The sequence below is a fragment of the Diprion similis genome, chromosome 7 (assembly GCF_021155765.1).
Source record: "Diprion similis isolate iyDipSimi1 chromosome 7, iyDipSimi1.1, whole genome shotgun sequence".
Taxonomy (NCBI): Eukaryota; Metazoa; Arthropoda; class Insecta; order Hymenoptera; family Diprionidae; genus Diprion; species Diprion similis.
In genome coordinates this window covers 9,437,869-9,712,819 of record NC_060111.1, presented here as the reverse complement: position 1 = coordinate 9,712,819, position 274,951 = coordinate 9,437,869, and the positions used below count along the sequence as shown (strand labels likewise).

General features: G+C 36.4%; 12 protein-coding genes and 1 long non-coding RNA gene across 21 annotated transcripts; 7 read left to right on the top strand and 6 right to left on the bottom strand.

The window, feature by feature from the left end:
• Window positions 1–28,815: 28,815 nt before the first annotated feature.
• LOC124408001 lies at window positions 28,816–33,322 on the bottom strand. 2 transcript variants are annotated; one of them, XM_046884642.1, is made up of 5 exons: window positions 33,305–33,322; window positions 31,488–31,578; window positions 30,263–30,458; window positions 30,014–30,158; window positions 28,816–29,282 (listed from the first exon to the last, which is right to left on the bottom strand). In XM_046884642.1, the coding sequence occupies exons 2-5, from the start codon at window positions 31,574–31,576 to the stop codon at window positions 28,885–28,887; spliced, it is 828 nt and encodes a 275-aa protein (XP_046740598.1). In that variant the 5' UTR covers window positions 31,577–31,578; window positions 33,305–33,322; the 3' UTR covers window positions 28,816–28,884. The 2 variants fall into 2 exon arrangements, with proteins under 2 accessions (XP_046740598.1, XP_046740597.1); XM_046884641.1 differs by lacking the exon at window positions 33,305–33,322 and adding an exon at window positions 32,029–32,122.
• A 351-nt stretch (window positions 33,323–33,673) lies between these two features.
• On the top strand, window positions 33,674–48,223 carry LOC124408002. The gene is made up of 4 exons (XM_046884643.1): window positions 33,674–33,872; window positions 44,053–44,227; window positions 45,069–45,243; window positions 47,990–48,223. Exons 1-4 carry the CDS (start codon window positions 33,690–33,692, stop codon window positions 48,141–48,143), a joined length of 687 nt encoding a protein of 228 aa, XP_046740599.1. The 5' UTR covers window positions 33,674–33,689; the 3' UTR covers window positions 48,144–48,223.
• A 9,625-nt stretch (window positions 48,224–57,848) lies between these two features.
• Window positions 57,849–175,146, bottom strand: LOC124407872 (tubulin polyglutamylase TTLL5). The gene is made up of 15 exons (XM_046884431.1): window positions 174,960–175,146; window positions 150,752–150,937; window positions 142,478–142,555; window positions 132,781–132,904; window positions 87,168–87,274; window positions 86,744–86,957; window positions 81,921–82,177; window positions 81,205–81,404; window positions 77,847–78,073; window positions 77,551–77,746; window positions 76,980–77,145; window positions 74,579–74,719; window positions 71,029–71,179; window positions 68,954–69,120; window positions 57,849–58,191 (listed from the first exon to the last, which is right to left on the bottom strand). The coding sequence occupies exons 2-15, from the start codon at window positions 150,916–150,918 to the stop codon at window positions 57,975–57,977; spliced, it is 2,412 nt and encodes an 803-aa protein (XP_046740387.1). The 5' UTR covers window positions 150,919–150,937; window positions 174,960–175,146; the 3' UTR covers window positions 57,849–57,974.
• Window positions 111,118–142,662, top strand: LOC124407873. 2 transcript variants are annotated; one of them, XM_046884432.1, is made up of 3 exons: window positions 111,118–111,223; window positions 121,968–123,775; window positions 142,644–142,662. In XM_046884432.1, exon 2 carries the CDS (start codon window positions 121,985–121,987, stop codon window positions 123,728–123,730), a length of 1,746 nt encoding a protein of 581 aa, XP_046740388.1. In that variant the 5' UTR covers window positions 111,118–111,223; window positions 121,968–121,984; the 3' UTR covers window positions 123,731–123,775; window positions 142,644–142,662. The 2 variants fall into 2 exon arrangements, with proteins under 2 accessions (XP_046740388.1, XP_046740389.1); XM_046884433.1 differs by having other exon boundaries at window positions 111,142–111,200.
• LOC124407955 lies at window positions 155,900–156,703 on the bottom strand. The gene has a single exon (XM_046884566.1). The coding sequence runs from the start codon at window positions 156,701–156,703 to the stop codon at window positions 155,900–155,902; it is 804 nt and encodes a 267-aa protein (XP_046740522.1).
• On the top strand, window positions 162,366–163,637 carry LOC124407954. The gene is made up of 2 exons (XM_046884565.1): window positions 162,366–162,537; window positions 162,676–163,637. Exons 1-2 carry the CDS (start codon window positions 162,366–162,368, stop codon window positions 163,635–163,637), a joined length of 1,134 nt encoding a protein of 377 aa, XP_046740521.1.
• Window positions 175,147–176,845: 1,699 nt separating the features above from the next.
• On the bottom strand, window positions 176,846–186,549 carry LOC124407874 (molybdopterin synthase catalytic subunit). The gene is made up of 8 exons (XM_046884434.1): window positions 186,418–186,549; window positions 184,800–184,946; window positions 183,099–183,402; window positions 182,310–182,583; window positions 178,931–179,019; window positions 178,282–178,532; window positions 177,472–177,525; window positions 176,846–177,005 (listed from the first exon to the last, which is right to left on the bottom strand). Exons 2-8 carry the CDS (start codon window positions 184,938–184,940, stop codon window positions 176,934–176,936), a joined length of 1,185 nt encoding a protein of 394 aa, XP_046740390.1. The 5' UTR covers window positions 184,941–184,946; window positions 186,418–186,549; the 3' UTR covers window positions 176,846–176,933.
• Window positions 186,413–186,909, bottom strand: LOC124407875 (molybdopterin synthase sulfur carrier subunit). Its single transcript, XM_046884435.1, has one exon. It carries the CDS (start codon window positions 186,683–186,685, stop codon window positions 186,413–186,415), a length of 273 nt encoding a protein of 90 aa, XP_046740391.1. The 5' UTR covers window positions 186,686–186,909.
• Window positions 186,910–189,623: 2,714 nt separating this feature from the next.
• Window positions 189,624–218,134, top strand: LOC124408236 (RNA-binding protein Pasilla). Of its 4 annotated transcripts, none has more exons than XM_046885008.1 (6): window positions 189,625–189,990; window positions 194,016–194,162; window positions 198,333–198,499; window positions 212,834–213,185; window positions 215,909–216,363; window positions 216,443–216,647. In XM_046885008.1, exons 1-6 carry the CDS (start codon window positions 189,873–189,875, stop codon window positions 216,494–216,496), a joined length of 1,293 nt encoding a protein of 430 aa, XP_046740964.1. In that variant the 5' UTR covers window positions 189,625–189,872; the 3' UTR covers window positions 216,497–216,647. The 4 variants fall into 4 exon arrangements, with proteins under 4 accessions (XP_046740962.1, XP_046740964.1, XP_046740965.1 ...); XM_046885009.1 differs by having other exon boundaries at window positions 216,434–216,575; XM_046885006.1 differs by having other exon boundaries at window positions 189,624–189,990; window positions 215,909–218,134.
• Window positions 218,135–221,620: 3,486 nt separating this feature from the next.
• On the top strand, window positions 221,621–225,342 carry LOC124408239. The gene is made up of 2 exons (XR_006929404.1): window positions 221,621–221,652; window positions 221,737–225,342. It is a non-coding gene; the product is annotated as an uncharacterized LOC124408239 (long non-coding RNA).
• Window positions 225,343–234,295: 8,953 nt separating this feature from the next.
• On the bottom strand, window positions 234,296–239,479 carry LOC124408237 (probable maleylacetoacetate isomerase 2). Its single transcript, XM_046885010.1, has 5 exons — window positions 239,079–239,479; window positions 238,712–238,763; window positions 237,759–237,907; window positions 236,562–236,766; window positions 234,296–236,423 (listed from the first exon to the last, which is right to left on the bottom strand). Exons 1-5 carry the CDS (start codon window positions 239,094–239,096, stop codon window positions 236,194–236,196), a joined length of 654 nt encoding a protein of 217 aa, XP_046740966.1. The 5' UTR covers window positions 239,097–239,479; the 3' UTR covers window positions 234,296–236,193.
• An 11,360-nt stretch (window positions 239,480–250,839) lies between these two features.
• LOC124408238 (solute carrier family 25 member 45-like) lies at window positions 250,840–253,410 on the top strand. 4 transcript variants are annotated; one of them, XM_046885012.1, is made up of 4 exons: window positions 250,840–250,924; window positions 251,421–251,536; window positions 251,952–252,103; window positions 253,382–253,410. In XM_046885012.1, exons 1-4 carry the CDS (start codon window positions 250,885–250,887, stop codon window positions 253,401–253,403), a joined length of 330 nt encoding a protein of 109 aa, XP_046740968.1. In that variant the 5' UTR covers window positions 250,840–250,884; the 3' UTR covers window positions 253,404–253,410. The 4 variants fall into 4 exon arrangements, 3 of the variants coding, with proteins under 3 accessions (XP_046740968.1, XP_046740967.1, XP_046740969.1); XM_046885011.1 differs by lacking the exon at window positions 253,382–253,410 and having other exon boundaries at window positions 251,952–252,229; XR_006929403.1 differs by lacking the exons at window positions 250,840–250,924; window positions 253,382–253,410 and adding an exon at window positions 251,149–251,228 and having other exon boundaries at window positions 251,952–252,229.
• LOC124407953 (mitochondrial arginine transporter BAC2-like) lies at window positions 253,367–269,560 on the top strand. The gene is made up of 3 exons (XM_046884564.1): window positions 253,367–253,508; window positions 269,099–269,217; window positions 269,307–269,560. Exons 1-3 carry the CDS (start codon window positions 253,498–253,500, stop codon window positions 269,558–269,560), a joined length of 384 nt encoding a protein of 127 aa, XP_046740520.1. The 5' UTR covers window positions 253,367–253,497.
• Window positions 269,561–274,951: the final 5,391 nt, after the last annotated feature.

The window sequence follows — 274,951 nt, the reverse complement described above, 5'->3', positions numbered from 1 at the left end:
AAATTTGATTTCCTACAAGAAAGGTCCTTTAGACCAAAATGCTCAGATTGATATTTCTTGAGATATCGGAATTTAATTTACTTAACGTATAAAATTTTTATGTTCTGTTGAATTAAACGTTTTGATTTGATATAACCAATAAACATTATGTTTTATTGAATCACACGTTTTGAATTACTGATATTCCAATGGAACAGATCGAATGGATCGAATCGAATCGAAAAAAATCAAATTCCAATGCAATATCAATAATTTAAAACGTTTGATTCAATAAACCATAAAGATTTTATACGACAAGAAGTTAAAGTTCGATATCTCAAGAAATATCAATCTAAGCAATCAGGTCTACTGGACCTTTTTTGTAGAAAATTAAATTTTCAACGAAATTTGTATTCATATTTTTTTGGTGAAGTTGATCATTTCGGAGATAACAGCGAAAAATGGAGAATTTTGGGTAAAAATCAACTATAGTGACCTGTACCATCTCACCAGTGTAAGTTGGACTCACGACGTTTCAGACACTTTTGAAGATCGTTCAATTCTGCGTAAATTGCGACCAAGACCAATGTGATATCATAAAATTCCACTGAGTTGTAGAGATTTGAAAAAAAACGCTTTGATTCACGTGTATTTTATATGGGAAATCTTTTCACGCCCTGGGCGAGTACTTAATATTAATATTAAGGGCTATAACTTTTAGGGAATCATTTGTTCGACATATAGAACAAAATTTTCGATGGGGACTGAAAAAAAACAAAATAGTCGTTCAAAAAAAATCACCCTAGTAGACACGTTACTTATATTGATACTATATACTAATAATACTGATAATACTAATAAATACTTAGATCACTGAAATACCAAAACCTTGACACAACTGAAATTCAACTCATCTGAATATATTTTGTTAATCCAGAAAAACCTATCACTTGGTGTGTACTTGGAATCTTATTCAAATACGTCTCATTAGGTGTGCAAATAAAAATTTCCATTAGTATCGTCAGATAGAATGTCGAAAAATAATTCACACGTATTTTTTCTTTTTTCATTTTAATTTTGATCAACAAAGATATAGCAAGTTGAATTCCGCGTGACGTCATAATGTTACACATTTTTTACATTGTAGTATATCCATATCTAAGCACATTGTGACGTCACACGTCAATTGCAAACTGCTATATCTTTGTTAGGGAACGTTGAATTGAAAAAAGAAACAATACGTGTCAATTATTTTTCAACGTCCTATCTAACGATACTAATTGAACGATTAAACGAACTTACCAAGTGATCTTCAATCGTAAGTGTAAAAATAGTCTCGTCCAAAGGAGATCAACTTGTAGTAACGCCAGTTGCTTAATCGTACCACAGAAAATTCAAAGAAAGAAAATTCGCGCCCTAGATGGCAGCACCTCCGTCCTTCCTCCTTCCTTCCATGTTGTTCATTCAGTTTAAAGCTAGCAAGGTTTTCAAATCAAGATACATGAAATTGGGTATGGAGGGTTGGAGCTCTTTCGGACGAGACTACTCGTACAATTACGATCGAACATCACTTGGTAAGTTCGTTTAATCGTTCAATTGTACTACGTCGTCTCGTCCTCCGAGATCAACTTGTAGATGTTTCAAGATTTGATTTGAAAATGAAAAAATGGAGGGGGGACTCAACACCCCACTATGAATAACGATATCATATAAACCTCTATTCATAACAAGAAATATCACACAGTAAGGAACATAATATTGTAAAACGACGATCTAAATCTTAATAATTTTCTGAAATGTGTATCTATTGGAATCGTGAAATAAGCGTCTTCAAGGCCCATTGTGGCCATGAAGCAATCCGAGGACACTAATCTAATTACCGTCTTCAAATCCTCAAGTTGGAAATGCGAGGCAACAATAAAGTTATTCAGTTTTTTTTTTCAAATTCAAAATAAATCTTTTCCCTCCATTGGGCTTGCCAATTAGAAGAAAGGATGATATAAAACCTTCCTCAACCGGAAACAAGCTGAGATTGCGCCTTTTGCAAGCAATTTTTGTACCTCAGTTACACAAGTCAATCTATCTTGCGGCGAAAAGGGTGGAGCTTCAGGGAACTTGTATTGCGTTGGCTTGGAAAAAAAGGTATCTTATAACCCAAAATTGTCTCAAGAACCGTCTGATCTGACGTAGTATTGCGCCAATTCTCATAAAAGGAAGCGAGATAACCAGCTATACCTTCTCTCTGTTCTAGTGATGACGTTTGTGGTAATGGCTGCGACGAGAGCTGCGGCGTGGAGAGTGACGATAGTTTTTCTGGAACTTCCGTCCCCCTGACAGTGTGTTGAATTTCTTGCAATTCGTATGGTAACTGTTGTTCGTTTTGCCAGAGGGTTTTGTGTTTTAAGGCTCGTTGCGTTGTCGAGCATCCTGTCGACCTGTTATTTTACCAGATGTTAAAGCAGCCTGTGCCGTCTTGATAATATCCGTAGCTGATTTTTCCATCGCCAGGGTATTCTTGAAACGGTCTGAGAAATCCTCTCCAAAGAGAACAGTGTCAATCTCACTCGCTTCCGAGACTTGTTTGACTGTAAGGCTCAGGTGCGGAATGATACACTCTCCGCGGGAGAGCGAAATCTCGTGATGTACATCTACTAGGATCCTGCCTGCCTCTCCCAGGACGGTAATGACTTTGGTGAAGTCTAGTCGGAAGTCCTTGTCAATCTCTTTTCTCAAAATGTCTGAAAAAACTTGTCCAAGAGCACAGAGCCTAGATTCTATCTGAGTCTGGATGTTCACCAGGTACCCATCTCTCTTGATGATAATTCCAGCCCTTGATGATAGTAAGGCCGATTGTATTTCCTTTTTTATCGGTGGACCACGAGAGAGTTGAAAATTCTTTGGCGTCGGTAATTTTGATGATAGAGCTTGTTTTTGATGTTTCGGAATAGTGAGCCTGATAACATTGGTCCAGGCTGCTGACAGCGGAGTAAATAGGTCCGTGCCCGGTGCACTGTCCACCTGAGTTTGGCCAATGTATCTACTCGCGATCTTGCGAGAAAGGCTCTCCATCCCTGGATCCTTTTCCGGGTTGGTTGGGGACTCGGTCGGTAGGGACCCTTGGTTCTGTACCTCAGCTATAAAACGGAATCTTACCACGTGATTGGATTGACGCTAAATATTGTGAGACTTTAGCCTCAGAATTTCAGGCGAGGCGTGAGCTTTGACTTGACTTAATTATGTGTCGTACCTCTCGGGTGACGACCAACCCCATCTTTTGGTATGCTGTCCGGAATTCCACTTTCCAAGTGGTGCGAGTTCCTCGAACGGAAATCGCGATGCTCGGTATGAAAGTCTCTGCTGAAGCGCGAGTGGCTTCGAGACGAGCTAAAACGGCGATGGCGCGCGCCGTCCCAGGTGAGCTCGCTCCGGAGAATGCGAGCGGCCTTCTTGATGGGAACGGGAATGTGAATTGTCTTGATCGGAGAAATTACCACCCGAGCATGCGTCTAAGCACCTCGAGGGGCTCCTGGAAACTGCATCTTCACGACGTCGACGGAGATAGCCTTGTCCGTGCCCTTTTCAGGTCCACCATCTCACTTTGCAAACACTTTAACGCGTCGATTAGCATCTTTTCGGTCGGACGAATTGGCGTCGACGGGGCACCCTGATTCGTCGGATCGTAAGGCATCGCCGAGGGATTAAAGTAAACAAAAATAAAAACGAACGACGGAATTTAACACGCACGTGTGGCTACGATCGCACAGCAAAATGTAATGAACAACATGGTGGAAGGATGGAGCTGTTGCCATCCAGGGCGCAAATTTCCCCTCTTTGAATTTGCTGTGGTACGATCTAACAACTGGCGTTATAGGCCAGTCAAATAGAACTTGAAAATGGCAAAACGGATTGAAAAGCCAAATTTTTTAGGACGAGTAGAGGGTCACCTGAGATGCCCAAAAACACCAAAATCCAAAAAAGTTTCCTTGTGCATCGGCCGCCATCTTGAAAAACAGGTAATCCTCGATGTCTCGGCTCCCATGGGTCGGATTTTCAATTTTTTTTTTAGTTTTTTAGAGAAAAATATTGTCTACAACTTTTATTCGAAGTGTTTTTTGATAGCTGTGAATGAAACCGTTTTACGATAAAAAAAAGTGCCATAAATTGATGTCTAATAATGTTTATTGTCAATTATATTGCCCCCTTTCGATGTGATCAATAAATTTTTCAGATAAAAGTGTAGAGCTTTAAATTCTGAATAATTTGTGTGTATACGATTTTGCGGTCATTCGAATGTTACCTGAGATAGAGAGCGTCAAAGTTGTCTCTGTCTGAATTCTACCTGTAAAGCTTACGGACACAATGGGCGACGGAGCAGCTGCATACGAGAGGGGTCCTTGGCGAGGCCACCAGCGGATATGACAAGACTTACAACCCTGGGTTATTTTTCGTAACAGTTCGGCGGGTCTGGCGGGTTTATATTTACCTGAATATATCAAATATTTTATAGGCGACAGTGGCACCTCTAAGATGTTCAATTTAATTTTTCTTAATTTTTTTGGGAAGTCAACTTTGAAATACAAACATTTTGGAAATATTTGACACTACTTCATTTTTAATTCTAATCGTTTCATGAACGTCCCTACGAAGAATTTTTTGGCTTTGTAGCGCACTTCCAAAATTGTGAATTGAACAAATTCAATGTTTCAAGTTTTTAAAACATCCAAAAAATTCTGAAAGACTCTCTCTCTTTGCCAGAAGCATTATGAAGATATCTCGAAGGCTGAAACTATTTTATGAGTTTTTTCCCAAAATTTAGAAACGCTCATTAGGTTTTAATTGAGAAAAATTACGCAAGTTCTTCAACAAATATGAAAATGAATAATGAAAATGGATCTACCATGAGGTTCGTTGCAAATTAACGAAAATCTAGAATAAAAGACTTGTGTATTTATTGAAAATTTTTATAAGATGCTAACACTGTCTGTCAGTAATACAACTGTTTGGAAATGAGACGAAAAATAGGTAAAAAAAATTATTTTACCTTCTGCATAGTATTGAAGTACTGATCAAACCATCTTTTTCTTCTCAATTGTTGAGATGCTAAATATTGATTATTATTAATTCATGAAGTACCAAAAGAGACGCGAAAAAATCTTTTCCTCATTGTCAGAGGGAAAATTTTGAAATGTTCAGAATTACATAAATAACATTACTGAAAAATCAGCGGTTGTTTTTTATTAACTGATTTTCAAGGGGGGTAATCCGATGGCTCTCAAATCATTAAATTCTATTTCCAACGCAAGATTATCCGTAAAGTCAATATTTATCCTGTCGGCTGTACGTACTACCGTTACCAAAAGTTACTCATAGTTGAAATCTGCTATTCCGCATCAAATTGAAGAAGTTGAAGCGAGTATAGTTACACCTTGCACATTCAACTCTGCATTATCTGGGTACACGCGGTGAGCGATGGTAACATCAGTTCTTTTCGGCTTTGCGTACCGACCGCCTGCAGACTTGAGTTGCGTATGCAGGGGTAGACGCAGAGGGCGCCGCTTGCCGATGAATTTTTCTCGCTCACTCCGACCTCCCAACTTTCGTACGCGGCAGCGGTAGGGGTGTCCACTCAAAAAATATATTGATATTTATATTCGATGTAAAACATCGGATCCCAGCATCGATGTCTATCGATATATCGCTAGAAAATATCGATATTTTTCCACTATCGAATACTTTCCACAAATGTTTAATATTACCTTTTTCCAGTGGAACGCGCAAAGTTTGTAGTCTTTGATTTTGTATGTGTGAATGTAGAATCAGAGACCAGAGTAACATAGCTAACTAGTAGTGTAATAATAATGATTTTCTATGAGTATAACTTGAATAGAATTGTACTACTAAGATAGTGGTGAGATAACTGAGATGAGTTATACACATTTGTAAGTGAAATAAAAACGACAAATTGATAGAAATATTTTATTACCTACCACAAAACTGCAAAACAGTAAAAGATAAAAAAGACATATTTAGTACTAGCCTTAATCTAGGTACCTGCAAAAACTTACTTTCACTTCACCTATTTAAGACCAATGCTCTTTAGACAAACTTTGCAAAAATAAAAGTTACATTATGAAATATATTATAATATAAAAGATCATTATGTTATATCTTCAATATGAAATACTGTCACAAACGAGTAGAGGTTAGGTTCATAAACATAACAGAAATATTACATTACATACATTTTCAACTTCGAACTAGCAATCAGATGATGCCTTAACTCGATTATTTTAGAGTAATCAATTGTAGTAGCAAGTAAAAGTCTTACATAAACTTGTCTTAGATAAACAATCAAAACAATGATTTAATTGCGTTACCGCCAAACAGCAGAATACGACGCAAAAAAAGCGAATAGATTAAGCTGGTCACTCATAGATGTGACTATCTTCATGGACCTTATTTAAAATTGAAGTCATCACGTAGTGTTAAGATTATTTAGTTTTTTCATAGATTCGACAAAAAAATAAAAAAAAGCAAATATTCGATGTTTCTATGAATAAGTATATCGATATATCGAATACAATAAACATTTGTCAAAACATCGAATCAACCCGATATATCGTATGGAAAACATCGAATAAATTCGATATATCGATGTTGAGTGAATATCCCTAGGCTGCGGTTCATTAGCTCAAAGAGTATAGGATAGAGTGGAAGGTACCCGTATCGCCCTATTACAGCGCCCCTAGCAGCTCTGAGGAAAAGTATAACGTGTATGTGTAGCGTCAGTGAACATGCGATGTAGTATTGTTTGTTGGTGTGATGACGCGGTCGCCATATTCTTTGAGTAAGAATCAGTGGTAAGAATACATGGTAAGAATTGAGTAACAAACAAACTTTTTCCAAAGATGCCAAATTCTTGTGACATCAAATTATGTGACAATAACAAATATGTAAAAAATCAAAGCATAAATAACGGGAAACAAATGACGTTTTTCTCGTTACCAAATAAACAGTAACTGTAAGTAAATATGAATATATAACCTCACTTTTGCGGGAATGTTGTGGCTCACGTATCTTCATATATTGTGAAAATAAATGTAATGATTTTCGTGTATGGTTGTTTTGGTAGAAACTAATAAAAAATACAAGAGGTTTTTGAATTGATATAATATTTTATGTAAACATTCTTTATGATACAGTATTATGTACGGATATATATTTTTATTAAGATTTGAAATTACTGTTTACGTTTTTTAAATATAAGTACTTTTTTGATGTTATATATTGAAGATTACCTATTTAAATATATAATTTCGATACAATGTGTTTGATTTGTTGCCATTTATTTCATTAATTTTGTCTTATACTAAATTCACATCACATTCATAGAAGAAATGTGTATGTGCGATGCGTACGTTATGTTCTGTATCCATGCAAACATATTTATAGGCTGCCAGATATGGAGAAAAATATGAGATCGTTCTGTAATAACAGCGTTGACTGAAGAATTCATTGCAAAAAATGTATTATCAGAAGTTTTAAGAATTCTTCACTGTATTCCCTGGTTTAAAGGGAGCGCCAAAATCGTAGTGGGGGTACTTTACTTTTCCTCAAAACCACCAGAGCGTGCTGAAAATCCAGGTACGCTTTTATACATTGGCTCTTATGGGACCTTCCACTCTATCCTATACTCTTTGGGATTGATCATCCCGGTAAGTGTAGAAAAAATGAATGATATCTCTGTTAAATTATCTCCAATTAGTTTTCGGGGTGAAATTAAATGTTTGTTGGACTTCACTTTATTTTATATTTCTATTTCTCTTCTATTTATTTATTTATCTTGAACGATTACATTTCTGTTACTTGATTACTATGGCCAAGGTATAACCGGCATTTCTTCCATGCTTTCTCTCTGACACCTTCGCTTCCTTTTTTCTCCTCTCCATGCGCAGTGCTCAGTGCGCACGCACATACACCTTGCCGTCATGCATGAATTCACCTACATACCGGGACCATCTCTAGAAACTATACAAGAACTGCGCATGCGCCAAATAATTCAATCTCATTGGTCAGCGAAATTGCACCGCGAAGTTACTTTCGTCAGCTAACCATAGAACTTATACTACAGTTCTATGCAGCTAACCAAAGCGACCAACGTACACGAAATGTGGGATGCACCTAATTTTTTTCAGAATTAATAGAAGAAAAAAAAAATCGATCTTGATAAGCGTGGAGCTGTAATTGCTTAGCAGAGTCACATGGATAAATTGATCGAACGGATGCCACGACTGGTTCAAGCTGTGATCCGAGCGAGGGGCGGTTTTTTCAATGAAAAAACCGTGTAGAACAGGGAAGAGAACGGATTTTTGAAAATATAAAAGAATTTCGTCGCCTCTTGAAAACAATTTTTTTTTTTCTTCTATTAATTCTGAAAAAATTAGGTGCATCCACAACGATTGTATGCATCTTTTTACCCTCTTGGTGATTTTACGAAAACTCAACAGTTTCAGAATTAGGCAACATTTTATAAATATAGTCATTTTTTGCAAAAAGTTGAACAGTTATGCGATAAAAAATCATATGAAACTTTTTAAAAAAGTAAATTGAAGCTTTTACTGTCCGCCTTAAGTTTTCGCTGGAAAAAAAAGTGAAAAAAATTTCCTACAAGTCGTGCGCTAAAATTGCAACCCCCAAAAAAAGGCAAAAAAACGACCAACTTTCAAAGTGCGTACCGGGCTCAAAAAAAATCGTAAAAATTTGTTCAAAAAAGGTAAATGAAGATTTATATGTCCTTTTTAAAACGCCGCTTGGAAAATTGGGATATCGTCATTTTTCAGAGAAGGATGGAACTTTTTGTGTGGCTCGACATCGGAGCGAGTGTTTCCATACTTTTGGACGGTAGTGGATGTGTACTTCAGTTGTATGCGAATCATTGGAGTTTACTAGTAGTCAATGTAGATGAGGGAACTCTAATGCATTTAGATCCAAGGCGCAAGCGTCGTGCGAATACTAAAAGGGCTATAGAAAATTTCAAACATTATGTTCGACAGTGCGGTGATATTAAACCGAACGCACTGACGCGAATTAATTGGAATGAGGTTAGGTGCACACGTGCCCGACCTCTTCAAAAGGATGCCTTTAATTCCGGGGTGTACGTCATGTACTATTTGAAATGTCTTTTTGAAGGCCTTGATTACGATTTAAAATTTCAGCCAAATCGTTATAGGATTGAAGTAGCCACATCGTTGTTGGAATTGTCTAAGAATATGAAGGACATTTGTCAATACTGTATCGGTAAAAAGCAACCAGCTTCCGTTATGTGTAATGCTTGTAGACGCTAGGCCCACACTACGTGCCTCAATCGAGTATAGAATGTCCAGAGAACATTGGAAGAATGGACTGACCCCATGATTCGCTACAAATGTGCGCTCTGTGCACATGGAACAAGGCAGTGGATGCATTACTGATAAATGCATTGTGAGTGAAGCTCGAAAAGTTTGTATATATGTACATTATTTCGTCGTATATTTTATTTCGTGGGAAACTTTTTTTCAGGCAGATAGTAAATGTATATGAATATGTATCATCAGATAAACTTTTTTTCCAAACAGATACCATTTTCATCTGAACATTTCGTCACGCTGAGACGTGAAATAAAAACAGAAATAGAAAAAAAGAGAATTGTGCGACCTTGAGTATCATACAGAATAGGTACTCGGTTGATATTAATTAATTTACCCTTTGCAATAAAGACATTCTACAGTTGTGAAATTAGCCATCTTAGGAATAGTGGGTGACCTGATTTGACGTTTCATTCTGCTGCCACATGACTGCATCAGCTCAAATATCAGATTCCAGTGAAAACTCGCACATATTGTAACTTCTGATCAGAAATTTTCGGTTTTAGTTTGCATCACCTATGAAGTAATGGTTTTATTTGAAACAATTCCCAAGTATACTATATGGTCTACTCGCAACTATAGACGACCCGCGTTATTCATACTCACAGCTTACAGAATAAAATATAAAGCAACAAATAAATTTAAAAAAAGTTTGGTTAGGAGTGTTAGACAAAACCATACAGAATAAAATATTACACGAATAAGTTATAAAAAGAAGTGTATAATAATATCAAGCGATAATATAAAACAAGGTTAAAGTCATGGCGATTTTCAACATAACATTGTGATAAATTACGATTTGATCAATATGTTATTGATAAGAGATCTTTAAACTTAGGCAAACTAATTGACTGAAAATGCTGAAAAATGTCACTATCCGGACAATGAAAATACAAATTTCTTTGCGTTTGTAACTTACCTTAAAGTGGATGTTTCTCATCGTGAGAATCGATAAAAGACTTCCATAGTAAATCATCGATAAATCACATTTTTCGTACTGACAGCTCGTAGAACGAACTATAAGACAACAAATTAATGAATAAACATGTGGAGTGTTTAACAAAATTACATGAAATAAAATATCTTTCTCATAAGTAATGAAAAAGAATGAATAATAATAGCTAACGTTAAATATAAAATAAGCTTCGAACCAAAACGCAACTTTTCCATGAGATGCGATTTTAAATATAACATTATGTTGCATTACAATTCTAATCAGTATGCTAATAATAAGAGATCTTTGAAATTCTGCGTACTAATTGTCTACGAAGCTGAAAAGTATTGCTATGCGATAAATTCAATTACGAATTTCTATGCATCTGTAACTAACTTCGATATATATATTTCCAACAGTGGAAATCGATATAAGACTTTCACAATCGGCGTCGATAAATCTTCGATTTTGTAAAAGAATGATGAGTAACTTTGTCATTGTCTTTGATGGACCTGAAGCAGCATGCAGAATCGTTAAAATAACGAATTTTATCACAGCAAAACTTTAATGACTGCCAATAATTTTCCGAACAAGCATCTCTATTCTATTATTGACGAAACAATTATTCATCTAAATACTCAGGTTTATTTGATGCCGTGAGTGAAATCCTAAAATGTGGTGTGTTGTGAGTTAAAGAATAGTTTTACACAGCATCGTCGATGAACAACCTCATGTAACTCTTTGATCAAATTGCAAAGTGCAGCAGTGTAATAGTCGCCTCCCTGCTGCCAATTATCAGAATGATTTAAGACCAATAATGTAAATTCTGCTTGATTCATATGCTTCATTTGTATGAATTTTGCAACGTTTCATGGGCAAATGTGCCTGTCATATGTAAATATTCGCGACTACTTGACTATACGTAAAAGTGATCGTCCGAGGACATTTAATTTTGCGTAAGCGATGATAAGTTTGCTAAAATGATGTGTATAGATACTATCCTCCAGAAATCAAAAAGTGAATAGAAGTGGTATGACGTATAGTGTACAACAGTTGAAATCACTCTTCAATAAAAAGCTTCTAACGCTGCTGTATCGCTATGAAGTAAATTTAACCGTAAAATGAGTATGAATAACGCAGCGTATTATCGGAGTTCTAAAATTTTTTTTTACTTAGATACTAACAGGACCACAATTTTTCAATTACTCGTAAGGTATTGCAACCGTAACAAACTGAACCAAATAAGTTGTGTTTGGTTTTTCATGATCCTCGTAGAAGGCTCAAGTTTGGGCGTCTGTGTTGTGTTGCACCATTGGTAATTTTTTCGAAATGACAGCCATTATGAAACTCATTGTCAGTAGTACCTCAATGCATTGTCTTGATTGTATGCAGTTTTTTCCGTCACTTGGTACCTACCAATATGTTTAATTGACTGCCAAGTCATATATATAACGGCATAATGTGCCGTATTTTTCTGAGATATTTTCGGACCATTCAACCGATGACCAATTAGTGTAATATCGATGGCACGTCTCAAGAGAATAGTGCGATCTGACTGTGAAAAAACGTACGGCTTTGTTCGCTATCGATTCTTGTAAGTAACTGACGTACATTTGCGATCAATTAGAAATATATGGACTTAAGCTCTGAAATTATTTGCAACGAAGTCCAGTACATTCAGAATATTTTGTAAGAAAGTGATTTGTGACGTTGCACCCCGCGTGTACGTCACAATAAGCCCCAAACTCGCGGAGCGGGGCCGAACAATGCCGAACCGGCCCGGGCGCACCCGAAGACGCGCCGGGCCGGCCGGAGAAGGCACTCTTGTGCCAACCACGTACGACGCCGGACGCCTAGAAGTTCCAGCAACGAAACGAAAAGGTCAGCTGATCTGATTCCACTTCACCACACACCAACCACGCTCCGCACCGCCACTGCCAATCACTGCATCCACACACTGCATATCCCTCAGATCCCCTCACACACTGCATATCCCTCAGATCCCCTCACACACGCCCCCCCACTCCCCATACACATCCACACACTCACACACACATCCACCCCTTTCACTCACACGTTCATTAGCACTAATTCACTAGTTTTTAAGGATTTAGATTTAAGAAACACGCTAACCGGCTGGGGCGTGACCAGCCGCCACGCGGGACCGACCCCTTTTGTCAAATTAGCTCTTAAGATTCGTTACATATCAAATACAAGATACACTTGATTTTCCACAACGCCGGCACGTGAAGTTACTCTTCCCCGTCTCTCGTCTCCCTCCTCTTCCCCCCCAAATAAGTGCGGGATTCACCTCTCGTCACAGATTCGATCGGGCGATTGTAAATGACTTGATTTGATACTGAATTTCATAGTGACAGTTTCATCGTACGCGGAGAAAATATGTCGACGAATAATCTATTGAAGTTTACTTCATGAATATTGATGTAATCTTACTGATATAGATCAAGGAGAAACTGTCCAAGAAATGCGTTTATGCAGTACGAAGTACAACGAAATGTTGATTAGCGATCGCACGTCTCTATATATACATACACGAGGTTAGTGCGTCCTGTAGTAGGGTAGAAAAAATAGTTTGATACGTAAACATCATGTTATGATAGTTTACTGTACATCAAAATACATTTTGTATTAAAATTCGTCAATGACTACCTTTCGACAGATACTTGTCGTATTTCTCCTGCCATAAGTGCAATAAAATCGCGTGTATTGCAATGCCACCTCATCTCGCTATAACTTGTCATGGCATTAAGTGGTGAAACGATATCAAAAGGTGTTGGTCATAATCAAATACATTATCTAGAAAATTGATTATCCAAGATTGTAAGCCGGGTAACATCAACAAAAATATAACCGTACACGTTTTTGGAGGGCTTATTCTGTAGAATTCTTGAAGGACTTATTCTGATCCATCAAACCGATCCTACTGTTTATTTTACCCAGAATCTCGGACGCACACTCGTAATTGTTGCGAAAATAGAGTATTCACTTGAGTACGAATTTCAAACATTATTGAAGACTTCCAAATAATAATCTTAAAAGAATACAAACTTGAGGAATACTCAACTTGAAATAGAGAATTGTTTGAAATACAATCAGAATTTGATAAGTAATAATTACACGACCGACCACGTGAAATAAAATTCTTGTGAAAATCCGAATAGAGTATTCCATTCCACATGATGAATTATATCAATGCTTGTATATTTTTGCTGAATAAATGGAATTGCTGAATAGATTGGAGTCTGTAATAAATTATTAGAAATAAGTGCAAACTGTTACCCAAAATGGATAACTCCATCCCATATCCTTATTCCACGTTTATTTATTAAATGAGTAACGATAACTGAGAAAATTGAGTTTGTTCGATATGACGGCAACAGAAGAAGTGGAAATTATTCGTTGCGAAAAGAGATAAGCTTCATTTGCCACGATTATGAGCATTCCAGTATCTCAATAGTGATCTTCCCCGCAGACACTTGTACTATGTACAAAATTTTTAGTAAGTATGCCAACACGAGGATACGCTTGAGGTAATGACTGATCAATGAAATGTGGACAGCGACGTGATGTGGATTTTGGAGGGACTATTCTCAAGAAATTTGTCAAAAAGTAAACTCACCTTCCGTCGGCATAAACCAGTAAGATACAAGATGTCGGGAGCCGCTTGAGAATATAATCTACCATATCGTTTGCATGAGAATACAGACCTATTAGAGAATGCGTACATAGAATTCGAAGAAGGCTAGGTATATGCAGGAGACCTTCGATGCATAGGCGTCGTCGCGTCGAGTTCTGCAGGATTGTCATGTGCGCTTGATCGCTTGTCAAGAAGTGTAGAATAACGAGTGAAAGATTGCATTCCGGCTTTACCCGCTGTATATTGATACACGTATAATAAAATGCATTACATTGCCTTGGCCTGTTGGCTGAATTGTTGGTGGCAGAGTCACTCGCTTCGATTACAAAAACCGTTTTTCGCTCTCAAATTTTGGTTTTGCATGCCACATGTACACGCGCCATTTTGTGGAAATTGTCCTTCTTTCAGAAATTGTTTGTGAAGTTCACGCACATAATGCCTGTCAATATAAGTTGGCACACTCACTCGCTCCAGTCTCAGAAACGGTTTTTTCGCTCTCGAACAGAAGTTTTTCATACCGGAAGTACCCGCGCCAAAATTTTAAATCGATCATACTTTCGGAAGTAGTTTGTCAAGTCCCCAAACACATTCTGTATTCGTAATAGGTGGCACACTCACTCGCTTCGGACTCAAAAACGGTTTTTTCGCTCTCGAACGAAGGTTTTTCATACCGGATGTACCCGCGCGATTTTTTGTAAATTATCGTACTTTCGGAAATAGTGTGTCTGGTTGAGACACACTTTTTCTATCAATATTAGGTAGCACATTTACTCTGTTTTATCGCGCAATCCAATATATCTGATTCCACTGCTTACGATGATTAGCTGCACTCAGGGCTGTTTTTAGGGGTGAATTGAGATGCCGGATATATTTCGTCAACCTCCTAATGCATATTTAGGTCAGAGAAATCCGAAAATCCCATTTCTGAAAAACCGTTCGAAGAACGATCCAAACTTCAACTAGGTAGTTTTCGGTTCTAATTTGACTGGCCTATTACTACTAGTTAATCTCAGAGGACGAGACAACGTAGTACAATCTGCAATTAAATCACTGATCTATATATGTATATACTAGGGTGTTTTAAAAAAAGACGAATTTTTTTTTTCTTATGGCGTTCAAAAATTGATAGTATACCTAAAACCAAAAATTTTGGCACCAATGTGAGTTCTTAATATCAATAGTAAGGTTTGCCTCTAACCATTTCTTTATTTTATATTTAAATAACACGGGGAAATTTTTTTTTTATTTCTGAATTTTTATTACTTTGGAACGGTTCATCGTAACAACAATCTGAAAAAAGAGATTTGTAGGAAATTTCACGTTCTACAAAAAACGTCTGAGGATCAAAGTTCCTCAGATCAACCGTTTCAAAGATATCAGCGATCAAAAATAACACTAATAAAAATTTTCAAATAGTTTCCAATAAAACTACAAAAAAATATCATGTGCCATATTTATATTATTTTTTATGTGAAATTACTTTAATTCTGTTAACCTGAAACTGTAAACTACTATAATAATAATATAAATATGGCATGTGATATTTTTTTGTAGTTTTATTATTAACTTTCAGTATGGCCACCAGTAATTCTGACTTCCGAGTAACGTCTCGTGCTATCTCAACCTCTTTAAACTCCAATAATCGGCCAATGCAATCCTTGGGTTTGAAGACTACTACCTGATTGCACGTAACTTCTCTGTTCAGCTTGTTGTTGTTAGCCTGCAGACTGAGGGGGATGTCGGCGGGTAGTACCTTGTGCAGAAAACTTTCAATATCTTCAATTTCGTAGCTGCCTGTGGGTATCGTAATAACTTTCCGACCGTTGTCCGCTCGTTCCAGATAAAATTTATTACACCCCTCTTGAATATTAGGTATTGAATTGAATGTCATGAACTCGACGAGTCCGAGAACATAGTTTTTAGTCAAAGATAATTCGATTGGAGGAAAATATTGAGCCTCCAGCACGGATGAGGAGCCCGACAGTGTCAACGTCAATGATTCCATCATGACTGATGCTCGTTCATATGACGCCGCCCTTTTTATAGCCGTCCACCAAGAAATTTGAGGCACAAATGACCGTAAATCACAGTATCATATTCCTGATACCTCTTACGATTGTATTTTACGCTACCAACACCGAAATAGTTCATCAAATCCCTACTTAGTTGCAAATCACCAAAAGTATCGAAATACACAACATGATCACAACGTGATATCTTTGTTAGTTTTATGCTGGTCGTAAGTACAGACCCATGCCACTGCGGTAGGGTCTCAGGTATAATCCCTTGCCCAACGCAATCGCTTCCATTGATGCGGTGTGTCGTTTGGTGATGTTCAACGCTCAACTGATGTTTATTGGTGCTCGCCTGGTTGACTGCTTTAGCTATACCTGCAGCACCACCTGCTACAGCCCCCGTTGCGCTTAGATCAGCCAGAATTGGGATGAGAAAGGGTAGGATGCCGCCAATTTTTTCGGGCACGGGTATAACACGGGGCACACGAACATACTTCCCTGCCCCACGCGCAGCTGCACGGACACCGGCCAACGCAGACCCGACAACTTTATGGTCCTGTCGCATGGAGACCTTTGCAACCCTAATGATAGATTTAAGATCGATTATCCTCTTCTGCTGATTAGTCTTCCTATCCGTTGTGGGTTTTTTTCTATGACTTTGCGCCGGTTCCAAGTTTCGACTGCTTCCTTGCTAAACCCATACCGAGTTTAGATTTAGCTTTCATGGCCTTGGTGACTCCCCACACTACAGCTTTTTCATCCACACCAGCGTCCTTGGCCAAAACACGATTCCACGCCTTCTCGGCAAGCACTTTGTCGGCCAGATTTCTCGCAGCGATATCCTGATTCTTTGCATATGCAATGTCTTGATCTTTACATGCAGCGTCCAGTGGATTGATACCCGGATCGCCGCATGCCAACCTCTTGACCAATTTAGTTCCGGGTCCGCAGTACTGATACCCAGGCACGTGCAATTCAACTGGGAGATAATTGATGATTTTGTTTAGCAAACTACCGCCGCGTTTCTCACGTGAAAGTCTTCACGACGATCCAAAAAGTGCAAAGTATATAAATTTCATTGCACAACATCTCGGCTCGCCGAAAAAGTCAGTTAAAGGCTTACTCGACTATGCGATTGCGCGAAAGGAGAGGCAAGAAGTAGATTACTTAATAATAGACTACTACTACTTATGGCGTTGCAGGCTGCGGGAAATACCGGCCATTCCAACGAAATAGTCGGTATTATTGAGGAGCTACGTGAAGCTGGAATCATTTATCAGTGATAGCTCAGCATACATTCGTCATTCATTCGGTGACCAGTAGGTATATATATTTGGTCCGGTAGATATATTTGGACGACAGTTGGGCCGTGGTGGGGGTAAAAAATATATTCGTGGACCTCCAGGCGTTGGATTTAGAATCACTCTCAAAAATCAGTACGATTTGGACGATAAACGATTGTGTAACATAGCCGATCCTCAGCAGCCCAGCGATGCTGTTCCCCTAAAAGTTCTCAATACCATAAAAGAAGAGCATCAAGAGCGCATAACGAGAATCAATGAGATCCTCAAACCGGTGCGCGCGCGTAACAGAAGTAATCACACTGTTGGAAAAAATATGTCAATTTTAACTTATTTCGTATGTCCCATTAGGTCCACTAACTTTTTTTAGTTAATTTTACAGAAACATGATATGTAAACAATCAACATGAGATTTAAGTTGAAATTCCAACATATTTGTAGTTCCACTTGACGCAAATCATGTGTCAATGATACATAATTAATCGGTCAAATTCAGAACAATTGAATGTTCATAATGAATGACACCTGAGTCAAATAAACTGAAAGTACAGTTGAAATTGATATTTGACTTATGTTAGTCTAACATGCAGATTCACTGAAATTCACTAATTTCAAATGTTGAAGTAATCAAATTTCATGCCAACTTTAAATTACTTTTCATGTTATTCCTAACTACTTGAAAATGTTAATTCCACTTCTTCTTTATGTTATCTAATTATTATTGGAGAAGGGTGCGAAAAATAGCAGGGAGCAATTGTAACATGCACTGAAAAATTATAATGGACTAGTTGAAAGAATAATTTTTTTTTCCACAGTAATACAATACTTGATAATTTATTGTACGAATATGAGAAATAAAATTATTTTTCCGACTAAATAATAATTTTTTAATGTCTGTTGCAATTACCTTGTACTACTTTCGACTTCCCTCTCTCCGAATTCCAATTATTTATAGTGAAAGAGTAAGTGAATTTGTTTATTTCAAGTTTTATTTATAATTGTTATTATTACTGTCATCATTTTATAATGAAAAAATTTCTAATAAAATATAATACATTTCCATTACTTAAGGGTACAAAAACTATTCGGTTTTGATACATTAGTGACCATAGGCATCGTACACCTCTACCTGCTTACAATAAGGAATACTTTATACGTCAATTACATTTAAATTATTCGTCTGTAGAGATATATCATATCCAACGTGATCTTTTGAAACTCTTGATACCTTATGTGGTTGGGAAACACCATAGGTTTTATTGTTAGAAGAAAAGAAACTGAAAGCTTTTGCAAAAATGGGTAATTTATTTGCAAAACCTACGCACACTAACTAGTTTGCAGACAAAGTAGCTCCACGGTAAAGAATATTTTTACCAAAGAAGAAAAGTGTTTTCTCTGATATTTTCGTATGGTTAGATATTAATCCACAATGAATATTCGTTTTCAAATATTCGCACCTGAAATTTGTCATCAAAGGTGGGCTGTCAAGAGAAATTGTGTTATTCCAAGTATATAATATACTATTGATGACGTACAGAAAGACTGTAGCAGACATCTTTGAAATTTTTGAGTTAAATCTACAAAGAATTGATGTTTCCCTTCGAACCGCATGATCCAGCTAGCACGCACGGGACCCATTTTTTTAATAATCTTCGGGTATTGCGTCATGAAGTGATGCTTGGGACGCAAGTGAGTATCATACGTCTTCACGTACATTGAATGATGCTCTTTTATGAGATTTCTGAGATAGTTTATAATCTGATGATCTATTTTTGGGGTTGATGTTATTTTAAAAAATTTTAATTAACAATAGAATCACCTTCCACTTTGCATAAACTTCAACATTTATTCTAATTATATCTTCAATTATTAAAGGTAAGAAAATCATTAAACAATGAGTTTGTGCAGCTGTTTGGCCAATTCAGCTCGTAGTAAAACTGACTGAATTTGGTTTGTTTTCCATATTTGATAAGCTGTAATCAAATGCAGCAATCCGCTGGTTCAAATCTGATAAGGGAAGGTATTTAAACTTGTCTAAACTCTTCAAAGAAACTCCTTACTTTGGGTTGGCTGACCCCATGTGAAATATCGTGCACAAGATCCACGCTGTGATTTTCCCATAAATAAAAACTATGTAAGTCGTTCAAACTACTTTTATTTATGATATCTGCAGAGAAATTGATTCCACTACTGGTTGGTTTGTTAATTTTTTTCAAATTTAACATTAAACTTGGAACGTAACAATGAGGCTTCTGAAGTGGATGCATATGCTGCCTGCTGTTTATTCATTGCACGAAATCTACAATAATAATTGGATTGAAATGACTGTGTTATAGACTGTGAAATAGAAGCGCAGCACCCAAGTTATCATGACTCATAAATGCAACAGTACCTCGAATATGAGTATTCATGCCCTCAACGAAAATACCGCACGTTTCTAAAATTCGAATGTCTTTTACGATGACATCTAAGACAGGATTGATTCCAAATTGTTTGATATCGATATTATAACAGAGTGCTAGTAAATGGATGTTATCCAAATTCGAATTTATACGCATAGGCAAGTTATTCAAAGAAAAGTAGAACGCACCGATTTTGTGATTGCCGTTCTTACTCCCTAGTTATAAATTTGTCATTCGATCCCAGACTAAACCGAATATATTTCAAAGATGAACAAGGAATCATTTAAAGATAATTAAAAAAAAAATAAAACGTGGAAACTGAATCACAACTGTATACAAATCTAATACGCCTTTGTTCCGACCTTCTTTTGAATATAGAGTTAAAATCGCATTTGCATCATCTGGATATAATCGAATGAAAACATCAGAAAGTTGTGGAAAGAGCATTCCAAATTCAATATCGATCTGGGAAAACAAAATAAAACAAAAAATTTTTATGTAAAGCACAATGAAAAATCTCTGTCTATCATCTTAGTGAATGGAAAATTACCAGCCCCAGAACATCTTTAAATCGGGGAAAATGGGAGAAAAATTTTTCATTCATCTAGTTTTGTCTTCTTACATCAAAAGTTTTCTTTGTCTTTTGTATTATCAGATCTTTTTGTTCATGAGGAACTGCATTTTGTAGAAAATAGATAGCATATTTTACTGCTTCAGTTTCGAGTACTTTTTCAACTCTTTTTTCAGGAATATGTGCTTGTTTTTTCTTTAAAGAAGCTTTAATGGAGGTCCGTAGAGCATTGCATAATCGCGTTGACAGATATCCAGTTTTGTTGATCGGATCATAGTACTGTTCCTGGAGAAATAAATTGACATTTTCATAAGTACATTTTCCAGAGGTACACATTATTCAATGAGAGTATTGGTCCGCATATTCAGAGTATCAAGGGTTTGCTTGTTACGGAGGACTTACATAACCATGAATTCCGACAGGGCTTCGTAGTTTTGGGAAAAGGTCGATTATAACTTGTGCGTAGTTACACTTCTCTGAAGAGTACAGTTGTCTCTGTATTTTTTTTTTGTACTGCAACAACAATCCTAACTTATAGTTTCCAGCCCGTCACCGACCCGCACCTCCACTCCCAGACGGCCGCGAATAGCTCTCAAAGAGCAAGGGACATCCTGCCGTTCCGCACAGAATGACAACCCGCGTTAATTTTAAGCTTTTTGTACTAGTTCTAATGCCCTTTGTTGCCCCCTAAATATTGTTAGAGTTATGTGGTCTTTCTTGCAGAACTGGTTGATCCTGGACAATTTCGACGTCGTTTTCATTTTCAGAATCGACCTCAAGACATATTTTCTTGAATTTCAACATCAGAATTTTCATACAGGTAACAACTCATATTCTTCTGTTTTGGTTCTGGTTTTTACGTCTTCTGTTCTGTCCACTTGAATTGTTCTTTCATCAAATTCCACATCTCGAACTTTGGTTATTTTCTTTGGGTTCTTTGGATCAAACAATCTGTAGTCTTTTGTTTCATAACAATAGCCAACGAATATTAGTTTCTCTGTTTTTTTTTTGTCGAGCTTATCTCTCTTTTCTTTCGGTATGTGCATGTACGCATCACATCCAAAAACTTTTAGGTCGTCCAATGCTACTTTCTCACCTGTCCATATTTCTTCGGGGGTAGCTCCTTCAACAGATTTATGAGGTGATCTATTCATTAGAAAAACTGCGGTGTTTGCTGCTTCTGCCCACATGCGTTTGTCGCATCTCGCAGTCGACATCATACACCTGACTTTTTCTAGAATAGTCCTGTTGACTCGCTCGGCTACTCCGTTTTCTTCCGGTGTGTATGGAACAGTGAGTTGGTGTTGTATTCCCTCCGTCTTTAGATATGACTGAAAATCAGCGTTCACATATTCGGTACCATTGTCTGATCTAATTTTTTTCAACTTCCATACAGTTTCTGTTTCTACCATCACTTTGAAGTTCGTGAAACAGTCCTTGATTTCAGTCTTTGATTTAATAAAGTAGACAAGAGTGATCATCTGTTAGTGTCATCATGTACCTTGCTCCGCTCCATGATTTTATTGGAATCGGCCCACAAAGATTCGAATGCACCAGTTCCAGAATTTCCTTGGCTCTTGTGCCTCCTTTCTTCGGAAACGGTTGTCTTCGTTGTTTTCCGTCGAGGCAAGCAACACAGGGTTTCTCAATTTGGGCCTCTTCATATTCAATGCCTGTGGCTAAAGAGTTTTTAAGAAGTTTCATGCTTCTTAAATTCAGATGCCATAAATCCTGATCACTTAACAGACTGACTTTTGCCTCCTCATGTTTTACATCAAGCCGATAAGTACCATTACGTGTTGAGGCCGTTGCTAAAACGTCTCCTTTTATACCACAATCATCTTCATCAACTAATTTACAGCCTTTCTTATCGAATACAACTACAAAACCATTACTAACAAGTTTACTAACTGATAGCAAATTGGCATTAAGTTTGGGAACGTACAAAACATTCGAAATAGACTTTACATTCGATTCAATTTGAAGACTTACATTTACGTCTCCAATACCTTGAGTGTATATCTTTTCAATGTTAGCTACAGTTACCTCAAGTCCAGAATTTAAGTTGCTTTGGTACTTGACTAACCAGTCTTTTCTCGATGACATATGGGCCGTGACTCCGGAATCTATATACCAGTCACTCGAGTTAGTTGTCAATCCTAACGCTGTCAGCAGTGCCCGGTCCCTTGGCTTTGACGTGTCTTTATTGTTTGATGTAGTCTCTGACCCGCCGCAAGATGTCTTCAAAGTAGGACATTGGTTTCTCGCGTGACCCTTTTTTCCACAAGTCCAGCAGGTAGGTTTCTTCTTCTTTGCTTTGTTGACAGGCTTGCCTTTAGCCATAAGCGTAGAATCACCAGCAGGTTCCTTAACCCATTTGTTATCTTGCATTAACTTGCATTTTATAAAGTCGCTCGTTAATTTTGTTCCGCTACCCTCGAGAACCATCACCATGGGATCAAATTCAGCAGGTAGACCTTGTAACAGCATGGCACCAATCAGTTCGTCATCTATGGATTTAGTCATTGCTTCAAGTTTCTGAGCAATTGATAACACCCCACTGACGTAGCCCTCCATCGAGTCGAAGTTTTCTAACTTAGTAGAGCAGAATGATCTCAGCAGTCCGATACATCTCGTCATACCTTTGTCTTCATGCGCCTACTCCAAATTATTTCAGCCTTTTTTTGCTGTTGTTGCAAACCTGACGCGAGCATAAGCAGTCGGCTTGACCATGAGGCAAATGTTTGCAATCGCTTTCATGTCCTTGCGCTCCCTGATCCCTGGAGCTGTGGTGTCTCCTTCAGGATAACCAATTATACACGACCACAGATTTTCTCGAATGAGAAACATTTTCATTGCAAATTTCCAATCGTTGAAGTTATCTCGCCCTTCCAGTTTTCCAATACCCGGTAGTACAGATATGCCGCCATTCGCTCCGTCCGCATCAGTCATTTTCAAAAGTAATAAAGGGGTATGAAAATAAAAAACTGGACCGATAACCTGTTAGAGTTATGTGGTCTTATGGAAAGGATGGACCAGATATTTTCAGATGATAGAATGTTTTATTACAAAGCGTGGCATCAGCCATTAACGTTAGTACAAGGAAAAGGAATTTAGGAACACCCATGACTATACAACACACAGTAAAAGGCTCAGTCATAGACTTTTGAACATCTCTAGATGTTTATTAAATATTCGTACAACTGTTAGATTTACCTATGTTTAACATATATTCTCTGAGGTTGCCGTCGCTGCTGCCGACCCTGCCGATGACGCTCACTGTCCATCCTCTGCGCTGCCGACGCGGGAAACCGGAGGGGTACCCTGACGACAGGGGTGGATTCCGAAGCTCTGGACCCAGAAGTCGCGCTGTTGCCTCCACCTAAGTTCTGTACAAGTTCGGCCTCGCCACCCGGCGTCAATCACACCAGACTCAGCCTCCCCTTGGGTACTCCGACGCTGAGAGAAAGAGAATCTGGAAGTGAATCTGCCGCCCTCATCAAACGCAGCACAGCGCGGCGAAAAGACCGACTGCCTAGGCTCCCTACACACCGTGACACCTGAACAGCCCTCGTCACCACCACCGTAGCGTCACAGCAGGGCCGCGATCACCGAAGCGCGCGGCCGCCTCACCCTCCCTTGCGCTACGTTACGCGAAACGTCGTTTGTGCTCTTTGGATATAGTTGTATCGTAAACTTTCGTTCTGTACTTCTGATATCTGCCGGCTAACTGCCACCCCGCTGATTGTCTGTGACACCTAGTTGCCGTTTCGGGAAACCCTGAGCTGCTCTTCGTAAAAGGTAGGCTGACACTAGCGCGAACCTCGCTAGTTTGTAGCTTTTCACCCGCCTCAGGCCATTTTTGAGTCCGCAACAGGTTGCCAGTCGGCTCCGGTCGCCCATTTTGGTGTGAGAACCCGCGAGCCTTGTGGCAGGTAAGCTGATATATTGTTCTTGTATATTATTTGATATTGCCGATTAAGAATAAGACTAAATACTCTGGTTTTGCCGTTCTGTGGCTTCTGCCGTTTTTATGTCAAGGAATAGCTCGTAGAAGTACTCAGTGCCATGCAGCTTCCCTGCCGCGCACTGGTTGCGAAAGAAAGAATCTGTGTGTGAGTGTGTGCGCACCTGTGCTGTCGTTGCGGAGCGTGAACACTAACGTCAAGCGACGTGACGGTGTATCCGTCACTCGTACCCTTTTGTATTGTCATCGAATTCTCTAGAATTGTATGCGAACTGCTTCTGAATTTGAATTGCTAGCAGCATTAGTCTTGCCGCTCGCTTGCGTTTTTTTGTTTCTTGCACCGGATAATATTGTATTACATTTTTGCTATTTATTTTGTTACAATTTATTTTGCTTTCATTGAATTATATCGAAGCATACCGCCAGCAATAAGACCGCTTGCCGTTGTAAATAATTTTTGTCTATCCGCCTTCTGCCGTACCGTGCAGGCTTTGTCAATAAATATGCTGGTTATTAGATCTACAATCAGTTGATTGTCTTCAAATACTATCTCATCTACGCGCCCACGTTCCCCTCACCACTAGCTAGTCTGCTTATATTCAATTAAAATGTCTCAATATCAAAAATGTATTCGAACGTAATTGAAATTGAAAACATTTCGTGAAACAGAAAATTCTACCTAGATTACAAAAGCATGCCAGCAAAGGTTGAATCTAAATGTCGAAATTTTTTAATATCAGGTACAATCTATATGGTACGGGATTTAATAAAGATAATGTGTGTATACCTTTTTTGACCAAGGAATTTAAAATATCTAATTTCGGCGTTGCGGAGATAACTTTTTGCTCTCGCTTTGATTTTTCTCTCGCATGATTTTTATCCTTAGCTCCATTTGGTTTTTTGCCTGGTTTACACATTGTAGGCGATCCTGATTGTAGAGTATCTAGGTATAATTTTATTACTGCCACCAACGACGGTCAAAACTTTTGAGGTTATAATGTTACAAAGATATATCGCGACAAACTGTTGTCTAAATTTATACTGGTTGCCATGGTAACCATTAGGATCATTTTCAATTGTTGCAAAGCTCACTGTCTATATGATCGTGAAGATTTAAAAACACAGGTCTCTAGAAATTCTAGGTCTATGCAAAATTTGTCACACACAAACACATGCATTTGTGGTAACTCATACGTGAATATTTTCATTTAGTCAAGAAATCAGATGGCGAGGGATTGCACAATACCATTTAGTAAAGCGAACTTAGCTAAATTTATGAAGCACGATTGAAGTATGAATCAATTTATAAAAAAGTATGTACATTTTTCCACTTGAACCAATGATGATCATAATTCCCTGACTTTCTCCTGACTTTTACCAATAAACGAAATTACCTGAGTATTCCCGGATCTGTCGTCACCTTGGATTAGTATTCATATAAGGTGATGAATTTTCGAATGATTGGATTCTTTGGAAGTCAGAACATTCGATTCATATAACTAGCATTCTAAACATTCCAAATAATTACTCAATATGTAAAAAACTTTTCTACGAATTTAAATTTCCAATGGGTGCCGCGATCGCTTTGACGTAGGGGTGCCTCATATCGCAATCTGGCCATACGATTGTTTCTTTTGACGTCAGAATACAATATATTAAGAAACTCCCACGAGAAACCCAACAGCCATAAAAGCCCAGTGGCCACCAGGTCGTTTGTAGTCATCGGTGTTTGATACGAAAACTGTCGGGCGTATCCAGATGAGTAATATATGATCTGCTGCCAAAATCTTGGTCTTCCCGTTTGGAATTGTCGGCGTCGCGCTCTATATCTGTAGGCTGTCCATTTTGCGCTTTGTCTTCTTCTTCATCTTCGTCCTCGTTATCGAATATAATTATTAACGTGAAATAATAACTTGGATCATATAAATTGTACATATACTCACAGCGTGGAATAGTATTTATTGAATCACACGGAACAGAAACTCGATGCTTCATGAAACAGAATGCTTGAATTCTTTACGTGGCAATAAATCTTTTGATTCGTGCAATGTCTTGTCGTTACTTGTTTGCTGTAAAATATTTCGATTTTTACTCACTTTCGTGTACATTCACTTACATGTACATTCGCGCCCAACAATATTCGGACTGTAATCAAAGGTAATCGATACAACAGAAGAATAGTGAAATGCATTTGTCCAATTCAAAACTGATAATAAGATAATTTGTTCGAAGCTAACTGATTGATTGGCTCAATCTCATCAAGTCCTCAATTCTTTAAAATATAAATCCAAGCTGCAGGTAACAGAAAAAAACATTTCAAATTCGATATGTTACTAACATTGAACAAGCTCTTAGCAACTAATTATTCTAATGCAAAATTGATTGTGTTCGAAACAAATATAGTTGATTTATTTGACGATAAATGTCGATTTTAGAGACGACATTGTTACACAGGATCACGTACGACACATACAAGTATAACCATTTCAATAAAAAAATATAAATTGAATGTACCCGCCAAGTACGTCGATCTTACCATTAGAATGATGTTTCGATATCACTACACGAAACAGCGAGGTTTGACTTCACGACGTATACCTACTTGTGAGAGTCCTAGAGGTTACGATTTTTTCCTAATTTCACGACAGAAACTGGCAACACCCAAATGTTTTTGTATTTTTGTTGCGAAGAGGTTTCGATAATTTGGCAGATTTTTTTACATTTCAGATGTTTTTGCCTAGATCGCTATTGTGGAGCAATACAAGATACGCCAATACGCGGTGGGCAGTCATAGAGCATAGTCTACACCACAAAAAATGCCGACAATGAATGCGAATGCATTCTTGCGTGCGCAGAGAGAAATTAAATTTCTATATTTATTTATTCGTAGCTGAATACGAGTGAAACCAGTGCAGCTGTTGTATGTTGCGCCCGCATAAGCTTGAATAAATCACATTGAGTTCCAGATCTTGTTTGTTGCAATCTGTGCTAAAATATAAGGAAAACTAAGAATATGATATTGACTGTGTAGCGACCAGGTAAGCTATGAAGCGAGCTCTCACATTTGCGCGCCAGATTTTTTTTGGTTCGGAAAACCCTTCGGATTTTTCCCTCGACCCGGCCATAAAACATCTGGTCGCCAAATGCAAATTGCAAACGCATGGCTAGGCGAACCTGACGGTCAACCTAGTCTGGGTTTTTCCGTAATTAACCTTCCCCTCGCCAGGGGGAGTTTTAGTTTAAGTTAGCCAATAAGAAATCATAATTGTAAAAAGAACTCTCCACTCACTGCAACGAGCGTGGAAGCGACAAACTTAGAGAGTAGTCTTCCGACAACGCTCGAGAGCGAACGACGCACGAGATCCGACAACGCTCGAGAGTGAACGACGCCCGAGTTGCGATTCGTAACCTGTATTAATAAACAATCTCCAACAACCAATAGCCTATTCAACGATCCAACCAATCCTCCTCACAAGTGACCACCAAAGACACCCACAATTTGAAGATATTTCAGTTATTTTGACATTTTTAGGAGGCAATTATTTTAAAAGATATGCTCATCACATCTCCCCCTCTTCAAACTAAATTTAAATTGAATAGCTCAATAGGTTCGTAAAATATTACCTTATAACAGTTTAAATACCACACCTGTATTACGTTTAATCGTAAGAATGCGTCTGCTAGTTAAAAGTTGAGAACCATAGTTTCAAACGACAGTTTTAGGTAAATAATGAGTACTAAAACTTGCATGAGCTAATTATATATTTCGGGATTATAATGTATCGATAAGTTACAGAAGCATATCAGATATTATCACCAATGGTTTCTTATGCTGTGGCATCAAATGTAGGACTGGCTTGGAGATGTTTTAAAATCGGGATGAGACACACGTCTGATACATTCAGACAATATCTAAATAAACAACAAATTAAGGCACTCGCAAATAACTGGCAATGTTCCATAAAATTTTTGGAGGTGTGATTATGTTGTATGGGATTAAACAAATCGCAAACACGATTTTACGATACTAGGATTAAGCAAGCTGGAAAGCTAATGGGGTCGTTAGGTGATTTGAAACATTTTTCTTCTCAACTACGCCATCTTCTAACTTTAAAAGCAGGTTGGGAACATCATGCACTTTCCTGTTTTTCATTTTAAAAATAAAAAAAGGTGAGGATATTTGTTTTCTCAATAAAAACTCAAGTTGGCCTTGACTATGAGTCGCGTGGCAGTCAATCGAAGTAGAGAACAGTAGATCTCTGTTCGCCCCTCTGTATTATTCTGCTTCAGCCATAGTACAATAATTCTAAAACCCATACGCCTCACATCTAACCTCCAATTTGGTATCATTGGTGTGATCAGGTCACGATGCGACAGTCAATCCACGGTTATACCGAAATTTCATGGCGGTAACTACTTGAAAACTGCATTGTTTCTGATGTCCAAATGAAAATTTTGAAAAACCATAAAATTGTGTGAATATCTAAAATGTTAAACTAAACTGACTTAAATTGAATCAGAAAAATTATTTCCGATATATGCAACGACCCCATTTGAGGCCCGATTCTATTATGAGATCTTTTCGACAAACTGCTGGCCCTAAGCTCTTGCCTAATTATTCTGTGCCACTTATGGCGGTTAATATTTTCATTACTACAAAAGCGGCGTCGACATGGGAGTACGGACAGTTGATGGGGAGGCAGACGTCATCATCGTGGTGAATAAGGCGAACAGTGCCTCCAAAGAAAGACCGCAGTGTGAATAGACTCGCGGACAATCCTGACCTTCCTTTCCGGTTTGAATAGCATCCTGTACAGCCGTGCCTTCCATCGCAGTTTGAAAAACTTGATTCGTCACGACAGCATCGATCGCCCTATCCAAGGGAGAGACTTCTTCGATACTCTGATGCCCTGCGTGATCTCGTAACGCCGTGGTAGCCTGTTTGGTATAAGTGCAGACAGCCCTTTGCATGCAGGAAGTCGTGTCGACCCCGTAACGCGCCAGCGCATCGTCGAGACGTGCCATCGTCTGAGTTATGCCTCCCTCATCGCCTGAAAAGCATGCACAGCCATTTATAAAAGTCGTTTTTGTCAAATAATGATGGGAAAACTGCCACGAAATCACGGGTCTCTTAACACAAACAAGATTTGTCAACGCTCGTACCTACGTCGGAAAAAAGGTATTTTAACCTAAATACGTTGAATTAGGAACGGTACAATTTAAAGACGCGCTCCGAAAATTCGATGACAAATATTATGCTCAGCGTTTTTCGAATAGTTTAACCAATTCAGGATACTGAATACTATGTTCTGTTGCTATATTTTATCTTGAGGCAGTTGGCTTATCGCGTTAGCACATCATGCGTGAGAGGCACTTGGGTATTTCCGGCCAAGCTCGACCTTCTGCAATGGCGAGAAGGCAGCGTCTCTCTCTCTCTCTCTCTCTCTCTCTCCCTCTTTCCGTCTCTCCCCCTCTCCCTCTCTCCCTCTCTCCCTCTCTCCCTCTCTCCCTCTCTCCCTCTCTCCCTCTCTCCCTCTCTCCCTCTCTCCCTCTCTCCCTCTCTCCCTCTCTCCCTCTCTCCCTCTCTCCCTCTCTCCCTCTCTCCCTCTCTCCCTCTCTCCCTCTCTCCCTCTCTCCCTCTCTCCCTCATATTCCGTGAACGCATAAAGGGAGCAATATGTGATGAGGTCTGGTGACTTTCAATGATACATCAATGTTGTCATAACAAATTTCGCAATTCTCAAAGTTAAAAGTAAGATAACACAGATGAAGACCTACTTACTTCTTGCGTAAGCACCGTATGATCCAGAAAAGACGTACAGCAGCTTAGGAATTACCAGTATGGTCCCAACGCCGATTATGGCGCCAAGAAGTATTCCTCCCAAGTCTAGCTTGGCGGGTGCGTAATTTGAGATTCCTCCGTACCCCTGTCACAGGTATAAGCCAATTTTTGAATTAGTATTTAAAAAAATTTGTCTGATTTTATTTCTAGAGTCCTTTTCTGCGGAAACCCAATATTCGGACAACGTACCGTGCCCGTCGTGCCAACACTAGTGAAACCAAAACGTGGCTCTTGATTGCGATCAGACACGTCATTCTCCTCAGCTATTGAACGTTTCGAGGTTTCAGCTGATGCGTCGACACTCCGAGTTTCAGACGACATCGCTACCTGGTCATCCATTTTGTCGACTTTGCTCATGAAACCTCCCGAACTGGGTACGAATCCTCTGGAAATTCAAGAAAATATTACTTATGCACTTATTTCTGTTCTCAAGCCAAACACTCAACAACCTGCTTCTTTTTCTGATAATACTAACTATCATTAAATTGATTCGTAATATCCCAGAAATCATATTTTGCGTCAAGGTGCAGCTGTTGCCTAGGTGGACTACCCATAGCTGATATACATATATGAATATATTTGATTGAAAAAAAATATGTTAGATTTAATGAAGTGTATTGTCCTCGAAAGAAATATTTTGTTGGAATGTATATGGTTAATAAATGGTATTTTCAAAACAAAAAACCGATTTATTCAAGTTAAATAAAGATGGGTAGAAATATTATTTCAAATTAAACAAAAATTTACGGAAATCTGTTAGACTGAAAACAAATTGTCTCGACTTGGTTAGAGGAAATGATAATTCATTTCATCATTTGGTCAGAGTAATGATACAAATCGGTCTATCATTTTTAATTTCAATCTAAAATCCGGTCGGAAATTTATGCGGGTGCTTATTCTGTAACTGCAGTCCCGAGGTGACCAGGGTACAGAATAAGCATTCTGGCAAGTATAAACAAGTATAAACAAGCGCAGAAATTTTCTCTCTTATTCTTTACTTGTTTGAATTGATAGAGGTGTCCAACGTCACTTCCAGCCGACTAACTCCATAATTTACAACTACGTAACTTCTAATATCAGAATAATTTTATGCTAATGTTCAGAGTAACACATTTGGTTTTTTGGAAAAAATGGTATCAAAAAAAAAATTCTAAACAAAATTCACTTTGGTTGAAATATCCTAAAATGTCTTATACATTAAATTCAACTAGATGGTCCGGAATATTCTGTGGCACTGAGCATGAAGTACTGCAAGATCAAAACAACTGAAGCTAAATTACGATATGCGGAATGCGGAATCATTGAACTTCGGATCTAAAGTAAAATGTCTAAAGGCTTCTGCGAGAAAACTTCTTCCTTTCACGGTATTGGAGCAATTTTGATGAGTCAATGCGTTTATACATGCAGAACTTACCCGCCAGATTCAAATTTTGGAATGCATTCAATTACTGCTGCACACAGTAAGATTCCTAGCGAACAACTGCCGCAGGACGTCAACCACATTGCTGAAAGAAGTTCGATTATAACAAAAGATAAGTATGTTAAAAAAAATTTTTGTTCCTGTTTTTGTACTGTTTACACGTAGATAAAGAAATTATCCGTCAAACGATGAAGCAATGAGTGCGGGTCGACTTCCGAATGATTAAATCTTTAATTCAACATTATGTCCAGTACTTCAGTCCCAAGAGTAAAAACTCCGAATGGTTATAATCTGCAAAAGTTTCTCTGAAAAATCGTCTGAATTTCTTAGCAAAATGTTACGCAATTAACAAATGTAAACTTCGTCATTTTGTCAATGAAATTATTCGAAATATCAACCCACACCCTAGAAGACCCTCACCCTTTCAAGAAACTTCATCCATTTTTTGGGTAGTTAAGAAACAATCTGACTTTTAAAGATTTCCAATAAGAGAAATATTATTTAAAAATGTATCGGCTGCATTCCGTCCAATTACCAGTATTGTGAGGAAGAATCTTTGTTCCCAATTGTAAGAGCAAAACTTGCACCTACAGCCTTGCAGTATTTGAATGTTGCGGATAGGCTCGAGATTTTGACTGAGAATTGCATTCGCCAAGTCTTGGTATATATACCCGTAATTTCAATTCTCCCAGCGTTCGTTCGGCCTTTCGCGTCACCAGGAATAAAAGTGAATTCAACAGTTTAAAACAAGTGGACTTCAGTGGAGAATGACAAAGACAATGATGAACACGAGGATAATTGGTCGCTGAGTTTCGCTTTCGTTGGCAGTGCGATGCGCTACACCGTGACGGGAAACACTCTTCTCGAGGTTCTGTTGGCATTACGATGTCCAGGCTTAACTAACTACGGTTTATCGTGTGTAGCAGGCGTGATTTTTCCAACTCTCTTCAAATTATTTTGCCTCTACCAAACTTGTATGCGCTACCAGAAACAATTCTTCCTTCGCAATGTCATTACGAGTTAGTGTAATTTAAGATTTCACCACTGAGGCCATCATCATCTGTGCGAAACAGCGAGACGGGAATGACATTCAACGTTCTTACTCGTATTGTTGACCATTTTCATCAATTATTCTTCTGTTACTCTCACCATTTATATATGAGAAATGTATACCAACTACATCATACTTTTCTACATCCAGTTTATTGGCTACAATTTTCGAAGAAAATATTATATAAATCATATAAAGATTTTCATTTAAGTCGAACCCCACTTACATTTTTAGTTTTTATAATCAAAAAGTCAGTAGACTACTTATTGAAGCACACTCTTGGTGGTGAGTGGAATTGGAATGAACTCAAATAGATATCTGTTTATTTTAAATATCAAGATGGGTTTCTCCAAGGCCGTCTTAAGATAAAATATCTATAAATCTCTCGGATTACCGGCTAATGATTGAGGGGCGAGAGTTGGTTCTAAAGAACGAGTTCGAGAATGCTCACTGAACATGATACTGTCACACTGCCGCACTTTCAAGTTCTGGAAGACAATGTAATTTCACTAGTAGCAGGTAATTACGGGGAAACAATCATACGCAACTGACTAACGTCGAAATAATTATTACAACGCTGCTCTTCGCAATTTTACCATGAAAATTATGGTGTAGAAATGTCTCTGTCATCAATTCTGAACGGCAATAATAAAAGCGTTGCGTAGAAGGTGGGGATACTCGAAAACCTAGATAAACTGAAGTTTGCAGGAGTTTGGGACAGGTTTTGTTAGACCTCATTATAGTGAGTGGTAGCTCTTACCAGCGCAGGTGAGAAAGATTTGGGAGCTTGTCTTTTGTCTGTCAGGGTTGTAAACGTATTGATTTTGGATGGTTTCGTGATCGTCAGCACGTTGATGGACATTTTTATCTGAACATCTACATGAAAAAAAATTATTTCTAAATTAATCAAACATGAGAACCTCTAGGAGATTCAGAATTAGATTTTATCTCAAAATCAATTCTTACCTTTACCTATGGGAATAAGCGCGTGAAATACCACCTATTTTTTAGTTCAAGATTTGACGGTCTATGTCGTAAAATTAAACAAACTGCGACATAACATCTACTCTGAATATACACCCTCGACTGGGTTAATTACTTTGTGCAGTGGATCAGGGGTAAGATTATTGAAGTTGGGAAGCAAAATGAACGAGTGGCATCACGGGGAACGGCAAAAATGGGTAAAATTACTTCTTGCGTTATTGTGCATAAATGGTACCCGTTTGGTGACTGGCGACAACATTACCAGATCATCGCGAAATGCAAGGACGGATATATTCACGAACTCAAAATATGTCACCTTCAATAGCCTTGGCGATAAAATTGGGGTGAGTCGTAATGGTATAATTTACTAGATGGACAGGGCTGAAAATTGTTGCAGGAAGAAATAGGTTTAAAATACAAGATTAGGCGAAATATAATATGTTTACGTAAGATCTATCGATAGGTCAGTTGTCTAATTTTCATATTGGTAGATGTGCAGTATTATTCGCACATGAAAAGAAGTGTTAAATTTCATTATACGTTGTAGGCGGTAAAAACATCGCAAAAGAAATGCTTAATTTATTCTAGGAAATCTAATTTCACTTGCTGATAAAACTTGTTCTGGTTACCGATTTGTCGAATTAAATGTTATTTCCTTGGTTAGAAATTCAACATTTCTCTTGCCATATCTGGTGAAGTCAACAAATCTTTATCTACGTATCAAGGAACTGTGGTGAAAAATGACAACTTTTCACCATAGCTAATAAACTTTAGGTTTTACAGAGAAAGTACAGCTTTGCATTTCATGGGCAAAATTCAAATGCTGGAAGCGTTGTATACAAAATAATATGCATGAGATTTCAAACAAAAGATTTTATAGTTTGTTCTAAATGGACACGCTTCGGTGTACCTTACAAACGTATTACAAATAAATATTGTAATTAGAACCTCGTCTTCTGATTTCGTTTCTATATATATAATTGACTAGTCAAAATAACACGTTATGGAACGTTTGATTATGGAAAATTGATCGAAATGGATATAGAAATATATGAAACTGTATAGAACATAGTCAATCAAATTAAACAAGTAGTGGAAATTATCCATCTCATTGAAATTTATATGCAGTAGATTAATTCAGAGAACCCCTTACAAAAATGACTCTGACCTTCAGTGAAACTCAGCCAAACTTACCGATACATGTAAGCGGTTGTAGTACATATATCCAGTTAGGTTCCACAAATAGTATAATGCAATATTTCGCCAATATATTTAAACATTTTAAAGAAATTCTACACCTACATGATCATATGCATATGTTCAATAAGATACTGGAATTATAACATTAGAGAAATCGCATTAATTCGATCACACATACCTGCAATCGTGATTGTATCTAATCGTAAAAAATGCTATCATTTCTTTGACTCAATCGTAGTGAAATCAACTATAGTATAGTATATACTGTTTAAACTAACACATGTGGTTTTGAGAAATTAATTGAGTCATTTAACAGCAATGAAAGTTGTACGAGGGACCTAATTTTGTCCTATATACAGGGTGTCTCATTTTAATCAATCCAATCAAATATCACGAAAATCAAAAGTGTGAGTCAAAAATGTTTCAGATAAAAGTTGTAAAGTTCGTTAAAGTAAAGTGGAAGAAGCTGAGAGTGTCAGATTTTTCGTAAGTGAACCCTCGAAAGTCAGATGAGGGTCAATCCGCATCTGAAAGAGTATTAAATTCTGCATCAAAAAGTACTCTACTTACCACCCAAAATTCAACTGATGATGAGTACCGAGCTGGTCAAGTTGCCTTGGAATCCGACAGGGACCGCGACGTAAACACTCTCGCTGTATCCACCTTTTACTTTTTTTTTCTAAATGTTTATCCTTTTTTCAAGTCTTATCTTTAATTTTCTAGATTCTTTAATTTTTTGAATATATAATTTCAAGTTTTTATTTATTCATGACTTTCTTATCTGAAGTATTTTTAAAAAGATGTTTGTTCATTTTATCAGAACTTTTGAAAATAAAACATTGTTCATGAATCATATTTATAAATACATACGGTTATAAATCAATTCAATAACTGTTCAAAAACATTTTGACGCACTTTATGCACTGTTGAGCTCTCATTTGAAATAGTTCGACTGTGGATAGTAGTACAGCTCTCGGAATAGCGTGTCACGCGTTGATATTTCGATAATTTGTTATTGTAATGACGATTTACAAATAACTTTTTATTTGTAAAGTTTTTGATCAAATAAACAAGCTTCTTTCTAAAAATAGTTCAAATAAAAAAGATTTGAATTATTGAAAATTTCAACTGAAAAATGACACATATAGATTAAAATAATCAAATAATTTAGAAAATTCAAAATAAAATTTGAAAAAAAAATACAAATATTTACAAAAAAAAAAGGTAAAAGGAGGCCACAGCGAGAATGTTTACGTCACGGCCTGTGTCAGATGCACGCTTTTGCGAATCCTGCTTGAATGCACATCCAAAGCTCATGAACCAAGTACGACAGGAACCTTCCGTAAAAACTTGACCGACTCGCATCTCATCACCAGTTGAGTTTGGGTGGTAAATATAGTACTTTTTCATTCAGAATTTGACAATTTTTTAGATGTCGTGGAAAAAAATATACTTCAGTAATCGATCAATTAGAGAATCTCTGTTAACTGTAATTAATTTTGTTGAACTTTACGCAGTAAATTCTTGGTGGAATATCAAAAATGTCATAGTCCAGTGAATGGTGAAACAATCTATATCAAATAATGTGATTTCCGCGCTAGTATGATTTGTTAAAGGTTTGTATTCTGGGCATAATTCCAGATATGAGGGGTTCCCCGAGTGTCAGTGGCGCCACTATCGCGAGTAACGCGTTTAATTCGATATCTCGACAGCCGTTGATTTTACACAAAAAACTATATTAACATTTTCTCTTGTAAATTAAATTTTCTATCTTTTTTATTCAAAACTTTATTTTCTAGCATTAATATTTTTCGAATTATTTTGTTCGAAATGCATAAACTTGCCTCATTTTCGCATTTTCTCGGCTTTATCTCCCTAACCGTTCACTTTTATTCAATTTTACTTATTATCAAACTTATAGATGATTTAATTATCGACATTATTTATCTCAAACTTTTTTCTCTACTAACGATACTTCTGTAGTTATTGCTCAGTTTAGCGATCGAACTCCGCGCCATCAACGCAATATCAGTATGTATTCAGTACTGAGGAAAAAATATTAAAGTATCAAAATATGATTATTTATAAGTTAACTTACTTGCATAAAAAGGTAACTCGATTGAATAAATCGATCTGAGACAGCCATTTTTTCTTCACAATTGTTTAAATAATATGTTTTTCTGATTTTGGTATCTTTTATTACATTCAACTAAATAATAATCTACTTAAGATTCCGAAAAAGAAGGAAATTATTAATTAAAATTATTACACAAATTTATTAATAAGAAATAAGTCAATTACAATTTAAAATAATCTCATGAGGTGGATGGGATGAGATTCATCTACAATATTGTCCTCCGCAATATTTTCAGTGCTTACATCATCTTCATCGATAGTGTCCATAATATTTGAGACATTGAAACAAGAATTTTCATCACAATTAATACAAATAACCGTACAGTATAAACCAGTTTTTCTGAACCCACAAGCTTTTCCACATTTTTTGGAGGATATTCATGTAGATGAATTTCATCCACCCATCGCATGGGATTAATTTTAAATTATACTTGTCCTATATCTTATCAATAAATGTGCGGAACAATTTTCATCGCTAATTTCCTTTCTTTTCTGATCTTCGATAAGATAACTATTTAGTTGAATGCAATAAAAAATACCAAAATAAGAAAAATATAATATTTAAACAATTGTAACGAGAAAAAAGCTGTCACTTTAATACAGCTAAGTCGACTAATAAATAATTTTCTTTTATTACTTTAATATTTTTTTTTAACTTATTATTACGTAATTTACGGGTTAATAGTCACATATATCATCTAAAGCCACATCCTGTACGTACTGATGCAATTTTTTCCGTGAATTCGGAAGCTTTGTAAAAAATTGGCGCTAATTTATTTTTTTTCACGTGAATCGGCGGGTTTCTATAAAATGCATGCCATTTTTTTACGCTGAAAGTAATTCGGAAATCAATTGATTACATAAAAATATATGAGATTTTTTTTCGAAAAATGACGTTTTTGCAGGTTTTCAATTTTCAGTTAATTGAATTCTTCACTAATTCAACTTTACCAAAATTTGGATTTTCTCTTCATTATCCGGCTCCTTATTAAAAAATGAAAAGATTTAAGTACTTGCGAGTCTCATAATTGCTTTTAGGAGGATTTTACGAACGAGAAACGCGTGAGGTTGTTAAATACCCCACTCATGCATTAGACGGCAGGAAAAAAAATACATGCGTTCTAGGGTTAAATCAAAATGGATTGTGAACAAGTAATTCTGCTAAGTGTACAATTATTAGCAAGCACCTTTTTTCAATATCAAACTCTGTAAATAATGTTTGTTTTTTTTTTGCAACGCCCTTGTTCGACTTATTAATAGAACGTAGTTGAAAATGATGAAGATTAATGGCCTCGAATGTTCCATATGCGTCATATATTATTCTTACATGACAAAACCGACATGTGACGTGAAACCGGTCATTTCACAAAACATGGCTAATTGTAAGTACCATTTCTGCGTCAAAGTGAGTAAATTTGTTTTTGTTACACCTGCCTGGAAAGTGTCATTTTCGAGGCTTACGTAACGTGCGTGAAGTGCCTTATTCCTGAATAACAGAGTGGGCGCATGCGCACATTCGATATGCTCGATTTTCCGCTGTAGAAGATTCGTGACGCATGCGCGCATTCGATATGCTCTATTTTCCGCTGTGGAAGATTCGTGGCTCATGCGCGCATTCAATATACTTTATTATCCGCTGCAGACCGGCGTTGGTTTGTCTCTCAAACAACACTTTCCTACGCATGTGTTATAGCGTGTGTAGCTTGAAGGTGTAGTGCTTGAAGGCGATACCTGCTTCGTATGATTGCAGCACTCGTTGGATATCGCCTACTTCACGCACTAACTACACAGCTATACTCTTACAGTGTGGCTCCACTGGAAACGATGAAAAAACCGTAAGGGCGGGGAAAAACTGGCCACTCTAAAAACTGGTACAATTGCTAATTCAATGGTATAAGCTATCTTTAAAAAAAAGAGCTAATAATTTTTGAAGTACACGCATAACTTGTTTCAGAAGAACCAATAATTATACGCTACTATCTTCTGAGATTTCTCCACCTTCCTTCAGAATGGTCAGTTCTGTTGTAGAGAGTTTATGAATGTTCCTATGTATGAGACATGTAAACGAGCCTATGTGTCATGCGCTACTCTACATGCAATTGACGTAAAGCTTAAATGAATTTGTGGAAGTATGAAATTATTTTTCTGACATAACCACATTGATTGGATTCATTTGGTCAGAACACATTTTTTTATGCACGGATGGGGGCAATGATCCGGCCTTTTATTGTCTCTATCCGAGACAAGCTGGATTCCGTCTTGTCCCTTTGCCGTGAAAATTACACCAGTAATCAATTTTTTGTAATAGCCGGCTTTGTCCTATACCGTCGCTGATTATTTTTCATTTTTACTAGAGCCATGCTGCAAACAGTTTGGCCTTACTCGCGTTGACACAGAAATAGCGATAAGCCATTTTCCGGGATGATTTGCCCCTCAGAACTGTTCTGCCCTATCTTACCCTACATACATGCAGTACACAAGCATAATACATAATTATAGAAAATAAATGAATCTGCGTACATATTATCCGTAAACATCTTCTTCGTGCGGGTTATGAGGTGTAATATCCAGCACTGCAATAACAACAATGATTACTGTTGCCTCCGATAATAAACGCTACACACGGATTCCAATTTTACTCATTGATTTTTACGGGGACACGTCAGTGAAATTTCATAATTTTTCCATTTGTTTGAAATTTTAACTTGTGATAAAGTATAATGAAACAAGTGGCTCCCACCCGATTGCAATCAATTATTCCTGTCCAGATATTATTTGAAATAACTCCAAACAGTGCTGTTTTTCAAAAAGCTCCTTGCACTCTGGAAAAAAATTATAGTTCTGACCACTATAAAATAACTGAAAAATATAGTGCGGTCCCGATCCTTGAATGTTTTATTGCTATACTAACTATAAAAAATATAGTAACATTAATTATTATCTATGCTTAGTAGCACTACGTCGTCAACGGTAGGTAAATATATAGTTATTTTGACTAAACGCGGCTTTACTTTGAAACTTCTTTGGCATAACTTATTCGTTGTGATTGCCATACCAAATTTACTAGTTCATATTACAAAATTGCATATTTGATACTACATTAGGATGTTCGTAAGAACTATTACTATTATTATACTTTGAGCGACTTTTGCGAAGCGTTAAAATTATGTTTTGATGCGGCGATCTTCACATTTGATGGCAGGACTCACGAGTATCCCCAGACTTTCGGCTTCCCAATGGGATCTTCCTTGTCCCCAGTATTGCCTGATTTTGTATTGGAGGATTTAGTGGTCAAAGCGCTGAATTTGCTAGAATTTAGACCAACGTTTTATTACAGATACGTCGATGACATGCTCCTGATCATTCCTCCTGATCAAGTCGAAGAGGTTCAGTCTGGAACTGTCATGTTCAATAGTTTTCACAACAGACTTAAGTTTACTACTGAGACAGAGGTCAATGGCATAATTTACCTCCAGATCGTGTTCCGTTGGAAAAATTTTCGAATCTGGTATACAAAATCCCTTGTAGTGATTGCAACAAATATTATATCTGACAGACGAGGAGATGTCTTAAAACCCGTATCAATGAATATAAACATAATATCTTTGAGGGAAAGGTGAAACAAACAGCCCTGACAAAACATAGGGTAGATCCTGATCATAATTTTAATGTCAACAATGTTAGTATTCTCTACCGTGAAAGGTATTATAGAAAAAGACTCGTATTGGAAATGTACAACATAGTAGGTGACAAGAACTCAGTGAACCTCAGATCTGACACCTAAAATCTGAATAGCGTATATTATAATTTGATAGTCAGACATTCAAATTAATCCCTTTCATGCCAAGGATCTAACTAGTTGGTGAGTAGTTAGCGCCACGTACAATTGACTCTCTGCTTGCCCCTGTGTTTAGTTCGCGGTGGGTTTTTCAACAGATCATAATCGACGGTTGGTTCGATCTGTATTTCACTCCTCCTCCTCTTCTAAGCATAGACACGCTTTAAGTTGAATTGTAGTTTTTGATTCTCTGTTTGCATTTGTATTTTTACACCTCTACGATTAATAGGTTTTTGAAAGAACCAGATTAGGCCTTTGAATCGGCTTTCCGACATGCTAAGCTTGATTATTGTTTTTTGAATTGTTAGATTAACTGGATTACGACGTGGTAGAAAACCTCACCCTTTCCGTTCCAAATGTATAGGTGACGAATTGGCCACCCGTCACGGATAACGATATAGTTTTTGGCTTACTGGCGCTATGATTTTTGTATTTAAAACAAATTTTTTCTCTCATTTGACAGTTTCACCTCGCACATGAGGCTTTTGTAATTTAACGTAAGTTCTTTATCATTTTCTTCGATATTTTTTTGTTCATTTAGCTGTTAATCGCTAAGTTCTTTTGGCTTAATCATTATTAGTAAATTCTTACTTTTCGAAGGAGGGCCTGCCTCAGGGTCGAAACGTCAAAACTTTTAACTCGTTTTCGTTGACCTTCGACACCAAGAATCCCCACACATTACTCAAGTTCAGGTCAAGATATCATACTTATGGTGTTTTACATAATTTCATGACAATCGAACCAAATGTTACATCCAACGCAGCGCCATGTGTCAGACCAACGGCAAATTCAACAAACTCAGTTATCACAAATGATTTCTTTTACTATATTCTAGAACTTGATATAATCATTCAATTATCTGGTGTTATACCGAGCGAAACTATATTTTGTATTTTCTCAAACTCTAGTCATTCGAGCTACGTCGTTAAATCGACCGAATCGATTCAGTTGGTGAAAAAATTGTTGCTTAAATCATTATTTCGTGAAAATGAATATAACGTAGTTGTATAATAAATTCCTTCAAGTCTAAATAACCAAATGAGTTATTTGCACTATGCGGCTGATTTAATTGAAAATTTAATGGGCTCAACAAATACTTAGCTGTATCAACTCAATGATCCAGCTAAAAAAGGGAATACCTGCGGTTGAATGCGTGCAATGGCTTCAATTAAATATTTTTTTGCTGTTAGAGAATTCAGTATTCCGCAGAGTCAAATTTGATCCTCTTGAATCAAACCCTACATGTGATGTAGTAAACTAATTGATTTCGTCAAACTAAGTGCTTTTATTCTTTCCATTCAAACATATACATCGTTGAGTAAGTATGGTTGAATGAACTGAATGTGCATTTTGTCAGGAACTTTTAATGAATGAATCAAAACGAATTAGGTTTCTTAGCCCAACAAATCTACATCTTGTAGGTACTATTTGTTTCGTTGATCCAAGTCAGCGAATATAATTTGACTAACTGCAAATACTTTTGTCGATTCAAATCTATGTATCGGACGAAACAACAATAAAATTGTTTCCATACAAATAGTTCAATAATCTATCTACTATCGCAAATAGGCTCATAAATTTAGCTACTTTCGAATATTTTGTTCATCGAAACAATCCACAAAAGTCTACCACGTAAAGTAGCTGGGAAAACATGACGGTAATGAAATTCAAGTTTCCAGTGTGGCCGTTGGGCCGTTGACATAAGAAAAATATTTTATTGACTAGGAGCATTTCATTTGTTGACTAAACTATTTCATCGGCTTTTTCACTGCTTTCAAATTGTCGAAATACTGATAAAACGCTTGTTTTTTTGTACCAAATTTCTTCATGTCACCCGGTAATAGCTTCATATCACTAAGATAAATAAATCTCGTCATCTAAGTGAGCCAAAGTTCACCCGAAGTCTGTTCGAGCGTTTGGAGTGGTGGACACAGATGTGCGACGAGGTAGGATGATGGGTACCTACCTGCAAGCGATACCTGGTTGGATTGTTGAACAAAATCACGCGGCGTTCAATCGGAAACTAACAATTCGTTTTATCCTACTCACGAACAATTATAAGCTATTCGTGTTACCTACTGAAAAATCGACCAACTGCTGTAATTCTACTAAATATTTGAATTTTATGTTTGATCAAAACCATTCTTCAAGATTGCAGAACGTCCTTTCATTCAATGATTCAGTCTCGTAAATCGAAATTTATAGTAATTCTAATAAAACATTACCCTACTTTATAACCTGAGCATTTGTTTATCTGATCGATATGAGTTTACAGTTAACAAATAACTTGTTTCAATAATAATTGAAACACTATACCGAACTAAATGTTCAGTTGCGTGTACCTAGTTCTAAGTTTACCAACTAAATATTCAGTTCTGTTAACTGAAATTTTTTTAACCAACAAACCACAAACTTGCATTGATCAAACATTTGTTGGGTCAAAAATTAGGATGTTGATTGACAAAATGATTTTCATACAACTATATAATATAGATTGTTCTACTTAATATTTCGTTGACTGTACATGCTCGTATTTATGTTGAATAATAATTTAGTGAAACAAGTGTTTTTCATTTAGTTCGAGTAAGTTATGAATTGTTGTACTACTAACCAAATATTCGTTTCACCACCCGTGAATTTTCTTTTGACTTAACGACTTCTTTTTATCAGTATACATATCTTATAGTTGTTAGGACTATAATATTTTTCCAGTGTAGTACAAATCTTGTGATTTTTTTTTTTCAATCCACGGTCATCGAAGGAGCGCGCGAGCGTAAAGAATAAAAACTGCTGCGGCAATTGCGATCTGACAAGTCACCACCTGATTGTGCTAAAAAATCGCAATTGATAATTTCCACACAATTTTTTGTGAATTCAAATTAATGATCAATTGTAAATAATACCGGGTGAAACCTACTTATTTCATGAAGCGTTATCATACGTAAAAATTTCAAGTAAATCGATACATCATAGAATTTTACTAATGTATTCTCTTCAGTGAGTCGGCCGAGGACTATCGTGTTCTGGCTGACGGTTCCTTCTTTAAAATCTGAGAAGAGACCGACTGCGTGATCGCGATTACGGTACCCTTGGTAAATTGTAAATTGCTTCCAGTATGGACACTCGAATGACCAACACTTCAATGATGCCTTACTCATATTTTCATTGAAAGTAAAACTATTACTGCAGTTGAACTGCGGAATTCTTAACATTCCAGTAGTGAAATAAGAACTTCCTACAAGTGAAAGATGGATAATTTGAGGAAAATTCATTTTATTATTTAATTTCACCTAGAGTTCCAAACGTCTAAAAAATTTTCCCTTCATTTTCCCATTGCGTCTTACTTGCAGATTGACCTTGATTTATCCATTCCATTCTTATCCATACCATTGGACCCAGGGTATGGAGCAACACAACCGTTAATCAACATAAATGCAAAAGCATTAGCAATTGCTGGGTTATTCACAACTGTATCAACAATACTTGTTCCTCTGCTGATTAAGCCTCACACAATACCTAACTATAGTAAGTAGGATCATTCTTATTTAGGTACATGAAAAGTTTTTAGTGAAAGATCCGCCGCGAACGATGTTTCGCCAGCAGATAGGCAATCGAAGTTAGATTTTATATGTTTACCGCATATTAGGATGGTAACCATGGGCCGTGGACGGTGTCTACCGTTTCAGAAACGATATCTCCACCCAATGCGTACTGTTAGCAATCATGTGCTCGAAATCTATCTGATTCTGAAAAAAAGTTGAAAATCGTGACTGTACCCAATGCATAGTCGAATTACATAAATTTTACCGTAAATATTTTTAGAATAAGTTTACATTGATCGGAGTTTGAATGCGGGATCCTTTTAACCTTCCGAATCTCAGCAGTAAGATTCTTGGCTACAGTTTTCGACCTCGTTCAAGTCATGAAGCTATTTTTCTGCAAAAATTGTGCAGGATCCACCAACCATCTGACAGAGCCGTTTGTAATCCGACTTACCGTAAAATAATCATGTTTAAATTTATCAGATGCCATATTGCATTGCTATCAAGATTTTGAGAACTTCCCTGAAATCTCGTAATTTTTTAGCACATCTTACGAATCTCAATTTTTGACAACAGAATTAACTTCGGAGACTGAGATATCTTTTCAGACACGGCAGACAGCGGTCCATGGTTACCATCCTATCAGGCAGTGTACAAATCAGATATAACTTTGGCTGCCAATCTGCTCGGTAACTATCGTCCGCGTTGGGACCCTTCATGGAAAACTCCTAATACGTATATCAAACATATATGATAATTGAAGGTACATCGTTTTTTTATATGCCTCGGGGCGCGATATCTATTACATGCGTTTCATGTCACAGGATCCGATGATTCGCAGCAGGATTGGGGAAATTATGGTGAAACTATAAACGAAGTATTTCTGGGCAACTCTTACCTTGCACCATGTACGAAAAGATTTATCTGTTCCGTCGTTTCCAAAGCATCCCGGACCGAAGGGCAGACGAGCGTCGACAAAATCATAGACGGATTATCCAGGTATGCTAAGTATAATGTTATTATTCATATGTATTATGTATAGTAGAAAATATATACGACCATATACATACACGTCACTTATTCATTGTCGAACACGAACACGAACCCCGATATTGATATTTTTATTAACATCTGTAACAAAGTTGGATAGCCAAAAGCAAATACAAGTGAGGTGAGAAAAAGATACAAAGAACTGGAAGTACTTAAAAACTAGACAGGGCCAGAAAGGGTAACAAAAGCTCGTAACACAGTATCTACGGTGGCCAGAGAAATGACAGAACACGTCCCATACCAGAGACAACCTACGTCCGTTCAATTTCGATATCGAAAAGATAATTGCGGAAGACAAGTTTAAAAGCAGAATAGAAAAACTCCTCGTCCAATATATGTGGTAACGAGTTCCAGAGATAGACTCCAACCAGCGTGAAGACCTACTCTGTACGATAAAAGTTCAGTAAGGCGCAAGCCGGTCAAATAGAGAGTTCAAGTTTTCATGTGGACAGAACAGCATATCAACCACCAAAGTAGTCCAGTGAAAGCCAAATCCGTTGGAGATTTCGAGCTAAGCCATATTAAGGTTTCAGAGGCGAAACCCCTGGTACACGGTACTGTGACCATTTTCTCCCCCGAAACAGGAGACGCAATAGCTAGTAAAACATAAATCGGATCATATCCAGCAATAAACGGAGTGGTAATCTGTCCAAAAACCAACCAAAAGATCACGATCACTAGCCAAACAATGACCAAGGCCGGAAGATATCAGACGCGTGCGTATATGAATTGGATAGCACGATACAAGATAAAGCGCGTGCGGCAAGCAGAAGGGGCAAACATCTTCTGCATCGCATGTATTTACTGGATGGTTGGAAATCAAGTCACCAAGAATCACTAACCGGCTGTAGGTATTAAGAAACAGATCGGAGTCGCATCCAAATTGTTGCGCTAAGGAAGTTGGAGCCTTAATTAAGCGAGAGGAGAGGGTTTGATAAGCGAATGTTCGAGACGTTTTATATAGATGCAAACGAAACAAACAAACACTTTATTTTGGATAGGTATATGACAGAATGACTCTAGACGATACGCAACGTTGTATCGCGCTAGAGATACACTTGAGGACTGACAGGACAGCCGGCCGCCAATCCTTGTGATACGCCCAATAGTGGAGGGGGACGCAAGTCGCAAGACCTTTCCATAAGCGCCAGTGTTTATTACACACACACATTATGTCTCACATTCAAGCACAGCAAATAGACGCTACGCAAAGGCCGTATTATTGGCTAATTCAGGAGGCTCTAGGTGACACACATCAACAACGCTAATATGCGAGGCGGGGTAATCTCAGAGATGAAGTACTCTGGCTGAGTACTGCGATGCAAAAAGGGCCAGACCTTTAATTCGCGAAGTATTATGTTTATAAAGCACAACGCCACCGTCAATTTTTCGTACCTTGTCATTTCGGAAGAGAAAAAACCAGCGAGAGAAGTAATTGAGTCAGGAATAGCAGAATATAGGCAAGTTTCAACAGTGTAATGATCTGGAAGAGTGAAATAACAAAATGTTTCAAAATCAACATTACATGATTATCACATCGTCAATACGTAATATGGCAAATGATGCAATATAATCTTTAATTGCTCTTCTCGAATATCCGAGTTATTTCTTTCGATCAAAGCAAAGAAAACAAGCAATAACAATGAAATTTAATTTGGTACATAAGGCTAGTTGGGATGAGGAAGATCAATACATATAAGTATTGGTTAACGATGTGTACTATATAATTAATTATTTTCAGCTTATGAATTCTGTAAATTTTAATCTTTGTCCTGATGAAAAAAGTATCATTAATCTTCAACAAGTTTCTGGTGAAATCTAAAACATCTTTTGTAATACCTAATTATTTCTGATTTTAATCCGACTACCTATTGCAAACACTCAGCGATGTAGACTTTGCAAAAATGTTATGTGCTGGAAGTACGGGACGTTCTTCGTACGAATTGTTATATTTATTAATTTTTTTTTTTTGTAAATTTATCCAAATTCTAAGTATTTTCTCAGATAACATCTAAGTGTACCAGAAAGTGTTTTTTACAGTCAGGAATCAGTGATAATCAATTAAAATTACTAATTTCGGGTGAAAGATTTGATGTTTTCATTTTGTAATTTCACTCGTGTCTCTGGGTGTAATCTGAGATATACGAAAAAAAAGTAGGCTTTCAAAATCATGGGGAAGTAGCGTGATATTTTCTGACCCAGTAAAAAATACCCTATTTTTCGAAAATTGTCCCTGGAACTCTGTGCCAATACCAGCAAACTGGGTCCGAAATATCTATAAAATCCCTGAACCCATTCAAACTACGTGGAAGTAATCTTGAATAATCAGAAATGATCTTCAGTAATCAGTAAGACCTTATCACAGAATGTCAATGTTTTTGGAAATTTTTATGAATATCTCACCCTAGCGACGACGGTGACAGGACTGAAAAATTGTGATTTTTGAGTTGGAACCATATTTGGATTTGCAAAGTTCGAATCTATGATCTTGGAAAGTGAAATTTCTGTAGTTGGATGGTTGACCATCATAGAACAGAGAACAACAGATAACTTCCATAAGCAGGCAAGACTTTTACTCATAGTTACTTGCTTCTACTAAAAAATGACAATTTTTGAGTTGTGTCACGCTCGTCGCAGTGGTGCAATATGTTTTCGGCTAATTATTACTAATTCGGCTTTTATTTTTTCATGGCAGTCACGAATGGTTTAATCAATTCATGGAAGGTACTGCAATTCAAGAAGCAGTTATTGCAGGACGACAAGCGAAAAACAACTGCAATGTAATATATTCAGGATGTTTCTTGTCTACGAAATTCTTTGGAAGTTTCTCGAATCCAGACTTCTCTTAATGAAACTGCTTCATCTATTGGTCAAGGTTTCACACATGCTGTATTACCCTACTGACTTGGTCATAATGTTCCTCTGCGATGAAAAAATAGGTGATATAGTTCCTCGAACCAATTACCTTGTGGCACATTTCTATCAAAAGGCAGCCGACTGAAAGAAACTAAAGAAAAGTTACCTCAGCCGAATAAGAGCTACGCGTGAAGTGAACGATGTTTCAACGCATTCTGAAGAAGGAGATAAGCCACCAATCTAATGTAATCATGGTTGGAAATATGATGAAAAAACAAATTCATTCGAATCAACGGTGGTATGAAAGATGAACAGCCCAGCATAATTTTATTAATCGAAATCATTCAGATGCAGATCGATAGAAGATTTGGTATTTGTTTTGAAAATCAATATGTTGTTCTATTGTAGATTGTATGTGCTTTATCGCGTATAATAAGCTTTTAGTTATACAAATATATGATCGAAGGTTATTTAATTTTTACTTTTATCATGTGCTCAATCTTGTAATAAAAACCTTAATCAATGGCTATGCTATTCAATTTTCACTTTCAACTGTCTAACACATTTCAGTACAGGCAACATTAAACCTCCTGAAACAGTAGTACCATGAAAAACATCCCCTGTGCCACACCACCGTCGTTCCGAGTTGACTCATCGAACAAAGTTCGTAAGTTAACTACTACAGAACGCTATGTCTAGAGTTGTGATTTGCAAATACAAAACGCTTTTTCACAACTCTCTGAAGTGACGGATAATACTCAGCGTAACGGAGGAATGACAATACATTGTAAACTTCAAGGAATGGCAATACAAAACATCGATTAACTTTAATAGGTCACACCTCAGTAGAAACGCACAACTGTTACACGGGGTAAAATTTACCCCAAACGTGATATTTTGCTTCAAAAATGAGTTCTAAAAATCTAAAAACAATATCAAGGTATCGTAGAAAGAGCTTTCTCAGTATACCTAATGAAATTTGATTGTTTAAATATTGTAAAACATCGCGAAAGTTGAAGATAGTGGCAAAAATGTCGAAAAAAGCCTTTAATTCGAATGAAAAATGGCGCCAAAAGGCCCATTTCCACGATTAAGGGACTCTACGACAAGTTTGAAAAATGTTTGGGGTGAAATTCACCCCCAGTGACTTATTAGAGTTAAAAATGTACTGATCTTGGGTTTGATTCGTTCCTCTGAATATCTCTGGACATTTGTTTATTAAAACAAAAAAATGTAACGTTTTCCTGGCTTAAGACTTGATAATGACTCGATAGTTAAATAGCTTTAATTAAAGAAATACAAAATTCTATATCTGAATAGAAAATGTTTGTATCATTCATCTGGCCGGAGTACTTGTATAAAGTACAAGAAATCCCTCAGAATCGAAAGATTAGTTTGTCCATAAGGTAAGTATGCTGGACCCATTCAACTTAAAAGTCATTAAACTTTCATTTGAATAAAAATGAAATATTATTGATTATACGTCCCCCTATGACAAATATCTCGACGACAATTTTATCAGTAATGCAGATAGATAACTTTACCACTCCTGGTATGTTAAGCCAAGACTTACAGTCCAGTCGGAATAGCCGAAAAATAAAGTGACTTCCATTCTAGGATGCCACCCACGTGCCATTTTTTGTAGGTTTTGTGGACCTACAGGAACATGTCCCTCAGTTTTCGACCATGTGAGAGATCCATTTTTGCAATGAACAATCAATAAAAATTAAAAATTCGATTTTGTTGAGTTATTTTTTTGGAATGCATTTTGTAGAAAAATGTTTTCCACAAAAGTTGAGCGTTCTAATGTCTTCTATAAAATAAGGCCTATGCAAGAATAACCTGACATCGTTAGTTAAGCAGTTACTTGCAATTGAAAATTGGTTTTCTCATTTTGGTTTTTGCATCCGTTATCGGTCATTTATATATTTATGTACATGACGAAACGAAGCTTCTCTATTTTTTCCACTCTGTGAGCCTTTCTCGAAGATGGGAATTTGAAAACTCCGGATTTTCGTAGATCGCAGATTGTTGCTTAACTATGTACAACGTGGATCAATAAAACTTGCACGTATCTCTTGGGGAGGTTTACTCTACATCATGGTTGAGTTTCGATAAGATATATTGATAAATTACCGATAATAGATGCAAAAACCAAAATGAGAAAACTAATTTTCAATTGCAATTAACTGCTCTAAGTAACGATATTAGGTCATTTTCCCATAGAACCTATTTTATAGAAGACATTAGAATTGACCACTTTTGTTGGAAACATTTTTCTATAAAAAACATTTCAAAAAAAAGAGAACTAAAAGATAACATGGCAATAAAGATCATTTTTAATGATTTTTATTGCTAAAATGCAACTACCACGTGGTGGAAAACTTGAGGGCGTGTTCCTGTAGGCCCAAAAAACCTATTAAAAATCGGCACAGTGGTGGTATCTTTGAACAGAAGCCACTTCATATTTCGGCTATTCCTACTGGACTATAACGTTTACTCATCATCGCGGGTCTCTCGACGTTACGACACAACTTATCTGTTGATTCGTTTGCCTAATACATGACTAATAAGCAACAATGTGGTCTCTTTCAGAGTAGACTCTGTATAGTTACACATCCTCGGGGGTGTAGGAGCGTAAAATTCTCGGAAAAACGCAACTAGACTGCGTCGAACCCAACGTTCTTCGGTAAAAATTGGAACTTTTTTTTCAATTTAGCCCACGCATTCTACACATGAAATAATGGAACACTTGTTTTGCGAAAAAAATTTGCTACTTTTTTTAAAAAAGATATGTACGGTTAAAAGTTGCAAGGAATTATGAAGTACGTCGCGCGTGCGAACATCTAAACTACTGTATCGTCGAACCCATTAGTCGTACAAAAAAACGCAAGAGATCGATGTTGAAGACCTTGCGTCATTCTATGTAGTGATTTAATTCAAATTTATGTTAGACATTAATGAATTATTATTAATTTGTTTATAAATTTCATTAGCATTTTTCATCATCAACTCACCAACCGAAAAAATATCATCGTGTTTCCACTTCAATTCTAAAGAAATAATGAAAATTTAAAAATGGAACTCAAATGCGCTCTATATTTAAAAAAATTTCTTCGAAGGTCTCGTCAACAATATTGAGTACTTGATGATAGGATGAAAATCGGAAAGAAATCAATGGTAACAGAGACGATAAGAAAATTAAATTTGAATAATAATAAAGCTCAAAAGATATAAATAAAATGTTCAAGAAATTTTTTGCGAAGTCTTTAAAAATTCATATGTATTTAGAAAAATCAATGAATTCAATACAAATTTAAAATTTTGGCACGTTTTCTGTGCAAATCGATATCGATGGAAGTTGAAATCTTTGATCTAGTGAACGTTTTCCCTTCACATTATTCCTACTTTCATGCAAAATGTTGCTATGATAACAACCAAGTAATCACATGTTTAGACTGAACCAATCCTTTCCTTCTAACAAATCGGAACAATTTTTCTTGGCTCAATTGAGTTTGGATTAATTTATTTCGTTCCATATTTCATCCTCTAGTTCTCATTTTTTTTCATATAATATCACGGAAGCCTTCCATGCTGGAAAGTTTTCCGACCCTACAGCACAGGTTATCAAAAAATGTGAGTAATCTATTATAATTGGTATAATTTTAGCATTTTTTGATCATTTCGGAGAAATAATACCAATAAAGTAATTTTGCCAATGTAATTTAATCATAATTTTGTAATTTATAACCTGTTATATAATGTTATGTAATATGTTATATGTACATAATTTATATCATAACGGTCAGGTGATCGGTCTCGGTGACTTCCGACAACTAACGCACATAATCAACCGATCGACACCGACGTGACGTTTCGACTGTGTTGGAAATATGAGAATTGGCATATTTCGGGTCTGCGTGCATCGATCAATTATTGATAGAGGTTTAATTGAAAGCTCTAAAAATTTATAAGCGTATGAAACTCGTTGAATGTCGAATTTTATCGTAAGAGAGGAGAAATATGTGATAATAGTTTCGCCGGGAAGGCCAGAGGCTTTCTGTTCACGGTAAGAGATAGTGCGTTTCACGTTTCTTTTTGACGAACTTGGCGCGAGCGGCGACCGCCGATCTTGATTCGTCTTCGGCTCACCTACGACTCATATTGCAGACTTCGGCTCGTTCCGAAAAGACCAAGTTTGCCTCTTCGTCACCCAATATAATATTGTCTATTTTTAGCGGGATGTGGAGTTTTCGAGAATATTCTCAACAACACAGTAATATTCATGCTAACAGGCGATTTGTAGCTCAGATTCTAATTCACGCAGATTTACTGATTTAGATTTATTTTTACGAAACTTATATACATATTTATATTCGGTATATATTGGGATGGATAATGCTTGGAATAATGTACAATTTAAGCTGACTAGAAAATTTATTTCAAATCACAGGTCGAATATAAGTACCGAATGAAAGCATGTAACACACACTCATGTGTGCGTTTCCAAAACTTGCATAATCTGTTTAACTTCACAATTTCAATACATGATAAAAATCAAATTTCTTGACCTCATTGAAGAACATTCTCTTTGAATGTATTTTTTTGTGACATAGTCAGCAGAATTTGCATACAATACAATATTAATGATATAAATTGCTTAAAATTTACGACAATACAAAACTCTTAAATACAATGACAATGTTTATCTTGGTAATAATACACAAGTTCTAACTGCACCAAGCAAACAAGATATTTATATCAAAATTAGATGGGGTTATATTCTCTCTGCGAATGTCCAAAGAACAGCAATATCCACTAACAGCTAAGATAGTCTTATTTTTTTTATCTTCTACTTTTTCTTACGCAGTTCAAACTATGAACAAGCGAAGGCAACGATCTGCAGGTATTTCAAATATCGAATGGTGAAATTTGTAGAATACTTCGTAATATTTTCAGATAAAATTCATCAGGTAATGAATAACCACTAAATGTGTCAAAATACGCCACAATTAATTGGATCCCAAAGCAATATTGAAATGTTTGCACACATTGGTACAGGTAAGATCAAAATGAACGGTACAGCCATAAATTGTACCAACGTAGATTCGTTCAAAAATATTGCTACTAAGGTGTGAAATTTAATTTCAGAAACAGAAAGAGAGAGTATTTGTAAACAACAGCACATGACGGGATAACGGTGGTGCTTTCTTCCTCAATCCGAGTTTACTATGAAAGTATTCCTTTGGCAGGTTTCCAATTAATAAGAACAAGTCGAACCCGTATTTTGAATTGTGTTTGTCAAACACACCTAGTAATATCAGAGATTGTCAACATATTTTCTCTTATCTTTCGTTACTAAATTTAAGTGACGCCAGCTGCTTCAATTAATGATAAGAAATAACAGTCAATCAAATAGGACAGAGTTATTATTTTTAAATCTAGGTATTGCAAACCGTTACAGTTACGTATGGGGTAATCCACACGAGGCTGAAACGGACAACCAGAATTATCAGCCAAACGTTCTTATGTTCGTTCGAATAAGGTAGTGTAGTCCGAAAATCAAAATTTTGTGAAATACTTTGAAGCCTCAATACTTTTATAGAATTATCAGAATAAAACTGAATTGAACTTTCCTATTTCTGAGAAGATTTGACACGTTTGGCTGCTAGCTTCAGTTTCATGTAGTCCACGTCAACTCGAATGGAACCTGACCCTCACTTTTTTAAACTTAACCACCGATTTATTGTGATATTTTACCTACCGTAAGACGTTTTTGTGAATTATTATAGATTTTTGATAGCCTTCGTTTTGACGATAATGAATTTTAACTTTTTGGAATTCAAAATTCTCAAACGATCGTATTTCGGAATTAAAGGGTTGTGCGGTAAAAATGTGGACCACAGAAAAGTTTTCTGTACATCAACTATACGAATAAATTTTTGACAATTCTTTGGACTATTGGAACAATTAGTTATAAAAAAAATAAATAGAAAATAAAGTCTTTTTGAGATGTGTTTGAGTCTTTGTTTAGAAGTTACAGGATTTCAAAAACGGATGAAGACTTTCAATCCTTGAAGAAATAAATTCTTTAGTAAATTTTAGTGAGTGTATTAAAAAATTTACGGTGTACATTATATTATAATACATTTATTAATGGAATTAAATTATAAAATTAATAGTTTATGATATAGTTTAATTTATGATATAATTTAATCGAATACATTTAACAATTCGTAATTTAATTTGATAAATAAATGTTTTATATCTAATTTCTTCAAGTATTAAGAGTTTCCAATCGTTGTTAAATCCCTGTAACTTCTAAACAGAGACTCAAACACATCTCAAAAAGATTCAATTTTATAATTATTTTTTTATAACTATTTGTTCCATTAGTCCAAAGAATTGTCAAAATTTATTCATATATTTTATATACAGAAAACTTTTTTGTGGTCTACATTTTTACCGCACAACCCTTTAATTCCGAAATACGATCGTTTGAAAATTTTTAATTCCACAAAATTTCATGTAGAAATATCAAAATTTAAACAATGTAGTTTATTCGTAAAATAAGATATTCTATTTGTATTGTTTATCTATTCCATAGGTCCAAAAAAAAAATTGTAAAAATTTATTAGCATATATGAGATGAAAATCAATCTCTTTGTGGTGTAGATTTTCATCGTATAACCCTTCAATTTTGAAATATGATTGTTTGAAAAATTTGTGTCCACAAAGTCAAAATTCGGTATGTCCGAAACTAAGGTTGACGAAAATCTATAATGATTCACAAAAATTTCTTACAATGGGTAGAATAAGACAATAAATCGGTGGACAAATCCAAAGGGGTGAGAATCAAGACCCATTTCAGTTAACGAAGACGAACACTTGTGTAAGTTTTCTTAATATACAGCTCTTGCATTGCACTCAATTTCAATAGTATCAAATTATAGATGAGTACACGTGGATAAAATTAAAAAATCTTACTTGTACGTATTTAGCAAACGATTAGGCATCATTGTGGAGCTTGAATAGAAAATGCCTTTTTTATATTATGTGTTATTTATACTACTTATAACTGACATCCAATAAATATTCCTATAACAACATAAATGAACATCTCATAGAACAAAATCACGTGAAGCACCTGTTTGCAATTATCTGTATCAATCGATGATGTACCTTTCGAGGTACACTTACTTGATCCAATTAAAATACGAGCCAAAACCTACTTAAAAAAGAAAATATTAATATCTGTGTAACAAAGTCTGAAAAACATTTGCATCAAGAATAAGTTATAAACAACTAACAGACGCGAGCATATCATCAGTATATAAATTAAAAAACATAAAATCTCCACGTTTACATCATTTTGTGCTCGATTTAGGATAATATAGACGGCATAAAATGGATGGCTACGAATACTATGCGAGATGGCATTTTATACGAACTCTTGGATTGGGGCCTGCCAATTCCATGAATTGGTCACGAAAAGCCTGTATAACTCATAAAATGCTTTTATTATTTCTACTATTTTCGAAAGTCCATTTTACCGACATGGTAACTGCAACATCGTTTCATTTTAAATATATTACTATTAAGTTTGCTTTTATTTATAATAACGCTTCCTGTTGTTATTGCTAACATACATTTCCTAACGAAAATGACTATCTGTTTTCAAATATACCGAGTAAGGCTTCAATTCCCTTTTCTTGATTTGTCTTTGTAGTGATAAATTTAATTAAATCTACGTATGTATGTATATCCGACTCTATGACAAGAGCAATTGTTGGCTGAACCAACATTAATTAGTGTCCAAATTTTTTTGAATAACTGTGGAGTCAAAAATAATAGACCTTGAAGTCGTTACACATGAAAACAATATTTCGGAAATCTTATGAATTATATGAAATTCGATGGTTAAAAGCTGACCACAATTAAACAGCTGAAAAGACTTCATGGTTTGTCGTTTTCGGGCTTAAAATATGTAAAACAATACATTGTGTGATGATTGTGCAAGTAAAATCGATTTCCGGTCATAATGCACGCGAATTTTTTCGACCTATTCCCTTTGAAAATTTGCCTTTCGCACATGTGAAGCCGGCACAAGAAATTGCAGTTTTTTTCAAGGGGGTTGAAAATAAAAAATATTTAACATAAATAGGAGTTGGAAAATCCAAAGCTTCCCTACTAAGGAACATTTGAAAATACACCAGAGGTTTTCAGAGTTCGATAAAATACCCCCTTTGCAATGACTAGAAACGATGAATTGAAACATAGTATCATAATATTTAGGCAGAAATTGTGAAGAAAGGAAAATACAGTGCACATAGAAACGATAATTGGAATAAATATTTGTAGCACATAAGACTTTTTAAGAAACAATTATAAAACTAATAAGATACTGTGCCAATGGAGGGTAAAAACTCGTTTTTTGTATAATCCAACAGGCCATGTACAACAATTATTACCTTATAGTGGAAATAGTTGCTAACGTAAAAATTCACCTCATCCAATAACCAGCAGTGATTTTTCAAAACAATGATTATTTAATTAAATATCAGTTAAACATGCAGCTGAATATTCAACTCCAGTTTATTTTAGGTGCTGGTTCAATTATCCATCAATTATTTGAGGAAAAAATATCAAATATTTAAGTACAAATTGAAACAAATATCTCTTCTCCCGGTTAATTATCTATGACAGCAAAGTCGAAGAAAGCAGTTTCAAAATATCTTTATTGCACTTTGGTACTGAATTGTGAGTGTGCACTTTTTCAGTAAAGCTATAAATTACTATATATATTATGTGCATTGAAATAGTTTGAATTCGGCGTTGTGTACATAATTAGAATCAGGCCGTTTTTCAAATATTTTTTGATAAACTATAAAGTACAAGAACTAAATCTCATTTACAAAACAAAATATTTAACGTGATATAGCAGTCCTACCTTTGCCAACCGAGCGAACTCATCCGTTTTTTTCCCATATTAAATAAACAAACGAACAGAATGGGTTAAAAGTTCGACAGTGCATAGTTCTTTTGTAGCGGAAATGAGGAAGGTTACTCGTATCACGAAAATCGTAAAAAAAAATGTGCGGTTCTTTGACACGTATCGCTATTCCCACATTTCTCGCATTTCAGGGGCAAAAAATGCATATTTGAGGGACTTTCCGCCAGAGCAAAAAATGTGGGAATGTTGCTATTTCCACATTTTTCGCTCTGGGGGACTAGAGGGACTAATTTGAGAGACTTTATTGCCCCTGAAATGCGGGAAATGTTGGAATAGCGGTACATGCCAAAAAACTGCAGATTTTTTTGACGATTTTCGAGATATGAGTAACCTTTCTCGATTTCTTTACAAAAGAGCTATGTATGTACCGTCGAAATTTCAATCCATTCCGTTCGTTTGTTTATTCAATATAAGAAGAAAACGGATGAGTTCGCTGGGTCGATAAAGGTAGGACTGCTACATCGCGTTAAGTTCAGAAGATAATTCATACAATTACAAACATGAAGGCAATTATGTAAAGTTCGAGACGTGTTATACTAAACTCTGGATATGTTTCCAAGATTATAATAAAAAGCTTGAGACATTAGTGACAAAGATTTTTCCAATAGTAAAGTAAACATGTCAGAATCTATCAATATATTGTCACAATTTTCTCAAGCCTATGAGCCTATGTCGATTAAAATAATTTAACGCACTGTGCTTGTTTTGAGCCGCATTATACGGATATCGATAATACAATAAATATGTCTAATAATTTTAAAAATTGACCTAGAAGAATATGAACGTAGAAGACAGATAACACTAGCATTCATTAGCGTGGAGGCTTACTTAGTTTATTAATAGGCTGGTTACATTTACACTGCTCGGTGCCAGCTGCATTAGAATGTACCCGTGATGTGATGTGAGGTAAAGAACCTAGTAGATTAGGTCCACGAAGGCTTCCCGCAAAACCACTCCTGCCCAGAAAGCTGTGTGCGCAGTTATACAGTCGTGTTTGCAGTATTAGTACATCATCCAGATCTTCTTCACTGTACCACAAATAATTCATAATTGTTATTTAAGTAAACATACGGACATCATGTTATGTTATATACATTGCTTTGATCTTCCGAAGCATTCATGTGTGCATAATAATCATATGGTCTGGAGTAAATGAACTATAAGTTATTATTTTTTCCATTTGGTTATTGAACGGGTTATCTAGAGTATAGGCTCTAATCAGATATGGGATGATCCACGATCGCCGGTGATGAAAAAATAAGCATTTGGGTGCCATTGAAGCATGGTTTGAAAACATAATTGTACTGATTTTCAATTATACACTCCTGTTCTGACCAGAGTTACAGCAAAAACCCTTTTTGTCGTAGGTGTGTATATATGTATATCTCAAAAAATTTTCTATATATTTTGATAAGAAAAATTCGTAATTTTTTAGAAATTTTTTCGCTAACCACCCTTACGTCGAAAAAACGGACATGAGTACTTCAAGCCCGCATTTTTCATAAGTCAAACTATGCTCACACATAATTCTATTCCCCAATATTCTGCATTCTCACACCTTTCGGGCACTCGTACACTTTGTTCCAAGTCACTTCTACTCCAACGTTCGAAAAATACACTTCTCTTCCATCCTTCATCAAGTACACTCCAATGCCAACATTCAAACAATCCACTTCGTTCAACTATACATTTAAATTCGTCACTATTCCAATAAAGTATTCATACATTCAATCATAAACCTTCCTTATATCAATATACTTCTTTCTCCATTCCTTGATTTGAGAGCACTGATGAGATCGGACCCGTGGGTACCCAAGCAACATGTCGGGTGAGTATAGAGACGTGTTGACAGCCACTCGTCCTATATATACCTCCCCTCTATTCCGTAACAATGAGCTACTAAAAAATATTTAGAAAATTCGTTTTTGCGTTTTGAAAAATACTGTTACCGCAAATGCTCTATATGTGGGCTGTCCGATATCTGTATCTATATTGTATGTCTCATTTGCTCGGAAATTTGAAGTCTTGTTGAAGTTGTCACTAATTGCTATATCTGTTTCTCTCGATATGGTCTCTGTTTCTATCATTTCTCTATACCTTTTTTATGCTCACTTTTAACGGCTCTCTCAAAACAACTGTACGGTCAGTAATGGCCTAAACGCGGTATGAATTAACCATTGAAGTATATATCTTCTTCTTTATTTCGATCTCCGAATGATCTCAAATCTTACCAAACTATTGAAACCTCGCTACTGCCGTCTGGATGCTTCGCCAATGGCGTACAGGGCTATGCTTAAAACACGACGAAAGCCTTCTTTTGACGAATCTTATCAGCCTGGAGCTGAACCAACCCTACCACTTAGTATTCCGTCATGGAAGAAAGACGTACATGGAAGCACAGGTCCCGTGTTAACGTTGAAGCCAACAATTTAGTTCCACAGATGACGCTCGACGTCGCCACTCCCTCGTACGTGTGAGCGGCGCTATGTAGTAGTGCATGGTGCGCTTAGGGAACGCCGCGAACGCTCCCGGCGGTTGGGGTGATAAGCTCGCTCAGATCACCCCAAGAGCTGGCTTCAGCGAGCCCATAAGACCTGTGCTTCCATGTACGTCTTTCTTCCATGATTCCGTCAATTATCAAGTGGGTCGTGTTTCTCTACTGCACACGATTTATCAAAGGACTGTAGTGTGATGCAAATCCCGTAGTAGCGAATCACGTTAGCCTAGCAGACTTAGTATGCAGATTTGGGACGAGGTGCACTGCTACCAGGTTTTCTCGGTACAAGGACTTCAAACGTTTGTCAACCTAGCACCTCTTTTTGGAAAATAAAGGATCAGCCACCTGCTTTAGTAGCACCCGGGATAGTTATAAAGTTCCTGATAGTTTAGAGAAAAAATTTCGCCAAGATTACTAAAAAAAAAACAGGTATGAAAAAATTAAGTGCCAGGTTTCCGTGGCATCGCATTTCAAAAGTAAGCAGCTTTAGCTGGCCATGACCCAGCCCTCGAACTTATCGTTCTCACACTACAAGTTCCAAGTGCACAGAAAAAAATCAATGTCCACTCCTCCTCCTCCAATACACTGACCTCATGTATTGCTGCCTATGTTCTGACGGGGCCTTTGTTCCAATGGGTCGAATCATTTCTTGTCGATAGGGTTCAGTTTGTTAAAGTATTAAACTGTGTTTCCTCACGTATTATGGTTACTTCTGGTGTAAGGTAAAGTACACACCTGGGTCCCTTGTTTTTCCAAATCTAATCAATGATATTAGCCTAATTCTAAAACCTGTGAAGTCCTTATATTTTGCTGATGACGGAAAAATATTTAAGACTAGTACGAATCCCTGTGATAGTGTTCCGGCAGCCAGCGACCGATTTTTGTCAGTCATTTGGTCTCGGCCGATAATTCGTGACATGATTGAGATAGTTTTGTCTTAGAGCCTGGAGATCGTCATCTGCGGCATCGTGGGTGGGTTTGGCGATGGTAGCCACGCACATAAAAAAAAATTTATCTTCAATAATTTCATTCCGGTTGAAAATTTTACAAATGACAGTTTACATTACTTTTACTAAAAAAAAGAAGTCAGCTAGCTGCATGTCGCTGGAAGGTGTCAGCTGACACAGTGAAAGTGTCGCGCAGAAAGGTAGTGTGAGCGCCGCTCGCCCATTTAAGGGGAAGGTTAGGTGCAGTTGCTAGCTATGAGAAATACTGGTTCTAGACGGTTCATGATTTTTTGTGTAGCTCCATTTGCATTCACGAAGGTTCCTCTATGATGCCCAAAAAAAATCTATGACCATTTCACAAATTTTATTTTCTGACTTGATGAAGATATCATAAAACCCATGCATAATTTTTTAGATTATAACTTCTCATATTTCCCACCCACCCAAATACCCTGCATTTTCTTTTTCTTCTACTTCCCAGTACCTTACCTCCCTCATCACGTTTCCCAATCCAAATCTCGCTACCCTTGTGCACCTGCTGTCACGCCATTTCTTTCTCAGGTACCCTGGTATCCTCTCTCCTTTCATCACCTGATACACGTTATTATATCTTGAATCCCCCATCTGTTCTCACCTCTCCTTCCTCTGCTTCTCTCTCTCTCTCTCTTTCCTCTATCTCCTTGAATTCTAGTTCCCTTCTCTCCCTACTTTCTGTTCCTCTTTCCGCAAAGAAACTTTTCTTTTCCCATCTCGATCCCTGTCTTTCTTCACCTATCCTCCCCCTTACCTCTTCTCAACATTCCCTAACTAACTCCCTACCCTTCCTTCTCTCCAAATCCTTTTCAAAACTCCATGTCCTTCTTCCTGCTCTTATCTCCAGCTTATCCCTCTGCGTTTTCTCCCTGACTATATACCCAGACGTCCTCCAGTCTAATCCCAACGTCTACTTCAGGTATCTATTCTATACCGCATCCATCGCCTCTGCTGCGTACTTCATGACCCTCCGCATGAGCCTATCAAATAACCAAATCCTTTTTTCGCAATCTATCCCAAACCTCGTTTTCTCTATTCCCCAGATCTGTCTCATGACTACCACTGCTTTCCGTACTTTCTTTCCTTCGTCTGTCTCCTCCCCCCGTTACTCTTTATCGTTTACCCCAGGTAATAGAACTCTTTTACCTCCTCTATCTTTTTGCTCTTCCATCTCCATTCCAACCTCTTTTTTTTGCCCCCTCCCGCTTTCTAAACCTCATGTCTCCTCCTCAATCCTATTCCTATCCATGTATTTCTCTAGTTTTCTGATCATAACTTCCATTTCTTCTTCCTTCTCTGCGAGCAGCACTCCTCACCCTACTTCTTGTTTTCCTGTACACTTCCTCTATTCTTGCCCTTGATCCTACTCTAACATCCCCCCTCTCCATAACCTCCCACAGCACCTTTCTGTCTACCAAATCCAAAGCTGATTTCAAATCGGAGAAGAATGATACCACCTTCCCCTAGCCCTCCCCCATCTATCTATTAATTAGGTAGTTCAGGACATATATATTGTGCGACGTCCCCATTCCCTTTCTAAGGGCCGTCTGGTTGTGCGGTAGGTCATTCCCTTCGCCTTCATTTCCGTTTCTAGCCTATCCGCCAACATCATTGCGTATACTTTATAAGTTTATACAGTGTCGACATTAAAGATACCCCTCTCTAATCATCTACCTTTTTCCCTCCCCCTTCTTTACTATCGGCTGCATCCATCCTTCCTTCCGTTCTTCCAGTTATCCTTCTCCCGGCCAGGGGACCGGGTAGGATGTATCAGATGTTCTCGTTTCTTAGGCCAGAGGAGCCGTTTTGTCATAGAATGAAGAATTGATGAGGACCTTCAACTTCCTGCACGTCCCTGGTGTCACTTTGCCGTCACGTCTGATACCGGTGTTCCAACAGTAGGTGCAGCCTCGGAAGGGATTCAAGTAGTGAGCACTTTGCTCACGACACTCACCAGAGCGGTAGAATAGACTGCCTGGCACTCGCCGCAGTTTCGATGAAGAAACCTCGGTTTGCTGTGATTTCAAAATCATCTGCTGATGAGGTAAGGTGCAACATCAGCGGACTTGGTCTTTCCGCAACTCCTGTGAGTCATCCCCTTTTTTGTTCTACTTTCGGGCAATCGAGCGTGTGCAGGAATGCGTTGACTGCGTGCTTCATAGAGTTAGGGAATAATGAGGAATATCGAGAAAAAGGGCCGCTCATAACACTCCATATGTGTGAAATATGATCATACTCAATTACATATTCTCCCCGCCCACTTCTCCATATCCCTACCCCCCCCCCCCCCCCCACACACAATTTTTCTCATCATTATTTCCTCCTTCTTAGTCTCTTTAGTGGACCAATATCACCTCATGTTAAAGAAATGCAAGATGCTGGGGCTTCCGACAGTTTTTATGGCATTTCTGGCCAGTTCAAGGATAGTGCAAAGTAATGCAGTAGGTCTTGACGATAGTTTCAGTTCGAAATTACTGATTTTAAATTTTTCCCAAGACGAAGGCAGAAAAAAAAAAAAATGCACCACAAAAAAAAATTAAACGAAAAGTAGAGCTACACTGTCTCTCAACGGCCTTGCCACTGACTCTGGGTGATGCTGCAGGAGAGACATATAGATCATGAACTTGTAAGCCTCATCTTTGCGCACCTATATAAGAATTGAATGTTTTTAAAAATCTTTTGCTATCCTATTTAGCGTCCACGGCAACCTATAGAAAGAGACTATCTGGCGAAAATACGATTTGTTAGTGAGCCGTTTTACGTACCAAAAAGTTAAAAAAAATGTGCGAATCAAGAAAGTTGCAGCTAGCAGCTGGGGTGAGCAGATGAACGTATAATGTTGATTAATGGACAGGAAACCCTTACTATCAAAATTTTGTCAACTCTCGCAGACAGAAGATACTTCTACAGAATTATAGGCGCTACACAATATTAGATCATTCTTTATAATATACATGTCAAATGAACATTCTTTGAACTACTCATGATCATGCTAAGGTATTCAGATATGCCGTGCGAATGGTGGTTTTCACGAGAGAAAAGCCAGAACTGTCACGAAAACTATCATACGATTCAGCACCTGAAGACATTTTCAATTTTTTCATGAGGTGCTGACCGGAATTATTATAGATGCCAGAATTCTTATTTTTGGTTTCCAGGAACCTGGTATCTCATTTTTTAGTACTATCCCGAGTTCTACTGGAACAGGTGGCAGACCTTCTCATTGTCTTAAAAAAAGTGCTTGGTTCACACATGTGACTTCAATGTGTAGTGACTGAAGTGTAGTACCGAACAAATAATCAGTGCGGAGAGTACTAACATAGCAAGGAGTCAGAACTTGGATTGTTCTTGCATGCTAGCCCATTCACATCCAGTTACTGTAAACCTCTCTGACTGTTACGAATTCTTAGTGCGTTGCAAACAACAACCACATTTATTTGTGACTTGTCTTTCGATATGTGTCTCACTGAATTATTAATTCTCTTTTTATTCTTTGGCTGCACTTAATTTTATTTATTCCCGACTAAACCATAATGTTCACTCTTTTCACCTGAAGAGCCGGACGACAGAGGCATATTATTCCCTCAGTACCTTTTTTCACTGGCATAAAAACTGGCACTTTTCTTCCGCGTTTGCAGGAAATATCATTGTGTAAAACTTCCTCTGATCATAATTTCCGCAAATTAATTTTTCAGTTCTTCTATATTTCTCTCTTTCTTTTTCATTTTGAACTACATCTCTCTGTATTATTATAAAATTTCAATGATATCATACTTTTCGGACTGAAAGATCACGCTTACACATAAAAGGAACACATTTTCAAGTCAATAAAGTGGCCGTATTAAGTCGGAAATAAAGTCCTATATATAACACAGGAATAAAAGTCGATTATTTCCTCGGGCAATTAAACTCGCTCGCGGGAATAATCTTCGATTTTATCCTCTTGGTACATAAGGGACCACTATCTTTTGTTAATACACTTGATACTATTACCTTGTCACATACTTCTGTTGTGTTTTCTATTGAAAATGACCCCTCCCCTCTACTATTATCTTGTCTATATACCGAGAGAGTCGTGCAAACCGTGTTAGAATTTGATCATATTTTTTCTTTCATTGAGTTCCCAAAAATTGACGCATCGCTTATTGTCATTGTCGAGATCAGTAACTGCACCGTAGGATAAAGGATTATTCGCCATTGCCTAACTTACCTTTTTTCAAACCCGAAGAATAAACCATTCACACCAGATAGTCAGTGAAATGAGGATAATAAATCATAAATGCGTTTGCACTTTTCGTACAATTAAATTACATTAAATCGTATCTGTATGCGTTTGAAAAATCACATACTTCATCGGGACTCGAACCTGGACGGTGTGACCGCTTTGGTTACTAGGAACATGCATTCACCACTGGACTAACCCCTTCGTTGGTAATAGAGACAACTTATTAGTATCTTATAACATTATATTTGCACGACGCGTGTTATGCACTTTTTTGCAAGCACTATGCGTTAGCAATGAGAAGTCAATGCTCATAATATGGTCAAATTTAGATTTTTAATAAAAGAATACTTCAAATCCTATATATAGAGAAGACAACATGAAGGAAAAAACGAAGAAATTGATTAAAGAAATCAGAGATTCTACTACCAGGACAAACAGGAAACGTCAAGATAACAACTGACGGCTTATCATCGTCGCTGGAGATACTGAAAGAGGAAGTGGAGGCTTGGAAGAAAAGCATAGTGACTTCGAAAAAAAAATACGCAAAACAAGAAGCTAGAATAACGGAATTGGAAAAATCTGATGATGTTCAAAGTGCCTGATAACGAAGAAATAAATAAAAGTTTGAGGGAAAGTGTGTTTGGAGCTTTCAAAGCTGCCGCAGTGATAGTTAAGGAGGCTACAGTGGAGGACATATTATACAAAGTATGCAGCAATGTTGGAAGTAGACCCGTGGTGGTGAAGTTCATCAGCAGGGATTGCAAATATAGTATCCTGAAGCAGGGGAAAAAACTCAAGGAGCAAAATGTGTCTATCGGAAGAGACTTGGACGTGAATGAGAGAAAATCCAATAAGAAACTAAGTATGCTGAAAAGAAAGCTTGTTGAGTATGGTCAAGAACCGAGTATCTGCTGATAAAGGGAAAACTGTACAATGTTTTGATATTCTGGAATGGCAAAGACATTGCAAGCATTGAGGACTTTGAAAAATCAATAGAAGAAGAAGACATTATAGCGGTATGTGAAACTTGCATTGCCGTGCATTGGAAAGCCGGAGATCAGCTGGGGTATGGCGGGCTGAGCAAAAAGAGAAATCGTCTACAGCCTAGCAGACCGAACAGCGGAAAGAGGTAGAGCGAAGGGGGTCTCGTGATGACTGCAAACCCAGAGCAAGTAGCAGTGCTATTCACATCGAAACACTACATAATTTCCAGGGCAGTTGCTTCTGGCATTAGTTTCATAATAGGTTGTAATATATATAAGTCCGCTGGAAGACATAGAGCGAGCTATTCCCGACGTAAAAGAAAAATTGGAGTATCTAGAGAATGGTTATACAAATCTGCCCATGATAATAGTTGGCTATTTTAACGCAAGAGTCGGTAAAGCAAATATTTTGGTCGAGGAGATAAATATTGAAAATACGACAGTTAATGCTTTTGGAGCTTCGCTGGATTTTGAAGTTTATACAGGGGGTAGGCAGATACTTGCTAACCTTTTCACATTCTTTGTAGTCACCTTATAGTCGCTTGCTAGTCTTCTTATTTTTGTTTTGTCTTGTGCATCGTGTGATGAGTGCATACAGTACACACAGTTTTGCTTACTCATTGTCAACTACATGTATTCCCCACTATTCTAAATTCATGCACCTTTCCTGCATTCACCACCGACTTTGTCTCTGAATCAATTTCAGTCCACCTTTTAAAATCCCTTCTATTGAACCCTTTGTACAGACAAATTCTCTTATTCCGACTGTCATCAAATAAACTGCTATTTCGACTTTCATATCTCAAACATGCAATCCATTTCGTAGAGTAAAATACATTCATACTCCTTATCGTTTTCTAAACGTGTAAAATAATCCAATTATACATTGAAAGTGTACACCCTGTTTCATATCAATTCACCTCGTACTTTTATTCCCCGCGTAGAAAGTAATGACGTAAAATCGCGGATAGACGACAAGACGAACCCGAAAAAGGCCAAATAACATCTTAGCTGGGCATAGACAAAGATTCTGGTTTCCACTCGTTAGATTTAACGATCTATCGTATTCCTAACATCTGTAAAACTCTCAACTTTTTCTCTCAAGGACACGTTAACAATTAAAAATAATTAAGGAACAGAAACATAGAGGTGCGCATTGCTTGGTTTGCGAGAATTGCGGGTTTGAGGTACTTGGGAATTTTTTCAACGAAAAGGAGGTAACCTAAGAATACTGAGAAAAGTTACATTTTCAAGTACTAATTTTCTTCTACATCAAGGATAGTCTTCTCGAAAAGATCCATTCAGAACTTTTGAGGTAAATGCAATTTAAAGAAGAAGACATTTATTACTATAACTCGGATGTGGGAGGGGATGCACCACTGAAAACTAATTCAAAAGTGTTTTTCAACCACGCTCTAATGACACCCAAATACTCATTTTTCGTATCGCTGAGGGCCCCAATTACCATTTTGTCTGGCTAGAACGTTTTAAAATGAATCAATCTACTACTAGAAATATAAATAGTACAGTATGCGGCAGGCCCGTAAAGCGATCGTTTTTAGGACAAGGATAATGACTTCATTACGAGCTAAAGGTGAGTTGAAAGTGAGTACTGAAATCAGTATTCGAGACGAAAACACTTAACGAGTGTGCCGCACACATCTTATCCGGTGTAGGTATAAAATGTCGTTGAGATTGTTGATTGCTGATTGACAGTTGAGATTCCCACCTCGAACCGCGTAACAGAAATCAGAACTATCATGACAAGTCTTTTTATAGCAATTCTGAGATGGGCACTTCGAACTGCGCATGGAAACTGCCATAGAAAGACTTTATAAGGTAGTTTTGAGATTACCCGGGAAAAATATTTTTTTTACGGCATGGGCATTGAAAAGTCCACTTTTTGTGGCAGTTTTCGTTCCGTAAAGTGACGCTTTATACCGCAGCGAAGAAGGTTGCGGAATAAAGTCTTTATTCCGCAGTTTTGATGCGCAGTTCGAAGTGCGCATCCCAAACTGCCGAATAAAGTAGCTTCGTGGAATAGATCGCGACATAACCTCACTCTTCGTTTTGCTTTTCAATGCCCATACCGTAAAAAATATTGTATGTGGCATGCTCGTAAACCGTTTTTTGGCTCGGATAATTTCAGTACTCGCTTCCGGCTCGCTTTCGGCTCGCTTCCGGCTCGCCTTCAGCTCGTCCTGAAATCTTTATCCTTGCCAAAAAAACAGGCGGTTTACGGGCATGCCACATAAGTAGCTAATATTTACATAGATTTTGTTAGATCTAAATTTTGAAATAGATCTACGTGAATCTAATTAGATTTCTCTAAATGTTATGGAATCGTAAAAATCATTCATATATGATTATATACAGTTAAATTATGTATTATGTTTAGCTTATACATAGTACATTCGGTTAAGCAGGACTTGGAATAAAGTTGAGTAGGTACTGTTCGAGTATGAAATCATATTCTACTGTAAAAGTATCTACGTAGATCAAATCAGATCTACTCAAATCTAATTAGCCGAAAGTTCTTATGCAGTACGGTCTGTTCAGATCTAACAATAAGTAGGTCTACCGAGATTGAAGTCGATATACGGAGATCTAATAAACGTAAGCGTATATTCACAACATCAGATCAAATCAAGTGTACGTAAATATATTTATATCTACGGCGATCTCGGTGGATGTAGAATTCTTAAAAATTTAGAATTACGTAGATCCAATTTAATTATAATTGATTGAAAAAATGTATACGTAGGTCTAAATTTTTTTCCACGGGTATTTTATAAAGTGACACTTTACGGATCAAAAACAAACCTCACAAAGTGACTTTTTCATGCCTTCGCCGGAAAATGAAATGAATGCACCAAAAACTAGCCAAAGGCCAGTGAATGATCACTGAAACTATACACTTATTAGATTATCATCTAAAAGGTCATTAGCTGGTATTTTTGGCTGTTTTAATCGATCATTAAGTGGTGCCTTCATCCTTTAAATATATGTATGTATCTACTTGGTCAACTATATACGGCTAGAAAAGCTTGCATAGAATCAATAGATTAATTCATTTAGAGCTTCATGACGATTAGAGTTACTTACCTAGCAGTTGCGAGGAATTTTTGAAATAATCTATTAGGCACGGTTCGCGGGCGATCCACTGTGTCTGCATATAAATCTGTTTCTCTGTTGTATAGATGTAAGAAGTCAGATAACTGTTTTGCTGTTATGGCTGCACGATCTTTGTCACCTAGTTTACTGCTTGGCAACTGTAAAATAGAAGAATAAATTTTTGATTTTGGAGTCAGAAGCTGTAACATGTGTACCTGGTACAAGAATTACAATTTGCATACTTGAAAATATTCAGCAGAGAGCTTGCATTAAGTGAAAAATAAACCAATTTGTTTACCTATCTTATGACTAGAATATTCAAGGTAATTTTCAACTACGATTCTTCAGAAAGTATGTTATATGCTTTATAGCAGTATGTACTACAGTAATACACAGTAATATTGTAGGCTAGTACTGTCGCATTTTGAGTAGCATGTCTTTTATTGCAAGCAATTCAATAACACTATTGCCCTCGAGTATGCAAATACAACTCTTCAGAAGTAGAATGAATAACATTTTGAAAAAGCTTAGATCCTTTGATCGCAACGCATGGCAAGTTTGCATGTAGAACCGTCACTTGTTTAAAATGGCTGACAATAAGACGATTAATCGTTCTGTGTGCTGAATATGAAAGTTTTCCAGCAAATTAAGAAAGTCACAAGTGGCTAAAACGACTCTCTCTCTCAGAATAGGCACAGCCTGCTTCCTCGTTGACTGCCTGTTCCTTGAGCCTGAGAGAGCTATGAAATGGGATTCAAATAGAATCAGATATTATGACAGTTGAACTAACGGGGTTCCTATTGGCAATAAGTAATAATTGACCCTTTCAATGTGGGGCAGTCATGCCAATTCAACCTACTGCAAAAATTGATATTTTTTATTTGGCTGAAACTTGGCTATCTTTTAGCATTCTGTGAAAACAGATTTTTCCATTTTTTTCAAATTTTTCAGTCAAACCGTTAATAAGGTACGATTTTTGAAAATTTAAATATTTTTTTTAGATGTTTAAAACTTTTTGGAAAATTTATCAATTGAAATTTTTTGTTCTTCAAATTGTGTTTTTAAGTGTACATTTGAAAATACAAAGCAATAAACTTTGATAAGCTTTTTTACTAAAGGTTTCTTAATTCTGAGATTGAAATCATTTTTTTAAACTTCAGTGTATCAATATATTTTTTCCAATTCTAAAAGTAGTACTGTCTATTTCACGAACTTTAAGCCTGAACTCATCGTGAGAAAATGATTCTTCATTTTTTTTTCGAATTTTTCAAAATGATTAAATTGTGTTTTTCTTTTCTATTTAAAACTACATGCATTAATTGTAATGTCTTGAACAACGCCCTAGTAATTATCTTACTATACCAGATAGTTCGATCCATTCAGTGTGACTGTGAAAATTTGGCCAATTTTTGTGGGTAGTAACCAATTCGTAAATTTTTTTTCCAAATATCGAAAAAGGAAAAAGACGCTCCACTTTTTGCCAAAGTAAGGCATTAATTGCAACTTCGTCGTCTTTATAACCACCTTAAGAGTGATAATTAAAGTTTTAAATAAAATAAGTTTTTATTAATTTTACAAGATTCAAAAAATAGAGAGAATCTTCTCCTCATGATGAGACCAAGCTTTAAATTTGTGGAATAGACAGTAGTATTATTGAGAGTTGAAAAAAAATTGATCGGTATACTCAAATTTTAAAAAAAGCTTTCAATCTTAAAGTTGGGAAACCTTTCGTATAAAAAGTATTTTATTGGATTGTGTTTTCAAAACGTAAACTTAAAAATATACAATTTAAAAGGGAAAAAAAATTTAATCGATGATTTTTTTAAAAAGCTATGAGCATTAGATAAAAAATATTGAAATTTTCAAAAATTCATACTTTATGACGGGTTAGACGAAAAAAATTCGGAACAATATCAAGGAACCTTTTTTCACAGAATCCAAAAAGATCGCAAAGTGTCAGCTAAATTAAAAATGACAATTTTTGCAGTAGGTTGGGTTAGCATGAACTGCCCTGTACGTAATTATTAGAAATGTCAAGGAAGGGGAAATATATAGCAGATACTTACAGTGAATAAGAAGGGTGTGCGTAAGTTACTGGCTGATTGCTGGAGAAATTTCATGACTAGTTCAGAACAGGCTGAGTCCGCACTTGGTTGAGAAATTTTTCGTAGAATACATCCCAAGTACAATCCAAAAGCCTTTCTTGCTTCACCTGAGCTACAAATTACCAAAATTCGTGTGAGTAAATTCTTGAGTTATTAAAAATTAAAAATATTCCTGATGTATAATTACGTATCACACATGCAACTTACTTATGTTTGCGTAAATTCATCAATTACTAATTCTATTTTCCAATTTTCACATTGCCCGGATAAAAATTTTCGACGATCGTGAATTGAAGATTATTTGCAAGACATATGAATAAAATTTATGTGAGCAAGAGCAATTACACTCTGTACCCAAAAGGGAATGTGTAAAAGTAACTATAAGAAATTGCCTACGAAAAAACTTATCAACATCTTTTCCTGAGTCCTATTTGATGTTCCGATTAACATATTACGTAGCTGGAATCCTCCTACTTCCCCCAATCCCAAGGAACGGGATTGAATTTTCTGAACTAGGCTCCAAGCCAAAATATGAAGAATTTAAAACAAGAGATTTATCGGAGTGATGAACCGACAACGAGACTGAGCACTAATTCACAGCCTTGAATATTTAAAAGTATAGAAGTTATTGTATTTTGACAAAAACAATATCATGAAAAGTCCAATTTCGCTCAACGTGTTTCACTGCAAAGTGATTAATAGACTGCATCTTAGTGATACATATATGGGCAAAGAAAAAAAGCGCTGCTTTTGTTTTGTGACATACGTGGGCATCATAAAAGTAGTATATTGTGTTACAAGTGCGTGAAGTGGGCAGTTTAGGATGATGTTAAACTTTACAGAGTGAGCCGCAAAGGCAACTGCTGCATTCACGTGAATAATAGTGAAGGCACGATCTGTGCCTTTCCCACTCTCACGTCTAACATAGGCTATTTTTTCCAACACCTGTGAAAGAGAGTTTGATTTGAAAAGTAACGAAGGTGCCATCAATAACACGTAAAATTGGTCGTTAGGTAACTTACGCTCAATGACAGTACGTAGAATTAAGTTATTCGAAAGTGCCCATGCGCTAAGGAGAACCCTAGCATGTAAAATATAACATTTCAATTGTGCGCATGCGCCAACGTTGTCTTACGGGACTGATTGCAGAAGTGGTGCTCCACGGGCTTTGAAAATAAGTCTTTCTGAGTAGGTGTTGGAAAAAAATGTTTTTCACAATTTTCACACTGCAGACTGAAAAAACTGGAAAATTGCTGAATGAAAGACTGTTTTGTAAATTACTGAATGGCTACGATGGAGAAAATAATCACCGATCCCAGGAATAAATCTCGGAGACTGTCGCTATCTTACCAAAGACTTATTTTTCTCATCATATCAATTTTCAAATCTTCCTTCACATGCGGTCACGCAACAAAAATGCGTATAAATCTGTGTATCATACCAAAACAATGTTCGGCTGTGTCCATCTTGCTTGGTACAGGTAATATACCGTGCGGACTGCTATATGCATGCTAAGAAAATAGTGTAACAACGAATTGATGTGTAAATTGATGAAACAACACGGCTTAGAAAACTTGCGAATTACGATCGATGAGTACCATTTTCGGCACAAGTCCTGTGCGCGAGCTACCTTGGTGGTTTAGCGGTGTAAGTCTGCGGTAAGGCAATCATAGATCCCGGAATCACCGATTCTTCTTCTGATAGCAATTTTCTAGTGTCCTTTCAGTTACTTTTACTCACAATCTTCAAAGCATAACATGTAAGCCTGAGTATGTCAGATAGTAACGCTAGCAAACTTATTTCTGTCCCGCTAAAACAAGGGGATCATGCAGAATCATCTCCACTCTTGCGTACATAAGATTCAATATCCTCATTCGGTAATTTACGATACAGAAATAAAATTCCAAATCAGACACAGTATATAATATTATGATAAATACGAACGAGAATTGCACCGAATTTTTTGAAAAATATCTATCACAATATTAAACGGCATAACACAACTCATCAAAAACGATGAAAATGTATAAGAATCTTATTATTATTCGATAGTAAGGTATACATTTCAATTTCACGGTAAAGATGAATAGAAAGAGCATTGAATGTTTTGAAAAATATTCCTCACAATATGAAATAATGCGATACGGCGAATGAAAAACGAAGCAGATAAATAAAAATCTTACGTATCTTCGTATCATTTAATAACAAAATCAAAAAAAAACGAGTCTTCATTGGTCATGTTTTATGAGCTCAGAATGCATTCCGTTGGGAAGTTTTTAGGACAGTCTGTTCTTAAGTCTGTCTGATTCGAAAACTACCCTAATAGTGTTCCGGTTAACTTCAATATTTCGAATGGGCAAAACTTGAAGAGTTAAAAATTGTGAATATTTAGGTATCATTTTTGATTACAGGTTTTCATGTTTCGCAAAGTTTCCAAATTCATGCAAACTAATACGCGGAGAATGTTATATTATGCCCTTTTTATAGCAGCATTAGCTGAGGGATCATGACTAGGGGTGGACCATATTCAAACAACTTTAGTTTATTGCAGAGACCTCAATTCAAAATCTGGAAAATTTCAAACGAAAATTGATTTATGAACCATAATGATGCACTAAATGTTAACTAACTATTTTCTCTTGAATCTCGGAAATTCTACTACAATGATTCAAAAGACGAATTTATAAATTCAACAGTATTACTAGGAATAAAAGCATTAACTACCCATACACTACCCAATAAATGCAAAACTACGAGTATTCAAAATAATAACATAAAAACAATTAACCTTTTCAACAATCTCCCCAATGAACTCAAGATATTAGGCAATGTAAATACTAGGAAAATAAAATTAAAGAAATGGGTTTCATCAAATATTGTAAGAGTAAGATTAATAGATAGTTTTATACGAGAACAAAGTTACTGTTATGACTTAAACATTTTATCCGGTCTTATATGAAATTTCCTTCGGACTTTAGTTCAAAATGAAAGGATGTACTGAACGAACTTTAGTTCAATGGCTATTTTCGAAAATTTATTAATTTATATTCATCATCTAATATATGTTGTATAGTTTGTTCATAACTTTACTAGTTCTAAACGCCGGTAACTGCATTTCACGTCGGTAGAGTTTGCTCCGGTTTGTAACGGAGTAACTTTCTGGCTGAATAAATGAATGAATAAATAAATATTTCGACCACTAAACACGGTCATCTTCAAATTTGTGGCAAATCTTATTTTTATTCTGCTTCGAATTCCTTTCCATACTATCAGACTCTGAGAAATAAGATGCTGCTTGTTTTTCCGAAAATAGTAAGCCAGATTTAGTACTGGAAAAAATTAATGCACGATTTATGTTACAATACTAAGAAATAATCAGTAAAATAATCTCGTAACTATCTTTCAACAAAATAGTTGACACTTTTTGAACGGCATTTTTCAATTAAGAATAATAATATTTATAAATCAGAACCAAACAAAAAAACATATAAAATACATTAAATATACTAACCTGAGTTTATTTCCATCCTCCATAAGCTTCATCACTTGTGCTTTGTACTTGTGTGTATCCACGTCTAAGTTTTCTTTGCTGTCACCGCGATCCAAGCTCTGTTTATGGCCTTTCACCAAAGCTCTCTCATATCTCTCATACCTGTTCAATGTGTGAAAAAGATTTTCAAAAAGTAAATTCAAATTCCGTAATTATGGTTCTTCATTCTCATACACATTTCATCCTTGATGGAAGGAGTACTTCGAAAAAGGCTTTCGAAGAATTCTCAGAAAAATCTGATTTTAGAACCACTATATACCAAACATTCTGAAATATGTTATGTCTGGCACTACGTTCCGAACATCACTTATCTAAGCTAACTATAGTATAACTATAAGATACATAGATTGTAAGCTCATCCTCACCCTGTTCTTCCATTCCCATCCATTGCAAACATGTTCAGATAGAGTTTCAGTACCAACCTTTGTCAGCTGATTTTTAAGCACACTATTCACTATCTTACTTCTGAATCATACCTTGGACGAAGAAGTTCTATTTCATTTTTCGAGTCATGTGCTTCATTAGAATTCTTCAAAGTTAACTCATAGTTTTCATTCTTTAATTACCACACTATTCCACATATTCCACTTTTCATATCTCTTATGTCAATACGTACTATACATCAAGTATAATTGCAACCATAATCAGTTCACACGTTCGACATATCTTAACATTTTTCAGAGCATTTTTTTTCAGCGGTAGTGGATACACCATGAGTAGTGATGCAAGGGGGATTCTACGTAGAAATATCTACTTTACCGGCAAAGCTACCTCTCGGCACCCCAGACGCAAGCCCTTGAAGGTTACCCCCCACCCTCGTAAGGTAAAATGTGCTCTGTCTATCGATCTTCGGTAAAGAAATCCGCCAAATTTCCACGATCATCGGTAAAAAATGGCTCAAACTGGCCAAATCGTCGGTAAAGAATGCCGCAAATTGCCGTAGTTTTAGCCCTCGTGCGTTCTTCGTCGGTAAGATGTGCTCTGTCAGTTACCATAGGTCTTAGCCTTACCAGGTAAATTGCGTTTTAAGTTACCATGCTCATCGAGCGGGATCGAGAATCTGCCTTACCGAGCGCAACCGCGAACCCTCAACCGTTCAACCTTGAACTCTCACACGTTGAGTTTCTGGTAGATCCCATGAGTCAGCTTGTGGAAGATTCTTCCTCCGACGATCGAGAGGTTTCGAGGAGTGGTGCAACGGTAGGAGGCTCATGCGACGAGCCTGGACAGATTCTCCCAATTAAGGCTGACAAACCATTCTCGGAATCGTCCGACGAGTTGCGACTTGACATCGGGAGGCCTGCGTCCATCGGTTTTCACATGCAACGACCCTGAACTGATTCTCGGAATCTTAGGATGACAAATAATTCTCGGAATCGTTTTTTAACTCTGCTCCTTGACGGTTCTCCGCAGTATCTGCTGCTTTTTTCAGTTTCAGCTTCTCTATCTGTCGATAGATTTTGGCATCTATTAATTACATCTCCTCCCTGAAGCGTTTCCCGTTAACTCTTCTTTCGGTCCTCAATTCTATATCGTCCCATCCTTCTTGTAGTTCCGTAAAATGCTTCCTCCAGCTGTCAATGCTTATCTTACTGCTTACAGTTCCTATCGGCGACCTTCCTCTGTTCAGGAATTTTAGGATCTGTCTTTCCCATTTTAGGTTTTTCAGTTCGCTCTCCAGTTTCTCTGCCGCTTCTCTCCTCTTCTTTTTCATAATTCTCTGAAGGCTTTTCTCTTTTGCATGTACTCAGACCTTTCTGCCTCCTTCCTCTTCCAACTTTTGTACAATTTCTTCAAGCCTCTCTTTCCTTGACAGAAATCCTTATCCTACCAGCTTTTCGATTCCATCCCTTTTTTCTTTCTCTTTGTTATCTTTTTTGTCGCATCATCATGCATCCTGTCTTGGAGTTCTTCCCAATGTCTACTCCTACCCCAATACCACTCATACTCTCTGTTTACCACTCGCACACACGTAAACCTCTATAGCTACTTTTTAGCCACGAAACTCTTCAACTACTACAATTCCTATCCTTAAACTCTTACATCGCCCTTCCTGCTGATCCTTTATTTCCTGCTCAAGCTCTCCTTCTCTTAACGCACTTCTTTCTCCTTCTTTATAACGCACTACTTTCTTATTTCTCACAGTATTCGCCTTTAACTGACTTAATCTGTACCCGTTCTCGCTCATCCATCCGCATACCACAACTTCCCGCGACCAAGTTCCCACCGAAGAGTTATTTTACTAGCTACTAAAATTTCTACGTATACAAACAATATATCCTGAATAGTTCGTTGCCGTAGAGAAAGTAACGAGAATAACAAACTACTTTGTATAGTTCAGCTCAGTAATAGTGTTGAATACCTTGAAAGTCTATCCAGTGTCACTTCAGGAATGATAAATCCAGTAGTTCTGCTTGCAGCTGGGAACAATTGTTCGTGTAGCATTAAATTATAGTTGGTATTAACCTGCTGTTGCATCCTTCCCGGTCCCAAGGGGTCTGTTACTACTGGTATTCCTGTGACAGAATCTGTAAGTACATATCGATTTTAAACATGAGTTGAAAGTACAACGTTTTGGGACTTGATGACATCATAGTAGTTGGTCAATGTAAAGAAAACACAGCCATGGTCACACAGGAAACATGCAAATCCTACGCCTTCAATTTTATCAGAAATGACTTCTGGAGTGTGACCTGTGTTGCAGTAAAGATGTCTTTTAGTAAGTTAGAGTGTAATGTCAGCTACCCCAATTTCCACTTCGAAAGAAAAGTCAACTACAGCAACGAGCGAGAGTTACAAAAAAATTCATACAATTTCTTTTATTTCATATCAAGAGGAATAATTTGCTTTGACCCCAAGTATGAGTGATCATTCTGCAGAAAAAGATCTGCAAAAGAGAAATGTATTAGTATTATATTCATTTGTCAACTTACCGAGATATTGAGAATAGATTTCCCACGATTTTGGACTAGGGAAGATACGAACAAAACCACCTCTCCGTTCAAACTGTGCTCGAGCAGATGCAACTATTCTTTGTTGTTCGGCTGTGAGACCAGATTTGTTTAAACTATTTTTGGCTACATTTTTCTTCTTCTGCATGAGCATTTCAGCCGAATGAACTCTTCTGTACTGTATTACATAAACTTATTTATTCAACGAAACTAAAAGTTTGATTTAACAATCGAAACCAGAGAAAACAGTGTGAGAATGCTTGTAAGGTATAGCTTACACTGGTCATCTTTTTAGAAGGATTCGTAATAGATCGATGGTTGTTACTATGTGGTCTCAATATCGGATCAACAGCAGCAACGCCTACGAGAGTGAGTAAATCTGCCATTAATGCAGATTTCAGCCTCACATCCAATGGGGAATCACAACCTAGAGACGGAGTGAGGTTGACCTCAAGTAGCCAAGGTTTCAAGGTGTCGTCAATTAAGATATCAAACCCAAATAATTCTGAAACATTCATTATAATTTTTTTCTAGTTATTAGCACTTTTCGGAAATATACTGCTTATTTCACTTCTCTTTCTTTCAATTTTAAAGAGAAACATTGACTTGGGTGAAAGTGACTTCTGCTGATTCTGACATACCTTCACCTTTGGTAATCTCCAGAAACTAAAAAACAGGTTTTTACGAAACGTCGGTCCATCTGTCTGCCGATAAACTCGGATGACATCGGTATAAACTGACTAGATTGCAAATACTTTCCGACTCAGGTATTGTACAATCTACCATGTCCAATCCGAAATGTATACGAGAGAACCCCTCAATAATCTTATGGGAATAGGGTTTTAGTGAAATCGTCTGGATTTTTGATATGTTCTAGATCTCGTCATTCTGAAAAAAAATCTACACGGACACGACCATTTCCTATGAACAGTTTCAGCGCTAGAGATCACCGAACCTTAAAATTTTTATCCTGTTGGCAGTATTCCTTTGTGCATGAAAAACTACGAAAAAATTATTATTTATGATAAGTAAAACTTAGGCATGTAACCGAACATGGCCACTTTAAGTCTATGGGCTCATCTCTCCTCCAACATCAATGATTTTATCTGTAGATGTCGTTACCTGGTGACACGCGGTGCAAATAGGCTTTTTTGATTTTCCGATGGGAAAATGGAGATCAGAGAGTGCTTTATACATGTATATACACACATATGTATTAGAGAATGCCTTATATACATTTATTTACACATACATGTATATAAGGCACTCTCTAATCTTCATTTTCTCATCCGCGAATCGAAAACGCCTATTTCCACTGGATCCGGCCAGGTAACGTCATTTACAGGTAAAATCATTGAAGTTGGAGGAGGGGATAGTCCATAGACTTAAAGTGGCCATGTTGGGTTACATGCGTAAGTTTTATTCATTAGTAATAAGAACTTTTTTATAGTTTTTCTTGCACAAAGGAATACTGTAAAATAGGATGAACATTTTAAGGTTCGGTGGTGTCTAGCGCCGAACCTATTAATAGGAGATAGTCGTGTCCGCGGAGACTTCTTTTCAGAATGCCAAGATCAACAAGAGATCAAAAATTCAGATTATTTTACTAAAATCCTATTCCGATAAGATTATTGCGGTGTTCCAAGCACCGAATTTGACAACTAGTCATATATATTATTCAGTCCACGCATAAATTAATCATTCAGGTCTACGCGAATCTTGTCATCCAACAGAAATTAAGCAGGGGCTGGAGCTTTATCTGAGTCTATATGATACTTAAAAGCCATTTGTATCAGCTTTTATAAACGATCGCAACTCATCCAAATCTATCAGAAATTAAGCAGGAGCTGGAGCTTTATCTGAGTCTATATGATACTTAAAAGCCATTTGTATCAGCTTTTATAAACGATCGCAACTCATACAAATCTATCAGGAATTCACACTTCATTCGGATTACTTATGAATCTCTCAAAGTGACTGGTTCAAATCTGATCTGGATTCATACTAAACTTATTAACCAGAAGACACTATAACAATTTATTTATAATCACCAACTACCGCCGCTTTTTCACGTCTTTCCCCCACGTAACACGCTCATCCGACAGCACAGAATCTCATGATCGAACTTTCTTTCGGTAAAATTGATTGGCAATACACGTGGCGCCATATATGGTCACGCTCTTGCCGGTAACACTTCTACCGGTAAGGCTTACCCCTCACACGTAACACTAACTGTCGGTAAGGCAGAAATTCTTTCTCCTTGCGGGTGACTTACCGACTATGGTAAGTGTCGGTGGTAGAGATCTAGGGTTAGAATTTTCATACATAAGCTACTACAGTTTATCAATAAAACGTAATAAGAAGGTAAAGTACATGTTCGTTGGTGAGACATTGAAAACCGATTTGTTTTCGGTAGATCCGGAAGTTCAAAATAAACGGAATATGGCAATTTTTCACGCCCATCATTTCGTTGTAAAATCCAGGGAGTCTTACATTTTTTTATCGCGCCGTTTCCGAGATCATCGTGGGAGTTTGTCAAACACGTCGACACACCGACAGACCGACATTTTCTAAAAACCTGTTTTTCGGAATCTAGAGGTTCGAAAACGTGAAGATTCGTTAAAATTAGAAAAGTGATTTTCGACGGCAACCAATACTTTTCTTATATCACCAAAAGTGATGAAAAGTAAAAATTAATATTCTAAGTATTCGCTAGGAAATTTGGATATGACTGTGAATTGGTAGTCGCTTTGTGATCTCATTGCGCACATGTAGAGCGGTTAAACTAGCTAGAGATACATTGCCGTCGCAAACAACTTCACGAGATCGTGAATTTTTGTTACTAGCTACCGGTAGGCATCGCAAATAACATGTTATAATGTTGTGCAGTTGATCTAGTGTTGATTTTGCAAAAATGTGCAAAAACCACCCGAAAATCGTGTTTCCGGTTTTTTTGATTATCTGGCTTCCCGTTTATTGTACAAGCAAAAGTTTCCATCAAAAAATGTTCGTCGGAAAATTTTAGACAAGACTATGCCTTTAAAATATTCATATTTTTCAAATAAATAAATGCAAATAAAATCATTTCTTTGTTTTTTTTCTTGGTTTCGCTGTAACTTTTGAAATGATTTTTGCATATTTTTACAAATTTCTATAAGCGTGTATATTTGTGCTCTAAAAAAGTAAGCTTATTAAAAAAAAAATTCATATATAAAGGACATAATCTTGTGTAAAATTTTCGGATGAACATTTTTTGTTCGAAACTTTTTTTGTACAACCAACGGGAAGCGAGATAATTGAAAGACCCGGAAAATACTTGATGTTTGGGTAGTTTTTGCACATTTTCGCAAAATCCACACTAGATCGATTGTCCGACTTTATAACATAGTACTTGCGACGTCTACATGTACCTATTACCAAAAATTCACGACAAGGGAATTCACAAGTTAGCAAAATTTTTTAGCTTGACCTGATTAAGCGCGCATAGTGGAGGTACTTGAATTTGCGGAAAAACTCTTCCTCTCGGGGGTTTTGGCGTTCTTATTGAGAGGTCGGACTGTAGTCCTTGAATCGTGCAACGACCCCATTCGTCAAATAATTAGCAAAAACGCTTCGTTAAGACAATTGTAAGCTTACCGAAACATGTATCTGGATGTTTGACGAACTGCTTTACGCCGCTGACAATTCCAGATGCAGTGGCTAAAATAGATTTCACAATGACATCCTCTATTCTCTGCATCAATAGCTCTGTGTCTTGTCCCATGGATCGAAGATGCCGTAACAATGCTGAGAGTGTCCATTTGTGACCAACATCTTCGGCATCTGGATCTTCACTCCTGAGAACCAGAATCATTTTTAAACGTGATCGAAATCAGTGTAATAGGAGCTAATAATTTCACGAGCTCTGAGTTTATTTTTCCGTGATGTGAAAACTTTTCAAGTTTGATCCGAAGTTATGTTGCGTCAAATAGGTATCAATTTTAATTCAAGTAAGAAGACCCTTATTTGAGAAGTTTCGAGAAAAGTTATTGAATGTTTATTATTTCAACAGGGATAAGAAATTCGAAGGCGCGTGTAACAAGTTTAGTGGCAATGAAGATAAATTTCAGAGATAGAGAGTATATCTCTGAAAGCACAAAAATATCTCAAATGAAGAATTAGGCAAAATAAGGAAAAAATCAACTCTAGTACATTTTGCTGACACTATACATGTAGCGTTACATGTGAAATAATAATTGTATTTGAATCAAATTTACATCAGGGTTTTCCTAGTTCTCAAGAATATCAAATACGCGTAATTGTAACCTGCCATAAATTACATGTATAGTTAGAATAATAAATAGCATGCGTACTTGATGTAATCTACGTGGAATTTGTTGATACTATAGTTGCAAAGATGCATGCATGGATTCCACACATATTGATGTCCACCATCATACTTGACAGTGGCAAACCTGACTAGTCCTTCTTCATAAAGGTATATCAAAAGTGGATCGTAATTTGTCACAGCGACATACAGCCGCAAATCACATTTATGCCCATCAACTAAAAGCGGGTTGTTTATGTACTGAGCAACAATAACTGATTCGTCGATGATAATTTTTTCTGGCTGAAATAATAAAAAGAGTAATTAGTCATTGTGAACTAAATGACTGGATGGGATGATATCGTGACCTCAGTATGCTGGTCATTTGTGAAATACATTTGTGATATGAACATGCTCTCGGTAGTATAAAACCACAAAACCAAACTGAAAATAAAGCATTCTCTTCAGGATCCGAACTGATAATTCCAATCAGTTTTGGTGATGAAGAGACAACAGGACTAATCGGACATGTTCTTTTCAATAAAAATATTCCACAGATCGTATTTCTGCTGAGTATAACTTGACGTTGGTCCGATTCTACAATATTCGTTTCTACAGAATATTCATGAATGTGAGAACCAATTCTAGAGTGACCTGTTATTTAGAATACAAATTATGAACAAATACTCCAGTTCTACAGAGTAAACGTACTTCAGGATCGATTCCATAGAGATCATTTGTGGGAATGATTTTATACAGAGCTTTCCACGTAAGGTCAAAGAAGTTTTTGAATACGAATTTTCGATTTGCTTGAATTTTTCAATTTCAATCTGCCCACCAGAATGAGCTTTTTTGATTTTTTTTAAATTATTATTTAGAGGACCCGACAGAATCATTATGGGAATTGGCTCTCGGTCGAATTGGCTGAAATTTTAGTATAGTGTAGTATACCCTTCCAATCAAAAGTTCTCACGGACACAAGTGTCAAAAATCACCAGTTTCCGAGTTACAGTCCTGGGAAGAGGGGCGCGCGGATTTATTAGTATTTCTGAACAACGCGATTTTGATGAATTACAAAGCTTCAAGGGTTCTTGAAATGAAATACATGACCGAAAAACTGCATAACCAATTCGCAGAGACTCCGCAAACGCGTGAAAAACAGGACAAAATCGATTATTGCAAGAGACGGAGGGTCTCGTTCTTCACGCGAAATCTGACGTTGCACCTCCGTCCAGTAAACCAGCGAGTTCATGGATAGAATGAATCGTAGCTTTCTGCCTATCTTTGAGAATTGACCATGGAGTTTTTTGAGTGACTCGTTTGATTCAAGGTCCCCTTGAAGCTTTGTAATTCGTGAAAATGGCGTAATTTAGAGATGCCGAAAAAACCGTGCGCCCTTCCGAAGTCTATATCTCAGAAGCTACTGATTTTTGACATGTGTGCCCGTGAGAACTTTCGAACGGGAAAGTATGTAATACATAATACTAAAATTTCACCCAATTCGACCGAGATCCAATTCCCATAAGGCTTCGGTGGCGAGATCCCTTGTACTTCGGTTTACAACAAATTTCCTTTTCCAACTTTTCAAATCGATATAACATGAGAACAAAACTAGATATTGACAAAATTCAAAACACGTTTTTGTCGTCTCGAACGGTATATTCACTCAAGAAATTGCCAGATTGTATCTGCTTAAAACCACCAAATACTTGAATTTTAAACAAGCAAATTTGTTTCTTGACGTGATAATCGTGTTTTATTTTCTTGCAAAAAATATCCTGAAAAGTGTTAGTTTTGTAAAGAATTTTAGGCCAAATATCTACTGATGGGCCAATCACTCGTTGGATTTATGTTATTTATTTAAATTTAAATTTTAACATTTCAAATTGAATTTAATCTATGTTATATTCTGATTTAATGAAATGTAAATTTGAATAAGTAATATGTATATAACGAGTGTTTGGCTCATAATGATACTCCGTTTAAAATTCGTGAATAAACCAAACAGGAAATTTTTTGCAAAAAAATAATACGGTACTGATATGTATAGCTGGTTAGTTGCACGTCTTTCCCCATTATTTTGATCACTTATTACCCGATACTTGATACATTGCAGCTCGGTAATAGTATTTAGTGAAAAATTACAAACTACCATTTTTAAGATATTTGCTATCCTGCAGACGTTAAAAAATATTTTGTGGTGTACATAGTGGTTTTTGCAGGGGTTTCAGACTCATTTTAGCTGATAAATCTTTTAAGGACTTCTCCAAAGCCATCATAATGCTCCTTGAAGAAATCAAATTGATACACCATAAAATATTTTTTTGCGGCGCTTTGTGGCGTCTGTTTGCGTTCCGCAGTGTCACTTCATATGTATGATTTAAGAATGCAAGTAAAAAGATCTTATACTGCAGTTTTAATGTCGTGGTCTTGGATGCGCAGTCGAACTGCGCATTCAAGAATGCAATCAAAGTCCTGAAAGGCAAGGTTACTTCAACAGGCTGCATCATCTTAGACAACACAATGTTTTCTGTAAGAGCATTATGTAGATATCGAGATATCGATATATCCCACTCGAGTCAAAGTCCATCGAAGTCTAACCGACGCGCGCAACTTCATGTTTACCCCAACCAGAACACCACACCTGGACCTCGAATTAAACTTTGTTACAAAATTCTTGATTCTTGGTGAACTTTTTCATACTTATGCCGAAAAAAATAATCTATGGGGCACGCTCGTAAACTGTTTATCGACTCAACCGATGATTTCAGCACGCTTTGACTCACCTCCAGCCTATGGTTCGCGCGTGCTGAAAACATCGGTTTCGCCGATAAACACTTGGTTTACGTACTATCCCCATAAACTACTATTCATGTGCGCACAATAACAAGAATATTAAAAATTATAGTTTGAAATTTTTTACTAAAGAAAATTACCAAAGAAAAGCAGCTGCAATGCAGCCTCGTTTCAAGAAAGCGAAATTAGTTGTGGTACACTGACATTTCATTGTATTATGCAACTAATAAAAAATAAATAAATTCATAGCTAAGAAATACTTTGATACCTAAAAGTCAGTAGACGCCGTTGTTTCCCAATAAACCACTAATTCTAAGCAAATATAATGACTTTAAGATATTATATACATGCAATATAATGTGACTAGGTGATCTTCATGTAAGATTTAGGATTAAAACTTACTTACTAATGGCTAAATATTCAGTAAACTGATATAATGTACATTGCTTTTTGATATGTTTGACTTTTTTTAAATATAGATCTACATTCCCACCATTTCTTTCTCGCACTAACTACACGTACTCGAGCAAAGATTCTCAGCGCCAGCGCGCACCGATGCTTATAAATAAATCATTCTAACACAGTTCCCATCGGAGTTCCATTGTGTAAGTTTACAGTTTTGAAAAGAATTGACCAAGAAATATTCTCGAATTTTTTGAAAATTTTGAATCTTGTAATAATATTGTGATTCAATGGCTACAAAATGGTATTTGAATGAAGCCTCTAAGATGAATACAACCAAAGATATGACCGTTTGAACGGAGGTGTATTTTCGATATCGCCATTTTTTCCTGAAGTTCGCTCCCGTGTAATTTGGAAAATAAAAATAATTTTTTTTTTTTAACGTCGGAAACATCGAGGTCAAAAGTTGTCCCGCTTGACGTGGAAAGACCGATATCTATATAGTTAAAAATATATTATAAAAACATTTTATATACATGATATGATTTTATATATAAAATTAGTTTGCAGAAATGCAATTAGTAGAATGATATTTTTGTAGAAAAGAATCTGTAGAACATCCATTTTGTTGAACTGCATGTGTCGGATCGAACCCCTCTGAGTATTCCATCCAGTACTCGGATTGTCACTTGGTTGCAGCTTACAATATTTTAGATTGATCAACTGACGTATGTATTCATTTGTAGAATTATTGTCGGATTGTGTTACTTTAACCAAATTTGTTTGTTTGGAACAAAGCCAAACAGCATTTAAATACTACTGACACTCGCAAGAAAGGTTTCAGACCTCCGGATCACGGATATTTCCGAAACTTCTAGTGGTGTTTGTTTTCCCAAAAATATGGAGCTTCTGATGTGTTATTTCATTCATCTGACCGCTCTCCACCCCGATCAAAATCGAATCTACATATTAGTAGCAGCTGAAGGAGTGGGATACCCTAATGAACGAAATCAGTTGTGTATTGTTGTCTAAAATATTAATTTTCATTCTCTCTCATGACGCTGCGATGGCAGGTTTTCATAGATCCTAGTGTAAAGGGATGCATTATTATTCCATAGATAGTATTGAATTACGTGATTAGATAGTAAAGTATAAACTGCGAATGTCCGGCAACCTGATGAACTGAAAATCCAGGGAAGGAAGGTCCAATGGATGGAATTACACATCTGAAGCTCTATATTCTGGGCCAAAGAAACATCTCTGGAAATTTTAGTGGAATCTGTGGTCCAGAGGTCTGATACTCTCCTTGTCAATGAATCACATGAACTTAGGTATCAGTAGTTTTATCTAATTTCAGCTTGAAATTACTCTATTTAAATGCTTTGCAAACAGTAAAATATTAAAGGCTATTGTTACGCATGAATAGCAACAACATGAATTCTTCATACTTGAATGACAGCTTAGCTTTTGGTATTAACAATCGTAATAACAAAAGTTGAGGGAGTACAGGGAATGTATACTCTGTAGTTGCTGCATCGGCAGACTACCTCACACATGAATTAGTATGTAAAAATTTTCTAATTATTACATTAGCTACTTCCAACTGAAATTAACAAATGCATACTATGAACAGTTGGTCAGATAAAATCATACCTAAAAATCAATGCTCACACTGTTAACAATGTAAATACCGCGGCCACGAGAACTTGCTTTCGGCTTCACAATCCAAGGGCCGCGATATCTGAAGTGTGCGGTCAATAACTCCCTCGATTCGCTCGGCAACAGAAAGGTTTGTGGGATGAAATCTAAGTTCTTTGCACCTTTGCTCCTCTGCATTGCCTCAATATTTTTATAAAGACGGTCCTTGCGCGTGATTTCGTAAGATCTGGAAAATGATAATCTATGTAATAATTTGTGTCATTTAAATCTCGTCATTTCATCAGTTAAATATTTTTTTATTAAAATGTATGAACGATTACAATAATACAAAACTATATCTATCACGCCTAAAGACTTATCTGAGAAACCCGACGCCTGAGCTATGCCTCTGCAGTGACAGCAATATTTATTAATATTAAATATTCATTTATTTTACCTTGGAAAGTGATTGACTTTCTGGTGCGGTGTCAGATTACGCAGAACATCTGGCTTTGGATGATTGCCCATCCATAAAATGTTGAAATTTTGTTCATTCATAGAAACCTGCAACAAATATAGGAAATCAAATTTCAGCAAAAATCAACTTCAAATTCAAATACTAAGGAATTTGTAGATGCCTGTGTAATGACAGGAGGGTCGATTACTTCCGAGTGACAAGGAATAGAGTGCGACTGGGTTCAACTTCACTTTTGCGTTTAAGAACAATCGGGATGAGAATTTTTGAATAAGGTGTTAAAAGTGAACATGGGTTTCGTAGGTGAAATACCACTTGGTTATTTATTGATTATAAATGTAGGCATGTGTAGTGACGAATAATTAGGGAGTCGCAAAGAGAAGTGCATAAATCGAGAGGTAAAGACGACGTGTACAGTTTGGAAAATACATGGGAAGTGTCTTGGGGTAAATAAAATAGAAACGTGATGGAGTGCAGAAGGCAGAGTGTGATAACAATACAATCGCTCAGTTCAAAAAGATGAAATTTCACTAAGCGAGCTTCGTTATTGATAATGGCACTACATGAATAAACAGATCACGAAACGATAAAACAAGCTCCCATTGGCAAGGCAATGGTCATTAAATAGACACACGATAGCAATTTAGAAGTAAAAAAAAATCCCATTTTTTTATTGAAACATCGAGGAAATTTGAACTCTGAGGATTACGATTACAACTTATGAGATTCAAAATAAAACATTCATATAATAATACTAAAATTTGTCTACCGCAGCAACAAAGAAATATCGTGCAGAATTATCATGAATTTGTAGATCAGTGTGTTTACGCAGAAATATTTTTTCAAAACTCAAATGCAAAAATGGACGATTTTGGCCGCATACTGAAAATGAAAAAAACACGCTATTTCTCAATGACCGATGTGCGCTTTGAAAATTGGCGAACTACTTCTCCACTTGAGAACAAAAACTATTTTTGTCTACTCATTGAGCCAGTAGCCTTCATACCGTGGTGCGCTCTACAACCCGTCTCGTAAATTTGTCTACCGAATAGCGGAAACTTCATTGTGTTCACGTTGTCAATTCCCTCAATTGAGGTTATGTTTTCGCGTCCTCGTACCTCTTCTTCTAAGTATCTAAGAATTAAGATTGTTTTAACATTCAGGTTTTGAAAGAATTTTTTTTCGTATTCGAATCAACCTTCTTGTCTTAATCGCGGGGCTCCGCTCCCGAACTCCCTGGCGTGAGCTTCGCCCCCTGCACCCCTACCGGAGCTCCGCGCCCTTCTCCCCTCGCGGCCCCGTCGCGGAATAATCCTGTAACTTGTTTCTTTTTACCATAACCGTCAAGTAATTGAGAAATCATGTTCTTTGCACATTTTCAGCATGTGACCAATTGTTTAATTATACAGTTTTATTGGCGGCCAATCGCCGAATTTTATATTTTCATAGGAAAAAATATTATGTGCAACTCGTGGACAAGACGATTCAGAGTTTGTGTGATATCACATTAGTCAAAATCGTGTCTTTTGCCCACTAGTTGCACGATATACTATTTCCAACGTTTCCACCCTCTTGTATCGACCCTCTCGACCCTCAACGTGGGTCATCCTCAGGGAAACATTCATTCTATCAAACAAAAGAATACAAAAATTTGTTCAATCACAAGTTTAAGTTGTTAATCAAACAAGTACATTCAACAAACAAAGCTTGTATTTCATGTTTAGTTAACAAGATTTACGATCTCGTACATATTCATGATAATTCTGCACAATTAGTAATGGAGGTCAAGAATATCTGCTAACAAAACAAGTGAATGAATTTTCTTATGATGAATGATTTATCGCTTAAAAGTATTGACCGTAAAAAAAAGTTTGCAAGTACTGGAAGTATTATAAAATTATTAGAGGAATGTCAATAACTTGACCCCCCCCCCTGCCCCTCCAGATTGCGCACTGGATCATTTTTGACCCAGATGCCCATCCCCCTTCTGGAAGTGTAACCCCAGTCCCAACCTAGACTCTAGACAAATAGAGGCAGACGCGCATCTCGGTGCGATTGAAGCATCGTCTTAACAATTTCAAGGTTTTCCATTCTTGATGGTCCATGTAAGTATTCATAAGACTTAAGTATAAATTTGATTCTCTTTTGTCAATTATTTAATGGATTCTGCATGTAGAATGGTACACATTTTTACTCTCGCAACTTGAAAAGTAGAGTAGATGTACCATTTCGGTCCCCTTAGCGCTGTATTTTACCATCCATTCATCCATTTGATACACCCTTGGGTGTATAACCAGGGTCCTTTCCCCCAAAATACGGTGGTTGGCACACACTGCGCGGAACCGCTCAAGTACGTGACGAAAACCAAATGGCCTGAAAGTGTCCAAAACCGTGGCACCAAGTGTTTTGGCGCACACAATTTTTGTATTTCTAGCTAATAGACAATTTTTCAAAACAAATAACCAATCGGTGGCCTTTTCGCGTATATAAGGGCGGCCTCCAATGCAATTAGGGCAGACAAAAGCGACGCTGAAACGCTACATGACGCCTCGTCGCGTCGCGGGATCACTTAAGTACGGCTTTAGCTCTGTTTTGTTTGAGTCTTCTTCACCACACCCTTTCATACCACGGTCCATAGTGTTTGTGCCCAGGCCTACCGCGTATTAGCAGTACGAATAAACCATTGTTTCTATTTAACTAACTTCGTCACTATGTATTTGATTATTCCTCCACTCACGTGCTCTATTTACAATTTGACCCTCACAACCGTCGGAAGTACTGTAGTGGCTTCGGGTAGCCATCGAATCGTTCAGGGGATACTCAGGTAACACGTGCGATAGTATTACTGTAAGTGGCATTGAGTAGCTATCAGATCAATCGGGGGATATCCTTAAGGTAACAATTTGTCGGAGTATTGTAACGATATCGGGTTTCGCATCAGGACTACTCGAGGAAGTCCACCGATCGTTCGATGGTCGGGCCCGTTGATGTCGGAGCAACCGCAGAGGTCTGTTTACCGAACAAGCAGGCCGGCGCCGGTCTGGGGCACACCTCCAACCAATTTTATTATTTACTACAAGATCAGCAATGCTCGTCATTTGGTTTCGTGATGCAGAAGTTGACCGTCACGATCCTGATACTTCATGTTCGTTACTGACTTCTCCTTTTGCAATTAGATGCTGATTGACATGCCAACAAATTTTTGTGTTCGAGGCCTCTGTTGTCCACAGTCTTCAGTCACGTCAATTTTTTCGTCAACCCTGGCTTCTCGTTCACTAATTTCAAAAATAAGTTTCACGCGGCACTGTTTGCAGTTCAAACGCTTATTGTAACTGACGGAAACTCTGAAAGGATATAGGTCGAGTTTTGAAAGCATTTTCAAACTTTCAATTAATCTTTTCGAGCCTTCATAAATTCTGCACTACTCTAGATGTATCGAAAATTGATATATCTTAAAATTTAACAAAGTAAACATATGATTAAAAAAATGTTTAACGTTTCGATGGGATCGGAAAAAACCGCCGTATTTACGGCCTATTATGGTAGATGAAGGCAGGCTAGAGCAGACGACTACATATCCTTTCTACGACAATTTTTGTCCATGAGCATTAGAAAGACTAATTTTTCGGCCACTTTTAAGCCGTTAAAAATATCAACATCAGCTATAAGTTCACCTGAATAGGCTTGAGGCTTGATTATACGGTGTGCGTGACCACACAGCTTACAATTTTCGCCGAAAGAATGCGCATCGCATCTCTTCCAATTCCAATGGCGGCCTGTGCTCTACTAAATTTTTGATGCACCTGGTACTCGGTGATATCATGATTACAACGTTAAGCATTTTGCAGATTGAGCGAAGGTGTAGCCAGGAGAAAGTGTAACGATAATTTAATACTTTTTCTACCATAAATTTTAATATATATTTATTATATATAAACTGCCTGCGTAACTAATATTTGTTGGATTAGGATAACCTATACATAATCTAGGCTGATTAAGTTGAGTTATTGTAAATAAACGACTCCTGTCATATTTATTTCGCTAGCGTTAATAATATACTATGATGAAATTTTTAAATACACCTAGCTTTTACAGATTTTTCTGTGGCATGGTTATAACTGATGCTATCTATACCTAGCTGTACTTTAATTTATATTACGGAATCGTGTAATACATCGTGCATTATATTAATTAACGGGTAATAGTTTGAAAAATATCTATAAATGTTGAGGATCCGCTTCAAATTCGGAGCAGAATAGAAATTAGAAAAAGTAAGAAATTAAAATTTCAATTTTTGCTACTGTTAGACCATTTAAATTTTTGTTAAAATTATACGTTTCCTCTAGTGAATTTCAAGATCTGCCGATTTCCGGTACATCTATAATGGTGAAAAATTAATGAAAGTTCAAAAAAGCCAATTGAAACTTTGACAATGCTTTCAAAACTCGTCGTTTCGGTCGAAATACTTAAGACCCGTCAAATCCCATGTGTTTCATTGTGATCTTCAATCTCGTTTTTGGCTAATGTCAAAACGATATCAGGCTCCCAAGATATTCGAGAAAAACCGGAAAACGCGGTTTTCGGGATCAAGATTAAAAGGAGTGAGTTAGAGACTTACCATTCGAGCAATCTTACTTTTTTTTATGGCAACTGAGATGGCCTTAGGGCCGGGCCAATTTCTAGATTAGCCTGATATTTCATATGAAGAATTCGGATACCTGGATTCAAAAATGTGATTTTCGCTGAACATATTCTTAAAGTTTGCAGAGTGTAACATTTAAATCTTATTCTCAGTACAAATGAGACACATTGTCAAGTGAATCTTTGTTCTTGTTTGAATGTCAATAAGTTTGTCAAATAATCAAACATCTGAGGATGTATACAATGAGCACATGGAACAAAAACTTAACATTGTTTTCCCTACTTCATTAGAAGCGCCATGACCTTCCTATATTAGGTGCCATAAAATAAAAATTTCTTGACATTTCCTTGAACTCTTCAGCAGATGCAATTACCGTAGAATTCCTTAAAGGTGGTGCTGAATTTTATACAACAACCAAAGTTAATTATTTGTGAAGAGTTTTTCTTATGAAGAAGCTTCATTTTGCCAATTTTTTATAAGTTTTTTGATTGATATGCACTAAAAATTCGAAGTATTGGCACAAAATATTGTATAAATATTTTCTTTGATTATACGGGAAATGCTTTTTTCCTAAAAGCAACACAACCTAATGTAGAAATAAAAATAGCAGTCAACTTGAAATTCCGGGAACCTTCCGACAATTGCAGAGTCGTTAAATCTTAAGAAAATTGACAATTTTTTTCTATAATACCTTATTAATTATATCTTATTTTCGTCTTAAATGAGTTTCGAAAGGCCGGTTGTTTTACCTGCGTGTTTTATAATATTACAAATATGAAGAATTGAGTTGATGAACAGATAACCAGTGCACACCCAGAAAAACAGTTTATTATTTCCAATGACGAACAGCCATGTGAAACGTGGTTATTTCATTGGATTAAAATATTCTTAAGCATGAATAAATATTTATTTCTCACAACTAAAGGTATTTACTTTTCTGAAGTAATAAAATCTACTTAAAATTCGTTTATTGCATTCAATTAAATTTAAAAAAAGAAATATTTTTTAAAACAAATATTGATTTACGTTGGATTCAAAAATGCAGAAAATAAATAATTTGAATATACACGTTTGAAAACTCATGTTACTTGTTATGAGATTCGCGTGAATTTCGAAAATAATTGAAATAAATAATTACATTCATTATTTTACAGCTTTTAGATATTTACTTATTTATTTATTTATTTGAAGATTAACGGGATATACCCTTGTGCATAAAAAAAACTATATAGTACCATATCAGATAAACATTAGATGGCACGGTGGTATAGTGTAACTTACAAGAAACAACTATTCATACTTGAATAAAGCTCTGGAAAGGTTACTAATAATGTAAAAATGAGTATTTTATGAATCAAAGTAACCTACACTCTCATTTCCTAATGCCAATAGACAGATAGTAGAACAATAAGCTAATATTGGATAAACAAATGAATAGTATAATGTTCTAAAGGTTTGTAGATTACTAAAACCATTAGAAAAGTGCTTAATAAAGTTAATATGTTTTGTAGCATTTGAGACGGTATATTCCGAGGTATATTCAACGTGTTGATTGAAATTTAGGTTACAATCAAAGTAGACACCGAGACCGTTTGCTTCAGAAACTTGTTTAAGGAAAGAATTACCCAATTTATATTAACTATATTCAGATTGTAGAACCCGACTACCAAAAATACTACAAAAACATTTATTTATGTTGCATATTCGCCATTTTCGATAAACCCACTATGAATAGTATCTAAATATTTGCGTAATTAATGTCCTTAATAAAAATAGTAAAAAACAGTGGACCAAGGTGTGTACCTTGACCAATTCTAGACGTAACATGAATAGGTTTTGATACGGATTGCTTGATTTCAACAAATTGAGTAGTAGCTAGGAGTTATGCCTGTGTATATAGAGTCAACGTCAATGGTCATTTAAATAATCTAAATATAAACACACAAGTTTGAGATAGTGGACCGGCTTGACAAAATTTCATATTGCTCTGGAATAATATATTCGCGTAAATAAGATGTGAGAGATTCGCAATCCAGGCAGTCATATATACTATTATATATAATAAACCTACTGATAAGGCGGTAATTATTTTCGGCAGTGACGTCTCTTTTAAAAAGTGGTGTGATAAAATAATACTTCTAAGAATTTGGAAAAATACCAACTGATAACGATAAATCGAATAAATTTTTTAAAAGGAGTACAAAAAATGATGAGCATCGCTTAATAAGCGTAATAAAACAGCGCTTCTAAGAATGTGGAAAAATACCAACTGATAACGATAAATCGAATAAATTTTTGAAAAGGAGTACAAAAAAAGATGAGCATCGCTTGATAAGCAGCGGATGTATGTTGGTAGCACCCGGTGATATAATAGTTAAAATACTGCTGACATATTAACACCTATGAATTTTTCACAAAATCTCTCAATATTTTCATGTTATAGCTTTTTATTATCTAGTCCAGTTAGTAACGATGTGATATAATAGTTAAAATACTGCTGACATATTAACACCTATGAATTTTTCACAAAATCTCTCAATATTTTCATGTTATAGCTTTTTATTATCTAGTCCAGTTAGTAACTGAATCAATCTACATGCGATAACGTAATTTGTGTGATAGTATGATTTGTTAAAGGGGTGTATTCTGAGCATAATCCCGGATTTGCGGCGTTCCCCGAGTGTCGGTGGTGCCACCTACCGCAAGTAACGCGTGTAATTCGATATCTCGAGAACGGTTTATTTTACACAAAGAACTATTCACACCTTTCCTCTTACAAATTAAATTTCTTAACTTTTTTATTGGAAACTCATTTATCTAGCATCAATATTTTCCGACTTATTTCGTTTGCAATGCACAAACTTCCGTCTTTTCGTCTTTTTTTTCGCCTTTAACGGATTTATTCGGGTTTTGGTATTTTTGATTGCATTCAACTTAATAATAATCTAATTAAGCGTCAGAATAGAACCGAAATTAATAATTAAAATTGCAATACTAATAAGTAGTTTGCGTGTCAAAAAGTATGCGTGATAAGTAATAAATAATTGCTACAATCGGGCTGAAGTTTTCAATTTTATTTTTAATCGGAACTATTCCCTTTAATATTACATTCAACCCACTCGAATACAATATTATTTGCAATAAAAAAAGAATTATTCGTAGTGTTAACTCAATTACTTGTCATTGTAAGATTGTTGTAGAACGATAAATTGAAAGTGAAACCATAGTTTGAAGCGTTTAGTTGGTTCGATCGAAGGTTGATGATACTTTTCGCTAAAAAACCGGTGTTTATAATACTATGAGATGATGAATAAGAAACATTTCTTGTGTTTAATCAGAATTAAATAGCCTGTTGTTCTACCAGAGTTTATATAATTTTTCTAGGTTTCACAGCAATTTTGAAAGAAACAATGGCATAGAAGCCTCAGCGACTTGACAAATGGGTGGTAATGATCATGATAAGTCTCTTTTGTCGAGGAACTACTTCATGCCTACCCATTTGATTTATAAACGGCTTTAATACACCGTTAAGCGTGGAGTGACCTAAATTACGCCAATGTCTTATAGGTGCTGTATAATACTTACAAATAAGGAAAGGCATCGATGTCACCGATTGAAAATATTTGACGCGCGTCGCTTCATCCCGAATAGAATATGTATGTATGTATGTATTTATATATTCATGTATTTACGTATTTATGTATGGATATATGTATGCATGTATTCGCGACCATACACCGGAAAGTAAATAGTTGCGTGACGCAACGCGGAAATAAATGACAGAAGTGGTCGTCAGGTTGGCGTGGCCATGGGCCGGATTCAGTGGCTTAAGACTTGATACTTGGTACTCGAGACCTGGGATTCGAGATCACTTAAGCTCTTTAGTCACGGATCTGAAACATCGACTATGACCCTCGACCCCTCCCTTTTCCCTTCCGCCGCACTCGACTTCTCTTTTCATCGCCAGGTCATTAGTGGCGTTGTGCACGCTGTGGCCTTAAAACCTCGCATAACAATATATCCACCGATGTATAAAAGGATTTATTACTACGTTAACAATGGTCGGTGAGCGTAAAGTAAAACTAAAAAATTTGAAAATAAAAGAAACTTGCACACACACTCACACCTATGTACATCATATTAAAACACACACACGGGCATAACGGTACAAGTACGATAGCCGTTTTCACGTGGAATGACCTCGAATATCAAAATAAACAGGTACATGTAGACTTTATTGACCGTGAAATGCAACAATAGCGGAGTCATTGCATGACGCACAATTAGTTTATTCTCATCTTATCAATAGTCAATATCAACGCGAAGTGCGAACGCGGGGACAGAGTATGAAATCACGTACGAGAAAATTTTTATTCTAATCTAAATCTATTTCTCAGTTCATTTTCAATTCATAGTTTATTCCTTCTTAAAAGCAATTTTTTCTAAATTATTCTTAAAGTGAACTATTGCATTCGAATTCTTGTGATATCATACGGAAAATTTTATCACTTTGTAAATCATTTAATTTTTTCATGATTCGGTTTGTTCATGTGGACGGAAATTAACTTCTCAACAACCGATAGTTTAGCGAAAAAAAGCAGACTACCAATCAACTCGAAATTTTTGCTCACCGAATTAAGTCGCGAGAAAATTGTTACATCTTTGTAACAGATAATCAGTGGACTCCGCACGTGATAAATCAGGCTTTAGTAGTTTTCTTCATTTCCGTAAAGAATAAGTGTTTCGTATACGAGTTAGATATGTATACGTGTGTGCGCAGAACCAGCGTAAACGGCGAATGGGCAGTTGACCCGTAGTCGTGACGATGCACAAATTGCTGTCACAAGTTAGAAATTCGCAAATCAACGAAGATCCGTGTTCGACAAACAGCCAAGAATTTATATATCAACGAACAACTAAAGAAAAAGATAAGCTACGAGCTTAAAGTTACAAAACCTGAGATTATAATTGTCGACAATAAATATTTTGTATAAATGCATATTTTCTCGTAAAACAATCAAACCACATTTAAATCAAATTCAAACCCTTTCCTTCATTTTGTTCAGCACAAAGTCATTGCAAAAGAAGTTGGTATTCTGATCGATTTAAGTTCAATTTATAATTATTAATTTCTACGTGTAACCATTGACATCATTGAATTGGGTGTCACTTCGCAACGAGCAGGGAAAATTAGTCTATTATACAGGTCAATCAAATCTGTCATTTCAGAGCGAATAATGGTATGCAAGAGTGTGTATGTTACATTTCAATAAAACTAATTCAAATTGATCATTGCCTCAAAATTACTCAAAACAATCTATGTACAGTATTTAGCTACAAATACATTGAATCATTACATATAAGCTATATAAGTGATATGATCTCCAAACCACTCGAATGCTTAATTCATCACATTTTCCATGCTGGTAATTGTCGGGGAATAAGGTTTTCCCTGCGCGGCCGCACTGGGTCGATTTCGTCCGAAACGAAATTCCCATCAGAATTGTTTTAGCGTTTGCGCTCAGTTTAGCAATGTATTGTGAAAAATATTCACATTCTACAAAGATTCAAAAGTATTCATGAATTATTTTGAATTTTTTGAAGCGATTCAACATGTTGAAAACTGTACGCGATCGCGCAGGGTTTTCGTACGAGAAGTCAGACTCGATATTGAAAAATTCATTAAAGCATTAGCAATAAAAATTTAAGCAAGGTGTTATTTACAAATTGATATTTCCATGTAGACAAATGTGAAAGCAAAAGTTGTTTCCCAACACATGCAGAAAGTAGCTTCCATTTGTTTTAAAAAATTTCAAACTGAAAGAAGTTGATTTTTCAATATGTTGTTCTGTTGTGAATTCATTTCTCAAAGATTGTTCAAACATTTCGCAATGTAGTAGTTGTTGGCCCTACTATGCCACTTTGATATCTCGTACTGCTGATTTAGCGATAGCCGCACAGGAGGGATAATAAAAGTATAGTGCCGGAAAAGCAACAGAGTGACAAATGTTCGGAATATATTTTTCTCATGGCGTGCATGGCAAGTTCCATTTTCAAAACATGTGGAGCGTGCGTAGAGTGCCTCGGTTCCATACAGGGATGTGAGACAATGTTGGCGTGTGCACAGAGGAAAAGTAATTCTCGAACCAACAAAGTAGATTTTGTTGGAGTCCATTCATTTCAATCTAGTATCTCTTATTTTTCCCAATACGATGACTTCAATTCAAGAATTTCGATTTAGAGAATTTGTGAAAATGATTTAGTCAAGCGACTTCCTTGATTCGACAAAAATCTTTTTTGTTGCAATCGAGTGAAGTATTGACTCGACTGAACTTTTTGATGCGTTTCCGAAATTGAGTCGACTAAATATCAATTCATTTGAAGTGTATTTATTGTTCCTCTGAGTGACATGTTTGTTGACAAAAATAATTAGGTACTTTAAATCAAATAAGTGCATGAATCTGGCCAACAAAGAATTTACATCGATTGAATGCCATACTTTGTTGATCTAACCGAAGCTTGTTTGGCGTAACTGGTTGAATCAGTTGCTCAAACAAACACCACATGCTTTGAAACAAGTAGAGAATATATTTATCGTAAACATCAGTATACTAGTATTATAAACGGCCACTAGGCAGAGAACTTTCTCGCTACGAAAGTAGCTTCAGAGTTAGTTCTAAAACCGGGTAGTCGGTCAGGAATTCAGATACGTATAACGTTAGATGAATTTGTAATCAGACCTATTACAAGCGACGTAAGCATATTACCAAGTTTCGACTCATTGAAGTTGATATTGACTATAAATAAATAAAAACTACCGATACATGCTCAATTTATATACTTCTATACATACAAAAATGGGTTTTCGGGTTTTACCCATTGAATATCGGGTACATAGCGCAAAATTTAGAGGTAACAGAATTATGAATGATGTGATTCAAAGAATACTTTTTGCGAGCTTGAATAACTCTAATGTTCAATCAATGTAAAAGATTTTTGTAACAACAAATTGTATTACTTGTTTCAACCATTGGACTCTTGACTCAACAAAAAATGCATTAAAACAAACTCAGTATGTTTCGATGCGAAAATTTTAGATTTTTGAAACAAAACGAGCGCAGTGCATTCAATCAAATTTTTAGTCATTACAATCACATATTTTCTTGACACAGAATTCACATTATTGCAAGGAACTCACGCCGTGTTATCTTGAATAAATTGATAGTCAACAAGATCATTCAAAGGCTTGATTCAGTTCTAGATTACTCAGCAAGACAAAGTGAGTCAAACTCAATGTGACGATTTTGAAAATGAGGTACTTTTTAGATGCGAGTTAAGTCATTTGATTATAGACTAAGAGCCCTTCATCTTTGCCCAATCCACAAAATTTGTCAAAATTGATTTGCTAGCACTCGGAAGACTACCGGTTCCATTGAAAAAACGCAACATTAACACAAATTTCTGTCAATCGATGTTACTGTAAAAATGAAATAAATTTCAATGATGTCCGCTTAGGATACTACTGTGGATCGCAACTTCTATATACAGAGTATCACATTGGAAATGTTACGATTAGAAATGAATATGATAAAAGAACCATTTATCGAGTAATATTTTGAAGAAACGTGTCATAAATTGGAGGATATAAAGTTGCAAATGATTCTCCATCTTGATGTTAGTGAAGATGACTCCTATTCATCGCTCTACTAGACTAACCTTTATCCCTATATATGCATATAAAAGTTCGAGCATGTTTTTAATTTGAAAAATTCTCAGCAAGAATAAAAAATATAGAAGAAACCGTACATTCAGAATAGACCCGCCCTAATGGTAAACACTCCTGAAGTTGAAATACATATAGCGCAAAAATGAGGCATAGTGGGACTTCGGCTAACGCAATCTCGACTATCGCAATTGCATCGACCTCAACTATGGTGACCAGCTATCGCCTCCCTAACCTTCACTACTGCGCTTGCTTTGGCAGGTCTTGACTCAGAATTGAATTGAGATCGAGGATATGTAATAATCTCAACTGTTTAATTAATTGCGTACAGATGTAAATTTCGTTGTATAATTTGAATGAATTCGAAAAAAGTTCATTATTTTTTCAGTGTTGCATACACATGTCTGCTAACCTATTCAAGTCACCATTACTTTTTCAGCCCAGCTCTCTTCATCTCTCTCGGTATTCCTGCACACAACACATACGCACCGAAGAAGTGAAGGAATGGGGGAGCCCTTTACGGGTTGCTATAGCCGAGGTAATCCAGTCCTGAGCGATTGCGATAACCAAGGTTTCTACAGTAATTGCTCTGTTTCCAGTTTTAAATTTCCGTCTTTAGTTGCGGATGTTCAAAGAAACTGAATGTAATTGTATTGATTGAGCTGAATAAAAAATACAAATACGATTCATTGTGAGATGCTATTAAAGTATTGAGGTTTGACGAAGTACAAAAAAAAAATATACAGACTGCCGTACCGTCATAATACTAATCGAATAGCTGATGTTTGTGATTTCAGACAGTACCACTTTCGCTCGTCTACCTTACCTTTGGAAAAGAAACTTGCTCCGGGTAAAGTGGTCTAAAAATCCTATGTTCGCTGGCTTGGGGAATGCGCATGCGCAACAATCACCGGCATAAAATTAACTATTTGCGCCAATTTCAAATGCATGAAATGCCGTGTTTTCAAGAGGGTCCGATGAAAAATACCTTCAACAGCAGATTTTCTCCGTTTTAACAGAGAACTCCTAACTTGCACAAAATTCCTATACTTTTCGACGTTCTCTATCACGATGGCATTAAGAATTGACTTAAATTTTTTATTGAATATAGATTTTGATGAAATCTATCGATCTCATTCAGGCAGAAGTTAAAATCAGTGGTGCAACATATGAAGATGACGTTGTTTTTTTTGAGTTTTTCTGACTTTCCGGGCTTCACCGCAAAAACAATGTATTCTCCTCAAATAAACAGCCCCTCGGAAAACCATACGAGCCATAAGCGTCTATAAGCTAATACAAGTAGGTCGTGCTCAAGTGTGTAACCAATAAAGATTTTCAAAAAGAAATTACTTTTCAAAAACACATCAACTAGATTGTCAATGAACACTTATATTCTATTGATGCTGTAACATATTCCAAAAACATCTGTTTTACCCAAACAAATTCATGACATAATCTGAGCATAGCATTGATTGTGATCACAGTTCGGATTTACTAAAGCAATCTAAACTACTCAACTTCCTCAGCCAAAATTTCTCAATCCTTCAAATCGTATATTGCGTACAAAAACGAATAGCATGTTTTCGATTATAAGAGGGAGGTTTGGTGCACTTTCCAGGTGTCGGAAAAAACAGTCGCAGAGGATACATGATTTTTTTGGGCGTCATTCACAATAGCGAAATACCCTCTGTGAAGGCTTAAGATTTTGAAAAATCTATGACTGTTTTAGACGAGTGGAAATTCGATTGACAGTTTTACAAATTCTATCATTCGAGTGGATGAAGATATCATCAAACTCATACGTAATTCATTAGATATTAAGTTTTCATTGATGTAAAAAAATTGGATGCCCTAAAAAACAATCACCGGCTAAAGCATTTTGAATTTGCGGATCAATATTTCGTTTTTGACGGTTCAATAATATTTTTTTGATCACATCGAGTTGTGCTTCGTTTTCCATACATAATTTCACATTAAACAAATAACCCGCAGTTCAAAAAAATGACATTATCGGTGAAATCAACCAAAAAAATATCATGCATCCTGTAGGACGGGTATTTCCCATAGCTAGAAGTGCACCGAACCTTCCCCTTAAGAAATTGCGAAAAAATAAAATTTCTTTATTTGCCGGTAAATTTTGCACATTTGGGGTTAACAAAATCAATTGAATAAATAAGAGAATACGTCAGTAAGTACTGAAAGTTTAAGGCAGTTTAAATACCTCAGTTTGAAAGTAAATAAAGTGATTATTGTTAAGGTTATTGATAATGAATTTAGACTCAAGATTGTGAAATTCTAACAAGCTTCACAGCAGCGAAACGTAATAAAAGAAATTAGCATTTTTCGAGTTTTTATAGGCATATCCTGTCAATGTTAGTTCAAGGATATATACACCTATGGTTTTTTGATATATCGATTACGAATTTTACAGGAGAATAACTTTATTTTTGTAATTAAAACCTATATTCCATACAAAATTCGGAGGGTGACCTTTTAAAATGAAAAAAGATAAGGTGTGTTCTTGCACAGCTATCCCTAAGAACCAATCGCGTCTCGTGCCAATGAAGGCCATCTTGGATTTTTAACCAATCGCTTTCGAGATCATTTAGCGTATATTTTAAAGTGCTGAAATCTCCACAATGTATATGCACAGCATCAGATATTTCCAAGATACCTTCCATTGGGCTTACAGCCAAATATGGTCTGTGCAGAATGGGACCAAAATGCGTCCGCCGAAGAAGCATACCTTACCTTCATTCATCATGCCTTTTAGTGCCATCAAGGTAGAGAATTTTCATATATTCAAGATGTTTTTAAAAATCAACCGTACTCCGTCAAACTGAGAGGATAATTGTTTTTGAAAGTTTCCATTATCCCTCGTAAGTTCAATTTTTATTGTAGCAATTCGTCAAGAAAGTGCTGAGGAAACAAAGTTCTTCAATTTTCTCCATTACTAGAGAAGCAAGAGTACTAGAGTTCTAAGTATTTGGCGTTGATAGTTTTTGAGACCTGTATTCAAATTGCATCAATAGACATTGACAAGGAGTAAATTCAATTTACCTATCTTAACCAGCATCAGTTACATGGGGGAAGGGGGGCAAGATGGGGTACCGGGTCCTGAAGGCCATACGCGCAACCAATCGAAGCAGTTCTAGTTCGTGACGTCGCGCTGCCATGTTGCCTATCAGTCGGTGCAATGACCAGTTTGTGAATACACGTTGTTTTGTTCTGACGCTGAAAAACTTGTTTTTACCGATTTTCTTGTCATTTTGTCATCGCGAATCGCATACTTCTACTACCTGAAATCAGTGCTTCAATATTGATTGAATGTAATTCGTGTTAATCGATGATTCCACTAGCAGATAATAACTTATCTATTTTCCTTCCGTGAATTGTCTTTCGATGGTACGAGTATTTATTTCATCATGTTTGGCAAGAGGGAGCAATATAAAAGGGATAGGGGAGATAACCACCCCATCTTGCCCCTCGAAAAATACTAGTTGCTTTTTCATGGAAGCAAATGAAGATGCAAGCTGTTCGTTCCTTCAATGTTAAGCGTCACACTTGCATAGATATAACAGTATCTAGTTTTCGTTGTGACGTCATTATTGAAGTATCTATTGATCTTGTTTAAAGATGGTAAAAAATTATAAAAGAAAAACGAATAGAGGGGATTGGTCGAAACAAATTATGAAGAATTCGGTAGATGCCGTCATAGCAGGAAAAATGGTGTAGCAGCAGAAAAAATATTCTGTCCCACAAACAATCTCGGAAAGAAAAGTTAAGAAAGCCCGTCAAAACCTAACGCGAAAATGAAAAAAAAGAAACTGGCAGAAGGTAGTAAGCAGAAAAGAAAAGAAATGCGGGAACTAAAAAAGAATCAGAGAAAAAGTAAAATGAAAATTATAATAACTAAGAACACTAAAAGGCCACTAAGCCTTCTTCTCCATCAGGGAGTGACAGTGATGAAGAAGACATCACTTGTTTTTACTGTAACGGTCGATACTTAGACTCAAAGGAAGGATGGGCCGCATATTCTCTGGGTGGTGAATGGGCACACTGCAGCTATGCCGCAATACAAAGTGAAGATGATTTTTGCTTACAAAAATAGCTAAATTCTTGTACACCTCATCTTGCCCCATAGTGGTACCCCATCTTACTTCACCTAAGGGGGCAAGATGGGGATATGGTGCCTTTTGAACATATCGTTAATTTCAAAATTTTCTGTTCAATAAATGTTTTTTACGTACCTGAACTATAAAAGATTGATTATCAAAGATTAATAAATAAAAATAAAGCATCATCTCGTCTTGCCACTCCTTCCTCTACTTGCATTGTTGCATTCAGGGGTCTTTTCAACGCACCCACTCCGAGTCACGCGGTTACCACCAAGCGCCAACTCATGTAGAAGTTTTGTCTGTTTGAGAAAGTGGTCTAGAGTTCCTGATGAGTGAAAAAATCTATACTTCGTTGCAGCGCCGATGACTTGTAATTTTTTCGGTCATGGAGATTATTATAAAGAGGGAGGAGGTTCTTGATTTATTTCATCACAATTATATGATATCTGGATTCACATGACGTCTTTGCACTTCCAAAACATACTGACGTGATTTTTTAATCAGAACATAGATACGCAGAAAACTCGAAGTAATTAACTAACTGTCTTAATGATAATATCTGAAATTTATTGGTCCTTATCATCAAGTTGTTTAATTTGATTCCGTTCGAGTATTTGCCTACGAATATTATTCAGTCTGTAGATGTGTTTCGTTATTTTTTCCAGGCGTGGAAATTCATTCCTGGCGTACACCAAGTATGGAGTACTCCATAATGACCATACCGATGTCGTCGGCAGTGCTTCGTTGCTTAGCCGGAATATTAAAAATAAAAACATGTATACTACGGAGGTGGATTCTGACCGGTTTGAAGCCACCGAGCCATCTGGTACGCAAATTAAAAAGATTCTCTTCAATCAGTTAGAAATATCAGCTCTGAGTATTTCGCCACGGGGATTCTAATGAGCGTTCTGAGTAGCTCAGCAAGAGTTCTAAGAATACTTGAAAACTTAATAATAAAGTTTTCAGAGTTCTGCGTAACTTAGCAAGAATTTTTAGAGTCCAAAAACGATCCAACGGAAAATAAAAAAGTTCATAAGGATTCTGGAAAATGGTATACTTATATGTTGGAATATTACGATAACACATTAAATTTTTTATCTTTTTGTTATTATGGTAATATCCAAAAGTATTGTTTATATGGGCACCAAACTACGACACTATTTAGGTTCTACTCAGAACTCGCAAAATGAACTACTTTTTCAAAATTGAGGTCCTTGCTCAAGTTAAGGTGCTTATAAAGACCCGTTGTACACTTCGATAACGCGGAGATGTAAAACTCCTATACAACTCAAGCGATCAGAGTGAAATTTGGGCAGTTAATGCCTTATTTTGGCAAAAACTGGAGCGTCTTTTTACTTTTTCGAAATTTTGAAAAAAAATTTACAGATTCGTTACCACCCACAGAAATTCGCCAAATTTTCACAGTTGCACTGAATGGATCGAACTATCCGGTATGATGCCACTCGGCGGTGATAAAATACACATTTTGAGCCCAGTCCCATGAGATTTGATGGTGAAATGACGAAATAGCAGCTGATCTGGTTTTCGATTACGAAGAACACCGAAATCTCATTTTGGCGACATTTGTTACCGACATTACGCGCATGCCGGTAATATATGCGTGTAATGTCGGTAGGAAAGTACCGACAAATGTCACCAAAATGAGATTTCGGTGTTCTTCGTAATCGAAAACCAGATCAGCTGCCATTACATCACTTCACTATCAAATCTCATGGGACTGGGCTCAAAATGTGTGTTTTATCAGCGCCGAGTGGCCTTATACCGGATAGTTCGATCCATTCAGTGCAACTGTGAAAATTTGGCCAATTTCTGTGGGTGGTAACCAAACTGTAAAATTTTTTTCCAAATTTTGAAAAAGTAAAAAGACGCTCCACTTTTTGCCAAAATAAGGCATTAACTGCCCAAGTTTCACTCTGATCGCTTGAGCGGTATAGGAGTTTTGCATCCCCGCGTTTTCGGGGTGTACAACGGGTTTTTATAAGCACCTTAACTGCGTGTTTTGGAAAAGTCATTTTTCTAACCTTTATCGGGAACTCTAGAAATCCTGAAAAGGATTGCAAAATTCCCGAACAAAAATAATCTTTAAAAAATAGGGTGTCAAATTCGAGGTTAGAAAATATAGTTCAATTTTTGCTTACGATTTACCGAAGATGTATTTTCCGAAATCAAAAGTTTTTTTTAGCAATCTTGCAAATAAGAAACTATTGGGTTCGCCTTCATAGACGCAATCACTGTGATTTTTCACGAATAACGAGAGCGCTCAATTATAATTAGAGCACCTAATAGACACCTGAAAAATACCTAATTTCGGAAAAAGTGTTAAGCAATAATTTTTGTTCATTCTTCCTTTTTACGTAGGTAGTTTTCTGGCAAATGGCCTACTACTACACCACTTTTGAAAACTGAATTCCCGGCAAACCCGAGGAGCACTCAATTTTTAATCAAAGCACTTAATCAGCACTTGAAGAGCAGTTTATTTTCATATGCGTCACATTTTGTTTGACCAACTTTGATCTAATTTAATAGGTGTGGTTACGATACCACTCATCGGAACAATTGCCCGTCCGCCCTGTACCATCGTGATACAGAATTGTTCTATTAGTCATTGTGTAATAGTAATATTGATTCCTTTCTTGATTTTTCACCTAATTTCCTAGATTTTTCCATCGCCATGCTCTGATAAAAAAGACATGGCATACCTATATACGGATCGTCACACGTATGAATCTGTTCTTCTAGTAATATAGTCATAAACGGTACACGAGTATCGTCTTTAATGCAACAAACGCTATGGAAAAAGTGCTCAGTTGACATCAAGATAGGCGAAGTTTGATTTTACAAACGCAATTTGGTAAGCCCGTGCGCTCTCACCTCAGCTTCAGAGCTTAATCAATCAAAACGATGCTTCAACAGATTGAAATCCAGATCAGAGATGAACGTGGTTTATGCTCAAATGTAAATATTGGGCCTTATAAGCATGTTATACCATTTTTAAAATTACTCGCGGAATCGTATTTTGATTTCTTTATACAAGGTTGACCCTGTAATCTCGGGTGAAATTTAAGAGGTCGAATAATGATGGCCTGTTTTTTTTTCCATACTTCATGTCGACCCTTGGAAACTAGAGCAAATGTCGGAATGTCCTCCCAATCGTAGTTGATTCTTATGAAAGCAATGGTGCCCAAAATGACGTTGACCCTTAGAGGCCCGGGGTCTGAGGAATTTCGAAAAATCTTTTTTTCTATAGAAAAGTGATCTAAAGTCCAGAACATTGGACCAAATTAAAGTCAAATGTTGGTAGGTCAATGACTTTAAGCCAAATGGCGTATGCCGGTCCTCTAAGGGTTAAAGTTATAATCGTTAACAATAAAAAGAGCAACGAGTCTAAAATTATCGAAGCTTTATTTATAAAAATGAAGGTTAAAGGACGAACCTACCGAAATTTTGACCATAATCGGTCGAACAATCGATTTTTTTTTTTGGCAGAAAAATGATCTTGGAACCCAGCCCCACCTAGTAGATCGCAGTAGATCGTTTTCAGCCAGCGGACTATCTTCAACAAGTTAAACAGCTATTTTGAGGGTGGTCCTTTAAGTTGACTAACATGAATAACTTGGAAATGAAGAATTTTTGAGAAAAATGTTTCAAATGAAGTTTTATCATTTTTGAAGTGGAATCTAATGGATATCATTTTTTTTCAGGTCAGTGAAAGAGTCCAAGGACAAGTGAAGGTCAACTTTGTTATTTTAAACAGATACCCCCATTTTTTTTTTTTTTTTTTGCAGATTCGTATTGTATGTAAAAAAAATTAACAATTTTTGTTTCAACCATTTTTTTCTTCGGTCCAGGTTCCGGCGAGTAATTAGTCATTCTTAAAATTTACGAATAGTACCTTTTTAATGAATATCTTTCGCACAAACCACATGAGAAACATAATAAACAGAACGGTTTCACACCACTCTGTTCGTCTAATAGTCAGTAGTTGAAAATTTCGTGGGTACTTTAAAACTGTGTTGACGAGGGCCAACTGAATATTTTCAATTATTTACTAAGTGTTACTTACTTTGTATCCTATTACTATACATAATTTGATATCGCGTTCGCCCTAACTATTATTTTGTTTGAGTACTTATTATTCTTAATTTATGTTTCATGCGGTACGAATTCGGAAATGATGTCGGAAGCAGATTCCATCTAAGCGACACTAGAGAAGAAGCAGCATCAATTTAGGAAGGCACAGACTGCCAAATATGAGTATTGATCTTCCTTTCCTATTTGGACTAGATATTCTGGAGGATTGGTCATTTTTTGTTTTGGTATTCATTAAAGTACGATTTACTAAAAACTTTATTTATTGATCTTTGAAACCCTCCCCGCGCATGTGTTTTGCTCCGATTGAATTCTAATTTGGTATGAACCTTCGCACATAAGTTATACACAAACCTCAGGATCGATTTCTTTGTAGTGCAAAAAGAGTATATGACGCCAGTTACTCGTCGTAATGTTGACAAGTTGAGATGTCAAGTTTGAACTACGGTTTCTAAGAGAATAGTGCTTCAATCTGGAATTCCATAGCAGGGTTTCTTCGCCTTAGTAGGTACCCAAAGTGAGACGTGCGAATATGAATATGATCCGACCATTCTTAATGCACAGAGAGTATTTTGAAATTTGGTATTTGTAACTTCCCGTTTCTCCGTTTTCAGAGAAAAAAGGAAGTTATTGTAATCACCCCGAAAATGAAAAGTTGAGTTTTCATTAGATCTCGACGTTTCAAGATCTCGAGAATCACCTCCGACCACTTTCGGATGGACGTGTGCGTGCGTGCGTGCGTGCGTGCGTGCGTGCGTGCGCGTGTGTGTGTGTGTGTGTGTGCGTGCGTGCGTGCGTGCGTGCGTGCGTGCGTGCGTGCGTGCGTGTGTGTGTGTGTGTGTGTGTGTGTGTGTGTGTGTGTGTGTGTGTGTGTGTGTGTGTGTGTGTGTGTGTGCACGTATGGATATGATCAATTTTTTTTGTCCGACGATATCTCAAGAACGAATAACTGGATTTCAATGATTTTGGTCTTAACCGACGCGGCTTTTCCAGACTTAGAACTGAGTAGATTTTGGGTTTGATCGGTTCAGTGCTTTTCAAATTATTTGAATAACAAATTTACAGAAAATAAAATAAGAATGATATCTTGAAAATGGATCAACGGATTTGAGTGAAAATCGCCGATCACAAATCTGGGGTCAGATTCGCAAAATTCAAAATGGCGAATTCAATATGCTAGGATAAAATCTAAAAACAATCACAGTTTGGTAGAAATTAGTAGGCTGAGGTTTTTTGGGTCACCGACAACGAATCCAAGGCTCGATTCAAGGTCAGAATTCCCTAATTTGTGATGGTGACTCCATTACAGTGGTTCAAAATAAAAAAAAATGTAATATTTTCATGTAATATGGTATCCAAGGGCTTTTCAAGCGTCAATCACGAATCTGAATTTGTAGTCTGAAATTCGAATTGGATACTAATATTTTTTTGTTCAGTGAACTTTTTTAATTATTCAAATAACAAAATTTCATAAATTCAAATGACTGTGATACTAAAAATATGTTGTTGTTATTATTATTACTATCGCAGCTCGAGAAGATTTTTAAAACGGGATGTTCAAAGGCTGCCTCACGGTCAGCTCAAACCGACTTGTTATGCTAAATCCTAAGGCGTCATTTCTATAATTTTCAAGTTCAGTCGCCTATTTCCTTCGACTGTTGGAGTACTTTTAGATAATCACAACTGAATTTCAATTTGAGGAAGAATGTAAAAGTTTCGAGTTTTGGTAGGGTCCTCCTTCAACTTTACTAACTTTAACCTCATGCCAGTAGAGTGTAACTCGCCAAAGCGTCAAATAATCATAATTTTCTAAAACTTCTTCAGGATGCTAAATAGCAGTCATATTCACAAGAGTCGATCAATCGTAAGCAGTAGGTGTAGGTATAGGTATACACCACTAAAACCACCAGGATAAGGTGCGCTGGTACGTGAGTTACATTTTGCATGACCAATCAAGGATAACAGGTATGGAGCGGGGGGTAGAGCAACGCGACGGTACGAGGCCTAAAGTCGTCACGCAATCATACCGCATACATGAACGGGTGAGGGAAGGGGGGTTAGGGAAGTCCAGGCACCGCGTTTCACTCTCCTTCGAGAACAGATTGAATCTTCGTTTCATTTGCAAGAGAACGAAACAATATTCCGCGTGAAGTACCGGGAATTTGCTTTCACACACCAGCTCGTTATGAATTCATAATTTGAGCCACTTGTTGATTTATCATTCATTCAGAACGACTGTCGCATACGGTATTTCGAAGACTGACTGTCTCGAATCTTGATTTCAAGGGCAGAGTCATGGCCGGGGTCAGTAGTTTATAAGACAGTTTATACTCAAAATAATCGCACAATCCAGGATTTTAGGTTTTGTACTGCATGTGTACACCCAGCGAAGAAGGAAATTTTTACAAATCACCCGTCGTAAGAGTAACAAATATTTTTCAGTCCTTAGTTATAGTGACATCTTAAGTCATAAGTTCATTACTTGATACGTGCATTGATGGCTGATGAGTTGTAAAAATGATCATAATGCTGGAATGGAATTTCAAGCATGAAGTTCAAGGCCCCCATATTAGCTTAGTGCCAACATTTTCATACGCCTGTCAAAGTCGTACTGTACACAGTCGACCGACTATACACACTAACTATAGTACGGCCAGCGACTAATTACCTCTCACAATTGGATTTAAATTAGTGAAGTCTATGTATCTATTGCGTCGGCAACGCTGATTAGCGTTCGTTTAGCGTAAATACCTTCTTACAGAACTATGCATTACTGACAATGAGTAAAATCGTTGGTCCAATTACAACCAAAGTATACCTACTAAATTTCCCACTGAAAAAATATCGTAGTGACTTATAAAACTCCTCATAATATTCCTATCATTACGTTTACAAATAATTCATCGTGTGGTATGTCGAGAGAAATTATTATCTTCCTAACCTCACTATCAACTATAAATTTACCGTGTTTTCATCCATCAAAACTCGTACATTTCTAAAGATTGCAAAATATAAATTTTGTGATAGCTTATGTTTACGAATAAACTTAATTAGATATTTTAATGAGAAATATAAATAATAAAAAACTAAAGGTGGTAAACAAAAACACGTGAAATTCGAGCAAAGAATTGTAAGGACTCGTCAGTTTAATTTTTTAATACAGTAATACAGTAGTAAATATAAACCCACTATAGACGAAGAAATGATGATACATAACGACGCGAGTGCCGCCGAGTGAGTTCGATATACTTATGCCGATGCCGCGTGACGCGTTTTGAGGTAACGCAGTTGCGACGAGATCGTAGCGATAGGCCACGACCCCTTCCTCTCCAACAGTTCCGCGGCAACGAGCCAAACGCTGGAGTGGAGTACGAGACATTTTTGAATTCAGTCTAGCACGAGCCACTGCTCAGGAGACACCCGTAGGAGACTTGCTTGTTTCAAGGTAGATTTAATACAAAGTTTAGAAGTTCTTTCTTTGTTTATCGGTAAGCTGTACGCGTTACGTTGTTGGCGAATAGCACCAACTTAGAAGGCAAAAACCAGTTTGAAGTTGAAAAAACACTACGCATCTTTCGTCGTCAAAATACTTTCTTACGATTCACAACATACAGAGGTTACATATCTACATAATATACACACGCATACACGCTGTAGCGGCTCCGCGCTGATTGCACAGTTTGGTTATAATTGGGTTCGGAGAACAGTTGCGTCGTTGGTATATAGTGCGTTGTGTTAACCGAACAATTAAGTGTTGGTGATAATATTAAGATTTAATATATATTTAGGCAGTTTATCGTTATTTTATTTGCAAAACACAAGCATCATCGGTTCTGTAATCCGCAGTATAAATGTGAAAAAGTAAAATACGTTCCTGTGCTTAAAAATTTTCAATAACATCGCAAATAGTCTACGTAAATATGTGTCGCAGCCACAAATGACTCGGTATCGAATGTCATTGCATTACGGTCAGTGGGTTATAAGATTAATACCTGGCTATTTTGAAATGTTTTTTAACTGACAAGTGCTCAAAGTTTTCAAAAAAATTCACGAGATCATTAAAAACGACCTCTTTCAAATAATGATATCTCGGCTCCTAATCTGTACAACCTTCGGTATAGGCTTGTTGCGAAGATGAAAGAATGAGCTTCAAATTCACAATTATTTATTTCAGATTTAGCAAGAATCTTATTTGTTATGAACAATTTAATACTCTGAACTCATTTTCCACTGTGATAAAAATAAATTCCCATCGGATTGCTGGCGTTTCATTCTTTTACTAAATATGTTGTTCCAAAATGGTGTCTGTATGATCGAAATATTTTTATTCAGCTACTTGTATCGTTCGCCACTAAATAATGTGCCGTATCGTGCGTGATGCGATGCAAAAGATCGGTGAATAGTAAAGGTATGTGCGATTAGTCGTAGTAGTAATATCCCGACCTAAATCGACCTTCCCTAATCGGATTTCCCGATAAAATACGTATTTTTATAGAATATAATGTATAAATAAACAAAACGTGAAAGCCTTGCTTAAAATGTCGGATGGATGAGTCAGTTCTAATCGAAATGTCATACGATTTTGTGGCCGGTCTCTATAAGGACCGGTATGATAGAAATGAAATTACTATTATACGTTGTATACCAATTTTTTCCCCGCAACTTTCTAATACAATCTTTGTTATTGATATTTAGTAAGATTGAATATGTGAACGAGGAAAAAGATTGAATATGTGAACGAGGAAAAAAATGAAAGAATTAAAAAAAAAAAAACTGTTAAACAGGAAAGTTGGCCGCCAATGGCACTCAAACACAGACCAGCAACGTATCAGCTGTGAACCTTGCCCACTCCGCCGTGGTCACTTGGTTGAAAAGTGACCACAGTTACTGATATATGGGGCATTCCATACTACTTCAACCAAGGTCCGAGCCTTGACCTCTTAACTTAGTTATATCTTAGATTTTTTTGATACAAATTATGAAAAATCGTGTGTCTGATATCAAAATTTTCAAGCTTTTTCCGAAAAAAATTTTGAGAAAAATAGAAGTGGGAGTCATTTACTATGGATGGTTGATGAAACATTTTCATATGTTACATTGGATTTTTGAGAAATTTTTCAAAGGAAGGAAGAAAAAATCTCACTCCAGCTCTAAGCTCGAAGATTATGGTATCTGACACACGATTCTTTAGAATTTTACCAGATTCTTAAATTGTGTCAATCAATAAAATCGTATTAAAAAATGATAGAAAATTCAAATCGAGTTGAAGAAATATAAGAAAAACAGAGTGCCTTTCAAAGTGAGAACATTCATATAAAAATCGCAGGCACAATCCAAGAGTTTAAGGGTCAGACCCAGTTTGAAGTGGTAGGGAATGCCCCATATATACCAAGCGTGAAAGTTTACCGTCGAAAAATCGCGACAACTCTAAAGTCTGTCAACTTTGTCTAATGCAACCCTGTACCACCGTGTTCACAATAAAATTATCTAATTTTCAAGTAAAATTGTATACGGAAATCTGATGAGGATAAATTATTCATACAAGCTTACCTGTTTATACCCGGCAACCCGGTATTATTACCAGGAAAAAAGTAGGCAACTCAACTTTGGCGTTTTATTTACATACATCTTTTACTATCGGTTGATTCTAAATTTTCAAAGAATCTGAATTACCTTAACTATGGAAAAAGATTTACTCAGATAACTTTCAATTAAAAATAGCTGTGTAGGGATATCGGGCAGCAACCCTGGGACGTTTTATTTATTTATAAATTATATTGTATAAAATATATATTTTAGCAGGAAACTCGATGAGAAAAGGTCGATTTATATAGAGATTTTATCGTTAGACTATACCGATAGTTTTCTGTAAGACCGGCCGTTTCGGAAAGTGTACATACAGGCGTACACCGCGTGCGTAAGACTCGGCCTGGCAGGAATAGGATGCCAGTGGCGCTCCCACTTGAATCATTGCACTAGACCAAATTCGCAGAGTAGGATTAATCTTTTCGCGATCACATGAGAGACATGACTTGCCCGGCGCCGGCGTCAAGAGACAAACAACTGGTGCCGGTCAAGAAAGGTTAACAGAGAGTTAAATGACCTCCACAGTCGTTCAGTAAATACGTCTAACATAGATATTCAACTTTAAAATTAATTAGTGAATTTTAAAAATTTCAATCAATTGATCAATGGGTGATATTTGTAAATAAGTTTTAGGCAAAGTGGAGCAGGTGATAAGACATTCAAGCCAATATTATAGTTGCATAATTAATTTGCCAAGTACAATTCGAAATAGAACAACAATCATATACTTAGAATAACAGTGTGACTACCTTACCAAAAATTAACAATTCGTGGGGATGTATTGTGAAACAAACAAATCCGTTGGTTTCGTGAAGGTATTATTGAAATTTAAATAATAAGTTATTCAACAAGTTATAAAACTAATTAAGAGAATTAACGTTTTGGAGGATTTTTCATTTTAATGACTAATTTCTCCAAAACTAAACAAGATACGAACAAATTTTTCACGCTGCGGCTCGTATCTCATCCCCAGTCAAGTTTGAATTGAACAAGAAATCTGATGGTGATTTTAAAAAAATTTTAAATTCAGAAGTTCACAGTGAAAAATGCATGTCAATTATTAAAGTATTCACAACAAACAAAATTTATGCTGATTTCGTATTTAGTAATTATAAATTCGTAGCTTGATTCTCCATCTTTAATACAAGGCCATACAGAAGGTCGTAGGTACACTGAAAAAATGCTATAGTTATAACAACGATAAGATACATAGCTAGAACAACGGTAGTTGCACGAAATATAAAATATAGTTTTGCTCACTATAACACCAGATAATGCAATAATTACATCAACTTCAATATAATAAACAAAAAAAAACAATTATGATAACTATGTTCTTCGTTAATCGTAAAGACTATGGGGTGATCATTGACCTGACATATGGCACTGCATTGTATGTAACTTTTGGTGTGATAGTCATGCAAATGATGCATAATTGCCTTAACACATATCCACCATATAGATGATTGATGAATTTGAAAGATACTGACGCTGAAGTTTTCCTATTCATTAAAAAAAATATTTCAGTGTTGGTTTCATTGAAATACATGAAGCGCTTCAAGAAATCACCCAATCTTTAGGGGTCGGTTTCACCCCTTTAGACCGTTTTACTGTAGATCAAAAAAAGTATGTGTCTCCTAGTTTTCAATGTTCTACAACATACACGAGTCTCAACGAAATCAGAAGGAGACACGAAATTGATGTTCCTTGTAAGTAAGCCATACCAATGTGTATTGAATAAGGCTTCTTTAATTTTTATATTGGTTGAAAAAATAGAAGATCTCAACCGTCCACAATCGGACGGGTATCAAAGAATCGAGTTTCGGACGTAGAATATTAGTGATTTTTTTCAAAATTTTCAAAGGATGTATTCTTCTCAGAGTTGGTATTATTCATTCAAAAAAAATTGCTACAAAATGTTTACACAGATGATCTTCTAACATAGTACTACAACATGTTAAAACATTGAGCGAAAAAGATACCCCATAGAATTTTGTCCGTGTACGGTTATTAGAGGCCAAGAAAATTATCATTTGAAGGAGGTCGCGTACGATGGTTTCGCGAGTTGTTCAAAATCTACAAGCACTTACCATTTCAAGAAAAATGCCAAAACGGCTAAACGGCGAAACACATATTTACCTCCTCATTTTGTGGACATAATCAGTAAAAACAAAATTGCAAAAAAAAATTACACATTCGGTTACGTTAAAATGGTATGCGGTTTAATTGAAAATGACTCATACTCACTACGAAACCCGAAAATTATTAATAATTTAAGACAACGTGCGAGACACTCGAATTGACCACGGTAGGTACATAATTATGAAAAACGGTACACGACCCACAACAAATTACAACACTGTACGATAAGATCGTTGAATACAGTAATAGAGCCAAGTATAAGAATTGTAGATTTGAATTAACGACATGTAGCAGTCCTACCTTTACCGACCGAGTAAACTCATTTTTTTTCTTCTACAATTAATAACCAAAAAAAACGTAAAGGATTGAAACTTGGACGACGCATAGCTCTTTCGTAACGGAATCGTAAAAAAAAATTGTGGTTTTTTGACACGTGTTACCCACAATTCCCACAACTCCCGTATTTCAGGAACTAAAAAGCTCATAGCTGAGGTACTTTCCGCCATTCGGGGAAAAATAAGAAGTAAAACGAGCCATCGTGAGACTGTTTCCATGCAATATTAAGGCCAGGCAATGAGAACTAGTAACACAGTAAACACGTGTATAAAAATTACCATTTTTTTTACGACTTTCGTGATATGAGTAACCTTCCTCGATTCCGCTACGAAAAATCTATGCGTCGTCCAAATTTCAATCCTTTCAGTTTGTTTGTTTAATAATTATAGAAAGAAAAAGAATGAGTTTGCTCGGTCGGTAAAGGTAGGACTGCTACATGCCATTAAATGGTGTATGTGGAATATCAGACTAGATAAAAATACTGAAAAACGGCTTCAGGTTCGATATCAAGGAATTTTGAGGTTTTGCAAATCAATGTGGGTGAAGGCGCATGCCATCGTGCAAATCCACATAAACTACCTCAGGTGCAAAAACCTTGCGCCAAATACATTAAGACGGCCAACTTTTTCGACTAGTCAATTTCGTTCGTAATACAGAATCAGCCCGTTTCCACCGCCGGCCAGCCGCGAAACGAGCTCAATCTTTGTGATCATAACAGAACCTAAAAATACGACGTTTCAATGGTATATGTTGTATTTACGGAGATTGAGCCTGCTTCGCGGCCAGCCGGCGGTATCCAAGTAGGCTGATTTTGCATTACCAATGTAACTGACTAGTCGGAACAGATCGCCGCCTCAGAATCCATTTCCCCAAAACGTGCATTTGAATAAGTATTACCAAGAATTCCTTTATCTACAAAAAATATTGATATCGAAATGTTTACTACCAAGTACATAACTTTTTTGCAAAAATAAGAGATGTGCCACACGAAAAATAAGACACACAGAAAATTGTTTTCGAATAGAATCAGGGTTCTCCTCAGATTACTTCATAGCAGTATCCAGTTTGATCAAAGGTGCAATAGTTTGTCAAACCAAGTTTAATTGATTACATAAACATCAACTTGGGCTACATAAGACTACTAGCGTTGCATCTGACATCGTCGAGGTATCCGCAGTTTATTCAACCAATACAGTCCAATAATTATGAATAATTTCTATATTTTTCCTAGGTTGTGATTATGAAACAGATAACCATGATTTTTATTAGTTATTTATCACGAATTGATTCAGGGTCCGAAAAGTTTCCTCAGTAATTTGACTAGACAGTTATATTGTTTATATTGCATTGCGAAGGAAGAATTCGTCGAGTTTGGTTGTAGTAGACTTTTTTTATTTGATCATTATATCTTGCGACGTTTCGATCGGGCTACTTTTAAGAAACAGAGAACAAAAATAGTTTGAAAAGTGTTTATTTTTCTAATTGACTTTGTCTTAAAGCTAATTTGTAGATAATTAAAATTTATTCGAATGCACACGTATTTATAGACATGTGTTTAAACCTTAATCCATGAGGTTCAGATGCGTATCGTTTATAACAACTTTACATTAGACTCTAAAGAAGCTGAAAAATTATTTGAAACTATAAAATCTAGTAACGTCGCAAAATTGAGAAAAATACTCAAACCGCAAATTTCTGAAACAAATATACCTGGTAACTGGCTAGTAAACTTATTTAACGTAAATATCCCGCATAATATTAAACAATGCCTTGCTCTAGGCCCTAACCGTGGTCTACCTCACAACAATCATGATCTATCTGTTGAAGACCATATAATCAATATTGAAACAGCTGTTGTAAAAAAAACACAGCTATCAAAGATTGGTAATACCAGTTGACCATATCCTCATTACATTAGACGTAGTATCTCTATTTCCTCATATTCCTGCTAAGTTGGTGATATGTATTATTACTAGAAAATGACTTGAAAAACACACTAACAGGAACAAGAAAGAATTCATAGAAGCTACTAAAATAGTTCTAGAATCTTGCTACTTCTATACAAAAATTGGAAAATTTTGACTTTCTTCAAGCTTTATTGCTTGCTAATATTTTAACACGCCCCCCGATAAAGCTTTTTGCTATCCTTCCCAGTTAAACCTATTCACATAGTACATATATTTTGTCACAATTTCTTTGCACGCCCTGTACCTTAAGCGCCTTATTAACACTTTATTTGTACATTTTATATACATGTTTCGAGAAAAAAGATCCTTTTTTATTTTACACAAAAAATTTTTAGAATAGATTTAAACTTTGCCCAACTTTTCAAACGTAACTTTTGGCAGTGGTTTCGTAAACAGTGTATCTTTTAAGGTTTTGTGCTTACGTTTTTCCGGCTCACGAATTATGGTAGTATTTAAATCTACTTGAGACTCACTTGAATCACTATTATCACTCAACACTTCATGACACTCTTCGAAGAAACTGCTCCCTGATTGGTGATCCGATTCGTCATCTTCTTCGTCACCCTTCTCGTTCGGCTCGTTGATTTGTCCATTCTCTTTCGGATGAGTTAATAATATGACCTGCTCCTGTTTCGGTTGTTGATTTGGCTAAAAGACACATCGCGTCTAACGTCTATTTCCGGATAATACACCCTATAGCCTTTTGTGTTCTCGCTATACCTGACAAATAACGCTTCTAGGTTTTTCGTATCCAACTTTAGTTTCTGTTGACCTGGTACCAGGAGATCTACCTTACAACTAAAATTCGACAAATTCGTAACTTCGTAGCTTCTGTTAAACCACAATCCATAAGGAATTCTTGCCGCAGAACTTTTTTTTGCCCTGTTCCACTTAAGGAAGGGCCCTACTGGAACTCAAAACTCTTACAAATTTTTTCAAATTGAAATTCCGTTTCGATTATCTGAAAGTTCTCGAAGAGCCGGAGAAAATAGGTGGTTAAACTTGAAGATTTGTTGAAAATTATAAGAGTTACGCCTTAGAATATTCTATAAAAATACCAAACTTCAAGACACTCCCTGCGCATTAAGAATGCTCGGATCATATTTATGTTCGACACCTCACTTAGGGCACGAAAGCGAACAAACGCTAGTATAGAATTTCAGGTAGGAGTACTAGTTTTTTAAAAACCGTAACATCTCAAATTTCCAACGTTACGACTAATTGGAATCGTATGTTCCTTTTGCACTATAGAAAAAACGATGCTAAGCTTTGTGTATAACATTTGTGCGAAGGTGCATGCCAAATTAGAACTCAATCGGAGAAAAGTACATGCACAGGGAGCGTTTCGAAGATCAAAAAATATAGTTTTGAGTAAAACGTACTTCAATGAATACAGAAACAAACATGACCAATTCTCGAAAATATACAGTCCAAATAGAAAAGAAAAATGAATAATCATATTTGGTAGTCTGGGCTTTCCAAGATTGATGCTGTTTCTTCTCAAGTGTCGCTTAGAAAGAATCTTCTTCCAGCGTCATTTCCGAATTCGCATCGCATTAAAAATAAATTGAGACTAATGAGTACTCAAGAAAAATAATAGTGAGAGCCAAGTCAGTATCAAAATTATGTATAGTAATACGATACAAAAATTATTAAATAATTCGAAATATTCAGTTGGCGCTCGTCAACACAGTCAGTAGTGTTTACTAAATTTTCGAACGACTGACCAAACGGCTGCCAGATACTCGAATGAACTGAAAGATAATTTTCATTAGTCTCACCCGCTCTGATGAGAGCGTCGAAGGAAAAGTTTCGAGCTTTCTTCTGCTCGTTGTAGCTTTCGCAGTTAATTGATGATGAGAAGTTGATGTCGACGATAGTAATGCACAATTAACATGCATCCCAGATGGACCAGGCTGCGGTGCATCAACTAGAATCGGTGAAAGAAGTTGTTCAGGCGCTCTGTCCTGTCCTTTCTATCGATCTTCAATCGTTCTTTGAACAGACTCCATACTTGCAGTTGGACGTCTTTTCCGTTTACGCCATCTTGAACTCGTAGCATCCATAGTCGAGTTGCATTTTGTTTCGTTTTTTTTTCGTTGTAAACAATGTGTAAAGTCACAAAATGCAACGAAATGTACACTTGACGTCAGCTGTCACTCACGCGCCAGTTCGTAATAGACTAACTTCACGTCCAGAAACGAACAAAATGTGCGACAGTAAACTGCGCGCTCTGTGCACCGATCTAAAGCCGTGATAAGACAAAGAGAACAATATTTGCAAGCATTCTCTCTCACTCTGATCGGTCACGTGGCGGGGGAAATGCAGACTTATAAAAGTATACCTCCCTACTTGTTTTACCGTATTCGAAGAAAAAAAATAAGTGTAGAAAAATAGTATTTCTCGATCAACGATTTATGAGTTGAACGATATCCATGATAATTTAATAAAATCGATGTATTGATTTGGGAAGATACGTCAAAACTACAAAGCGGGAAATTTCGACTTTTTTCAAGCTTTATTGCTTGCTAATATTTTAACAATCCCGACTTACAGATACCTGGCCACATTTTTAAAAGTCGCGCTCGTCCTATAAGACCTTGCGAATGGGAGTCCGAGCCGGGGGAGGGGGGTTGAAGCCCTAGCTATCAAACGCCCAAAGGGCAGTATCTGTCCAGGTTTGTTTTCCGAACAGTACAGTTTTGAAACTTGATTTCGGGTATATTTCACCCAGTCCTTATGCAACGTCGCAAAACCCGATATGCGCGAAAACTAAACACTTGCAAAAAAGGTTTGGAAAAGAGACCACACGTGCCTAGCATAGGAAAGTAATTACAACCGAAATTACATCAAAAACAAAACCATTTTTTGACATACTAGAGGCTTCGCCCCTGCGTGCTTCACGCCTTACTTTTTATGGTAAATGTATTTTGAAAAATGTTGACACAGTCAGTTCGACATCACCCAATTGAGTCTCATTTTTACTCACGTAGGGCTAATGATCAGCAGGAAATGGGATCAATACCCAATGCCATTCGTCATCCACGGTAAAACCTTCATATTCTCGCCAATTTTGTATAACGTGCAAAACAATACTTTTCCTTACCTGTGGATACTTCTATTTGGTGTTCAACAAGCGTAGGATAATGCCCTGAACAGACATTTACCGGAATTGTTTTTTGCATCTGTATTTTTTTCATATGAAGATAATAAAAATTTCTTCAGTAAATCATTTTTTGTTTAATCAAAAATGGCATATTTTCATACAGTTCGAAAAATGTATTTTTTGGAGCGAATCAAAAAACTAATCAGAGAACCTTAAAATACAACTCTTCAGCTTTCCAATGATCGTAATTAGAAGTTCAATACCTTTTTTTGTCATGGAAATATTAGCTGTTATAAAAAAAGATCGCAAAAATTTTCAAAACCTTCATTACATTTTGACAAATATCTGTTTTTGTTGTAAAGATACAATAGTTTTAAGTCACCATCTAATACCTGATTAAATTTTCCATCGATTAAAAAAAAACATCTCGATTGACTAATTTCGCCCAAAGATATTGAACATTTGAGTTTTACCGGATATTCCTCATGCAGTTCGTACTAATAAAGATTTTTATTGTCCACACTCTGAGGGATAAAATTTCATCTAAATTTTCATATTCTTGCTCGCAGATATTCTTTGTGGACAACGATATCTGTCGAATGGGTACACGTGTGAACTTGAAATATATAGTGTATGTTATTGCTACCGAGATTTCAACCCCCTACTAATTCGAAGCGTCCCAAGTCACGAACAAAAGTTATTAATAACTTTCTTATCGAATCGATGAAAGATATATTGCATTCGTACATGGATTGTATGTATGTAGGTACAACAGTAGCAAACAAGCACTATTCTGCAATGCTATCATTAATTTCTAGGGGTTACGTTTACAAAATTAATATGCTTCACTTAAATTATGCCATAATTCATGGTCTCCTACATCTTTGACAACTGTTAAACTAGAAAATGGCAAATCTTTTGAATATTGTTTGAGCATGCTGTGATAGACTTATTTAGAAAGATACTAATAATTGAGACAAATTTTCTGGTCAGATTAAATGACCATTTACATGCTTGAGAGTAACTAACTAAAACGAATTTTTGTCACGCAGTGAATAAACAAGAGAAAATGCCGGGCCACCGTCAGCCTAGCTCCCTAGAGGGGCTCAGTTTGGGACGTGTGTGCCAGCAGCTCGACGGGACGTGCCGCCGCCTTCAAATGCGATCTCAAGAATCACCTGCCGCTCAAGTGTTCGCCTATGCGAAACAAACTATCAGGCCTTACTATGTGAACGCCCTTCCGGCGCGCCTTCGTTCTCAAGTGATAGAGGAAACGTCCAAAATGCTTTATGGACCTTCGCCGGATGGTTCTACTCTGATCTCCGGCCCGGCACCATTGTATCTACTTGCTCTTTTACTCGGACATGATATCAGAAGTCTCAAAGTTAATTTGTGCTGCTACTATGGATGCAGCCATCAAACTTCGCTCCTAAAATTATTAGCGGCAGAAGGGGTTGGACTGGAGTCTCTTGAACTGGCTCGTTCTGCACTACTTAGACTGGACTGTAAGCTACTTAGAACGTCATTGCGAAACATGACGAATTTGAGAAGTTTAACACTCAGGAACATAGCAAACGATGCGGTACTACAAGTGATTGGAAAAGCGTGTTCGAAACTGGTCGTTTTGGATGTTGCCTGCTCCAGACAAGTAACAGACATTGGTCTCAAACAGTTGCTGTTGCAAGTCGAACTTCGTGACAAAACTTTGTATCACCCTCCTGTTCAAGAATCTAATAGTTGGTCCCGCATAAAAACGCTTTTTTCGAAACTGAAACTCAAGAGTTTGAAGACTGAAAAAGATTCCGATTTTGGAGTACTGCTCGAGTACTGTGAAAGCAGAAACTTCCTCTGTGATACGCTTAGGGTTTTAAACGTGGCCAATACAAGTGTAACGAGTGAAGGAGTGCTTATCGCTCTTGCTCACGTTCCAAAATTGGAATCGTTGGCCGAATACAATCACGTAGGAAGAGTAATGGAAATTATGAACCGAGGCGCAACTGGTTTGAACCCTCCGTTCAGCCTGACTCAAGCCCGTACTTTAAGAACCACGCCATCCAGATTAGAAATCTTAGCACAGGCTTGTCCAAAGGTGGAAAAACTTCATATTTCTGAGCCTCACCATCCCCCGGAGTCACTCAGACTATTTTCTTGTGTTACTTCCCTGAGTGTTCATAGTATTCCAGCACAAAAACAATGGCTGGAGGGTTTCTACGGCTACCTGCGCACCAATGGCCAAAACTTGCACGATCTAAACCTACGAATAATGCAAAGTGAAAACCCAATAAAATTAGATCTCAGAGAAATATTTTCCAGCTGCCCGAATCTTAGAATACTATCTATGGATGGTTCGAACGTTGTTTGGAGTAACAGAACCGATCCTCCACCTCTGAGACATCTAAAGAAAGTTCAACTAGGTCGCACAGTTAGCGCAATGACGATAACAAAAACACTTTCTCTGGCACCAGAGCTGACAGATTTACATGTTCACAGTTGTTTTGATCTCACTAACTTGCACTTGGAAAAGTTATTGAATGTTTCAGCAAAATCAAAAAGTGGATGTAAGTCAGAGAAATGTAAAAATAGTTTGGTACAAAATTTGAATTGCTTTTACATTTACGAGGCAAGCAATGTGTCAACTTCTACTGTTTTGAATATGCTTTACAGCTGCAAAAATCTTAAGCGAATCGGAAATTTGGCCAACTGGGGCTTGGACTGTGAGGGAGTAAGAATTTTGCGGGAGACTTTGGCTCGAGACAATTTTGATGTCAATTTATCCCCCGGCTCGCATTGGTTTTGGAGTAATTGTATCCAATAGCGTAAATTGCACCCATTATCGTATCATCATAGCAAATATTGACATAATCTCAATGTCCGTAATAAAATTACTTAACGTGAGCATTAGATTACTGGTAATTATTAGCCACATGAATTCATCTGTAATCAAAATTAAAAATTAAACCAGTAGTTTGTAACTCTGTTATGAACAAATAATTGTTACTAAAATTCGATTAAGATCTGAATTTATGAATACCTATTCTTTGTATAAACTATAATTTTAAAAATCGCATGTATAGTAGTTTTTAAGTCCCCCTTTAAGAGTTAAGGAATTCACGTCAATAAAGTTTATACAACTACTAAGTTGGTCAGACTTTAAAATAATATAGCTCTGTTGTTTTCTTACTACATTCTTAGCAAGATATTATAATTATAAAATTAACTGATAACAATAAAAAGAGCAACGAGTCTAAAATTATGGAAGCTTTATTCATAAAGGTGACGGTGTAAGGGCAGACCCTACCGAAATTTTGACCAAAATCGGGCGAAAAATCGAATTTTGGTTTTTTGCGGAAGAATGATCTTGGGACCCGACCCCACCTGGTGGATCACAACTTTCAGCTATTGGACCATTTTGTATGGGTTAGACAACTATTTTTCAACTTTCCATCCATTGAAATCATATTTTTACATATTTCACATATAATAATATACAGAGCTGCCTTTGTCGCAGACAAGCATTTTCCACCGCTGCTCCGATCGGTAGACGGGGGCTCAGCGGCCATTGCTCCCTCCAGGAGACAAGGATTTCCAATCATAGCTACCTCAGTCGGAGACATGGGTATATTACCAGTGCTCCCTTCTAACACACGGATTCGGGAAAACCAGAGCCGCCGTCTGCCTCAGACTTGGGTTAAGAAACCAATCCTGATAACACCTAATTTGATTGATTACAATAGCTAAACTATGCCAGGGCAACCGCCGTGGCTATCTGTCAGACTATGGATCACCAGCTATCGCTCCCGGACTCAAATCTCTCAGGGCTGTATAACGAACAAGGCTATCCAGTTTCCTTTTCTGGTAACCTATCCGATATCGAAATAATTCGTCAATTGATTGCCAATAGACAACAGATGCGTTGCGTGTTTAATACATTTTTGATTAATTAAATCAATCATCAATGACAATTGATTTTTACACTATTTTCTTGCACACTCTATGAAGGACACGCTACTTATGACTTCCGTCGTTACTACAGGTCGACTTTACGGTGCCTTCCCCAACGGCGGACCCGTTATAGGGTCTAGGTGGAAGGGGCAGCAGAAGAAGGATCAGGAGCAAGAAACGCAAGTAGCGAACGTTACCCAAATATTCCGAATTTCAATTTTCGCACCAACAGTGACTGATGTATCTACACAATATCATTTGATAAATAAAAACGTCTACGACCGAATTTTTCATTGTAACTTCTTTTCCTGTAATCATTTGTTTCAACGTCAGCGCAGATATTTTTTCTATTTTTCATTGGACAAAATGCCGCTAGACTACTACTCGGGAAGGGTCCCCCTTCAATATACCTGAAGCCCATTGAAATCCGTTATTAAGAAGATTGGACCTCCCTTTTAAATTGAAATTGTCTTCGGATGCCTTGTAGTCACTGGTCGCTGTAGCCGGGTATCGACAAAAGCCGACTCCTATGCTGTGAGTCAGTGGAGTGCTTTGCCGCCAATCTTCTAAGGCCTTCTAGCGGACCTTTATTTATACCACCCGAGGTCCTTTCGCGGTATCGCACCGCCGCTGTCGATCTTACGAAACCCTGTTCAAAAATCCTTCGATTGTACGCGTTACGCTCCGCGCCTCCTGTCTTCGGTCCTCGATGGTCATATCCGTCTGGTCATTTTGGCTGCCTTCGGAAATGGTAGGTAATCGTCGTGCCCGCGGACTGTCGGTTAGACTCGGCCATCGTCGCAGTTCGTCGGGTCGTCTATGTATGTAGGGTTCGGAAGAGTCAGGGAGTAGAGAATAATTCAGTAGACGTGTTTATGTAAAGACTAACAGAAATAACGGTTTATTGAAATACAAAGATTATATAATAACGTCTTTGTTTCGCATGATGTCTTTACTCTCCGAGTTCCTAGCTTCGACTGCCTTTCGTGCCTGTCTCTCCCCACGACGCTCGAGCAGATCGGGACTCAGACACGTAGCCGTGGGCCGGAGGCCCATCCACATATGTCACTAACAGGTGGTTGACGTGCGAGTGGAGTCCAGCTGATCTCTACATTATAGAGATAAACTACTTTTGCGCACTTCTACGGGGCTACTGAAGCTGGGACCAAAGAATAGAGCTAATCCTACAGTGGTTCTCTCTGTCGTACAATCATGCGAGTGGTGAACAGCCGCCAGACCGGGAAAGCGGTAAGGCAAGCGGAGAGATATACTTGTATAAGCCTACGTGTTTCCTCCGCCAAGTTACCGATTGGAGTGAGAGGGAATACCTGCAGCTGTTGTTCACTCTGTCTTGTCACGGTTTCAGGTCGGTGTATAGAGCACGGAGTCTATCTCCATAAGTCTATGTAGGTAATTTGAATATAGCGTGCACCAAATAGCGCTCCTTGCTTTATTGTCATTTCTTTTCCTCGAGAATTCGGCAAATAAATACCGCGGAAGCATTTTACTACCCTGAAAATCCACCCTTTCAAATTGAATACTGAGTTCTGCATTTAGCTGCTTGCAGCGCTAAATAACTACGTGCACGTTTTTTTGTTTCTAAAAGACGCTAGTTAATTACGAACTGGCACATAAGTGACAGCTTACAGCAAGTATAAGTTTCTCTGCATTGTGTGATTTTCACATATCGATTACCCAGAAAAAAACAAAGCAACTCGACGATGGCTTCTATGAGTTCGCGATGACGTAAGTAGAAAAGATGTCGAACTGCAAGAATCGAGACTGTTAAAAGAGCGATTAGAAACTGATGGGTAGGATAGGGCGGAACACCTGAACGATTTCTTTTACCGATTCCAGTTGACGAACTGCAGCCTGGCCCATCTGGGATGCATGTTCATTGTGCATCGCTACCATCGACATTAACTTTTCATCATCCATCAACTGTGAACACTACAACGAGCAAAAGAAAGCTCAAGACTTTTGCTTCAACGCTGTCATCAGAGCCAGGTGAGACTAATGAAAGTTATGTTTTAGCTCATTCTAATAGCTGGCAGCCGTTCGGCCAGGCGGTCGAAAATTTAGTAAATACTTCTAACTGAATATTTCGAATTATTTAATAATTTTTGTATCATATTACTATAAGAAACTTGATATTGACTTGGCTCTGACTATTATTTTACGTGAGTACTCATTATATTTAATTTATGTTTCATGCAATCAGAATTCGGAAGCATAACCGAAAGAGAACTCTATCCAGGCGACACTTGAGAAGAAACAGCATCGATCTGGAAAAGCGCAGACTACCGAATATGATCAGACAACTTTTTTTTTAATTTGGATTAGATATTCTGGAAAGTCAGTAATTTTTGCTTCTGTATTCATGAAAGTACGATTTACTCAAAACTATATTTCTTGATCTTCGAAACGCTCCCTGCGTATGTGTTTTGCTCTGACTGAATTGTAATTTGAAATGAACCTTCGCATATTAGACCAAGCAAAAAATGAGTGATTCTGTGACAAGTATAAGACCAGGATATCGACTGTGCCATCACACGAAAGACAGTCCATAGTTATATTCTGTTATGTTTTCCACTCGCAACTATCGTTTATTAATTTTTTACAAACATTGATGAGCAAAAAGTCGTATTTTTTTCGTTTTTCACTTGTAGAGGTAGTTAATCATTGATAGGAACTTTATGTGTGCCCAGTTAATAAACCCAGTTACTATCGGATAATTACTTTTTGTATAATTACAATTAGAATTTTTTATGCACTATCTTCCAACGTGCCTGCTTGCGTCCCAGGTGATCCAATTACAACTTTCTTCTACTTCAATCCCACGATGTGTAAAAGTTTTACACAAATTAAGCTCAGACCCGAGTCCGTAGTCATCCCACTCTGAAAATCTTGGGTCCTGACGCAAAAATTCCTAGCATTCCAGTGGAATTGTTACGGGGTGGAGGAGACGTATTGACAAGCGGCTGTCAATACGCCTCTATACCCACCCGAGATGGTGTTTCGGGTGCCTTTGGATTCGATCTCGTCGCTGCTCTTGAGCCAAGGAATGGAGGAAGGAGTAAGAATTGATGTAAGGAAGGTTTATAATTGAATGTATAAATGCTTTATTCGAATAATGACGTATTTAAATATTTAATAGTTGAACTAAGTGGATTGTTTAAATGTTGGAATTGGAGTGTATTTGATGGAGAACGGAATAGAAGTGTATGAGACGGACGTTAGAATTGAAGTGCTCGGGTAAAGAGTACGAGTGCAAGGTAGGTGCGAGAATCCAGAATAGTGAAGAATAGAATTAGCAGAGTAAGGGCGATAGCGCTGGATAGAACTGGGAGGACAGCATGGAGACTTTGCTATTCCTAATGATCTATCCAAAAATGGATTCAAAATTCGGAAAGATCAGAGCTTTTTACACGAAAAACATAGTGGTTCATGTTTTTTTCTTACGACAAAAAGTGCTAAAAATTCGAAGTAAGACATGCAATCGAAAATAAGTAAAAAATCCATCAACGTATTTCTCGTAAACAGTAGGGCCTAGAGGTCTAGAATTTGGAATATTTTCATATCTCAGTACACATAATGACGTACCGCAATTGCAACCAAATAGAATTTTTCGGATCTGGAGGTGTACTCATAGTTGGTGGATCAGTCCTATCTATCTATCTTTGTCTGGTAAGTGTCACAATAATTTGCTACACTATCCTTACCTCGAAAAGATTAGAATTTCTACCACACGTGGCGTTGTGTTAGGTACGAGGCCCACTAAACTAGGCGTCGCGTCGTGTACATTGGAGCATGACACCTATATACACATCTATACTTCGAATACGGATTTGAAATTTTTTAAATATATTCTCCAACTGTTAAACCGTTTGGTCCAAAGAAAATGTCTAACATTTCAAATTACACGAGTTAGCCCCCTTAAGTTAAGGACGCTGTTAAGAGCCAGGACCCACAGAAGCAATTAGTGATCAGATATTTACTGATCCTTCAAAATGGTCATTTATCACTGATCACAAAATTGGGGAGTTAATTGTTGAAAAAGCTTCCGAACAAATGAAAGATTTTGATTTTCCCGCCGATAACGGTCGACAATTCTCACCTGCTTAGGTATTAAGTTCTCTGCGTTGACTAAATAGCGGTGAAACAGTGACTCGACCCTGGCTAATTTAGGTTGGGAAGAAAATTAATATACAGTGCAACCTCCGAATAAGACCGGGCTCGGGCGGTTAGGAGAATATAATTCCGAGAAATAAGTTACTCCCACCCGTGGTCCGAATTCGCCACAAAAAATTCTCGGCTCAACCTCCAAATAAGTCCGCTCGCCCACTCGACGAATTGACGACATTGACTTGACTTTGTTATATTATTCTTATCAAATTCTGTTTGAACAGTAATTCTGCATTATGCACAATGTATGCGCTATGGACTGCATTATGTATTATAAATTGGATTTCTCATCAATAATAAAATAACTACTCTCCATAAAAAAAAGAATTGCTCTCTACTTTAAAATTTCAAATGCTCAAGTACATACGAAGAATGATATCATTTGATATTAAAGAATGATATTATTTCTTGACAAGAATTGCTGAATATTTTTGTGTCAACTTTTTCAAGATAATTACATTTTTTCATTAATATATTAAAATTTTCAAAAAGTATAAATACTGATAGGTGTTAACAATAGATTAATTCATTACTATACTATTATTCAAAGCATAAATTGAGACCAAAACACAATTTCCACGGGCGGACTTATTTAGAGGTTTGCCCCCGATTTTGCGATGTGCGACGATGCGTGAGAATGCGTGAAGTAGTGGGGGCAACTCTCGAGCGAAGATTAGGGGAAGCGGACTTATTTGGAGAGGGCTTATTCGGAGGTTGCACTGTATATTGTTTCTGCTGTCTCCTGTTTTCAAAACATATCACGGTACAGTGGCCCAAAAACGGGTCCTCTAATTAGATATATTTGTCGCAAGATCTTACGTCAGTCGAATAATCCGTGAAACATTTTACGGCGTTTGTAAGTTGTAAAAAATTCTAGTTTCGATTACGATCTGAAAATACTATAGATAAAAAACATTAGCGTATATTGAATCGGGGAATGGAGCACTAGCGTAGTGTTCTGCACCGTGTAATTAGTATTACACAGGATCTACCGACACCAACGCTTGTGATGCGCGGTGTTTCTAGTAACTTATACGAACGTAATAACGGAAACTTGCTGAAGCTCATAGAAATATTCGCAAAATTCGATCCAACAAAAGCAGAGCATATATCAGGCATTCGAAACGAAGAGACGCGTTGCCATTAATTGAGTAATAAAATCCAAAATGAAATTGTCTCGTTGATGTACAAGAATATACGCGACTCTTTATTGGAAATGATAAAAATGGCAGAGTGGTACTGTATCATGTCAGAGTGTACGCCTGATAAGAGTCGTATTGAACAGATGTCCATCATTATCAGATTCGTTGCATACGATCAAAAGGTTTAGCAATTCGAAATAAGGCAACATTTCCTTGGATTTCTCGCTATCACTGACACTACAAGCAAGGGACTAAAGAAGTTATCTGTAACGTTTTACAAAATTTGGACACAGCATTTTCCGATAAGCGCGGTCAAGGCTATGACAATGGGGCGAATGTGAAATGGAAACATGCTGGGGTGCAAAATCCAATTTCGCAAAAGGATCCTCGTTTTTCTTCGTCTCTTGCTCAGCCCGTACCCCAATCTTGTAGTTAATGATGCTGCTTCCGTCACAGATCAAGCATTTTAATTTACGATTAGCTTTTTTGATTTCATTCAGAAGCTGTACGTTTTTTCTAGTTCAACAAGTAAGTGGGATGTGCTTAAAAGACATATCTGGTCACTGACTCTGAAAGCCTTCAGTGATAGGCGTTGGGTTAGTAGGATTCATGCCATCGAACCCTTGCGTTATCAGCTTGGAGAAATTTATGATGCACTTGTGGAAATATCATTAGATGAAAAAAGAGATAATCTTTCGAAACATGAGATTTGGTGCTTGGCCCAATCTACCGTGGATTTCAAATTCATTCGTAGCGTGATTATTTCGTTTGATATTTTAAACAAAGTTAATGTCGCCTCAATTATTACAAAGTCCACGATTAAATGTAGTTGAATACTGCAATGTCCCAGATAGAACCACCGATTTTCTGAAGCAGTATCGATATGAAAAAAGCTTTTCTAGAATACTGGAGGAAGCGAATGGTTTAGCATCCGAGGTGAAGATAGAGCCGATATTTTCTCAAGAGAACACGGTCCGTCTTCAACGTAAGAAACGTAATTTCGAATACGAAACTCTAGATGAAATTATGAAAGAGTGGCAAAGATTTGCATGTAACATTAACGGATAAGAAGAACATGGATATTAATGAGATTAATCTGTATGACGAATTTATTAATACGGCTACAATTTAGCCTTCTGGTCAATTCCCAATTGAAGTTTCAAGTTTCATTGCAAAAATGAGCTTTTGTCGATTGTACCAACCCAACGTTGCCGTTGCTTTGCGGATATTGCTAATTGTTAGATTCAGAAACTCCGAACTCAAGTATTGCTACTGTAACCATAATAACCATCTTACGAGTCAATAAGACTTTGTTAAAATCTAACGATAAGATTGATCGAGATGAACTTGTTATTTGTTGATAAATGTGTATTTTGAATTAGGGTGTTGCTTAAAAAGAATTATTGTAATAGTATATCACGCATAGTGATAGTCGGCACGACCCGGAATAAACGAATTAAGGATAGTGACGAGCTGGACGAGAAACCTGAACGAACCGAACATCAGAGTTTGCACGTTCGGACATCGCAAGGTTTTTGAATAACATTTAAATCTGAATCAAGCAGTGAATCGAATATCTCTCGCATCGTTCAAACAGAGAATTGATTCTACAGAAGTCAGTTCTACTGGGAAAATGTTCTATAGAATATATTTTACAGTTTCGTTTCAACAGAAATGTATTTTCTGCAAAATATTTTCGTACAGAAAGAAATTCGAGTTTCATATCAGAAATAATAATTATTCTACAGAAGAACTGTTTTACAGAATATTATCCTACAGAGAGAAATTCGAGTTTCATATCAGAAATAATAATTATTCTACAGAAGAACTGTTTTACAGAATATTATCCTACAGATATTTCTTTACAGAATAGTTTTATAGATTCACAAACCCAACTCAAATAATTTAGATTGCATTAAATTAAATTCAGTTAAATCAAAATGTATGATTTTGACGATTCGATGATAGCTCTGAATGAACGTTGTGTCAAACAGAATTTGTGAAAAAATGTTCTATAGAACAATTTTTCTGTAGAATAAATCATGCAGCATTATTTTTTATGCGAATCTTAAACTTTTATCTGTGGAAAACTGTTGCGTAGATAAAATATTCTGTGAAAAAAATGTTCAGTAGAAATGAGTCTGTAGAACATATTCTGTAAAAAATTGGCTCTGTAGAACCGAACCACATTCGGTTTTTTCCATATGAAATGAAGCTTGTCCGTTGAATCATCTTAAGCACAATTAATATGATTAACTTTCAAATTTCTTTCTTTGATTTGAATGAAAGATTCTTCGAAAATGTGGAAATTTTCACTATTTATAAATATGCTACAGGATATAAATTGATATTCAATAACTTGGCCTCTTATGAAATTCAAACTTTCTAAAGGATATTGAAATCCGTACAAAAAATCACCTTTTACATATAGTGTAACAGCAGATCTATGCATTTTCTTACCACGTTTGATGAATTTATTATAAACTCCATTTTGTATATAAACCGGTGTCACACTACCTGAACGTGACTGATACGCAGGACAGAATGTTTACTCATTGTCAGCAGATGAAATATTACAATGAAATCATACACTCACCTCGGCAAGGCCATGTGATTGGAGTAGTAAACTGATAAGTTTCGTATCAGTTTGAAAGATCTTGTAGGTCATATGCAATTGTTTCCCTGGTGGATCCTCTGGTGGTGTGGCTAACGCGGAGCATCTTTTTACGAAAACAAATGAAATATGCTGCTTAAGAAAGTGTGCGTCAAGAAAACACTTGAATTTGTTAACATTTGTTGTTTACATGATAACATTCATTAAACAGACATTATGGTAAGATATCAGAATTCTAAAAATACACATGTATGTCAATGAGACAAAAGAACAAGTCTGAGCTGAGAGAAGTCAAAGGAGGTTGTTCTACAATCGACAAGGGATGTGCATATTTGATTTACAAACTATAATATTCGTGTAAAAAATGTCGAAACTATTTTCTATAATCTCTTATGATTAGAATTTGACAGAAATAATTGAAATTAACAAGAAAACGGTCCGTTAAGTTAACACACCCACTTTGAAAATATTATATTTTTTTTACATTTAATGGCTCTTTATTTGCTATTTTTCTACTTTATTATGTTTTTTGCTCAACCCCTACGACCGAAATTTGAAAAAGAAAAGTTAGCAACACCACAGTGATAAAATGATAACGTCTGCCGATAGGAGTAAAAAAAAATCATATTTTCCTGTTTTTTATTTGCTCGCATAATCGGACGACCCTAATTTTTTTGTTTACCTCCTAATCTTAAAAATCCAGTTGAAAATTGAGCATCATCATATGACAACCTGAGCTGTATTTTGTTCCTCAAAATTCACGGTACACAGATGTCACAATGCCGATGTTTTAGTCGTCCCCGAACCCGAAAAATTCACCTTCGTCACGATCGGAGAAGACAATGAAGAAGAAATTGTAAATATCGGAAAACATAATACACTGAATTTTTTGCTCGGCAATTCAAATTTGTACGTCATAAGTTTGACTTCTCTGCTCACCTTCCGGACCCGAAAACTCACCCCGGCTGCGATCAGATACAAGAATCAATGTAAGTTGGTATTTTTTTTTTTTAAACGAACGGGACTCGATTTTTTGCTGAACGATTTACGTTCGTGGATCACAATTTTCATTTTTCTGCTCATTTCTTTGCCCAAAAAATTCTCCCCTACTGCGGTTAGAGACAGGAATGACTGAGTTGGTGGATTTTGAAAAATAAACAAGACTGGATGTTTTTCTCCGTGATTCACATTCGCGAACCACAGGTATAGTCGTATAGTATGCATTATATATTTGCTAGGTAGAAAGAATATATTTGTCGTAACTCGACGACATGTAACTCTGATTCATCAGATAAGGTATAAAATATTTTTGTAAAAGTGATTCTTGACTCCGATATGATGAACAAGTTGATTATTTGGATATAAAGCACGAATACGAAATAGTATATTGTATACCGAGGGCGTAAAGCGGGCTTTCTTAAACCGACTACTGCAACCACACGAGGTTGAAAAGCCCGCTTGCCCTTGATGCACACCATATTTTTTGTAACACATGTATAGATTTTAGCATTTTTTGTCATTTTAAGCGGGGCTGATGTGACCGATTTCTGACACGGCAACCATGTACTTAATATATTATTTGAAAGAATTTGACTTATTAGAAAAAAAAGAATGGATAAATATTTGCTGATTAGCTTTATTACTAAAACAAAACATATTTTACCTCAATTGTTGATGATTTTCTTGAAAATATTGAACAATATTTAACACAGTGAAAAAAAAATTAAAAAAACGTCCGCCGCTCAGAGTGGTGGGCGTTTTTACTTTTTTTTCTATTGCCCGCTGGACTGAAAACGGTCACTAAAACGGTCCCGCTAAATTCCTCAAATTTCGTATCAACATTGAGATTGAGATTTTCAATTTTAGCTGTTGATGAATATAAAAATTTAGCTGTTCAAAAATTTTGTACGTCTTTATATGCTATTCAGTATTTTAAGATAAGATTTAATTTGTAGGAATGATTTTTCATTCGGACAAAAACCAATATTAACCGAAAAATTAATCATAATTATCAGATCAATTTTTAAAGTATAAATAATATGAATAAATTATATAAAAACTATAAATTATACCCAATAAAATTTACTTTCGGTCAATAAAACATATTTTTATTTGGCTTTATTTATTTCTCTCGTCACTTTTTTTCAATTTTTCACAGAGTATTTGTGCCTGGGGCAAAACAAACCCCACCCTGACCTCACAGCTTTCTTTCTTTTATTCGATTGAATTTATGCTCCACTAAATGCTCGTCCCTCCGACCTTAGTTGCATACTTCCCACCAATTATGACAAAAAATATAATTCGCACCAGGCCGCAAAGGCGATCTTTATACTATTGGACAACCACGCAACCCTTGAACCAGCTTTACCGGCCCTCAGGCGCTTTGGATCGCGGTAGGTAAAATATAACGGTTCTAGGACACAATGGCAGCATACCTACAGGGTAGCCTCAGATTCCTACTTTACCCATAATAGGCGTCATTTGAGCGGGGTAAGCCTTACCGACGGAAGTGTTAGCGACCAGACCGTTACCATAGATGGCGCCACATCTATTACCGGTTGATTTTACCGACAGAAAGTCCGAGCAGCATATCCAACATGATAAAGAAAAATCATAATTAGAATGATTATATGCAATTTGAAATGCTTGCATAAAAGTTTTCAGAAAATGAAAAAAAGTTTTACAATTATTTTTCCCCCATTTGATTGACACGTAGAAAAAAAAGATTCAATTCTCCCCGTTTTTATATGAAACATTTTCCCATTTCCAATGGTAAGCCACACCGACGAAATGTTAGGAAAATGTTGGTGTTCGCCGTGCTTGCTATCACGGTTACTAACTTGGATTTGCGAGAAATATGATCTCATATTTCCCACAAATATGCTTTTCAGATCAAAAGAGTTAACATTATACCTGAGTCAGGAATAAAGAATATGGTGTCATTTCGTTCCGTACCCATGTGTCAAACAATTAGGAATTTCTACATTCGTACGAGTGACGTATGATAGAGGTAGTCGCTGGATCCGGCTTTTCTAGGGGATTAAGGGGATGCCCCGATCCATTTTAACCTTGTCGTACATATCTACAGATTTCAAAGTCCACGTAATTTAAACGCAAAAAAGCTTAACAGCCCCATTCTATACACAATTCTGAACAAAAAGACTCCAATTCATTTCCATTTGATGCAGGAGTAAAGAAATGGCACGTAAACTACGAATTTACTATTGCAATTTAGTAGTTATCGTGCCATTTTTTTATTGTACCATCAAATGAAAATTACTAGCAGTCTTTTGGTTCAGTACTGTGTATAGAATAGGGCTGTAAAGCCCTTTTTGTGTTTAAAACACGCGGAATTCGATATCTGGAGATACGTGCGTCAACGTCGAAATCGACTAGGACACCCCCTTAACGTGGGAAATCCCACGAGTTAAACTGAGGGGAAACGAACGAAAGAGAAGAAAGTTTAGAGCAGAAAGAGCTAAGTAAGACGGTTATACCAATTATTATGAAAAGTAAAAATGAGTCTTCTGCTGACGAATAAAAATTCTTCATCTCTACATTCGAATTAAGAATGTAGAAGTGATGAATTTTTGTTTTTCAGTATAAGGCTTATTTTTACTTTTCATCACCTTCGGTGATAAAAGAAAAGTATTGGTTTCGGTCCATTTCGGAACCATTGGTTTCATTTATCAACAAAAAAATGTATGGGTTTTTTATTTAAGAGAAAGTTTTTTCTCAAATTTTTCTTTCAATACTTTTTAATTTGTTTGCCAAGTCCTGTTAGTTAGCTTGTTTTTATTAGTCTGATACGGCCAAGGAATTTTAGGCAAATTGATGATGTGATGTTTCAAGAGCGTTCGGCCGTCATGGAGTTACTGTTGGTCATGGGTACCTACGGTTGGTAAAGTTCAATTTTAAAAAATCACAAACTTACGTTAATTCTTGTATCTGATCGCAGCCGGGAGGTATTTTCTGGATTTCATTATCTTCTCCGATCGTGGCGAGGGTGCATTTTATAGGTTCGAGAATGACCAAAATAATCATGGCTGTGGCGCCTGTGTATGGTTAATTTCGAGGTACGAAATACAGTTCAGGTTCTCATAGGATAATACTAGATTTTCGACCGGCTATCTCTTTTCCCGCCGTAGGGGTGAATCTTTAAGGTAAGGGTTGAGTCAAAATATCAGCGTCGTCATATTACTGTTCAAATAAAAAGCAGTAGAATATGGTGTTCTTTTTTAATTTCTATCGGCACCCGTTCTCCTTTTATCACTGTGGCGCTGCTAACTTCTTTAATGACTAGCAGCATCACAACTTTCGGTCGAAGGGGTTGAGAAAAAAAATTGCAAATGAAACCAAAAATAGGAATGCAAGAGGAATTGAATCCCCCACAAAAAAAATAACATTTTAAAGTGGGGTGTGATATCTTAATGGATTTCGCTATTCGGCAAATACTTCCTTTGTCTTACGCTTGAAATTTAATCTAAAAGCAAGGGCCTAGCCGGATTTGCAAATTAAATTGCCCTTCAACCGAATTGGAATTACAATTTCACCGAAATTTCAACCCTCTACCGTTACTTGTTTACTGATTTTTTATTTGAAACTAAAATAAAATTACAGTAAAAACGTCTGGTCATGCTTTTCTATGTTTTTTTTCTAGATTTTTTGGGATGGTGTGCTGTTTTGACCTGTTCAAAAAATTGAAAACCTACTTTTCAATCTATTCTCATACACTGGACTGATTATATGTTTAATTCGAAGTTTTTGTTGATGAATTCAACGGTATTAAATAACTTCTGTAATTATTTACGAGCAGAGCCTTCCTAGGATTTGTAACATGTTGATGGGCGCACCTGTGTGAGGTGGATCTTACAGGTGGACAGTGGATCAGAGGGACAAAGGATTTCCACCCGCGCCGCATCATAAACTTATTCCAAACGTTTATACAAGAGTAAAAATCGACAATGGCACAATAGGTGATCCCAAGAACGTAACGTATTCAGGGCCCACATATGTTGCCATTTGCAGCGCCAAGCATTATTCCAGTACTTCGGCATCTCATGTTCATGATTTAAAAACAAACTTTCAAGTTCAGAATCAATCAAAGAAATATTTAATGGTATTAGATGAATGATTGAACATAAACTTCCGTAATGATTTTAAAAATTATCATTTTTATACCTTCCAATAGAATTTTTTTTATAGATGGAGAGAAAGTAAAACTTATCATGATAATGAGCGACTGTCGGTCGGATGAAAATCGGCGTTATCAAAAAGTCATTGCGTTTGTAACAAATCATTTTAATTCCTCCAATTTAGATGCTACATTTATAATCACCAATGCCTACAGTAGAAGTGCGTATAATCAAGTGGAAAGGAAAATGGCTAACAATAAATTCAGTAACGAACCAGCTGGGTTAATATCACCACACGATAATTATGACTCTCCCTGCGAATTCTGGTGTACCGGTCTACGAAAATGAAGAAAAAAAATTTTGCATTCGCAGGTCTAACACTAGCAGAAGTTTGGAATCAAGTGGATATTGACGGATATCCAGTCAACGCAGAGAATGTAACTGAAGCCTGTACCGCTCAAGAAATAACATAAGTATCGGCAGAATGGTACAATATTCATGTACAGGAGATCCTCTCTGAGGTACGAATTAATAAATTTATCAACATGTAAAGATTTATTTTATTTTTAAAGGAATTACGCATTTTTTAATAATATTGTAAATTATAATATAGCTAAAATTCATTGCATCATATTTATCTATTTATAGATTGTCAAGTGTGATGATAAAGATTATTGTGGAAAATGGAAAAGTAGTTTGAAAAGTATTTTTTGTCCAACCTGCACCGAAAGTATCCATTTTCGTGTATGTAGAGTGCGCGCAAAGTGGCTTTTTCCCGCCCGGTGACAAATGAGCGGGCGCAAAATGCTGGCGGACGCAAGTAACGTATCGTAAGCGGGCGCAAAATGGAATGATGCACCGCGCGATCACCGCGGAATCGTCGTGTGTCTTGTAATTAGCCTATTCTTTGTGCACTCAAAGGCAAACTTTCAGTACAGGTGGCGGACAAAAAGTATCGCGTGCACCATGGGCGGAAAGCGATGCACGCTCGTGCGAGTTTCAGCTGAGCCGAGGGGAACCGACGCACCCGAGGCTCGCCGGAGGCGTCAATCGCTCACTTTCCGTCCTAGATACACAATATACTATTACCAATGAGTAAGGGTTTTCATCCACCTTCTTTTCCATTACGTAGATCAAGCGATGGTTCACTGATGAATCCTATTTCAGAAGAAACCAAAGAAAAGGACACGTTTTTCGTTTGGTTTATTAGACGAGCAATAAGCTTGCAGCCTGTGACAAAAACTGGGTTTGGGGAAGAAGCTACGACAGGTTATATGGACTTAGGGGGGTTAAAATAGATTGAAAATAGAGCCACGTCGTGAGTTATGAACGTTCCCTAAAGAGCAATTCAAAGCAAATGTCATTTCGTTTGAATAATCATCGGTTTGTTCTAAACACTTGTGCAGATTTAGTGCCTTTTTACTAGGGCTCAACTACACGAAACTTTTTGTGGATCTTCTTGAAAACCGTGAGGTAGCAAATAATAAAAATTTGGGAGCAATTAATTGGCGTAAAAATTCTCAAGAAATTCGAAGGTCGCAGGCTAACTTAACATAAGTTGTGCCCCACATGCAGTCAGTGTGTTACCAATAAAGGAGCTAAATAACGCATACAGACAGTCAAATATTTATTGTAGAGGTGTCTGACAATTAGAGATTCACTGTCCTATGGGGTAACTTTTTACCGGCAATGAGTGTTACCATGGATCTCCAGCGGTAAATCGTTGTTCCACTTTACCGACCACGCACTTGATTGATGCAGGGTTCGATTTTTCCGCTACAAAATGGCGGACGATATGGTGGAGCAAGATTGCGGTCAAGATAGCAATTTGTTCTTGGATGGTGGGAATTTTCACCGACAGTGAGTGTTATCATTTGTTTCCAACGATAAATTGTTGTGCCACCTTACCGGGTACCCCATTGATCGATACGTTCGATTTTTTTGCCACAGGGTGAAGAAAAAGGTGGCAGAGCAAGATGGCGATTGTCGTGAAAATATACTGTTTCAAAATAGTGGTAGCATACTTTGCATACATTTTCTTGCATGTAGGTACTCTTTTATTTTCGGGAATATCTGCTTAAAACTACTAACGGAAACTATGGCGCCATTACAATTAAGTAGACTAGAAATTTTGATGACTAAACTTTTTCTGACATTGTTTTTCCCCAAATTTATTTTGATCTTGTAAAAGTGTTACAATTAAGGTTAGGAATTTTGAGGACTAAACTTTTTCTGGAATTGTTTTTTTCCCAAGTATATTTGAATCTTTTAAAAGCGTTACAATTAAGGTTAGGAATGTTCATGGCTCACAGACTGTTTGTATCTCAATCGCAAGGCTTTCTCAAGATCAAAATGTGTCGTGTCCATCAGCCATCTCAAGCAGTCATTCCAGAAACAAGATGGCGACTACATGCGACAGAATGTATTCAAAGTATCCTATAAATAATTTAAAACGGTATATTCTCCTACCAATCGCCATCTTGCTCCGCCATCGTATCCTCCAACTTGTGGCGGAAAAATCGAACCCCATATGTATCGACGGCGTGGCCAGTGTAGCGAAACACCAATTTACCGCTGGAGATCAATGGTAACACTCACCGCCGGCAAAAGGTCACCCCGTCTGTCAACGAATATCTAATTATCAGACACCTGCAAAGTAAATACTTGACTCGTTACATGCCTCATTTGACACCTATGTCGGCAACACACTGGCTGAATGTGGAACACACGCCGATTTTGATTTCTCTGTTGGTAACATACCAGCTGTATATGGAACACACACGAAGTCTACTCGCCTGGTAAGATAATTCCGACCCAGAAACCCCCCTCCTCATATACTTAGTTGGATGTACACATTTTTGAATCGATAAGTTACTCAATTATTACCCACTTATTTCCTGAGATAATTATAATTACAAATCAAAGTATGAAAAACTCAAAGCCTCACCTACCTAATAAGAGACTGGAGAAGTTTCTTCTTCGGAAACGTAACGCTTTTAATTCGCTGGTATAAAAGCATAAATTATGTGGCATAATTGAAATAACTAAACAGTCAAGTATTACCATCTATTGAAACCACGATCAGAGATCATAGTTCCACCGCGCTAAACTCTAAGGCAAGACTTATAAGATCGCAACGCCATTATTTTGTCTTGAGTATTAAGCACCAGACGGCACTTTAAAGACTTCGAGGGAATTGAGAAAATAAAGAGATGAGCAAATTTATCAAACGCATATTTGCAATAAATATGAATTTAATGTAATCCTCAGAAGGATCTGCTCGCAAATAATTACACAGATTATAAATATCGCTGAATTCGTCAAAGAAAACTTTGAATTAAATATATAGCCAGTCGAGCGTATGAAAATAGGTTAAAAATGGGTTTCCGCTTTTTTGAACAATGTCAAAACAGGGTACAGTTCTGAAAAATCTAAAACAAACCAAAGAAAATCAAACATGACCAGACGTTTATACTGTAAAAAAAGAAGTTAAGGTGCCGCTGACCTGACTTGAAAATATCAAATCGTGACGTCATAAATACGTGCAGCGCCTCTGAACGTTGAACGGTGAACTAAGGCCGCTGATTTCATTGGCTTGTTCTGTTAGATCCAACCAATGATGTCAGTTACAGATCGAAACATACTTCTTGTGGACCATAAACGGGCTGCTGTCACATGAAAAACGCGTATACGAATCGAGCCATGTTTACAAAAAAATAACTGATAGTATAAGTTTTCCCGGATAACGTGTGTGCTTTTGTACGTGTGAATCTCCCTGGCGAGGGTGAAAGAAATTGTGGAACAGTGCAATCAGTGAATATTCAACATGCGGTAGCTCCGATCGGCCATGTTTGTTGTCGCGTGATTTTATTCACTTCATCATTCTTTATTATAAACATTATCAGCGATTTGCCTGAGCAGTGACTGAGATTCACACGTACACTATTATTCAAGCTACGATTTAAAATATTTCCAAATAAGATTCATACTCTCGTTATCGCAGGATTCGTATAGGCTTTTTCACCCAATTTCCCCGCTTCTGACGTCACGAAATATATATATGACATGCCAGGTCAGCGGGGCCTTAATAACTTGAAGAATTCCAACAAGAATGGACAACATAAATGTTTGGACATTTCCAACAGTTCCTCTTTGCAATGAAAAACTCTGGAAAAAATTAACAAGTCGTACACAGCCATCTGAAGAGACTCTGTTTTTCGTAATGGCAATTTTTTTATTTTTTTTATTTCATTAGTGAAAGTGGCGTGGGAATCAAAGGAAAATCACACCCTTTCAATTTTTAGTGTCAAGAAAACGTAGAGGGTTAATATTTGGATGAACATTTTTTTTTACGAAATGGAAATCTTTGGTTTAAAGCAATTCCAATTCTGTTGAATGGCATATTTCTGATGCAACATTCGGATAGCCTTTTTATATTTTAATTCTACTAGTATAAAAATCTATACTGAAAATTGATTTTTTTAGTCAAATCGAGATGTCTTTTTACTGTTTCAATGCATTTCAATTAATAGACATGAACTCACTTGAATCGCAGTACCGGCGGCTTGCTTCCTCCAGGTCCGTTTAGCAACCATTCGTTGTTATCTTTGTCTTTCGTTGTGCTGCACAAAAACAGAAATTCATTTATTTAAATAAGTCTCCATCAGGATTAGCATCGTAAGATCTGATGTATAAAGCCAAAAGCATTCACCAAGTACGTACAACTGATACACCCAATATCAATGTAAGCTGCGTAATATTTCTCATCTTCCACTAGTACAAATGTTTTTATATTTTAATGCGGATATCAAGAGAACCGATGGAGTTTTGTACCAAATACAGCATATACAAAACATAGGTATGCAACAAAGAATGTGCGAATTCAATCCAATGTTTACAACTGAATAGATTTTCATAATGATAATCCTAAACTTATGGTGGATAAATAACGACCGTCTGAGAGGGCAGTTAAACGACGAAGGCAGTTGACTTCGTACCGTGCAATACATTCTCGTTCACGAATTTCTTTGGCGTTCAAATTTTCTGTTTTTATAATTTTCTTATGAATAGAGAATCATAAGGGCTCGAGAAAGCTACGGTGTTCACCGGGGATCCGGAAGTCGCTACCGAAAAAGCAAAAAAACGTTTTTAATCCGAAAACTGTCGAGCAAGAAAGTGAGTTTCAGTACGTCGGGGAAAAAAATTAAGTGACAAGCAGAACTGATCTTGCTTGAAGACAATTCAATGGAATACCGTATTACTATTCCATATCCTGTATTCAATACAGGATACTAAATTTTATCACAGCCTTCGCCACTATTTCCACTTTCGTGGAGAGTAAAGAGTGCAGCGATGAAGTAAAATTTCAAACGGACGTAACGCGTAGACTGCGTCAAAATCGTCGTCATATGCGACATCCGAACGTTGGCACATATGAAATAAACAGATGGTTCATATTTACAATGAGAGTTCTAGGCCTTGGGTTAGTAGGTGCTCGAAAATTCTGCGGTCTGATGGACATGCCAAGCATCATTTGCCAAGCAACATAATGAAAAACATTCATGATTGCGTTACAACTATTCCCTACGTAATTTCAAAAAAACGCTCTGAACGAAGAAACAGAAGAAACCAGTGAAAAAAATAATAGTCGACGATCAACTGAATTGACTGTTTCTGTCGATGAAACGTGGAAAAACGAAGTTTTAATTCATTGTTTGAAGGTTTTTCTACTATCGGGTACCATACTGGAAATTCCTTGATATCGTATTGAAAAGTTCGTTTTGTAAGACGTGCGAGCCTTGATACGTGAAGAAAGATACTACTGAATACGAAGAATGGTATGAATCACATAAATCCACGTGTACAGCAAATCACCAAGGATCTCCATGCGGATGTGCGAGCCGTGGCATGCGAAAAAAGATACTGCTGAATACGAAGAATGGTATGAATCACGTAGATCCATGGTCGAAATATTGAAGCGTTCACGCGAAAAGTAAAATGTAAAGTACGTAAACTATGTCGGCGATGGCGAAAGCAAAACATACTCTAGGATGCTAAGTGCTTCTCCTTATGAGAGTGCGACTGTTACTAGGAAAAAATTCATCGGTCATACGCAAAAACGAATGATAAAGAACTCAGCGGCAGAAACAAGGTAACTGGAAAAATGATCGACAAATTATTCGTTTGTTATGGTTTGTATATACGTCGTAACGCTGATTCAGTCGACGATATGAAAAAAAAACGATATGGGCAACCTTCAATCGTTACAGCTCAACCAATGATGATTCGAATCATGATAATAGTCCAGATTAAAGCATTTTTACATGACACGATTTCAGACCGGATGAGACCTATATATTCTTGTAGAGCTGCTGGCCGTGGTGAAGGCCTATGTGTTTCCAACCACGAATTTGTGTGCAAAAAAAAATGCGAAGCGTTCAACGTTGTTGAAACCATGTTTGTGAAGGATAGCAAGAAAACTATTGATCTGAGAGAAAAAGTTTAATAAGAATTTATAGGTATTAAAAAGACGAACAATTTGGTGGGTCGCAAATTGAAATTGATCAATTTGTTCTTTTGCAAAGTAATAAAAACCTGCTGGAACGGCCATTTCTACAATACCGAATAAAGTACAACTTTAAAAGTCTCGTAGTATATGTTCTTGGTATACCAACAGAGTGTGCAAAACCGGAGCTCGATCGGAATAATACTTTTTGAGAAAAGCTATTTTGCATTAAAAAACCGACTTTTTTGCACGGAATTTCTAAATCGGACGATTATCAAAGAAAAACAAAACTGGAAAAATATTAATTCCGAGTAGTCGCACTATCATGTACAATATGAGGCAAAACGATTTTTTACAATTAAGTGAGTGTAAAATGACTCCAAAAAGGGGGTACGTTTTTTACTCGTAAACAAATGAAATTACTCTGCAATTTCAGGTTACAGGATCGGGATTAGCATTATTGAAAAGCTGTTATTTTTACACGAATTAAAAAAAAAAAAAAATTTAATCAAAGTTCATTATGGGGGAGATCATTTTTTTCAACAATTATTGCAGCTACTTTTTTAAACATAGAGAGCTCAAATTTGGATACAGTATAGACAAAGACTCTTATGAACCGGCACAAAATCTTCGGAGACATTACTCAAAAATGGACTGTTCGTTTTTGCCCTCAAATCAGGGACGAAATGTGAGGAAATCGCTCGCACCGAAAGTGGACTCGCGGGTTCAAATTCCACGAACTTGGAATATCTCTTGAACTAATGAACGTATCGAGATGTTTTTTTCATTTAATCTGGGCTAACTTTTTACGCTGGTCGAGAATTTGCTATCAACATCTGAAAATAATAGTTTTTAAGCTAGAAAGCTTATTAATTCTTTTTTTTTTAACTCATATTCATTTCATTTTCGGATTTAATGTGAATTGCCTTTCATCGTTGTAACGTTCCTAAATGACTTCACCGAAGAAAAATACTCAATGACAAATATATTGTTTCCGGACCACGGGTCATTACGTTTTGAGGAAAAATCGGAAAATACAGGGCAGAACATCTGAAATAAATATGAAACATGTTTACGTTCGAGCATAGCATATTTATGACAATAAAACGGTTATAAAAAATATCAAAATGTTCGTCTTTTTAATACCTATCAATTTTTATTGAACTTTTTTTTCTCTCAGATCAATAGTTTCCTCGCTACCCCTCAAAACATGGTTTCACCAACTTTGAACGCTCCGCATTTTTTTTTCGCACACAAAATCGTGGTTAGAAACACATAGGCCTTCATCACGACCCGAAGCTCTACAAGAATATATAGGCCTCATTCGTTCTGAAATCGTGTCATAAAAAGACCTTTTTTCGGCTTTATTTCTTGGACTATAAGTATCCGTTCGAAGTTAATCGTAGATCTTGGTGCTGCTGGCAGCGCGCTTCGGTAAAAGGAGAGCCTTGCTTCGTATAACCATGAATATAAAGCTCTACCTCCCAATGTCGTGGAAGCAATGAAGCCGATTTACGAAGTCAGTGAATGTAGCTATATAGCTGCCTATTATTGCAATGAAGAATCTGTTTTGGTATTGAACATACTGCAAGCGATGGTGGTAAAAATTTTTTTAAACCTACACACTTCTTCCTAGAAAAAATTAGCGAAAACTCCTCTTTTTCCAACCGCGAGCTAGATGTAATTCCTTGAGCTAGGTTACTGAATAAGTTTCAAAAATAGTGCTTCGTCAATTCCAGCCCTGCGACTCGAATATTTTTCGTAACTTTCTAGCCTAATATCTATTAATTTCACGCAGTCTTACACATCTAACATCCAGTCATGGTCACACTTGCATCGTAACCTGTCGAGATATTCACGTTCAACATTGTAAGGGACCATGAAAGAACCCTTCGTCAGAGACTAACTGACGAAGGGACAACGCAGGAATCGCTCGAAGAGACTATCTAGGCCGATCGATTCACCAGTTTGTCGTCAATTCCCTAGTGAATTGATAAATACTACCGAGCCATTTCATGAACACGCAGTCATTCGGGCCAGCCGCCAAATAGCCTCATCAAGCTAGGCAAAATAATATACGATTTGTACCATACTGAAGGTCCGATGAGTACATTTTACACATACGTGCTTGTCGATCATATCCCCAACATGTAACCAAGAAGAGGAAGATCCCGCCACGCAATCCGCTTATGGACTACCCGTGCCCCAAATCATGATGATACTCCTGACGCTGTGAAGACGACGCCGACAATTTGTCCTGTCCCTCTGATTCGTGGTTTGATGAAGGTAAGTGTACCAGTTATTGACACGATTAGATCCAATTATTGACCCTTTTATTTTCCAAAATTATAACTTCACGGTACAAATTGCGAATTTCTCAATGACTAAAACCAATCGCTAGTTAGTTAGTTAATGTCGCCAGAATGAGATTTTGGTGTTCTTCGTAATCAAAAACCAGATCAGCTGCCATTTCGTCATTTCACCATCAAATCTCATAGGACTGGGCTCAAAATGTGTGTTTTATTACCGCCGAGTGGCATCATACCGGAGAGTTCGATCCATTCAGTGCAACTGTGAAAATTTGGCTAATTCCTGTGGGTGGTAACCAATCTGTAAAATTTTTTTTCCAATTTTGAAACAGTAAAAAGACGTTCCACTTTTAACCAAAATAAGGCATCAACTGCCCAAGTTTCACTGTGATCGCTTGAGCGGTATAGGAGTTTTGCATCCCCGCGTTTTCGAGGTGTACAACGCGTCTTTATAAGCACCTTAAGGGTTTTGCGTGAGGGATAGCTTTACATCCGTCGTGGTACCTGTACTGGGCAGAGTCCTCGCAAATGTCGTCCTTCACCCTTCTTCTACATCTACTCGTGCTCGACTCATAGACTTATAGAGGTAGACTGTACCCTCTTACGGGCCGTTGAAACCAAGACTGAAAGATAGAACTGGACCTACAGTGGTCCTCTCTCTCTACCGCACGACCAAAATAACAGGGAGCAGCCGCCAGGCGGGGTAATATAAGCGGTAAGGCAAATGGGAGGCATATTGCGTACTTATATGCTATGAGAGCGGAACAGACGTTGTTTCCCCCCTCAAGTCACCGATTAGAGTGAAAAGGAATGTCTGTAGCTATTGTTTTCTCTGTCTTGTCACAGCTTCAGTTGGTAACACAGAGCGTGCAGTATATTTTCTATAAGTCTAATGACTCAACGATGCTTCTGAGCAGGTGGTTCTCATCCTGTACCTCTTTGAACATGGTAAAATCGTTACTACCTTCCTGCCAGAGGCTTATTTCAATTTGACACTTCATTTCAGGATAGGATAGAGCTGAGGTATGACAGAAGCGTGCCTTGTCGTGAAAATACTAACAAGTATCTTCTTTGGCGTTTTGTATACGGCTAATAATTGCATGCCATTTCTCAATTTCTCTTTTCAAACTTATGTGAATGCGGCTTTGAAAGTAACCCAATCCATGTTTCAATCCGTCCGACAGAAATACCAGTTCTTCGCGAACTTTTTCATGTGGTTCATCGCTGCCTCGAAAATAATGGGATGTGTTTAATTATGAAGCGTTACTGTTGTTTCAGCCGTACTTGAGTTACTACAGGTGTTCCTGTAGTATCAAAATTTTCGATTTTTGCTAGTAGATTTCGCATAATCTCTTCTAAGATCTTTACGTTTTGTTGAAGTATGAACATCATGGCAGCCATCATTTGACTGACATGAGTTTTATTTGTAATTGGACGTAAATGACGACGCATTTGCTGTGACCACCCGCACCTGTGGTAGCGTTGCAGCGTTGTTCGCTCTGGTGTAGCTCCAAGGTGTGTCTAGACAAACACGTAACTTCCTTCTGATTCGTCACGCCATTTTCTGCCTTATATTTATTTATTTATTATGTTATATATATATGGACAGATCCATTACTTTTCGCCGAAAAGTTGCGCGGCTGGGTCACGAATTTGGCTGCCGATTTTTTTCTCGAAAGTAGGTCAGAAATTAGGTGATCCTGAAAAGTTGAGCTCGACACGCCCAAATCCGGCCACTGTAGATTTTTTTAAATATGCAAAAAGTCAATTATTTAGTCATTTTCAAAAACTTATATCTCAGCTTCTGTATGACTCAGAGATTCCAACCAAATGGCATTCTTCTCCGTCAACCTTATATTTTCGCGAAATAAATAGTTAGTCAGTTCAAACTCATATCCGGCTTAGCTGGGTGCTCCCAACTGGACTGCTATTTTAATAAAATTTTCCTTATTTCTCAAAGGCTCTCAAATCTACATTTTTGGAAATCGAACGATTGTTGACGGCTTATATTTTTCGAAAATGTCAAATTTTCGATCTAGTAAGACATTTTTTGTGGTTAATTACAAGTTTTGACAATTTGACGCAATTAATTAATACTTACTCGTAAGTCGACTGTAAAGTAGGGGACAGAATGAGTCGGCTAAAAAAAAATAAGGAAAATAATTATTCCATCTGACTTTTTCTTTGCGCTGTGAGTTTTTAATATTTAATTTTTCTATATTTATTGAAATTGCATATTTTGAAAAAATTTATAAAGTATTTAAGAATCATTACACTTGACATAAAATGATTCATAGGTTCAAATAGTTCATTAACATTAGAAACTGTTTCATAATATGTAATTGTAGGATTTCGAGTTGATAGATAAAAGTTATTAAAAGTTATTAGCCATTCAAAAACAGCGTTTTTTTTTCAAAAATCGACCTACTTTATGACATCTCAGTGAAATGGAAGCGATCGATAAGGAAAATTTTATTGAAATAGCAGTCCAGTTGGGAGCATCCAGCTACGCCAAATATGAGTTTGAACTAACTATATACATATTTTTTTTTTAATATAAGGTTGGCAGAGAAGGATGCCATTTAGTTAGAATCTCTCATATAGAAGCTGAAGCTTCAGTCATATAGAAGCTGAGATATAAGTTTTTGCAAATGACTGAATAATCGACTTTTTCGAATTTCAAAAAATTCTCTAGCGGACGGATTTGGGCGTGTCGAGCTCAACTTTTCAGGATCAACTTTATTTCTGACCTATTTTCGAGAAAAAAATCAGCAGCCAAATTCGTAACCCAGCCCCTTTTCGGCGAAAAGTTATGGATCTACCCGTATATATATAATGTATGTATATCCTCGATTTCACTTGGAATGTCCCATATGTATATATATATGGGGCATTCCAGGTCAATTTGACAAGGGTCTGACCCTCACCCTCTCCAATCTTAGTCTTAATGACCGGAGGTGTTTCGTTAGCCTAAAATAACATCTCCAAATTTTTCTCAGATTTTTACCAACCCCCCTGACCCCTTAAGATGATATTTTGGAAAACGGTCAATCGGACATTTTTGAAAATTATGGTAATTAATACCCAGAAAAACTTCAAGATAAAAAGAACGTCGAAACACTCTATATCGAATGTGATAGTATTAAAAAAATCTGGTAATTATCGAAATTTCAAAGATTCGTTAGACTACTTCATAATGGCGACAAGTCAATATACTAATGATATAGCAAAATACATAGCAAATTGCCGGATAGCCGGATATCCAGTCTTAGATTATTGCTGGATACCGGATATCAGGTCATGTAGTGAGCAGCAAAAATTCGTACGAAGCTCTCTTATTGGCGGACGCGTCGCTGTATTCTGCAAACTCGGAAAAACTCTTCAGTGCAGTAAAAAGAATTTATACAGAAAATGTTTTCGCTTCATTAATACATTTAGTGATTTACGGAACTCTTTCACGAGAAGAGATTATTGTCATGAAGAGATCACAGTACTGGTAAAAAAACGTGATTCGACAAATATCTATGAGATACTTGTACTGGATCTTGTACTTAATACTGAATCTTTTTGTTGAAAGATAATTTGCTAATAAACGCAAATTTGGATTTCCTGTTATTGTACATGTGTTTATCGTATAAATTTTTCAGAAATATAGTGTAAAATTCAGATTCAAAATATCTCTTACCTAACTTGACCTGAATCCCCCGTCCCCCACTCCGGCCCCGCCACGAGGTCCATATTCACAAAAAAAAAACCAAAATAGCATCAAGCTAACCTGCTGACCTTTGTATTAGCTGCATTGTAAAGTTTGCCCCAAGATACTTAGGCCGTCTAACTTGCCCCAACATACCTAAGTTGTCCAACTTGCCGCGGAAACGCCGCAGACTCGAAACACTGTTATCAACTAACCCTGCGACAGTGAAGCCTTACTACCTTGCAGTTACTACCTTCACCATTTAATGACGCAAATTTGGATTGTCGAATAATATACTTAAACAGCTTACCTTTCAGACTTTTTGATGATATTGTGAGACTTGTGCACGAGCGGTTCCAGACCTTCATCGCTGCTGCTTGAAAGCTGAGACGTACCTGATAAACTAGATGACGACATCATGTCTTTGGTACGTTTGCCATCTAGTTTACCCGCTGAGAGCCGCAAGTTGTGGTTCATTTGAGACAGTACGCTTTGTCTGTAACAGCAAAATTAATCGTCGTCTTTAATTATATAGCAATGGTACTACAAAATTGATATTGTTAGAGAGTTGGGGAGTGGCGGAGAAAGCAAAGAAACGAGACCCAACTCCCGAACAATACCAATTTAGCAAAATAAATCTATTGACGATTTTTTTTTAATCCCAAGAAACTAGCTTCTTATGGAATTGTACATATCTTCGTTGAAGTCTTCGCTGACGGTTTGATGTTTAATAATTTTCATACTTTAATTTTTCCAAAACCTAACAAAAAATCAACTGTTTCAGCAATGGATATTTAAATACATTTGTATTTGTATTTGCAATGGTTTATTGCGTGATGAGGATACAAGGTTACTCCTATATATAGCAAGGGGGAGTGGCACTATTCAGGGGTGCTTACATGTCGACTTACAATTTTCATATAATTGGATGCAAAAGCTCTTAACATTAACCTCTGGGTAGCAAAGTTGTATACTCTTTTCAGGATTTTGTGATCTTGGAATTTCAGCAGTGTGATCATTGCGCCGTCAGGATTTGCCGCACTTGTAGTTTCGTTTGTATAATGTTTTCTGTGAGGTTCAAATATGGAGCATCGAAGTATAAAGTGTTTGATCGTTTCATTCTCTTGCGTATTGCAGATTTGGCACATTTGTTATGGGTCCAGTTTCGTCATACATTTTTTATAGCTTATGGTGCAAAAAAATTTATTGGCTATCCTAAGCTGAGGTATGACTCACTATATTGACGTCGATGATGATTCAAGATCTAATACTTTGAAATTACGTTACATCTAATAAATACTTCTGCCATTCTTCTAGTCTAAGAGTCAGGCCTAAAGTTTTTCCACAGCTCAAGCGAGTCAGTTTCGATCAGGAAAGTTTTTGGATTGCGCAGTCCAGTTGCGTTTGTTTTCTTCCTCTATATTCTCGGTAAGGCTGATAATGTGAGCATACAAATTTTTGGTGATTGTTTGATATTCATTTTGAGTATCCTGGTAAACTAGTTCCATGCTAGGGGCTACTAAGTCCAAGTTTAGGCATAAAAGTGCCTGCCAACTTCAAAAGACTTCAAAGACTACCGAAGACTTTCAAAGACTTTCGAAAACTTCCAAAGAATTCGGTACCAATGTATAGAGAACGTCTCCAATAAATAACCACTCGGTTCTACGTATGTTTCATTGCTTTGTATTTTATTTTTACTGCATCTAATTCTAGTTTCAGTACTGCACTTGGTGTGTTCTTGGCCAAGTTCAACAATCTTTTAAAAAACCAAATCTGTACTGATTCTAAAAACTCGATGTATTTCAGTCCCCATGCTGGGAATGCATACAATAGAGTAAACGTGACTAAACTATCGAACAATTTTACATAGGCGTCCCAATTGTCGCACTTCATTCTTGAAAGAGTGTTCAGAGTGGTCCCAGGGATTATCTTTGCATGGTCAATCGCCGATTGAGGTACTCTGAGGCCTTATAGAGACAAGGTCGTGATTGGGATGCCTAGATAGTTGTAGTTGGAAACAACCTCTATAAATGTTCTAGCGTATGTTGCGAAACGTTTTCCAATGAATTAAGGATTTCCTCCAGGTTTGAATACGACGATTTTCGTTTTACTGGCACTGAATTGGAGGCCATTCGGTGTATAGTATTCTTCAAGAGCTTCAAGTTTTTTGGCTGTATCAATGTGGGAGTGTGCTACATACGATATTACAATATCGTCTGCGTTAAGTAACATCATAATATCGCATATATCGTTGATGTTCAAGCCTGTCTGACCCTTCTTTCTGAAGCAGGATTCGAAATCATATAAAGAAAATATAAATATGTCTGGGCCAAGTGATTTGTCTTGGAGCATGCCTTCGGGGATTGGAAACGAGTTCGAGAAGTTGCCGTGGCATTCGACTTGGCAAGGAAAGTTATAATAAAAAGCTGGGATGGAAGTGACCAGTCTAGACAATGTAAAACACTCGTTAATTGCACTTTAGAGATCAACCTGCTGACTTGGTGCGGGAACCGAGGCAGCTAGGTGAAGATAAGAAGAGGATGTAGGGTATAAAATAACAAAAGAATGTAGGACATAACATTGTGTCGATCAGTATGATCATTTTCAAAAATTGTAGCTAATTCAAATCAATTTAAAAAAGTTTAACCAAAAATTGGAGAAAACAATCCTATGAAAATTGTGAGCCAAGTGGTAGAGGTCAAGGGGCCGACTTGGGTTGATGTGGAATAGAATTTTTTCCCTGATATTCTATTGACAGTACTGACAGTGCTCTGAACATCGTGACGAAAAATGTGTGTAATAATGAATTAGTTATTATTATTATAAACTGAATTTACAGTAATACTATACATAAGGCACGTGTGTATGGGATAAGAATATCCATTCAATAAAAAAATAAAGGTCAAATCATTAATAAAAAGAATCAAAAATATTGTCTTAATCGAAACAAGTTCCTGATAGTTTTAAAAAAGATTTTGCGCAGTTCGCATACTTATGTTAAATTCGGCAGAATCCCAGACTGCCAATTTTACCTTTCAACTGTAATCTCCTCCTTCTCATCTTGTTCCTTTATCTTTCACGTCTTTTCAGGCTTGCATATAGCTGAAGAGTACTTACTCAGCTATGTACAACCCCCTACTTCTCTCAGACCTCCATTGAACATCTCCTCTTTTGATTCTTTCACTTACTCAAAAAACCTACTCTCTATAAAAAATCATCTCGAGACCTTATTTTCAATTGCATTTATCTCATTATCTTCGAATCCATTTTATTAAATAAGTACCTTCCAATAAACATCAATTATTCAATTCCCTATCAACAGCCTTCTGGTGTGATTGCTTTGGGCGGGAAGGAACCCATCCAATAGTCCGTAATGGACATAACACACTAATTTGATATTTAAATATTGTATTTAGAAATGAATGTAGATGGCCGTTGGATGGATTACTGACGGCTGGTACGTATTTTTCTATACCTAACTTACTGTTCGCATTATCTTTTAACAGTATATCGTGACAATAAAAATGTGAACCGTATCTTGCGCATGCACAACGAGTCACTCAGCCTGGTAACATTCAGCATTTCTTTTCGGTATACATACTTACCACGCCATTTAAACTAAAGCATAAAACGCAGATAGAGCCTACGATGAAATGCTTTGAACAGAAAAAGTTGACATCACCTAAAAAGCATGCTAAAATATAAAAAGTTGGGCGTAAATCATAACAGTTAATTCATCGTGGTGTCAACATTATCTTCCAACGCCAGCTTTTCGTCAAATGAGTCGATATATCAGGAAGCAAACAAATTGCCGGACTTCTATAAATTATAGAATAAATATAAGGTCGTGAATCTTGAAAATGAATCAAGTAAAAACTATACGTTTCCCTCATTTTTTAGTTGTTTTGTGTCAAATTTTTTTTTAGTTATCAGCAAACATCAATCTATATATTCAGTTCCGTGTTCAGAACAAACGTTCCATTTCATTTTTTGACCAAGGTGATTTAAATAATAAAGTAATTAGATGGATTAACAGATTTTTAGGAATATTAGATACCAAGCTGATATCGAAAAAACTTGATGAGGTAAAAAATTTTTAATTGACGCTCTCTTAATCCTTATAAGTATTTTTTATACGGAGTAATTCATTCGTCGCTGAACACAAGTGCGACTGGCGCAGCTTTTGTACGTGGCACCTACATCACCGGACCATCACTCTCACCCGAGCCTCGCGTTCAGCAACGAAGAAATCACCCTGTGTGTCATGAACGCTTTGGGTATGCTTATACGTACTTACACCACAGCAACATACTCGTCAGGAAAGTTTCATTTCCTAAGAATTATCTTTCAATACAGAATTTTATCTCAATACAGTATATGGACAAGAATCTACATTATATGTTGTATAAGCAAGCTGAATTCACTTAGTGATTTTCGAACTAATTATTCTACACAGTTAACATTTCACTCAATCATACAACATAAGTTTAGGATGTGCCTATATTACTAACCGTTACTGAAGTTCCAACAATGCGTAATGTCAACACTCTGTGGTGTGAGTAGTCTAGTCAGTAAAACACCGCCACCGAATAATAATCTAGTGAAGGTTCGAAACGCACATCTAAAGTTTATATAGTTGTCCTGAAATACTAATACCTAACTTATAATAACCTAAAACAATGCACCCTTAACGTATATAGTATGCGAAGTAATTAAAAAATTATGATATCGAACCAATAAAGCTCACGTACCAATGACTTTGCAGAGATCGTATCATCATGGTACGTTATTTCTTTCTCCAAGTCTCAAAAAATGTCTTTTTTTTCATTAAACTTTGCGGTTAATCCAAAAGCCTAGTACGTCAAGTCATTATACATTATAAATGATTTTATAATACGTTTGAATAATGTATACCTATGCTGTATAATATAAAATATGTCTCAAACCAGGTTGATGCTAACAGCCAGAATTAGCAGTCAAACGTTTTGATGTTCATTCGAATAAGGTAGTGAAGTTCGAAAACAAAAATTTTGTGACATACCCTAATCCCGTAATACTTTTATAGAATTATGAGGATAAAACTGAACTGCATTTTTCTATTTCCATCAAGTTTGTCACGTTTGGCTGCTAACTCTAGCTGTATACGTGTGATTTATAAATTTTGAGAAAACCTATGTTTACGAGATTAAGTAAATTGAAATTTGAGAACAATTGAGTCAAATTCATTTTTTGTTATTTTCTCTGTTAAGGGAGTATTGTTTCAATTTAATTCACCATGATTATCTTCAGTGACGACTTCTAAACCGTTATTTCACAGTTGACTGAACAACCTAATGTCTCCACAAGTCTGGACCATTTCCTACGCTGTTTTAATTACCTCATCTAACAATAAAACGCAAGCCATCGAGGTTTCACTCTACTAGTAAAAGTTTAACCTAAAAGCTTCTCGTCTGACGTGTCACATATCCACAGAAATGAAATCTCTGTTCAAATAGCTTATGAACGCGGATGGTGTTGCACTATTGCGGTCAATCACGTAGTAGTGCAGAGGGGCCCAATTTTTGCATCCAAAATACATATCATTCAGGATTTGCCTCCCAGCCTCGGGAATATGAACAGCGTGATTAGCAAAAGTGCGAAATTGCAGGGGAGTGGCAGGCGTGGAAGCTGCCCTCAGTCTCAACCCCATGTCAGCTAAAAGCCTGTAAAATTTAACCCCGCGGAATCTGGTGCCCAATATATTGATGGTGTGAAGACGATTGCACTTTTCCAGTATTCGTATCAGGTGAAGCGACCTGAGGTAGAGCTTCGCCGTCGACCCTGTGCAATTCAAAATGTACAATTCTTCGAGGTTCTTATTTGTCACCGACAACTGACGCAGAATGTCATCGCTGTCCGCTCTCGCATTTATGGTAAACTTCTTGAGCAAAGGCATTCGCCTCAGTTCCTGGATGACCCGTAACGTGTTCACCTCGTTTCCTGTCACCTCGAACGTCCTCCACACCGCTGGGCTACCCACCACATGGCTAAACAGCTTGCAAACTTCACGAAGGTTATACAAATCCCGGGGATCAAGGTAGGAGCATATTTCCAGTAGCACCTCAATCGGCAGTCGGTTGATTCCCTGGCAGAGTTGTGTAGCAGGTCTTGATTCCGAATCGATTAACGTTTCTTTCAAGTTTTTACTCACTTTTAGACGTTTTTTACGAGGATTTTTATCTGATCGCGTTAGAACGTCCTGCGATTCCTGTCGCATTTCCATCTCTATGTATCCGTTTATTATCACATCTTTCTGTACAGGAAAGGTCACAACATTTTCCTGTATTATTAATCTGTCACGTTTTAGACACCGTCGAAATTTTTATTCACAATATAATCAACGATTTAATTTTTTTTCTCCACTAACCTGATGCTAAGTATACGAATCACGGGAAATTTTGAGGATGACACATGTCAATTCATCGAATATTACTGGTTTCGCACGATTTGACGTGTGTGTTTGTGTGTGTTACTTCACAGAACAAATGCTACTGTCATATTCGACCATCTCACTGCTTCCTGTTTTTTTTTTCTACCTTGTTATCAAGAGCGTATAAAATGATGGTGATAGCGGGCAAACAATTTTCAGAGACGATGAATAGTTTCTTGAATTCAAGAATGTTGCAAATACTTCGTATCAGCAATAGTATTTCAGTTGAAGACGTTTAATGCCATTGATATAAAAAAGGTAGTAAAAATTTGTGAAGAATTGAAAAATTTGCCCGCGGTGCCCGCTAATTTGATCATTTATTTGAACAAGTTTGCCGCGGTGAGTAAAAAAGTGTCGCCTTCGAAATTACGGAATTAAAAATTGAAAATTGAAAATCTGAGGACACCGTTTTACAATAACTGTTCAAATTAATTTCTTTCCTTCTACATTTATCATACATACATTTATCATACATGGCGAGCTACCGTCACGTTTTTTGGCTTCATATGTAAACTAGTCAGCGCCCGTGAATCAGATAGTCGACGATGCGTTTATAAAAATGGCTCTACCGAGTTGACGCATTAGCGGAACATAGCGGAGCAACAACACGTTAGTGCTGTTGAATGAACAGGTCTGCGTACCCATGTGTAAACTGTAACGGGAATAATTTATTTTCCAACGATACGGTGAGGTAAATGAGGGCAATTAATCCGTTAGTCTATGGAGTAGGTTAGTTTCGGCAAGAAAGAAAGCAAAGTTGAGCGCCAAATGCAACTGCGCTAATTTTTAGGAAAGAGAAAAGATGAGACAGACGATAAGACAAACCTTTCGACAGTTTTGGACAACTACCTCAGATAGACAAGATACTGGCAGAGGAAAAAGCAGATATTAAAATCGATGGTTTCAAATGCATTGACAAATTAGCAAAAATTAGATACAGTCAAAGAAGGAAAGTTCAACAATTCAGTGCCAGAAACAAAGAGCAGATATTAGTGTGACACGTGATGATACTATTCGATAGCCAATAATCGGCAAGTTTACAATAATATGCAATATATTTGCAATAGAGAAAAGTAGTAGCTAGAATCAGCAAAGAGTAATTATAAAAAAGAGTGAAAATAAACCAAGAACAGAAGAGATAAGCAATCATGACAAACTTAAGAGTAGGTGTTGTTTTATAAGGATCCTACAATCAAAGAACGGAATAGCAATAGTACGATAATTCGTATAACAAAGTAATTCTTACTTAACTGATGATATTACTGCGTTAGTGTAGTTCAGATATGGTTTAGGAAGTTGTCGGTATAAACGAGTATTCACGATTTTTATGCAACCTGAATTGCGAGGCCGAGAATTAGGATATTGAATAGCAAACGATACGGTACGTTCGAGATCTAGTGAACTTTTTTATTAACGATAATTTTACGTAGAAATCCAGGTTGCGGTACTTTACCGGTAGGGAATCGGTTGCGATAGTTAGAGAATTCGCTATAGAAAAGCGAACATTAACGATAGACAAAAATATAAGTGACCATCGAGCAATATTCTCTACGATTTTGTTACCGGTACTACAAACTAGATTAATCTACGCTATTTAGGGATTCGGAAGTTCGGAGGTAAACGAACTCACTTATTCTAGGTAAGATATTAACAACAAGTGCGATTCGATGAAGATATTTATCAAACACAAAAGATAGTACGAAAGCGTAAGCATGGAAAAATGTAAGCAAAAAAATTGTAAGCGTGAAAGGAGTTAAGAGAAGTTACGATATTAAGAAAGGGATTGCGGTATTAGATACAAAGAAATTGATAAATTAGCTACACGAAATGCGATATAGATAAGACAACAGAGATTACGAAAGAGAAATTGCAAGATTAATTGTAAGTACTAAAATGCAAAGAGAGAAGACAAGAGAGTTGAGGTACCACTTCTTACTTAAATCGTTCAAGAATCAACTACACCTGAGGTCAAAAAATAATAGAAGTTACTTGCGATAAAGAGAATCTTGGCAAAAACATCTGGAATGTAAATAAATTCGCCGAGTTATGAAAAAACCGCCAACAAAAATACAACAACAATTTAGGTATTGCCCGTCTCTGTCGTGAAAACAGGAAAGAACTCCAAGCTCTAGGATCTCGCAGCAAGTAGATATACGTCATGAAGTTGGATCTCGCTGTTTCGAGTAGTGATATCGTGATATCGAAACGTCATTACAAGAGCTACGTACTTGGCGAGTACATTTACGTTGTGTTTTTTATTGGACTGATTACACTTGTTCGTGTCGTGTATGATCCCATATAATGAGGGGATAGTCTCACATCTCAATGACTTTATTTATAATTTTGTTTATTAATGATGAAATTTATTTAATAATGTCACATTTTTTATACATAAAAGCGGAAGTTATAAACTGATACAGAAAATTTGTTCTTCGTTGTTGATGGTAAAATCTCGCTGGTATGACCTCTACCAAGCTGGCACCGCCACAAAAGAAAAACGAAGTTTACTATATAAAATAATTAAGTGCTAATTAGATGCTAATTAAATGCCGTGAAGTCGAATTTGTCGCTCTGCGATTTTTGAAAAAAACCTGTGGCGGTGCCAGGTTGGACTAAAGCTAGCAGCGCCACAACGAGAAAACTACTAAGGAAGAGTGATTTCGAAAAAATGATTACACAGGAATTAAATGCTAATTAGATGCTCCAAGAATATCCAAAGCTCGAATTTTTTACGCCGCGTTTAAAACAAAAAACCGGTGGCGGTGCCAGGTTGGACTCAAGCTAACAGCGCCACAACGAAAAAACTACTAAAGAAGAATGATTTCGAAAAAATGATTACACAGGAATTAAATGCTGATTAGATGCTCGAAGAATATCCAAAACTCGAATTTGTCGCTCCGCGTTTTTCATTTATTTTTCAATTCTCTATACCATTTGTGGGGCTGCTAGCGCCACTAGGGAGCGAATCGACACAAGGGGTGAAAAATTTGAAAATGTAACGACTCAAAAATGAATTGCTAATTAGATGCTCCAAGAATATCCAAAACTCGAATTTGTCGCTCCGCGTTTTTTGAAAAAAACTTGTGGCGGTGCCAGCTTGAGTTCAAGCCAGCAGCGCCACAGCGAAAAAACTACCAAGGAAGAGTGATATCAAAAAAGTGATTACGCAGGAATTAAATGCTAATTAGATGCTCCAAGAATATCCAAAGCTCGAATTTTTTACGCCGCGTTTAAAACAAAAAACCGGTGGCGGTGCCAGGTTGGACTCAAGCTAACAGCGCCACAACGAAAAAACTACTAAGGAAGAGTGATTTCGAAAAAATGATTACACAGGAATTAAATGCTGATTAGATGCTCGAAGAATATCCAAAACTCGAATTTGTCGCTCCGCGTTTTTCATTTATTTTTCAATTCTCTATACCATTTGTGGGGCTGCTAGCACCACTAGGGAGCGAATCGACACAAGGGGTGAAAAATTTGAAAATGTAACGACTCAAAAATGAATTGCTAATTAGATGCTCCAAGAATATCCAAAACTCGAATTTGTCGCTCCGCGTTTTTTGAAAAAAACTTGTGGCGGTGCCAGCTTGAGTTCAAGCCAGCAGCGCCACAGCGAAAAAACTACCAAGGGAGAGTGATATCAAAAAAGTGATTACGCAGGAATTAAATGCTAATTAGATGCTCCAGGAATATCCAAAACTCGAATTTGTCGCTCGTCGTTTTTCATTTATTTTTCAATTCTCTATACCATTGGTGGGGCTGCTGACGCCATTAGGGGGAGAATCAACACAAGGGGTGGTAAATTTAAAAATGTAACTACTCAGAAATTGAATGCTAATTAGATGCTCCAAGAATATCCAAAACTCGAATTTGTCGCTCAACGTTTTTTGAAAAAAACTTGTGGCGGTGCCAGCTTGGGTTCAAGCCAGCACCTTCGTTAAGCTGGCACCGCCATAACGGAAAATCAAAAAACTAACTATACCACAATTTTAGGCTCATTTTAGGCTATTTAAATGCCACCACGCCGAATTTTCTGCTCTTCAAAAAACCGCAAAAAACGGTGGTGATGCTAAGTTAACGTTAAGCCAGCACCGCCACGCCGAAAACTAATGAAGGGTGAACAGTAATCGACTAGTTCTATAATTCTATGCTAACACGAGTAATAGTCCCAGTTGTTCGTAATCGAAAGAAAGAGAATTAAACAAATTACGTCCCATATTTGCAGTATCACTATTTGCTCACAGATCGTGAACAATTCGAACGAGTTCTAGAGTTCATGATGTGGGACTCATTTCTATTCCATTCCATTATCGAGATAATGATTTTTTTTTTTTTTTTGAAAATTTTCGTCCCAAAAATTTCAAAATTTCATGAGCTGATAGCGGCTAATCAGCGGCAAATTTAAGTACCTTATAAAACTTTTTAGGATCATCCCTTCATGCAGAATCAGTACGTGGTTGTGCTGTTTTCGAGAGAAGTCAGCACTGCATCGGTTTTTTTTTTTAATTCGGGTTCCGAAAAATTTCGAACCTTCATTAGCCAGTAGCGGCTAATTAGCGGCAAATTCGAGTGCCTTTGAAAATTTTTTACGATCATCCCTTCATGCAGAATTACCACGTGGTTGTGCTATCTTTTTGTGAAGTTTGCAGAGCCATCGATTTTTTCAAAAATTTGAAACACGGCAAAATAATTGCTTTCACCGCTAATTAGCGGCTGATTAACGGCAAATTATCCGAAAGATATTATTTCGATATTTGTAAATGGTTGTGCCAACTTAACGAATGTAAAAAAAATCCGTATCCGATGTAAAAAAAAATTTCAAGTCATTTCCATTTCGAGTCATGCCGAAAAATCGTCGGTTCATATTTGAGAAACCTATAATTCGCCCAACAATTTGAGCCCCTGAACGTCCCGAAATTCCAATTCGTTCACCTACTTTACTCGTGTGGTCAATGTCTGTAAGGAATTTTGTGTATTTTTTTTTTCAAAAGCACGAAATTCGGGACTAGTGCGCATGAAGAGCCTAAAATGAGCCTAAAATTCCGGTGTAACGTCAAAATAACACAGGTTTGTAATATTACAGTAAAAAATAACACATAAAAATGACACGGCGTCAAAATAACACACGCAAAAATAACACACCATAAAAATAACACGAGCCAAAATAACACAGCGTAAAAATAATGCAACGTAAAAACAACACAACGCAAAAATAATACAAAAATATTTCGAATTCGATCACGTTTTCACCATATTCTCTAATAGAATATATTTCTTCCAACTGTACGTGATGACGCGTCGCGCTACACAGTAACAGCACATATCATCAAACATACGAAAGTATATGAAAATAGAATAACTCCGATATAGATAGGCACTTATCGTACCATCGTAGTACAGTTCAGTATCGAAATTATATTGATAACGTACACAGTGGTGAAAAGTGCTGGTCGAAATGCCGCTTCACTTTATAATAAGCCAAAAGGGAAAACCTCTTTTGACACACAAAGGTTACGTTTTTCAAAAACTTCGCGATTCTAAAACAAAAGTTACGTGGCGCTGCACAGAATATACAAAACTTTCGAAATGCGGTGCACTGCTGCATACAACGACAGCGACAAAACAAGGTAATTATTCACCCAGTATTACGGTATTTCTGTAGTGAGCGGCGGCGGGGAACAAACGAAGAGTTATTATTATTTTTAATCGATTTCTTAATTATTTTAGCATTATTTCTGTGTTTCATATTTTATTGTTTATTAAAGGAACCGTGCTGGACACGGAAGATCCAACTCATACTCATGCACCCGACATTGCAAAAACGAAAGCACGAACAATAATGGAGAAAATAAAGAAGCGTTCAAAACAAACAACCGAGCCGACTAGTAAGGTCCTAGCAAAAGGTCTTGCTGGAATCTCACCAACGACTTCGGCGAATCTTCCAAACATGCCCCAGCTTACGCGCGTGATCCAGAGAACGAGAGCAAAAACTAATTCCCAATTACCGACGCCTTCTACCCGTGGGGAACTCCAGATTCCAGATACATATACAAAAACATTAAGCGGAAAACTGTTTCTTCTTCATGACAACGGCGGTGACAAGAAACGGTTTTTGCTGTTTGCCACAAAAGAAAATTTGCAACATCTGGCGGCGTCAAAAACGTGGTTTTGTGACGGGACATTTCGATCGGTTCCGACAATTTTTGCGCAACTTTACACAATACACGGCATGGTTGACGGAAAAGTGATTCCTTTCGTCTACGTTATGGCGCCGAGTAAATCAAAACGGATGTACGAAAAAGTATTGCAATGCCTTACGGAAGCTGAGCCAAGTTTATATCCCGAAAAAATCGTAATAGATTTCGAACGAAGCTTCATTACAGCAGTGCAAAACGTATTCGATGAATGTGAAATCCAGGGATGTCACTTCCACTACGGACAATGTATTTGGCGTCACGTTCAACAGTTTGGTTTACAAAAACGGTATTCAATGGACGCTGAATTCGCGCTGAACATAAAAATGCTGATTGCACTGGCATTCGTTCCATGTGAACGTGTCGAACACGCGTTTGAGGCTCTCGCTACATCGATATATTACAAAGAGAATCATAATGACTTGGAAAATATTGTGCAATATTTGTGCAAAATTCCTACGTCATCCTTTTTTCAAAATTATTCACCCTTCATTAGTTTTCGGCGTGGCGGTGCTGGCTTAACGTTAACTTAGCATCACCACCGTTTTTTGCGGTTTTTTGAAGAGCAGAAAATTCGGCGTGGTGGCATTTAAATAGCCTAAAATGAGCCTAAAATTGTGGTATAGTTAGTTTTTTGATTTTCCGTTATGGCGGTGCCAGCTTAACGAAGGTGCTGGCTTGAACCCAAGCTGGCACCGCCACAAGTTTTTTTCAAAAAACGTTGAGCGACAAATTCGAGTTTTGGATATTCTTGGAGCATCTAATTAGCATTCAATTTCTGAGTAGTTACATTTTTAAATTTACCACCCCTTGTGTTGATTCTCCCCCTAATGGCGTCAGCAGCCCCACCAATGGTATAGAGAATTGAAAAATAAATGAAAAACGACGAGCGACAAATTCGAGTTTTGGATATTCCTGGAGCATCTAATTAGCATTTAATTCCTGCGTAATCACTTTTTTGATATCACTCTCCCTTGGTAGTTTTTTCGCTGTGGCGCTGCTGGCTTGAACTCAAGCTGGCACCGCCACAAGTTTTTTTCAAAAAACGCGGAGCGACAAATTCGAGTTTTGGATATTCTTGGAGCATCTAATTAGCAATTCATTTTTGAGTCGTTACATTTTCAAATTTTTCACCCCTTGTGTCGATTCGCTCCCTAGTGGTGCTAGCAGCCCCACAAATGGTATAGAGAATTGAAAAATAAATGAAAAACGCGGAGCGACAAATTCGAGTTTTGGATATTCTTCGAGCATCTAATCAGCATTTAATTCCTGTGTAATCATTTTTTCGAAATCACTCTTCCTTAGTAGTTTTTTCGTTGTGGCGCTGTTAGCTTGAGTCCAACCTGGCACCGCCACCGGTTTTTTGTTTTAAACGCGGCGTAAAAAATTCGAGCTTTGGATATTCTTGGAGCATCTAATTAGCATTTAATTCCTGCGTAATCACTTTTTTGATATCACTCTTCCTTGGTAGTTTTTTCGCTGTGGCGCTGCTGGCTTGAACTCAAGCTGGCACCGCCACAAGTTTTTTTCAAAAAACGCGGAGCGACAAATTCGAGTTTTGGATATTCTTGGAGCATCTAATTAGCAATTCATTTTTGAGTCGTTACATTTTCAAATTTTTCACCCCTTGTGTCGATTCGCTCCCTAGTGGCGCTAGCAGCCCCACAAATGGTATAGAGAATTGAAAAATAAATGAAAAACGCGGAGCGACAAATTCGAGTTTTGGATAGTCTTCGAGCATCTAATCAGCATTTAATTCCTGTGTAATCATTTTTTCGAAATCATTCTTCTTTAGTAGTTTTTTCGTTGTGGCGCTGTTAGCTTGAGTCCAACCTGGCACCGCCACCGGTTTTTTGTTTTAAACGCGGCGTAAAAAATTCGAGCTTTGGATATTCTTGGAGCATCTAATTAGCATTTAATTCCTGTGTAATCATTTTTTCGAAATCACTCTTCCTTAGTAGTTTTCTCGTTGTGGCGCTGCTAGCTTTAGTCCAACCTGGCACCGCCACAGGTTTTTTTCAAAAATCGCAGAGCGACAAATTCGACTTCACGGCATTTAATTAGCATCTAATTAGCACTTAATTATTTTATATAGTAAACTTCGTTTTTCTTTTGTGGCGGTGCCAGCTTGGTAGAGGTGCTGGTATGGCCGTCTGAAGTTACTCCTTTTTAAATTTGGTTGACACGATATCTCAACCTTCAAGTGTTTGAAAAATAACAGAGATTATTAAAAAGTACACTGCTCGCTATTGCCTGAAACGGAATTATGCGAATTCGATGAGAAATTTTTTTTCAAATGGTGGTTTTTTGAAATTTTCGACGATTTTTAAACTTAAACTGTTGAAGTGTTGGATTTTATATTAATTAATAAATAGATTTGATGGTGCTTCAAGGCTATAGCTATGCATGTGCAGAACAGGCCATAAAAATTTCAGCTTGATTGGTGCTAACAGTTTTGTTTCTGTAGAATGTCAGCCAGATTTAAATAGGAGTAACTTCAAGCGGCCATACTAGCGAGATTTACCATCAAAATCGATAAAAAAAAAATTCTGTATTACTTTATAACTTTGTCTTTTATGTTTAAGAAGTTTGAAAATATTAAATAAATTTTAATATGAAAAAAACATTATTAAAAACAGTTATCGAGATGTGAGACTAGCCCCATAATGTCGTATCGATGATCCTATGCAATTAATTTTGCTTGGAATGACTGGTTGATAACAGCTTGTTCATGTCACATACTAACGTACCCAATTTGAAATTGTTTCTTTCTGCCATTTGCAGCTTAGATTCATATTTTACTTGATCAATTAGCTTCAAACATCTATCGCATTGGCAATTTTGGATTGGATAGATATATTTCATCAATTCTTTCTGTTCTATCAATTGCCTTTGCTTGCTGTCCGAATATTGATGCGCGTGAGTGTACGTGCTAGTATCAGAATATTTTGTAGAAAACAAGCAAGCATAAGTAATTTGACAGGTGATTGTACAAATTAGAGCTTTTGTTGCTTGTGCCACGTAAAGTACTCAAACATTCTGTTTTAATACCGTATCAAGTTTTTGGTTCGTGTGAGTAGAAAAATACTATCCCACGTTGTAAGAAGATGTACAATCCATTTTTCCAGGTCATTATTCCACGTTAATAATGCAAAAGATTAGCCTTCGTGATCACTTTGTCGTTACAGCATTCATAATTAATTTTCAAGAAAAATGTCAGCGCCAAGCACGTATCTCTTGGAATGATGTTTCGATATCACTACACGAAACTACACTTTTGTAAGTATGCGGCAATCATGCTGACTAATTTTCAGTAAACTACAACTTTCATACCAGTTAAGGTGCTTATAAAGATGCACTGTACACCTCGAAAACGCGGGGATGCAAAACTCCTATACCGCTCAAGCGATCAGAGTGAAACTTGGGCAATTAATGCCTTATTTTGGCAAAAAGTGGAGCGCCTTTATAATTTTTCAAAATTTGGAAAAAAATTTTACAGATTGGTTACCACCCACAGAAATTGGCCAAATTTTCACAGTTGCACTGAATGCATCGAACTATCAGGTATGATGCCACTCGGCGGTGATGAAACACACATTTTGAGCCCAGTCCCATGAGATTTGATGGTGAATGACGAAATGGCAGCTGATCTGGGTTTCGATCATGGAGTACACCGAAATCTCATTTTGGCGATATTTGTTACCGACCTTCCACGCGTGCCGGTAATTCTTTACCGACATTACACGTATACATTACCGGCATGCGCATACTGTCGGTAACAAATGTTGCCAAAATGAGATTTCGGTGTACTTCGTGGTCGAAAACCAGATCAGCTGCCATTTCGTCATTTCACCATCAAATCTCATGGGACTGGGCTCAAAATGTGTGTTTTATCACCGCCGAGTAGCATCATACCGGATAGATCGATCCATTCAGTTCAACTGTGAAAATTTGGTCAATTTCTGTGGGTGTTAACCAATCTGTAAAATTTTTTTCGAAAGTTCGAAAAAGTAAAAAGACGCTTTACTTTTTGCCAAAATAAGGCATTAATTGCCCGAGTTTCACTCTGATCGCTTGAGCGGTATAAGAGTTTTGTATCCCCGCGTTTTCGAGGTGTACAACGGGTCTTCATATGCACCTTAAGATCCGTTATAGCATTCATAGTTGGTATCATTGCTATGACTTGTAGCCGCCACGATGAGAACGCGAAATAACAATACTGCTGATCCAATTGGCGCACCAATACATTGCGAGAACAAAACGATGGAGACTTTTTCTTTTTTTTTAGACACATCTTATTCAACTGTCAAATACAACAAGTACAGCTAAAATTGATCGGTCTAAGTATATAACTCTATTATAGACAGTTTTGAACTCTGAACACTAAATTACCACTTGATAATACATGCCGTATTAGGGTGTAGCAAATTAAAAAATTTTCCAAATTTCCTTCAGGCACATGGCTTAAAGTTTAGGTTTTGCTTAAAACAAAAGCCTCAGAAGAACTGAGCGCTGTGGCACAAGATTTAGTGGTTCCGAAAATCGTTTTCGTGAAAAACAAAACAAAAAATCGACGTAATCATCACTCAAACGAATATTGTCATCTCTATATTATAGGAAACTCTATATTGTAGGAGCCTTAAAATTTTTTTTTACCTTATTTGGAATTTTATTCCGTTCTAACTAATGAGCGAGTTGTATAAATCAATACATATTCTTGTAGGAAATTGAACGATCTACAAAAAAGGTCTGATCTGATTTTTCACCAAGTCGACTCAGTTAAAAGTTATTCAAGGTTAAAGTTCAACCACAAATGGTATACGATGACTTCCACAATTTTTTAAATATTTCATCACGAAATATTCCCTCAAAAACATAAAACATTATATTTTTCGTGAAGTTCATCAAGTGTTTTTTGGTAAAACATCAAAATTTTTACAAAATACTAATAATCGTGAGAAAATCGATTTTGAATAACTTTTAAACGAGTCGACTTAGCGAAAAGTCAGATCAGACCTTTTTTGTATATCGTTCAATTTTCTACAAGAATATGTATTGATTTCAACAACTCGCTCATTCTTTAGATCGCTATAAAATTCGAAAAAAAAGAAAATTTCCCGTGTTATTTAAATTTCATCATCTTGAACGATATTTCCACGGTAACTAGAGGAAAATTTTTTATTTTTTTTTTCGGCCAACCCTACAGTCCCATTCTATTCACAATTCAGAACAGAAACACTTTAATGCATTTTCCTTTGATGCAGAAATAAATAAATGGCATGAATTCTACGAAGTTACTGCTACGATTTCGTAGAATCTGTGCCATTTTTTTTATTTCTGCGTCAAACGAAAAAGTCTTGAGTTTTTTTGCTCAGAATTGCATATAAAATGAGGCTGTTAAGTCGTTTTTCCGTCTTCAGAATCGTTTCTTAGTAACGAGTCTGAAAAGTAGTCCATTGAACATCAACAAACAGTTTCCTACAATATAGAGATGATAATATGCGTTTAAGTGATGATTATGTCGATGTTTCACTTTTGTTCACAAAAACGATTTTTGGAGCCCCTAAATCTTGTACCACAGCGCTCAGTTTTTCTAAGGCTTTTGTTTCAAGAAAAACCTAACCTCAAAGCCATGTGCCTGAAGGAAATTCGAATTTTTTTTCAATTCGGTACACCCTAATATGCCGCATGCGCAGACCTACGTTGCAAGATCTCAAAATAGTATATTATTTCGGGAAATTCACGTAATTTCGAAAGTAAAGGTACAGTACATTCAGTTTCGTGTTGACTTTTCCTAACTAGGATGTTTTCGAGATATTAAAGTTTGGTTTTGGGCGTACAGGGCGTTCTAATAAAAAAATCAGAAGGAACGATAAGCAACTGTGACTGACATTAGATTCGTCATGAGATGCATCAGTTTATAATCACGTTGCTAATGGACCAGAAATTTAGACCAATCGCTATGACAATAAGATAATTCAAGCCATTTACGAGAAAAAAAATGCGAAAACTTTCCGATTTTTTTTTTTTTTTAGGTGTTATTTGAATGGAAAATACAAAATGGGCGGCTCTAAATATCAATATTAAGCGGTCATAATTGCCTGAGATATTCTATTTGACATGATTAAACGAAATTTTGATACACCGATAATTTTGATTTGTTTTTCTATGTGATTTTCTAAATATTTAGAGTATAGCAAGCAGCTGCACATTAACATCGCAATTTCTTGTTTATTTATCATCATAATTATTGCTTCCGTGACGCTGGAGCGAGAAACGTACAAAATGCTTATATATGTATAATTAAAACGAAAGAGTAACAAACAATACAGTTTTTCAATACAATTTTTTAAGGCATCTCTCTCTCTCTCACTCTCCTAGAGCGGTCACGTGACTTTCACATCGCCTTAGCAATACGCGCAATATACATATACTTATGTATATATGGTATATAACGATATGTGTATTCCGTGCATAGAAAAAAAAAAACAACATCTATGCAAAGTACTCAAAATTAAAAAAAAAATGTGATTGAGTATGAATATTACTATTATTGCTGAAATCTGAGTTACTAATTAATCTAAACATAACATTTTCAGGTTTATTAGTGAAATTTCACGACATCTTAAAACTTTTCAAGGGTCACATTGAATTTCATGACATTTAAGAATGTTCAGCTTTTTTCAGGTCGTTAAACACCCTGCTTATGCATGTTATCTTTACACTCATACAACTTTCAAAACAATGTTATACAACTGCTATTTGAAAAACGAGACGAGAATCCTTGAGCAAACTGAGCAATTTGGAATGATTAGAGAAAAACCGAGTCAGCTCGCGCGAGCATTTTATTTCATTTTTTATTCTTTAATGTACTTGGCACGAGATTTAATTGAGTTCTCTTGATCTATCGAGATCTAAATTTTGTTTCTACTTAATCTGATCTGATCATAAGTAACTCACACGTCACTAATTATAGATATAATAGAGATCTTATCAGATCTATACGTTATACACTTATATTCAGATTAGATTGCATCATTGACGAAAGAATTTAAAGACGATTACCCACGGGGTAAATATTCGTGACCAGTACTCGGTGGGTAAGTAGCCCCGGATGGGCCTGGGGCCATGAAATGCCGTGTTAGCGATCGGGTAGCTTCTTTATCGGCAAAAACGTTCAACACGCAATCCCATAAAACACACAAACCCCCATGTAGGTAGCCGTCCTTAACAGTCGTCAGTTAACGATTAAACGAAGACAATATTTTGATATAATTTAGACCTGACTAAATCAAATGATATCTATTAAAAACTCTTTCCGGGTACGATGTTTCTAAACAGGCACTGTTCGTTACCGTAACGCCACTAATTTTAATTTTTAATTTTATATTGATATTTAAATTTGAATACGAAATTCCACGAAGAAGATAAAAAAAAAAGTGAAATTCAAGCACTAATCAAAGACGAAATATATCGAAGACATGCAGAGAATAACTCAGTATTTTTAATTACACGTAATTTTCAAATTTCGTCAATTATAATTGAAATATTGCGCAAGAATAAAATGATTTTATGTCACACAACATTGGAGAAAAATCTGAACACTCATAAGGAGCCATTCATTAATTACGTGAGGGTCCCAAGGGAGGTGGAGGGGGGGTTATCTTACACAATATTTTACAAGTCGGAATGTGCATAATAGACATTTTCCATTGAGACAAAACGTCTGTACAGCAATGTTTCAGGAAACAAAAATCACACCGAAAATTGAAGTGCAGTTTCAAAAACTCCAAAGAAGAAATTCTATTTTGACGTTCCATAAACTATGAGATCTATTTTTTCATTTTCAATATACAATTTCATTTATATATTGTTATTGTAAAAAAATTTATTTTATAATAAGTTTTTAAAATCGTAAATCTGATCATATTTACACACTTTGAAGATTATAAATGAAAACTATAGGTAAAATCTTTCGTAAGAAGAGGGATGGGGAGTCCAAGAAGTTTTATGGGTTCTTACATGGGCGTGGGGGGGGGGGGGGGGGGGGTTTAAAAATGGCTAAAATCGTCCTTATATAATTAATAAATGGTCCCTAATTTGCCTCAAGATCATCCGCAAGTCCTAGATCCATGTGCAAATCATAACCAGCTTGTAGTTAACGATATATTTAATACTCGTGAATACATACAGAATTAGTTCAGGGTGGAATCTCTAAAATAAAATTGTGTCAGACTAACGAAACTTTACGTTTAGCACAAACACTAGACATTGCAACGTAGAAAACGGGTTTAGTCAATATTTTGTAGGATGATTGAATTCCAATATGCACGAATGTAAAAAAAAAATGTCGATATTTACGTCAACTTGAAAATTGATGATAATTGATAAGTGTTTTTTATTCAATTTTAAAAAATATTTAATACAAAAACTTGCGTGATGTACCTAAACTGCTCGAACTTTAACTGTATAAATTCCATCGAATGATCATAGATTGGAAGTAATAAAACGTATAGCTATAATTAGGTCTGAGTAGGTATTACGTCGAAACCTTATGGGGCTCGATTTGATTACGCGCGGCGATATAACATTACCTTTTAAGCAACAATTGAAAAAGGCATGATACCTTACTCTCAAGACGATATAGTATTATCAACCCGTTTCGCGGACGGATATTATTTTTTCTACATAGGTAGTACCTTGTTGCCGTTGGTGGAATGCAATTATTTTACAGTTTCACAACTTTGCGAAAGTCTGCATACCTATAAAAGAACATCTTGCATATGTACCTATGTCAGTCAGAGACGCATAAGTAATCCTTACGCATCACAGATAAGCATCAACAAGTACATAACCGTGAATACATATGGTTATTACTTACTGCTTATACCTACTTAGATAAACGCTACATTACGTGATACATTCCAAAGATGGAAATAAGTTCACTCGTAACATTGGCTTATAGGAGGGATTTCTGTGAAAGACAAATGGGTCATTTATCCAATAATATATACAACGAAACTCAATTTTTAAAGTTCCCAAAATCGTGGAGGTTTTATTCTTTGAACGTACTTTTCAAATGACAACGTGAAACGCCGCAATATTCATACACCATACGTGCACGTTGGGCGCGTGTTCACATGTACATACAATATACCGAAGAGCTCTCAGCTTTCACATGAAAAACGTCTTTTTGAAGTTGATTTTGATACGTTATCCAGAAATGAATAACATATTTAAAAAGGTGAGAATTTTTTGCATAAGATACCTATTTTTTCATCATTTTTTTATGCCAATAGCGATACGAAAACAAATCGTGTTTAAACCTCAATTAGGTTGAAATAATAAACTTTGATGTGGCATTGCTCGCAAATGGTAAGTCCGAGAAGATCCAAACTTGGTGAAATTTTCAATCTTAGTACACGCTACAAGAGGTAAAAATTCCAAACGAACCGATTTTTTCACGTCTCGTTCATTTGTCGATAATCGGTGGACTGGCCAATATACATTTGTGCTTTAATTATAGAAAATGGGCGATCTCGAATTGCAATAACTTAAAAAAATTTGGATCCGTATATAAACTCACATAGATATTATTGCAAGGTCAAAGGCGAAGAAAAATCTTGCTCTGTGCGACAATCAAATCTAATATCACTAAATTCGCCACGTTGTTCACTATCAATGCTTACTACGACGTTGAAACTATAGTCTAGGAGTTCCCTGAATAATCCTGCATGCCAAGTTTTATCGTTTCGTCATCCCTTGGAAGCTTTCCGCCTGTATAACCTGTTGACTAATATCTGTTAGTTTCAGCGTCATTTGCTTACTAATTAAATTTATTTTTACATCGCCAGAGTTTTGATCACCAAGAATACGGAAACATCATTGATATCTATCCTTTTTTACTTTGTTGTAGTTACACGAGGCTGCTCCAAAAAAAACAAATTTCGTGCAAGGAAAAGACCCTGTGATTTTTGCAGCGGTGCCTCATCGAGATTTAATCAAATGCTGACATTTTAATGGAAATAATAATTTAACTTCTCCATACAATAGAGTTTGATTTGGTATACAGCGTTTCACAACTTATTTAATTATCTTTTGATCGACGCGTCGTAGATTTAAGCCGTACCGATTTTTTGAAAAGGCAAAGGAACTGCGTTTTACGCAATGCTGAATATCTCGAAGATCGTACAGCTTACAATTAGAATGTTCGACGACGCACTGATTTGAAGAAAACAGTTGTCAAACGCTATCTACCACGTAGTGTTCTGTCCATTGTATAGAAAAATTATAATCTTCATCCAATAACCGTCAGAATTGGATTTCTTATGTATTAACCAAATGGCGAGAATGAAAAATTTGGATGCGGCACCGCTTAAAGTAATCGCATGGCGTTTTCCTTACACAAGTTTTGATATTATGTAATGAATTATGGTTTTACGAACTTGGAGATCGAACAACAAATTTTTTTTTAATTATACACTCCTAATGCCCACGATGCGGATTTTCCGTGTAGATTATTACGCAAGTTCTTGAATATTGTATAAAACTTACGACAAACTGAAACGTGCCTTATTGGTTGAAAAAAAAAGAATATCGTTGTTCTTAGTTGTAATGTGCATTAGGAAAAATATGAATCCAATTCCGTTCAGAAATTCATGTAAAAACGGTAGTGCAGATAAATTTATCTCGCATTTCTACCTTTTTCTTGCACACAGGCAATAAGTGGATTAACGTTTTTCAAGAAACGTTCTTTCAAATACTACTAAGATCCAATTACCGGAAATATCGACGACGCGAGGGACGAAAAGAGTAGCTGAAGTTCATGGGGAATTCCTGATGCCATATATACGATTGTGATGTTTCAATGATGATCATAACAACTCAACGTCCGCATAACCGTGTGTGTATATAATTTATGCTTTTTTCTTTATCGATGTAAGTTTTCACACCGTCTTTTCATCCTTTTTCTACGTATTCGAACGTAAGTCCAAAAACTGTTGTCTAAAAATTTTCAAATCTAACTTAATATTGCTTTAGACTGATTACATTATCTCATGGAAAATATTGTCATTCAATAAATGCTGTAGTTCTGAGAGCCCCCCCCCCCCCCCCCCCAACGTTCGAAACGACAATTTAAATTTGACTGTCTATCGCTGACCCATCGACACCGAGAAAAGTTCAACTGTCAATAACGTTCTTTTTTTCGACTCGTGTTAAGTCAGTAAACGAAATACGTATAATAGAAATGTTGAGAAGGAGAGACTGAGATAGTGCAGCGCGTCGGTAATACAGTAAAGGTATAAATCGAAGCATAATTAAGACTACATGCCGCCAAAGTTTCACGATCAAGTCACAGTCATAATTTGTCATAAGGGAGCACTCAGAGCAGCCAAAGGCCGACTTTATATCTGAGCGCGATGGATAATTGTATAAATGTTTTAATGAAAAACTTGAGAGAAAAAAGTAGGAATATTTATACTATACATGAATTGGGAAGAATAGAAGAAATAAATTAGCGGGATAAAAAATTGAAAAAAAAAAAAAAAACAGGAAATAATAATGGATATTCACAACTTACCGGCCACCGCACGACTTCACACATTTTACGAACTCGAAAATAAATACGAAAATTAGTTCATCTCCATACTACTACCGGCGTTATATGTAACACACATCCCAGCTGTTGGTTATGTATATAAAATAAAAGAAAGTCAAAATTCGTGCAGTTGTCAGACGGTGGCAGACGACGTCGTCGGATGTGAATAACATTCTATGCACGGTCAGTCGATGGTGCGAAGAACAAGCATAATTGAAAATACCGTCGGTTGGGTGAATAATTTATGTAATCCTACCTTTAGTGGATGTTTTCTACTCTCTTTTGCCACTCAAGAAATAATCGCCAAGTACATATTTTCTCACAGTTTCGATTAGAAATTACCACCAATCACTACACACTCGATGGTGAGGGAACGAGCTGCGATCCCTCGGCCATACCATTTCCCAACACCACGACCAGCGAACACGACTTGCTCATAAACGACCGTTACTACCTCTGATAGTCAAACAACGAACTATTCCCAACAGCCGGCACCGTCGAAAGACGTGTGCATACGGCTCTGTATTTGTACAATCATGCGCATAAGTTAATACCGCAGATTAAGACCTACCGGCATCTGCAGTTTATTTTAAAATCGATGAGATTTAATTTTGAAGCGTTTATTTTTGACGATGATAGGATGCTCGGAATTTACTCGACGGATAATTGTCATCACCGCATTAAAATCAGTTTCAAAACTAAAACTTATATTTTTGCTTTCGTGTTACGTACCCTTGAAATAATTTTTTACCGTTATGTTCGGATTAGATAATAAATAAGACACGCTACTAGAAGATACGATTTTTCGATCAAACAAAGTATCGCACGACTTGTCCTAAATCATCAAACAATATGTCCGTCGATTTCGTATAGACTAGTTTTTTGCTCCAACTATACACGATTACGTATCAACACGATAGCGCGTGTCTCCCTACCTCACATACTCAATATACCTACTGCATATTAATTAAGGAGTGAATATTAAGAATGCTTGCTGTTCGCAATTTGTTGTCAAGCACGAAGAACCGAGGATTTTAGATACTCTGACTGTCGAGTTTTGAATTGAACAATTCTACAAGAGTCTAAGTCAAACTACAATTACTTCGTCATGACTGACGTGACGGAACTTTAAAATCAAGTTTCGCTTCCAAATGTCTCAATTATTTAGATTAAATGTAAAAATATTATATCGCGTGTTTTATCTGTGAACCCTGCACCACAGGAACCTAATTGATATTTTGTCGGCATGCAAAATTTTTCTGAATAGATGTTATTTTTGTAAAATGACGCTAGTTTTTTGAACTAGAACTTGGGTATACAGCTTACTTACCCTCCCTAATTTCATATGCTAATGTATGAAATTGTTATGCGCACAATATTTGCATGCATAATACTCGCACCACGCATACTCAATGCATCAACAGGAAGCTAGCGGGAACATCATTTATTGATTATGTATTATACTTTGTTTTAGGGATATGGGCAGGTGCATAAAATATAAATTGATTGGTCAACTCTTATTAATAATATATTGTCTTCGCTTCTCTTCAGTCTTTTGTGTATCATTTGAAAATATGGATTTGACATCATTTGACAACTATTGGTATACATTAGTGTCTGCATGACTTTGCTTGATGGTTGTAAACGAAGCTGACAAAATTGTATGAAATGCTTATAATATAACTAGATTACTAATCATGTGATTTTATGCACTTATTATGTTTAGATGTTACGTTATTTTTAGTGTAACAATGCAATTTTTTGTTCTGTGGTATTGAAAAATGTAGTTTTAGTTATTTTTCATTTTGTATATTTATATCAAATATCTTTCAATGCGTTCTTTCATTTACACATAATGTATCTTGCTAAAATAATCCGATTATTATTCAACTAAAGATGTAACGATTTTTCCACCATTTCAACCATTATAAAGCAATCTCACGTAGAAGCAGGAAAAATATGGTTAAGAAAAATAATTTTAGTGATTATTTGACCATCGAATTTTCTATCCAAAGAATCAAAACAACTGGAAAAAATTTTCGAAATCACGCACACTTTACTATAGATGTTTTTACTTTGTCTCCTTAATGATTACCTATGTCATTTACAATTTACAAGAGCAGCCACTTTCATCTTCCACGACCTTACTCATTATCATATCAAATACTTAATCATCAAATGGTAAAATAAACTATAATATAAAATAGAATATTTCAGTTTATATTTACACTTAATTAACTATTTTGGTATATTTGCTCTCCAGCTCATGCAGTTTCGTGTCCAATTCCGCTGTCGAGAATGTCTGCACAGATAAATAATTACAGAATTGTTATATCGACCTAATTATTGCTGTAAAGTCAGCAAAGAGTAAAAAAAGCGTCAATAGTGATTCAGGCTCTTCGTAGGGATTTTCAAAAATTCTGATAGATATTTGTAACTAGTAGTGATTACGGGAGTTGAGGTTCTGACTATACGAGTTCATACATGCGTATGCCTTATATTCTGTGCATATAAAAAAAAGTCATGTCACCGTCTATCATCGTAAGCACATGATTTTGTAATTTGCACCAGTGGGAATGTCTGTAGCTATACAACAGAGGAGTGTAATTCAAAATTAGTACTTTTGAAAACAAAAAATTATTAAAATATAGGTAAAATATTCAGTAGAACTCGTTAATTAATCTTTTAAATTGATTTTCACATAGGTTTTAGAAGACTATAAATTTTTCATTCGAATCTTTGCAAATATGCTCCTTGATTTGACTTACTCTTTTTCTCACAGGTTGATAACTGCTTTTGAAACTTCTATCCTCCTGCCCTTGCTGAAACGAGACAACAATTTCATGAGGTTTTCAATCACTCAAATTTTGCTAGAAAGATACGCTTTTATCCTGCATAATTAAAGAAAGGGATCTCATTCCTCAATGATAAATGCACGTCGTTAAAAAATGAATTACTAGGTTCCTTTGTCAACCACTATTATTGAGAAAATATATAGTCTCACGATTTTAACCACAGAGCACATATTTCTAAAATATACATTTCACCCCACGTTTTTCTGCATTTACTGCACTCCCTTTATTTAATCGAAAAACATATTATTAATTTAAAATAACTCAAGTTACAGTATATTGCAAAGAGACCTAATAGGAACTTTCAACATCTATAAAACTGTTTTATCGTTAAAACAATAAATAAGTCTTTACTAAGATTTTCAGTAAATCTAACAGAGCTCAGTTCTTTAGCGTCAAGGGGCCGTCCATAAATTACGTGACGCACTTTTTTGGCGATTTTGCCCCCCCCCCCCCCCCCCCCCCCCCCTACACAGGAGATAACATAACACCGACCACATATTCGACACAGTGAATCGCTCGCATGCGCGCGAATTTCGAATTAGAATTCTATTTTGCCACGAGAAAAGCTGACAAAAGCAAGAAATTGCGTTGCGTAACAAAAGCTTTGACGACCCCCTACCCCGAAAGTGCGTTACGTAATTTATGGATGGCCCCACATATGATGATAAATAAATACAAGCAATCAGCTACGTATTTTCAATCCTGAGGTGGAATTTAACTTACCCAAAATTGTTTGTACTCTGGTGACAAGCTTTCTAAATATAATATTCTATCCTCGATCCTTTTTAGTCTTTGATAAACATCCTTCGGAACAGGTCCTTTGACACCAATGTGATTTTCACTCGTCGCCAATCTTTCCTCCAGCGCAGGTAGATAAGAAGTAGGAGAACTTTGGTTTGAATGATTTCTTGCAGTTTTTTGCAAGGTTGATGGATCAGTCACTTGTGGTCCCCACGGATTGAGCACCCTGTGAACTAATAGACAAATGGGATATATCTACAATTTAAGTACAAACATCAATTGAAAGTAAAGATTCGAGCACACTCTTGAAATTGTAGTGTGCATTAATCATGGCTGTGCTATTTTCGAGATAATACCTAGTGCTAGGCAATTGATGTTGGTTGGCATAATCATATGAATATACCGTCATATTCTGAGATTTATTTTGGGATTTTTGCTGATAAAAGGTTTCCTGAAACGTGCACAGATATCACTACAGCGATCTCACTTTTATACATCATACTTACAGTTACGCAACATGATAGCTTTTGAGAGCTCTTACGAGATAATGACTATTCTGGACATTTGAATGTACTAAAGTACAAACAATATTTCATTAATAGTAGAAACTATAAATTATGTTTTGTTTTACCTTTGACATGGCTTTTGGAATCTTTGCGTCGAATTAAGATTGCATCGACTCGCGCACAGGAGTTTGCCCTTTCTTCGTCAACTCTTGCCCTGTAATATATAATAATTAATATAACTAAAATGTCAAGAAAAAGATACCACCTTTGGGAGTAACGCCAATAAAAACCTACTTCTAACGGATAGGCTCATAGTTGTGAATGCTGAACTAGTTTGCAGATATACTTAATCTTGATAACATTTCTTTCAAACTTTTAAGTGACACAAAACCTTATTAAATAATTCATTAGGCATAGTTCTTCTACTCTTAATGATATTTCAATTTTCACTTCAACCATATTAGAAATTACTGAAAAATGTCTGCAAGAAAAAATGTTATCAATATTTCGGAGAAGCTTAATAGAGATAATATTGAGAGCCTAGTCCCTCTAGTTAAAAAAAATTCCTAACATCTCTATGGGTCTTCATCCTAATTTCTCGTTGTGAATATTAAAATCATTAGATATTATTTACAAAAAATTGAAACCAATCAAGAATGACTAATTGTTTTTTTTTTTTTTTTTTTTTTTTTTTTTTTTATAGACCGAAGTAAGCTTTTTATGATATTTCAAACACTTTCACATTCTTTCTAAATGTTACACAGCAGATTCAATTTATTTTTGTTTTCTCTTACTGTTTTTTTCATGTTTCGGTTTAAATTTTCAAAGTGAAGAGTTTGATTTGGCTAAAATTTGGGTATGTTTTAGAACACACTGAGATATACAAAGTGCGCAGCTCTAGTCCTACCGTTTCAAACTGACCACTTATTCGATTACGACTTTTGTGTTTAAATTTTGGGCGTTCCCTATCGTCAGAAAAAAAAATATGACCTAATGAATTTATCATCTAAGAAAGTTTTATCTTATCCGACGACCCTATTGTTAAATCTAAATGTCTACTTTTTTGCACACGATATTAAAACAATTAATTTTCCTGTTGTGTTCTTCTCTATATTATTAATTTAATTATGATCCCATATTCATCTCACTCTGAAATGTTCAGAATATATTCCAAATTGTCGATTTAGTCACGTAATAGGAACAAACAATTCATTATACAATTTATTTTAGAAAAATACTCTGAGAATCCAAGATCTCTGGAACAATTATACGAATTTAATCATGATCCTATTTTTGGCCCGCTCTAAAAATTTCAGTGAATGTCTTGCAAAATAAACGAATTAAGGACACCAAATGGGGTTAAGGATTGAGAAGAAAAGCATCACATTAAATGGTATTCTTGAAGACCATTGCATCCTAGAATAATGACTTACATGTAAGCTTAATGGGGTATTCCATTTCTAGCAGCCCGCTTTTTGAATGCATAGTTACAGAATTTAGCACCCTTTGAGTACTATCATCAAAGTACTAACCCTCAGTTATATAATCTTTAATATTTAGTAGTTTAAATGTTATCGATGTTCAAGTTTTGCAAAGCTATATTTATTCTTTTTTATTTTTAATCTTCACACCAATATATCTGGCATTCTAATCGCCCAAAAATAAAAGAAAAACAATCAGTGCTTTTGAATCACATGATTATCACCTCTTTAATGGTGTTAGTATAAATAGTCTTTAAATATTACCTAACATCGAAATTTCGTTTTTATCAATTTATACTGGAAGAGCGTAACATTTCTAAACTAAGATTTCAACGAATGTTTCTCTACACATAACGATCACTCTTTGCAATTTTCAAAGATCTGTTGTTGATTTTTCCAATTACTAATGTTACATCGTCGCATTCTGTCGCCCCCGCTGTGGCCAAAGTTCTTTTTTTCTATTTTTTCCTACTACAAAAAATTCTTTATCATTCATAAATAAATAATCTTTTGATTACTTCTTAGCCGTGCATTGGTGCCCTCTACTAAGTTGTAAAAATATCGTGTCACCTTGGCGAAAAGAACCATATACGATAGTATGCAATCCAATTAAATTAACTACTGTTCTTTCATGACTGTTTTGTTGATATTATCTAAACTTTTCTATTCGCAATAATTTTTTCTTAATGTCATTATTATCGGATATAAATTGCATTTTTCTTCTACCCATTTTAATGTACTTATCTTGATCATCGATGATAATAATTTATTTGTTCCCTTGTACAAAATTATCGATGATATTAATTACTGCGTTCCCTTGTACAAACTGTCACGCATTGACGGCCAAGTCTAGAACAAAATAGCAATAAACCCACTTATTCAATCGAATGAAATGTCATCAATGCTTTGACATTTCGAGAGATTTCAACTTCGATCGAACAACTCTTTTCATATTGATATATTTGACAAAAAATAGGAATTCTCAATTTTTTCACTCTTTTTCTTATTATTATTTATTTCTCACATCTTCGAAATTAGATAGTTGGTAACGTTTTAGTGGAGCTTTCAAGATTGACTCGCTTCAACAATTGAAGTCATTGTACCTTCAACTTCTCCAAATGGTACTGAACTTATATGAACTTACGTAAATTCCAAACAAAGTATTTTATGAAGAGAAATTACTTTCAAGAAAAACTAGATCGTTGAATTTTGATTGTTAGCTCTTCGACATAAAAAGTCATGGGAGACTAGAGCAACGTAGGTTGGGTCGGGAATTGCATTAAAATATAGTTTTTTCACCATGTTAAGTATGCCGCGCTTTGCGCTTAAAAACAAATTATAATTTCTCTTATGTATTGAAAATGATTTTAGCAGCTTTTAAAAAGATATACTTCCGTTATCTATAAGTAACAGAAATAGTAAAACGTCATTCGAATAACCACAACCATGTTCTTGCCATAAGTGCTCCGCTTTAGTTCAGTCGTCCGTACTCTTTACATTGAAGAATAGTCAATTAAATTTTAACGAACCAGTCTTTCATTAAAGTAGTTTTTTGCGCGATATAATTTGTTAGCACGTTATATAAGTTGATATAAGTTCAGGACTGTTCACAGAGATTATGTGATTAAATCTTATCATTCCAGTAGAATGAACATAACTTTCATCGCTGATTTGAAAGACATCAAGAAGAAGGGAACAATGGAAAAAAAATGCGAATAAATTGAAAATTCTTTGCCTTCAATAATTTAAAAAATACGAAAATCATATTCGTCTGATTAAAATGCACTACCTGTTTTTTATTTTCGAACCCCAGACATGTTGGCTTAAAGATTGTCAAAAAAATGTTTTTGCAAATTATGGAATTCCAATATCTTATGGACTACCCGATATTAAAGGCTGTAACTAGAGGTTCGTTCTTCAATGATGACTGGAGAACTAATTTTAGATAGCCGTCAAATTCTGTGACTATGCTCTAAAAAGAAGTCTGCCAGAAATGAAATACCACTCGTATACATCAACGAACCTGTGACTGCAGAACTCTTGTACATTGACAATATTGACTTGCTCTCGTTTTCTTGCAATGAATGCGTTTATCCTACGATTCAGCTCCTCAGTACTAACACGGATTTGTACAAGATTTGAATTAACTGGTTCATCAAATGATTCTCTCTTCCCTGTGATTCTGTTTTCATTTTCATCTTGATTTGCATCACTCGGGAAGATTTTGTGATTGTTTGGCAACAGCAAATCGTTAGCACTCGCAACGTTTGCATATGCTAGTGAAGTTTCATCTCGACCTGCCAACAGAATTCTTTCATTTAAAACAAAACTTGCTGCAGTTTTATGAATCATAAACAAACCTGCACGAATTAAAAAAAAGAATCATGCAGCCTTTTTTGTAAATATAATAATAACAACGAATTTTATTAATCTTGAAATATACAGAACATAATGAATCAATATTGAAAAATTAAACGCAAACAGTCCTCACAAAGTTTAAACTGTATGCAAATAATATTTGGTGAAAATTCAGGAGTAAAACAATTTCCAGTAATCGTGTATACCGAAAGAATCTCGTAATGAAAATTGTCATATTCAAGCAGAATTGAACTGACGATGGTCATGGAATCACATCGAGTAGCTTGAAGGATCCATTTCATGAAATTTTCTTGGTATATGCAAGGAATTTCGAAAACTGGAATTTACATACTTGACACATAAAAACTGACACATTCTCAAGATTTAGTGACTTTGGCATAAATGTAATGTTATCTTGTCAAGATAATAGTACAGTATGTAAAAAATTATTTACTAGTGGACCAAGAGCATTCTTTGTTTTCTTTCCATTGTGACTCGTGGTTATCATAAATTTCCTTCTTCCAAATAGGCACAGTCTTTTTCAATATCTCAATTGCAAACTGCGTGGCTTGAAGACTTTCTTGTCTGTGAGACGAGGAAATAGCTATAACAACGCTGGCCTCAGTCACAGGCACGACCCCTAAACGGTGGTAAATTGCTATGCGTTCCACATCCCATTGAGAGCGTATCTTTGAGCATACATTCCCCAATTCTTTCAACGCCATTGGCTCGTATGCTTCGTACTCCAACTTGACGACCTGCCACAAAAAAAAATTTATCCTGCAACAGTCTTACGATTATAATAAAACACATTACAAAAATGATAATATAAGAGCTCGATTCTTTGATGAATTTCCAGTTTTTCAGGCTTACAAAAACCATGAATTGCGGATAACTTGCAGACTACAAGAAGACATTCCATAAATGAACTAGGATAGCAGTATCATTGCTGAATTCTAGCAACCGATGTTCATGAATAAACGTGCAGTCTAACAACTAAGTAAGAAGCCTTCAATTTTCTAATGAACTCAGGTTTTCAAATTTATTTTACGAATGATTTCTTTTTCCATTGGATTACAGTAGTTTCAGGAAGGTGATAAAAAAAACTGTAATATTGCAAAAGTTGCAGATATTTTTTTTTTGTTTTGCCACAACTATAACTGAGCACTGGGTAGAAAAAATAAGTTATAATAGTGAAATCATTATTAAAAAAATGCTATTAATACAGGCTTATTTTCAGATTATCCATAAAATTCTCTGATATTTTCTGGTAATAGTTCCTTTTTTAAATCTACATTACTTAAGGTGGCTTCTTAAAGCATCCTGATTCACTAAGACCTCTTAAGGGCGCTGCACGTCCTTCATCAAAAATAAATTAGAATCACCAAAATTAAAATTCTTTAAATCTGTCTTAAATTAAATGACTCGATTTACATGAATTTATATTGTATTTATTTGAATACCACCCCTTCATTACTTTTTCGTGCGCTACGCTTCACGCCGCATAAATTGATACAATAGCTGGCATGTACCTGTTAACTTGTACCTAACTTTGTTCATATAAATAAAGAGTTTTGAATAGTAATTTTTGTATGAGAAGAATAATTTTGTTTCTGATTTCCTAATGTCTCGTGTGTAAATTTATAAAAAGCCAGATGTTATTTCAAAGTCCTTATATTTGCGAAGACTCTTTGACTTTAAGGTTGAAGAATTTTGTTCTGCTCCTGTGTATGCTATTAGAGTAGAACCTTTATTTAATTATATAGAATGAAGTGACTCATTTTTAATCTTGTGCTCCCCCCCCATGTCAAAGTTCAAACCTCGGTGAAAATCATAGTGACGTTGGTCGTGAACTATGGACTTGCAAAACCAATATGTAAATCCAAACACAATCATTAAGAGACAGTGTAAAATTGCTTGTAACATATTTTCCAGGAATTGTTTAGCTATTCTATTAATATATAATACTATAATACTAATATTTATATAAATATTAATAATATTAAACAGATTTTAATCTGCTTTTTCAGCAGATTCATCAAATTTTATTCGATTTCCAACAAATTATGGACAAGAAAGTGAAATGCTTGATTTTTCTTTTTAAAAATGCAGTGATAACTTCTGATTTCTTATACTATGATGAGTAATTGTGTACCTTTTTGCCTTCAAAATTGTCCCGAGTTGTACCAATGAAGGTGGATATCGCTCCACAATTCGCCGCAACTACCAGATTTACTATATCTCCTATATTCAGCTGTTCCGACTGCAGCTTAATGATGTCTTTTGAGTCATTCATCTTATCCTGTAACAAAATATAAATATATTCCCAAAAATTATTACTACAGCTTATAGCATGAAAAAATCGCAACCAAAAGTATTAAAATAAAGAACAATCACAATTATTAGATTTGTACAATTACAAAGGCTAAATCAACATTTTTAGTGAATAATTTTAAAACAAAACAAATTGAGATTTAAGATTTTTGACAATAATTAAAAAATCAATTCAGAAGCTGCGTGTCAAATTTTCTTGAATACAACTCTTTTAGATTTAAGAATGATCTCGAGGTGATATTTAAATAGTTTATGTTAATATCAAAGGTAATTGAAATAATTGTAAGGTTAAAATTTGTAACATTAATGTAATGAAAATTTTTTCAGAAAAACCAATATTTTGCAATATTTTTTATAGTTGTCCGTAATACAATTAGCACAAATTAAAGCAAAGCATGCTCATATTTTGCAAACGTAACACTTTCAATCATTTTAAAGATACAGAATTCTGATTTTTAAATAATTTTTTCCCATCTCAGCATTACGAAGTTTGAGCTCATAAATTTTCTAAGAATACTTTGCTAAACAGCACATTTTGGACTATTATCAAGAAGTCTCTGAAGTTTGAAATATCATAAATTCTGACAAAAACTGAAAAAAATTTACTTTCTTTTATCGAAATTGCTATTTGAAAATAGCGCAAACGATATCTCAAAAACCAATGACAAGATTCAGTTTCAATCTGGTCAAATTTTCCTTTTACTAGCCTTTGCTCCTTCGTGAGAGTGGCGTAGATTACACCTAGACTTTATGACCTATGAACAGAAGTGCGAATTTACATTTTTGGGTGAACAAAGCGAATTGGAAAATGCGTTTAAAGAATCATTTCTGCTATAAATGCAAGCTTTCGTCAATGAATATCGTGCTTCCTGGAAGAACATCCGTATTATTGAGTCTGTTTCTGACGGTTTGTGGTAATGCAACATTAAACAGCTACTTACTGAGTCTATTAAAATTTATTTTTTTCAAACTTCGGTTCTTCGATAGTAAATAAATAAATTCCAATAGGCTTTGTACTAAACTGTTGAATATTGGATCAACCTGAACTCTCCGTATCAGTCGCGACGATACAAACGTTCTTACAGGTATCTCCATCTTCCTTGCCTTCGATGATAAGTTGCGAATGATTTTGGTATTCGTATCAATCTTCATCAGTATTGAACAATGCGAGGATAAGGCGCTGAAACTGGCAATCTCAACCCTACGGAGAGTGGTGCAGCGGCTGGTTATAGCACAGCATAATTATGAACATGTGAATGGAATAAAATTCCGAAAAATGCCCATAATAGAAGATTTGTGCGAAAATAGTGAGGACGAGCAGTGTACCTTCGGCATTTACGTAATCTTCGTGGTTTTTTCGCTGAGCAGTCAGAGTAGTTTAACTATTATCATCAAGTTAAATGAATTGAAACAAATGTTAATGCATTTGATAAACTAACCTCCACTGAGCGGGGGAATAACTGCAATTTCGTCCCTGTCGGATAGGTTAAGCGTTGCGTTGGCTGCAACGTATTCTTCGTTGTGAGACAAGATGACAGAATTGCGAATACTTTCGAGTCCAAATTTCTCAATAATAGTATCCAGCAAAGTTTGATAAGAGATGTTAGCCGGCAGCGTAGCCTGAGACTCCTTTAGGCCGGACAACTCGCGAGCCTTGGCGAAAAAGAGAATCTTTACGAGCGAATCTCGTGATCCTCCATCCATCATAAACGGAGTGGCAACAGCGACTGGCTCTGCTTTGGATTTATGCAAACCTTTATCGCAGCAAACATGTTGTGAACATATTCATTGTTATTGCTCACTGTTACTCGATTGCCATTAGCCAATGCTATTTCGTTACGTAAGAAATATCTTGTTCCAGGAACAACAGATCAGTGGTAACGAAGCATAACGAGGTTATGTTTACGTTCGGTCGAAAACCGCACATACCGGAAACGAGAGTTGTGATTAATCAGCCTTTATTTAGTATCCTTCAAATTAATGTATATTCTACTGCTATATCCTCCATATATAACAATTTATTGTTACGACAAGAATTTCTGTGCTTATTGACAAGCTGCTCGACAATTCTTGGATATTAAAATTGTTGCCAGGCTGACATCGGCGGTGATGACGTAACACCTGTTAGCTGGCGCCTCACTAGACCAAACTGAATGCACTTTTGATAATCAGGTCAAAAGCGAAATGAGGTCACGGGAAGTATGGTCGCATGAAATAGGGCACGGGACTTTGTTATTGCACGAAAAATAGGTACTGCCTATCTGGAATCCAGTTAGAATGCGAAAGTAGGAATTATACTGTTAAAAGTAACGGAACCAAATACACATAAGCATATACCTATGCATAATACACACATTTTATCATGCATTCATCGTCATACTTACGTCTGATAGCATCGCAGCGAAATTAACATCGCCTAAGCATTATATTATCGACGAAACTCATTCGGAAGCAAATTAGTGCTCGTGTTGTCTACTTAGTAGGAATATGGGAATCGTAGAAGGGCTCACGCATTCGTGATTGTCGTATACAAAACGACGGTAAAATCTAAATCGAATATTCAATTCATTGATTGAAGTTGAATCGATTCTATTATGATACTTAGGACATAATTATAGTATTATAGTACAGATGTTGACTTTAAATTGTAATGCAGAAAGTAAAAGGCGCACTGCGTATCTGGCAAGAAAAAACCTATGATTGAACAACTATCACGGATAAAGGTGATTGGCAATATGGTAGTAACTATAAGTAAGTAGTAGTGGTAAAGTTTAAAGACGCAGTAGCCTTGTGCAAGATGTTGGTGCAATCATATTCTTTCTAATTCTATTCTATAAAAATAAATACTTGTACGACATATAATCTAAAAAATATTTTATACGGAATCACGTTCTATTTATTTCTTTCCAACTCCATTCTTGTCAATTAATATTACAAGTATAGTAGCTACACTGTACAAAATTATCGATCAAGGGCATATGGTAGCACGGCAATTTCATACGTACTGTCACCGTTTGAACGCTAATACACAACGTCTACGGTGACTAGGCTAGCTATGGACTAGCTAGGCTAGCATCTCTGTGTATAGCGTTAGCATGCGATGGCCTTGGGTAAGCATTCAAATGTATGCAGGCAACGCGTGCAATACAATGTGCTCATACTTAAGTATAGATATGGATGGATCGAGAATACTGGTAATCCGGAGCTAGGAAAGAATGTGCAAGTTGCTGTGGGGCAAGGACAACGTTGCTGTAACATACACGATGTAACAAGGTACTTGCTTCTTGCAAGTTGTGAAAGAGAACGTTATTATACTTATACCTCCCTGCACATGTCGGATATATGTGTAACATAGGTATATTGACATACGCAACTAGAGCTTATCCCTGTCGATCCTGTCTGCAGAATGAGCACCGCGCCACGATAATCGTCGCATGCGTTTCAAATCGCTCGATACGATCTGCTATAGGCATGTTGTACCTCAGGTAGCGTCATATTTTGTGGCGAAATTGAGCGTATCGGCGATAGCCGGAGGAAATATTTTACGAAAATGACCGAACTTTTTGAAACTTGTGTTCTACCAATAATTCAAGAGCGCTTCATCGAGATGAAGATGTGAAAAATCAAAGCGCGCGTATCAGATGCACTTGGGTCGGCTCTATGTGAGACGCACACGTTTTGCAATCAAGAATGATTACACGTGATATCATACCTACCACATACGTGTGGCTATTGTTGTTTTTTCGTCACAATGACATATGAATACACGACGAACCGCAGCCACGAAGAGAGGATTGCTCGCAAAGATACAAGCTTGCCCGCAAGTAGCATGTATGTGCTACATTGTACACAGCGTATACATGCGTTGATAAAATTCAACGAAATATGGATTTTTGCCTGACCTAAATACGGTTTGGTTACCCGAAGCTTTCTTCCCGTACATTACCGTGCTTCCGACATTATGCCAAAAGTTCAGCACCCGGAGATGTCACGTAGGCAACGGACAATAACCCAGGGTAAATGTGAGCTCAAATTTCAGCATGAACCGTTCGCCTGCCCGGGCAGTGATAAGCGTTGCTTATCGCAAGCCCGAAGAAGGAATATTTAGATAACGCGAGTTTAGCGGCTTGTCCGGCAGCACGGATGCCATTCGGTTAAAGCGACATCGCAGCAATATATACGCGTTGCGAAATGCAACGGCCCAAAAATAAATCCCTTTCCCTCGTTATGGGCTACTACGGAGCTTCTCCTGCTCGTTAGTTTCGTCCATGCGAATATATCGATACGGGAATCCGGATGCCCCCCTCCGTTAGCCGGCTGCCATTATGCGCTAATGTCAGAATGCGGCAAGCGATTGGCGGTAATTGCTGACCATTTTTGTGGCAAGTCGGTGGGTGCCCTTCTAATAATAGCGGATTTTGACAGAGAGGACGACGGCTGCGTAGGAGATGAAGAAGCATCGCAGATGCGCCAATGAAGCTAGGCTATAATCCATCGGCATATATGCGACAAAGAGCGAGGGATCTGGACAGAGACAGTTGTGTTAGAATTGCGTCGGAGGGGACGTCCGTCAAAGATAGTAGGAGCCAAAGCGAACTAGAAGTACACAAGCGGCAAAGCGCGGGGAGAAGGAGGGAGGGAGTCGCGGTCGTAGAGGCGACCAGCTGGTTTAGCGAGGGAGTTCCGAGGGAGCTGCGATCAGTTGCCAGTGAGACGTGTACAGGTTGTGGCGGCGTTCAAGTGTGTGGAGTTTCTCGGTGAGTCTGTCGTTGTCCGTCCGTCGGTCGTTCGGTTGGTCGTCGCCGTCGCCGTCGCCGTCGTCGTCGGTCGGTCGTCGTCGTCGTCGTCGTCGTCGTCGCTGTTTGGTTCGTGTGCGCGAAACAACGAAGTAAAGATGGCCGCTGACTCGGGTATGGAGACGTGTCCCTCCCCAGAAATCGCGGATTCAAGAAAACGACCGCTAGACTGCGACGTGGAAAACGGCGCAACGAAAAGGTCACACTACGGCTCAGGTATTTTCATAATTATGCAGTATTAATCATATCACGTCGTAGACGAAGCGATTCGATTTACGCTTGTACATACGATGTCGGATGTATCGTGACGAGGGATCATTTGAGCTGATTGCGTTTGACGCGGCTAGTGCCACGGAATGTTTGACAAGCCAAATTCCGCGTAGCCCTGTTTCTCGCTCCCACTTGTCGTCCACGACACGGCGTACATCATCCTTTCGTAATTCCTTCTATTCCCTTTACTCGGGCTTCGTCACCTCGGAAGGACAAATGTCAAATAGAACTTGGAGAGTCGGGAGTCAAGCGACGAACGAACAAACGGGGCCAGATTCGCCAGAGTGCACCATTCTCTCGGTAGTGTCTCTACTACCACGTCCGTCGTTGCCCAACGCATCTGTCGTCGTTCTCCGGCAGTCAGTCAGCCGTGTGTTCGTCGCAGCGCGCGCGATTCCGTGCGATGCGGCGACGTTTGACGTTCTACGCTAGTCGGGTATCCGTATTTTGAATTTGACGTTCGGTCCGTTTGCGTGGGCGACGACGCTTGACGTTAATGGAGAATCGTAGTCCGGCCGCGGGTGACGTGCGTACTCGGTGACTTGGCAAATTTTTACAGCCCGCGATAATTCCGCGCCCCTTGATCCTTCCTCATTTCCCTAAAGTTTTTCCGTCCGGATATCCTCTGTTCGTGCCACGGTTTCAATCGACTTGAAGATGTGGCATATTGGTGAGTTCTCAGGTCGCCACATCGAGGTCATGGGTCAAGGTCAGAGTGTACAGGCGCCCGATACGAACCTCCCATCTGTCAAACAGCTGTTTGCATTTTTCACCGGGCTCTGCCACACCGAAGGCCTTTAAACTTTTATCGAAATATTTTTCCTCGCTTATCATTCACACCTTTCTTCCGCGCGTATTTCCGACATTTCGATCTTGTGAAACTCCCCCCAGTTATTTACCATTTCGCAATTATTTCCACCGCGGCGTCGTCGAACGACTCTTCAATCCGTTTGCCAACCGGTTTTTGAAGGTTATTATTCGTGCACGCGAGGAGGCGACCGCGAAAAATCAAACCTTTTTCATTATAATAATTCACATTAACGCGTTTCTTTCAATTTTTTACTATATTTTTATTGCTCATACATTTTTCACTGGTCACACAACGTGTATCAATAACTCGTTGAAGCTATAAGAGTGTTCGTTTGTTTTGCAGTATGACTTTATGGAAGTAATAATATACACGGATGATCGGAAAAATATTATGTAACATTAATTATTCTTGCATTTGTATGTGTAATTTCCAATGACTCAAATCATCGTTCGGCAACAACACTTTCCTCATTCATATCGTTTTAGCTGACAAATGATACCGAAATTTTTTCGATAATACACATGTATTGCTACTTATCCAGCCATAGAGAGCTGAATGAATGTTGAATAACAACAATCGTAATAAAACCAGTTTCAACCAGGTTCTTTATCATGATCGAAATCTTCCTTGTTACTCAATATGTGATGCAGTGGCTACACGGAGTACTCACGCAATAGGCACATTCTTCAATCTCACCTCATTATTCAGCTTCTGTCTAGAATCATGCCAATAGATTCCAGCTTGTCTAACAATTAAAGAAATCCCTTCAAACCCTTGAAAGTATAAATTTATACATATTAAAGTTTGCAGATAAACTGCATACGTATGGCCTGTCAGTATTCACAAGGCTGAAGTTTTTAATGCTGATGTAATGAAACATCAGGAAAGAACTGATTGTTGCGTAATTTGAAAATGACTTTCAATGAGTTGACTCTTCGAATTATAAGTATGTTTTGTTTGTGACAGTTGACTAAATTTCAGACATTCCTCAAAATGCAAAGTAACGATTTTTCCTAAACATGCGTCGTTACAGTAAAGTTACTAACTTTATCCTTATCAGTATTCAACAGTCATTCATTTTAATGGTGCAAGTTTTTTTTCCTTTCATATCTCTCCGAATGTGGGCTGGCTTAGTTTACAGATGATATTCATTTATTTTTCTAACGGAGTATCGCCAGGTCTAATCCTATTGAACTTTATTAAAATATTTGAAGTAGCGGCGCCAGCATTTTGTATCAATCGTGTAGAATAATAAACTAACAGGGTCTCTGATGACTTGAAAAAAACAGAAAATTCTTAAATGTCGTGAAATATCATAAAATTTTATTTTTACTTTAATTAGTAACTCAAATATCAGCAATATATGAAATATTGATACTCATTTACATTTTTTTGAATTTTGAGTCTTTTATAAATAGTTTGCTTTCGGTAAGGTGATATGAAAGTCACGTAACAGCTCCAGGAGATGCCTTCAAAAAATCACAAAAAATGTATTGAAAAACTGTATTGTTTGTTATTTTTTTTTCTTTACTTCAAAAAAATTAACCATTTTATACGTTTTTCGCTTCAGCGTCGCAGTGTGGTAGTAATATTTGTAATGATGAATAAACAAATAATGGAGATCTTATTGTGAAGTTGCCAGCTATACTATAAATATTTGGAAAAATCATATTTAAAAATTTTTTCCTATAGTTGTGGATCGTCAAAAAGCTTATCCAAAAATCCTTATTTTGTGCCTGAGAAAACCTTTAATGTCGTGGTTTCCTGGACCATTTATCATTTTACATTCCAGCAAAGAAATGTTGAAACAAAATTTGAAATGAATTTAAAAATACTTGTTTACTCGTGCACCAAATCGTGCAAAAGAAGTCATATTTTAGCGTATTAACGTTGAACAGTAAATCCACATATCTGCAAAATCCTAGATTGGGTCATCAATTTAATAACAGAGAAAAAGCATCATTTCGTTGTTTGGTTACTGAAAAAAATATTTAATGCAAATGTTATTGTACGTAACGAGTAGGAAAATGCTTTATTATGAAATACAAACATGTTGTCAAAAAAATTGCTTATCTCGTACGATTTCAAAGAAATATTATTCTGGTTATATTCAGTTGCTTTTCTACACCTTCTTAACTGATATTTCATTATGATTTAGTTTCAACACTTTTCTTGTTACAAGCGTGCACACTAAATGTATCCAAGATCTTTGAGTTGTTAAAGTTATCGTAAAAATGCATTTTTGGCCAAACCAGTTATTTTGTGAGATTAGAATTTATTGAAATCCGGTTCATCGTAATGTACATACATGACGTATAAAATTTATATTTCACATATCAGATTCCTCAGAAAATATTTGGAACTTGTCATCACAAAATTTTTATTTTTTTTTCTTACATGCTTCGTTGTGTTAATGTTGCTAATTTCAAGCTATATATTCTTGATGTAATTACGTATGGAGGTCAATTTGATGTCTTATGAACTAAAAATATTCAGTTAAAGAAAAATACGAGGTTGAAATTCCTAATGTCACTATAACGATGCATGTTTCGGAAAACTCATTACTTCGCATTCTTAGGTTCGGAAGAAACCTGAAATTTAGTCAGCCAGGACAAACAAAACATACTCATATTTTGAAAAGCCAATTCCTCTAAAGTTATCCTAAAATTACACAATGATGATTTTTTTCTTGCCGAAGTTCTGTTACATTAACGTTATTAACTTTAGCCTTGTAAAAAAATTTCACGGATCTTACCTTGAATCATTAAATTGTCCCCAAAAAATTTTGATATATCTCAGTTACTTGTACTCGATTAATTTTCGAAATTCTATTTTCATGTAACTATTACAATATATATATATATATGAGTTGGATATTGACTTTTAGGATTGTCTTATATGCTATCGTATGATAAGATTAAAAAATTGATCATCTGAGAAAATCTTGTGCCAATAGAGTAAACTTATTATTACACGTATGTGTGTGTGTTTAATATATATGGACTAGATTAAAATCTGCTAAGTAGAAATTCGTGTAGTCAAAACATTTTATAATGAAAATATTACTCGACGAAATTCATGTTGTCAATGTATATTATGTGATATTATAGTGTGAATATCGACGAAGATTATTAAAATATAAATTTGAAATATTTTTTAGGTGGAGATGGCACGTATCACCTCAAAGTATTGGTACCCGGCGTGGCAGCTGGAGCAATTATTGGCAAAGGGGGGGAAACCATTGCCCAATTACAAAAGGACACAGGAGCACGGGTGAAGATGTCCAAGTCCCACGATTTTTACCCAGGTACAACATTCTGTAATGATTGATTCAAAGTTCTCGACGAATTGTCTAAACTCGTTTAACTACCTTCCAATTTCTACTGACCTTTACTCTGCTCATCATCTGTGTCTATTACTTTCACTTTTACGCCTATCCCATATTAAGCACAATTCGACACAAATACATGTATTCATGAGCCAGCTTTGATGCGTTTAGATATTTGCGTAGTAGCACAGATTCTATTTACCTGCAGCTGAACGAATCAAGTGATCGCGTATTTCACCATAATTATTTAATATTGTATTATACTAATATTCTTGGCATTATACAATGTTTGGCTTACTCCGATCCATGAATTAGCCCAATATAAAGCGTAATTCGATATTTTCCAGTTAGGCAACTCAAATATAAACGTAGAAATATTGTTCGATCTGGCAATTATTTTGCATGCCCTTATGTAAGAACGGCCCTTCTCCTATTTTTACTGATTCAAGCATCGTAAAGTTGATGTAACACTACGTAGTAGTTGATACATCTAGAAATCGATTTTTCGTTTTAATCTGGTAACCGGTAATAATGTATCCAATATGTTGAAAACGTAACGACTGTTAAATATTAATTGAACATTTTATTTAATTCCAATTCAATATCGAAATGTGCGTATATGCACGCATTACATCGTTTATAAAAGTTTGTCGAATTCCATGGACAGTTACCGTCTGCGTTGAAACATAGATATGAGAATTATTTTACTTTGAAGAAGTTTCAACATTTTTACAGAACTGTATACTTATCTTCAGTCAACAATCAATGTTTCATTGCTGCCACTCTGTTGTTGTGTTAAATATAAATGCTTGTACTTTATGATATTGAGACATCTGTACGGCGAGTTTACCAATGTTGGGCGTGAAAAATACCAAAGTCCGCATTGGGCAAGATTATCTGTATGAGAGAATTAAGTTTTTGTACCTATGAAGGTCAGACTAGAATTTTCATTACCTTGTCATATCGTTGCGGTCATGAATCCACTATATCGTATTCCTTTATTGAATATTAAATATTTACTAAATATTATGCTAATGTAGATTCATTTATTCTCAGAACACAGAATAAATTAAAAGTTGAATTATCGATTATGCTTCATCGATCGAAACTTCAAATACTGATGGAAAATGGAAAAATAGTTGTAAAGACCGGCATGTTTTGAGAATATTCTTATAAAAATAAAACATTTTGTAAAAGATATCGGGAATAAGTTCTCAACATTCTTTTTCTTGCCAATGAACGCTCATTCAGTAAAAATTGAAAACATGGATTATGCTGTTTTGGCCCAAGAGTGTGTCAAAAATTTTCTGGTTAAATCAGTTTCTTCTTTTGCACAGCCTCTGTTTGTCAACCTCGATATAACTATTCTGTAAAGAAATGCAAGCAATGTAATTCTGATCGAATACAGGCCGGAATTGCTAGTTTAATCTGAGTGCTGTCATATTCAGAGAAATCCTGGAATCTGAAAAATGTTGTTAAAAATTGTATTTTTCTAGTTAAAGTCTACTAAAAGTGAAAAATTTCACACAGCGATAGTAATTGTCAATAACTGGAAAATCAAATCAAATTTCTCTAAGAAAAAACTCCAATTAAGCCTTTTTTTTAACGTTCAAACGTCTCAGTAGTATTTACTTATCTATCTTATTGAGAAATTAAAAAATAACAACCCGAATTATTGATGTTAAAGTTCACAATGTTAATGTGGCATTGCATTTTTATGAGTATTAACTATTTCGCAATATCAGAATTGTCTCAAATTCGTTAATCCATAATAAAGGAAAATATTCGTATACTTATATTTAGCAGACTCAAAACTTGTTCAAAGGCGTTCTAAAGTCGCCAAATAATACATTTCTCTTTCTATGTTTTGTTATCGTAGCGTTACTAACCACCTTGTCCAATCTGCTTATTTGTTACTTAACGTATACTAAAGAAATGTAATTTAAAAACATTAAAATGTTTAATATTCGTTATGCGTGATAAATAACTGTATGATACTGAACTTTTGAAGTTGAAATAGGTAATATATGTACATAAAAAACTCTGTCATTATCAGAGAATTTTGAAACTTTGGTGACAGAAAAGTACAAGTGTCGAGTTTTTTTGTGTGGAATCCAAATGAATTATTATAAGCTTACAAAATTTTGAAGAAATCAGCAGATGCACGACAAAAGTTCATCTGTATAAATTAGAAATGAATATACTTTATGTAATAGATTCGGCTATCCGTTATTTGCAAAAATTGAAAATTCAAGAACGGCGAACATTTAAATTAATAAAGAATTTTCTTCAATTTTCCAATCAGCAAACTATAACATAAATTCTTTGATAATTTTATTTTTAAGTAATTTACATATTACCCTTCTAAGCCTAAACTAGTCGTACTTTCTTCGAGGGGTAAAAACAAATCTAAATCCATTCTTGAAGTAGTATCCAAGTTCCGAAGTGAGCAAAAGTTAAGAGAATTTCTTTTATTTTAGATGCGGTAAAATGAGTTGTTTTAATATCGCATCATATATTGCGGCATATTAAAATTGTTTTTTTTTTTTTTCGCTTCTCGTCTAAAAACTCTGTGCCAAATTCAGAGAAATAAACTTCCATGAAGCGCAGAGCATAAAAAAATATTTAGAGAGAAAAAAATGTTGATACATTCTAGAAATGAGTCAATTCACGTGTTAAGGATAGTTTATCTGAAACAAATTTTTTTTTTCATCTCCTACCTGACACACCGATGCCTAATAGTCAAAATGAAATTTTCCTGAAAGACCAGGCTATTAACAGCTTATTTGAAGGTCGTTACTGAGGATAAATTAATTTTCGCAATTTTTTTATTTTCTACATAGAAATTGAATTTTGTTTTTGTCTTCCATCAGAGCTAGCGTTACAAAATACTTAAAAAAAAATTTTCCTGAATAATGGGTATTTATAAAAAATATTTAAAGGCTGCTACCAATTATTGAAGTATTTTTTATTCATTTTCATTCGTACACCTTACGGATTTATACATTCATATTACAAACAGTTTTTGTTACCGAATGAAGAGTATCACGTCACCCTAATGTTCCCATTTTGTTTTCAGTACTGATTTTCATGACCAATAATTAATTGAACCATGATACGAATAAAATGAAATAATTAAATGAGTATTTTTTTTTTTTTTTTTTTATATATATATATATACAGATAGGTGTACGCTATGATATTTGAGACGAATAACCGATCGTAGCGACATCGGTACGTCAGCTGTTCCAAGAGCGCACAGGAGAGTGTGCATATATCTATTCATTTAAATACAATATTCCATGACAAACAGTGCGAAAGTTAATTGTGAGCAAGTTATTATGTCGAATGCGAATATGGAACATTTAGTGCGATACAAAGGGATATTTAAAAGGAGAAAAATGGTTGAGGAGCAACTGAAATTCAGCGAAATGAGAAAACATCAAAACAAAAAAGAAGCAAAGGATTTATACGTTGTGTAGAGTTAATTATAGAATTATAAATAATTTTACGCAAGACGATTGGAACTTCTGCGCTGAAATATCTAACAAAAATAATTTATTAGAAAAATTTTTGGTTACGATTTCCGTAGTACACGTATACACACAAACACATATTCACTGTGCGTGTCACCAGTTAGTCCGTATAAACAAGGAAAACGAGTCAGTTCGACATGTGTCGAGTCTACTACGTTGCCGTTCCATTCTCTCCAAGTCTTATACTTGTGGAAGCTTATCATGAATTTTGAACTTTGAACATCAATATCTCAGAAACGTATGAATCATTCTGAAACCTGATCAGAAAAATTCAAAATATTTTTGGTTTATTGCATATTCATTGTTCATCAAAATTTATCCAGAGATCAAAGTTATTTAGTGAGAATATGCCATTAACAGCGACATGGCATATGCGATGCATGTAAAGCAGCCGAGTTTTAACATAATTTATTTCCAGATTGTGTGAAGATTATTCTAAAATTTTCCAGAGATGTAGATCCTATTGCGAATGAAACTCTTTTTAAATTTCAAAAAAATCTTTCACAAGTAGTTCTACCTACCTCTCCTACCTTAAGATCATTCGCATTTAAAAATATCGCTTTCTGATAATCATGCTATTTCATCTTCTAACGATTATTATTTCGTTTCCCAGGAACAACGGAAAGAGTTTGCCTGATAACAGGCAGCGTTGACGCTATAATGGCTGTGATGGATTTTATAATGGAAAAAATTCGTGAGAAACCAGACCTCACATCAAAAACCACAGTTGATTTTGACTCGGGTAAAACGACCGCAGAGAGAGACAAGCAGGTATTAAATGTAATGATCAGCATCATTTGCATCTTCATATTCATAATTATAATTTTAATTTAAATCGATCTAAGTTATTGATAAGATATCAATCTCGTTTGTACTATTTAAAGATAATCCCACCCCTTCAAAATCACTAAGATAATTATTAAGCGTCAACAAAACGATGTGATTCCTCTGTATCTCTTGGCAATCTGCTCTTGAAAAAAATTTTTCTTGTTTGCCAAACAATATTTCTGAACACATACAGTCGAACCTCGAGCACTAGCATCAGTTGTGCTCCGGGTACTGAAAATTCAGTAGTTTCTAGCCAGTGCTGGCTATGCAATCCCAACCCAGAGAGGAGCCTGAGAGTGCTGTCCCCTGACAATGACAAATCGTATGGTCATGAAACTATGGAGCAAAGTAAACAAAAATTACTAGATTCCCAATTACGTTGATAGCGTTCTGTTAAATGTTTTACTGAACGACTATTCGTCACACTTCATCAAGACTCTGTTGAGTATAATTTCTTTATGACGAATCGCGAGGTTTCTAGCATCTAACAGTAATTTTTTTTTTTAATATATAAGTTCGCTACAAAATGGAGCATTTTTATGTGAAACTACGTGAATCATTTGATGAATGAAGCAGAATGGCGCCAATTTATATTCATCTCGTTGTGTTATTCTATTCGGAATTTACCACGTGGGACCAGCCCCTTGTTTCTCTGAGATGAAAATATACGTTACGTTGACAGTAGTCAAAAAATATATGGCAAAAACTTAGATATTCATTAATTTTAGTGAGTATACAAACACCTCGCGTTTTCTTTTTAACGATTTCATGAAAGTATTTGCAAAATCTAATGCTTCGATTTGCAAAAATTGATATGACTAAGCATAAGAAAGAAAACTTACATTAGTAAGGAACGCTGGGAACCTATTAAAACCTTGAAATTCAGTAAATGAGAAATATTTATTTATCTATTTGTCTGTTGAATTATTTATCATTGTGTGAGAAGACAAGACTTTAATAATTCGTTTACCTGAGGAAAATTTTTTTTAACACTTTGTTCATTTAAATATATAGAGCTAATAAAATGTATACATATATTGTCGTTGAAAATTTCAATACTTTTGAACATCTGTGCGCTCAATTTTTCTATGAACAAATTATTACTCCACAACTTTTGCATTATTTTATTAATTTCACTGATTCCATTTTTCAAAAAGGATTCTCAATACAACAGTTGATGTTAATAATATTAAATATTCAATCAATATTCTCAAATGTCTAGCTCACACAGTTTCAGTACCTTTTTTTTTTTTATTCTATATTTAACGATTATGTAAAACGCAATATATTGAAATTTAGTGAAAATGAATAATATAACTTTTATATTATTTATTAAATTGCAATTATCTATCTTTTCAGCGTTATTGTTGTACTTCTGTCTCACATCACTCGAATAATTAGCATTTAGTTTTTTCTTGAGAATGTAATTGAACTTATATCTCAAAACAGTGCCATTCTACTACTTTTGCCAGTACTTATTGCTTATTGCTATTAACAATACAAAAAATTTTAAAGATTCTGTTTTGTACGCAGAAGTGTGAGAAGATTATAGTCATTATACAGAAACAAAAAATTAGCACCTTTGACATAATCTTGCCATGCATTTCAAAGATTTCAGACCCTGCATAGCTGACGCCATCTGGCGGTCACCGTGATCTCTAGTGATACTTTTATTGTATCGACTGAATAGGCAGTAACAGGGGGCCGTATGGGACATAAGGCATGGGAATTCGTAAAGTAACTAAATTTTGTTCGGTTATTCCATGATTCGTTGATTTGTCGTTGACGTGGAACGGTACCCTGAGGGAGCCCACCTTCGCGTTCATGATCTTGGCTCTCCTATCCCTTTACTACAGAACTCCGCGTGACATAACTGAAGCCAATTGGTTCGATGGTGCTGAGATTTAAGAGGCTGATGTGCGATAAAAATAGGCATAAACATGGTTATTACTATGACGCACAATAAACTCACGCATGCGCTATGACTAGTAACTAGAGACCTCACTTGGTAGTGTACTCAGATGCGGCACGGATTTAGGGTCGAAGTTCTCAGACCTGTTTATAAGACCGTACTGGCGTCCTTCGTCTTCCTGACGTAGTACCGCTCTCTGTCATGAAATAGGTTTTTGGAACTAATTTTCGAAGTACTTTGTCGACAAACGTATGTCGGTAACCAAGCAATATCCTTCCATATTTAGCATCACGGATGTTTATAATTTCTTTGGTTTGGACTATTGATCTATTACGAAACCAACATTTATAAATGTGTTCTGTATCATTCACTGCTTTCGTAACGCTAATTACGGCAGAATATTGGTCGATTACAGACATGCGCTTACCTTTCAAGGACCTCGAAATTTAGTTACAAAAACTGATTTCGTATCAGAGGGCGCTACTCGATGAAGAACATGAAAAAAGGCCAGCGTAGGCTCTCCCAAGCTCCAATAGACTCATAGAGATAGACTGCATGCTATTACGGTTCACTTGAAGTTTGCCGTGAAGGACAGCGCCAGTCTGGTCGCCGTCCGTGCTCTCTCGCAATCCGGGGGGTGGGGGGGGGGGGCTTGATGACTGAGGGGTAGTCTGTATTAACCATATAAAAAAACGTATTTCCGTCCAGCCCCTTCCTACAATGATGTGGATAGACAAAGACTCTCTATTTCTAACCGGAGCTTCGATTCTTGAAACAGAGATTCCAAATGTCTCATAAGATATCCTATGCTTTCGCAGACGATATCGCATGCAATATGTAGGCTCCGAGTTACAAGAATCTAGATTTTGGTTTCAATGCCCCTTACGTGCGCAGTCTACCTTCTCAAGTCTATGCAAGCTTCTTTGGCTAAATTGAAAAATATTGGAATTTCTTCCGCGCGGCTTTGCGTTGGGTCCAACGAGACGAGACGTTCCTGCTGCTCGACGTTCGTTAGCTATCAGGAAGGACAAGTCATTTTTTGCTCCATATCCATCTGAAAGTATAGTTTTTAATGCAACCTTAGTTATTGGCTAGTTTTAGACGTAGATGGAACGAAACAATTCGACCCGAGATTCAACTGCATGTCTCCACCCTTGGTTGCTTTATCCCGTATGGGTAAGTGCCAATAACTATATGTCAATTCAGGGTTGTGATCAGGGTGGTGTAAGATGGACAGTTGGGTTGACGAGACTCCAAGTTCTGTGGTTTTTAGATTGTATTTCTAAAGGCCTCATCCAGGTGGTTCTGCTGCAGAAGTACGTTAATCAGAGCTCGTGTTGAGTTATTACCTAACCTTAACCTAACCAAAAGTGTCAACATCGCGCGTCGGAGTGGCACCTGGTGGAATTGTAAGAAAACTATCTAAAAGTCACAGCATATTAAATGGGAAAACGCCGCCGTTGACCGACCTGACTATCTTACATCGTAGTGATGACAGAACTATACAGCTTATCCACCAAGAGGAAGTGGCGAAAGTTAGCCGGCTGAGCAACCGATTGCGCATGCGCAAGATAATTGAACTTTATTGGCCAGTTAGATCGGATCGCTGTAATATTTTCATTTGTCAAGTATTTATGATTACTCGTAACAGTTAACAGTCATCGGTCAGTTTGGCTAGCCTTCTTGAATCACTACATAAATTATTTGATACCTGCGTTACCTGAAAAAAATCGCATTGCCTACACAAGCTCCCGTAACTGTGTTTGACAGCTGAAACTTGAGTTGGCTAACCTGCGTGAAACGATGGCAAAGCTCGCGCATGCTCAGTCAGTCGCTGGGTCGCTAACTTTCACTATATCGTCTCGGTATGTAAGGTATGTCTTATCTCGTCTTTTCAGCGCAATCTGCATTGTAATTCGGGATCTGAAAGATTAAAGGAAATCGCCGACATATCCATTCCGTGTTTACAAGCTCTATGGACAGAACCAGAAAAATCAGGGAAATCACAGATAATTTGTCGAGTTCTAGAAAAATTGACGAAATTTGGGAAAAATAAATAGTCAACCTTAAGAGATAGGTGCCGCATAGCATAGCTGCAGTGCGAATTGACGAATGTATCTGATTTTGAATGTATTTTTTGCAGGAGTTCGATGTCCTTTTTTGTTTCGATAGTTCATTCATTCTTTCTGGTATTCAAATCACGCTTACTTTTATTTGTTATTCTAGAAAGTGTCACATTTCAAACAATCCAGTCAAATATCTCGAAAACCAAAAGCGTGAGTGATAAATATTTCAGACAAAAGTTGTATAGTTTAAAGCGGCAAAGAAGATGGGTGTCAGATTTTTCATAAATTGATCCTCCGAGGTTAGATGAAGATCAAATCAGTTTTTTTAAATGAAACAGTATTATATATTTTTTTAGAGGGCATCAAAGTCTGCATCGAAAAGCATATACTTACAATCTAAGCTCGACTGGTGAGGAGATACGCGCCGGTCAAGTTGCTACGGAAGGTTCCCATCGTACTCGATTCATGAATTTTGCATGTTGAACATGATTCGCAGATGCGTGCATCTGTCACGAGCCGCGACGCGAACGCTCCTGCTGTGGCCACCGTTTATCCTTTTTTTTTTTTACTAAATATTATTTTCTTCAAGTTTAATTTTTTTTTTTAATTTTTCAAAGTTCAAATTTTTGTTTTCAAAATTTTGTCGTTTCAATTTTTTTTTGATAACGATATTTGATTATTTTATTAATCAGAAATTCGAAAAGTAGAACATAATATCTAAACCGTATTTACGATTACAAATTACTTACGGTTATAAATCACTTCAATAAATGTTCGAAAACATTCCCGCGCACTTCAATGGTTAAACTTTGAACTCGCATTTGAAATTGTTTGCCTGCAAATAGTAGAACAGCTCTCGGTATTAGTAATATTTGGGATTTGGAGAGTCATGAATGAATGGGAGAATGATATTTTTTACACGTACGACATTGAATTGAGATTCACTACACTTTTCTCTTAATTTAGGGAAACAAGGTCCAAGGTCGAAAAAGTACTCACTGATAGGGAAAAAAATTTCTTTGATATAAAAATTGTAATGTCGAATAAAATTCGACAATTTGGGATACATAATTTAGGGGAAAACATTGTTCTTTACGATATCTCTGCTGGGTGGATTCGATTGTCGCGCGAAATCAAAATGACCGCTGTTGGACACACTTGTAACTTCATTTCGAGTTCACACGGATTTTTGGAACTCGTTGGATATCAGTTGATAGAAACCGTCTCTAAAATACGTGGCATTGATTTTCAGAATACTTGACCCGCGCCGTCCACTAGCGTCATGTGATTTATAAACGGCCTCGATGTCGCAAGTTTTTGGAAGATAAGCAACCGGAACTAGCACAAGCTTGAAAAATTTCACGACATCTGTCCACCAAATACTTGATAATCATTAAAATTTCGTCCTTGTTCAAAGCCATTTCTCTGTATTCTAGGATACTTTCACGAAATAATTATTCAAAAGTATTCGTATCTGGCTAACCAAAAGTGATCATTTTTGTTGTAAAAAATGGGAATTCCAAGGAAATGGGTTTCGCAGATCACGAAAATCTTGGGGAAACTTGTTCTCGTCAATTCTCTGACTACCATGCAATTAGTCAAAGCAACCTTGAATCGTAGCATTCGGTTTTTTCCATTTATTCCAAAATCCTTATGGTACAATAGCAATAATGATTACTTCTCACGCGCCACATTTATATTTTTATTAATTAAATAGTCAGAGAATATTTACTCTTTGACCCAGCTACTCTCATTCAGCATGATTCAGCGATTATTTTTTATCAACATGAAGTTATTATATTATTGTATGTAATCTGAAACAGGTCGGCGCAGTGCTATATATAGTCTGTGCGCACTGCGTGCAATTTTCCTAGTTTTCTTCTAGTCTTTTCGCTGGTTGAAAACCAGGAAATCTGCACTTAGTGCCCACTTTTTCTGTAAGCCGAATTCATTGTTAGTATAAAAGTTTGAAAATTTCTTATCAAATAAAAAGATATATTTTCTAAGTACGCAGTTTACGTTCTGATTAACATATGGAGCTTTTGAATTGGATTCTGTTCTCTTAGTTTCACCAGAATCCGGAACAACTTATCACAACAAGTTTTATCAGATGGATTCAATTACTGTTTCAAATAATTCAGTTCTTCCAGCACCGTATCACTTGATAACGGTTAAGCGATACGTTGCTTGACTCTAAACAATTGAAACTGCTTATTAACCATATATTTTTAACAATAAAAGTTACTAGCATTCTGATCAGTCGCAGACTTTTCCTTCAAATCACATATCGAAGTGTTTCTGCAGAATCTTCATGTACTTTTTATTCGAATTCATGTAACATCATACGTCACTATATATTCATACGTATCTAGACTCGAATAGATAACGAGAGGAAGAGGTCAATGGGCGTCACGGCCTTCCTCCTTACGGATCTCATCATCAAGAGCTACTGTATTAATTATTAAAGTTTGATTATTCACGAAATTCAATTCATATTTTATTTTTAAAAGCTGTTCAATTAATTTTATAAATTGCAACACGTATATTACAAACATATAATTAGAAATTTCAAGTTAAAACATAGTTGAGTCTGTTGAGTAGTAATCAAAAGTCACTTTCAATTAGTATCAAAATTTCTTCCTGCTATAAAGGAAAGGTTGAATTTACCGTTGCGGCTGCATGCATTCAAAATTTTTCGAAGCAAAATCAAACCTAGGTAATGCTAAAAAGGCCACTTTTTGTGATAGTTTTCGTTCCGTAAAGTGACGCTTTATACGGCAGCGAACAAAGTTGCGGAATAAAGTCTTTATTCCGCAGTTTTGATGCGCAGTTCGAAGTGCGTATCCCAAACTGGCGAATACAGTAGCTTCGTCGAACAGATCGCGACATAACCTCACTCTTCGTTTTGCTTTACAATCCCTATCCCGTAAAAAATATTGTATGTGGCATGCCCGTAAACCGTTTTTTGGCGCGGATAATTTTAGTACTCGCTTCCGGCTCGCCTTTAGCTCGTTCTGAAATCTTTATCCTTGCCAAAAAAAAAACAGGCGGTTTACGGGCATGCCACATAAATAGCTATTGTATACGCAAATGTTACGAAAAAACCACTGCATTCGAACGAGGGGCAAGAGAACCTGCATAAAAAATCTTGCCCAGACCGAATTCAATCCAAAGTTCGTGGATTGAGGTCCTTCTCAGGTTGCCGGGAACTCTTAAGTCGTCCCATTCCGTAGTTCGTACGCTGACATGATGGTACTACGATCTATAATATTCAATGTATAGATAGAGAAATCAATTATATTGAACCTTGAATTGTATTTTAAACTTTGTCAGGTACTTGGAATTGAATATTACGGATTTATTGATTTCAATTACAAGTCCTATTTCACAAATCCATTTTGTAAATATTGCATTGAAAAGCGCAGGTCTGCATTCTAACAGCATTGAAGTTAGAGTATGTGGCTATTGCTTGCTAGCAATGACCCAGTTAGTAAACACATGAATGGTTAATGGTCTGAAACGTATGCGCCATCTAAGATTGAGTGACACTCAGTCGTAGCAAAAGTATACGCTGTTCATTAAAATTAACACAATTTTTTATTACTTTGAACTGCTAGTAGGTAAATTGATTGAAGAAACACTCGTTGGTACTTGAAGTAAAAATATATATCACTCGTTAATCATTGCAACAGTTTCTGAATATCAAAGTTTTGGACTTTGATGACAAATATTTAATTCAACAGAACTTTCATTTGGTGTTTTAGTCGTAGAAATTCTGGAATTACCGAGTTCAGACCTTGAACAGACCTCGGACAAAACATGGAAGCCTTTCTAAACCGTGGAAAATTATGGTTGAACAGAACAACGTCGTATCTTAGGGTCTGGTTTAAGAATATTGTATTGGAGAATTGGATTCGAAAACATCGTACATTAGAGTTTAATTTTGTATCACCGAATCGCAGAATTTCATTGAAAAACATCGCGCGTCAGAATTTTACTTAATGCGATTGCACCGCCGAATTCGGTTCAACATCATTCTATTTCAAATTAACATTTCCTTCGCCAAAGTTTCTGAGGCTACGTCGCTGCCGGTTAAATAATTTTTGAAAGAACGAAAGTGCTGGTTAATTTACAAACTGCAATTAAGTTTAAACTATTTATAATTGAGATTATAAAATTTACTTATACATACACTATTATACTTACAGTTCGTTAATGGCATTAATTCATAGATATAGCTGTTTCGTAACAAAATAATTTTATTAATCATATTAAAAACTAACATGAAATAGAAACAATTTTAACATCTTTTTTCTTCAGTAATTATCATCTGTTATTCAATATAATATTCAACAACACCGTTGAAGTTTGCGTAAAGTATACTTACAGATACAAGTTGAGTTAGCCTACAAGGTAAACTTAGTCGAACTATAAAGAATGTATAAGTTGATTCTTAATTAAACTACAAACTGCTGCAATAGAAGCGTTAAATTATGCACTTACGGAATAAGTGGTTTCTCTCAAAGAAATGCTGGATCAGTTTTTATTGAGTTCATAATCAGTTTTTCCTTAAACGAAGTAAATATGCCACATAAAATTTATAGTAATTGTACTTCGGAATTGTTATCAGTTATCATGTAGAAAAATATTATTAAACCTTAATCAGACATTCAATTTGAAATATTCTCAGTTAATCCTAGTTCTTATAATATTAAATGAAGAAACTAAAATAATTAAAATCTTAAATAAGTAAACATCTTTTTATTACGTATAAAATTGTACCTATTTTTTTAACTATATTCAGTACTTCATCCGAGATGAATCGTTGAATTACAAATCTTATCTGAAAAAACTCATATAATTAGATTTTGAACAATAAATTTGCTAGAATATATAATTAAAATCGTCTGAAAATAACGTGTCCGAATTTCGAGATGCGACGGTTTTTTACTTGAATAGTTGAATAGGATATTTTTCATCCAAATTCTGAGTTATGCTGATTTTGAATTGAAGTCTAATCTACCACGTCATTGAACCGAATCCCGATATATAATGTTCTTAAATCGTCGATAAGGTGTTTGAACCTTATAGAAAGTTATAAGGAACTTATATTCCACACACATTAAGTGAATTTTATTTAGGGTTTTGACTAATTTTTCCTGTCTCCCAGTCGTTTCCAAATATCTCAACTCTAACGCTACTGTAAAAGGGTGGTTTATTGTAAGAGTAATAATGTTAAAAAAAATCTGTAATTGCAAGATTTTAATGGGCATTAGTACTACTATCTCAGAAAAAAATCACATCGTCATTACCAGGCAATATAGACGAATTGCACAGAGTTTAAAGGAAAAGGAAGTCAGATTAAGAAGCTGTGCAAATCGTTTTAAATATAAAATACTCGTACTTTCTGAAATAATTGACACTTTTGAAAATCTCACGTACCTTCAAATCTTTATTGATCTCAAAAGCTCAATTTATGATTTTAAATCGCTTTACAGTCGCTATATACCCAAGTACAAAAAATAAAAAGTAATGTACTTGAATAACCAATCAACAAACAAGTTGGATCGAAAACTCAAGTTTTCACCATTACTGAGATCCGATGATAAATTGAATGAAACTGATTTAGCTACTTGAAAGTACGATATGATGAAATTATGGCTGAATAGTGGAGAGTTACGTAATACTGACCGGTTTGCAATACGGACCAAATCTAGATCTCGTTCCCAGATCTAACAGATCTAACAGCTTTGATCGGTACTGTAAACAGGTATGTATTGCATGACTCTTCCCTATTGAATTGAATCATTGATGCTATATTGGAACTCCTTTTGATCAAGATTATTGGAGCGAAACCGCAAATATATAAAAATAGGAATGGCACACGAGCAACATTGCACAGAACAGCAGTAGAGCACATCGAATATGGCGCAGAAATTGAAATTGTTCGCTCACAGCTCAACGGAACCCAAGATTTTTGCTAGGTACACGACTCTTTGACGCACATGCATTATGGCATCCGAGATATAAAACACGTGGTTTAATACCGTACAAAAATTATGGCACACGAATAATACAGCACGGTGGTTTGGCATACAGAAATTATGGCGGACAATTCAAATGATATACTTTACACCGTAGAGCTTTCTTTAGAGCATGCGCACTATGGAATAAATCAATTTTACACACCGTGTCGATGGTTGCAAGTTATATAACTCCAATTACACCCTATGTTAGTGGTGCCTTCATTTAGTCTTTGGAAAATGTGTATTACAATGAAAGGTAAGATTTGAAACAATCTTAAATTAAGGAAAGGAATCAGTCGAAAAACTGCAAACGAGAAATGCCTCGCGTAACATAATAAACGACTAGATTTGAAACAATCTTAATTAAAGAAAATCTTGGTTAAAGAGTAAAAGCCGGTTCAGTTTAGATCATCAATCGTCGTTCGGGCTAAACTGGTTGTCTCTCAGGCGAATTTCGATTCGAAGTAAAATATTAGATATGCAAAAATGGTCTTTACCCCCATCTCCGAGGTAAGGTCAAGTACAGTTTTTTTAAACCCCCCCCCCCCAGTCACTAGGACCCCTACGTAATTATTGAACGATCCCTTAGCCATCAGGTGAAAAAATATGAAAAATGTTTGGGACGTTGTACATAATAAGGACCTGAGTTGTTGGGATTACAAGAAAAGTTATTTTTGCAAAGAAGAGATAAAAACCTTTCAAAAACCGCGTTTTTTTTTATTACAATTTTGACACTTTCGTGGCTTCCGCTGCCAAAATAGTGACAGTTAAGACAAAAATGAATAGAACCAATCTTGAAAAGCACGAAATTTCATATAGAAAAGTCACGTGCGGTATCTTTAGCTGTTATAGTTTAACCGCGAGAGCAGCCCGAAAAAAGTTCAAAAATGTTCGATTTACACGAAAACTCAATTTCGTTGTTAAATTCAATTAATTCCCATGTTAATTTGCATGCAAAAATTCACCGATTTTTTTTTTTAATGCAATTGAACAATCGAAAGAAGAAATTTAATGCGTAAAAAAAATTTTACCTAGCATTTTCAACTTTTGGCTGCTATTTGTTGCCTTTTTTTTCTTTGCACACCGTTGGAATCAATCTCTTCGTTTTTAGATGCTCTGAAAATACGATCTCTTAACATGACGCCTCTGTTGCTCCCATTTGACTGGCCTATCACACTACAAACTTCATACTCATCAAAAATCGCTTACTTTCCACATTTGTAAGACAATCACTATTTCTGCGCCGCTCAATTTTTTTTAACTTAGTAGTCAAGTAACTTTGAGAGAATTTCATGCCAACTCTAACAAGGCTTAAACCTTACTTCTTTCGCTTTCCTAGTCGATTTTTTTTTGTAAAATTCCTTGAAATAAATTGACTTGACATAATTATCGGACGCCAAATGTAACGGCCGCTTGTTATGTATTGCTCGTGTGTCATAATTCTTGTGCGTCACAAAGCCGCGTGTTATATCACTCGTGTGCCATAATGCACTTATGCTGAACGAACGTTTGCCAGTGGTAGTATTACCTGTATAATAATTGTTGCAATCAAGAAAATTTTACGTACAAACGAGAAAAACGGACCAGAGTAAATCGTACAAATTAACCCTTACATGTGTATAATTTATTGAAACTTCTGACTTGGAAATTTCTTGAACTATTGATTTTAAAACTGAAGTGACAAGCTTGAAAAATCAAATGACTTGAAAAGACCTGCAATTCGCAGACTTTCCGTAATCGCGTTATTGCAATGGTAAAAATTTTCGAATTGAAAAATTTTTCATTTTTGTAAATAAGTTGAAGATGGCTTCGCTCATTTTTTTCAACATGTAAGCAGTTCAAGTTACGGAAAACCACATCGATTGAGACTAACTTTGTGGCTAGGATTAGTGCAGCCTCGAGTAATTCCACAGAAAAGAGTCTATTTTACCTATTGTTACGTACACTTTTTTGCCATCGTAACGAAAATTGTAAACTAAAGCTGAAGCTATACTAAGAGACCACAGTTAGCAGCTTAATGTGTTAAATTTTGTTCTAATTGAATAATGAAGTACAGTACGATGCTCAAGATGTCTAATTTGCATGAAACTTATCAAAAAAAATTTATTTCTGGACTTCATTACACTTATGGTCGCTAACTTCCGGGTCATAACTGTGAGTGTGAATCTTTAGCTCGAATATTTCGGAAGATATTACTTCTGTCCTTAGGAAACTAAGTGTGAGGAATACATCCATAGTCGCATAGAAAATGAACCTTGAAGTGCGTTAATTTCATAGCAATTAGACGCTTCGCACCACTTCACATAATTACATACGTTCATATTATAGATTAAACAATATCTTTCATGCAATGCAAGCATGTTTTACCCGGTTTTTCATACTTGAGTCCCGTACTTAAAGTAACCGAGTTTGCGACAGTAGAAATAAAAGAACTAAATTGTTCTACTACTCTACTACTACGTACGATATTATTGTAGAAAATAAAATTTCAAAAGATCGGATAATTCATAAGGATTATCGTCGATATAGTAACCGTAAAGTACCTACGACGAGGCTGAAGTTAGTAACATTAACGTAACGAATCGACAGAGGAAAAATCATTATTTCACAATTTCTGAATAATTTTCAGAGTTAACTTTTCGAAAAAAATTAGTATGTTTTGTTTACCATGGTTTACTACATTTCAGAACAAATGTGCGAAGTAACGGTTTTCTCTAAACATGCATCATTACTGTCACGTTACCAACTTCATCCTCATAAAGTATGCCAGTATGGTCCCGTTTTCCGGCCGTAAAGTTGAACTTTACGGACACGTTTCCAACTAAACACAAATCCAACTTTACGGCCGGAAATGAGACCCTAATAGCGTACCTTACGGGTACTAGATCGAAACATAATGTTCGCAAAACAATGAATTTCTCTTTTTTTTAACTGACCCAAATTCATTTCCTGCTCACTCGCAAACTCCTTTTCTTCTATGTTCAACGACCGTTATTTTTTCTATAGTCATGATAGGAATATGCAACATTTCAAACGATGGGTCAAACTTATAATTCTTGATATTATGTTCTTAATAAGTTATGACACTGGAATCGCAAAAACGGAATAAGTGCAAGGTATTCTGAGTTTATTACGTTTCAATACGTAAAAGCTCTCCCACCTTTGTGGGAAATTTTGAAAGGATTAATAACTTTCAACGTCATACCCTCGTACTTATACCCTTTTTGCATTAACCTCCTCAATTATTATTCACAATGAAATTCTTACTAACAATGTCACACAGCGCATTACCAACTTGTTCCCACTTGAAATTTCATCCAATACTGTCATTTTTGTATATTCCAAAGACTTTGAATTTACTCATTTTTTCAGTCAAAGAGTCCCGAATGGCAAATTTTTAGCAAATCATATCAGTTTTCTAACTTTTGATCACTACGCGAGATACGCCGACTTGATTTCATATCTTTTACTTTACGTTTAGAATTAGGGACTCGGAGAACTAACTCCTGGCAAACATATTTGGGAGTAAATTTGACCAGTGTATGAATTTTTCCTTGCTATATTGGAAACACCATTTTGCATTTGGTAATTTTATGAACTAATGTTTATAACTGGGGTCCAGTATTTGAATTAGCAATCTCGATTGCCGTAATCGGATTCGAACTCAGTAATCTAGAAATCATTCGAATTTCGATTTTAGATTGATATACTTCTAGGTACGAAGTAACGTAGAAATAGCTTTTCAAAAATGTTTTTGTTATAAGTGAATTGTATTCTCTCTTAATTTGATGCGTCATGTTTCATTTATGAAACCCTACACTTTAAAGGGTGAGAAATAAATTTACGTAATCATTGTATTTGTCTGACTTGTGAAAACTCTACTTAGGGAGAGATGAGAATTGTCGTTTAAAAAATGTGTAATTATCATGAGGTTAAAGTTCGTAACGTTAATTTACGATGCATTTTTAAGTAACAATCGTTACTTCGTTACTTCAGGATTGTATGAAATTCACTAATCTATGTTTAAAGCAAACCACACTCATATTTTGGACTAAACTCTTTCAAAGTACTTTTAAAATTGTAAATCAGTTATTCTTGTCTGTCTGCTTTGTTATTTTAACGTTACTAACTCCAATCTAGTTGAATACCATAGAACTCTTTATTGAGACATAATCGAATAGGTTCTTTATCAATTAACAAATAATCTTCGTTATCGAAATTATTCATTATGATTTGTGACGAGGAGTCAAACCATTCATAACTATGTATAATCTTGTTATAGGTGAAAATACTTGTGCCAAATAGTACTGCTGGTATGATAATAGGAAAGGCAGGGAACTATATAAAGCAAATAAAAGAAGAATCAGGCTCGTATGTGCAAATAAGTCAAAAAGCGAAGGACTTATCGCTACAAGAACGATGCATAACTGTTATCGGGGAGAAAGAGAACAATCGAAATGCATTACTTATGATCCTGGCTAAAGTAGCAGACGATCCGCAGAGCGGAACTTGTCTGAATGTCAGTTACGCAGACGTTAGCGGTCCTGTTGCCAACTATAATCCAACAGGTAGTCCGTACGCCCAGGCTCCCGCAGGGACGCCGACTTACACGTCCACACCTGGTCTGAACACAGGTAAATTTTAATTGATACAACATTTTTCTAAGAGCTCACTCAATAACAAATATAATGCTCTTTAAATAATAATAACAATAATAATAATAATAATAATAAATGTTTGAGCATACAATTTGTATCAGAAAGTGTTACAAAATAAAATATTGAACAAAAAACAAATATCTTGCAACTTTAGAATGAATTTGGAGTTAAATTTTGCAACGTATCAGTATCTTCTGTTTTACTAAAGGTTAACAAACTTCAGCCGATCCTACAGTTTCTAAATAACTATTTTTACTTGAAATTGTATTGTTAATTTAACGTTACGAACTTCTATCCTATTATAATATTTAGTATCAACAGTCCCGATTTTCAAACAGTACAATTAGATTGATCAGTCAGCTCTTATATTAATGATTAAGAGATAAAATTCATGAAGCTAACGTAATAGAATTAGAGAAAGAAACAAATTAAAAATACCCTATGCATGGTAGCTAATGTGAAATAAATAATTGACGTTTGTTTGGGAATGAAAATTGTTTTGTTTTAAGATATTTACTACCTACTTTAAAAATTTCCGTAGAACAAATCGTTAGGTTTTCATTTTGTGTTTTATATACATAATTTTCTTATAAATAGTAAATTCTATTTACATAGTTGAAGGAAACAAAAATTCAGAAGTGTATATACATAAAAAAAATGATAATATGATTTTATTAAAGTTTCTTTTTTCACTCATGGACACTTTTTGGATCACGATTAAAAAAAAAAAGAATTTCTAAATTGCAGTGTTCCTTGGTAATGCAAAAAAAAAAACTAACTAACTAACTAAAATGACAAACAAAAGCTTTAATATCGATTATTCATTTCAAACGGCTTTAAACCAATGAAAAATTTAGTAGTCTCAATCAATTTCACTCTGCGATGGGTTATTTTACTCAGAAGGTTATTCTCTACAGCCCTTCTATGACCCAATTTTTCATATCACATCAGTATCGTTAAATATTCAATTTTTCAAGCTTGTACTGATATTGCTTTTAGTTGAAGAAAAATTGCAATTCTGAATTGACTATTAAGATAAAAGAAAATTTGGTTGATTTGTATGAAATAGTTTTCTAAACGAGATGAGCCATTGTGGAGTGAAATTAAATTGATTTTACTAAATTTTTATTACCATTTCTAAAGAGTTTTAAATAAAACATCAATATCGAAGCTCTTGTTCATAATTTTAATCCCTATTTTTTCACATTATTAGGGCAAAGATGTAACTTACAATTTTAATAATTCCATAAACACTTGACATGCAACTTCCTTTTAATAAATGACTAAAGAAGCATTGATTTTAGACTGTACAACATCCTTGAGAGCTAGTTTGAGACATTCAGTGACGAAGCAGCTTGTCCTATAAGTTGATAAATTACGGTTTTATTGGTGTACAATAATTTTTTGAATCTCAATTTAAATATTATTTCTGACTGTTTTGAGACGACTTTGTGATCCGCCGTGGCCATGTGTGTTGTTATGATAAACCGTTATCCATGTTTCCTTCTACTTGTAGTTAGGAAAAACCTCAATTTCAGTCTGTACGTTCGCAAGCTTTTTATATATCACTTGAGCCTTAAGATCAAACATATTGTTGTACTGCGGTTTTATTATTACTTCTGTAAAAATTGAACTTTCGGAGAATTCACAGAAACTAAGAGTGGTAGAGATTTTTTTTTTCCTATAATTGGGTCAGTATTTCTATGCACAAATGATTTCAAATTTGATTCATATATTTAAAAAAATTATGGCTGTACAACTTGAGAAGCTACGTTCTTTCTTAAATAGTTTGATTACTTTGTGTCACTAATTTTTTTTATACTTTCAGCAATAATTCGTTTATACCTTGACGTAACTGAGAATTACTTTTTGATTTTCATAGTCTACTTTCATAAAGTACCTGTATTTCATTTTAAACTACATTAGTATTCTGAAATTTGTTATTCATTGGTGTGTTCACTGAGGTAAAACCACTTTTTTTCACATGTGGTATTTCAAATGTGTCGTAATTTCAAATTAAATTATTACATTTTTTTCTATAGAATATACAAAAATAATTTTATGAGACATAGTGCTTGGGAAAAAATTTATTACCAGTATTAAAATAATTAATCATCTATCGTTAAAACAACTATTGGTTCTGTTTTGTTCAGTGAAAAATATGTTTCAAAAAATTAAAGCTGTCTTACAAATGTAAAATCCGTTACATTATATAAGAAAAATTCTATCTCAGGAGCTGTACCACAAGTTGTTGATTTGACAAAAATTCAATTTTCTTTGTAATCATACAATGAATAATGCTAAAGAATAATTCATCTTCATTTTTCATTCAACTTTTCGCTCTTTTAGGAGGGAAAGTTATCATTTCTCATAGTCATTGTATTACTCTCAACCAAAATATGGCAAGTAAAAAGTGCAAAACTCACCGAGTCGAAGTGGCACTCGGATTTCACTGAAGCAATAATCAATTAATAGGGGAATAAGAATTTGACTAGTTAATAAATTCAGTGAACCCTTGTGTTTGAGATGTCATGATCAAAAAGTGAATAAGTTTAAAATCATCAATATTGATAATAACACGAAAACTACTGTGGTTTCGATATTGTTATTCCACCTATAAATAGTATTTAATTTCTAACTGACAATGCCGTTCAGCCATATACAGAGTTCCAAATTATCACGCAGCCTATCTGTTGCAGTGAGTCTCCTGAACGGCGCTGGTCTGAGTCTGAATTTAAACTTAGGCGCAGCTATGACAGCGGGTACAGCTCCAGTCACAGCACAAATACTTGAGCACATAAAACTTACCCTGCGAAGTACAGGGTTCTCGGAGCCAGCCGCCACTGAAATTCTAACGGCTATCGCTACCCTGGCAAAATACAATATTCTTGGAATGGGTATCGGTATGCCGTCGAGTGTGAGTTATTTGGGAACTCCGATGGACAGCACATCGACCACTAATGGCTCTAATAATAACGGAGGAGTATTTGGTCCAATTGGAACTGTCCCAGCCCTAGGATCTTCGTCTCCTACACCTCGTAATGCAATCGACAGATACGAGCCATTTGATCCATTCAGGCAAAACAATACAGCACCAAACGCGATCCACCTAAACAACAATTCTTTTGGCTTAGGGACGAACCAGTTGTCACTCGTAAGTAAGAGTCCTACTCAGGTAGACGCAAACAACAAGGAGACCAAGAAAGTAGATATAGAAATTGCAGAGGTTATAGTTGGAGCCATCTTGGGGCCCGGCGGTCGTGCTCTTATCGAGATTCAGCACCTGAGCGGGGCCAACATTCAAATATCAAAGAAGGGAATGTTCGCACCTGGAACAAGAAATCGTATAGTTACCATCACAGGTTTTCCAAACGCAATTGGCACCGCTCAGTACCTCATTGAGCAGCGAATCAGCGAAGAAGAAGCAAAACGAGCTCGCCATAATGCAATTGCTGGAATGATTCATTGATTATATTTTATTCACCTTCCTCGTGCATAATCATTATCAAACTCTGTTCTCTTCATAGTTTAAAAGAAAAACCAGGGCAGCTCATCTTTCCCTAATCTGATATTATCTTATTTAGCCACCTACCATCCGTTGTCACCTGTCCTCACTTTTACATCACCATACACACGCACGTATCACCTCGCCTCTTCTCGTTTATTGACTAAATAATCACGGTTCGTTGACATTTGTCTTATATTTAAGATTCTTACATTATAAATGTTATATAATATAATATATAATATAATATAATATAATATAATATAATATAATATAATAACTACTACGATTGTTCTGTGATACACCACATTACGGGGCTTTGTCACACATAATACACACTTACACTACATCACAGCCATATACGCGTAGAGTTAAAGTTGGTAGTGTTGTTAGGATACTTGAAAAAGGCACAACAGTGTCATCGAGAACCACCTTATTCCACATTAATGTTGTTAATAATCCCCTTCGTGAATTATCTATTTATTGCAGAATTATTTACATGAGCAAACCAAAACTTAGGCTGCGTATTAGTTGCTCAAACATAAATTATCTCACATTCTAAATCTTTGATTCTATTCAACTTTTGACAAGTTCCATAATGGTTATCCAAGTGACCATGAAAATATGTTATAACGATTTTTGTACAAACTTTTCATCCGATAGGAGGAAGTAGTTTATTCTTATCCTTTGCGAAATTGGTATGCGCAAAAAGACAATAAATCATTTGTTCTACAGGGGTACTATCGATGAGATTTTTTTGATTTATGTACTTGTAAATAAAATCAAGTAGTCGACTTTGTGTGATAATTTCGTAAGAAATGGCTAGCAACTTATGTTTTGGTATGATCATTTTTCCTTCTGACAATGAGGTATATTATTTGTTTAATCGACTGCTCTCTCAACTTCTGTCTTATACGTGTATTCAAAGTTTGGTTCAAGAAGGGATCTAAAAGAAACTGATAAGCATTGGACACATGATTCGACCGTTGAATCATCTGTGGCAAAAATAACCATTTTAGAATTGCTTGATATCCTGTAATACAAATGCTTTGAAACATTGGTTGAAAAGTGAAAGATTTTCTTTAAGATGTTTAAAAAAATATTTCGACGTCAATTTAATTTCATTGGAAGTATGAAATTTACACGGCATGTTGCATTACATTTCAAGCGATAAAGCAAATTCCTTGTATATATTTAAAAAATGTTGTACTCCGTATCAATTTTGGTTGACCTGTTTCCTCTACTCTTGAATTTTCATGTTAACGCGAGAGTCAATATTAATTAGCATTGAACGGTTCTTTATTGATAACCTTCTGTTCCAAGCATAAGCGGAACAATAAATTACCAACTTTCTTAATCTTATATAGTTGTGATATAATTTCTATAACTGCGCAGAAAGAATAAATATTGTTGGACAGGTTATTTTTTTATTTTTTGTCGAGCATCAATATTATGGAAGGGTGACATTAATTAGGTGGCAAAAGAACATTTTGTAAATTAAGACAAAGTAACAAACTAAAACATGCTATCTTAGTGCCGCTTCAACCATTCACATTTCTGCTGCAGATACATATACTAAGTACAATTGTTAGCTGAAGGCGCTAAGCTCACTGCACTTTAATTATGGTAATTACCTGTATATTTATACATATTGCATAAAATTATTAATGATAGTATATATATATGATTATATATATTAGGTTGTTTCAGAAAAACATATTTTATTATTTTCCATAGCGGTTACGCCTGAAAAGTTTGTTTAAGGTAAAAAGAAGATTATGGGAAACAATTTGTGTTCCACGTTAAGTGGAAGATCGTCCTTATTTGATGTTTCACATCTTTCTTACATTTTTTTTTTTTTTGAACTTCTTGAAAAATATTTGTAGCATTTCAATTATTATTTCTTTTCTGAAATTTGTATACTAATTAAACATCACGATACGTGATGCAACAATATATCGAATGGGAATGTTATTTTCCTAAATTAGTAGTTCATATTAAATTATAACTATTTTATGAAATGGATTTAATAGTGAAGTTGTTTACGAAATAACATCATATTTTGATTGACCTAAGTGAGAAATTGTTGTGTTTTTTTTTTTATTCTTCACTAATCTTGATAGATTAAAAAAATGAAAACTAAGAAAGTGTAATAGCAAATAAGGACGATCTTCCACATAGCGTAGAACGATTCTCTCTTCCCAGTATCTTTCTTTTAACCTGAACAATCTTTTTCAGGGGTGCTAGGTTGGAAAATCCCATAATTTTTTTTTCTTCTCAGAAGCACCCTAATATACATATATTATACGTATACATAACAAAAAAAGAGAGAAAGAGAAAATCGTGAGTGAGAGAAAAATATTATAAACCCAAGTATATATGTATAAATATATGTGTACGTACATGTATATATTTATACATACATATCATATATATGTGAAGAGGTTGATTTAGATTATTACGAAAAGAGAATTCATATATAAAATCTAAATAAAATTTAAATAGATACTTAGATATATGTATATATACGCATGCACATATGCGCGTATGAAAAAGAAAAAAAACGAGAGAAATATGTGTTTACATGTATACATATACACGCATATTATATGTAATATATATATATGAGATATAATATATACCGAAGCTATGAAAATGATATTATAAATATTGTAGGAGAAATATTTTGCGTTCGTGAAAATATGAGAAAAACTTATAGTTTTATCCATGAATTATGGTACATTTAATTATCGATGGTTAAATTTCTACTATATCTTTTCCAGTACACGGTTACAAAGAAAGAATTAAAAATTATTAGGTTTTAGTTAGGTTGATTCTGAAAGAAAATATAGCATCATACTTATAAATGTAAATTATGGCAGGTGAGCGCATTGTTAATTGCATTTGCGTATGCCCGCGCAACCGACCGAAGCATAATAATAATAATTTTCCATACAGTAATTGTTCACAAATAACCCTTCATCAAAATCTATAACAAAAATCATTACCCTAGATTTATACTAGCTACTTACTACAATTAGAGGCATTCTCATGCATCACCATAATCCCTTGACTAGCAGTAGAGTTGTTGTTGAGTGCCTGACTGCTGGCAAACATATTGATTCTGTCATTCATGAAGCATCATATTTTATACACGATCTGTTTGTGATAAAGTTATGAAATAATTCACTTTATTCGATCAGTCTCACCCATGGAGATGTAAATATGACATTCATTTCGAGGTGCAACTATAAGCTGAAATGACAAGTGTTTGAAATTATTGGACGCCAATGATGGTTGAAGAACAAAATACGCATGTTAGCAGTCTGCAAGCTCCGGTAGCGCTGTGTTATTCTCTTGTTTAAATCTTTGTTTTGTACAGTTGGAGATGATATAATTCACTAACGAAATGAGCATATTTTATACATGTATGGAATGTGCTATAAATATATTCATTTGAAAAATATATAATCATTATATACAGCTAAGGTAAACAATTACACACAGGTTATAGATGTAGTTGCATAAAGTTATAGTCTCTTTAATCTCGTATTAAATGATCATCGCAGGTTCGACGAGTTAGTCAATAAATAAATAACAAATGAAATATCTATTAAATGGGTAAATAAATAACAAATGAAATATCTATTAAATGATTAAATAAATAATTATCATTCTTTCGCACGTGGCGACATAGTCCTGCAATCAAGGAACCGTAGAAATTACATTACATCGATTCGCCTAAAATTCAACATGAGTACAATCGTATTAACGATTACTAAAAATAACATTTTGCCACATATATGTGGTATACGTGTTAAATAATTGGCTGTGTGTACTAAACCACATCATGATTCACATTTGATCATTCATCGTTCGACACATATGCTGTATGACCATGTATGAGTGGTATATCGTTATGGATATTCAAACCGATTTTCGTTCTCTTAAGTGCCAGCAACTGCTGTACATTATTCATATAGTTTCTCAGCTACTTAATCAGGCGGTACTAGTTGGAACATGGAAAAAAATTGATCAATCTTGGCTTCACATGTTTCAAGTAACGTACATGTTTTTGGATTTCAGAACATTGAAACTGGAGTTTGGTAACTAATGTTAAAAGTGCACAGTTACATTGGGAAAAAAAATATCTGATCTACATTGCACTAAAATAGAATTGCTGATATTATGTCATTGGCCATTAATATTCTAATGGTTACTTAGCTTTCGTGCCTGAAAACTTACATACACTTTGTCTATTTGGTTTGGGTGTAGCCTTTGGCGTTACTGTTTAAATCAAGTCAACGTTAGGAGGGTTATAGGTAGTTATTATTTTCAATACCAAACTGTTGTTGTTGGCCATCACATTGGCCATCGATGTTTCCCGCTTCAAATTTATTTCTCATATTCTATGGAACTCGTTTCCGTGTCTGAACCGAATTGATGAATCTACCATCCAATCACATTATCATTGTGCTGTTTTAAAAATGTGAAGCCAACACCATTCTTTACAAAATTATGTGACTTAAAATTATTTCCCCCTTGATTTCAATTACGTCTTGCATGTTTCAATTATTGCCACTGAATTCAGCAGCTGTATGAAATTATAAGGCGGGGCTTTTCGTATTCACCTAGTTACGGATAAAATCGGTTCCTTGTTCGCAACCTCCTTCTCAAGAAATACGCAATTGACCACTCCAATTAAACACATCTCTCATACTGAAATATTACTGGATCGAATTTTATAGATGATTGCGCTCCACCCAATAACGCTTATGTTGCATGGAATTATTTTTATGACTTAACTTTCCTGCTATTGGAACTGTTTGTTTAGTAGAATTTTGCATCGTATTGTATTCCCGATTAGAGATTGTATTTCCAACATAAGACCTTTGCCATCAGCTACATATAAGCAGCGATTTAATATCAAATCTGCAGGTTCTACTAATCAACTTTTCATATGCATAAAGCAACAGAAGTTTTTCAATTCATAGTGATAAAGACTGTAATGATTATTTCTAGTTGCACATTTCGTTAGAAGGTGGAAAATTTATCGAACCTAATCTATGTTAAATATCATTTAAAACAGAGTTGAACGATTTTTTAATTCTTCATTTAGAAAATCTGCCCCAAATCAAAGGTTTGACATTCTGACATACACGTGCAAAGTCCCACAGGATCAAAAAAAGAGAAGGAAAACAAATAGAAAAAGAAATTACAAAAATTATAATATGTATATTATTATATATAGAAGAGATCACAGAGGACTATATTATTATATTGAATTCCATTGATTGACAATAGAACAGATGAAATTGTTATATGTGGTAATGAAAAGGATAAGCTCGTTGAAAATCAACGTAAACTTAAGTATAAATTGCACTCATGCAACCTCGTAAAAATACTTTATTAGACGCAAGAGTCGTTGTTACATTGTTGTACGTTACCCAGGCGCGTATATTTATAAAATATATATATTATATTAATTAAAATGTAAGAGTACATCAATCGCATCCTAACTATAAGAAAATGGAAAAATGCAAACCATTAAAACATTATTGTATTGATGAATTCATGATGAAATCATTCATATTAATGGTACATACGTTTCGCATGTTTGGGAGGGTTTAACAAAATTGTACGTAATGTTATTAATTCATTGGAAGTGAGAGATAGGTTTAGATTGTTAATGTGGTATAGTGTATCGGGCAAACGGAAGCGTATGTAAAAAAATTAATTAAAAATTAGAGAAAAGAAATTATAATAACAGAAAACATTGGTCGAGATTGTTATTATTACGATAGAAATAGCTAATAGCAGCTCGGGGACAAAGAAAAATATTGAGTACCTTGTTGAGTATAAGTAGTCTATCGCTCAGTCACACATACCAATCGCTCACACAGAAAGGAAAACACAAACACATATTTAATAATAATATTCGCACATTTTTACACACTTAGGCAGGTTCAATGAAATATTCAACTGTCGTCTTAATGTTGTACTATGTCTCTGTTTATATTTCCATTGAGCACTGTTGACCGAAACTTTTCCAAGTAATTTTTGTGGCATTGTTGCGTGTTATTTCTGGTTTAAAATCACTATTATTTAGCATTCTATTATCAAACACAGAAATGTGATTACAATACTAATTAACTGGCTGCACAGGTGAAGCCAGGAAAGTATTCGTCACAGATACAGTACTATTAAGTATTGTACCTTACATTCCTTTTGGCTATAATGTAATTTAAGAAACTGATCTTGTGCATGTTCTCATATCTATTTTTTGACTTATGAACGATGCTTCGTACCGTACGTACGTCTACCACTTCCACATTAAAATATAATACACATATTCTCACGATAAAAGAATTCATGAAAATTTTCAAGAATTGATGCGGGCTATCATTTCTGCTACATTAGTCGCATATATACGTACATATGAAGTTTGATTTGCTGCTTGTCCATATCGGAAAGATATATTTGGTTTTTTCCTCAAACGTCACATTTATAACCAGTTTGAATAACATATGCATATGAATGTAACGAGCTTGGGAAAGGTTAGAAAAAATCTGACATCGCTATTGGTCGTACCTTGTAAAAAGATATTTTATGGTAAAGAATAAGAGGTCGAACTATAAATTACAACCCAACGGTTTTGTCAGCTTTTTTGAACTTGGTTTTTGTTTTTTTTAATTTTGTTTCATTTCACCACATTGTGATATGAATCATGCAGTACATTCTAAAATTACGACACTTTCTAGTATAAAATCCATTAATCAAACGCATAACTTCTGAACTTTAAAAAAAATAGGATACGTGTGTCAGTGGTATCATATACATTTAAAATCTCAATTTAGCCAATATTTTTTACATTTACAAGTCGTAATAGTGAAATGGCATGCTGTACATTGCCGAGACTTTCTAAATCTGTTAATTATGCGGTGCTAGCTGATTCTCTTTTTCTACATACATTACTTTCTTATAAATATGTACACCTCCTGACGTGGATTCTGACAGATCCAAGGCCACCGGTGTCGATAGATGATGGCAGACGATCTCGGGAGGTGTACCTTGATACATGTAGTTCTGACATACCTGTATCCAAATTCACAATTTCATATGCTATGCAGCTACTTTGTAAAACGTTGGAAGCCAAAATTTTCTCTAATACTTTCTTGTAATTCAAACTTTTAACAACATGTATTATCTTTTGTTCTATCTAAACAAGAAAAACCTTTTTTTCTCATGCACTTGTAGCAGAATGTAGCACGGAAATTAATCGTTACGCGAACACTGCGTTATTATCGAGTAAAATGCCCTGGCATGAATCGAAAACTCTTGGAAAAGTCCATCCATACATGCTGATCTATTTATCATACAGCTTGTGATTATGCAGAGTGATTTCCTAACGACTGCATGGTCCGTCGTCTGCTCAAATTTAATTCGCCTGCGCTACAATCGGAGAGCGGCTGTTTACCAGCGCAACCAATTGTCTATAACCTCAAAATTTTGATACATTGTGAATTAGGCACAATTTCACCGACAACTGTCAAAATTTTTGAAATTACATGCATTGCGGCAAGTTGTTTAAATTTATGAGGGCTGGTCACCCTAGCAACTGTCGTTTTCGGGTTCCAGCGCGTGCATATTTAATCTTGGCAGACAACGGACCATGCAGTCCTTAGGAATTCACGCTGTATGCAAAATCATGGAGATTGTTTCATTCACCGACTTGACAAATAAACATCTTGCAACCATGTAATAATTCTTTGGACTTCTACATATATACATGAACGTTCTACACCTCTGGTGTGTTTGCCTGGGAGCCACAATTGATAATATTATTATTATTGATTTTACTATTATCATTATTATTATTACTATTATTGCAGCATATAATGCTACTGGAATATTCTTTTACACCCAAGCAACATTTATTTGCATCAACAAATTGTTATTTTTTCATCACCAACCTATTCCATTCAATGTTAAATAATTATAAATAAACATAATATATTAACTATTTTCATTCATGAAAAGCATCGTTACCTGTACGACAAGTGATCATAAGAGCATAATAAACAATCGCTCATTAAATGCATTCTGTTGTTTTTCATTTCACTACCCACCTACCATCCATCCAGCTACTGATCAGTGCCATCATCTGGTCATTAATCATCTTGACTTGGCTAGGTAGAATCCTGATTTTTAGAATAGAAAAGAGTCTGGTTACACTGATTATTGAGAGTGAAAACAAGATACGTTTGTCAGGAACAACCTGGAAAACTTTGGTCATAATAGGCTAGTAAATCACCAATGTTACATTATTCACCTTCACATCATTTAACGCACTTCAGAAAGACCACGTGACGGCGAATTGTTTGCGAAATGTCAAGGAACATGTAAAAAAGAAAGTAACAATGTACATACAATAATATTTATAGTGATCCCTGATATGTTTATAGTATACCCTAGCTAATACGTTCTATCACGAATAATGAATTGCAGGAAATAACAGATAAAGATTCATTAAATATAATTACACATGTCCGATTTATCCATAGCCTTCTGAAAGTAGGAAAAGTGTTTATAAATATTGATTCAAGAGACAGGTTCTTGTTAGTGCTGTAAATAAACCCGATTTTTGCGACGTGGCCGACCAATGAATGTACTCGTGACGAATTTTGGTTTTAATCCGTTATTTGTTTCTCAAACAAGACAACTTTATCGGTTTTTGGTATTTTTAAATTTAGCAGCATAAATAATTAGATTAAATAATAAATTATTATGTTCCTTGAAAATATCTGTGTATTAGTCCGATATATCAAAATTTACATGCAGATCTTTTTCGTAAATACTGGAAGATACATAAACTTACTTCGATGACGTTCTGCGATAAATCGCATAATTATTGAGCAAAATGCAATTGTTTATTTTGAAATGTTTCACTAGGAACGTACGTACGCACCGTCCAACTGATTGGAAGAATTACAAGTTATCAGGTTTTTTCGTGTCATTGAATAAAATTTGAGATAAAAAATTTATCCAAAATTCGAAATGACGTATCCAAAATGGTGTACAGCATCGTATACAACGATATTGGATTTTGATAAGAATTCATACGTTTTTTTTTCTTTATTCGAAATAAAGGTACAATAAAGTCAACACAAAATTATATCATAATTAATAATTTAGTATATTAGGGTGGTCATTAAAAAGGTCATTTTTTAATTTCGGTCGGCGCGCAACCAAATCGACGTTCCCTATTTTTTTTCAGATTTTTATTTCAACTCAAACTTGCCGAACGGATTTAGATGAAATTTGGTATGGGAGGGGGGGGGGGGGGGTGGTTCTTGGGTTGCTGATTATGAATCTGCACTCAAAATTTAAAAATTCAAAGTGGTGGATTCAATATAACAACAATTCAATAAACTCGTTCTGAGACCCGTTTCATGATGGGGCGATTCTTCTATTTTTTTCTAGCACTTTAAACATTTTGAATGAACAAAACACCATGTTTCAGTGTTCCGAATATTCTCAAAATATTACTAAAAACTCTGTATTTAATTTTAAATGTTTTTCCCGCACGGACGCAGAATTGTTGGTAATTTTTTGAGAATTTTCGGAACGTTGAAACATGGTATTTCGTTTGTTCAAAATGTTTAAAGTGCTAGGAATAGATTTTTTTAAATCACCAAAAAATCGAATGATTGGTAAAAATGCCAATTGATAGACAGGTTTGAATAATCCTAAAAAAATAACGGTTGTGGGAAAAAATCTGAAAAAATTGAAAAGTGCTTTTTTGTGACCGCAGAACCGTAAAATATATATCAGGGTGGTCGTTAAATGGAAGATCACGTTGGTTGGTGATAAATCAGTTCCGAAGGTAGAAAAAATTGCTCTCTTAATTTTTTCAGATTTTTATTCTCAGCCCTTAATCTACTTGTAGATCGCATATTCCATACGCGTCGTGGGTGTTTTAATTTGGTATATTATTTTTTAAATCATTTTTTAAACTATGTCACGTCGTATTTTATACTTTTGTTAATCTTCGTTGAATTTTAAATCGTCGTTATTTGCGATTTTACAAGAAGAAGATGTGTGGAGAATTCCATTCTAGTTCTCAATATCTAAGCACAAATTCTAGTGCTCAAAAATTAAATACAAACAAAGGGAGACTCAGGGCTCGAAATAAACATCGGAAAATATAAAAAAAAAAATTTCGTATTTAAGCCGATCTGCGACCATCTAACATTGAAATTCGAAAAGAAACATTCGTCTTCATACTTTTCATTCACGATTCAAAATTGTTGTTTACGGTACCCGTGAGATAACACCGGTATTTCAAATGTTGATTTTTCATACTCATACTATTTGGCTTTTGGAAAATCCGGGCTGTACATGTTACATCAGAAACCGATCTGATTTTGAATTTTGTGTCGCTGTACTGAGACCTAGTTTCGAGTATAAAAAAAAAAAAAAAACATATTAATCTTCATGAAAATTCAATTACTTACATATTTGATTACAAATAATGCTGTCCGTCGTTTTGAATTTTGAATTATTCTTCCATCTCAATTTTTATTCAGTGATACAAAGAAATAACCCCGACAACTTGTCAGTATTCAAATCAGTTGGTGGATACGCGCTCAAAGTGAAATATTTTAAATTAATAAAGAATTTTATTCTTCTGATAACTACGTTCTGTTATAAACTAAGTTCATGTATCTTCTAAAGATCTACAAAAAGGTCTGGACGTAAATTTATTCATCTCAAACAACTATCGAAATATTTACAAAATATGCTGCGATTGAAGAAGTTAGAAAAAAAGCAAAAAAATTCTATTCGAGAAATAAAATCGATTAAAATCAACATCACTTCAACAATCACTAGTACGCTAGTTGGTCGGCCATATCTTTTCTAAGCGTCTTTTTGCGGGTTGTGTGCTGCACTAGATGGCATATAAATAAATAAGCATTTGGTGTAATCAATAGTTGATTTCAATATTTGTGTTCAACTTTTATAGATTTAGTGAGTTTTTTGTATTATATATTTATGTAAAAAATATTAACCCCTACACATTATATCTATACCTGTATTGGATAAAACTTTTTACGGGTATTTCGAAAAATTTCGCAGGTTGATTTTGTCCAGCAACCTATCTCATTGTAAACGGTATTCACAACTCCAAAATTCAGGATCAGCCTATATATACACTTGATTAGTACACACTTATGTGAATAATGGTTAATTTGAGGCTTGACGAATGAACTTGCCAGTACAAATTATGTGTTATTCTCACCGGAAAAATTAACAAATATAACTTTAAACGTATACTACATTAGGATAGTTGAAACGAGAATAAAATTTATTCGATATTCTCTATCAATATGCCATAATATTAACACTCTGAGACATACTTTTGGCAAACGATAGTCTGCAGTAATTTACAACTTTATTCAGATGGCGATTGATAATCATTGGTCATTGGCATTACTGCTGTGTGCGTAAGAAAAACCTCATTTTAGCTTCTACTTTAACTAGTCAATAGATAAGTGAATATATTTTTTTAACCACTGATTATAAAAACAACATAAGTCATGTTGGTATCATTAAATAAACTGTGAAGACGCTCAAATATAAAACGAATAAATAGAAAAGCGAGAATCTATGGAAATATGTTGAAGAATATACTTATTTGGTTGCATGGAAAAACTGTCAGGTATGCAGGTGGAGAAGAAATGAATAAATTATATATTTTTTATAAAAAACATAAAATGATGTCTGTTATATTTATTTATGTGCTACTGGATTGATAATAACTAATGAAATATGATTCACATATTTCTGGAAATTATGATTTGACCTTCCTTCAACCATCAACAATATAACGTATCGAAGAAAATTGAACGAGTAACAGCTTCTATTTTCAATCGTTGAAAATAAAAATTGTTTCTTCATCCAAGTATTTCGTATAGGTTCGTATAATAACAAATTTGCCGAACTCATATCTTTAATCAATAATCGGGTAATACATGATTAAATCTTTTTTCACGTACTATGACACAGAATTTATTCTTCTATACAAGCATTAAATCTATATGATCAATTTTCTTACTTATAAAATATCTATGTGTATCGTCATACTGTATTTTCAGTGTTTAAGAAACACTACTATTAATAATTATCATACAGGCTTACACTTGCTCATCTCGTCATTCCATACCTCGTTTCTTCACAACATATCCAGATGTTGTTCGCAATCTTAAAGTACCTAAATCGGATTAAAAAACAATGTTGTGTTTGAGGTTATGATTAATATTTTGACGGATACATTCAACCGATACTTACTTATGGTAGCTACGTATTATCGGTCTGTTTTCACAGTTCGGCATGCCACGTGAATTCTGTCACATCCGGTCAGCTTTGCAAACTTCAATCGAATCGCAAAGTCTATAGCTATCCTATTTAGTACATAGAAAATACGAGTGTGATGCAAAACAGCAAAAAAGTTAATTAATTTTTTCCGCAAAAGAAGAATAATAGCATGGCTGATTTATAGAATAAAAAAATAAGACTTTATGGAAGAGGTACAATTTTAGTTGATTATAGTTCGCTGCATGAAATGTTCATAATTTTGAACAAGACATGTTTTCATACGGAGGGATAAAATTTTTAGGCACGAGTCTAAAATTTCCAGTCTACTGAAATCAGATCTGACATCTTGCATAAATTTTTGAAGGATGACTTAGCTAACGACGTTTTACTCTTAATAAACATTACAGTGAATTAATTTGAAGGTATGTGATAAGATTAATGATAATATAAATTTTTTCTTGTGCCAGCTGGTATATCGTGTTGTAATAGATTTTCTTAGAAATTAAATGAAACTATCGATAAAGTTGCCCTTACAAATAATCGTAGAACAAATTGAACAAAAAATGAGTACCCAAATTAATGGCATGCGAAGATGTTTAACTTTCAACTGCAATGTGCTCAGAATTAAAACATATCAAATAAGTATCACAAGCTTTGAATCCAAAATACAGAAGTATAAATATTCTGTACCCTAATTTGAATTTGATTAGTATTTTTACAGTCTACGCAAGGAGTTGTAGCGAAAATACTGTTTTAAAACATTTTCACGTGTACATTTGTAAGTTGGATTTTACACACGCTGCCAATTTTAGTTTGAAAATATTTATGCTTTTCATATAAATGAAATTGTTGGAAAGTGTGCGTATCCGGTGACAGGGCATTTAAAAATTCCAGAGTATCCCAGGTTTTCTAGACAAATATTTTCAATTTTTCCAGAGCAAACGGGTTATTGTTTTATGCTTAAAAAGTATAAAAATACAAGACTTATAGCGGTTTTATTATTGACTGACTTTCATTTGTACTCGGTTACACACGCGCCAATTTTTATCTAACATTCCATTATACTCTCTTATTTTCAGTATTGAGTTCAAATTAATCCTAAGTTTCACTTCAAAGTAAAAATCTCAAACAACTGCACTTAAATTATGGCTTCTTTTCACATACGTTAAGATGTGATGTCGCAAGAATGTGCAGCGTGTAATGCTGCTTGCAGTTACACTGTATCTCGAAGACACAAAATTTCAAATGTACATTAGAGTGTTCCTTATTTATAGTGTTGATGAATTTTTACCGCCCCATCGCTCAAATCAACTTCAAATAATTAGAAAACAATTACCTAATTTTTTCAGATTTTTACCTCAACTCTAAGATAGTCTTTTGTGGTCGAAGTTTCTTATGGAAATAACATGGAAAAAACTTTATTTCTCAGTATATATTTTATTGCAAAAGTAATAATGTTAAAAAAATTTGTAACTGCGAGGTTTTAGTCGGCAATAGTGCTACTGTATGGGAAAAAATTCGCATAATCATACGACGCAATCTCGACGAATTGTACGCCCTCGAAATCTGACTTTTTTTTTATTTAGAGGGAGTGCAATTCGTCTAGGTTTGCTGGTATCGTGATGTAAATTTTTTTACAGATAGTAGCACTAATGCCCACTAAAACCTCGCAGTTACAGATTTTTTAAAATATTATTACTCTTGCAACAAAATATATACCGAGGAAACAAGTTTTTCCCATATTATTTCCATAAGAAACTTCGATCACAAAGCGGACTATCCCAGAGTTGAGGTAGATTCTGAAAAATAGGCAATATCAGTATATATTTTGTTGCAAGAGTAATAATATTTTTAAAAATCTGTAACTGCGAGGATTTAGTGGGCATTAGTGCTACTATCTGTAAAAAAATTTACATCACGATACCAGCAAATCTAGACGAATTGCACTCCCTCTAAATAAAAAAAAAAGTCAGATTTCGAGGGTGTGCAATTCGTCGAGATTGCGTCGTATGATTATGCGAATTTTTTCCCATACAGTAGCACTATTGCCGACTAAAACCTCGCAGTTACACATTTTTTTCAACATTCTTACTTTTACAATAAAATGTATATTATACCACAATAATATATATATTCGACCACAAAGTAGAATATCTTAGAATTGAGGTAAAAATCTGAAAAAATTAGGCAATTGTTTTCGAATTATTTCAAATTGATTTGGGGGGTGGGGCGGCGAGAATTCACCAACACCCTAAATAAGGGACACCCTAGTGTACATACCCGGGTATACATTGCGATTCCCAATTTTTTGTTAACTTTTCTGATTCTTAGTTTTTCAAGTTTCCCCTACCACTGGATGCCCGAAAAGTTGATTCAATTTTTAATGTTGAATTACTCTTTTCATGGTTAATAAAAAATACTGAGTTATCAATTTCATATTAAAAATAAATATGCCCAGAGATCAAGAGGCTCCGTCACTCAGAGTTTCAAGACATCGGTTTGAAAAAAAACTCTATTTAGTTTAATTTCAAATATATTTGAGACTCTTGAATTTAAAATATTCTGAATGCAACAATGCAGCAAACATTATACCTACTCGAAACATGAGTAATTCGTTTTATAGCAGGAATCGACGTAAGGGTGAGAAATGAATGTATAACTTTATATTATAAAATGAAATTATTTCTCTCAAAACAGTGTTCTGCAAAATGGTAAACATAATAATGCGCGATCACGTATCCCAATTGTAGTGAAATTTTGCACGAATTAAAAAAAAAATATATTTTCCAATAAAACCAGGTTTTTTGTTAAACCATTGACTTGCACCTGTGTGCAAATTCACTTCAGCCCAATTGATATTTAGTAGTAAAATTTTTGATACATGGTCTGGTTCGAAGACATTTTTAACTAGTAAAATGATAGTTTCAGATTTGGTACTAATTTCCACGAGACCTTTAGATACTAGTTTCCCTTCAAGTTCAAAAGAAGTAAAAATCGCTCAACTTGTAGTCAGTGAAGTTATATGTCGTCAAAGTCATACGTTTTTGAGTTTTTTTTGTGTCAATTGTAAAAATAAAAGTTAACAAATGATTTACTCGATTTTCCAGGGATGACTGAAATAGATTTGCACATATTATTCACTCGGTCATATCAGATTTCGCAAGCAGTATCATGTTTGGTTGAAATAATGGATGAAGATCATAATGCGTATTATATAAACCTCTAGTAGGTAAAAACAGCTGAAAACATTCTTCAAGTTGAGATCAAATTTCGACATATCAATGAAATGCAAAGACATATCGTTGCTTTATTGAGTATCATCCTAACAAGAATGTGATAAATTGGATTTCTAGATGTGCTGTGATTGTGAATAGCAGACATACGGTTGGTTGCTGTTCTCACATAGCAGCGATAGTTTATTATCTATCACATGCTAGATATTTGTCAAAAGTTGCAAACCCAGCAAAAATTTTGAGTCGTATTTTTAATAAAACAGAAAACTGTGTAGTCATTACAGAGGATGATGACGAAGATTAATTCTATTTGATTTCTTTTGCATATTTCTTAATCTTATTGGTATCTTCGTAGTATAATACGTATTTCTTGTTAAAAGTAATCATTATTTATACAATTTTTTACCGGTAAAATAGTATTAACGCGTTTAAGCACAAAAGACGTTCTTTGTTACAATTTGACGATTACATGTCTAAAAAAAACACATAGTTAAAAAAAATGGCTTTATATTTGAGAATTGTAGGGAAAATATTCTTTTATGTTTCTTTCTCCCAAGCATTTAGGAGAAATTCACCATTTGTTAATTTTTGTTTTTATTATTAAGAAGAAGAAAAAAAAAAAAAAATATATAGAAATAGAAATGAAAAAAAAAAAAATGTTTTTTCAATAACTCGAAAACTGTTTAAAATTCAAAGCTGACATTTGGGGCGAATTATTTTTATTTGGTACCAAACTAATCCCTAATCTACTCAAGCCTAAGAGCAACAGGGATTTGTTTAATTAAATGGTCAAGTTTTTTGTTTCAAAAACATTGAAAGATAAAATATTTGCTAAAAAAATGGAAGTGTTATTTTTAGAATCTCGTGGAAACAAGCTTCTGGTTAAATCTTAAACAATTTGAAATAAAAATTGTAGTACTTAATGAAATACATTAAGATGCAATAAGTTGCTTTAATGTTTCCTACGGGGTCTTTAAATGTGCAAGGTATCGTTCTTCAGTACAAAATGTTAGATTTCAATTGCGTAGGAGGGAAATTAAGAAATATCGAATCTAGGATTGATTTTATGTGCGTGATGAATGGGGAGGGGTGCATATAAAATAACAAAGTGTAATTTTCATTCGAGGAACGAGTCATTTTATGCTTTTGAAGTAAACTTAAGAGTCGGCACACTAGTAATCTCTACCTTTCAGCTTGAGGAATGCATTAAATGCTACATATAACGTAAACTTATTACTTTCATAATTTCTAGTACCTGAAATCTTCAGGTCATTGGTACATATGGCAAGAAAGCCGAAATGCAGAGAAATGAAAGGTACCCATGTGGTATACTAGAAAGATGCTTTGTACTTTTCATTCCTCAAATATCAGAATATGGATTGAGCACGGTAGGTTAATCTATCATTACTACCAATGAACTCTTGTATTGTTTAAAGTAACCTCCTAATTCAATGGAAGGTTGAATTTGACTTCATTATTTTAAACGTACAGAATCGATCTGTAATATTATATCGATACACATTGCCTTTTTTTAAATTGTTTCTTACTAGTACAAAGTAAGCATAAACGCAAAATTACATTATCACAAGTATAAAAAGTAAACTTTTGATTTTAAGCAACAAAACCTATTTTTAATAGGTTAATAATTTTTAGAAAATATGATGCAAATATTATATATTGACAGTATTACCAATTTAGATTAAAAAACAAGTTAATAGGCGAACAGAATGAAATTAAGAACAAAATAGGCCAACATGTATTACCCTATACAAGCATAGAAATGGTGCCATTGTTTGAAGTAATTGTTGAAATATCTGTAGATGTAATATTTTATATTATAAATATTTTGCTCGTAACTTTTCTCTTCAAATATATTTTTGTTGTATATAATTACGGTATTATCTTCGCTATTCACCATGTCTGTGCTTGAGCGTAGCTGTCAAGTGGTAAAATATAACTCAACTCCTTACGAATGTAACCATAATTACAATTGAGCTAGGTTCATATTTGACACTTATCGTTCGAAATTACTACTTGACCTTCAAATAGTTTGTGCCAGTGTAGACTTTTCAAAATGGAATCCAGATGAAACTATTACAAATTTCAGACCGAGAAACGTGAAGCAATAGGTGCTAGATGTGAATCTGATTTTGAACTGTGAATTGGTCTAAACATAAATCAAAGTTTTTGCTAACCAATTTCCTTTGCAAAATCGTACTCGACTTATAACGCAGGTCGATTTGTATGCGGTGTTTTTTCGAAAATTTGCTTTCTCGACTAAAAAACTTCATTATTGAGTAACTGTCGTTAAATTTGACCAATAAAATAATGAAAGTAGTATCAGCCTGATGTCTGAGCAAATAAAAAATGACATACTTATATAATAAACTCTAGTTTTACCAATGGAATAATAAGTTTTCAATGATTCACTTTGAAATGGTCCACTATTGAAAAAACCGTGTCGACCATTTTATCTACCAATCAGTGACGTGAATAGTCGTTCAAGTTTGTTATTATAATGGTAGCAAGATCTCACGTTTTCAACATACACATTTTGAAATATAGAATAAAAACAGTATACAACATAATCTAAGACCCTCTGTAGGTGCTTAACAAGATCACAATATGATAGAAAGAGTTCAATCGATTGAAAAAGTATTCAATTGACTATTCCTTCTGTAGTTCTTCCAAATTTATCCTTTTTAAAATGCATCTTTGTCAGTCAAAACAATATGTCTTTCAATTAAGAGCATTACTTATTGATTACACTTTTCGTAGGGTTCTTTATTTTTCTAAACCTTTGGAAAACACAGGACAGAATCTGTAATTAGTATATCTAACGATTGTAAACAACTTTCAAGTCGCCAAAGAAGACATTTGTTTGGCATAGACTCTTTAAAAATACAGTCTTATCGCGAACTGGTATGTTACTGTAGTACGAAATAGAAAACAATTGCATTAGAATCCGAAATTAGTTACCCAAATTAAGCTTTTGAATCTTATAAAACTCGAATTCTATTGGTGAGTACCAAACCTTTAGCTGGGTGGATACGACCTTACATTAAAGTACCTTGAGTTGTAAATGAAAAAAAGGACAAAACAACGTCACACTGAATCACTTACATATGTACGTCAAATAAAAAGTCACAAAAAAAAAGACAAAACCTACGGCCACAGTGACATTTCTTTCGCTATTGTGTTGTATATCCAAAATTGCTTTCATAGACCTATAAAAATGAATATCCGGACATTTTGTGTACTTTTAATCTGAGGTTTGTTACACATTTGGTACCAGCACCAAGTGAATAAAATATAGAGCCATTTGCAGATAATCAGAGGAGTCATAATTTTAATGGACAGCTTAATTGCATTCTTTTCAAAGAAACCTTAAAATATTATCACAAAAACTTCTCAAGATCATTTAACCACTCAGTATATGTGTAGCCAAATTATGTAACAGAATTACATTCATCAGTTGACGGCTCGAATTGTTGAAGAATGTTCAATATAGAGATTTTGTAGGACCATCGAATCTGCAGCTATTCTCATTAAACATGAATATTTGTGCGGTAGTAGTTAACGCTTTTATTCACTGATCACAACATAGTCACTTAATGAACGATTTTCTTTTTTTTCCATTCACAACCAAGAGATTTCTGAGAAAAATGGTATTTGCTACTCACTCAGGGGTAAATACCCACCCAATACATTCTAATCTTCAGATTGAATGAATGAATTTATTTACAAAGATAACAAAAAACAAATTGAATCTTGTTAATATTTTACCACTGTCAAGCTACCGTTAATTGGACCACCACCCTTCAATCTTCAGTTATTAGAAGAGGAAGAGAGTGGTCTGCCTCGCTTGCTACTTAGTTGCTTCGGGAGGACAATCAGGCTGGTTATTGGGATGAGCAGCAGTGAATGCTGGATGATTTTCCAAATGACGATCAACCCTCAGAATAGTAGGAAACGGCCTCAAGTCGACATGAAACCTCCTGGCGCTAAATATTTGTGGAACCAGGCAGCAGTCTGCCAGTGTTATATCATCACCGACACAATATTTACCTGCACTCGAAGAAAGCAGTTTTTCCACGGCTGTAACAGTGCCATTGAAATTAATCGTACACAATTCAACACATTATCAACAGATGAGATTTTGATGTTAGCCGAGTTAAACGTAAAACGGATAAAAATGATGTATTCCATTTTGAGGAAAATGCCCTGAATTTATACCTGTAAAACCACGAGTGATCCAATGCTGCGCCCACTCCTTTTTACGTTCTTCACCTACATAGATTAATACCACTAAATTTTGAAGTGGTTGAATGCCAGTAGCAATGACATCACAGATTTCTCTGACTCTGGCTCTTTTAACCGGATCTGCTGGCATCAGTGGCCGATGTGGCCTTGTTTCTTCCAGGTACTGAAGAATGTTCAACTGGAACATGAATTTTTTGTTACATATGAAACAAAAATTGCTGCACTGTAGTACGAGAGAAAATGATCGAACTGAAGACTTGTCAGATTCTTTCGCTGTTGAACTCAACAATGCTGACATACGTAATGAAACATTGATAGAAAATGACTGCCCTGCAACTTTAGAATGGCTTTGAAGGAGTTAAGTTTGCATAAAATGATGATGTTCTGTTTTAATGTGGTTTAGTAAAGTGCAGACTTCCTTAAAATTGTGAAATAACAATGTCTCATAAAAATGTATGTTGATGTCAATGTTAGGAACTTCAGCCCCATAGACGTTTCCGTACCAAACCTTTTAATGCAGTCCTACCTCTCAATAAGAACACCAAAGCCCCAGAGGGGAAGAGTTTTTCCGCAAATCGAGTACCCCCGTGATGCGCAAGCTCCTCGCTCGCTCACTCTCTATGTCTCTCTCTTTCTTTTCTTGTAGGCTGTGCGTTCTTATAGAGAGGTCAGACTGTATTCGGGAAAGGTACCTATAATTTTTATTATTATCGTGTAATTGGGAAGTCAGAAAAAATTTACCATTGGCATCCAGCTCGCCACTTTTTAATAAGGTCATTGAAAAACACATAACATCAATACAGAAACCGGCCTATATACAGAAGAAACTTGTTTCTCAAGTGGAGGAACACTCATATCTTTCAGTTAGAAAACCAGGTATTGAAGATACGTGTCTCATGCGTTAAACATTAATTCAGTTTGCATAGGTAATGAAAATGTCAGTTCTAGGAAACAAACTGCTTGCTTAGCAGGCATCTTTTCTCACCCATAGCAACCGGTTTATTACGTAATTCTCCCAGTATGAATGTAGCCAGGTAGATAGAAGCTTGGTATGGTTTTCCCATTTTAATTGGTCATTACCAATTTATTCAGTAAAATAATAATCAGAGAATGATAAATTTTGTTCCCTTATTTACGTTATCGATACAAAACAGTACATATTCAACTTACAGACTCGATCAATGTGTGATTGTCAATATGAAGTGCAGGCACCTGTTCCATAGGATTAACCTCACGAAATTCATTGCAGTGTTGCTCTCCACCACCCTTAACAAGACTTACTGGTTTTATTTCGTACGGTATCTCCTTTAGGTTGAGAGCTGCCAAAGTAAAAATATTGATGCATAATTAGATAATTCGTTAATAAGGTCTATAACGTTCTTCAAATTCTATACATCGTAATACATTCATCAATAGCCAACTCCATTGCATTTGGTTTAATTACAGCATAAAATCTGAAAATATCAGGAATTCAGTGAAACAACTAAATTTAATTTTCTATTGTATTATCTAGTATAATTGTATGTATAATTCATATTCTGCTTAAATGTTCTGTTTTATAAAAGACAAATAAAAGATTATGAAAATAATGTGCCCAGACTATATTGGAAAATTTATCAACAGTGATTTCTTCACATACAATGTGGTGCGATTGTACATTGTTGGGCTGTATAATATACCACACGTCAATCTGTGTATATGATATTGTAGCAAATGAAAATGAATGTAAAATGAACTTCTAGTTACTAAACAATGGGAAATAAATTCTTTCTAAATAACATTGTCTGTTAGGTGAATTTTAGTTTGCCTTTACTTTATCAGAGTTTAAATTTAATCATAAAAGCTTTGAAACAACTGATAAGATTTCAGTTCGAATTCTTTATTAGGCTCCAAAACTTGCATAAAGGTTTAAAACTAGATGCTATTAAATGAATTTCATCAGTTTATGAATAATAATGAATAATAATAATTGAAAAAAAAAAAAAAAAAAAAAAAACACTACTTATCAATTGAGTTACTTTCTAGGAAAACGAAAACAAAAGATAACAAACGGCCTAAGGTAATTCCTTGTAATAAACTTTGAATAACCACGATGCAAAGAGATGAATAAAATAAATACTCACCAATTCTAACTCTCCAGGAACAGGAACTTCTCCAATAAGAGTAAAGTATCGGCTGCAGAAAACCGGTAAATCAAGAACATCATTATAAATCAGTCAAGTATGTTAACTCACAGTTCTCTAGGTAGTTAAATAATATTTTACTTTCAAAGGATAAAAAAAATCAGACTGTAAATGGTATTCTGATATCTACGAAATAAACAAGTAAGAAGTAATCGTACTATTGATTTAAAAATCCGAATGAACGAGTAGAGAAATTATATTAACAAATGTAAATCCACGCTTATAACAAATGACAAGTAATGACGATTAACCGGAGATTGATTGGAGCGAATAAAAACATTTGCCAATAATGCGGTATTAATCTCACCTTTCCCATCACGGACATGTCAAAGATTTTACAACTATTTGTGGCTACGGCTTTCCCTGCCCAATTGTTGCGAGGGTCGAGACGTGAATGTTTGATTAATGAAGATATTTCAGAATCCGTCAACGCGCGAAATCACTTCTTTTATTCGATTGCTAACCCCTCTTCCAACTGCTGTGCATGATGGGTTCGAGAAATGAGGCTTAGTTTGAGCCAATCACAATCCAGCTTGAAATACAAAACAGTACCGTACTTTGTTACACTTGGGCCAGGTTCCTTTGCTTTATTATTACTAAATCGTATTAAACTGTGGTCGCATACTGCGATCCCATGTGAACGCGTAGATGAAACATGCTTGAATTAATATTCAGAAAGTTCTTTTATAGTATATGTCTATTACAGAAAGGAGCTCGTAGGACGATTACCGGGATATGAAAAATTAGAGTAGCTAAAAAAGAGTCAAGACCTGTGGTCAAGTCACTGAAAGGCAGAGAGAAGAAGGATGAACTCGACGTGCGGATGAATGTGAAACCCGTGAAACCGTACAGTTAAATAGTCTATGCCTTCTCCGCTAGAGAGCGCAGAAAGCACTCCTCTTCTTCTTCTTCTTGATTCTTTACTTCTTATTTTCTTCCTAGAGATATCACCCGTCTATGATATCACCAATGAGATATGTGCCAAAGTACTCTTTGTTGGTTTTAATTATTATATGTCGTTTTTCATATCACAGGCATATATATGGTCGTTTATCTTGCCTGTGGAGTGGACGTGAAGTGCCACTTATCGACCGACTGCAAGTAGATGCCTAGACCATATCGTCCGTGGACTGTGCATTAATCATGAAGCCGCGGTCCCAACATAGGTGACACGGAGACTAGAATAAAGAGACCCAACTTTAATGGCGAACATACGGAAAATTGGTCCTTGAAAATTTGTCGTTTAGTAATTTCAGATTTCATGAAAAGTAGCGCAGTCATTGTAAAGTTCCATAGCGTGGTGGAGTATGCAGTCTGATCTCTTGTTCTAATCGGTGACTAGGTGGGGGAAATACATAGACTTATGCACAGTCGGACCTCGATTCTACGAACAACTTTTTGAATTCCGTAGAATAGAGGTTCCCAGAGAACGAATTCCGGCGCTATCTCAGACCCCTTCCATAGATCCTATCTACCCCTACTCTTGCGAACGGGCTGAAGAGTCCGCAGTATCAAACTCCGTAGAATCAAGGTCCGACTGTAAGTACTACACTCCCCGCTTGCGCGCATTATATATTGCTTCGCCTGCTGGCGGCTGATCCCCACACTTTCCATAGTGCAACAGCGAGGTCCGACTCCAACTGTACTTTCTCTTTCTAATTACGGCTTCAGCACAATGCACAGACCGAGCAGTCTATCTCGACAAGTCTATGCGGCGCACATCCAAAAAACCCTATACAAGGTCCGCTTGGTGAGGCCGACTACGGTCTTACGACCGTGAGGCCGACTTTCTGTACCGATATGACGTTATTTCTACCTGAGTGACGAACTCACTGAAATTACGGCTGTGTTCCGAAACGAGTCGAGAGCGCTAAAAACTCCGACCGGAACGTCCTTATGTTTTATTGCTTATGACTATTCCCTAACATTAGTACCAACTAACCAAAACTCTAAATGTGAGAACCCTGTAAGAAAGTCATTCAAGGAAACTACCTAACCATCTGAATGCCCCTAGATGAGGTATAACAACAATTATCATTAATCAGGAGTCCCGAAACCGTGTTACAGGATCCTCACATTACAGGAGACTATGATAATATTATTTTATTATTACAATCTACTAATACCATTATATCCAAATACTATACAATTATACCTAGTTGCAAACACGGACTTTAGAGCCAAAGAGTATTGGGATCTGACAAATTTCGTGCGACTTCTGGTGTGCACCCTCGTAATAGTTCAATATTTAACACCAGATGTCTCTGGGCGTCACACGGACATTGAACACGAGCAGATACCATGCGTACCTGTTACATACACATGTATTACCGCACCCTCGTCGGCGCCATATTGGATCAGGCCATGGACCTTCCACTCTATCCTATAATCTTTGCCTACAGCTTGAGAGTTGGATAAAACTGTAATGCAAAAGATATATAATCAATATAATATAAAATTAATAACATTACAGAAATAAACTATAAAGGCCAGGGACTGCGATACCTTCAAAAACGTAAATACAAATTATCCAACATGAATTATAGAATCCCTTCCAAAACGCCGTATTGTAGGCAACGCGCCCAAACTTTGGAGGTAACGTAGACCTCTATTGCAGAACCGTACAGAGCGCTACCTGAAGAGTGTATCAGTAACATAATAACAAAACCACCAAAGGAAAACTACACGGGAACGCACGGGATGATTCTGTAGGGCGACGCAATCAAAAGGCAACCCAGGAAAATAATGATGAATAGACAATTATTAAATCATCAAAATCAAAACATCTACATTATTTTTGGAGACAAAATATACTATTGTTCCAGAATTAATCATCTTTGTACTTCGATAAAATATAACAAATATTATATTATAAAACGCTTTTGTATCGCAGCTAAATATTAAGCAAGCAAATTAATCAATTATCTTCTATATAATTCATCATTATATTCTTTAGCAGACTAGAACATTCTACAAGTAAGACTACGCTTGTAATATAAAGCTCCGTACGCTCGAGAACGCCGACGTTGTATAAAATCACAGCCAACATAATGGTGTAGATAAGGCTTACACGGATTCAACCCTAGGAAACGGCGATCCAAGTCCGCGCGGCGATCTCGAGCATACACGCTCTACGCGCCCGAAGGCCACCCCATAAAGTTGTGTTAGATCCCCTACTCCTTCAGTACAGCTATCAAGGGACCGCGCGCTTATCGACAAATACACCCTAAATACACTAGCGCGTTGCACCAGCACACATATACATGAAACTCATACCCATAGCATACACCAATTCAAATCTTACAAAATGAACACCACTCTAGTTTTCAATCTTAGATTAATTATAAGGAGAGGTAGTAGGGAGCAAAGAGTTGGGGGGACAGTCCAAAGTCCAACTTTGCACCCGGCACCAATAAATCCCATAGCATAGCATATCAACCTAGTTTTAATTCTTAGAATAAGGGGAAGAAATGCGTTGTTGTGGGGCAATGCTTGAGGAGAGGATCTCACACCCCTACCGCTACCGATCTGAATAAATACGAGCACCCAGCGATCATTCGATTCATCACACCTATTCAACAGTTCCAGGAGAAGGCATCTTATGAAAGGTAAAGTAAACTTCATTCCAATAATTTACAACAATTTCCAACTCCCCGTTAATACCCAATCACGCGAATTCGATCAAGTTGGCCATTTCACTTCAGTGATTAATCGATATTGGCGACCCACAACTACTGATGTGAAGTCTAGCTAAACATCAGCGATAATCTCTAGTGGCAGATTTGGGGAATTTTCGTGGAGTGCCGCTCCGACGTCACAGTAGCAAACTATCCTCTTTGGTAGAAAATATAGGTATATACCTGAAACGTGCACCGAGGTGGCGGGGGTTGTATAGAAAGAGATAGCTCAAAGGTGACACGCAGTCCTACTTTTACCGACCGAGCAGACTTATTCTTCTTTCTTCTATAATTAATAAAGAAACAAACGTGAAGGGTTGAAATTTAGACGGCCCATAGCTATTACGTAGCGGAATCTAAGAAGGTTACTTGTATCACGAAAATCGAAAAAAAATGTGGTTTTTTGACACGTGTTACTATTCCCACACTCCCGCATTTCAGAGACTAAACTGCGCATAGCTGTGATTCCTTCCGCCATTTCGGGAAAAATAAGGGGTAAAATGAGCCATCTTAAGACTGTTTTCATGCAATATTGAGGCTAGGCAATGAGAACTAGTAATTACAATAATTTCGTAAAAAAAAGATGCTCTGTCGAAGAGCCGGGCGTACGGCCGGTACGGCCGAGCGTTCCTTGATTGGAGTGCTCGGTCGTCTGCACAGTTGATCCCGAGAGCATATTTTATTTACGAAATTATTGCAATGACTAGTTCTCATTGCCTGACCTCAATATTGCATGAAAACAGTCTCACGATAGCTCATTTTATTCCTTATTTTTCCCGGGATGGCGGAAGGTATCTGAGCTATGCGCTTTCTGGTTTCTGAAATGCGGGAGTGTGGGAATACTATCACGTGTCAAAACCATCACAGAGCAATCACGGAGCTTAGAGCCACATTATACGTTGACTGAGGATATATATCCTCAGTCAACGCATTATAGGCAAGCTACTCCCTGCCCTATAGCTCGGGTGATAAATAAGACTGTAATACAAAAGAGGTATAATCAATACAATATAAAGTCAATAGTATTACTGCAATAAACTATGAAGGTCTAGGACTGCAGAACCTCCAAAACGTGAATACAAATTATCCAGCATGAATAATTGAATCCTTTCCGAAACGCCGTTTCGTGGACAACGCAATATGCTCAAACATCTGGAAGCAATAGATCTCTATTGTAGAACCGGACAGAACGTCACTTGGAGAGTATATCAGAAACCATCGAAGGTAAACTGACTAATCTCGAGCTAACTGGCTCAAATACCGGACGTCCCTGCATCCCGTTACTACCATCGCCCTGGTCCGATAAAATCGGCCAGTCCAACTAAAAGAAAACATGTCAAGACTAGAGATGTTGGTATTACACCGGAGATTACCTGAGAGCCCTCTACCGTCTAAACATTGTCGGAGCCATCACCCACGTATCCAAATAACGAGGGGATAAGGCACGGCGGTCGGCGAACACTGCGAAAGTGCCCAGGAGCTGCTGCCATCTAGCGAGGACTAAAAACGTTTTCCCGGAGTTACTGCCGCTACCGCGACGAGCCAAAACTCGTCACTTAAATTCTGTCTCTACTGCGCTTGAGACGAGAATCTTTCTGTCTGCCAGTGTTCCCTTTTTCTTTGTCTTGTTGTTTTCTTTACCTTTTGTTGTTGCCGTACTGAAAGTTAAGTTAGTTGTGTTCCTTAGTAACTTGGATTAATGCAGTCATATTAACGTAACTGTGCTTTTGTTACCGCACGAAGCCCCGAGACTTTTGTCTGATCCTTTCTTTTTGTTGACCGTTTGGGTCCACTAATATCGCATCCGGGGTTTCTTGTGGCTTATTATTTTATCTCTAATGATCATTTCGACGAGCCTGATCAACATATCTTCTCCCTAAGCTGGCTCCCGAATTCTAATAACGCTTATTCCCAAGTGTCTATTGCGATCTCCTCCCGCTGCCTCTGCGTCCACGGGCGAAGCGCGTCATTCGTCTATCTTTTCGCTAGTGCTTGATTATCTTTCTTTCGATTTTAATTAACGATATTTATTCAAGCACTTGCGTGATTTTTATCAATTAAACTCCAATTATGGCTTCTAAATTTTGGAAAAAAACAACTTCAACCTTCAACATTTTTTCAACGTCCTTCTAGCAAAGAGACGAAAAGACTTGTTATATTCAGGCGAATATGGCTGAGAACGAATATCTGCTTCTGTCTCTCTCTCGTACCGTACTTATAAATCGCAGCAAGCCTAGCGGTCAAATCGTGAACTCAAGGTTGTCGTCACACTAATCGAAGTGAGACTCTGTGCGTTGACCACGGTGTAAGAATAATAGGTGGTCCGGCCACTGATCTCTACTATAGACTGGATCACGGTCTTATACACAGGTCTTGCAACTGTGAATCTCGACGTGGTCCTCTTGACGTGCCAAGCCGCTAGGGTCGCTGCGATCGAGGGATACCCGGTGCGACAAAGATAACGATAGTCACGCATGCGCTTTACACGAGCGTTGAATTCAAACCCAAGAATCTCGCTGATACATAATATTTTCTAGGTTATGTTTATACATCCCTCGATCGCAACGCCACCTGGATATTGCTTCAATAGTGGAGTCACTGCCTCCTATTGAGCTTCTTGCCTAGTTGCAAGACCTGTGTAGAAGACCGTGGACTGGATAGGGTATAGGCCGAATTTCGTGTGAGCATTAGAAGACATTTGTTTGAAGGCTGAGTGACACCTTCTGGCGCAAAATTTAAACGGGTCCGTGGACAGACAGATCGAAAGCGTTCACCATTGACGTTGCCTTGGCGTATCTGGCGACCGATTAATTTTCGTCCCAGCAATAATTAATAATTCTTTCAATAAAATGGTGAACAAATGTTGCTACTGTGGAAAACAGGCAAACAAAGATGCATCTAACAGAACATTTCACGTGTAAGTATTAAACTCAAATATATTGTTGTGTAATTATATTGCTTCTGTCATTTCTGGGAAAAATAGATTATGTCAAATTGGCTTGCTTCAAATTATGCTGCTTGAGATTTGTTTCAAAGTACTATTTTCGTGTATCCGTTCACTAGTAGCATGATGTATACATTCAATCTTTTCATATTATGGTATAACATGATTCAAACATTAAATGTGGAGGTTAAGAGGCCACCTCTTTTGTGACAAAATTATGATAGTTGCTTAAATAAAGTTTTCACTATAGATTTCCATTAAATCAACCGGAACTGCTGCAATCTTGGTTGCAAAATATGGATATGGGCTGCAACTTCAGACCAACAAAAGGCATGAAACTGTGCTCTGATCATTTTTCTAACGAATGCTTGCGAAAAGCAGGAGTTAATGTAACCTTAGTTGACGGAAGTGTTCCAACTCTGTTTGGAAGTTACAAATCAGTATGTGCCTATTGTTCCGTAAAAAGAAGACATGGAGATCATCGTTCTTTTCACAAGTAATTCTCATTTTACATTAATTCCATTAAGTACTATAGAGATCAGGCAATATGGATTTTTTCTTATCAGTACCTCAGATACATTTCGTAATAATTCTAATCAAATAAGAACATATTATTTCAAATTTTGTTTGCTTTCAGATTTCCTCTACGCAGTCCTGTACTTCTACAAAAATGGTTGGAAGGTATGGGAATGAAGAATTATCTCCCTAGCGAAGCCAGTTTGATTTGTTCCGATCACTTCGAGCAGACTTGTTTTAGGCCTTCAGGAAATGGAAATTGCCTGCGTTTGAGAAATAGTGCAATTCCTACAATATTTGTACCCATGATACCTGAAGGTTAGACATGATTCAATGTCTGTGTCGGTTTAGTATTTGTAATTGATATATTTTCAAAAGACTGAAGGAATTAATTCATATAACAGTAGTTTATAACAGCATGCATGGCGGAAAAAACATTTTTTATGAATACCTACCCTTTTTAATCTGCTAAGTTTCATTATATCTTACAGAAACGCATGTGGTAACAGCGAAAAGAAAGCCTGATTTATTGCATGAATCACCTGCGGCTAAACGCTGCCGACTGGACACTCAATGTGAACCAGCAGTACAACCAGCGGAAAGTTGTTCCCTTCCAAACACTCCAAGACATAACAGGCAGCCGGCAACACCTACAACTGTGCGGCATATTACTCGGATAACCAAGCATGATCACCAATACGATAATTCACCTAATACCACGAAAAAGAAACTGATGTTATCAAGTAAAAAAATTAAGCAATTGCAGGAAGAACTTAGGACTCATAAGCAACGGATTAAGAGATTGAACAACAAGATTTCATCGTTGAAAGATATCGTAAGTGAACTGCGCAGGTCTCGAGCACTACCAGAAGCAGGACTTGCTTGCTTAGATTCAATCGCTGAAGATGATGTATCTCAATTCCTAAAGCGTTATATGCGAAATCAAAAAAATATAAAACATGACGAACCATCTGCTAAAAAGCGACAATGGAGGTGCAAACGTAGAAATCCAGGATTAGGCATATCAAGAGAAAAATACCCACCGGCCCTGAGGAGTTTTGCTATGACTCTACATTTCTTTTCGCCTAAGTGCTATGGGTTTGTACGTAGAAAGTTTTGTAATGCTCTGCCAGATCCTGCCACCTTGAGTTCGTGGTATTCTACAATTAATGGTGAACCAGGTTACACATCTGAAAGCTTTGAAGCTTTGAAACTCAAAGTCACTGAAGCAAAAAAGATTTAAGAAGCCGTCTGATATTAATCAATCTAATGATAATTATACCTGTGATAGTAGTAAAAAACTGCGAACAGAATTTATAAAATGACTCGGTAGAGGGGAAAACATTATAAAATGTCACTAAACATGAATAGTAAAACGCAATGCAATTAGACATTAATATCGGTAGTTTATATTGTCAATCCTAATTATAAACCGTATATATAATGTTAAATTGCATTACGTTTTACTATTCATTTTCAATAACATTTTATAATGTTCTACTCTCTACCGAGCTCGGGATGTAGTAATTCTGTTATGCATTCAAACTTGTTCTTTTACAGATCACAAAATTCGGGCTACAGTTCCATCTGACATCTTTAGAAGACAACGAGGACAATGTCGAGCAGAATCAATCAGGGATATCGATATTAGCCGAATATAACAAAAGTTAATAATATACAATCATACAATCAATTTTTTAATTCAAATCATACATCAAATTTTCAAATCAATTTGTAATATAATCATTCCGTTATGCTGTACAAGAATTTGCAAATTTAAAAAATTAATTCATACATCAAGTTTTCAAATCAATTCGTCATATAATCATTCCATTATGCTTTACAAGAATTTGACAAATTTCAACAATTTATTCATATATCAAATTTTCAAATCAATTTGTCATATAATCATTCCATTATGCTTTACAAGAATTTTACAAATTTCAACAATTTATTCATACATCAAATTTGACGTCATATAATAAATAAATTGATGAAAAAATGACTAAATGAACAAATAAATGAATGTAGAAATATCAATATATGAATTGAACAATCAATTATTCACTCACACGTTTAAATCGTACACTCAACATAATTATCTATAAATTAAACAATGAATTATTCTCTCACATTTCTATTATGCAATCAATATATTATTATACAATTTCTACAAATTGTGCTAATTGACAATCATATGATGAATTTTATAACCAAGATATACGTGAATAAATATATGTAAAATAAGTTGAATTCTATATTTAATCATGCAAGTAAATTATTCAATTGATTTGAAAACGGATAATTTTAGTCGTATTTAAAGAGAAATATGTTTATCATTTCGATGGTAATTCTGCTCAAAACTTAAACAAATACATTATAGGGCAAAAATAGAACATCCTGACTGATGTATTTGGTAGACGGTTTTTGTATTTTTTTATAACAATATTAATGTCCAAGAAATGAAAATTCATAAATCAAAGTTAGCCACGGGGATTACCAATTATATCACTATATTCAGTACATTTTTGCTACTTTTTTGGCTATTAATATTGACTATGTGTCTGTAAGGTTTCATTTCCTTGATTATTCGTCGTATGCGACTGAAGATAGTTCAAGATAATCACACAATATTTTTATGGTATACGTGTATTAACCTGATGTTTCGTATAACGTTTGGTAGACCCGTTTAAATTCACCGCCAGAAAGTGTCACTCTGCCTTCAAACAAATGGCTTCTAATCCTCACAGCCAATTGTAGCTGAGAAGCCGTGCTATCCAGTGTATAGTAGAGATCAGTGGGTCCGGCTGGGGCTTGGTGGCTGTGATTATTTTAGTATAATTCAGTGCTTGGCCACCAGACGGATACGTGTCGCAAGGGTCAATGGTAAACAATTATGGCACACACAGTGTTCGAAAAAGAGGAGATGAGGGTGTCATGTATATTAAAATTTGAGCAAAAGTTGCAGTTGCCAACATAAAATAACAATAATATCAAATTATAAAATATATAAAACATGTAAAGTAATATAAAATAAATACGAGTAAACTTATGAGGTTGAAATTCATAACGTTGCCGCAACAGAATGATTGATAAAAGTTTGAAATTTTCAAACACACGAAATTATACGATAAAATTTTCGAAGTTTAGTCAAACATTATGTGTCTCACTTATTTTGCAATAACAATATTTGAGTCACAAAATTGTGCCTTTTTTCAATATTCTATTGCAGCAACGTTACGAATTTCCTGTTAAAAACTACGTACTCATCAACCTTGATAATTTTCTCTTTTCACGGCTCTGCTTTAAAATGTCCCGTGTATGAATTTTTGCCCATTGTCGCATTCTCATCGTTATAGATTAGTGCATGATATATGTCACAATTTCATCCTTGTGTTGTTCGCAAGGAAATGAAAAGCTATAATTCTATATCATGTCAGACACAGTCGATTCATATACAGATCGATTTTCAGATTCTATGTGCTTACAAAAGTATTTCTCGATCGCTGATAGAAGAGAAAACAGAAAAATATTGCTATGAATTAAACCACCTCGGGTTTTCATATTAATTAATTCCGCTTCGCTGAGAGTATCATTATCTTTAACAGACTGAAAAGCTTTCTGACATACTCGACACTTATTTTGTTTTCTTAATTTGCGACACAAAAATCCGGTTACATAATATATTATGCAATTGACAACCGAAGCCGACGTATAATCATGGTCAAACCTGACAACATCTTCGCATTCCCATTCTGTTGTTTGGATAATGGAGTCTAACTTTGTCTTTAATTCTTGCAAATGTTTTGAAATGTGTGTAGTATCCTTTTTGAAAATCATTGGGTAATCTGCCAATGAAACTAAAGGCTTGTGCATATCTTCTTGTACTGTACAATTTCCAAATTTCGGGGGTTTCAACAGTTGATATATTGATATCAATTTATAAAGTTGCAAAAATGAGGGAAGCGTAGGGTGGTCATTGGCAGCTCCTGCTTGCCGGATAATCCCAAAAAATTGCTGCAATATAGATTAGATACTATTTTCTAATGAGGCTGAAGTTAGTAACGTGAACGGAACGAAACATCAGGGAAAAAATCACTTTTTTACAATTTTAGTATGACTTGTAAGGAGTCGGTATTCCAAAAACCTTTTTCAAAACTACACCAATACGAGCAATTGAGTCTTTCCATTTATTATACAAATAAATTTCTTTCGGAACGTTGAAAAAAGATATGTTCTTCCCATACGCGTCTGAAGCACGTTGATGACAGACACAACAAGTCTTGACCATATTTAAATGTATTCTTATCTAAATAAATAATAAATAAATATTATATCGTTGAACACCGTTATCGTTGATTATATTCACGATTTATATTTCAATGGTTATACCTCCTCTGTTGTGATTGAAACTTAGAGCATGAAAACTAACGTGCCGCCATTATTGTTTACAATTGGCCCTTGCGACATGTATCCGCCTGGTGGCCGAGCACTGAATTATGCTAAAATAATCACAAGCCTTAGCATTGCGGGGATAGGGCAGCCGGACTACCTATTATTCTTACACCGTGGCGTTGACTGAGGCAACGCTCTGTGAGACTCTTCCCACCATTCAAAAACGCTCCAGTTTCCCGGACTTGTATGCAAGACCATGCTTACGTTTTTGTCGATGCACACCAATGCACACAATACGTTGTTGGTTATGCAGAACTTCTTTTACCGGCGTGGTCAGTTACTTGGTTGATAATACGTGAAACTGCTAATACCCCCAAATCCGCTCAGACCCGACAAATTGTTACTAAAAATAACCCAAGGCTGTGACTCTTTATTCGTTGACAAATGAGTAATTTAGTGCCTAGTATTCAAGTGTCTGTTGTATGTATGTACACAACACAAAAATCATGATGTAAATTAATTGTCTGTCGATTAGTCATGTAGATTAGAGTGAAAATGCTACAACTAATTAGAATGATGCGATGGATGACTTTTGTAATTTTATTGCTGGTTGGGGAGCTGGTGAGTCCCTGCCAAAATACGTATCCAAGCATTATTCTATTTATTGTTCAACATATAACATATAACATATCACTTATCTCTTTTTGAATAAATATTCTACATGGTTATTACTCTGGCAGTTGGATGAATAAGGCCAAAACTATTCATCTGGAAACTTTGTTCAAATGATTTGTGGTACCTTGAAGGTTATAATAAATTAAGCTTCTGGTGATCAGTAACAAACCCAAAACCACACACACAATCCACTGGTAAGAATGCGGAGAGTGACTGACTGCCTCAAAGTCTAAAATAAATTAGGCTTCAAGTGAGGTTTCACGATATTATAAATTTGAATGAAATCCAACATTGCTATATGAATTGTGTAGTTGTCGGATGAATAACTTGCTGCTTTTTCGTACAACTGCTAGATAAATAGATGCAGCGTTACACATTTGTTAATGCCCCAAAGTTATCCATGCCAAACTGAGATTGTGTTTAGTATCAATAAATTTCTTAGGAATTGTCGGGCTTGTGGTTGGGCATCCAATGGATACAGTTAAAACCAACCAGCAAATGATGAGCACCAAAATATCGAACTCTCAGATAGCTTTAGATATTCTTGGAAAGGAAGGGGTATGAACCGCTTAATTGCTTCGGCTCTTTGGTTAATTTCATTTATATGCAGTCGAGGTACGTTGCTATTGTTGCAGCTTCCCATTCGAGCATATTATGCAAGTTTATTCACCCTAATTTTGAATTTAACAATGAGTTCTATACTGTAGCTATTACCGTATACAAAGTTCAAAGCAAATTCATTTCGGTAGGCTGTGTAATGCGTTTCAATGTGGAGCACCCGAGGTAAAATGTTGAATCACTCGCAACAAGAGCAAACGTTATTCATAGGCATCTTCATATTCTTTAATAAGAGTAAATGGTTAGCCAGGAGAGAATTGAAATTTCTAATCCAGAATATATTTGTAGATTTCACATAGAATTTTGAACCTGTTATCGACATATATGGCGTAGATGATTGTATAATACTGTACAGGTTCATGGACTCTATAGAGGGATGCTTTTTCCACTCCTGTGCTCTGGAACTATGAATGCAGTATTTTTTGGAATCTACGGATATTGCTTGCGGAATTTGCAGGAATTACGAGGTCACCGTGCCAGTTTGAACATGCCCACTACTTCCAACTGGTATCTGGATACATTCATAGGGGGTTGCATAGGTGGACTTGGTCAAGTTATCGTATCGTGTCCCAGTGACGTTGTCAAAGTTCGACTTCAATCTGGAAAAGTTATCTAATTTATTTACATCGTATTAATAACATAGAAATACAAAGAATTGGGTGTATACTCCCATTAGACAGTACAGAACGTCATAGACATTTGAAACGACAATATACTGTTGCATTGTCTCATATCATATTTTACAGACCAATATATAGATTTCGTGAATGCCATAGATATATTACAGAGAAAACAGCAGAAATTAATAGTTCACGTGTGACATGTTACACCCTGTAATATAATAATTGATGCAGTTAAGGTTCTTATAAAGACGCGTTGTACACCTCGAAAACGCGGGGATGCAAAACTCCTGTACCGCTTAAGCGATCAGAGTGAAACTTGGGCAGTTAATGCCTTGTTTTGGCAGAAAGTGGAGCGTCTTTTTACTTTTTCAAAATTTGCAAAAAAATTTTACAGATTGGTTACCAACCACAGAAATTGACCAAATTTTCACAGTTGTACGAAAAGGATCGAACTATCCGGTAAGATGCTACTCGGCGGTGATGAAACACACATTTTGAGTCCAGTTCCATGAGATTTGATGGTGAAATGACGAAATGGCAGCTGATCTGGTTTTCGATTACGAAGTACACCAAAATCTCATTTTGGCGACATTTGTTACCGACATTACGCGCATGCCGGTACTATATGCGTGTAATGTCGGTAAGAAATTACCGACAAATGTCACCAAAATGAGATTTTGGTGTTCTTCATAATCGAAAACCAGTTCAGCTGCCATTTCGTCAATTCATTATCAAATCACATGGAACTGGGCTCAAAATGTGTGTTTTATCACCGCCGAGTGGCATCATACCGGATAGTTCGATCCATTCAGCGCAACTGTGAAAATTTGGCCAATTTCTGTAGGTGGTAAACAATCTGCAAATTTTTTTTGAAAATTTTGAAAAAGTAAAAAGTCGCTCCACTTTTTGCCAAAATAAGGCATTAACTGCCCAAGTTTCACTCTGATCGCTTGAGCGGTATAAGAGTTTTGCATCCCCGCGTTTTCGAGGTGTACAACGCGTCTTTATAAGCATCTTAAGATGCATAATTTCTTTCATCCAATTTTGACTTAAAATCCATTTTATTTGATTCACATTTTACTGCTCTCCACATATGCTGGCACACCTAGGTGTGTTCATAGTAGCAGTTTGTTGTAATAATTTCAAAATGTATTCTCTACAGGAATATACAAACCACAGGATGAAAGCAAACTGAAGAAAAAACCGAAAGCTATATTAACTGGTGTGGATATTTATAAGCAAAATGGCATCCGAGGTTTTTATGCAGGCTTAGTACCTATGTTGTGGAGGTCAGTTCAAAAGACTACACAATAATCTCATTATATTACAAACCGAGGTACAGACTTCCAACGGGGCTAAAACTGAAAGTTAAAATCAATTTATACTATACTTTTGAATCATTCTAGATAGTCAATATGAAGCTAGCAATCAAAGTTAGCACACTAGCTGCAATATTCAATTAGAGTTAGCAGCAAAACATGGTAACATTGATTGAAATAAGACGGTTAAGCTTAACAGTCAAAATTTTGCCAAATCTAACGAGGATCAAGTTTTAGTAGCTTTACATTACGAAAGGTTGGAACAAAAATTGTTTTTTAGCACGTTAAGAAAAACTTTGAAGATAATTTAGAAAAAATATGAATTCATTTGGATTTATTTTGAATTACTGAATTCTAGATGATTCAAAAAGTTAGAAGATGCTGATTTCTCCTAAAGATGTATCGTCACCTCAAGGTTACAAACTTTATTCTCATTAGATTTTTTAGGGAGTTCACTTTACGTAATATTCAAGATATATCTTTTTATTTATTTAATGTTAATGATTACGCTGAAACGACAAGATTTCATCTACATCATGCATAGTACATATCAGACCCTTAATATAACTCGAGTACAATAAGCAGAACACAATTCTGTCGTAAGATTTTAGGTTTTTTAAGATATCCGACACAAACATACTCCAGTTACCTCGAATAGCAAGGTATCACGATTTACAGTGGTTTCTGCCTTCATTGTGCACTAGAATGTTTGTTTAATCGTGAATATGACTTTTCCTATGATTATTTCCTCAAATTGTAGTTCCATTGTTACGGTACAGGGGGACGGCAGTCCATGTACCCACCCGATGATGTTGGTTCGGGTGATATTTTTGTAGGTTCGTAGTCGTCGCCGTTTTCGTTCAGGGAACGGAAAGGAAAGAACAGTAATTACAGAATGATTATAACTTTTATTTTGATTAAGAAATTGAGTGAAGTCGATGAGGAGTAGTTGAGACAATGGTTTTGGGGAACGGGAGTTGAAGTTGAATGCAAGAGGTAAGAGCGTTGGAATCAGAGTAAGTCTTTTGCATGAGAAAATGAGCGAGGATACAGGGTAGAGGGGGATCGAAATAGCAAGGTAAGGGCGATAGCGAGTGGTGTAAGCCAAGATGGAAATAGGATGACAAGATATGGAGTGTGGGAATGGTAGGTAAAGACAAGCGTCGAGGAAGGTGGGAGAAACGTGAGGCGGGACGTCGGACGTAACACGCCCCCCCTTCGGGAAGAACATTCGGTGAGGGTACAGAGCCGAATGTTCGAAGGAAAACAGAATTTTTGGGTAATGTATCGACTCACTTACGAAAGATTACAATATAGTTTGCCTTAAAGAGTATAGCGCTTAGGGTTAATGCGCGTTTAAGCGGGTTAGTATACATTTTTAGCAGAAATGTTTTTTTTTTTTTTGTAACAGTTGGTATGTTCTTATAATTTAAGCGTGTAGTAGTTACATATTATAAAGGTACAATTATAATTAAATTATAATTTTTTAGGGTTTTGATTGTAGATAATATAGATACACTCAAAGTTAAATGACAATGTCAGGGGTATAATTGTAGATAGTATATATACGATTATAGTTAAATTATAATTTTTAGGGTTTTGATTGTAGATAATATAGATACAATCAAAGTTAAATGACAATGTCAGGGGTATAATTGTAGATAGTATATATACGATTATAGTTAAATTATAATTTTTAGGGTTTTGATTGTAGATATTGTGGATACAAGTCAAAGTTAAATGACAATGTCAGGGGTATAATTGTAGATAGTGTATACGGTTATTATAATAGCGTAATTTGAGACATTTTTATTGAATGATATTTGGGCATAACAATGGATATGTTCTTATAAATATGTAGTAGAGGGCTTAGTCTGTCCAGATGAAGAGGGAGTCGGAACTAGCGTCAAGGCTCTGATCGCGGGGCAGTTTACGTGGGTGTTGTCGTAGCTTAGACATTTCCATCATTTCAATTTCTGAATGAGCTCGGGGCAGCGACGAAGTGCGAGGAGACAGGTCCTTAGGGAATGACCTATTTTCTAGGTGAGGGTGGGAAATGGCATGGTGGGAAAGGATTTGCGGTCTTGGATGACGTGAGTCGAGGTTGTGGCGTATTCGCCTGGGTTTACAGCAAGAGTATACTTTTGAGATTCTTCTAAATAATGAGAGTTTGTAGCAAAAGAAAACTGCTGAGAGGGACGCGAAGGCGATTCCGCCATAGCTGAGGCTGGTGGTGAGGCGATGCATGTTACTTTGAGTACGGTAGTGTGTGCTTAGATCGGCTGAGCGTTTGAGCACGTCATTCAGGGCAACGCCAGCGATGGCAAGGTCATGGGAGTTAATGTGTGAAGGTTCACGCAAGGGGGGGATGGCGACGAGGGATAAATCAGTGGAAATATTAAAATCAAGACTAACGGATATTTCGCTCAAATCTAGGGTAACCTTGGGAACGTAGGAGAGTGTCTCGGTAGATTGGGAACGTTTCGAGGTTTTGAGGGTTACTTCAGAGGTACTAGCCGTACATAAGTCGTTCAGGGAGATAATTCCTGAGCCGGAGATCGTCACACGGGAGGTGTGGTCATTTGAGCAGAGAATATGTAGAGTTTCAAGAGTGGAAGACGAGAAAATCCAAGAATTGGATGTAGATAGTTCTGTCCAGTAGGTACCATCGAATGCGGTCAGTCTGATATCGCATTCTTTTGCAATTTTCTCAGAGGGGTTTAGAAAAAGACCAACCTCACAGAGTCGGTGAGTTGAGGGGTGAAACAGTGGTTGTGTCAGTTTGCATATGAATTTACCCAAAGACAAAACGCATCCAGTGAATTTAGATTCTGAAATTTGGAAGTATGACGCTCGGTTAAGTGCTATAGCTACGTAATCACTGCCAGGTTGAATGTAGGCGAATTTGTTATTTGTTGAGTCGTACGTCTGTCTTACAGGGACGGGGAGCAGTCTGTATAGGTTATAGGCGTCGGGGTTGAGCAGTGGGATGGATATAACGTAAAGGAGCCTGGGCTTGGAATACGCTATGTCGATTTGTGATATGCGAATTAATTCTTCGGCGTAGTTTGGGTCTAGTGGGATAGGGAATTCTATTTGCGGTCTAAGAGACTGGATATGCTTAAGGCTAGAAATAATTTCGTTCGGTGATAGAATTTTGGGGTGGACAATACCTTTTTGTGCGAAAAGAATGGCATCTGATAGGCTGTACAGGTCAAGTTCGTATTCGTTCAAGTGTCGGTCCAAGTCCATTAGTCGGTTGAGTAAGGTTGTTCTAAAGGTATTGTCAGCAATTAAGGCTTTTGAGATAGCTGCATCATTCGAGAGAATCGTAAGTAACGTATCGCGTTCGTGGTTGTGGCTTATAATGCTGTCGAGTTCTTTTTTGTAGGCGCCTAGTGTTGACTGGACGATATTAGTCTGTTTATTAAGGAGAGATGCTAAGTGTCTGCTGTCATTGTAAAGGTTGTCGATTTGTTGATTGTAATATTCTCCGTCTTCCACGTCTAGGGTACCGAATAGAGATTTTGATATGCTACCAATGAAGTTAATCGCGCCTCGTGTTTTGCGATGGTGGGCTAGCTTTGCAAGTTCAGAGTGGGTCGATTCGCCTGTGCGTTGGCCGACTAGGTATTCGATTCTTTTTTGACATGTTTTCATGGTTTTTATTCTGTTAGCCAACATTGGGATGTGATTACCGGTCTGGCAATTGCTCTTGGCCAAAGAGCACTTTTTCTCTATTATATTCAAGAAATCTGATGCTTGGTCAAGTCGGTCGAATAGGTTTTGGAGGTCCACGTAGTTTAGCAGGGTCCATTCTTCGTTATATGTACGCAAGTCTTGCAGTTGTTCGAAGAAGATGCCCGGGTTCTGTTTCAGTTGTTTAATCATGACAGTGGATGATTCGTCTGTCTCGCTGTTTAGGGCGTTGCACCTGCAATGATATCCGAGGGCATGAGGCGGAATATGATGCAGTTACGGGTAGATTGATAATATACGGCTGTTGACTTCTAAAGGTGGTTTAATTTGAATCACTTTCTTCCTGTGCTAATTTGAGTTTATTCAGATGGACAATTTTGGTCTTATGGGGGGTGATGAAAATTTCGGCATTGATATCGTCAATTATGCGCTTGATCGTATATGCTCCTTTATAGTGGTCGTCAAATTTAGATCGGGTTTCGTTTAGTAGATAGACCTTTTGGCCTGCTTCGAAATTTTGGTTATTGGTACGACGGTCGTAGTACGTCTTGGAACGGTGCTTTGCTAAAATGAGGTTAGCCGCGGCGTTTTTTCGTATGCTGGATAGGTTGGAAATTAAATCTAGAAGGAACGAATCGTAGGAACGGGTGTAAGCGCTGGCAGGGTTCGCGTCTGTCGGAAGTCTGGCATGGGAACCGAAAATTAGCTGATGGGGAGTGAAGTTAGTGCCTTCGTGCTTCGCGGTGTTATAACAGAAAATAGCAAAGCGGATGTATTCATCCCAGTCTTTACCAGCATTCGTGTAATGCTTGACGTGTTCGGTGAGAACAAGGTGACTGCGTTCTAGCGATCCGTTAGATTGTGGGCGGTAAGCTGTAGTTCGAATTTGTTTTATTTTAAAGAGTTTACAAAGTTGCTTAATGACTGTGCTCATGAAATTCTGTCCTTGGTCTGTAAGTATTGCTCGAGGGGCACCGTAACGTGTAATGTATTCTTTCGCGAATGCTGCACCTATTGTTTTGGCAGTGGCGTCGGGTAAAGGGATGGCGTCCAGAAATTTCGTCAAGTTGCATTGTATCGTCAAAAGGTATTTGTTGTTTGATTTAGTAAGGGGGAGAGGACCAACGATGTCTAGTGCTACTTTGTCGAATGCATCGGCAGGAGTATCTGTTATCACCATCGGCAACCTGGTTTTTACTCTTACTAGTTTTTTCTTTTGGCAACTCTCACAGGTTCTTATAAAGTCTTGGATTTGCTCTTTCATGTGGGGCCAAAAATATTTTTGTCTCATGCGGTTGTATATTTTTGTGACGCCTTGATGACCGCCAATTAATGATTCGTGGCATTCTTTAATTATTTCTTTACGTAAACATTCGTCTGGGGTGACAGTCGTGTTGCGGCAAAGCGTAATTTGAATTTGTAAGTCTGCGAAAAGGTAAGATAAGAGTTTTCGGATAACACGAGGATCGAGTCCACCTAAACTATCGTCCGTTATTGGGAAAGCGAGGGATTTCGGAATTGAATCGGTCAAGACTGTTTTCAGTTTAGACAAGAGTTGAAAAATATCATATAGGTTGCTTTTATCTGATTCTTTTGATTTTAGTACTAGAGTAAAGATCTGTCGGCTGTTATGCTTGGATTCGATAATATCAAATTTCTGTGGACGGGGCGTCATAACTATATCTGGGTCAACGATATTATTGTGGGCAAGTTGTGATGATATGCCTTTAGTCCAAGAGCAGTCTGTTGATATAAAGTGTGCATAATTGGTTTTGAGCATCAAAAGACCATCATTGGTGTCTTTGACATTGTCAGCTACCGGTATGTCGTCCAAGTTGTCAACAAAGTTCGTGAAATCGTGGGAGGTATCGGTCAAATCGTCGTCGACATTGGGATCAATGTCATGGTCAGGGTGTGTGGTTTCCATATCGGATTCGGATTGTCGGGCGCATGTATGGTATTCGGTATCCGTGAGCGAGTTGGAGCTGTTGTCGTTATCAGAGGCCAGTGTGGGTACTGAGGGAGGAGGCGGAGGGGGGTGAGTAGTAGAGTTCGCTGGCCTGGGGACAGCTGTTGGGCGTCTCTTAGCACGACGCGGGGGTCCTACAGGCGCGGGCATGACGACGTTCGTGGCTGGGAGGGGAGGTGGGGTCGCGAGAGGTGCGACTGATTTGGTCGGAGGTCGCGGTTTCTTACGCGGCGGACGAAGAGAGGGAGCGGGGTTACCAGATGTGGAAGGGATGGGGTCAGGTGAGGCGTTATCAACGGACACCGTTGTGTCGTCGTGGTGTGTGGGGGTTGAAAGCGGAGGGTCAAGGCGACAAACGTTGATATTCATTTTTGAATCTTTGAAAATATAGTGGATCATTTTGCGCACCGTGCTCCATTCTAGTTTGTCGAGTCCGCAGCCTATTAACGGGATTGAGACAGATGTTACACCATCTTCTTCCAAGGTTTTCCTAAAGTTGACCAAGGTATCAAAAAAAACGTGTGGTAAGGGTTTGTCATTGTACTTTGGCTTTGTCACTAGGTTATAAATTTTTCGGTGTCCGTGAGTGGTAGAAATAACGTCAGTCACAGTCGGATTGAATTCTCTAAGTTGTTCGCGATTTATGAATTTACGTTCTCTTAGCTGTGACGCGATTCCTTTTGACATTTGGCAATCAGCTGATATGCAGTGAGCCAAATTATCTTTTTGCTGTAGTAGGTCGGCTTTTATTTCTTTAATATATTTATTACGCATAAGAGGGAACGTGTCGCATTCTATAAGGAAATCGCTATAGGAGGGGTTGTGAATGTGAGGGGAGCTAGGTAAATCGGTAGACGAATTAATGTCATCAACTTCTGAGTTCGTCTCTGGGGTTTGTAGGTCATCTGAGCTAGTTGAAGTGTCCGAAAAGTAGCTCAGGTGTGGTCTCTTACGTGGTCCAGGGTTTGTAGAGGAATTCGTTTCTCGATGGCGTTTCGGGTAGGGATGAACCGGGTGCGGAGGTGGGATGGAGGGGGGAGGTTTAAAAGGCATTGCGGTTTCTTTGTCACTGGATTCGTCATCTGAGAGATCAGAAGAATCAGAGGGGTATATCATTTGGTAGGTGGGTTGTGAGATTTTTGGGCATTTTAGCGGGGCCGGGTTCGTAGATTCGTCTGTGGTCTGTCGAGGGCGTCGGGGGTACTGATGGGTCTCTTTGGTGCGTTTTTTCGGTTTGCTGTCAGAGGATTCGGTCGTGGGACGAGGGCGTTTTGCATCTATAGGAAGGATTTGTGCGACGTCAGGCGGCGTGTTTCTTGATAGAGCATCGGCGTTGACATTCGCTTTTCCCGATTTATGTTTGGTATCAAAATCGTATTCTGCTAGTTCTAGACTCCATCGTAATAAACGAGAATTAGGCTTCTTAACGCTTTTTACCCACTTGAGGGGCTCGTGGTCTGTAACTAAAGTAAATTTCTGACCGTAGATGTAGGGGCGAAAGTGGTTGATGCTCCAGTAGGCGGCTAAAAATTCTTTATCGGGCACCGAGTAATTTAATTCAGCGGATTTGAGTGCTCGGGATGCGTACGCTACTGGTAAGTCGGCACCGTTCTTATCTTGACTCAGAACCGCACCGATGGCGAATTTTGACGCGTCGGTAGTGAGCGTAAACGGCTTACTGAAGTCCGGGTATTGGAGAATTGGTTCTTTGCATAAACAATCACGTAAGGTTTCGAAGGCAGATTGGTGTTCGGATGTCCAAATGAAAGGGGTATCCTTCTTGGTTAGGTTAGTGAGGCATTTTGCAATTTTTCCGAAATTTGGGACAAACCTGCGATAATAACCCAAAAGACCGAGGAACTGTTTAACATTTTTGGGATTTTTCGGGACGGGATATTCTTTCACGGCTACTAACTTCCCGGGGTCAGGTCTAACTCCTGACTCAGTGATAAGGTGACCAAGGTAAACGACTTCTTTGCGCAGGAATTGGCATTTGTCTGGCTGCAGAGTCAAGCCGGCTTCAGTTAGTCTTTTCATCAATTTTCTGAATTTAATTTCATGTTCTTGTAAATTTCGAGCGTAAATAACTATGTCATCCAAATATACGAACATCTCGTTGCCTTGTAAGCCTAGCAGGACTTGATCCATGAGCCTTTGGAACGTGGCAGGGGCGTTTTTTAGTCCGAAGGGCATTCGGGAGAATTCATAGTGACCCCGGGGCGTCGAAAACGCAGTTTTTGCACTGTGATCGGGGTGCATGGGAATTTGATGAAAGCCGGAAGCAAGGTCGAATGTAGAGAAATATTTAGCTGAGCCAAGTTGATCAAGAATTTCGGTGATGTCGGGCATTGGATAGGCGTCGCCGATTGTTTTTTCGTTGAGCTTTCGGTAGTCGATCACCATGCGCCATCGTTTATTACCGTCAATATCGGGTTTTTTGGGGACGATCCAAACCGGAGAATTATAAGGAGATGCGGAATGTTTAATAAGGTCTTGCCGAAGGAGTTTATTGACCTGGGATTCGATTTCATCTTTGTGGATTTTTGGAAAACGATATTGTTTGGTGTGAATTGGTGTGTCGTCTGTCGTGGGGATAGTGTGATGGGTTAGATTGGTATGGCCTAATTTATCTCCCGGGAGATAGAAAAGATGGTTAAATTCTGTTAGCAGGTCGAGTGTTGATTGTTTTTCGGTGTCATTTAGATGATCGAGGCACACACTATTCTTTAGTGTGTCCAATCTCTCTGACCTACTGTCAGTTAAGAGTACTGTTGCGGCGCCACGACGAGGTGCACTGTTATCAGGTATGCGGGGCTCAGGTTGCTGATGTGCGAGGTCAGTGAGCTGGCGGGGGTTGGAGGGGGGGTAATGGGGCGGACGGGATATGTGATTATTAGTGGAAAGAATTAATGAATTATTATGAGAAGTGGTTTGGGTAGGAAGGGGGGATTTTTGTCCATTATTTTTGTCAGAATTATTCGGCGGGGTAGACTTAATTTCGGGCATGGCTGTGGTCAGTGGTTCGTCGAATTCTTCCAGGGTTGCCGTTGGAGATGCTATCTCTACGACAGATTCGTTGCAATTGAACACGTAGGAATAAGCGATGCCGTTCTGATTTCGAACTATTGCTTCACCACAAAGAACATTGTTGCCTAAATTAATGTGTTTAAGGTAGCCTACTTTGATATCTGGGTTTGCAACTATTATCGGGATGACCTTCGCGGTGCGGGCCTGTATTGTGATAACACGTGCGGTTTCAGGAGGAGGTTGTTCGATTTTGTTGAAGTGGATTGGCAATGAGGATCCAAGCATTACCGAGTTTGAGTTGAATGAGATAGTTGCTTTCTCTTTTCGTAAAAAGGGTTGGCCTAAAATACCATCATGTGGGACTGGGAATGAATCAGGGACCAAGTGAAAGGTATGGGAGTTGTTATTAAAGCGTATTTCCGTTTTTGCGATGGTTTCCGTCTTTTCGTCCGTTATACCAGTCAATGTCAAACGTTCGTCTGTGGTGCGACGTACGAAGGGCTTAACACAACTTTCTTTGATTAAGTTTACGTCTGCACCGGTGTCGATAATAAATTTAGAGATCTTTGTCAATTCAGGGGTATCGATTGAAATTAAAGGGGGATCAGCTGAAGCTGTTATTAAGATGTGTCTTGTGGATCGGAACGCTAGTTGTTTGCATAGCTCGCGGGCGCGTTCTCCCCGCGGGCAGTCTTGCCGTTTAAATCTTGATTCGAACTTACATGGTTTTGGTTATCACGCGGGGGAGATCTACATTGGTCTGATGTGTGGCCTCTGCGCTTACAGTTATCGCAGTACAGTTTGTCGCTTCTGCTGGGTTGGTTGCACTCATTGTAAAAGTGGCCCATTCTGCGACATTTGGTACAGTATCTTGTATTTTGCAGGCGATGGCATTCCGTGATCAGGTGACCTCGGTGGTTGCAGAATTGGCAAATAGTCGGCGAGGTCCTCGTTCGATCTGCGGGAGGTGCGAGGGTGCTTGCACCGAGCGCTTGGGCGTAGGACATGGGTTCGATACCGGGCGCTTGCTGATGCGCGTAACCAGGTGTGGGCAATGACATTAGAGGGGGGATGAGGGAGGGGGTTATGGACACCTGAGGTGGAGGGGTATCGTTTTGGCAGGCAGAGACGGAAATTGGGGGATACATAGGTGTAAGAGGAGTACAATATTGTGCAAAGCGTTGCATTTGACGGTTATTTAACTCGGTCTCCTCGCTTTCGGCGACGCTGACGGCGATATCAAAGGTAGGGAGTGGTCTGATGGTAGCTATTCTCCACTCTAATTCTGGTCTAAGCCCTCTAATGAATGTTCTAGCAGTGTCTTTTCTTAAGTCATTTAGCAAAGCGCTTGCTATGTCTGGCGGGTATTTTTTTTCGATAGCTTTGCTTATTTCGTTTGATATTACTCTTATTCTGCATGAGTAATCGATGACACGCTCACGCGGTTGTTGGGTAATTCTATCTAATTGAATTGATAATTGACGTACGGGGATGTCTGGACGGTATGCTCGGCTGAGGGCCGTTATAAGGTCTTCGACGTCGTTGCAATTAATGCCTACTAAATATTGGGAAGCGGGGCCGGTAATTTTTGATTGTGCAAATTTAGCAAGGGTCATTTTGTCTGAAGCTCTAATGAGGGTTTCCACGTGGCGCAATTGTTCCACAAATTGGTCAAAAGGCATGTTGTTGCCATCGAATGCAGGGATCGTCGGTAAGACGTCTTTTACTGACCAAAAAGATGGACCGGTCTCATTAGTTGGTGCCATATCGATTTTCGTAGATGGGCAATGGGTACGGGGATGAAATATCAACTTATTACTAAGGATTACAACAAACTTACAGAGCAAAGATGAATACAAACGCAAGGTACAGCATGGTTGTAGGCGGCTGAAGGCAGGTGAGACTTGAAGATGTGATGCACGTCGTCCGTCGGCAAGAGGAGGGTGTAGGCGGGGAAGTCCGTTGCGTGTTGAAGAGTCTCGGTTTGGTGTTCCAGGTATCTGAGTGATGCCAATCTTGGGTCCAAATTCTTGTTCCAGCGTCGCAGGCGTCCAGAAACGGGTGGGGGCTAATCACAATTTTGGGTTCCAAAAGGTGATGTGTGGTATAGATCGGCTTTCGTCCGTATATTTAGTTCGTTGCGGGTTCTGAATTTGTCAGGTTCACACTTGATTTGCCGGCGAACACTCTTGACGTGGCTATCACTTATTGATATGATATCGGGAGTTTTGCGTATTAACACTTTTCTTGCGTCGTATATTTCCACTCGTTGCACAGTTCGTTGCGGGTCCTGAATTTGTCAGGTACGCACTTGATTTGCCGGCGAACACTGTCTACGTGGCTATCACTTATTGATATGATATCGGAAGTTTTGCGTATTAATACTTTTCTTGCGTAGATTTTCCGAAGCACTGAACAAAGGGTAGGTCGACGGCAAAACCGCTGCCACCAGAATGTTACGGTACAGGGGGACGGCAGTCCATGTACCCACCCGATGATGTTGGTTCGGGTGATATTTTTGTAGGTTCGTAGTCGTCGCCGTTTTCGTTCAGGGAACGGAAAGGAAAGAACAGTAATTACAGAATGATTATAACTTTTATTTTGATTAAGAAATTGAGTGAAGTCGATGAGGAGTAGTTGAGACAATGGTTTTGGGGAACGGGAGTTGAAGTTGAATGCAAGAGGTAAGAGCGTTGGAATCAGAGTAAGTCTTTTGCATGAGAAAATGAGCGAGGATACAGGGTAGAGGGGGATCGAAATAGCAAGGTAAGGGCGATAGCGAGTGGTGTAAGCCAAGATGGAAATAGGATGACAAGATATGGAGTGTGGGAATGGTAGGTAAAGACAAGCGTCGAGGAAGGTGGGAGAAACGTGAGGCGGGACGTCGGACGTAACACCATCAACCAATATCTTTTTACCCGACTTTCTTCGAAGAATGCTTTTTTACATATGTGAAGCGAGCGCGAAATTTCCTGCATTGTCATGCACAAATTTCAACACATGGATTTTCGTAAATACTCGCCGAATGTAGTGAAGGCGATCTTCAATTTAGGACGTATATATACATAAATACAATGTATACTATACATATTCAAGAAATGGAATGTATTTTTGTAAAAAAATTTGACACACATACAACAGTATGGTAATTATATTAAAAATAATTATCTACTACATGGTAGGCTATGGTTGTTCACTCACTATCAGTTACAGGGTTCTCGAACAAATCTATTATTTGACTCTGTTTTTTTTTGTTTCATATTTAATTCCTTTTATATTGCTATTTTTTCATTTTATGCATGAATTTTTTTCTCAACCCTTTCTTGCCGAAATCAAGTAATCTGATGACTCTAATTTTTTTGCTCATTCCCTTACCTTGAAAATCCATCCTCCCGGCGGTGGAGGAGACGATCAGCGGAAAATCAAATATTATCATATGGAAACCTAATCTGTTTGTTGATCTTCGAAATTTACGATACAAGGTGCTGCAAGGCCGATTTTTCTGCTCAGACTTCTACCCAAAAAACTCACCTCATTCACGATCAGAGACGAGAACCGACGTAAATTGGTGATTTTTGAAAACCGAATGAGACCTCATTTTTTTGCTTCACGATTTATATTCACGGAATACAAGTTTGATTTGTCTGCTCATTCTCCTACCCAGAAAACTCACCCCTTGCCACGATCGGAGAAGATAACAAGAAAGAAATTGCGACTTTCAAAACACAGAATGCACTGGATTTTTTTGCTCGACAATTTACATTCACATACTACATGTTTGATTTTTCTGCTTACACCCCTATCCAGAAAACTCACCCCTTCCGCGATCAGAGACAAGAATAGACTTAAGTTGGTGATTCATTGAAAAAGAACGCAAAGGTAAAAAGATGAGCACAAATCTCAAACTTGTGGTTGCAAATGTGAATCGCCGAGCAAAAAAATTAGATCCCGTTCGTTTTTAAAAAATCAACGATTTACGGCGATTCTTTTCTCAGATTGTGTCCGGGTTGAGTTTTATAGGTTGGGGTATGCAGAAAAATCAAACATGTGGTTTACTAATGTGAATTGCCTATCAAAATAATCTAGTGAATTCTAAAATTCTGAAAATCTAGTTATCTTCTCCGATTGTGGCAAGGGCTGAAATTTCTGAGATGGTAGATGAGCAGAAAAATCGTCTTTGCAGCACCTGCGTATGGTAAATTCCGAAGATGAAAAAACAACTAATATAATACTTGATTTTTGGCTGATCATCTCTTTTACCGCTTTATCTTTGCTGACTGCATCAACACTGTTCGAGTTTGTTAATGAATCAGTAACAGTAGCCTTGTCGTAAAAATTTACAAAATCTTTAAAAGTTACATTTTCGGCGTCATAATAAGTCAAAACTTCAGTCCACTTTTAATCGTTGTTGTCATTCAACACAGACTCTGGTTCTTACTTAAAATCTTTTTCAGTTTGTAATCAAAATCCACAAGTTTCAAAATAATGTTTGAATGTCTTCTAAGTTTCGTTTCTTCATGATTCATCTGACATTCGCATTACCTGTAGGATGTCGACGGAGATTTTTTCCCATTTTCTATATTCGAATTATTTTTAAATGAAGGAATCTTGCGCTTGGCTTTTTTCATTCGATTGTCGATCTTGGTTGGTCACTCTGCGAATATTTTTACGTTTATCCGTGTCTTTTTATTGACAGTGAAGTCTAGAGGGGCGGAATTGAAACTCGCACAACACGGTGACTTTTTTGATTTCTCAATATATATAGAGGGTTGAGTTTTTCGGTCCCCGTCACATTTACTGCTCGTAACAGAGTATCTTGCTCCTTGCTATGTGTATCCCCGTGACACTTTTCATTTTTGAACGTCGATGTCTTGTTAAGAAAACATTTATAGAAGAGTGCAGCTCCATCCGCGCTGACCACATCCCATGGTTCATAATCTTTGCACAGGAGTTTTGACTTAGTTTTTCACCAACTGCGAACTTCATCATTCAAACTAGCACTCTCGTCACTCAGTTTTTGGAAAGTAATATTACGTCTCCTTTCAAATTTTTTCAGCCATTGATTATTGTTCCAAAACTTTTCGTGGTCCGGCGATATCGCAAAGTCCTCGGCTTTGTCTTTTAAAATTGATCCGCTCACGAGATTCTGGTTTCTCCAGGTGAGGAAATTCAGCAGTCTTATTTCTTTTACGATCCAATTTCTGCCGGCAGAGATCTTTTGCAGAAATTCGGCATTTTCGATTACGGCACAACGTAGCACAGGCCTAGCACAATCTAGCACATCCGTAGGATTATTTCTATTCCAAGATGGCGGTGCTGATATATTTAAATAATAATTTTGCACTGGAAATCCGAATAATTCGGGTACGTGCTGATTGTGGCATAACACTTGACGAGGATTTTTGAATTCAGCACAAATTTGATTTTCAGAAAAAAATAAAATGGCGGTGGTCGTCGAAAAAAAAAATTGTTTTTCAGTTCTAGGCTCGCCTATTTGATGTAGAGGTTCTGGTTTACAGCACAATATAGCACAATTCAGCACAATTCGTAATGGTTAATTCAAAAATGGCGTCGCCAACTTCACACACATAATAGTGGCACAGTACACCTAGACGTTCATTAAAGTAACTTAGTTCGGTATAGCTCCAGAAATTAAAAGCGGCTTGGCGGCTTTGTAGATGAGATAATTTCTTGTGATTTCTGCGATGTGAATCGATAATTGGTCATCACCAAGTTATTGAGTGTGATGCAAGCAAGAATTTCCAAAGTCCTAATAACTACGTGGCTCAAGGTCTCCCATAATAGTTGAAAGTATTGCAATTTTCAGATTTAAAAATTTATAAAAATTCCCAAAATCACGAGATATGCGAGTCTAATTTACACTTATACTGTTCAATGAATCTAATTTACGTTTGTAAAGTTTCAAACACAGCCGAATTGAAATAATTATAAAATTGATACGAGGAATTTAGGCTGATTGGCTCACCTCGCGTCTTCTTGTAGAGCGAGAGAGATCCAGAGAATGAGCTTCCGAAATTCGTCATCTATGATTCCAGTTGTTTTCATAAGCGTTTATTTAATACTTGCGTCTCTAGGTAACTTTGTGTTAAGCTACTTTAGTTGCATAGCTGGTGTCGCCATAAATATTTGTCACGATAGATGTAACCCAATGGTTAATAATAAGTCAATACTTGAAGAAATCGGGAGGTATTTTTAAATTCCATTTACAGCGGTAAAACAGTTGCCCTTAATATGCCGGAAAGCTTCGAGTTATTTTCTGTTTGTTTTTAAAGTTATGGAGATTTTTGCTAGGACCGGACTAAAACTCACGAGAAAGGTATTCCAGGTCGATCTCTCCGATTTGATTACTTTTGTAATATGTCATAGTAGACTAAAAACTGAATGATTCGTATTTTTTTTATCTGCCATTACACACTTTAAGGTGGTGAAAACGACCCCTAATGATGGGCAACCAACGGGGTGATTCTTTAATGCGCTTCATGTATTTGAATGAAATTAACGCTAGAATATTAGAAATATTTCAGCGTTGGTTTCATTTAAATCCATCAAGCATATCAAGAGATCACCCCCGTTGGGTGCGCCCATATTTGGAAGTCGTTTTGATCCCCTTAAAGTGTTTAATGATAGATACAAAAAAATACGTGTCACTTTGTTTTTAGTCTATTACAACATATTATACGCGTAATCAAATTGGAAAGATCGAACTGGGATATCTTCCTTGTCAGTTATATGTATAAAGGTTTTCGAGTTAGCGAGTTTGGACTGTATTGAACTGATTGGTGGCGCTCGATGTAAATGACCAATTATTCAGTTTGTACTAAAAGTACCTTCCTTCCGAAATTAGAGATGTTTTGGGCAGTGGATTGTACATATGGTCGTATCAATACATACGATTCAATTATCACGGGCACTTAGACTTGAATCCAGGACCATTCGAGACATTAATGGCTGGAGGAATGGCGGGTGAGTATTTGATTGGTTCTTATTTTCATTGGTCTTTAACCAAGCGTGTAGTGAGTTGAAAATGTTTTTGAGACCATTAAATCACATAGGTGTACTATCCTGGATGCCAGTAGTACCTTTGGATACGATTAAATCCAGAATCCAAGCAGATGATGCAAAGAATCCATTTTATAGAGGCATGATACATTGCGGGACACAACTACTCAAAGAAGGTGGTTACATAAACTTTTACAAAGGATTTCAAATGATCGCTTTACGCTCCTTCATTGTTAATGCAACTATGTTTTATGCTTACGAATGTATGCTTGACTGCTGGAACTACATTCGAATAAAACCACGTTAATTTCAGACTATGATAAATTTCTCGAACTACATGATATCATTGAATACTTATTACTTTATGTTTACATATTGTAATGAGTCACCAATGTCTTAAGTAGATATTTGATTTTATACTATAAATATTATTATCTATTTTCCTATGCATTCAATCGCGTAGAAATTCTGAAAGCTTTCTGGAAAAATTCTACACCATTATGTGGTAGTCAAATTTCATTAATAATAGTAAAAAGATCACGTAGATGAATGAATAAAGAAGATTAACAAACTGAAGTACTTATCAAAAAATTTATACTAATTTTTCGTGATAAATGTAGTGTATCTGGTACACTCCGTCGAATAATAATGTGGTTGAATATCACTGTCTCAAGAGTAAACGTCTGAACCAAAAACCCATTTAATGGATGGACAACCGATTGAAAATTAGGACTAAAGTATCAGTATGCATTTACATCTTAAAGCGTACTCCAGACTAGAAAAAAGGTTATTTAATCTCGAAGCTGTAAAAAGAAACTAAAACTGTATTCCTAGCTAATCGATGTTAAAGTTATCATGATCAGTCAAAGCGGGTATGCCGTGTCGATTCTATTCGTACGCTGATTAGCCAGGTGTCACTTTTTAGACATTTCACGTGAAGCGGACAACGAAAAATAATTTGGGGTTCTGAAATTCGATCATATTCGGCCTAATTGTACTTCCACAAGGTATGAATGTGATCACCCATTTTTTTTATTTTTTTGACGTTTACTAGTCAAGTTATGGGCTACTAAAGAATTGACGTAATTTAAGTACGGGTTTTTTGGAAGCAGTTTTTCGAATTGAACAAACTTACAATAAAATATTAAACCTGGTTGTTTCTATAGGAAATTTAGTGTACTTTTCAATTATGAAATCAGATTCAAAAATTTTATTTTTTTTCTTGTAAAAAGCCGGAAGTAAAAATTTCATACCGAAATTTTAGTAACTTCGACCTTTTTTTTTTTTTGTTAATTTCAAAAATATCTCAAAGTACTTGAATAATACAAAAAAGTTTCAAAATGGGATCTACATTAGTTTAGGAGATATTTGGATTAAAGTAGATACATGTCGCACTGAGCGTGGTATCTGACACTTGCATAGGTTACCGGTAGGCTGGTTTGCCCAAAAAAAGAACGCGCGTGGTAAAACTGCAGTGATATCACCTATGTAAGCATCGATACTTCAAATTTTAAAAGTAATTTTGTATAATTTTATGCATATTTGTATAATAATCTTAAACTAAATGAAGGAACATTGTAACAAAGGAAAAATTACAATTTTGCGATGAGAATCAACGCTAGAACTAGTGCTTTTTACAAGAAAGCCTTCACTTGATGGAATAAAAGCATCTCTTTAGTTTTTAGAATGGTGATTGCGGAATCAAAAATAGATGACTGTTTACTTACAGGTAACTGGAAGTTTGCGCGTGTCGCTAAACGTTTGAGGTTTCCCCCAAAAACATCACATGGTTTGATTCCGCAATCACCATTCCAGGAAATAAAATGTTGCACGTCTTTATTTCATCGACCGAAAGCCTTCTTAATTGTAAACAGAACTAGTTTTAGCGTTGATTCACATTGTAAAATTGTCAAAATTATAAAATGAACTCGTTTTTCCTTTGTTAAAAGTGAGGTATGAGAAGACGTGCATTTTAGTAGTTTGGCCGGTGTTTACTGACTATTTGCGTTTCATTATTTGCTGATTAGATCATGTCGAGTGTCAGTGTACGATCGCAAAGAATTCCTTTAAATCAAGTCGTACAAGTCAAATCTTTTATTGTATTTTATTACTCTGAAAGTTGATTTGGTGTTAAATCCGGATGTAATGAGAGTTCGTGTTTGACATCTGACATTTCCGAATTTTGATGCAAGAAACTCAAACGTTGAAGAAATTCAAACCGATAGGTTCCGAATTATGTGGAAGCAATTCAAATTTAAAGAATGCCGCGTATTAGTTGTTACTAATCTTCCAATTCATCCTATTCGTAAATCGTCTTTAATAGGTGGCTGACAAGGAAAATATCTTCAAGTTTGTAATGTTTATTTATTTAATTAGAAAGATATAACGGAAGTTGCACAAAAAGCACAAATTAAAGCAGGTCAGTCATATGGAAGTAAAGTGGGTGAATCATATAAGACGCTAATTCTAATAATATATAGAAAAATAGGCGTTAAGAACAATTCGGAATGGGCAAGGGACGCAGAATATGATTAACTTGCGCCTTTCAGGCAGTTGCACTAATATTTGTAATGCGTGAATTGGAAGTAATTATAACATATCTACATAAATGAGCGGGTTTAATGAGACTTGTTTGGCACTGACGCCGTTTCATCTAAATCTGCGATGAGTGATGACACTCGTATGCTGATTACCTCACAGACGATATAACGAAAAAGGGGAAACTCGTGCCGTTATAGAATCCGTTACAAGTTCATTAGCTACAAAAGAAATGCTTTAGTTCATTCAGTTGTTTTAAATGCCCATTGTAAGTGAAAAGCCCGCATTATGAATGTAACTTGTATGTGACATTTCGTCTTTGACAGCTGATGTTATCCATTTCTGAATGACATTTGAGGTGATTCTAAACGATGCTGCCATGTTGCTTCTGAAGTATGTTGAAGTGATCCATGCTGTGCATTATTTTAGATCGAAAGATATCTGTTTATTTCACGAGACTGAAGCTAGCAGCCAGAATTAACAGCCAAACGTTTTAATGTTCATTCGAATCAGATAGTGAAGTCCGAAAATCTAAATTTTGTGAAATACCTTAAACCCCTAATATTTGTATAGAATTATGAGGGTAAAACTAAACTGCATTTTTCTGTTTCCAAAAAGTTTAACGCTCTTCGCTGCTTACTCTGACTGCTAGCTTCAGCTTCATGTCATAATCAAGTATTCAATCATGTGTGGTAGTAAGTGTTTGTAAGTGCCCGAGAGTAATAAGTGAACCTCGTAAATTTGGATTACCCCCGAAAGTAAAGGTAATAAACGTCATATCGGAATCTACATCTTTTCGTAGTCAAGGTTTTCTCTAATCGCAGTCTCTTGCTCGCCCCCCTTTCTTGAGATGATCAGCAGAACCTCAATTCGATAGCCGTGCTACAGTCCGCGAAACACGATCCTCAGGTTATGAGTCCGAGTTAGCCACTATCTCCTAGTTTGGATCGGAGCTAGATGAGAAAAATCATACCCGACCTGGCGCTGAAAATTAAGGTAAGGTGAAAAGGAGCTACGTGACGATGAGCCGTGGAACACCGCCACACGTGAGTTGGGGCTCGATTGTGCTTCTGGACGTCTTCCCGCTATTGCCACTGGATTGCGGACAATGTATTTTGTTGTTAGATACAACGACTATCTTTGTTGAGGAGCTCTGGCGGCAGATAGTGAAACTACCTTTACCGTTATTTTGTTTCGAGTCTAACCTCAGATTTTATCTTTTTCTATGGTAGTCAAAAACGCTGTAAGAGAAGCCAGAACCTTTTTTTTCGTTAACTCGCCGTTTGCACCATCTTCCAAGAACAAGTATTTGTGTGCGCAATTAAACATAATAAATAAAGACTGTTTTATCAAGTTTAATACAGACTATCATTACCATTACCAATCACATTGGTCACACTCGAAAATGATAGTTTGTTTGTACCTACGCAACCTCTGATTTCAACGTAATCTCCCTTTTCGAAATCGAATATTTTCATGGGTTCGGGCACTCAAATTTCAATTTTCTTTATGCCATTAGTAATTGAACCAAAACAGAATTCATTTCCTATGTTGATATGTTTTTTCACCACATCCAAGACTGATTTTAAGTAGCCTCGTATTTATACTGTAATAAATCAATTGTTTTTATTAATTATTACATCGATTTATTAATTTAATAAAATTTGTAGTCGCCTTCTTTCATAGTTGGTTTTATATGTGACATAATCGGTAATATTTTGAAACAATTTTCACCGTCTTATAATACTTTTCTTGTTTTATAACTGAATATTTACTTAATATTATAAGTGAAAATACATAGCACCAACTTGTTCCATGAATACAATATTCGTATACCTCGAGATGTGACAGGTAATTTTTTGTTAAATTTTCATATCAGATGAATTCCAGGTGTATAAAATATGTCAAGTATCTTTTTACTTATGCATCTGTTAATTTCAGTCACCTCGTTTAGCTCTACTAAATCTGGATCCACAATTTCTAATTTTATGTCATGTTCCCCTAACACAGACAGTTCGAAACCTACAGTTCTATTGCTAAAATTCGGGTTGAGGCAGGCGTTAATGTAAGTAGAGAAGTAAGGCCGGTTCTGGATACAAACCTTTTTCATCCGTCTTGCGCTCTACGTTACCATCGTTTTTGATAAAATTATGTATACATTCGTGATACTTTTTTTTTACCTTCATCGGTAAAAAATCAGGTGTTCTACCCTTTACCATAGTGACGTCACCACCATCATCGGTAAAAAAAATCTCACGTCCACCTGTACCAACACGTATTGAGCAAGATCGAGGCGCAGGCGCGAACTCATGCAGTTCGACAAAACTCGGCTCCTATAAGGTTCTAGCCGAGGGGAGTGAGACCTTGGAAGGATAGCAACGATGAATTTTCAGAATTTAGGAAGACAAACAATTCTTGGAATCGTCAGACCAGTTGCGACACAACGTTACGTTAAAGGTTCTGGATCCACACCTGCATCGATGCTGAAGTAGCAGAAAACAAACGCATCGTCTGACAAGTATCGACATGATGTTGAGCGGACGGTGTCGATCAGCAAAATGTTGATGGTATAAGAACCACACCTGCTGCGATCTTGAACGAATTCTCGGAATATATGAAAACAAACAGCTGTCGGAATCGTCAGACAAGTTGCGACACAACAATGAGCAGCCTGCGTCGATCGGAAAAACGTTGAAATCTGGAAGGTTCTACATCTACATCTGCTTCAATAATAAACTACTCTTTAGTCTACTTTTTTCCCGCAAAATGGAAATATGGTAGAATAATTACACGATAGAATATGATAATGATGACGATGACGATGACGATAATGATGATGAAAAAGGAATATTCTTAAGCGGGGGGAGCCCCCCTCCCCCAAGGGCCTGCGGCCCTGGACCCGCTCCAAAAATAGACTCGAATATTACTTTTAGAAAAGAAAGATGGAGGACGTGGAACGAGATATGGGAGGAATTCTTGAACTCAAAAAAGGAAAAAAAATATGCAATACATACATGGGGTCTCTGAGACCTACAATTTTTTTCATCATTTATATCTTAGTTGCACAACCATGATTCAATTTCGCTGATTTCAAGTACCTTAAAGTCGGTATTGGGGTCAACTGGAACCCAATATTTTTTTCATCAAATTGCAGAAACAA

Bases quoted from the DNA above. Each gene is read 5' to 3' on its own strand.
- LOC124408001 (XM_046884642.1), bottom strand. From the start codon at position 31,576: ATGTGGTTGACGTCCTGCGGCAGTTGTTCGCTAGGAATCTTACTGTGT. The intron at 30,159-30,262 runs GTACGTTGTCCG...TACCTGTGACAG, and splicing joins GTGTTGGCACGACGGGCACG to GGGTACGGAGGAATCTCAAA. The intron at 29,283-30,013 runs GTAAGTAGGTCT...CATGCTTTTCAG, and splicing joins ATACGGTGCTTACGCAAGAA to GCGATGAGGGAGGCATAACT.
- LOC124408002 (XM_046884643.1), top strand. From the start codon at position 33,690: ATGAACGAGTGGCATCACGGGGAACGGCAAAAATGGGTAAAATTACTT. The intron at 33,873-44,052 runs GTGAGTCGTAAT...TCTTACTTGCAG, and splicing joins GCCTTGGCGATAAAATTGGG to ATTGACCTTGATTTATCCAT. The intron at 45,244-47,989 runs GTATGCTAAGTA...TTTTCATGGCAG, and splicing joins ATCATAGACGGATTATCCAG to TCACGAATGGTTTAATCAAT.
- LOC124407873 (XM_046884432.1), top strand. From the start codon at position 121,985: ATGCCGGGCCACCGTCAGCCTAGCTCCCTAGAGGGGCTCAGTTTGGGA.
- LOC124407872 (XM_046884431.1), bottom strand. From the start codon at position 150,918: ATGAACCACAACTTGCGGCTCTCAGCGGGTAAACTAGATGGCAAACGT. The intron at 87,275-132,780 runs GTGAGTGTATGA...TATTTGTTGCAG, and splicing joins AATCACATGGCCTTGCCGAG to GTTTCTATGAATGAACAAAA. The intron at 77,747-77,846 runs GTAAGCTATACC...TATGTAATACAG, and splicing joins CTTCTAAAAAGATGACCAGT to TACAGAAGAGTTCATTCGGC.
- LOC124407955 (XM_046884566.1), bottom strand. From the start codon at position 156,703: ATGGAAATGCGACAGGAATCGCAGGACGTTCTAACGCGATCAGATAAA.
- LOC124407954 (XM_046884565.1), top strand. From the start codon at position 162,366: ATGCCGCTTCACTTTATAATAAGCCAAAAGGGAAAACCTCTTTTGACA. The intron at 162,538-162,675 runs GTAATTATTCAC...TGTTTATTAAAG, and splicing joins AACGACAGCGACAAAACAAG to GAACCGTGCTGGACACGGAA.
- LOC124407874 (XM_046884434.1), bottom strand. From the start codon at position 184,940: ATGAATGACTCAAAAGACATCATTAAGCTGCAGTCGGAACAGCTGAAT. The intron at 183,403-184,799 runs GTACACAATTAC...TTTTTGTGGCAG, and splicing joins ACAATTTTGAAGGCAAAAAG to GTCGTCAAGTTGGAGTACGA. The intron at 177,526-178,281 runs GTAAGTTAAATT...GTCTCGTTTCAG, and splicing joins CAGAGTACAAACAATTTTGG to CAAGGGCAGGAGGATAGAAG.
- LOC124407875 (XM_046884435.1), bottom strand. From the start codon at position 186,685: ATGATGGATGGAGGATCACGAGATTCGCTCGTAAAGATTCTCTTTTTC.
- LOC124408236 (XM_046885006.1), top strand. From the start codon at position 189,873: ATGGCCGCTGACTCGGGTATGGAGACGTGTCCCTCCCCAGAAATCGCG. The intron at 189,991-194,015 runs GTATTTTCATAA...AATATTTTTTAG, and splicing joins AAGGTCACACTACGGCTCAG to GTGGAGATGGCACGTATCAC. The intron at 194,163-198,332 runs GTACAACATTCT...TTCGTTTCCCAG, and splicing joins GTCCCACGATTTTTACCCAG to GAACAACGGAAAGAGTTTGC.
- LOC124408237 (XM_046885010.1), bottom strand. The intron at 237,908-238,711 runs GTGAGTATTTAT...TTACTTTGGCAG, and splicing joins TTCCTGGAGAGTTAGAATTG to CTCTCAACCTAAAGGAGATA. The intron at 236,424-236,561 runs GTATAAATTCAG...GCACTGTTACAG, and splicing joins GATCACTCGTGGTTTTACAG to CCGTGGAAAAACTGCTTTCT.
- LOC124408238 (XM_046885011.1), top strand. From the start codon at position 250,885: ATGGATGACTTTTGTAATTTTATTGCTGGTTGGGGAGCTG. The intron at 250,925-251,420 runs GTGAGTCCCTGC...TAAATTTCTTAG, and splicing joins TATTGCTGGTTGGGGAGCTG to GAATTGTCGGGCTTGTGGTT. The intron at 251,537-251,951 runs GTATGAACCGCT...AATACTGTACAG, and splicing joins ATATTCTTGGAAAGGAAGGG to GTTCATGGACTCTATAGAGG.
- LOC124407953 (XM_046884564.1), top strand. The intron at 269,218-269,306 runs GTGAGTATTTGA...TAAATCACATAG, and splicing joins AATGGCTGGAGGAATGGCGG to GTGTACTATCCTGGATGCCA.